This window comes from Ammospiza caudacuta, chromosome 1 (assembly GCF_027887145.1).
Source record: "Ammospiza caudacuta isolate bAmmCau1 chromosome 1, bAmmCau1.pri, whole genome shotgun sequence".
NCBI lineage: Eukaryota > Metazoa > Chordata > Aves > Passeriformes > Passerellidae > Ammospiza > Ammospiza caudacuta.
The window spans coordinates 54,903,876-55,192,233 of record NC_080593.1 but is presented as its reverse complement, the minus strand read 5'-3'; the positions used below and the strand labels follow the sequence as shown (position 1 = coordinate 55,192,233).

The 288,358-nt window shown below is 38.7% G+C and overlaps 3 protein-coding genes across 5 annotated transcripts in view; 1 reads left to right on the top strand and 2 right to left on the bottom strand.

The window, feature by feature from the left end:
* The window catches only part of AMPH (amphiphysin), a 123,551-nt gene extending 34,770 nt beyond the window's left edge, over positions 1-88,781 (bottom strand). For all 3 annotated transcript variants that reach the window (XM_058802894.1, XM_058802878.1, XM_058802886.1), the window contains exons 1-10: positions 88,624-88,781; positions 32,598-32,678; positions 22,290-22,344; positions 15,897-15,991; positions 10,558-10,653; positions 9,114-9,221; positions 8,641-8,726; positions 6,942-7,017; positions 5,978-6,060; positions 912-1,050 (exon numbers count right to left, since the gene is read on the bottom strand). In XM_058802894.1, coding sequence (XP_058658877.1) covers positions 912-1,050; positions 5,978-6,060; positions 6,942-7,017; positions 8,641-8,726; positions 9,114-9,221; positions 10,558-10,653; positions 15,897-15,991; positions 22,290-22,344; positions 32,598-32,678; positions 88,624-88,692 — 888 coding nt within the window. In that variant the 5' untranslated portion in view covers positions 88,693-88,781. The remainder of the gene's footprint in view (positions 1-911; positions 1,051-5,977; positions 6,061-6,941; positions 7,018-8,640; positions 8,727-9,113; positions 9,222-10,557; positions 10,654-15,896; positions 15,992-22,289; positions 22,345-32,597; positions 32,679-88,623) is intronic.
* A 31,888-nt stretch (positions 88,782-120,669) lies between these two features.
* VPS41 (VPS41 subunit of HOPS complex) lies at positions 120,670-232,682 on the bottom strand. Its single transcript, XM_058825332.1, has 29 exons — positions 232,635-232,682; positions 228,857-228,895; positions 209,358-209,465; positions 206,199-206,276; positions 186,671-186,745; positions 181,057-181,119; positions 179,857-179,922; positions 170,617-170,736; positions 166,992-167,138; positions 165,714-165,780; positions 159,078-159,175; positions 156,562-156,691; positions 154,764-154,879; positions 153,300-153,356; positions 151,050-151,111; positions 150,072-150,153; positions 144,590-144,682; positions 143,960-144,087; positions 142,916-143,060; positions 141,590-141,631; positions 141,432-141,482; positions 140,124-140,261; positions 137,251-137,305; positions 136,090-136,230; positions 134,504-134,640; positions 127,835-127,934; positions 127,014-127,058; positions 125,477-125,556; positions 120,670-123,957 (listed from the first exon to the last, which is right to left on the bottom strand). The coding sequence occupies exons 1-29, from the start codon at positions 232,653-232,655 to the stop codon at positions 123,877-123,879; spliced, it is 2,565 nt and encodes an 854-aa protein (XP_058681315.1). The 5' UTR covers positions 232,656-232,682; the 3' UTR covers positions 120,670-123,876.
* A 45,656-nt stretch (positions 232,683-278,338) lies between these two features.
* The window catches only part of POU6F2 (POU class 6 homeobox 2), a 323,386-nt gene continuing 313,366 nt past the window's right edge, over positions 278,339-288,358 (top strand). Inside the window, exon 1 of the mRNA XM_058817082.1 lies at positions 278,339-278,443. Coding sequence (XP_058673065.1) covers positions 278,339-278,443 — 105 coding nt within the window. The remainder of the gene's footprint in view (positions 278,444-288,358) is intronic.

The window sequence follows — 288,358 nt, the reverse complement described above, 5'->3', positions numbered from 1 at the left end:
AACCCCAAGAAAATAAATCCACACAAAAAAAAAAAAAATCCTCAGGTGGTATAGGGATATAACACCATTGGCACCAGCAAGGCTGAGTCCTACCAGGTGAATACTCAGGCAGTAAGTTGTCACATTTTGGGAGACCAGAGAAAATAAACATGCTCATTAGATACAAAATTAGTTTTCTTCTGATGTGCAGACAGCATAGAAACAGCAATCAGCACAGAAGCTATCCCAATTCCAAAATCATCCAGAACATCAACATGTGTCTTTGAAGTATCATATACAACTCATGCTACAGATGGAACCGATGAATGAAACCAATTCTTATTTTACCAATACTAGTGAGAATAGAACTTACTCCATTGATTACAACAGTGTCAAACTTCCCAATCAGTGTTTAAAACAACCAATAAGACTTTAACAATCAGTAATTAGCAGAGCAATACTTCAACAAGCTTTATTTTTCATTGTTTTAGAGATTGGCCAGATCAGCGGTACTCATTGGCTAATTTTTCCCCAGGTAAACATAAATTTGAAGATGAATGAAGAGCAGAAATATATAATGTACAAAAATTCACAAGGGGGTTTTAGAAATAGGATTTTCAAACTGTCATTGCTGGTATATAGGTCCTTAGCGACAATGCAACTTTTTAAGAAGTGTTTTGCTTTGTCACTGCAAGTCCCACGAATTCACCAGTCACCTAACATTTTCTTCATTCCCCTAATATAAAAAACCATTCTCTATTCATGTTCTGACACAGACATGAACAGCTGATGAACAGAACAGACTGCAACAGAACCAGTAGCCTCCCTGCCACTACCCAGGCACAGCCTTGATGAAAAATCCACCACATCCATCATCTCAGCCATCTCTCACTGCACAATAGGTCGGGTCCCTGTGCCAGGTATCTCCTTACCTGTGTAGGTGACTTAGGTCGAGCTGGTGCTGGAGACGCTGGTGCCAGCATATGATTGGGACCAGCAGTGGGGCTGGGCAGGGGAGAGACCTCCTCTGGTGGGGACGGTGTTTTTGCAAAGCGCAGTGGACCTGAATCACTAGACAAAAGCAAAGGAATGGCAAGGACATATGTATCCTGTTGACTTATAGCCTTCAAAATCGGATGCAACAGTTGAACTGCATCCCTGATGTAATGTCAGGGACCACAAAAGACAGTACACACTGGAGATGAATGAAGCCACTATATAGTGACTAAAACTAAAATTGCAATTAAAGACAATTAAGATTCAGTGTCAAAAGAAGTTTTAATTTTGAATGATCATGATTTTTGGAACATCTGTTTGCCTGGTCATTCTAACTTGAAGAAAATGAGTACCTGCATTTTTTCAGATTCTGTACTTGAAATACCACTTCACTTATAAATTTATAACTATTATAAAATGTGAAATGGATTTACTGTCTTCATTTCACAGAACACAACACTCTGAAGATAAAAAACCCACAGGAAGGCATAATGAATACTGCAAATAATTTTAAAAGCTCAGCAACTTCAGAAAGGTTTCAATAAAACAGAACACAGTCAAGATTATTATAAAGATATCACTACTTAGAAGGACAAATCACAACAATTAAAAACAAGCTGCAGTCTAGTGACTTCAACAGAGCTCTGCTGATACTAAGAAAAGATCTAATGAAGTAATAGAAAGCATCTGCACTTCCCATGAAAGGACCTGGTGCAAACACTGAGAACATATTCAGCTACCTAGATATGCTTAAAGCTTACAGTGAGGGAGGCTATGAATTACAGTACTCAACAACCACAGTACTCAGCAGAAGCGACTCGTACACGTACTCAGGGAGAGCAGAAGCACTACCCGATCGAGACCACAGCATAAACATGATCCTAATGCTAACACAAGAAAAACCGTTCTTTGGAAGGACAAACTCAGCTCACACTCACCACCTCTTTCTGTGGGAATATTAAAAGAGAAAAAATAAGCAGTCATTAAGAAATTTACGTTCCAGGGTGCAATCTTTGCCTTCAGGACAGAGTACTGAGTAGCACACAAGTTCTTAAGATGTTTCTTTTTATGCAGTTCTTTAAAGGAAAGATTAGATATTGTACTTGTCTAGTATCAACTTCTCATGCACCTAAAATGGAAAGTTATTTTATCTCATGAAGACCCACTTCAGAATCTTTTAGAGTATCATCACTAATAAGGAAAGTCAAAATCTATCCAGATTTTCACACAAGGCTCTGCAAACAGGACAGCAAAAGGATATGTGTAACATAGTAACTGAAGTAACTGAAAGTAACTGAAAAAATGGACTTTTAGAAAGCTTTTTTAAAGTAAGTTAACACTACATTAAATGACATCTAGCAATTTCCAGCAAAAATAATTTTGTTGCATAATTCTTCCCAGTGATGGAAGGAATAATTCAGTGGAAACAAGCATGTGCATATTGGACATGGTCTAAAAGACAGAGGCGGATAAAATACCTGCTGGTTACACAATGTGCTTGAAATCTTCCAACACTACATTATTTTACATTGCATAAAAGTGCTTTACAAATCCTTTATGGGAACATAGTCCAGACTGTGAGTCCATCCTAAATGGGCCAAAGTTAACAGTGCCAAAGGCAACATGTAACATACGAGCATGGATTATCACTGAAATAATCTAAAATACTAATTCTAGTGATATGCTTATAAAGTAGTTCTGAATTTTGCATTATGTCAGAAGCTTCAGATTTCATTCTTTGTTCTTCCAAAGTGAGATTAAAACAAATGGAGGAATATCTTCCATATTTTTGAGGCAGATATTATGTTGCTTGGTTAGTCTTAATTGTTGCTAATCTACCTCCATCTCGAGGGCAAATTAGCAGCAACTATGTCAGGAACCAATTTAATTTTTATTTATGCCTCAACATTTGTAAATTTTCCGGCGTTCTTCTTTTCGCTGCTGATTTATGTCCGGCTGATTTATTACCGGAGATAGCTCCGGGAGGCCGCTTGTTGGGTTTCTCGGCTGTTTAGGCTTGTTAGGTTTTCTGCTGCTGTTTTAGGTGCTCTGCAATTCTCAGGGAATTCCCAGGGATGGCCTTGGAGAGCCGACGCTTCAAAGGACGAGGAGAGACTTCTGATCTTGTCTCGGTCTCGGTGTTTATTAATTGTTTATCTAAAAGATTTTCTTTCAGCCCGACAGAGGTCTGCACAGCAAGTCAGCCATGGGCACACTGCGAGCCCCCGGGGCGGTCACTTATCTTTATACTCGAAGTTACGTATACAATATTTATCATTTTACTCCAATACCTTCTACCCTTATTAACCGGTGCACTTTTAGTAATAACCAATCCCAAAGTGCCACCACCACCACAGAAGATGGAGGCCAAGAAGAAGAAGAACAGGACACGCCCCAATTCCTCCATCTTACTTCTTTAGACCCCCCTGTACCAAAATCCTAAACCCTGTGTTTTACACTTTAACTAACTTATCCCTTCACCATTCACCCAGTGAATTCCTCCCAGTCCTCATACAGGTCTCATCTCCTGTGTAGGATCAAAATCCTGCCACCAGACACTTCTGGCAACATTCCAGGATTCCCGAGCCCCCCAAGGGTGGTCTCGGCCTCTCTGCACCTCCATCCTGAGGTGCTGAGATCCCACAAACATTATCTGGCTTTTGTGTTATAAACCGATTTTCTGACACTGGGTGGAAAATTTCTACATGGGCTGAGCACTAAGATGTGCAGAAGGTGCCTGTGAAAAATGCATGTATTTTATGATTGGCTTTTCGCAAATATTAAAATGAGTATAATATGTGTTGTGTTAGAGAGCAATGCTGCATTAATTTTCTTAAGTACTGTGTTAAATATAGTTTTAGGTTATAAAAATTGTTAAAATAGAAACTATGCTATGTAGGATGTTTTGTTTAAAAGAATGGACTTGCAGCGAGATAGCAGCCACAAGACACCTAGTTCTCTCAGAGAAAAAGAATTTATGGCCTTCTTATCGGAAGAAACAAACTTCTTCCCGCCTCGAAGGCGCTATTAGGATTAGAGGGGAGAAGTTGATGAAGACCAGACGGAATCCTGTGTTTGAATGGAATTTACGCATAATGTATGAGGTGTATGAATATGCAACGGGCTATTGTTCTTAAGGGTTAATCCTTTGTTAACGGGGTCCTTTTTCGGGCTCCTGCTGCCCAGAAAGAGGTACCCGGACGTCCGTAACTCTTTGTTTTTATTGTCTCATATTGTCTTGATTCAATTTGTCCAAATTGTTATTACTCTAATTGTATTACTATTTTTATAACCATTTTATTGCTATTAAACTTTTAAAATTTTAAAAACAAGTGATTAACGTTTTTCACAGTGCCTAGCACACAGGAGGGGTGGAGACCGCTGACATTACAGTCCCTAAGCAGGCAACCTCTTTAAAGAACGGGGACTTCGCCTGACATTCAATCAGGGCATCCAAACCTTCCCCCGCTGCTTTGCCAGAGCCTCCCTCTGCAGGGAGAAATCCCCGCTGCCCGGCGCAATTTCCCTCACTGGCCAATGGTGGTCCCACAAGGAGCGGCCTGTGGGAGGCGCCTGAGCACATAAAAGCATTGAACGGCGGTCCAACCACCCCCCGCTGCCTGTTCCTGAGCCGAGTGCCTCGTCTAGAGGTTTGCCTCGGTCGGCCCCTGCTGCCTGCTTCTTCCCTGACTCTTCGCCGTGTCTTCCTCTATTCCGTCTACTCTTCTAAGCTTCGCGGGCTCCCCGCCGCAGCCTGCCCGCCGCTGCGCCCCGTGGCCCGCTCCCCGCGTCCTGCCGCCCCTCGACTGCGGCCATCGCATTCCGGCTGCGGCCATGGCAGCCGCGCTCTCGCGAGAGCTGGGCAGCCTCCCCCGGCGGGGAGCGCGGGCGCCACCTGCCGGTGCATGCCGCCGGTGGAGGCCGCGGCCATGGCGGTAGCGCTCTGGCGCGGGCCTCCTTCCTCTCTCTCCGTCTTTCCTTTCCCTTCTCTGCTTAACTTTCTATCCCTCTCCAGTAGGGACACATATCCTTCTTAATCATTAAATAGTTCTCAGATATAACATTTGCCTCGTTTGTGTTTCATTTTCTCCAAGAAATCCATTTAAAAAATCCCCTATGGTTTCCCTTAGAGTGGGATGTGAAAAGCTGTAAATTATTGTTTGGATTGCATCTGACTAGCTGGGACTAAATGGAAATTCAGGCTTTATATATTAACTCTAAATATCATTGTGTCTTTATAAGTCTCACTGTTTTACATTTCAACATTTTTTGCACATCAGTATTAGAAATAAAATTATGGCAGAAAGGCTACATTTGTTGTAAGTACAGAAAGTACATTTCTGTTGCCAGTACAAGAAATACTGTAGTGGCATCCACTGACCTTTAGAAAGCACCGTCTGATTTTAAACTCCTTTTGGTTTTGTGCTTTAAAACAAGATTTTTCTTGAAAGTCTAAAAAGATGGTATTTTGTGACATTCTCTTTATTTCAGTTTTTTTTTTTTTTCCTTTTATGATGTACCCTCAGATCTTTACTTTTCCTCATAAGTAGATGAGATAAAAGCTTATGTTCAAAGTTTGGGATTCTCACCTAATAATAGGAGCTAAAAATATATCTCAGTATTTCAAGGCTTTAAACAAGTTATGAGAGTTAGCAACATAGCTGATTTTCTGACATTCTGAGCAGCTAAGAATAAATGAGCTATACATTTAGTTGGTGCAAATTGATGTAACACTCTACAATGAACTTGGCTACATTGAAACAGCCTTCATTCTTTTTTGTTTTTGAAAGGACTTTCTAGAAAAATAGTCAGTGAAGAAGGAAGTTTTACATATTTACTCCTGTTGAGAAGAACTTCATCCCAGATATGTTCATCTACCATCCTGAATAAATAACGCCTGTGACCATGTGTAGGTGTTACACATGGTGTAGGTGGTTACTGCCTATGCTGAAACCCACAAAGTCTACAGCAATGCAATTCATTAGAAAGGCAATAAATTCACCTTGGTGCCCCTTGAATGGTGAAGGCCTTGTCTGCATGCTGATCCCCCAGCTTTGTCATCACTTCATATAGTTTGTGACATAACTGTGAAAACAAAACAGTTGCCTGAGTTTATGTGAACAACTATAACCATGGTTTAAAAAGACATGATTAAAATTATAAATATGGTTTGATACATGATAACTTGATAACTTTATGTTACAGTATAAAACCTTCCAAAAATTCTGAGTGCCATGCATAGCAAAAGCCTAAACAGAAACCCATCAAAATCCCCAGAATCAAAGATAATAGCAGTTCTTAAAAAACATGAGCTGTTTTTTAGAGAACAAGTTCATAAGTATAGCTGACTGCTATGTGAGCTCTGATGAAGGAGGTCATCTGAAGTTTAAAGCAACATGGGCAGCCAAGAAGATCTGTGTTTTCCCCTCAAAAATCTAATCCAAATTTTCACAGAGCTTCAGTAAAGTGAGTTTTCAAAAAAATTTTGGTTCCAATTTGAAGGTTGCTATAGATAATATGTTACTATTTAGCCAGGTACATTCACAAGATTCTCAATGAAACTGCTTGATTTGCCTGACAGTCACTGATAAAATACTGCATTGCTGACAATGCATAAAGCAGACTTGAAGGGAATATTTGACATGTTTTTTTCCTGCTGATTAAATCAAAGAGGTGCTTAGCAATTGGACACAGCAAAAATACTGAAGGCAACAGTAAATTATCAAAATAGAAAGGGAATTTAGTGCTACAACTGATAATGCACTGCAGTCCAAAATTGTAGGGACTACTCCTTCCTTAAGGAGAGAACAAATATGGCAAGTAGAAATTAATATTATTATTAGAGTACAAATCTGGATCTATGGCAAATTCTCCTGTGTGCCTCTGCTGGATTTTTACTATAAGGTATTTTTCAGCTGTCATGCATATCATAATCCATTATACATGAGATAGTCAGTTTTACTCACTAAAGCTATTTCCTTGTGAAACTTGGCTTCAAGGCTGGACACATTTTTGAAGGTGTTCACATAGAAGCCAATTCGTCTACGAAGGATGGCACAAAGAAAGGAAAAAGAGAATAAAAGGAATGTGTGGGAGGGGCACAAAGGCAGATTAATTAACTGTTTTCTGGACTACAAACAACATTCTTGAGTATTACCCTCAGCAAAACAAATGATGAAATGTCAAAATTTCAGACTAATTTGTAATGATTATTTCCATTAGTGCTAAGATATGTCTTTCACACCATCCAGTCAACCAGTTCACATCAGATGTCTTCAGTTTTTTTTTAAGAAGAGTGGAAAAGCATGGTCTCAACTACAGCACAAGCACAGTAAAGGCAAGATGCTCTGGGCTTCCATCTCCCGCCAGACAGCACACAACCATTTCTTGAAAGGAGAAAGGTACCATTCCAGCCCTGTGAGCCCCTGTGCCCAAATCTTATCACAGCATCAAGGTGATGCAGTTGCATCTTGGGTCAGCTCAGTACAGCCCAGTACAGCCCAGAGATGGGTGTCCCAAGCTCAGCTCAGAAACACATGCACATGTATATAAAAGAAAAGAATTTAATATAGACTAGACATTTCTGTGCATGTTGTCAAGTATCTGCTTACTTGGGCTGAATTATTACATACTTCTCCATTTCAAAAGTAGAAGCTGTTTTCTTATGTTTTGTTTTACTCTTTTTCCTACTTAAAACTTCCATGTATAATTTCTCCCAACTCTGATAAACAAAAATTGTCTTTGGAATAAGTATAAGCCTGAAAAATGTCAACTCAATAGATAATTTCTTCCTGAAGAATTTTAATAACTAAAATAAAGGACTTGAAAGCAATTGCTTACTAATTATGCATATTGCTCAAATTAAATTCTACCTTTCCCTGAGACTAGCTACTGCTTCTTTACACAAAATTTACTGAAGTAAAAGGGCCCTCACTCTAAGTCATTCATATGCAGTTTTACTGTTAGGAGGCCCATAAAACAAATATCCCTAAATGCTAAGAAAGTTTACACTGAAATAGGGAGAAACACAGCAGGGAAATCCTCTGTTGGTCTGAAATTAACAGGATTTAATTTAGAAGGCTGAGAAGACAAAGGATACTTCACATTTTCACTCCAGATTGTCAGCTGTTAAAGAACATAACACTCTAATGATATGCTTATTTTTCTACTGCTTTTGTTCTCCCATTCATATAGTCTGCATTTTCTGTATAAACAATTAATAATTAAACATCTTGACTGAATGACCTATGCCATCAAATCATTTAACATCACAACTATTTAACATCAGTGCAGAACTATAAAATGTGTCTTCTGGTGTAGTTATAATAAAAAATGACCTATAAGTAGACCCAAATCACCACAGACTACTCTGTGCTCTAGCATAATTATTTACCCACTAAATTGAAATATTTTGCATCTCAGAAGGAAGACATGCTAATGAATCTTAAGTGCCAACATACATTGAAAAAAATAAGCATAAATACACTTACATTACATATATTTCTGAAGCACTTGCATACATTTTCCCTTTTATTATTCAGAAAGGTAATGGATGGAATCTTCAACAATCCAGCAATCCATTTTCTGTCAGCTCATAAAAATCCCCTGATTCCCTTTCCTTACTCCCCATTTGAAGCCTTGCATGCAGTATCTCTCTAGGCTTACCGTGACCACAGAGATGGCAACTCTTCTTGCAAGTCAGTGTTAAACTCTTCAAACACTTTCTGTGCTTTTTGAAATTCTTCTTCTGCCTAAACCAAAATGAAACAGATGACTTCTACAATCACTATGACATAGCAAAACTAAAATTATTTTTGTGTTGTTTTCTTGGGGGGGTCTTTTATAATTTTTATTAACAAAAGATGTTACTCATTCTTAGACCATCAAGGCCAATACAGGATTTGCTGTCCCCTCAGTCTCATCAAGAGAGGAAGTTAGGTCCAAAACAGGACTCCTTAGTGAAAGAGGTGAGTCTGAGTATCACATGAACCAAAGTACTCAATACACATTTTTGCTTAGAGATATCATTATTTCCAAGGGAGTAAAAGGAAAAGAAGTTTCGTGCTCTGTCTCTGTACAGAAAAAAATACCACCCAATCTCCCCCGGTCTTCTGCCAGCATGTTTCTGGTTGTTCTACCTTGGTGATTCTGCCTTCATCTTTTCTTTTTGAGCTCTGCAGGGCTTCTAGATGATGCCTTGCACTGTCGTAATCCACCAGCTTTCTGCTTCGTTTTGCAATGCGAGTCTGTACAGGGGTAGAAATGAAAGTAAATATGAGGAGCAGTTTTAAAAAAGCCATTTTACTTATGTTGTTAATTTAGTTTTCGACAAATTTTTATTCTCCCTTCTTTGTTGTTAATATCTGAATTATTACATCATGTAGAAAGAACATGGAAATGGTAAAAATGACAAATGAATCACATTATTTTAAATAAGGAATCAATTTAGAATTAGTTTGGGAAGGGTTTTCATGGGTATAGGGCTTACAGGCCTTAGAATTGAGGTATCAGTGTTATATAAGACTTTTCACATTCTCTAGAATCAGTGAACCTGTTAAACTCATGGTAATACTATCTTTTCCCCTTATAGATAGTGTGAAAATTCAGCAATTAATGCGTTTTTTCTAGAGTTGGAAAAATGCTAATATATACTTCTCTGTATAGTTGTTCTGACACATACCTAAAATACTGGAGTTCAAGATATAGATATAGATATAGATATAGATATAGATATAGATATAGATATAGATATAGATATACTTTGATATAGACTTTACAAAGCTATGTAATCCACATGCTGAGAGGGCATAATCACAGCTTGATTTAAAAGTGAGTTTAGAACTGTATATCACTAATGTTGGTATTCTTTGATTATATTTTCTTTAGTCCTTGATGTAAATTACAAAGGGGATGACTGTGTGTTACCTGCTCAGTTATAAACCCTCACAGAAAAAAATCCAGCAATGCCCATATAGTCATATTGAAATATAAAAGTATCTCCTCTCACCTATGGTGCTTCTTTATCCTCACACATTTCATTTATCAGTCATTTCTCTGGACTGCACACTAGATGGGCTTGTGGCAGAGGCTAGAATTGTATAACATTCTCTCGTGATGTGTATTACAAAATCTTTTTATAACTAATTAAAATACAGGAACCATGGCTTAGATAAAAGAAAGATACTCACGGGTGCATCCATCTAGCCAATAACAGAAAGCCTGCTTTCCATGTAATTTGTCTGGCATTTTAACAGCTGAAGAGCTTAATGTGTCCTTATTGAAACTGGTTAAAATTATCTCATACCAAAGAAACAGGAGCACAAAAAAGCATAGAAGTTGCCTCTACAAAGGCTAATTTACTTCCATGTACTACTGCATGAGAAATATTTTCATTCACTTGGAAAATCAGTCCTGCCTAATGTCAGGAATTTACTTACAGAACAGTATCTTGTACATTACAGGAGAGCAGGACTTTTCACCTCCCACCCCTTTTCACTGTTTTGCTTGTAATCTCATTTTCGATTTATTTTGCAACTCAACAGAACTTTAAAACTTGTTCTTTACAGAAAATCATTACTCTACTTTGATATCAGGAAATTGTCCTAGATATGTATCCAGCGTTAACAATGACCCATCCACCAGTTTTTGATGGAAGTCTTCCCAAAGTTCATCACATTTCTGAAAAGGTAGAAAGGAGAAAAATGTACTTAGTAGTTTAATGCCACTCTAAACTAAGGAGAAATACAAATGTAATTGGCAAAGATTCATCTTTCTGAAGTTTTAAAATGTTCTTTATGGAAATAAATCAGAGCATAAACATAAGGTGAATGAAAAGGAATACCTTGATATTGCAAGTTCAGTTCACAACAAGTTAAGGTTAAACAATAATTAGTTGGTGTTTTCATTATTTCAAATACTAAGTGCTATGTGAAAATAAGGATGTTATGGATTCAGGGTGCTCCTCGGGGTTTCAGGTCCCTGAGGGTCAGCAACACAGAATCTGTACCTGGTGTAGCTTTTATGTCTAAGTATGTTCCCTGATGATGAACCTTGCTTACAGAGAAAGAAAGTACAACAAAAAAATAGAAGAGAAAATAAAGGGAAAGGTCTTTCCATCTCATTCTTTTTGTGCCATTACAGTACATTTGATGGAATGGCTGATGCAGACAACAACTCTACCTTGTGCTGCTGGAGAACTGGAATTACAGACAGGAAACATCTCAACATGAGCTGGCAAAATAAACAAAATCTGCACCTCTGCCACCCTTCTCTGCCCTGAAGGTACAGTGCTTTTCCCCGGTCCCCTTTGGAGCTCTGGGCTAGTCACCAGGAGAAACCTCCTGTAGTTTTCTGATTTTCATGAACATATTAATGCAGCTCATGTGACAAGGACTTGTCGCAGACATCTTTTTCACTAAAAATCTTTTCTTTAGGATTTTCCCTTCTGGGAAGCTGAGGCCCCAGAAAAAGAATGCAAACAATGGTTGTCTGCTGCTGTGGAATGCAACAGGTGGATTTTTGATTGGGCCATCTTGAATGTTTATAATTAATGGCCAATCAAGACAGAGCTATCTCGGACAGAGTCTAAGAGAACTGCCTTTTGTTATTCTTCTTTTCTTTTCTATTCTTAGCTTAGCTAGCCTCTGAGGAAACCTTTTCCTATTTCTTTTTAGTATAGTTATAATGTTTTATATATATATATATAATAAAATAATAAATCAAGCCTTCTGATCATGGAGTCAACATTCTCATCTCTTCCCTCATTCAAGAACCCCTGTGACCACGGTCACAAGGACTCAATGGGTAAGATTCCTTATTAGAAGCAAATCCTGTTATATAGACATAGTGCTTGAGGTCCTGGATTCTCCACTGAATAAATCATTAGCACATGTTAAACATCCTGATTCCCCCTTTCTTTGCACATTTCAAAAATCACTTAACATCCTTCCCATCAAAGGGAAGGTTAATGGATGTAAGCACTGCTCTGCAGGGCTGTTATCCTCACTGACAAGTCTGCAAAACTGTCACATTATGTCACACCGAAAGCTGGCTTGTACTGGGCAATTAATTTGGCTACAAATGAGAACCCCAGCCGGTTCCGTAAACCAGCCCCTGGGTTGACAGACAGAAGCCTCAAGCAATTACATTCCATCCTAAACTGTAGACATCTCCCTGATCTGGGAGCTGGGCGGTATCAAAGATCAGACCAGGGTTTTTCAAACCCCCTTTATAAAGAGGGGTTCATATAATAAACTCTCTCTATTGCCACATGGACATTGGAGTGTGTGTTGTCCCTGTCTCCGACCACTGACCCCATGAAACACATGGCCGTCCTGTGTAATAGAAAACTATTCCCAAGTGTTTGTTTTATCATAACCTACTATGTGGCATATTATTAATGCTGTGTGATGCCAGCTTTCAGTTCATTCATTTCCTACTCTAACAGAGTCCCTAATGAATTACTAGAATCTATTAAACATGTTTAAAAAAACCCTAATTTATTAACACAGCCTTTAATCACAGTGGTCTACAAAGCATCACAGCATTAGATCGTAGGAAGCAACTGCCTATTTTTGTATGTTACTGAAACGTATTTTGAACAAATTAAAATAATGGAGATTCTGAAAGCTAATGGACTTAAACAACATTGCTGAAGGATTCTTTAGGCCATCATCTTTCCTGCCATACAGAATAAGGTCTTTTAAGGGGATCCCTTTTGGAATGATCATTTATAACCTAAACTGAACAGATACATAATTATTTTTTACTTTAGGCTGAGCTCACAGAATCACAGAATCAACTAGGTTGGAAAAGATCTTTGAGATTATCAAGTCTAACTTATGACCAAATACCACCTTATCAATTACAACATGGCACCAAGTGCCACATTCAGTCTTTTCTTAAACACCTCCAGAGATGGTACCACCACCTCCCTGGGCAGGTGATTCCAATGCCACGACTCATGTGCAAAAATTCTTCCCAATGTCCAGCCTAAACTTCCCCTGACATAGTTTAAGGCTGTGTCCTCTTGTCCTGTTGCTGGTTTCCTAGGAGAAAAGACTGACCCCGCCACTTGGCTAAAACCTCCTTTCAGGCAGTTGTAGAGACCTCCTGAGCCTCCTTTCCTCCAGGCTAAACAACCCAAGCTCCCTCAGCTGCTCCTCATAGGACTTTTGTTCCAGACCCTTCAGCAGCCTTGTTGCCCTTCTCTGGACATGCTCCAGCATCTCAACATCCTTTCTAAATTGAAGGGCCCAGACCTGGACACAGTACTCAAGGTGGGGCCTCACCAGTGCTGAGTAGAGGGATCACTTCCCCAGTCCTGCTGGCCACACTATTCCTGGTACAGGCTAGGATCTCATTGGCCTTCTTGGCCATGTGGGCACACTGCTGGCTCATGTTCAGGCTGCTGCCAATCAGTACCCCGAAGGTCCCTTTCTGCCTGACCTCTGTCCAGCTTCTCTGTCCTCAGCCTGTAGTGCTGCAGGGGTTTGTTGTGGTCAAAGTGCAGGATCTGACACTTGGTCTGGTTAAACCTCATATCGTTGGATTCAGACCACTGATCCAGCCCATCCAAGCTGCTCCTGCAGAGCTCTCCTACCGTCCAGCATATTGACACTGGCATCCAATTTGGTGTCATCTGCAAATCTGCTAATAGTAGGCTCAATCCCCTCATCCAGATCATCAGTAAAGATCTTAAACAGGACTGGGCCCAGCACAGATCCCTGGGGGACACCGCTGGTGACGGGCCACCAACTGGGGACAGCACCATTCACCACCACTTCTCTGGCCCAGCCATCCAGCCAGTTCTTAACCTAGTGAAGAGTGCACCTGTCCAAGCCATGGGCTGTGAGCTTTTCCAGGATTATTCCATAGGAGAGAGTGTCAAAGGCTTTGCTCAGTCCAGGTAGACAACATCCACAGCCTTTCCCACATCCACCAGGTGGGTCACCTGGTCATAAAAGGAGATCAGGTTGGTTAGGCAGGACCTGCCTCTCCTAAATTCATCTGTGTGGATGCCATGGGACAGAGAGAGAGAAACGGCAAGCGTTTCTCACAGCAGCTTGTGAGAATTTTCAAGAAGTTGTAAGGATGTGATAACTTGTTATTATAAACAACCTGCAAGTGGTGTTTTTCTACTTAGTCTTTCTGTTCTTCTCAAGGACAGTGTATAAGGAAAGTGTTTTTGTTAACTAGCCAATCAAATAGAATGTATTGTATAACTCTATATAAACCACACAGTTCTCTTGAATAAAACCTTCTTTTACTCTTTCTACAATACTGCCTCCTCTCGCCTGTTCCTGTGTCATTCTCGGTGCAAGAGTGACACATCTGGCTGGGTCTGATCCTCAGGCCATGCCTGTAGGTCCTGTGTAATCACACTCAAGATGATCTGTTCCATAAGTGTGCCAGGCATCGAAGTCAGGTTGAGAGATCTGTCATTTCCTGGATCCTCCTTTCAGTCCTTATGGATGGGTATTCCATTGGCCAGCTTCCAGTCAACTGGAACCTCCCAAATAACCAAGACTGATGATAAATGATGAAAAGCAGCTTAGTGAGCTCTTCTGCCAGCTCCCTCATCACTCAGGATGGATCCCATCTGGTCCCACAGGCTCGTGAGCATCGAAGTGGCTCAGCAGGTCACTAACTGCTCCCATCAGTGAGGATCTTACAGGGGATCTATTCTGCTCCCTGGCACAACCTACTAGCTTTAGAGGCCATCTGTCCTGTGGATGACCTGTCTTATTGTTGGCAATTGAGGCAAAGAACTCGTTAAGTACCTCAGCCTTTTCCTCTTTGGTAACTATGTTCCCCACCATGTCCAATAAAGAGTTGAAGTTTTTCTTGGTCCTTCTTTTGATAGTAATATGTTTATAAAACCACTTTTTATTATCCTTTACAGAAGTGGTCAGGTTAAGTTCTAACTTATAGAGCTAAGTAGATTTATGCATCAATTAGAGCTTTTGCCACTCTAATTGATGCATAAATCTACCTTTGTGATTCTGTATCCAAAATAAATCAGGAGATTTTGTAATATTGCCCATAAAACAATATAAAAACCCTAAATCAATAAAACAAAAAAGTATGTATCTTAAATTAGGCAGTTTGGAAGTTGGGTACTTTTAAAATTAAAACCCTTTGCAGCAGGGAAATATAGGAGAATACATCCATAGAGAAAAAAAAGCAATCTGTACAGTGCTCTGTATTCCGGTTTACTGTTAACTATATTATCAAGGAGGCTTTGCAAACTGAATGTCAGGTGATTAAAAGCTTCATTGACAACCATTTGCACTTTCTTGTCACCACCATCACATTTGCTGACAGATTTCCTCCAGAACTGAGGCTCTTTAAGCAGGCATTTCAGAGCATCTCAAGGTAAATTCCTTCTGTGGTGTCTAGAAAAGCCTATTCCTCTCTAATCACTGGAAGAAGGCAAAAAGTAAAATTAAATAATGTCCTGAACCCTAATTTGCCTTTAAATTCCGTATTCTTCTCAGAGAGAGGTGAGTGTCCCATAAGATATCCTGTTTAGTACCACTGGCTCAACAGTTGTTACACAGCACAAAAGAATAAGCATCTTTGATAATTTTTTAACATTATTTTGAGCTGAGAATCCTGACTATAAAATTGCATGTAAGATACCTTTGTAAAAACTTGTCAGTCAAATGCTGTCAGGACCAATGCTGCTCACACTGAGTTATCTCAGTGGGAGCTTTTATCAGCTAGTTCATACAACAGACACTGCAAGTGCTGCATCTGGCCAGCAGCATTTCACAAGATCCATAATTTATGTGCTGAGAAAAGAGGATTTAACATGACATGAAGGACTAAGGTAAATTTTGGATGCATACTTCTCCTCAACAGCTCAGATTAATCCATTTGCATACAAAATACTTTTTCCCTCTTTCCATACATCTTACCTCTCCAATCATTTTCACATCTTCACGTCCATACCAGTCTGGCTCATACACTTCATGGAGAGACTCTGTAAGCTTCTTTGAGGCATCTTGCATTCCTGCAGTTAGGCAAAACAAGGAATATGTAAGTGCAAACTACAAGAAGTAGTTGCTAAATATCTTTATTTTCAGCTGCATGTACCCACTATGCTATTCCCTCTGGCAAATTTAGAAAAGAGATACCTGAACTTGGGGAGAGCACTGTAATGGATGTGGTTTTATGAAGAGTCTTGTATGGTCACCAGTATGTTTAGAAGTTTGTGGAGCCCAGTGCCTATTTATGTTTGCAACAGGGTGGTGCCTGCAGAGGATTGTGTGAAGCCAAACTGATCAGTCACTATGGGAGCTCTTGCTCAACAGTGGAACAAGAATAGGGACTATTGATGCTTATCACTGATTTCAACGTAAAATAGCTTCAATGACATTATGAGAAAGGGCCTAAATCTATCTTCAATGAGATCAGTTTGACCTCAGTGAATAAATAAACACCCTCAGTGAAGGCACTGGAGTTTGCATTTTGATACAGCATGATTCCATTAGATTCTGAATATAGTTCTGAATCCAGTGAAACCAAACTCATCTCATCTAACATTCTAAGAGTTCAGAATAAGTAATTTTAAAATGACAACTTTTATTTCAACTTCCTTGGAAAATCTCAATACTTCAATTTCCTACGTACCATTAACTTTTTTTCCTTAAAAAAACACTTCTTTTTTTCTAATCAAAATCTGTTCGCTATCTTGAAAATATCTCTAAGTATGATATTCAGATTTAACTGGTCAGTGAATGAATTTAGGAATAACATCAATATTTTTATTTTCTGCACAAAGAAACATCCACAAATAGAAAAGGAAAACTAATTTGAAACTTGAGTGTATAGAAAACCAGACTTGATCTAGTCAGTTGCTATTCCATCATGCACTCCCAAAACACATGCTGTTAATATTTTACTCTGAGAGTAAAATAAATACAGGGATGCACACTTAAAAGAAAATAGTACGCTATGGAAGGGACAGGATAGAAAACAGATACTAAAAAAGCTGAAAGTACATGCTTGTTCTCAGTCCTTGAGTACAAAAGAGAGAATGGCATGGGGGAGAACAAGTACAAAGGAAATACTGGTGTTTGGAGGTACAAGCTTTGACCCTTAAATCAAAAGGTACTGAGGCAAAACAGAATATCTGATCTCTTCAGAAATTGTCTTGGGGGTGGTTTTTAATGACAGAGCTCATCTTAGACTATTAGGATAGCACAAGAATTAAGATGTATTTCTTCCTTTTCTCCTTCGCGGTTAATTCTTAGGATGATATATGTCCAGCTAAGAAAGTGTTCTCCTGAATAAAAAGGACTTTTTTTTTTTGGTTTTATTTTGCCTTAGAAGTTACCAAATTACAATAAAATACAGATGATCTTCACATATATTTTCAGGCAGGACTCATTTAAAATCTTTAATGTCGCTGCAAATTAATCAACTCAAGAGATAAGGCAAAACCAGTAGAGTATCTCTTTGCTTAAGAAAGTTGCTTCTCTCCAATCAGGGTGAACATACAAACCAGGAGGGTTTGTTCATCCCTGCTCACACCTGATCCTTTGTGACACCTGAACATCTGCCCTTGAGCACTCTGAGTGGCAAACCTGTGGCAGAGGTTCCTGTGGCAGGCAGGCTAGCATAACTGCTGGATAATCCCTCCTGCAGCTTGCACTCAGCTCGGTCACAGACTGTGTTGACACTTTTTCCTAGACTTTCTTTCTTAAGTACTACAGGACTCAGGCATATATCGGCTGAAGAGAATAAGTAAAACACACCTAATGTGCCATGCTTGAGTTATGTCAAAACTGCACCAACTTTTACACTTTTTTTCTGTTCTGAGAATTGGATAATCCTTCATTCCACCACATTCCTGTAAAAAACATCAGTCAAATCCAGCTGCAGTGTCACGTAAGTGGGTAGTAAAGTATTTGGCTTTTTCAGTCAGGGGCTTCAATCTGAAATTTCCAGGCTAATATCATACATCCTACTCCCTCTGACTGTATCTACACCAGGTTTACTGCAATACACCAAATGAGGGAAAAGGTAAATACCAATCCAGTGAATTCCCATTCTTTTTCATACCTCTGAATATAAACTTACAGTGTCCAATGATTTTTTGTTGGGCAGGTTTTCACATAGAGTTATTTCTTACACACTGACACCTTTTATGTGTTATTCAGCACTAAATTTAAGAGAATTAGTGTCCTAGTCATAGACTGCAGGCTCTCTCTCTTGGCTGTTTTTAACTGTTATCACTGAGAGAGAGAAACTGTCAAAAGCAAGTCATTAAAGTACTAAGAAATATGAAAAGTACTAAGAAATGTGAAAAGAATTTTTACTGCTGATGAACAGTCAGAAATTTATATTCAGTATCAATGTTTTCATTCTTGGTAATTGGGTCCTTTATTTAATAGCTAAAAGTGCTAAAATATTTGAATCACTTAGGAAAAATGTTACTAAATAATCCAGTTACTGAAGATTGAGCTTCTCTGATTAAATGATCCCTATTTCTATGGGAAAGAGTCCCTGTCCCTGGAGCCTCCAAAAAATTCTAGAGGCCTCCTTGTGATAGGGGTCCTGGGGGTGGCAGTGCAGGGACATTCCCATTAAGCACACCAGAGAAGGGAGAGGGTAGGTGACTCTTTACCATCACAGTTCCAATGTACTCAAGCTCCCATGGAGAATGAGACAGACCTGAAAGAGCATGTTGACTCTAAAACTCATATACTGTGGGGTCTCCTCACTCCCCTGCAGGATAATCTAGCCTGAAGGATGGAGAAATTTGCATTTTCCTGATGGGGTGAGACACCTTGGTCTGGCTCTTAATATTACTTATGTGGTTCTTCAGGGAAATTACCTGCCCTGCCATAAGGGGGGGTTGTATTTGTTATTGCTAGTAATCTATTAGAGTTTCCACTGGAACAAGCCAATAATTTCATTATTCATTAATAAATTTTGCAGAAAGATGATGAATAGTTATATGACTTTTAAGAAATTACATTTCTGATTTTAAGATTTCTGTATCTGAAGGGAATGTGCAGTTCTGTCAGCCACAGAACAGACTGACAACTAGGCAACAGAACTGCTTACAGACCTGAAAAATCTGCCCTCCCCTTCCTATACACCTTTATCACTACATTAAGCCACCTGAAGTGTATGGTGCTTTATTTTCCTCATGCAGGACTACTTGTTACCTCTGTCACCTGCATGAAGATCCAGGTTTATTCTTCCCCATCTGCACTGGTACTTGCAAAGAGCTTGGGGTAGAAAATGGGTGACTGATTTAGGGTTTCTATAACAATTGGCCCATAAAACCATTCAAGTCCCTCATAGCTCTCAAAAGCTTAAAAAATAAATCATGAAGTATAAAACCCAGATACATATTGCCAAGGAGATTGGAAGACACACAACACTGAGGCATGAGATGACTAAAGCTATGGGGGATAGCACAGTCTCATCAGTACAAACACCACTGATATACAACAGACATTAAACTATCATGCAGGTGAAATAAAATGGCACATAAAAGCCATTCACAAGTTCAACAGCTTTTATGGCATGGTTCCTCTGAGTCCTTGAATAACCAACAAGAAAGATCAAGGTCCAGCTAAGACTGTCAGTGATTAAGAGAAGGAGTCTGAATACAGCAAAAATTCTTTTAAGAATGTGTGATACTCAACTCAAACCTCAAATTGTCAAGTATATTAAAATGAAGGGGACAGAGGGTCATAATAAGGCTTAATTTACTTTTCCTTGCTTAATCCCCACCTGTAGTATTGCGTCTACATCTGGAGTCCACAGCACAAGAAAGATGTGGACCTGTTAGAGCAGATCCAGAGAAGGCCGCAAAGATGTTCAGAGAAATAGAGAACCTCTCCTACAAAGACAGACTGAGACAGCTGGGATTGTTCAGCCTGGAGATAGGGCTCTGAGGAGACCTCCCTTTGGCTTGACAGTACTTAATGGAAGCTTAGTGAGAAAGAGAGAGAGCAACTTTTTGCGCAGGTAGACAGTGGTAGGACAAAGGGGAATGAGTGGTTTGAAACTAGAAGAGCAGAGGTTTAGATTAGATGTTAGGAGGAAATTCTTTACTTAGAGGCTAGTGAAACACTGGAACAGGCAGCCCAAAGAAGTGGATGCCCCATCCTTGGAAGTGTTCAAGGTCAGGTTGGATGGGGCTCTGAGTAACCTGGTCTAGTGAGTGGCATCCCTGACTATGGCAGGGGGATTTCAACTAGATAATCTATAAGGTCCCTTCCAACCCAAACCATTCTATGATTGTATGAAATCATACCTGGATTTGTACTTCCTACTTCCAATATCAAGTCACTCAGATGTCATGGAGCAAAATGAAACTTATTACTGAAGTTAAAATCCCAAACCCCTTTAACATGAACTGCTTCTCTCATACATCCAAGAATATTAGGATGTCACGTGCCTTATTTTCCAATAATTCCAATATATGCGGTTATATGATTGACCTTTTTTTCTGCAAAATGAGCCCCCAATGACAGCATGACTCCAAGTCTGCAACATCTTTGGTGCAAAAATCCCACTCAAGTGCCTAAATACAAGAGTTACCATGTTTTTGTGCATAGATACCTCGAAAATCTTGTAATGATAGCAGACATTCAAGGAATTGCAAAAAAGACACTGTAGCAGGTGCTTCAGTTATCCAAAATCTGGTTTTTTGCACTACTGACCTAGTCATCTTTGAGGAAGCCTTAGCCAGAGCTGTGTATTGTGCTCTACTGTCTCAGGTTGTGTGCTCATTCCACAGCAGTAATGTGTGCCAATATGTGTGCCAAGGATGCCCGCTGCTGGCTGGCTTGTTGTCTTTGACATTTTTAGGGCTCTCATGAGTGCTTTTGACTGGATCTTTTTTAAGACATGTAGGTAATAAGGTGCTAGCAAACACTTCTCATTCTGAGTAAGAAAGTCAGTCCAAATTACTGAAAGGCAGCAACAAGTAAACAATGTTTAACAGAAAAGTATTGCTAAAAAGGCAAAACTAAAACAATGGAAAATTTTACACCAAGATAAACACAAAAAGTAGTGAAAAAAGTAGTCCATTAGAGAGCACAAGAGCAAAAGGACCATGAGTGTAGAGTACTAGGAGAAGAAGGATGGAGAAAGAAGATGAAACAGAGAGGAGTGTTATCACCAATACAGAAATCAAGGCACATGTAAACAGTCAGATTACTTGACAGGTAAGACATCTAGCAAGACAGCATCATCCTACTGCTTCTGAATAACCACCATATAATATGGAAGGGTAAAAACTGTGAAAGCAAAATTAGCATTCAGTGTGTTCCCTGCAAAAGACCAATGCTATAATTTCCTCTAAGAACAAAAGACATCAGCTTTTTTGTTTGGTATGCAAGTTTGTCTGGTATGGAATTTTTCTTGGGCAGCCCATCCAGAAAACAATAGATGGTCAAAGACAGTAAGCTACTGCTTTGCTTCCCATTTTATAATTTGCATTAAAAAGAGCTTTCTTCCTTGCCCGTGAACAGCTGATGATGTTACTATGACAATGAGTTTCAGGGATATTAATACTCATTTGCAAAATTTTCCCTACTGGACTGGAGCCGGATAAAAAATGTACACACAGAGACATATTTATCATATATTTATATTTATCTTAAGAAGCTACTGTCTCTCAATCTGTCACCGCCTCTTATTCCTTTTCCTTTAGCCTCCAATTCCTCCAAAGAGCGGTGGCATGAGAAAGAGAACACTTTGCATACAGTGCTCTGTTGAATGTGCTGGATTTACAAATATCTAGTAGGATTTAAATGAGTTTTTACTTGTCTCTGACATTTAAGCACTGGTTAGTGACTTGTTATTTAGAGTTTCAATGCAGTATCAAGAGACATCACATTTAACTTTTGAACTTAAAACAAATGGATTAAGCGGCCAGAAATAGATGAGAAATCACATTATCACAGGGAGTGTGGTTTTGGAGGAAGCTCATCATCCAACTAGTAATAACCTGGAAATGTTCCGTTTGTGGAGATCAAGGAAGCCCTTGCCTTGCATGAGATACTTAATATTCTAGCATTTGCAAAGATGAATAACAAGGTGTATAGACTTTGTGGGTGCTAAAAATGCATGCAACATGAGAATCTAGGGAGTGGAGGATGCACACAAAGGACATTTGAGGATGCAATACATTAGTTGACATTGAAGGTACAGAATCCCTAGCATCAGGTTAAAGAGAATCTTACTTGTATCTGTCTTTGTATACTTTAAACAAGCTTACTTGTCTCAATTTTTTAAAGAAGTTTGCTTTATGAAAGCAAGATATAAAACTTAAAAATCACCTTTAATGGCTGCTAAATATGCTCTCAGTTCTCTCTGGAGTCTGGAACCCTCTGCCTGAAAAAGAAGAAAAAAAAAGTATGGAAGTGAAAATACATGTCAGTTATGTTTAATGCCTTGAAACAGCATGCAGTATGTCTAACAACAACTAAAAGCAATTTCAGGACCTATCTAATTAATAGTGTCAGATGTTGAAAGCATGCACAAATTCATAAAAAAAGAAGGCCTGGCAAAGGAAACTTGCATAGTGTACTCTCTAGGCTAGAATTTCTGGGTTTATTTTATCAATCATCTGTAGAGGGAAGAACTCTGCCCAAAGAATGACAGGTGTATTTTACAGCTAAGGTGCAGTTCAAGTCAGCTGGGCCTATGGCCTAATCTGAAACACAAAGAAGTATAATCAAAACTGGTGAACTTCCACTGGAAACCACTCAAATGAGGCCAGTCTGGACCTGAAGAAAGTTCTACCCTTACACAAGTTGTTTACTTTATTTGCAAACAATTTCCAAAGTATTCTAAAATTTCAACATTTTGCAAGCAAATAACTATTAAAATATAATAAAAATGTTAGTTACTTTGTTTTGCTTGATTAGTGCATCTTGCAGTCTACTGTGAATTCTTGACTTTCTTTGGCAAATACATCAAAATTATCTTTCTTTCTCTTACACCAACAACCTTCTCAGAACAGAGAAAACAATGGATTTTGTTACTTTATCTCTGACTGTACGACAGGTTGGACTTCACAGTTCCTAGGATTTGCAAAGAAACCTGTGCTACACACATACTTATTGCTAAAAAGATGCTGTCCAGGACACCTTCAATAGCCTGAATATTTTTGAAAGAGTCCACATTTGCCAGTTTCCAATATTTTTCAAATAATTTATTTAAGCAGCTGGAATCTACAGGAGTATCAGCTTGCAGTCACATTTTCTCACATACAGCTATACCATATGGAAAAATCAGAAGCAAAATATGACTGATGGCTTCAAAATATGACTGACTACTTTGGAGTTTCATATTTTCCATGTGAAAAACAGAACCTAAAGGGTGCATGTGAATAATGTGAATATTTTAGAAGGCAGAAGGTATAAGCTGTTTTAACTCCACTTAATTCCAAGGATGTCTGATATCAGTAAAGGATTTGCCATCAGCAACTTCAATGCTCAGAGAATTCAGACACAGAGGATCATAAGAAATTCAGTTTGATAGGGGCTATCTGATGCTTAAAATCCATCACAGCTGCAGTATTTTTAGTTCTGAAAAAATACTTGTCTCACCAGTACTTAGAATACAATGCAGGTCACACCCACAAACTCACTTCTCTCAGCTTCTTGAAGGGAACTGTAGGCCTTTAGAATGGGATCATCAACAGCCCCCAACCCCATCTCTCAAACTATAGTGCACTTTAAGAAGAGAACAACTGTTTAACCTCCTGGAAATATTAAAGAATTTTTAAGGTAAAAATGTATGTGGGCCTAGAAAGCTGACTGAACTCACTTTGTGGATTCAACAAACAGAAGCTTGCTTTTACACCAATGTGATCTGAAACAAGTCACGTACAGCTCTCAAATCCATTCATCGACTAAAGTCTGAGCACAGGAATAGACCCACCAGGATGGTGTCTGAAAAGCTGCTGGGTAACAGCAGGTATGAAGGAGCAGCCAGCCATTCTCTGGTTTGGAGCCATATTTGATGCTCCAAGGAAAGGCAACCTCTTCCCCTGCTTTGGAATCAAAGCTGCCTATCCAAACAAGGGCCAGACAAGTGCAGGGTGAGTATCAGTGGCTTTAACCTCAGATTTAATTACTTATAGAACAACTGAAAGTTCTCGAGTAGTAGCTTGGTGTTTTGTCCTTTAAGAAAATATTATGCATACATTTTAATACTTTGGTGTTTTATTTACTACACTTTAGTACTTTTAGCAAGAGCTACTACCCTAAAGTGTCATTACAACACATTTTTTCATGATACATAACACAGCAGAAGTTAACTTCATTCTGTTCTGAAGTGGTAGGCATGGGGATATCAGAAGTTGACTGTTTTCCATGGACCAAGACATTAAGTGATCGATGCTTCCATAGAGCAAAGGAGATTGTACCCAGGAGCAAATTTCTTGATCTCATGTCTGAAGAGGAGGATCAGCAAATACTTGGCAGAAATTAGATGGAAGTTGTCCTTTCATGCATGCCAGTCTCCTCCTGGGGGGATCCCTTGTACTGTGAGAAGTCACATGAAGGCACAGAAGTTATCTTTTAATTTTGTACCTTCTTTGGCCTGACCTATTGTGGTAAAAAATCAAAGGTATAGAAACTTGGTTCTTCATCATGGTCCAGCTGAATAGGTGACCATATAGTAACAATTTTTAGTTATTAAAAAAATCTCTGGTGTTCTAGGAGCAGCAAACCACAGTTGGAAGGGTGAGAGCCTCCTTAGCTGATTTCATGTCCAGCTTTATTAATACACATGATGTTTTGTCACTAGGACTAAGCAGCACACCACAAATGTCAGGGAAACACATTGCTCAAACACTGTGTTTATAACTATACTGCTGTGCAGCTTTACAACTCCTACCCTAAACCACTATTAGATCTGTTCTGCTTGGTTAGCATTGTGCGTCATCAGGACCTGCTGTTCGGGAAATGTGTAAGAAAAAGTCAAAGTAGTAAAACATGATGTAAACATTTTGCCATCTGTGCTGTTATGAGTTCTGACACTTCATTCAAAATAATAATTTTAATATGGATCTCCCTCAGTCTAGGTTATTAACAGGCCACAAACACCTGAAATATCTAAACATGATACAGTCATATGACTTTTCCCTCATTATCAATTGTGTGATGTGACACTGAAAAATCCATGAGCAAGGGCCAGCTCCTACTGAATCTAAGAGATATTCTCTCAGCTTCAATGGCAACAAAATTAGACCTTTCTAAAAATATCAGAAAAAAATTAACATCAAAAGCCCTCAGCCCTGTGAATTCTGAAAAATGTGCATCTGGTCTACACATTTTCTATAGTAAACTCATTATTAGTGAAGACAGATATACTTTAGTCACCTAACAGATTAATAAGGTGAAAATACTGCATTGCTGACTATGGGCATCATGCAAACTGTTACATACAGGTTTTAAAAAGTACTTCTTGAAAGACTGTAATGTTGTCCCTTTACAGTGTTTACTGGTACACTCCTTCTACTTTCTGGTCTATCAAATGAAAACATCCAGTAGCTCTGAAACCACTGCTCCAAGTATCTTCATTAAAGCCATGAATTTTGTTAAATGAGATGCAGCTTCTTGACAAGAATGAAAGGTAGCTGTCCTTTCACCAACGTTGTATCCCTCTGAAAAGAAGTTTCCCAAGAGAGTGCTGATGCTTCCTTTATAATTTCATAATGTCTTTCATTTATTCTACGTAAGTCAGCAAAATGAGTCAGTTTTATAAGATGTAAGAAACTCCAGAGGAAAGTGTTAATAACAAACTTCTTACAACCAGTTTGTTTGATAACACTATGCATGTTCTACCAGACTCCAGCACCAAAAATCAGTGCTCTTAGCTCACCTGATCAAACTCAGTACACAAATCACCAAAAATCTAGTACATAATCCTGTTTAACTTTACATAAGAGCAAGGGAAGCATGCCAACAACCCAAACCAACATCCATTTTTGGGAAAGTCAACACAGCTCTTCACAACAATGTCCCAAATAATAGTTTGTTGCTTTGATCAATGTAGCCTATCACCTTTCTACTCTCTGGTCTCATCATACAGTCAGTATTATATAGCTGGTAAAGACATATGCACTCGGTGAGATAAGAAGTTTCAGTGTTTAGGGATCTAGCATTCTACAACCACAGGCCTTACATACTCTGAGAGCAGCATTAGGCCTTTTCAGTACTATTGATTCTTGGGTATGTTTAGTTTCGGTTTTCTTTTAACTTTGTAGTATTTAAGCATATCTTAGCACTGGAAGTTAAGAAAAAGAGCCACAACACTTTTGGCTGTGAGACTGACAAGACCTAAAAAAAGTTAATGATGAAAACTAAAACCCCATAGTTTCCATCTAACCAGCTCTTGCTTCTGGATGGATTAGAAAATCTGTTGCATCCACTCAAAAATTAAAGACCACCTTGCCTCTATAAGAGTTGTAATTGGATGTCCTATTTGCTAGGAATCACAAATTTACAGCTTTCCAGTCAGAACAGAAGAGTTTGATTTTTCTATCATGTCACATACAGGATGTAAACACAATACATCTTTCCAGGAAAGGTCAGCACATGAATGACATACAAAGCCCAAATATATCACTCCAATTTAGTGAGAGGCAAGAGCATTAATAATATTGAAACTGGAGCACAGGGTAATTAATAAAAAATACAATAGTAATAACAACAACAATTAAAAATTACAATTAATGCAGCTCTGATTAATACCGGAATTTTGTCATTCTATCGCTAAGACATCGGAAAAATAGCTGAAAAGAAAACATTTTCTGTATCACCTGGGAGATATGCTTTATTATAATGTGCTGCTACTTGACACAGTGTTGAGCAGTGCTATCTCTTGTTCATAAACACTTTAGATACTATTTACTGCTAGGTCTTTCCCAGAACTATGTAGTATGAATGAAAATAACTATTAAATTAGGAGAAGCTTAACATAATAAAAGGCTACTTGGATGTAGGAGGATAGAACATAAGTAAATAAAGGTAATATAGAAAGTAACCTTACCCCCTGAAGAGTTGCAGCTGAGCCAATTATTAAGGATTAGGAGCAAGCCTGATGTTAACAGGCCGCAGCTGTAGCCAATAAGAAGAGTGTTATAAAAGAGTAGATTGGTTGGTTGAGGGGAGCTGGAGATAGCTGGCTACTGTGAGGACAAGGAAGAGTCAGTGCCTAGAGAAGCTGCCTACAAGAAGCATTAAGGAGGTATGAAATTCTAGCAATGTGGAACCCTTGCAATGTAATGACAATAAAACTCTTGCACTATAATGACAGCACTTGGACAAATCTGTAATTCAATATAAAGTCTATCTTCTTTCCAGAGTACTCTATTTTACCATTCATCAATGTGTTGGTTTAAAAGACAGGTGTCTGCTAAGGAAGGTGGGAACCTCCCTTGCAATGGACAATATGACCCCCTTCCCTCTGAATTCTTATAATTTTGAAATTAAAGGGCCTTCAGGTAAAGATATAAGAAAAAGAATAACAGTTCCTTACTAGTATGTATATGGATAAAAAGGCAACAGTGGGAGTGGCAACAAACAGAGCCAGAGCCCAGTAACAGCCTTCACTGGGCTGCAGTGCTTTCCCCTTGGGTGCAGTTACGGTCACAGCTGGCAGGGGCGCTGCTGGCTCCCGGCCAGGCAGGGCGGGCGCAATGAGTCCCCCGTGGCTGCAGGGGGCGCTCCAGCGTGAGTTTTGGCCACCTGTGCGCAAGGTAATGGCGTCAGTAAAACAATCTGCAGCAACGGGTACTGATCACTCAACTACAGTAAAAAACGTTCTTCATCACCTAATTCTATAAGCTATCGACAACAGCCCTTGACATTTTGCTTTTTTTCTGACAACATGCCATGGGAAGCTGCTTTTGTAGTAGTAACTGTTTTATCTCCTGTGTGTATATATATAGTACATAACATTTATGGGTTTAAGCACTAAAATAGATTTTAACTGTCACATGTAAAGTAAAAGAAGTCTCATAACTACAAGAAGAAAAATAGAGGCAAATATGCACATACATGAAATAGTATATTGCCCTCTTAGAACAATAAAGTATGTCATTAAATGTTTTAATGACCATGAGTCATTAAAATATACATAGAGATAAAGGTAATTGCTACTGTACTCCCTGTAAAAAAGAAGAACATGTAAGATGCAATTGCTTGAAAAACAGAATACAGACGGAATTTCTGGTAAATCCTCAATGGCCTTTGATGATAACCTCACAACAGAAATGAGAGAATTATGCGGAAATTCTCTTCTTTTCTCACTCATTCTGAACTTAAGAGTCGATTAAGAGGCTGAGCATATTTACAATTAGCTGTGCAGAGATAAATGTTTAAATCTCAAGACATTTCTTACAAGAAAATGAAAATCTGTTTGTCATAATGTCATATATGAGTTTATATGTTCCACAAGTTTTGATTTAGAGTGGGAATTTTCAGTTTACAGCTTAAGTGGAAGACGAAAACCAGTTGTGTTCACTGTTTAAAGTATAAATGTTTTTCTGTTGTCATCAGCTGCAGGAGTTAAATGGTTTTGATAGAGAAAGTCCAGGGGCTCTGCAAAGCAACTGTGCTCTGTTCTCTCTGGACATGGGATGACTCAGTTTCTTCATGGTGATTCATCTAGGTAATTCAACTCTGGGTTGTCAAGTCCAGAAGAGGCTCTAATCCAACCGTATTCAGAAAGAGATGGGAATGGATGACTGGGGAATCTAAATGACTGTTTTCCCCCTATAGATCTGCTGCACTGCATTGGTTTTACATGGTCTACTTTTTGGCAGCCAGAGGCGGCTTCTGTGAGAAGCTTCCACTGTGTCCTGCAGAACCAATCCCTGGTGGCTCTGAACACGGACATACTGCTGGTCAAGGCTGGGCCAATTAGAGATGTTGGTAATGCCTCTGTGATAGCATATTTAAGGAAAAAAAGTTTAAAAAGTGTGCATGCACAGATTTGTCCTAGCCAGAGAAGAGGAGGAGGTGAGGACATGTGAGGGAAACAACGTGGAGACACCAAGGTCAGTGGAGAAGGGGGGCAGGAGGTGCTCCAAGCACCAGAGCTGAGATTCCTCTGCAGGCTGTGGTGAAGACCCTGGTGAAGCAGCCGTGCCCCTGCAGCCCATGGGGGTCCATAGGGGGTGTAGGGATCCACCTGCACCCCATGGGGGTGTGCTCACACTGGAATGGGGAGATGCCCTGGTGGAGGCTGTGATCCAGCGGGAGACACTGTGGAGAGAGCTGGCCCCTGCATCCAGGCTGGAGCAGCCTGTCCTTGGAGGACTGCACCCCATGGAAGAGTGACCTACACAGCAGCAGTTTTAGGAGGACTGTTTGCTCATGGGAAGGAGTCAAATTGCAGTAGTTTTGGCAGGACTGCTGCTTGTGTGATTTGGAGCCATGCTGAAGAAGTTCACAGAGAACTGTCTCCATGAGAAGGGACCCCATGGTGTAGCAGGGGAAGGACTCCTCTCTCTGAGTAGTGGAGGAAAACCTCAGGTGACAAACTAACCAAAACCCTCAGCCCCATGTCTCCCTGTGCTGTCGGTGGGAAGGAGGGAGGAGTTGGGGGAAAAAGATGTTTTTAAGGGTTTATTTTACTTCTAGTTTTCCTTGTCTGACTCTGATAGCAATAAATTCACTTTGTACCTTTAAGCTCAGCCTGTTTTGTCCTTGGAGTGTTTTCTCCTGGTCCTTATCTCAACACATGAAGCACTCATTAAATTTTTCTCTCCTCTGCACACCTGTTGCAAGGGAGGGTGAGTGAGTGGCTTTTGTGGGTGCCTGTATCAAACCACGACATGCATGTATCCTTACAAATAGCTGCCTTCTGAGTTTGGTACAGGCCCACCATCTAATCTACTAGTCAGGCAAAGATTTCAGCTTTTCAATTTTCTGATTCCTGGATAATGAGCACTGTGCTCTTTCCTTTATCCTTTCAGTGGGCTAAACTGGGAGTCCTTATTTATTATCTTTGGAGAGTAGTAACAAAAAGATCATTCTATCCTTAAGGTTAGTTGACCTCTCAAGGGTTGCATGCTCAGTAATGCAGGCAAACAAGATAGACAGATCATGTTCACAGCTTTCAGCTTACCAGGATCTCCAGGGCACACATAGCACCAGCTGCAACAAAGAACATGTAAAGAGACAAAGAACTGAAGTGATAGTGCTCCTCAGAATGAACTGACAGCAGGTGGGGTGGCCAGGGAACACACAAATCATTGGTGAGATTGCAAGAAACAAAGTAATGCTTGGACCTCCTCTCCAACTTCCTCTGCCATGGCCTTGTTAGGTCAGTGACCATCACAGAGATAAATAATCCTGGGGAAAACTGAAAAAGATGAAAAGATGGCACAACAACAACTAACAGGGTTGGTTGTTCTTGCAAGCTTCCTGAACAGCCCACAGCAACAGTTTGGTGAGCTTCAGCACAGAGATACATCCACCAGATTGTCTTTTTATACTTTAATATCTAGAATTTGACTTTATCTAAAGCCTCTAGAGTTGCAGAATGAACTTGAAAGCAGGACTGAATGTAAACCAAGAAGAGATGGCTGCCTGAGTTCACAGGAGACAGCAGTTCTGCACGACATTAATCAGTATGAGTGATAATTCAGATGTACATTGTAATGCTTCATATCTTTGCATTAAATTGTAGATCAAAGCATGGACAAAACTTAGAAAAATTAAACTATTTATATGCTTCTTATTGGTGAACATGGCAGAAACAGTGCTTTTGCAGCATTTTCCCTGCTTGAAGAATTGAGCACAACAGAATTTCTTGAAAGCACAGTAAGCATGTGTGACTAGTTCAGTAAATAAAGTCTCTCTCAATTGGTGTGTCAGTGCACCTGTCAGTGCAACTGTCATGACAATTGTAGTAGTTCCCTTTGCAGTCACCCCTCCCTACCCAATTCTCTCTCTGGTCGCAACTCACATGCTCATTTAGGATTTAGCATCATGCACTTCCTGCAGAGTCCTTTACTGTTTATTACTGCCTCTATGTACATCAAAGGATGAGGAAATAAAAAAGAAAGTAATGCTAATATCCTCCTTAGATCTAAGCAAGATTTTCAGCTTAAAATCACCATTACAGAAAATTCTTGGTAAAGGACAGAAATACTTGAGATATCATTTTGCTTAAAAGGATTTTTTTTCTTCTTTCCCCTCTTTTTTGTCTCAGAATTTTGAACTAAAAAAATACCACAAATTCAGTTTCCTCATGGAGATGCTCCATTTGCTCTTACACTGAAGAAACTCCTCAGAGATGCACCATATTTCTACACAGTCACTAGCTGTGAAACAGCTGGGATACGGACAACAAGGATAAGCCATGACATCAAATAATCAAAAGGTCAAGTCAAGAAGACTTGGAAAAGTGGAAAGGGAAGAAAAGGGAAAATATAACATCTCTGTAGGATTTCAAAACTTCTATTAAATCCCACCATCTTCCTGACCTTGGGAAATTTGAGGAAAGAACTACCCATCTCAGAGATACAGATTCTTTTACTTCCCAGTATCCTTCTCTTTGGTGAAAAGGAAAGCTCAATAGATTTTGAAACCTCCCTCTCTTCTACACTGAGAGGAACATAAAGGTGAAGTGACAATAAGATGCAGAAGAGTTAATAAGCATTCTAGCAGTCAGGATGCTGGCTTTATGTTTACATGGAAAGGAGGGAAGTGCATTTGGTAGAATAGGACTGATTCAGAGCAGAAACTGCAAACACTGACATGAGCCAAATTTTAGATTGTGTAAAACGTGTGGGAGTAGTTCTCACTCTCCAATTCTTTTCTATAGAAGCTCTAAATAACAGCTCACAAAGACGACAGATAGGTCAGTTCATACTTATGTAACAAGACTATTTTCTTGGTGGTATTACCACAGTTCATGGGAGGTATTAATTTGTGCTAGAAAGGTGTACTGTATATTAAATTGCAACTCATCACCTCAGAGCCAAAAAGTGTGTCCAACAAAGCAACAAGTAATTTGGGTTAGAATTTAGGATTGCACTGGGACTACGTTATAAACTCCTTGGAGCACCTTTGGTTTCCTGTGTTGTGTTTATAACACTAGGAGTAATTGAGCATTGCTGCCTAGTTATGCTTCATCAGCACTGCCACCACAGACCTCAGCACCCATGGGGAACTTCACAACATATGTGCAGTCTGAAACAATAATCTACTCACTCTTATAAAACCAGAATTATTATATAGCATTGATTAAAGTAATTCACAAAATGAAACCATATAAATACTTCTCTTGCTTTGTAACAAGGCAACCACAGAGCTGCATTTAGTTGAGGTTGGTTTCTATTCTTAATTACTGGTGAAATTGTACTGACACTCTGATCTCAAGCGGTTTAAGCGTGGTGATGTTACATATGACAATAACTGTCCTTTTATTTTCAGCCCGTATTTTAGCGCTCTGCATGGACAAATGCAACTGTCACCTCTGTTTGAAAACTGCAGAACAAAATTTTGTACCCAAGAAAAAATAGAATCCTATCTGCTCCCTGCAACACCTTCAAAACCAGCAAGTTAAATATATTGCATTCTTAAGACACAATTAAAGAAAGTGAAAAAGTAACTGACCTCTTGCCGTTTGAAATTTTGAACGTATTCTTCAAACTGCTCATCTTTAGTTTCATCTGCTTTTCCTAATTTTTGAAGAACCTGGAATGAAGGAAATCAGGAATAATTTAATATTTATGACACAAATCAAAACATCTGCTACTTTCAACATTCTGTTCTTGCAGTTAGACATAAATAGCATTTTACTTTTGTGAGTGTTTTGTGCTCTACTATTTCCAAAATTCACACAAGAAACTATTCTGTCAAAAAAAAAAAGAAAAAAAAAAGATGAAAGCAGGAGTATGGAGAGTGTGTGTGTGTGTTTGTGTGTAAATATACTTCCAAGTATGGTGTCCTTGGGAGAATGGTTCTTGTTTTTTCAAAGCAAGAAAGAATGAGAGAATTCTGCTGGCACTACAAATTGTCCTCCAGTTCAGAGAAAGAAAGAAGAAAACCTCATCAGTTTTTTCTTCTCATTGCATTGAACAGTATTAACATTATTCTTATCTGCATGATTTTCAACATAAAGTCATAAAAATTAAAGAACTGTAAGGCTGATGCCTATTTAAAACATAGTGTTCATTTTGCTCCCCTCATTAATTCATGAGTAGATTGTCATCCACTAGATAATAAGCATGCTACAATAATTCAGCAATAAGGGCTATTCAATCAGCAATCTCAAAAGCAATTTGACGCCTTGCACTGCATTTAACCACAATAAATGCATTCTATTATTAAATCCCATTGCTATCCATTCATTATAATACTGAAGACTTAAACATAGCTGCAAATAGGCTTCACCCTATTTATAAAGCAATCCCCAAATCTTTGCAGAGTACTTGCTTGTAGGAGTGAACCATCCCACAGATTGACTGCTCTCCCATTACAAATTGACAAAACTATCTATTTGCACAGTTAATAACAAAACCAAACAAAACCAAAACAAAACCCAGAAGTCCCACAAAATTGAAACAGTAGCAACTAGCAGATGCTATGAATACACATATAAACATTATAATGTATTCTTCTCAAAACAAAGAATGTACAGCTCCAGTACTACCAGTCTTTCTCAGACCTCTTTCTTCTTCTCCAAAGTCCAGCCAGCCTCACAGCACAAAATCAGGCTGCACAAAGGAGTGATGAGCATTGCTACTGTGGAAACCAGAGGTCAAGATAATAATGAAGGTGATGCAATGCCACCTGTGGACATGGCATATGAAATAAGTTTTGTCATAATTACTGCAGAAAGACTGAAAGAATGATATCAGAGAAGAAAAAAAGATATAGACTAGCCTTTTGCTGCCAATACCTATGTTCATTTTTAGTTGCTTGTAAGAAAGTTAAAAGTCAAAAAAACCTCATACACTCTTATCACCAACCTCTTCATAAAATATTAATAAGTATCACAGAAAATTATAAAGAGAAATAATTTAATATTTTGAATCATCACAGGCCTTCACATTGCTCCTTGTCACCAATGAGCCAAACAGGCTGCCTACAACCGTGGCACAGTTCTGATCTGCACCAGGGGGCTTGCTGAAAATTCAACGCATCTTTTTTCAAAGAGGTGGTGGCCAGGTAAGCCTCCTGACCATGGCAATGCATTCAAACCACATTGGGAGCAAGCAGCATGTTAACTGTAGCATCAGCATTCATAACATAGATCACAGACTACAGCCTCAAAAGTTGTCATGATGGACTCTTTTCATATCAATGGCACACATCCACATTTCCAAATGTGCACCCAGGCCCAATAGTGCAAGGCTCAGAAGGAACAACCTCCCACAGCACTTACATCCTATGATTTGGGATTTTTTTATCCTATCTCCAACTTTCCATTTGTATACAGATATTTAGCTGAACCAAGATGCAGTCTTACAATTTAGCCTCTACAAACACCAACACTAATCTTAATACTGATAATTTATAACACAGTTTCTCAATTTTCCCAATCCAAATCAGAACAATATATATGTCATATGGTTGGATCTAAAAGTTCCAAGCCAGAGACTAAAGAAACTTACCCTCATGGAAGTCCTGCAGCTCATGCCATGTACACAGATAACTGGGGTTCACTTATTCTTTTGCTAAAAGCAATCCTAATCCCATCCCCACAATTCCATATAGAGAGAGTGGAGCAGACTGGGGCTAAAGTAAACTATTCCTCACAGGTTCTTTTAGATCCCACCCATATAACTCCATGGACTAATGAATGTGTAGCTCAGCCTTTTAGAACCAACCTACTCACAAGTTTACCACTGGTAGTTAAACAGAAAAGTGGCCAGGTTGACAGTTGTAGAAAATGACCCACCTTTCAGCTCTTGTTTGTGCTCTTCTGTCTCAAAGTGGAAGTTGCTTGTCAATAGAAGTCTATAGTTTATATTTTACTTTTGCTCAGTTAGGTCAGAACCTATAGGGTGTTTTTGGGGTAGGGCTAAAGCTGGATGAAGGCTTGTCTGCCTTTAGAAAAAAAGAAAGCAGAGGAAGCAAAGATTTTGAATATGTGGTGGCCTGAAGGGCTTGAGTGAATCTAGAACTTGGTGAAGGCAAGTGGCTAGCATTTTTTTTCTTAGTACACTCATACAGAGAAATAAAATTTGAGGTTGAGAACATCTTATCAATGTGTATGAACAGTCTGTATCATTTACAATAAAATAAAATTTAAAAATTAAAGAAATGGACACAAACTGAATCTCCGTATATGTTTTATATTCAAGTTTTTGTCACCTTCTGAAGACTGTATGAAATAGCTGATGAATATGTTCACCCTAATAAAATAAAACAGGATAAAAGCTACTTAATTTCATATAATTAAATTAACTCAGCTACCACTAAGCTCTCTCTTAAACTGACAATAAAAGATTTTTTTAAAAGTATCTAAAATGGGTATCAGTGTTCATCCAGCATGTTGCTAAGAATATATGAACTAAATAGTTAATTCCAATTAGCATTGAGAATGAAGTTAAAGCTAAATTTAATACAATGGTAAATTTAGATATGGTCAAGTAAAAACATGTAGAGAGGAATTGCCAGGAAATGTGGTACTGGCATATCATAGGGCAGATTCTACACTAAGACACACAATTTGAGTAAGAACATCAATCATGTCTGATGTAATTTACAAATGTCATCAAGAGTACTTCCATTTGGGGTTGCTGCATCTGCAAAAAAACTTTCAGATGATGTAAGATTAAACAATATGCCTTTAATCTTAAGTGCCTTTATTTACCTTATAATACATTCAGTTTTATGAGGATCTTGAATTCAACTGAGCAATTTTAGAATAATTGTAATGTGAATGTTGTTGTGTGCAACATACTGAAGAAACTAATAGAGTAAAATAAACCACAGATTAGCCTGAGAAAGCTTGATTACACTGAAAACTCTTGCCTTGAGGCAAGAATGAGTGTTTTACTACGTACTGAAACTACCACCCTGAGAGGCCTAGCCTCATCTCCTAAAAAAGTTTTTAAGACTGTGGCAATTCAAGGAAAGAAAAAACAAAAAGAAAGAAAAAACCCAATGCTGAAACTGATTCTTTGATGTAAGCTGAGGCCACCCAGGAGCTGCCTCAAGGGCAGCTCTGCTTCCTGCAGGGCAGCAGCAGGGTGGGCAGGAACTGACTTCATCAGACATCCCAAGATACATCACCCTCAGGCACACATCAGTACTCTTAAAGAACAACCAACATCCTTAAAACCACTCAGGGCAGGAAGATCTGACTGCTCAGACAGAGGAAAAGTCTTCAGGAGAAGACTTCATCAGAAATTCACAGGACCATTAAAATCTTGAAAAAACTAATTTGCCAAAAGTAGCACAATTTAGGGTATAACAGAATAACCCCAGAAAAGCAAGACAAACACAGGAGTTCAAAACCATTGTCATAGACTCTCTGTCCAAATTTTTTTGAGAACAGTAAAGTGCTCTGGATCTCAAGAAGAGCATACTCATGCATCTATAACACTGTTCCACAACAGTTTTACAACACCATTCCATAACATTTTTTTTCCCCTAATACCATACTCTTCTTTAACCTGCAAAAGAAATACTAGGGCTGCATGACTAATATGTGCAATCTTCCAGAGGAGTTTCAAGATGGTACTTCTGGGCAGAAATTGGTTAAAATTAAAACCAGCCATGCAGGAGAATTAATTTTAGAGTTACCCTAGTGCAAAACATCATATGGATATCAGCAAATGCTCACAAAATTTAAAGAAGCATTTGGCCAATATAAAATAGAAGCTTTGAAAGGAGTTTCTTATATACACAGCAATGCTTATCTGAGATTTAAAAAAAAACAGAAAAACAATGGGTTAAGTTTGAAGTAAGCATGACTGTATTTTAACTTAATCAGCTATGAAGTAGTATACGTCAACTCATACAGGAAAAATTCATGGCCCTATTATAAACAACTATGTAGTTATTATCTTTTGCTATTATTAGCTTTTGTAAATTATTTTGATATAGTACAATCTCTTTTCAACTGCTTTTGATATAGCATAATTTGTCAGCCTTTTATGGTTGATACCCTAATCTCTGTATAGATTGTATATCTTAGTGTGATAAATATATATTATAGTTTAGGCTTCTGCAAAATATTAAAATAAAGATATGTACTGTGTATAATAACATAAACTTTATTGACTTTTTCAGAGGCAATTGTATTTGTGAAGTAATAACTAACGCCTTTATCTTTGTAACTAACTGACAATAGTGAAATAGCTAATGTTGATTGAAAGTACTTGTAAAGACAGCCAGAATGTCTGTATGATAACAGTGAACAAACTAGGCAAATAACACCCAAAGAGCAAAAAGGAATCTAACACTGACCCTTTGGCTCTCAGTAACTGTCAAACCACAGACCCTGGTGAGGAAATAAAGTACAAGACTCTCAGAATCACATCTGCTTTGTGGCACATGCTCTAAGAAGATAAGGTCAGGGGTCGAACTAAGATACAGAATTCTTGGAACATGTAAACTCAAAGGAATGTTTGAATATGTGTAAACTTCATTTATATGCATTTGACCAATGCAATAAGAAAGTACATAAGAAGAGTTGTTATAATTAAAGGTGTGCTTCTGGCAGCTTGCTGAGCACCCCAGTGCTGGATACTGTCCCTTTTATCCCTTATTAAACTTCTAAAAATTTTAAAGAGTGAGCCTTGTTTCTCACAGACCCAAGCTTTACCAGAGCCTGACAGTAATTCCAGACAGACAAAAAACTCCACCCCACCACTCGCCTTGCCACAAGCCAGCCATCTCCTCCCACCAAAAAACCCTACCCAAGCACCACAAACACCTCCATGTTTAAAAAGACAATTATTTTCATTCAGTGGGATGCTACACAAAGTGACCAATATCCAAAACTATAAAACAGTGTCAAAGTAGAAATGGTCCATGATTCTCAGCCCGGATTTGAGAAGTGTGGGAACAAAGTTTAAGAAATCCTGTTTGTTGCAGAAATACAAGCTATCTAGGAAGAGAACATAGAAGTATTAACCCCAGTACAGAAATAATTTCAAAACTTATATACTGGCTCTCACTCAAGCATGACAGCAAGGTGTTAAAAACAAGAAACAGAATACTCAAGAGTCATTGAAGCCACACAAGATTCCGACTTCCTCACAAGTTAGCACATTGGATGCTGAAGTGAAAACAGGGAGAATCATTGCAAAGATGCTGCTTAGTTGTTCTGCTGCAAAGAGGGACAGGAAGAGACAGTGCAGTAGATTACACATATGTAAGTATTAACCTTATGGACCTATTTGTTTAGTCCAGCTAATAGAAAGCCTCCTCTCCAAAGAGGTAACATTCATATCTAACCACTCAAGATCTAGTTGGGTGGCATTTAAAAACAAAAACAGTTTTTTTCTGTCATGATGTTGAAGTCTACAGTCTCCTGCGTCCATTTCACTTCAGCACTGAAATCTCAAAATATGGTCAGTAAAAGAAGATGGGCATTAAGATATTTTTCAATACTGTTACATTGTAGGATTAAAAATTGGATGGATTTTCATTATTAGAAAAATAGTAGATTTTTTTAAAAACTGTTAATTTTTCTCTAGTGCTGAACACATCGAGTAAGTATAAATTACCATTTTATGACAGAGTTAAGATTCCTGTGTCTGAAATACCATAATGTATTGTGCAGTTTCAGTTCTGCTATGAAAATTTTGATCTCAGCATAGCTTTAATGCAACAAGCTCAATGGCTTTTCTTCTCTAAGCAGTTGACTGAATTTCATACTCTCCATACTACACAGTCACACACTTCCCAAAACCACAGCCTTGCCCTTGTACTCCTGCTGCTATTTCACCATTGCATTACTGCAAAAACAACAGCTGACAGTGAAATGTTTGCTGAACCCTCTGTTCTCATTAATATCTGCTGCAAAGTTGTGGAAAAAAATCCCTTTGTCATTGACAGACTCTCAAAAGCCTGAAAACCTGATTAATACAGAACTCTGAGCATTTTCCTATAAAATTTTTACCAAAGAAAAGACACTACAATTAAGCTCTTCACTTAGAATCAATTACTTTGTGACGTTCTGGTTTCTGTTACTAATCTTACAAAATTATTTACCTTAGCTCAGGTTTCCAGATCAGCTTTAGGCCATCTGTGGTTACCAGTTCCTTTTTCTGTACACATTGGCACTAGTAATGACACGCAGAACAACTGAATATTCATCAAATTACAGAAAAATCTTCACTGTCCTGTATTATTACTGTCCTGGTAATGGTCCCCCAGACTCCTCCTAGATCTTCTCTTACACTGGGCACAATAATGCTAATTTGTCCACAGTTTACAGTTGAGGTTTATTGCTCAAGTTTTACACAGTGGATCATATCCTAGAATAAAGGCCATCACAGTAAACTGCATTTGGAATTGTATCATTTAGTAGATTAATGCAGCTCCACAATTGCTATTCTACTATGTAACATAGGCAATTTCTGCTGTACAAAGTCAAAGAGAAGTCATATCCTGAACTGCACAAATGCATGAAATATGGCCCAAGTAATGGAAGAGGGAAGCTGCAAGGTACTAGGCATTCTCCAGTATGGAAGAGCATAAAGACAACTCTACCGGTCAGACTAATTGTCCATGTAATATGGATCTAACCTCTAACGAACCTCTTTCCAAACCCCCTCAAAAGAAGATGACTAGGGAAGACACATGACAACTGTACAGCGATGCTACTTCAGAACCTTCTCCCAACCTCCTCTCTCTCACTAAAACTGAATTTAAATGAATTGATGTTGTCTCTTCACATTTTATAGACCCAGTGGATTTTTCTTATTGAAGGACTGTTATGCTATTTGTGAAGTTCTGATAAGGTATTCACTGCTTAAAGAAGCAAAAAGGTGTACTTCTCTTACAAATGCTTTTCTTTTGTTAACTTTTTGTAAGCTTTTGCTTGCTGGTGCTTTGAGTATTGTAAAATACCATCACGCATTGGAACAGTTTGCTTAAAAAATGAGAAGAATACTGAATAATATCCAGACAAGCATTAACCACTATGATAAGCTACATTCTCATAAATAAAAATTTAAGAGGGAAATGCAGCCTAAATGACAAATGTGAACATTATGCAATGAGAGATGATCATAGTAACCTTTCTGCAAATCACAGAATCTAATTGTTCGTCATTGCCCAAATAATGTAAAAATTCTCTAAAGAGATCCACAAAATAAACAAGATTATGATTGTTTTTGGAATGAAGCCACAGACTCCTACCTTAGTCCTTGGTCATTTGGTTAAAAGCAGAAAGAACTTTACAGAGGACACTGACCTGCATATTGCAGTGTACCACAATATTTTCTTTGCAACATCCAGCAAATAATTTCTTTTACTGGAAGTATGCACCTTTGCAAAATTTAACACAATAGCAGATGGTTACTGTTCAGCATTAAGTGTGACCCTAAGAAGTGCAGCAGTAAAACTTAGCTGGGCAGTAGAATTACAAGGAGATGGAAGGATGAGCTTTTAAGTTTACAAAGGCCTCATTTTGCTTATGAGAAGGGAAGGAATACTGACAGCTATGTCAGTATACTGCTAGGGACTTCTGCTTTTCTCTCAAGAACTTCACAAGACAATGCTATGGGGTCCCACGTGATACAATGGCTCATCAGATACTCTCTGTCTGTATCCGGAACAGTGCTTATCTCCAGTGGATGTGAAAACCTGTACAGGTTCGAACAATAAAGAAGCCGTTCCCTAGACTGTGTGTGAGGATAGCATATATAACAGAGGACAGCATCAACGTAGAGATGCTGGAATGGTGCATGGCAGGTGGTTTTCATAGATTGTAGGTTAAACAGGAAAACAAAATGGAAAGAAACAATAAACAACATAGATCAAAATACAGAGAGGAAAAAAGAGTGAGAAATCAAAGAAGGAATTAAGCAGAAGTGAAACAATTATGAGAGAATAGAGACCAAGCTGAAAACAAACAATCAACTTTGAGAAATCACTGGTTTGATTCATTTGCCTTCCCATGGTCATCTCAGATCACCCAGGATACCTCAAACACCTCTGTGCAGGTGGCAAACATGACATGGGATGGCAGCTTGAGGCAAGGCAGGATATAACTCAAGCAGCCTATGTGTGGGCTGCTGAAATGAACTATTAATAGCACAGCAACACCTACGCTCCTCAAACTTTTGAGTTTTCTGTTTCCTCACAAAATTGCTTAATACAATAATAGTGCATTTTTTTGGTCCCTTTACCATTGGGCAAAAAAAGTACAGAAAAGGCAAGGAACTTCTACACCAAGTTCAGAGAATTATAATCATATGGCAAAATCTGATTATTCTAGACTAGCATGTTAACCTCTGGGCCATCCTCCTGTGAATAGCAGTACAGAAATCTGCAGTGTTCAGAATATCTGCACTAGAGCTATACAGAAGAGAAAGAATGAGACAAAAAGGAATCTCAAAGAACTGCAAAGACAATCTCTTTGCCCTTCTCTGCTTCATATGAGTTGCTCTCATACTTCTTGAAAAAATTGATTACTTCTTATGATTGATTACTTCTTATGATTCTTATGATTTGAAGGTCAAAATTTAACTTAGCAGTGATATCCTCAGCTGAATTTCGTGTCCTTTACTGCATCCCAAATAAAGCAAAAAATTACTCTGCTGAATTAAAAAAAAAAAGAAAAAGAAAAATACTGTCATTTGTTGTTTCTGCCTGCACTTACTAATGTAGCTGAAAAGTAACTAGATAGCTTCCCAAAAGTGACCAGTGTGTCTCAGCCTTTGCCATACTAGCTGTGCACTCAGATTCTCCTCATTATTTCTTATTTCGGTCCCTCTTACCAGTTCCTCCACTTTCCTACCACCCTTTGGTATGTCCTCTGCCCTTACTGTTGAGCAGACACTTTCCTTAAAACCGCTTCCTCCAATAAACATCAACACTACAAGAAATACTTTATTTACTGCCTTTGATAGCGTTTCAGTTTGTTCACATGACAATTTAATTTACCTGATCTACTAACTTTTGAGCTGCAAGCTTTTCAAAGCAAGAGACTGTCTATCTTAACTTCTGCCCCTTATGGCACTGAAGACAAGGGGACCATCCTCTCAACTTGTTTGAAGATCCTACCAAAAAACTTTAATTATAATTCAACCTCTGATGGCTATATTTACCTGGTGACCAGCTAGTCCTTTTGCTATTTACTTGATACTCCTAGTCCTTAAGATTGAGGAAAAAAAAGGCTTAAGCAGCCCCTTGATAAACTTTCTTCCACCATATTTGCAAGAAATAAAAAGCACAGAATCAAATACAAAACTATTGCCATTGACAAAACTTCAATTAGAAAGTTTTCAAATTCGATTTGGATTGTTATTTTAAAATTAAATAACTGCCTATATAGAACTTCTTAAAGATATGCTTCTGAGATCTTGTCAGAGGAACATAAAAATCAACTACAAAACCAATTAGAACAAAAATCTTTTTAAGCTGGAAGCAGCCACAATGCAATAAACAATTTATTCTCCTGTACAGAAGGGCCACTAAGACTCATCCTTGAGCAAGTTAACCAAGACAATTTATTATACCAAAGTCCTCTGCAGTGATACCTAACAGACAGTGTGGTGAATCTAAATTAAAATTTCTTTTTCTGAAGAAATAATTAAATTGGCATTATGTGCTAGCCAGGTATTTCTGAAGAAAGTGACCGTATTTCCTTCTCATTGCTTTTCAGAATTATTCAGCATTTTTGCATTACTGAAGATCAAATATTGTAATGTTATCGTAATCTAAGGCTGCTCAGCCAACATAGAATATTTCTACTTTTCTTGTTAAGTTCTATTAAGGATAAACTTGCCTGTTCTCAGGAGTTTATGTGTATCATTTCTTCATGCTGACCCCAGGTCATGGACTTGTAGTTATCAAAAAGGAAAAAAGCACTGAAGTGATGCCGAGATCATCAAGGCCTACCAGCAGTGGAGGTGCCAGTGCTCCAGCTTTGACATTTGAGACACTGCAGACAAGTAGGACTTCATCCTCTCCCATGGAGCTTGGGGAATGAAGCTCCAGAATTAGCCTTCAGAGCTGCTGAACATGGAAGTAGATGCTCACATCGGCAGCATGCACAGTACATATAGGGTCCACTTTTTAGAGAAGTCTTTTCTTTGCTGAGGCAACATCAGTCCCCTGTGCTGCTGTGAAAACAACCCATTTAAGAGCTCTCTAACAGTCACACTTTCCAGGCAAAAAGAGGTCCAGAAAAGGAGCCTATCTGCCAATGATAGAAAATAAATGGTAGGAGGAACACTGTTTTACTGCAAGAGAAGCAATGTTCTTCTGAGGATACTGTTCATCTGGAGCAACATTCTGATGCCTTTTGATGGTCCTTATTAAGACAAACAGCAAGTCAGAGGAATATACCATAGTGAGAGCAAGATTAACAAGGAGAAAAATTCAGGTTCTGGACAAAAAACATTTTCAATACAGAAAGAGGACTGGGACAGGTAAGAAAAAATGCCACAAATTCAGTTAGATGTAAGGAGATTTGGAAAACATAACTTCCATAACTGAGAGAAAATAAAATAACAGTGGGATGCTGTGGCCTTATAACTTGTTAGTGTGGTCACCAAGGCATGCTGGAGAGACAGCAGCAGCAAAGACAAGCCTTAGCAACCCTTATCAGCAAGTGTGGTGCTGCAAGCCCTGTTAGGCTCTTCAGAAGCAAACTGACACTGAAGCTATGTGTCAATGAACAGCTCAACAGAAATCTTTCCCCACACATAACATGGAAGGAAATTGGCACAGGCTAGAGGCTATGAAAGCCACTGGGAATTTGGTATATAGTGAATTCAGCTGTGGGGAGCAGATTGCTAAGTGAATATTCATTTGCACATTAAGTGTCATGGAACAGCATGGGAGTGTGGCAAAGAATTCTAGTCTTTCTCTTGTTCTCGTGTCCTACATCCAGCAGCAAAAATTTGGAAAAAATGATCACCATTCTTTTTTAAAGAGTGTTGTCATTTCTGCCTTCAGTCACTGCTTTTCTATACTAGCCAAATGCTTTGACTTCAACCTTCCATTGTGGCCAAGTTTACTTATGTTCAACTCTTTTCTTGGCTTTTGTCTAGACTCCTTCCAGCTTCTCTTATAATAATATGCCTAAAACTGCTTGATACATTTTAAAATCAGAGGTAGAAAGAAATGTGTTAAGCACTGAAAATCAGCTTACATGTGAAAATGGATCAGAAAATATTGACTGACCTGAAAAAAATATTAAACTACAGCAGTTTGATATTCAGAACTAAATCCTAAGAAAAAAACCACTGCACATGTCTAATGAAAAAGTTACCCATTCCTCAGTGTCTCATTTATTTGGCACTCAAATATACAGTCTATATACCCTATCCACTATGATCACCAGAATAAATAACTGTTGTACAAGCACCTTTGAAAATCACTTCAGGATTGGATTATAACACCTTAATTTCTGGAGGAGAAAACTGAGGTACAGGAATTGATTAAGCAGCTGTGCCAGCCTTTAATTAATCATGCAATATATCAAAGGGACAGCTTTAATGGAGATGTTGTGCATCAACACTGTGCCTGAACAACTACTGAGCAACAAAAAGAACTAAAAAAGCAAATATAAGAAATATATAAGAAGGTCCACATCTCATTTATTTCACTCAAGTAATTAAATTTGTGGATCTGAATGTGTGAGAAAGAGAAGCAGGATTAGTTTCTTTACCATTCTCCAAAATAAACTGAAACATATGGCAGCTATTACTTAATATTATCTATCATACCTACTCAAACTGTCATATTTCATGTAGGAAAAAGTTAAAATTTAAAGATACTGGTTCAAAACCAACTTAATCAAAGCTTACTGGAAATTCTCTAAGTGTAAAGACTGATTTTATTTTTTTTTCCTTTGGCTCTAAAACTTTCAGCTGTGTAAAATAGCTCCTGCAGCAAGTAATTTCTTAACAAAGACATGTTTTAAGTGCTTCTTATTAAATGCTTTCAAAATAGATGCTTTTCACGTAATGAACTATAATGGCTTTAAAAGGCAAGTAGAACTGTAGGCATTTATAAATCTAAATTTAACTTCTGGCAGCTACTAAAAGATTAGAAAAGCACCACAGTCATAACATTTTGTTCATTTATATAAATATAAGTGAGTTTTTCTAGGAACACAGAAGTACCCACAGGTGCTGAAGACTGTTAGGAGCACTAGGAAACTCATGACGATTTTAGGTGACTTTAAAACCTACTGGTTTTGTTATTTTAACATATAGATACATTGTTTCTGACTAACAAAGATGAATGACTTCATGCATTGTAAGAGCACAGAAGCTGGTTTAATAAAATAACTGAAGTTGCCAGGTAAATTGTCTGTGTGGAGGTATTTATCTCAGGTAGCTTCGGGAGTCTCTTGACCAAGGAGATGAACCATGTAGAGAGAAATGGTGTTTGGGCCTCAGCCCGTGTGCAGCAGAATCAAAGTCTGCCAGTCTTGCAGGAGGGGCACCTAGAAAATCAAATCTTACACCAAAGACTTCATAGTATTCACACTCAGGATGAATATTCTGATTATCAGATGCCTTATGCTGTTGCAAGTTAAGAGGAAAATGAACAACTTTATAGAAAAGGAAGGAAACTTCCTTAAAAAACCCTCAAAACACAAACTGAAACAGGATCAGAGCCATTGATCATAGTACCATGGGATATTCTTTGCCAAATCTCTCTGTGTGAGGAAAAAAAGGTCTTCTAGGTATTCGCAGTGATAAAGTTGCTTACTCTGCAGGCAGTTTACACTCTTAAGATCATGGATCAGAGGTCTCAAAAAGTTGTCAGGCCAGCTCTTTCCTCATGAGTTAAAGGTGCAAAGTGTTGGATTGGATTTTGTCCAATTAACTAATCCCTGCCTTGCCCATGAAATGAAACTATTGCAGCAGTACTCTGACACCCAGTTTCCTTCAAAATGAGCAGCATTTAATGCCTTTCTGCAAAGACTGCATTTTTTCTTCTCAGCAAAACAACAGGTACTTGAGATAGCTAAAAGTGTGCAAACTTTAGAATGGGGTCATTACACAGACTTCTTGTCACAGGAGAAGTCTGAATATTAAACAGTGAACTTTTATACTTTACAGCAAGTCCCTGCTCTAGATCAAGATGCTGGGATCACACCTGCTCTGACTTTGCATGTGGGATAGACTGTGTAATCACAAGGCTATAAATCTGCAAGGACTGCACTGCTGCAGAGGATGTTTATAAGCTCTTCAGAAGGGACAGGTGAGGAAGGAGAGGTGGGTGGCTCTGTAGATTAAGGAGAGTTTTGACTGGATAGAGCTTCAGGAAAGTGAGGGTAATATTGAGTAAGTCCCTGGGTAAGAATCAGGAAGAAGTCCAGCAAAGCAGACATCCTAAGGGGAGTCTGTTATAGATCACCCAACCAGGATGAAGAGGCAGATGAAACATTTTATAAACAGCTGGCTGAAGTTCCAATATCACTAGCCCTAGTTCTTTTGGGAGGTTGCAGAAGGTTCCTGGGTTGTGTGGAAGAAACTTCCTGGCACAGCCTGTAAGTGAACCTAACAATGGGTGGTGCTCTGCTAAACCAGAGTAGATGGCTGGGGACAAATGTGGTGGTTGGAGGTGTCTTGGGCACAGTGGCTATGAAATGATGCTTTTTCCTTCTCTGTGAAGTAAGGAAGGGGTCAACAAAACCTCTACCTTGGTCTTACAGAAGACAGACTTCAGCTTGTTCAGGACATTGGTTCTGAGATTCCCTAGTGAAACAGCCTTTAACGACAAAGGGATCCAGGAAGGCTGGACATAAGAGAAACATTGTAGAGGTGCAGGAGCAAGCCGTCTCTATGTGCCAAAAGGCAAGCTCTCAGGGAAGACTGGCCTGTCTGAATAGGGAGCTTTTGCTGGAACTCAGGAAAAAAAAAAAAAAGACAAAAGGGCAGGCAAGTTAGAAAGACTACAAGGATGTCATTAGGTCATGCAGAGAGGAAATTAAAAAGGGGAAAGCTCAGCTAGAACTCATTCTGGCCACTGCTGTGAAAGATTAAAAAAAAAGTGTTTTTTTAAAACACATTAACAACAAAGTGATGGCCAAGAAAAATCTCCATCCTTTATTGTATGCAAAGTGGAATATTGTAATCAAGGATAAGGCTGAGGCACTTAATGCCTCCTTTTGCCTCAGTCTTCAACAGAAACATGGGTTATCAGCCAGCTCCCTGAGCTGGTAGACAGGGACAGGAGCAGAACAGACTGCCTGTAATCCAGGAGGAAGTAGTAAAGTGACCTGCTGTGCCACTCAGAAGTCTAAAGGGCTGGATGAAATCCACCTGAAGATACTGAAGGAGCTGACAGAAGAGCTTGCCAAGACACTCTCCATCCTTTGTCATCAGTCCTGGTTAACCAGGGAGGTTCCAGATGTTTGGAGGTTAACCAATGTGATGCCCACCTGCAAGAAGAGCCTGAAGGAGGATCCAGGGAACTACAGGCCTGTCAGCCTGACCTTGGTGTCTGGGAAGGTGATGGAACAGATCTTGAATGTGATCACAGCACACATGCAGGACAACTGGGGAGCAGGCCCAGTTTAGCACAGGCATAGGAAAGGCAGGTCCTGCCTTACCAACCTGACCTCCTTTTGTGACCAGGTGACCTGCCTAGTGGATGAAGAGAAGGCTGTGGGTTGACCTGGGCTACAGCAAAGCCTTTGACACTGTCTTCCACAGCATTCTCCTGGAAAAGCTGTCAGCCCGTGGCTTGGGCTGGGCTAAGAACTGGCTGGATGGCAGGGCCCAGAGAGATGTAGTAAATGGTCTTGGATCCAGTTGGTGGCCAGTCACTAGTAGGGATCCTGAAGATTTGGTATTTAGGCCAATCCTGTTTAATATCTTTATCAATGATTTGGATGAGGGGATTGACTGCATCATCTGTAAGTTTGCAGATGACACTAAACTGGGCAAAAGTGTTGATCTGCAGAGGGACATGAACACGCTGGATAGAGGAAGCGAATTCAGCAATGTGAGCTTCAACAAGCCAAGTACTGGGTCCTGCACTTGGGCCACAACAACCCCCTGCAGCACTACAGGCTGGGGACAGAGTGGCAGAAAAGCTCCCTGATGGGAAAGGACTTGGGAGATGCTGGTTGACAGCAACTGAACATGAGCCAGCAGTGTGCCCAGGTGGTCAAGAAGACCAATGGCATCCTGGCCTTTATCAGCAATAGTGTGGCCAGCAGGAGCAGCGCCGTGATTGGCACTGGTGAGCCTGCACCTTGAGTACTGTGCTCAGTTCTGGGCCTCTCATTTCAAGAAAGACATTGAGAGATGCTGGAGAGAGTCCAGAGAAAGGCAATGGAGCTGATGAAGGGTCTAGAGAGTAAGTCATATGAGGAGGCTGAGGGAGCTGGGGTTGTTTAGCCTGGAGAAAAAAGAATGACACTTCCTTTTGCAATGCTAAGAACTCCACTCGTACTGAAACCTGAACTCTGACATTAAGGAAATGTAACTTCACCACACAAAAGCCTCATCTGACTCCATTAATAAATTAAAATGTGGGAAAAGCTTTATTTAATACACATTATAAACTGAAGGAATCGGCTGTTGGTAAATGTAATTTTAGAGATGTAATTTCCTAATTCTTACTAATAATCACAGAGCTATGAGACAGAGAACTTACATTGACTCATTATCAAATTTCTTGTGATATTACGTAGAAATACGCATTAAAATCTCATGCTTCTTTTAGACTTCATGCTATTAAGTGATAAACCTTTAGGACAAGACTTTTATATCAGGACTCCAGGTATATTTATGCCCCCTCCACTGTAATTTCAATGTGACTCACACTAATGTAATCCATGCAATGCTCTTGACTGCTATGAATCCTATAGCCCTGCAGGCAGATCAATGAAAATAAGGGAAGGTGATTATGTGAGATACTCCTAAACTGTGACAGTATTAAAGCAATTAAAGCTGAAAACATGCCCCCTAAAGGGAAGGTTTCCTGAATAATGACACTATTCCTCTAAGCATAGCCCTTTGCCAAGTTACTCCCATGCTCCTCTTTATTAAAACCCAGGATTATATATCAAAAGCTCATAGAATGCAAAGTAGTAAAATGACAGATTTTTTATATAATTATAATTATTATTATTTATTATTTATTATATTGTAGCTTTATGTCTTTTTATAACTTTTATCTTTTTGTTTTCCTTGTGAGAGGAATTTTATGAACAAGATACCTACTAAGGTTGATAACTACAATGGAAATTCAGGGTGCTGCAAGAAATCATGTTAGCTGTTTGATAGATGTTTGGCCATCGTTTTCTCAAATTTAAATTAATCTCAGCATCTCAGCAGATTGTTAGGAGGTAATCAGAGATGTCTTTTTATAAAAGTAGCAAAACTAAATCTTGATAATCTCAGGTTCACAGCATATTTTTCATAGCAGTGAGAATAAAATGGTTCAAGTAATTATGTTCTACCTTTCTTAACTTTGTCTTTCTCTTCCTGCCCTCAGCCACCGTCAGCAGTCCTATGGACTGTGATACATTTGCCACATTCTTCAAAAGGAAGTTGCATTTCAGTAGTGCCTGAAATGGTGTCTGCACAAAGCACTGCAGTCCTTGCAGACAGTAAGACAATATAAATGTAATGCCAATGATTAATGTAAAACTGTAATTAAGTACAAGTACCTGTGATTAACAGGGCTACAAATACGAGTCATAATGCTTTCTCTTCCCATAACTAACTAAATTGTTTCTAAATCTGCTCTGAATTTAGGATGAAATGATTTAAGTAAATTTTTCAGATTCAAAGAAGCATGCTGATAGAGAACTTCTCATTCTAACCTTCAGCGACTTAGACTTTTGTTTCAGAATAAATATGCATCTCTGAATGCCCGAAGATCTTTCTCAGCATCACAGTGGCACACTTCTGGGAAAAATCACTGCACATGGATTACAAAGCTGGTCTAAATATAAACATTTCAGGGTCATGTTTGGGTAAGAAAAAAATAGACAGTTTTACCACAGTGATACTGTGGTAATACTCCTTATGAATATAGACGAGGAATATTTTTCCTTACCAGCTATGAAAGCGACATTTGAAAGTATATGAAATCTATTAAAAATCACAGACCAGAGCAAGAATTTCTCAGTCCCTTGAAAAAGATGGGGAAGTGTTCAGAAATCATATAAATAGACCGACTTTTACTGCTTGAAGCAGCAGCCTTGTAAAAACCAATTATCCTTAACAGGAGTCAAGCTCTGTCAACCAAAAAGCTTTTTTTTTTTTTTCTTTCCTTAAAACCACCTTCCTACATCTACCAGGCTTTCCACAGAGAGAAAAAACACTGACAGTTTCACTAGCAGGTGATGCTGCTGCTGCAGGCAACGCTGCGCACCGCTCTGGGCTCTGCGCTCACAGGACGTCAGCCAGAGGCAGCTTTGCTGAGCACAAATCTCTGAGGATTCGGCGCCAAGTGACCTGCCCATGGCTGCCCGCTCCCCTCACCCTGCCGAGCAGGAGCCTCGTCACAGCGGCCACAGTCAGGTATTAACAGCCCACGGAAAATCCACAGAAAGGATCAGTGCAATGCAGAGAGATCCCAGCAGCTGCTGCCTTCCCCCCGCACCCCTCCCCTCTGTTTCCCCCCTTTTTTGTGCTTTTGTGTCTTTTTTCCTTTCTCTTTTCTCTCTTTTTTACTTTTCCTTTTTTTTTTTTCTTTGCTTCTTTTGAGAGAGGAAATGTGTAAATAAGAACAATTTACTGTAGAATTTGGGTTCCAAAATCAAGCACTCTACATCCAGACTAAATTACCTGTCTCAGATTCAGCCTAAGCATGGTCCCCAGATAGGCACTTCCTTGTGAGAAGTGGCTCTTGTGTTATTCTGCATCCTGTAGGATGGCTCTTGTGCTGTTCAGGAGCAGTTGGGAAGTGCTGGGCATATTCTAGGATATGATGACCCTTAGGAAGTCTACTAGTCTCTGGTCAGAGAAGATTTTTCCAACAATTCCACACCTCCCCTTCCTAGTATGCAGTGCACGCTCAACACTATCATGCTTTGGAGTTCTTGTCAATATATATCCTTTCAGAAGGAAAAAAGTAGTTAAGAATATTTTTTTTTCATAGCAGTGAGTCTGTCCATTCCAACAAAGAACAAAACCAACCAAACAAAAACAAAACTCCCAAGCCAAACCCAACCAACCAACAAACAAACAAACAAACAAAAACAAAAGAAAAAAAAAAAAAGAAAAAAAAACCACCCAAAAAACCAAAAAAGAAAAAAAAAACTCCTCTGGGGAATACTGTTAAAATTTAAAAGAAAACACAAAACCCCGGCAAATGTATTTTTAGCATAGAGTGGGCCCTGCAAAACTTCACCTCCACATCAGGACAACTTGGAAAGCCATCACTATTACATTTAAGGGGTATCATAAGGGAATCAATCAAGTAATCAAAGAGATTAGGAATATTAAGGCAATTCTGCCTACATGACAATTTAGAGAAGAATTTGAGGCAGCGGCAGGGGAATTTACCCTCTTACAGGACAGAAAGTCCAGAAAGGAGTGGAGAGATTATTAAGTGAAAGAATGAAGTATGTTTTCCACAACATGTCACTAAATGTTAAGCTTTAACTTTCCAACATTTATCTCATCTAATTTCTGCCCAAACAACCACGCAATCACTGTCAGATAATTTCAATGCAATTATTTCTCCTGTGAGCAGATTTTACATTATAAAAAGATGCCAGTAAAGACACCAAAAGAAAGAGATGAGGACTGAAACATAATTAGACACTTCCATACCCACGCTTCTGTGACCTGAAGTTGAGTTGCATTAATAAATATTTAGACATTAAATGGAAGGCAGCTTGATGTCCAGTAATTGACAGAAAAACTTGACCATCAGATAAACTGGAACCCTTTACCTGTACAAAAGGTGTAACATGTGTTTCCAGTTTTTTCTGTTGTGAGGTGAATTAATACTCAGAACATACTTCAGTGAGACTTACTGTAGATAACTAGCTATGAAGAAAGTGAATATTCTGTGAACAGAGATTTTTCACAAGGTTTAATCTGAAATAACAGAGCCATCCTAAATATTCACCTTCAAGAAACTTACTATCTGAGGAATTTTCTTCCATTTTCACCACATCATTCCAAATCACAAAACTGGAAACTCATACACAGCTTTCAAACAGTTAAAGAACCTTAGCAATAGCTGTGGTATGAAAGGTAATAAACATTCAACTCTTCAGAGTTCACTTTTTAACTTGCCTAAATTAAAGGAAATAGATATTCCTCAAGAGAGTCACAAGATGCCCACATCAGGAGAATACATTGCATCCTATACACACAGCAAGGGATAAGGAGAAACTCTATCTTGTCCTTGCTCACCACCAGCACCGGCATTTCTTCCAAGCTTGCAGGACCTAGGTCTCCTATTGCAGTCAGAGTTCCTCCTTTCTCTTTTTGCAAAGCACTGTAGTGTACATAGATCAGATATAAATATGCTGCTACATATCAAGCAAACTACAGTCTTAAAAAGATCCCTTAAGCCCAAGGATAGAAAAACTTTGGTTAAGTGAGAGAGACATGAGGGACATAGAACAACTTTGGTTAGGTGAGAGAGACATGATGGACATGGTACTGTCCTGAAGTGCCAACTCACACTGCTTTATTACTGCGTGCTATAATCTTTTTCCATTGGATTCAGAGCTTGATCTTTGTATGCTGCACAGAGGTCATTACAGTGACATATACAAATCTTAACTGTAATTTGAGGTGAGAGCTGAGTAATTCAGGGATGACATTCTTTTGAGAACAACAAATCTGTCTGGTCCTCCAATATAATGTAGTTTAGTAATCTAGAAAAAACCGATCAAGAGTCCATAATGAAGGATAATCAGGATTCCCCTATTCAATGCTGGATACTATTTTCTTTGCTCTCTACAAGGCTTTCACTTTTGAAGTCCACTTTTATTTAAATCAACCTTTTAGTCAGTAAGTGCAGCTTCCATGTGATTAAAATCATGTGATTATAATAAAGGACTTCCTTATTTAGAACAATTTCCAATGCCTTTCTAGAAGCATGTCTAACATTGCCCTCTAAAATATAATTATTATATCTCATTTCATTAGAATTGCTGTGCCAGTGGGGAACTGCATTGTATTTTACATTAAAATTCCCCATAGACTTCAAAAGATAAATTCTGGTTGAAAAGTCTATTTTATCATCAATGAGTATGACAACAAATGCTTAATTCCTATAGTTTGGGTTGTGTATATCAATATATTAGTCCTGGAAAATTTTGGTGCTTTTGTTTTCTTGTTTGGTTTTGCCTTTTTTAAAATTGTAAATTGAGACAGGTTACCCTTGAGAAATATGATGAAAAACTTTGAAAGAAATTCTAGAATTTCTTTCTTGTTCAGATTAGTCCAAATTGATGAGCTTTTCACATGTAGAGGGAGAAAACAGATACAGGAGAATGTTACTGGAAAACTGAAAATACATCTGGACATACAGTGAAACCTCTATTATGCATTCTTAACATTTACTGGGTAATTTACAGGACTGTTCTTGTAGACCCCAGGTTAGAAGGGTCTTCTGATACATCTGTAGTGGTTGAGCTGGTATCAGAACAGTGTATCTTAATTTTCTTTATCTTTTCTTTAGATAATCACTTCCCAGATGATAATATAGTCTCTGATGGGAAGATGTAAGTCAAATGTACTCTTGAAAAGGAAATTTTGTTGGACTGAAACATCCGCTCAGTTGTTTTTCTTTCTTGAAAAATGAGAGGGCTTTTTGTAAATAAACATATTTTCCACAACTATGCCCACCCAGTGTTTGCTGCTGTGGCTCAGCTCCTCTGCACCAAGCTGTTCTGCTGACTCACCGTGTCCCTGGGCAAGGTGAGTCCCCTCACTGCCAGCTCAGGAAAAGGCTGAGTATGGAAATGGAAATTTACTCACTGTCACTGATTATGGAATCTTGTGGGAAGGAGGATGCTGTCAGGAAGAAAATTTATGAGCAGCTGAGCTTAGCTGGAAGCCCTCACTGAAGGTTACCTGCATCTTAGTTATATTTAAAAAAGCACAGGGGAGCACAAATCCAGACATATATTGAGAGCCTTCGTGCACAATGGTATACCAGTGACTCACAGGGTGAAATATTCACACTGATTTTTGTCAAGAACATGAGAGCATTTTCTTCCTGAAAAAAGATACTGGCTGTACTGCTAGCAATATGTAGCATTCAATTGATACTCATCTGTGAACTGATCCCTTGGTTTTCTTATAAAATAAATCCCATTATTTCTGCCATTGGAAAGACCAGATTGCTGCAGAAAATTACAATTACAAATATATATATTTTTTTAATTGCTTATAAATTGATATTTCAATTATCCCGTTGTCAAATGTCTAAAGTTGTTGTTTGACTTAGAGGATTGGAAGGTGTTGCAGCAAAGGAAGGAGGCAGATATAACAGCTCAATGAATGCCAGATGGCTGATGCAAAAGCGTACAGGCAAGTGTGCACAGAGACACCAGACTTGGGTGGGCTTTTGTAACTTTGATAGAGCTGAAGCTCCATCCTGACTAATGAAATCCCTCTCCAGCTCTGGTGGGCTTGCTACAAGGCTGTCAGCTCTCTGAAACATAGTTTGGTATCACTGCACTGAGTTTGCTACACAGGCACACTTGGGTACAAATTTGGTTAAATGCTAGCAATAGAAGTATTTATAGAAAGGAGTGGCAAGTGTAAAAATAAAGGCAACTGTAAGCAGATACAAGTCCTTTGGAAATTAACATTTTATGTTACAACAGGCTTTAAGGAAACTATGATGACTGGGGTTTTAGCAAAGTAACCTTTGCTAACACAGATTATATTTCAAGGAGCCCTTAACAATACAGCACACCAATTGTTCCTGTGAATCACGACTTTTATTTGTTAGAAGTCTTATTGACGACAAACAGGTAGTATACAAGGTTACATCAGGATTTTCTGTCCTCTTATAAATACTCCTATGCAAGAGTGAAATACTGCATCAAGCTCCTAAAGTATAACATGTGAGAGAAAACTGAAACTAGTCAGCATTTCTCAGAGACAGCAACTGTCACCCTCCCAAATTAAACATGCATACAGATAGTAATCAGTGATGGGCATGGGATGTATTGTTCTGCTCTCGGCCCCTTTCTCTCCAGCTGCAGCTCCACTAACAGTTTCCCTTGAAACACTGCCTTTAGGTTTTGTTACAGATGAACAATGAGATGGCTGGCTCTCACAGTTAAGAGATAGGTATTATGTGTATGTTAAGAGAAGTTTTGTAGATGCATAGTGATGCTATTGTGGTATGTCCTCCCACAGTCCTCTTTCCTGTCCCCCTTGTAATAGCCTTGGTAGTCAGGGCATTTGGGGAGGGCCAGCTTGTTACCAGGAGGGGCAGCATAACTGCACCTGACCTCCAATCAAGATGTAAGAAAGTATCTCTACCAATGGACAGCAGAGAAGGAGTTGACTGAAACAACTTTGGGAGGGACTAAGGGTATAAAGGCAGAGCATCCATTTTCTAAATGAGCATGTGGGTGCTGGTCATGGAGGCTCCCAGTGCTGTAACTTTTCCTTATTCAGTTCTTTGTTGTATTTTCGTTGAGGTTTAATAAACCTTTAAAAAACCTTTGAAATTTTAAAAGTGAGTGTTGTTTCTCGTACGTTTTCACTTTTATTCTTTGTGTGACACTTTTATTTTGTAGCAGTGTTCCCGAGATTTCTGTTTTCATGCTCTGTCCTTAGTGCAACTCTTCTTCCTTTCTCTCCAAAGAAGTAGTTTCTCAGCTTCTTTTCCTTTTACCTACTTTGAATCACCTCTTCTTTTAGAATAAGTGCTCTTGACCTCCAACTAAAAATCTCTGCTACACAATCTATCTTGGTACTACTTCTTAGATCCATTGCTTCAATTAAACAAAAGCACCTCTCATGACCAGAGACATAACTGTTTAGCTCTTAATAACACATCCAGCTCAATAAACATCTCTTCCCAGTTTAATTACAGTATATTTTTCCCACTGCTAATTTATTCTTATTAAATATTTTAAAGCTGCATGACTAGCTAAACTATTTATTTTTTAAATTGATTTAAAAAAAAATTATTGTCTGTTTATAGCAAGCGAGGGACCATGGAATACAACAGAGAGATTTTTAATTTGGAGGTTAGCAAACCTGAATGAAAAATAACTGAAGATCTTTTTTAAAAGTGCACTAGAGCAATAACTACCTTACAATCTGTTCTAAAACACAAAATATTAAAAAATTTAGATTCAATTCAGAAATATACATTATTTTCACACGAATAATTCCTTCAGCCGTAACTAGATATGTGCTCAGCCTTTGATGTCATCTCCTCCTCCCTGTGCAATCACAGCATCCCCAGCCAGCCTCTCATGACTGAGAATCACTCCCATAGTGATGCAAGAGTTAAACAGTTTCATATTACCAAGGCCTCTCTTGGGAATAAGTCACAGGAGGCTTGCATCTTTTCAGGAATAGCCTGCTACTGTTTGATGCAGTTAAAGTTAAGGAGGAAATCTGGCTTTAGTGCTTTTCTTGCTGTGCATCTCTCACCACACATTGGAACAACAAAGAAGTTTTTGGGAAGGACAGTGAAGACAACTCTAAAAGAAAAAGCTTAAGCATCAATCCACCCCTAGTAATGATCAACACATTTGATTCTTAATAGAATCAAATAATAACTGCCTGATCTGGGAATTGCATTACAAACTGTGGTGAAAACTTTATCCAAGAATGTCTTTGCATTATTTTTCATTTCCTGCACCATTCTTTTTTTTCCCCCCTCCTTTGAAGTAGAGACTATAAATACAAGAATCAGAGCTTCAGGCTCTTTATCTGAACTTATCACGTCTCAGAATGACCAAGGCACAAGGCTTTCAAATCTTTGGTAGCAATATACAGCTTCTATTCCTCATTAACAAGTTATGAAGCACTAATTGCTAATTAATCACATTAGATGTTTATTAGCAGTGTATAAATCAGTCAGGAGCAGTTTAGAAAAAGTAAATAATAATAAATTTTTAAAAATGTTCCATTTAACTTATCTCAGTTTTCCTGGCTTATCTCAACATTTTACTATCTCACTTCGACATAGCCTAAGTTGCATCTCAAAAAGCATTTATTCCTTTAAATACAACCTCAAACCCTAGTAAACACAGAGGAATATTTAAACCTATTTAAAACAGAATTAAAAAATACTGCTATTTGTTAGTAAGGTTTGTCTATACATTAGCCTCCCACATACTATATTTTTATAAATATTTTTCATGTAATTACATCTAGGGTTCAAGTGAGTAGTCTTTTCTGAGAAATGCAGGTATGATTTCCTGGCAAGTTTTCTTCCTTCATGGAAGCTAAAATTTAACAACGAACCCAACAGGAACACAGCATGGTGAGAGGAGATGTGCAGGGCAATGCCCATTGTCACGGACATTCTTTCATAAAAATCCTTTCTTTTAGGATTTTTCCCCTTCTGGGAAGCTGATGCCCCAGAAGAAAAATGTAAACAATGGTTATCTGCTGCTGTGGAATGTAACAGGTGCATCTGTGATTGGTCTTCTGTGAGTGTTTGGATTTGCTGACCACTCACGGGAGAGTTTGTCCTTGCTTTCTGCCTGGACACAGAATTTTGTTGATCTATTCCTATTCTATTCTTAGCTTAGCAACTTCTGAACTTTTCTCTCTATTCCTTTTAGTATAGTCATAATGTAATATATATAATAAAATAATAAATCCAGCCTTCTGATCATGAAGCAAGATTCTCGTCTATGTCTCTCACCCTGAGGAACCCTTGCAAAACCATGTAACAGCCCATCTCTTGTAGGTAACCCAAAATGTTTTATTCCGTATCTATCTGCGCCAAAAAATCTTCACTGTCTTTTTAATATCCTATTGTTGAAAAATTAAAACAAGGTGTGGGGGGGTGGGGTGGTGGAGGGGTGTTTCATGCTCTCTAAATGTGGAGGAACCCAGGCAAAATCTCTCGGGTTGCCTCTGGTTTCTTCTTGCCTCCGCCTGCAGTGGCCCCAAGGAGCACACGGCCCACCCTGGCTGGCTGCTTCTGTTTGGCTGTGATAGGAATGCCAGGTCCCAGCCAGTCCCAGCTAGGCTGCTTCTCTTGGGCTGAGACAGGAATGCCAGGTCCCAGCCAGTCCCAGCTAGGCTGCTTCTCTTTGGCTGTGATAGGAATACCAGGTCCCAGCCAGTCCCAGCTAGGCTGCTTCTCTTTGGCTGTGATAGGAATGCCAGGTCCCAGCCAGTCCCAGCTAGGCTGCTTCTCTTTGGCTGTGATAGGAATGCCAGGTCCCAGCCAGTCCCAGCTAGGCTGCTTCTCTTTGGCTGTGATAGGAATGCCAGGTCCCAGCCAGTCCCAGCTAGGCTGCTCCTCTTTGCCTGCAACAGGAATGCCAGGTCCCAGCCAGTCCTAGCTAGGCTGCTTCTCTTTGGCTGTGATAGGAATGCCAGGTCCCAGCCAGTCCCAGCTAGGCTGCTTCTGTTTGGCTGTGATAGGAATGCCAGGTCCCAGCCAGTCTTAGCTGGGCTGCTTCTCTTTGGCTGTGATAGGAATGCCAGGTCCCAGCCAGTCCTAGCCCCCAGCTGAGCTCCAGCCACTAGAAAGTGCCAGTCGCATTTGCTGATGGAATTGCTGCTGCTGGTGGTCACCTGCGGAGGTTGCAGTCTTGGAAGGGAGGGATATTCCAGCATTTTAAGTTTCTTTTTGTTCCCGCGGTGTTTGGGAGATTTAAATTTAGCAGTTTTGAATCCAGCAATTATTTACTGTAATTTTTTTGCCTGCTGCTGTTTCTGCTGCTTAAAGTGTTACTCTTTTCACTTCTATCTACTGGGATTTTGTTTCCCCTTATTGGTGGAAAGGGATTGGTTTGAAAAACTAGGGAGAACTCATTGTAGAGTGTTTGTTCCCCTTGGACTCTCTTAAACCAAGACAACATCAGAGTCCAAAGTTTTGAGGCAGCATAGAAGAGAGGGTATGGGAGACAGACTTATGACTCAAGTTTATATACTTTCAGATAATAGTTTTGCTTTCTAGGAATTTATGGATGATGTGAGCCAACACTCTAAAAATGTAAGCCTTTTCTCATCAGTGGCGGATTATACTGAGCAGAATACACGAGCAGCTGCGTAACTCCACTCTGATGTATCTGAGCAAACCTAGAGACCCAGTAGCATGGTGTCTCATCACCACAGCACAGCGGGTTCCCAGACACTGGTAAAGAGAGCTGGATACACCACACAATGCTGCAGAGCACACAGCAGATATCCCCAAACGGCCTAGCTAACATGCTCTTCCAATACAGATGCTACCTCCAAAGAAACCTAGAGACAAAATCACTGCTTTATCTTAAAACTCACTGAACAATGTGTTAAGAGCCTTAGGAAAAACAATCAAACTGAAATGCAATCCCAAACAGGTATTAGGAACACATTCCTGAAATAGCAGGCTTGGACTCCAGTGTTTGGTAGACACATACCAGCAAGGACCACTTTGGATATGTGAGGATATTGAAGAAAAACTGCCATGAAATCATTTGAATACAATTTTACAAATTGTATTTGCAGCCTACTAGAAATGTTTTGACACATACAGAACCCTGGATGTTTTTAGGCTTCTGGAAAAAAACTGAAGACAAGGTGCCAGATAATTCAACTTCGGGATGCCAGGTGGAAAGAACATGCAAAATGAGGAGATAGATTGTAGGAGGTGATACTTTCCTCCTCTGTTTAACTCCACCAGCTTTAGTCTTTGTGTTTTACACCTCTGATTTCAGGCACAGCAGAACCACAGTGCTCCAGACAGAGCCACACTGCTCAGTCAGCGTTCACTGGAGGCTCAGTGCTGATTCAAGAGTGTTTATCTGTACATTAAATGCATCCCACCAATGAATTGTTATTCCTCCTTATTTTCTACTGGACTCTGAATAATTTTGTTTAAAAACATAAAGAAAATCCACATGAATCAAATCAATAAAGACCTGGGCATTTGAAGAGAGGCTTACAAAATTCTTCAAACTAGTGGAAAATGAAATAACAAATATCGTTACAGATAGTTGTTTCAAGATCACAAGGTTTTATTCATATGAACTTTTTCAATTTGACTCACTTGCCTTTGACATTTACAAGAAAGGGGAGAAGGTGGTAAGTACTGTAAACTACAGTGAAAATTTACACTTTCAATTATATTTCACTTCAGAAAATACATATGCAGTAACATAAGACACACAGTGGTTTTATACAAACCACTGCTCAAGGCATAGTTGTTCCAGTTATGTTTACTATTTCCACCTGACTTCTGTCATGGCACTTTTATTCAACTCCTTTTCCCATTCAGGAGGAAAGAAACTACAGGAATGCTGGGAAAATATGAGTAACAAGGAGCTGTGAAATAAACTTCATTTGTAAGGGGCCTGACTTAGCAAGACCATACTGGGGTCAGCAAGCAAGCACATCTAGTCCTTAAGTAAGGTGGTACTGAGAAACATGTTAGTTGAATGTCTGGAGCATGTTTTCTACTTAAGACCACAGCCATTTAACAGCCTTCAACATGGGGTTATCAGCTGGATAGGGTGGTCCCCCATAACCACATCACACCAGCGTGCTTTAGTGAAGCAGCATAGATACCTCAGAGCAACATGAGACTCAATACGGGCATGTATTTAGTATTCCATCACACGCTTTTCCTCAGCTTATTCCATGGGCTTTATTCCGTGGTCTTTACAACAAAGACAGAATTTATTCAATAAATACCTCACTCCTCTGGCTGTGTCTATAGCTTAGGCATTTAGGTTCATGCTGTTACTGGTGCCCACACACTTCTCTCTGGGAATTACACATTCACTGAAATGAAAATATGTTCCCTGGATTCTGACATCATTGACTGAGAGCAAAGCTGTGAGCAATCAACACATAAAATCATTCCAGTCTTGGCAGAAGACAGTAGTGCTCAATATAAATAATTAAGGGCTATATTGTGCTTTGAGACAGAGTCCTGTCCTTGGAGTAGCTCACAGTACTCCACCAAGCCTGGCACCTTCTGCAGCCTCCGAGGACTGTCTGAGTAGAGCAAGCTGCTGATACCAGGCTCAAAGAAGTCCTTTTCTCCTCATTACTGGTGTGAAAGAATCTCACCCACAGTCCAGACACTGCAAACAAACAGCCATTAGAAGTGTTACACTGTTCTGTGAATAAGAAACCAAGTGTATGCCACCTGCAAACTACTGAGGCTGGTTGTAACTGAAGATAGCACTTCTAGAAAATGACATCTTAAGGTTGGGAATTTCTATTTGGATCCTCCTACTTCCACCCCTGAATAAACCTTGACAACATTATTATGCCATGTCACAACAGATCAAGGTGTGTTACATGTTCTCTAGCTTTGTATGTGACAAGTAGTGAGAGATACTAATATTGCCCAACTGAGCAAAATTTAGGGAGAAATAAGTGTTATTTAATATAGTGTTATTTAATAAGTGCTACAGTCTGTCTCTAAATGACAAAAGTATCATAAATGACAGGGTATGTTATACTATTGTTTTATCCCTCTCCCCTCTACAGGAGCAAGGTAAGATAGAGCCTCCTTGTGGATGCTCAAAAATTCAGTCTAGCAAGAACGAGCATTGCATCCAAGCAAGAAAAGAGTTCAGCAGAAATCAAAGAACTTGAACAATATTAAAAAATGTTTCCCTTCAGGCATTAGCAATTCCAGTGGCTCACATTTTGCCTAAAAGTATCAAAAATTTAACTTTGTTCATAAATGTATTCATGCCAGCATTCAGATTCAAGACTGTGCAAGATAAATATTTATAAACTGGCTTTTGAAACTTGCAATACTGTAAAACAGGCCTTCATTAGCAAACCACCACAGTGGTTTAGAGAATGAAAAATCTGAAGTTTAAGAAGATAGAGAAATGCACTTTTCATTACTATGGGATTTTCTCTATTTTCTATATTGAATCCATCAAACGTACAAAATGGTTCAGGCTATGAATGAACTCCAATTTTATTTCAGTCTCAAACTGATGAGATTTAATTCCTTCCCATTTAAAATCACTGCAGTGAATACAATCCTTATGCCACAACTTATGGACCAAAATTTCACCTTTCTGTGAAGATTAAATTTTATGTATAGAGTTCCCATGGGTTGAATGGATACTGAGATGTCATCTGACAGACTCATTAGCTTGTATAAAGTGTGCAATCAAGGTGTCAAACTTTGGGGAGGTTGTCATTTTTATTCTGGTTTCACAATTGCTTCTGTAAGAAAACCAGAAGACTTCTGAGAAAACACTATAACCAGAAATACTCTTTATTAAATGAAAATAGTCTGAATCTCATTGTGACAGCAGACACAAATTTTACAGCTCTCCTAAGGGAGCAAAGAGCATGTGCAACTGTGCCTCTTAGAAACAGCAAAGAATCAACACTCAACATAGAGAAACTCCCTTACCAATATCCCTATTGCTTCCATTAATAGATACTACATTAGGTTGGAGACAAACAGGACTCACCTGTAGTCACTGACAAATAGCCTGGTTTGTTGTTTCAAACCTCTTTTATAGGGGGTTCTGAATTCCCATGCCTGAACAACTGATTGGCTGGGGTCTCTGCACTGCCCAGCTCTCCGCCTGCATTCAGGATGGAGTGGGATTGGCTGAGGTTCCCAAATCTATCCTAGTTGAGTTCAAATCTATCCTATGTTTACTCCTGAACTAGGTGAGCCAAACTGGATTTCTGTTTAGGGTCAGATTTATCTGTCCAGATACAAGCCAGCTGTGCTATGACAAACAGAGCAATTCCTTTTTCAGTCAAGGTCTTTTGTACAAGTGGACTCACTGGACTCCTGGGTGGTGCAAATGAAGGTTTTCTTGCAGGCTGAACTTTGGCATAATCCATCACAACACAGACCAATGAATTGGAACAAGAGACACAAGCCCACTGGAAAGGAAGCTTCAGTATTTCTGGTGACTGTGAGACCCCAGAGGTCCAATAACTTCACCAAGAAAATATTTTCACATGCATTAAAAGCTGCGATGCAGCTTTGATCCTACGCACATGAGGATGCATTTCTTCAGGCTTTGCTATTACCACATCACACACTACTAAGCAATAATTAATACAAAATTTGATTTTTCTCCTTTGGCTAAATAAGTATAGCTAAGTATAGCTTCTTTGGCTAAATAAGTAAGTATAAATATACATATGTATATCTATATATGTGTGTATGTGTATGTTTATGTATATATGTGTATATAAACATCTGAGGTATGTGCAGAACTCGAGAGCCACTGGTGCAAGGCTACCATCTGTGGCATTATGACAGAACCTCTGTGCCTGAACTAAATGGTTTGTTTTGTCCTACTGATACCATTTTGCTTTTTACCTGCTTGGTCAAAAGCTGTATTTTCATGCAATTTTCCCTTCCCAGGGAAAACTACTTATATTTTAATGAAATTTTCAGACATTGTATGCATAGCTCACTTTTGTTTCATGTCATCTAGGTGGCTTAGAGTTTGCACATATGTTGCTTTGAAGAAAATAAAATAGCAGGCTGCCAGAGCACATTTATCTTATCACAACTTTGCCTCACAACATCTTTTCCAACAGAGAACAATACTGATATTTCAAGAAAAGTAATGAAATAAGTAAAAAAAAATTATTTCTTAAATAAAACATACAATCACAGAGAATTCAAAGATTTTCACCCACTTCCCAAATCTTGTCCTGAACTGAGGCAGAGTCCAGTGGTATCTGCCATCCCTCATATATGTCCACTAGCCTGATTTTCCTGCCACTGGCAAATATGAAGAATCTGATTTTTGCTGCTAATATGCTTTTTATACTTTATATTATGTAGCAGGTTACAGCATTTAGAGAAGCTCACTTTGGAAGAGGTCCTGATCTACCTTCCTATATGGGAGCTTGATCCATCCTGACAGACTGTAAAAAAGGTTTGGTCTTCTAAATTAAATAGTATAAAGCTGTGAAAAGACTTATGTTTAAATTACCCTTATTGCTCTCTGAGTTTTCCCTTCAGTTAAAGATTAATTTGTACCTCAAAATCATACGGAATTATAGACCTCAAGACATTAATTTTTTCCCATACTTCTGCACTGAAACAGGAAACACATATCCCTACCAACTCTGACACCTTGGCCAGGCTTGTTCTATAAAACACAAGTAAGTAAAACACAATCTAAATATTTCATGACTCAGTAGCCCATTTCAGTGCTTTGTTATCATTAAAGGGAACATTTTTTTGTAATAAGCATCCCAAATCTTTCTTCACAGTAAGCTGTTTACACCTTGTCCTACAGCTAGATGAAGACAGTTGATCACCACCATCTGTAAAAGCAAGCAAAAGCAAGGATTTTCACACTTGAGACTTACCATATCTGCACTTGGTATTTGCCATTCTAAGACAACTCAATATCCTCAACCCTTTACTTTATCATTTTTCTCTCTGAAATTTTGTGTACATCTTCTGTGTATTTTCAAAGAATTGTTGCCAAAAGCTATACAAAGGACAACAGCTGAGATGTCAATATCTCTGGCTTGAGTAATTAATCTCCCATATTTCCAAAAACATTTCTCCACTAGCTCTTGGACATGACAAAGTGAAATTCTTCCTTGGTATCACCTTGTACTGTTGTTGGCTTTGGTTCATTTTTACTGAATTTGACTTTGTTGGTTCTGTTTGCAAGATTACTTTGGATTCTCATCCCATCCTCCATTCTACCTTGGGAAACCTGCAGCAGTGTGAAGTCAGTCAAACAGATTGCTTATTCCATCAAGGACTGATAGCTGCAGGGCCAAGCTGGCATGATGTTGGAGATATCAGCCAGATGTTAGCCAGAGACAGATCTATCTGCATGTTTGCACCAAGCATTTATTTACACAGATGTCCTCTTTGATTCTGCTCACTCTCCCCTCCTTAAAACAATGGTTTTTTGATATCCCTGAGTTTACCCGCATCCCTGTAATGCAGCTGATGTTTTCTTTACAGTTCACTAACCAACACTCATTCTTTTAGGCCTCCATTTCACAGGTACATGATGTAAATATTGTTTCTTTCATTGAGCTTTTGTATTCACAACAAACACAAATTTTTGGTCAGTAGTTCTGAGATATGTTCAATAACTTCTATACACAGGTGGCTTTCAAAGGTACTGAAGCGATATTCAGACTTTGTTCTCCTATACCAGCTCACCTATCCCTTGTAACTCATAACTTGAGGCAATTTAAAGTCATCTTCTGAGTATTCATGCCAAAAGGGCTCTAGAAGAAGCATGTGTATTTGCCCAAGATACTATATACCATATCTAAGCTATATGCCATCCAGCCCAGCATACATTAAAACCTTTGTTTGATTCATAATGTTGCAACTCAGCATTTGGTTAATCTTTATTTTTTTCCCTGCTTGAAACTCCCTATTCATATCTACATTTTTAAATTAACTTCCCTCAAAGTTGCACCTGGATTCTTCTGTAGGGCAGCTGTGATGGGCAAGCCTCCTGCCTGAACACTGCTCAGAACACTAAGCCAAGCACTCTGAAGTTCCATTGGAAGCGTGAGACAACAGTAAAGACAGAGGAGCGAACCAAATTGCAAAGTAAACATAGAAATTATTTTTTTTTAATGTAAGACAAATAATCAATAAGGGCAAAATGGCAGACCTTGTTTCACAAAATAACATAAGACAGCAAAGAAAGGAGAGCTACCTATATTTTGAAGTAGGCCTTTGTTGAGCTTTTGCTGCTTACCTAACAGTATCCCTTACTTGAAAAGATAAGAGATTTTTTTTTTTACCTGAAACTTTCTGATTTGAAAGGGGAAAATAGTATTTTTGGTAGTTTTGAAAATAGATGTTATTCTGGACTTTAAATTATGGTGCTGAAGTATTTTCTTTAATGCATAGAAGTTAAATGGAAGATTAACTTCCAGTAGAAATGGTTTATTAAAGTTAGAAAAATTAAATACCTAACTTTATACTAGAGACTCAGGCTTTTTAAATAAGGGTTAGGGTTAGGCTCAGGCTCACAAAACAGTGAGAAGTAAAATTAGTTTGTTGATTTTGCTGGGAATTAATAGTATAATGAATATAATTTCAGGACAGGATGAAATTAATTGAAAAAATATTCTCAATGTTTTATGCATTAAGGGGACCTTTTCAGTTTAAAATATTGTTCTCAACTTAGAAAAGAGTTTCAGTGGGAAAAGGTGTACCACCCATAGTAATTTTGTACTCCTCACAACATATACCACAAGAACTACTTGTAGAATATTCAATTTACTTTGTCACTGTGCTGTGATTTGAAATTGCAATTAAAAAGAAAAAATTTTCGCACATCTCAAAAGATGACCTGCAGAACCCTAGAAAAATAGGGCTTGGAACTGAGGGGGTGGCGGGGTGGCGGGGAAGTGGTAACAAAGATGAAGTCTTTCTAAAGTTGGTGACATCTAAAGATTTCCTGACATGTCTGCCCTGTAAGGGCAAAATTGCTGACACTAGCTTTTTATCATGTAAGCTGTGCAGGGTTAACAATTTTCTGTTGCCTCTTTTGTTCTGTCCACAGAGAAAAATATTGACACCTAATGAAAATGCATGCAAGCACACAATATCAAAGGCATTTTTTGATTGTCACTGGAATCAACCTGAGCTTTTCATATGAAACTTCACCGAAGGACTGACAGCGTTACTCAAGAGAGGAATAAAAAACATTGTTTTTTGAGGTGCCCTAGCCTTAAGGGTATTGTGCCCACTCTTTCCCATCCATGTATTTTGAGGGTGGAGAAAAAACGTGAGATAAATATGACATAGTACATAGTTATATGCTATGTACTCTTTTATGCTTTGATCAAAAGGACAAAACCATATATTGCATACTCTTAATATTTCAAAATATTCCAGTAATTTTAACAAATCTTTGAAACCGTTTCAAAGATAATGTATAGCCATTTCATTTGCTAACATCCTGAAGGTGAAAGGATGCCACAGACTATTTAAATGCAGATCTCCAGACCTCTCTGCTGCAGCAGAAGAGAGCTTTACCAGTAGATTTACAGTTGGTCTCCATTTTGGCATTCAATATGCTAACTGCATATTAAACACTCAAAAGAACAGAAATTGCAAAGTACATGCTGCTTGCAAAGTCAGTAAAAAAATATTAGATAAAGAAGATACGGGGGTCTGTCATGTGCTTTAGTGTATCTGTTTACTCAGGAAAATAAAGTAAACCAAAATAAAAGTAAAATAGAACTGAGAGAAAAATACACCGCAAAAGCATGAATATATTAAAAATCTAGACATGTAAATAGTTAAACATGAAGTCATACTACCTGTCAAAAGAGAAGAATGAAAGAGGAAGTACAAGCCTTCTAATGCCCCTGGCATGTGTTTTCTCTGGCATCAAGATCCTCTCAAAGACACAGTTATTGTGAGCCATAAAGTCTTGGTTCAGCCAAACTCTTTGGTTTGCACTTAGCTTTAAATTCATCGAACGTGAGCATAGACAGTTTTGGGGTTTTTTAGTATTTTGATTTATTATTTCTAATTTGAAGCAAAGCACACCTTATTAAGGCTGTGCTTGGGATCCATATAAGAAAGCAGACCAATATGAATTTTTGCTACCTTAGATTCATCCTTGATCATGGACTGGAGCCCTTCCTGAGAATGCCCCTTTCCAGAGAAGACTTCTCTATAACAGACTACAGGTATATCAGTAGCAGCTTGAGTCCTCTGTATGACAATTTTAAGTAACATTCCCTCCTTAGACAGCTGAAGTTACATGCAATCCACTGCCACATTGTAAAACATAATCAGTCATGTATCAAGTACCATGGCAACTGCATTAAATATTGTAAATGCCTTGTCAACAAAGAAGCCAGTGAAGAGATGGCCCAGAGTCCACATGGGTAAGATGAAAATAATGCAAGTAGTGGTAGCCACACATGAAAGATGGATAAACATGTTTCCAAAGTCTTTACTCAGATGTGACTTTGTGAATTACTCCGAAACAATTATATTTTTTGTTTGGATGCTTTTTGCATTTCCCTTTTTTTCATCTGATGCTTTTGGAATCAGAAACAGTGCTTGCCCCAGATAACTGAACATCTATCTCTGAAGGCAGCGTGATTCTTAGAAATCAGGTAGGCAGGTCATATGTATAATTATAAATGCTGTGTTTACCTCTGTGATGCTTAAATAAATTTTCAACAAGGCTCCACATGTCTGTGGGACTCTCCCAGGGCACAGAAGCTGCTGCAGCAAGAACATTACACTTATTGTAGGTAAAGTCACCAGCAGTCAGCCAGGTTTTCACTTGTGTAAGATAACCAGCATAAAGCCAATGAAGCCACCAGGCTGACATGAGTTTTCAGCATCTGAGAATATATTCCTGTATTTCCCCTTCAGGTTGCACCACGTTACCTTCAAATTATTAATTCTGATATATAACATACACAGGAAACATTTCCATAGCAGAAATCTAGCATCACAGCAGGTAAGGGCAAGATCTAAAGAAACAATCTTTCTGGGTCCAGAGTTCCCAGGAAGGAAAGTATGCGCTCCTGAGTTGAATACATCAATACAGCTTACACTTACCAATCAGCCATACAGTACACATAGAAAAAAAATCTAGCCTAAATTTACTCCCACACAGTAAATGCTTCCAGGAAATTTCAAATAAAATGTAAAATATCTCTAGCTCTCCATATAAAGTATATCTTTGTGGAAAAGAAGTGTATGTAGGGAGAGCCTTTTCTCCCTGCCGTGGGAAACAATAACATTTCCACCTGGTATATCATATGTGCAAGGATGCTACTTATTGTTATTGGACTCTCCAGAAACCTTATGAGACCACAGACATTGCAAAGTTGATAGGTGCTGAAAATACCTTGAAGTAATTCCTAAGATTTCTTAATGTCCTGGAGTGACTTTGTGATGCTCGTATTGCCGTTTTCTCACAAGTTTACCCTAAACCAGGACACTTAGTCAGCGTGCAAAGCGTGTCCCAGTATTTACTGACCCACCCCACATGGTCCCTCTACTAATTTGCCCTGCAGGCTGACTAATAAGGGGATCTGTGTCTGAATCCTGACCTTCTCCACGGGTCTATTGCCTTGCCTCTCAATGGAACTGTTAATGAAGCCATTAATAAAGAAGGACCAACTCAGCCCCTGATTAAGCAAATGGTATTGTTGAGATGAACTGACGTGTTAAAAAAACAAGCAAACAAACAGCCCAACAAAAAACCCAACAGAAAATAAAAGAACAACAACAAACAAAAATAGACAAACCCACAAGTGTGACAGCTGAATTAACTTCTGTTGTCTCAAAATTATTCCAGAGAACTGGCATACTTGAGCCAAAAGCTGGCAAAGGGGCAGCACAGACCCTGGATTTCATGTAGGCATTTCAGGGATCTTTCTCAGTAAGTCAGCCCAAAAACAATGAATGACAAAGATGTACTGAGGTACTCAGTAACTTTTTCCCTCCTCCATATTTGTCTCTCCTTACTCTAAGTTCTTCTAACCAAGGAAAACTGCTGCTGTTCTCCACTGCTGAGGATCATGCCCTGAGAATTATGAGCTCCCTTGCAAGGATTAGACTCAGAACTACAGTGTAGACAGGGGTCAATGGCAACAGTTCCCCTTTGCTGTTTGGAGTTAATGAGCTGGAACTGAGAGTACTGTTGCTTCCACTTCTGGGTTACCCAGTGAAAGAAAGACATGAGAAAACTAGAAGGAATCCAGCAGAAGACCACTGAAATGCTCGGTAGGCTGGAGCAGAGCATTGGGCATGGGAAGGGAGCTGGATTTCTTCAGCCAGGAAAAGACAAAGATAAGGGAAGGAAACCTGCTTTCTATTTTCAGATCCCTACCACCCATTAAAAGAACGACCCAAGCCCTACTCAGAGGCTCACAAGAGAAGGGGACAGAGCAACAGTCATAAGCTGCAACAAAGGAAATTTTGAGCAGATATGAGGGGATAAAACAAATCACGATGAGATAGTGAAATGTTGCAACAGACTCTTCAGAGAGGCTGGGCAACCTCCAACCTTGGAGATAGTGAAGACACAACTGGACACAGCTGTTAGCAACCTACCCAAGCTTTGAGATTGTCCCTGCTCTGAGTGGGAGGTAGATGAGTCACCATCCCCTGATCTCATCCAACATACTTTATTCTACATACTATTCTGTTTTGGAATAAAGGATCACTTGCTTGTCTTAATTAAAATAAGAGGAAGAGACAGGAGAATGGGGACTGTACAGTGATTGAGGAATGCACTGAGAAATGCTCAACAAGGAGAAGGGAGAAGAAACTAATTGCTGTCATTTTTAAAAAGCCCATTTAAGGTCATTTTATTTTGTAATATTAAAAATTCCAACTTTTTTTTTTCCCTCACATATGAATAAAACAGCCGGGTACACTGTCCTTTATTGAATCTTGTGACAATGCTGGGAGGTTTTATGGGTTTTCTATTGCTTTTAATTGAACAAATCAACATAAACAGTTTACAATTATTCTGAAAAAATAGCAAAGGAGGGGAAGAAAGACTTTTACCAGTCTTTTAGGCTGGTAACTGTTTGGGTCTAGCTTACATATTGCACACATTCAGCCACAACTCAAGTCGAACAGATAAAATAAGGTGTTGATGTGAGCTAGAAGGAAAGGGAGCACTCAAACTGCATGGTACAAACAGGCAAGGAAAAATTAGTGAGATTAAAACCAGTGACAGACAGCCCCAGACTGATCTATTAAGCCTTCTCTATTTGTGCAAAGGGGGCTGTTGTAAGGGGAGCAAGAAAAAGGCTTGAACAAGCGAACCCCTGCAAAACATTGGCACAAGTCAGTGTCAGGCATCTCCCCTCAAGTGGATGCTGTAGTTTGCAGCTTTACTCAAATTTGCTGAAGGAGTTATAATTAGCTACAAAATTCAAAGTATCAGCAAATTGAAAGTATTGATTTATGCAGGCCATAGGTAGGTGAAACAGAGGTCAGCCAAGAAATTTATGATCCCAGAATAGATTTGCTGCTGCCATAGCCAGGTAAACTCTCTCAAAGCAATGAGAAACCCCAGCTTATAACTGCTTCAGATGCCATGACGTCTTCTTACATCCTCAAAGTAAAAATTCCTCTTGCCCCAGAATATATGTATACACACTACTACACCTGTAAGTGTGATTTTCCCAAGTGTGATTTTCAGAAAGCTGTACAATGAGCAACAATTTAAATCCAGGCCCATACAGAGCCAGTACAGAGTGTATATGTAGTAATAAATCTTGTGTTAGCACAGTGAACTGGATTATATTTAACCTGCAGAGCCTCACCCTGCTACAAATAAAATTGGCATGAGTAAAATCAGATCTTTAAAAGCACTATGTTACTAAAATTTGATATCAAGTTCATCACAATCTGCAATAGGCATAAATCCTAAAATATTATGATGGATGTAACTGACATTTCTTAATACATGGCTCTGATTTGAATTCTTTAAAAATAAAAAGGTTTTGTATTGAAACAACTTAAAACATCAAAAAAGGCAAATGGAATAAATGGAGCCTTAGTGGAAAGCTGGTTGACACTGTTTTTGGCACATTTCTTCCTGCTATATGTAGATGGGAATAATCCACATAGTTCTGTATATCTCCATAAGGTCACTGATAGAGTAAAATACCTCTTAGTATAAGTATGAATCACAAGCAAACAAATCAATGAAGGATTGTCCCCCAGATTTATGAAATACATATCAACCACTGTCTTTTCTTTTGAGGGGTGAGGAAGGAAGAGCTCTATCACTCCTATGTTTGTCAGAGGACAAAAGACCAGTGAGATTCCCAGATGAGAGTACAGGCATTTTCTCATGTCTCTAGTAAAGTTAGCTACTGCAGATATTATGGACCAAGCAACAATACACACTCACATATCTAGGTTTAGAAAAAAAAAAGGTTTTGAAATTATTATGCTCTTTAGTATCACTCAGGTTTACATAATATAAAGAGTAACTGGGTTTGATATTCTACAGTAGACATACTCTTCTGAAAAATATTCACACTAATTGTGAATCTTAACAATTTTGTCTTTTTTTTTTTTCTAATACAGCTATAAAATATTTTATGTCAAACACATCAGTGTTGATTTTGATACATATTTGAACAACCAGTCGTTTCTCCCTCTTTTTTAGGTTGTGGAAAGACAGTAAGATGCTTTCCCTTTAATTTTAAACACGTAGCCCCACTAAAAATAAAATTCTCATATGGAGGCACTGGCCCTTGTTAACTATTGTGTCACTTTAGTCCTTTATCAGTAGTATCTTGTGGGTATCATACACAGGTTCTTAACTGTATAATAAATTATAAGTGCTTTAAGGCTGAGTTCTTTAATTCTCATAGCATCAAACAGCTATCCAGCCATCTGTTTGGGTTCAATTTATATTAAATTTGAGTGTGCTTACTCTCCATATTGGCATAAAATTATGTGAAATACTTTTTTAAAAATCATAGTACCTAAATAATATGAAAAAGTTAATTGTAAAGGATATGAAATGTTTTACTAAAACTTTAGATAGGAGTTGTATTTTGTTGTGGGATGACCTACAAAGAAAAGTTTGTGTGTGTCCCATCCAGGACAGAAGGAACCTCAAGAAAATGTGGTAAAAGCAGGGAACTTACCCAATGGTTTTTTATCTTAACCATATATTGCTTCTCTAACAGCTTCCCATTGCACCCAATATCCCTTGGCAGAGCAGTGTCCAGTTAGTTTCCCAATGATTCCAGTGACTACTTTCTTTCACTTCAATGGATGCACAGTCTGACCATGTGTCAGTATCAAGTGTTTGACTTTTACATGTCCCTGATTTGTAACTGTTAACAATGTTATTGTTGTGTGTCAAACTAGACTGGCCCCAAAGACTTTGTGCACAAAAGCATTAGGTTAGGGATAGGAAAATTATGTGCTCTCAACAACTTACTTTGCTATACCATAAGGACCACACAAACTGTGTTCAGGGTGAAGATCTGGGTGAACACAAGTGTTAACTCACTGTCCTGCAGTGCATAGAGATATACACCTGCTCAGGCATGGCACTTTCCATCCTTCATGGGACCTTCCACCAAATGAAGGCCTGGAGAACTCGTTTCACTAGGGGAGACACTGGATGGAGATAAGATACAGACAACAGAGCATGCTTTTCCTGAGGAACCTAAACCTGTACTCTTTGTGTCTCCCCAGAGTCATGATTTCTAGATAAGTGAAGGGTACAATTCGGAAACTCTCCAAATCACAATTGAATAAGTGCTAGCAGCATAGAAAGGCATGCTCTTACCAACAACTTGAAATTGAATGAGAAAGGCAGTGAGAACTGAGCTCTGTTGAAAGTCCTAGAGCTTAAAAACCTTGGACAAAACTTACTGTATTTTTAACACTTCTATTAGTACAGCAAGTAAAAGTGCGATTGGAAACATCTGTTCACTACTGGTATAGCAAAAGCTGGCTTAATGTAGACAAAACCTGTTGGTATGTGATAGTATACATATCTTAGGGTGGAAATGGGTTTGTGACACTTTCAGAAAGCCTTTCTACAACCCTTTGCTATTTTCATTTTTTTTCTCACAAGACTTAACAAAAAAAGACAGAGATCCATCACAATCCATCAGATGTGATCTTGGTTTTTTTTGTTCAACATGTAATGATAACAACCCCTCTGAAGAACTGAAAATAACCTATGCTTCAGAGTGAGAGAGGAGGAATAGCAAGTGCTTGGCATTTGAGAATGACTTCACACTGCCTTCATTTTTAGATCCATTCAATGTGCAAAAGATGCATTAATATGTAATAAAATTTGCTTGATCGGTGACTGCTTCTATGCAAGTAAGGAATCTTTCTGTATAAAAGAGTGCAAAAAATATCCTTCTTTGAGTCAGAGAAGGGAAAAGTCTGAGTCAGGTTGGTATGACTACTTTGAATCCCACTAACACTTCTGATAACAGATGCTACTGAGCAATCCAACACCAGTATTAATCACATACTTCATGGTAAGGCTTTGGTAGGATGGGCTACTGATGGGCATTAGCAAAACAATATTGGTGTAAGTACTTTGAGACAAACTGGAAATGGGATATTAGAGGGAAAAAATTATTTATTGCTCACAAAAACATGGCCTTCAGAGAAGTGACTTAGCAATCCCAATACTGCACAGTGCCTCTTTTAAAATATCATTTTTCATGGGGTATACTTTTAAAATATTTTTCCAGATAAACACGGCCTACAGAAAAAAGCCCTCACTACAGAAATCAGTATGATCCGAGTTGAAATGCTGAGAAAAACACACTGTACTCAAGTTTGCATTTGTCCTGCAGTCTGTAAACATGTGTTCTTCATCCAAAATATTTTTCAGTCCATATTTGAACCATATTTGGAGCTTGTTCCCCTCCATCTTCCTTCAGAAAGTGCTAAGTCATGACTTTTGGAGGAATGACTTGTTTAGGAGTTAAGATGCCATTCAAATGGCATGTGTGTGTTTGCCACCTAAGGGTTGCCTGAATTTCTTCCTGATTTGCTTCTCAGCTTGGCTGTCAAATCAATGCAGATTCTCAGCCAGCTTCTGAATTACTGTTTATTTTTACCCTTATATGAAACTTTGCATAAGCAATGGTGACACTATGTTTACAACAGCTATGTTCTTGGATTGATAGTACAGGAAAACATAATGCCAGGGCGGTGTTAAGAATAAAACCCTGTTCAGCTCTGCAAAATATAAGTGAAGCTGGTCTTCTCTGAAACAGGCTTTTCAGACCCTAGAAGCACAAATCTCATATGAGGGAATTTTTTTTTAGTACAAGCATAGGGAGCAGGAGTAAGTTGAAAAGCCCTGGGATACAAACAGCACCTTGACTTCACTGAATCTGGAGTGACAGCACTGCTGGGCTTAACCCTAAGGTGACAAGTTGGGTGAAGTTCCTGTGAACTTAGTTGGAGGTCCTGATAAAAACATAGCTTATGAATGTAGCCCATTGCAGGCTCCTTCAGCTTGCACATTTGCAGTTCTCAGAGTGCCTAATCACTGTCTTAATTATTGGGCAACTTAGCTCTCCATTTCACCTTCCCTGTCTTTTAGTTTTTCTCCAGATACCCAGCACTACCTGTGTGAGGTGCTGTCACTTTATTCCCAGCTTTCCCCCCACGCAGGGAGGACCTTGGTCAGCCCTGCAGACCCTGAGGGGATAAAGCCTTGTTCCAGCAGCACCATCTGTCCCTCCTCTCGTGCACAACAGGAGACAAATAAAACAAAATGAACATTCGGTATTCTTTCATAGCCTACAACGTTTGGAGGCTCAGAACTGATTTTTAAACAATCTGAAGTGTGCAGCTGGGCTCACCTATCAAGTAACAGAAGTCAAATAATTTTTTAAATGGCTTTGGTGGTTATGTCTGCAACAGCTTGTGTGGTGAGATGTACAAGAGAAAGGGAAAGAGCAAGCAGTAAGGAGAGGACGACAGAAGAAGAGAGAGAGAGAGAGATAAGGAAGGAAAAGGGAAGTTAAACAAACATGAAGACACAACTTTCCTGATACTAACTCTGCCTGCACATTTTGGCTGAGACTTAAACAGAACAATGTTTAGAGATATATTATCAATAAAATCATATTTTGGTAGTCTGCAAGACTGTCACATCATAAGGAGTATATTCATTTCTTTACTAATAAATCTAGAAGCCATTGGAGAATAGAGAAGGAGGTCTGTGCCATTTTTTAAAATCAAAGAAATTTCCTTGCACTGTTAAGATTTCCAAAATTCTTTAAATCCAAATTCCGAATTTTCAATTCATATCAATGCATCTCCAAAGCACTGCTTGTTTTTGGCCTTCAGCTAACCATGGACATTAACCTTATTCTGTTGTGCTTGTTTCCCACTCACTGCTTCACATAGTATGAATCCACTCCTTTACCATTTCCTGAATGTGTTCTGCAGGGACGATGCTGTGGTAGAAGCAGCCAACCATCCTTTGCCTGTCTTCAGTTACTACTGTGCACTTTTCTCTCAATGAGTTTCTCTCCTGAGCAAGATAAACCATGGGAATGGCTGTCCTAAGCCTGCCCCAGATCAGTCTGCCTCTAGACTGAGCCATGCTCTTGTGCCTCTCTTCAGGCCTCAGTATACCTATGAACTTTGGCTTATGTTTCCTCTGTGTTCCGCCTTTCATCCACAGCCTCTGTCTCCCCTGTGATAAGAATTTTGTTAGTAGAGATTTGAAAAACATGAGGCAATCAATTAAATTATTTCCCTTCTGATGACCCTCATTAACCACTCCTTATGATTTTTACAGGACTAAAATTTGTCCCATAGTTAAAATTACTGGCAACATTATTTTGAAAAAAAATATATCGTACTCTCCAGATCCATTTCAGCAGTTTCTCTTCTGTACTTAAAAAGTTCATTCAAACTGCAGAGGGCGGCTTTATCAGTGTGAAAAGATAACACCCACAAAAACTAACAAGGATTTAGGTTACTGTGAAAAATGCGTATTTTATGATTCCCTTTTCACAAATATTAAAATGAATATTATATGCATTGTGTTAGAAAGTAATGCTGTATTAATTCTCTTTAGTAGTGTGCTAAATATAGTTTTAGGTTATAAAAAATGTTACAATAGAAACTATGCTAGGTAGGATACTTTTTTTAAAGAAAGGACTCACAGCAAGATAGGAGCCACAGGGCACCTAAATCTTTCCAAGAAAAAAAATTTATTGCCCTCTAATCAGAAGAAACTAACTTCTTCCTGCCTTGAAGGTGCTGTTAGGATTCAGAGGAAGAAGTTGACAATGATCAGACAGAATCCTGTATTTGAATGGAATTTATGCATCATGTATGAAGTGTATAAATATGCAACAGGCTATTGCTTTTAAGGGTTAATCCTTTGTTAACGGGGGTCCTTTTTCGGGCTCCTGCTGCCCAGAAAGAGGTACCTGGACATCCGTAACTCTTTGTCTCTATTGTCTCATATTGTCCTGATTCAAATTGTCCGAATTATTATTACTCTAATTGTATTACTATTTTTATAATCATTTTATTACTATTAAACTTTTAAAATTTTAAAAACAAATGATCGGCATTTTTCACAGTTACAATAGCAAGCTGAACAACAGGAAGCCTAGTTTAAATATAAGCAACAGCATCCACACACAGATCTGTGCAAGTTTAAAAGGAATATAATATTTTAATTTATTCCTCTGCATGTCCTACATGCAAATAAGTCTTTAAACTTTTTCCTGGATCTAAAAACTAATGCATGCATTTTATGTGAAAAATCAGGGTCATTTTTCAGCTCTCAAAGTCTGAGTATTCTCCACAGGAAACAGACTGCCTACATTTAATCTTCTCTGTATGCAGTGTTTCATCTCCTTCCTTAATGCTAAATATGTATTAACCCTTGTACATGTAGGTCCTTTAACTGGGCTTTGGTGAGCCATAAAGCATGAATCATCAGTATAAATAACTTTCTCATGGCGTTACAGACGACCACCTACCTCTGCTACATACTGCTAACCCCTTATACTTCTATAAAGACACAACTTAAATGCTTACCAATTATCACAATCTAGAAAGAAAATTCAGATTATCGGTATTCTTTAGCAACTTTTATTTTCTCAAACCTCTACTTCATTAAAAATACATTAAAATAGTGTTTTAATGTATTAATTTTTAATGCTTTAAATTTAATGTATTAATTTAATGCTTTAAAAAACATTAAAAATAAAACCTAACTCCTAGCATGTTTTTCAATTTATCCTGGGAAAAGTAGGATAGTCAGTGTCTTTCAAGCATGTGCAGGCTCACATGTACATTTTCTCCACTTTCATATCACAGATAAAGAGGACAGACTGCAGTTCATAGACTGTAGCACTGGCCTCTGTATCTGTACAAATCAGAGCTTTAGCAATATTGTGGGTACAAAGAAGTGGGGTTAGGAAGTGAGAAAGCAGAGACTTCCAGGGAGCATCAAAGGAATTAATCTGCTACAGAAACAGGGAGAACAAGGCAGAGGATCTTATCTGGGGGTAAGCAGGAGCTTTTTGTCAGAAAAGAAGTAGTAAGAAAAAGAAGGTATAACAATAAAGAGTAGTAGCAGGGCACTGGGAGTTTGAGCCCAGAGCCTTGAAGTGTGGTACGATCCCTGACTTTTTTGTGACCCTGCCCACTGAAAGGCCTTTGAGCATTCCCACTATCCTACCAACATTCTGAGAAACTGGCTATACAGAATTTGACCAACTAAGTGCTTGTCCACACCATTATTCACTTGGTTTTGTCCCCAGTTCTGCAGAATCTCACATGAGCTAATGTCCTACAGATAATGAAGAATAATTATTGAGACAACAGAAAGAAAGGTAGAGCCACCAGGAAGAGGAACAGGGTATTTCCTGCTTAGCTTTCTCACAGCACAAGCAGAAATGTGTTCCATGTGTCTTTATGGCAGCCTAAGTTTTACCATGCCCTCTTAAACAGATTAATAAATTTCGAATAGCAGAGACTCAACATGACCAAACATGACACAGTTGCTTTCCAGAGTTGGTCATTGGTTTATCATTCTGACCACTACTGACTAACTAGCTACTCATTAATTCTGGAATAAATGATTTAGAGTTCGAGAACAGCAAAGATTCAGTGTCACACAGCACTGATGCTGATGCCACAGAACATTTAGGGAGGAGTGACCCAGCACTCGAAACCTCTGGACTGGAAGCTCCTAGCAGCTGAGTTTGCAGCAGAGCCCAATGAACTAAACCAAACAACTGCTCCCTAGAGAAGATGCCCTCTGTATTGAAGCAGCACAGCCACCTTCTTCTACTCCTTCTCCCTGCACACTGCAATCCCTGAGGTGAGTGAGGGTACTGGCACAGCAGGCAGTGACTGCTGCCTGATCAGGCTTTGGGTGGGGCTGAATCCCCCTGTGCAAACTTTAGGCAAGTGAAAAATCCTAAATCCTGCCATCTTTAGGCGAGTTCAGGGAGATACAATCCTTTTCACATAGGCAACTGCAAAAAATGTGTTAAAGGGCATTTTTCACTCTTTATTTTTGTTTTCTCCCAAGGTCAGTATACTGTCCATCATCCCACACTGGCTTGACAAGCCATTTAGAGAGGCTCCCCACAGCCTGGACAGGTGTGTTGCAGGAAAGGCAAGCACAGGCATACTGCTCTCCTCTCCATGCTCACCCCCACCTTATACCTAGCCTGCTTTTCTCTGCCATTTATCTCCACTGAAATATCCTGCTATGACAGATCTGGCCAGTTTTCTTCACTGCTCCTCCTAGCCAGTGGATAAAACTTGGGCCACTGAGCTGAAAAGCAACTTGTATTCTCCTTTCCTGCCCTCATCTACTGCTCTCTCACCCTTTGCCATCTACAACAACTGGTTGCACCAGGGTTCAGAGCACATCCTAAGAGGCAGGCACTGGTGATCAATCCAGACCAGAAATTCCAGCAATTTCCAGATACACAGGTTATCACCACCTCAGCATTTCTCCTCTATGTGCCCATAAAGTCTCACTCTTAATAGTATCACAACAGGAAGGTGGCATGCACTGTGCAGTGTCTGCAGACCACTGACAGCTACCATGGGGCAGTGCTTGTCAGAAACATTAGGTTTTAGATAATATAACAATGACAAACAGATGATCTGCTAGATGGGCAAGATGTAGTGAAGAAGGCAGTCCAGAACCAAACCAAACAATTTAGCAGATTTTAAAAAAATTTACTTTATTTTTAAGATAGGATTTAAGTGAAGTTTAGAGAGAACAGTAGAGGAAGGGACCCATGCTAAAAAACTAAAAAGGAAATGAGAAAGAATAAGAGAGAAAAGATGAAACTGTCAAGCAAGAAGAGAGGATGAGGCCACCTTGATAGTAATAATGCTTCAGCCAATGAACACAGAGCTATGGACCCCCTTAACACTTAAGAATCAGCACTTCCTTGTCTTGTGGAAACTGAGTAACAATGAGAAAGAGTGTATTATGTAACAACTTGCAGGATCATGGTTAATACTACATATATGGGGAAAACTGGGAAACAAGAAATAGATTTCCTTTACAAAGATTACAAAGCAGGGAAAATATCATAAGAGAACCTAACAGGAAGGAGCCTTGGGGGTTTTCTCTCCCCTTTCTTTCATGCTTTGTACCCAGAAAACCAAAATCTACCTCTACCTTTTAACCTGTACATTAGAAACTAAAATAAGTGAAAGCAATCAATATTTTATTAAGAGCTACTGTTTCACCTGATTGAAAGAGTCATGTGATAACTCCAGTTAGATCAGAGGGAGTGCTGACAAAAGATGAAAAACACTTCTAAATTTTGAGGCAAGAAGAAAGAACACGTTCCTCTACAACAAGGAAACTTGAACTGCAAAAAAAGACATTTACATTCTATGAGAAGAGAACTTTCTGATTGGAGGTGCCTAAACAAAGGTACAGGTCAATTTAGGGAACCTGCAAAATCTCCACCATTACAAACTTTAAAAGGCTGGCAAGAAAATAATTCCTGAGGAATAATTTTAAGTACAGTTGATTCCACATTCATTTAGTAGGATGGCCAGATGACCACCTGCACTCCATTCTTTCTATAATTTCTATGTTAAAAAAAGAGAACTAAAAAAAATTTCCTTTAAAAAAACGAAATTCAAGTTTTCATTATACTTGACCCTGAAGATAGAAAAATATCATCTGCATAGTTTAGACCATTCTATCCATATGAGAAATGATTGACTTGTTATTGGTTTTGTTTATAAACACAGAGATTAAGAATTAGCTCTTCAGAGGTGGAGTTTCCTCATCATTTTGTGTACTTGTGCCAGCAGGGCCCCAAATGTCAAGGCCTGTCTTAATACTGTAATGACTTGAGTACAAAACATTTTACAATATCTGTGTGGCCAACATTTTAAATCATTAGACAGCAGTTGGCTGTTAGGGACCTGCAGCTCCCAGAACCATGTCATTACATTGCAAGCAGGTCAGCACAGCTATAATAGATGTAGCACGCCTTTCACAATAATATTCTTCCACATACTTGTCTCCTGCCTCAGAGCACATGTTATTAGTTACAGAACAGAACTTGTACAGAACCACAAAATTTCCTTCCAAATGGAAGCTTACTGTTTCCTTCATAGAATCTCTTCCTTTACAACGCTTGTAATGCCTCCCAAGTTCCCATAAACTGGAGTATGTACTGGCTTAAATTTCAGATGAAACCACATACACTACTGACTTAGACGTTAAAACACCAAAACCACATTAGCTTGATTTTCAGGAGCTATGCAAGAAATGCCCAGGAACAAACCTTACTGAAATCGAGTTTCGGAAATGTTGTGACAGCACCAGCTGGGTTTATTATGAGATGGTGTCAAACCCTGGAAGAGACCTCTTGGAGATGTGGTCAATGAACCCATGTCTATGAGCGTTGGAGAAATTTGCTCAGACATGGCTTAAAGAAAGAGGCCATGAAAATATACAGCTGATGGAAAAGTAAAAGGCAGCTGTAAAGTAGCAGTTCCCAAGCCTGTTTCTGTAAATAACTAGGTTCTCAGGCACATTTTTATAAACAGCAGGATTCTCAGACAGTCTTCTCATAACAGGTAAACATTCTGTCCTTGGCTGTTTTGGGAACAGACATGGAGGTTTTGAGAACCCTTCATATCAGGGTGAGAACACAAATCTTGTTTTCAATAAACAAACCACAGGTATTGAAAACAAAGGGAGGGGTTAGTGTTTGCTCTGTAGCCTATGGTGAGCTCAAGTTTTGCAATATGTATGATCTTAATTAACATGGTTATAAAAACGTACCTTTTGGATCAATAAATCTGGAGTTCGATGCTGATCAACAAGGATGGGTCGTCTCCCTTTGCTTTCAACATATGAGTGTTGAAAAGGCATTTGGACAGTGCCCTTAAGGCCACGCTTTCACTTTTGGTCAGCCCTGAAGTGATCAGGTAGTGGGACCGGATGAGTGTTGTAGGTCTGTTAAAATTGAACTATTTTATTCTACTCAAATCCATCTTCTTCTACCTGCTCCTTTCCCTACCAGTACACACTGGGGAAATCTCTGAAGACAATTCTTTCCAGCCCTGCACTAGCAGAAGGTACTGAATACCCATAACCATCTCCCAGCACATGCTGCCCAGAAAGAGGTACCCGGACGTCCGTAACTCTTTGTCTCTATTGTCTCATATTGTCCTCATTCAAATTGTCCAAATTATTATTACTCTAATTGTATTACTATTTTTATAACCATTTTATTACTAATAAACTTTTAAAACTTTAAAAACAAGTTATTGGTGTGTTTTTCACATCTGCCTGGACGAAGTGAAGACACGGGATTTATACCCCCAGTTTTAATGCGGTTTAGAAAGGTTTTTGATACTGTCCCTCAAAACCTCCTTCCAGACAAGTTTTCCAACAGTGGGATGAGCAGGTATGCAGTGCACTGGCTGAAGCATTGGTTGAAGAGCAGGGCTCAAATTATTGCAGCAAACAGGACATGTGGCTGGTGACCAGTTACCAGTGGTGTTCCTCAGGGCTCAGGTCTAGAGGCAGCTCTGTTCAGTCTCTCCATCAGTGATCTGGAGGCTGCAGGGAATGTGCAGATAGTTAGGTGATGATGCCAAACTGGGAAGTGCTGCTGACTCTCCCATGGGATAAGAGGCTTTGCCTTGCAGAGGGACCTGGATTGATTGGAGTATTGAGCAGTCACCAGTGACATGAAGCTGAGCAAGACCAAGCAAATGCTGGATTCTGCACCTGGACGGAATAATTGCAGGCACAAGTCTGAAGTGGGAGAGGAATAGCTGGAGAGCAGCCCTGCAGAAGGGGGTTTGGGGGTGCTGGTTGGCAGGAAGATCAATGGGATCAGCAGTGTGTGTGCCCTGGCAGCCAAGGGGGCAAACCTCATCCTGGGGTGCATCAAACACAGCATCAGCAGCCAGCCAAGAGAGGTGATTATCCCACTGAATTCAGCGCTGGTGCAGCCTCACCTCGAGCACTGGGTGCAGTGCTGGGCCCCACTATTTAAAAAGGATGTGAAGGTCCTTGAGCATGTGCTGAGAAGGGCACCAAAGCAGGGGAAGGGGCTGGCAGGAATGTGCTCTGGGGAGCACTGAGGGCACTGGGCTTGTCTGGTTTGGAGAGGAGGAGGAGGCTGAGGGGTGACCTCACTGCTCCCTACAGCTTACTGAGGAGGGAAGCAGAATGGGAGGTGCTGAGATCTTCTTTCTCTCCCAGTCCCAGGACACATGGGGAATGGCTCCAAGTTGTGCCCACTGGGAGAAGTTCAGACTTGACAAGAGGAAACATTTCATTACTCTGAGGGTGGCCAAAACACAGAGTAGGCTTCCTAGAGAGGTAGCTGATGTCTCCCCCAGCCATGCCTGTCACTGTTGAAGAGGCATTTGGACAGTACCCTTAAAGCCAAGCTTTAATTTTGGTCAGCCCTGAAATGGTCAGGCACTAGGGCTAGGAGGTCACTCGGTCTCTATGCTATTCAATTACAGTGGCTGGGCTTGTCTTAGGTTGCAATGCAAGATGTAACCAAAAGTATGTATTCTATTACCATTTGTTAAAACCAAGTGGGGCAGCATTCTTTAACTCTTCCATGACCCATCCTCCCTCCAGGGGGATATCTTCTCTTAATGGGCCATTGTACCTCACTGCAGGACTGGTAAAATTACATCATCCCATTGCGAGATGCTCCAGCCAGGGGGAGGAGCAATCCTACCTAGATAAAATCTGAGATTTGGAACACCCCAGTCCACCTTCTCCCACTGGATTCTCAGAGGAAGACCAGATCCATCTACACCACCCTGGACCTTCAGAGGAAAACTACACCCTTCGACAGGATCACTGCTTCAACAGAACCACATGTGTCACTCCGGGAGGACTGCAGCCACCATTTAATAGGACTGCTACCAACACCCTGACCAACCCAGTCAAGTTGTATACTGACTCTATTATTGTTTTTGTACTACTGCATTTTCTTTTAATTTTCCTACTAAATTGTAGTTCTGACTTGGGATCCCCTGCTGGTTTGCTTTCAACCAGCACAACGTTATAGAAGAGAGGCCAAGGAGATAACTAGTGTTATACACTGGGTTATCAGCTTAAATGGATTTTTCCAGAGGAACCTGGGGATACAAATTCAGCCTTTTCATTCAAGTAACCTTGTCTTTAGAATTGACTCAGTCAACCTTGGTTACCAAAACATGTATTCTGGTTTCATTTTAAATACATTGGTATTTCATTAACTTTTATGGCTGGGATGTAGTCTCCTAAATCAATCTGGTCCTTATAAAAATTTAATCCAGTTTGTTCAGCTGACTTTTGGCAGATTTTAACAGATGCTGAAAGCTCAGCATGTCCACACTTCCTGCATTTTGAGGCAAAAGTAATTGAGGAAATGTGATGACCAGAGGATTTTAATAGATGGCACACTCTGATTCAAAATCAGGGTGCCAGGGCACATATGCTACCACATAGAGCACCATCACCTGGATGATGTGAAAAATAGAGTGTCCAATCATTATTTCCAAATAACTCTTAGATTAACGCTTCTAATGCAAGAACAAGATCTGGCCAATATGAGATTTTGCAGTTATTTAGCTTTTATCATATAAATAGTGACTAGACACACACACTACCTCACTGTACAACTAAAATTTCTCCTAGACAGCAAGATACTGAAGATAATGGTGGCATTATTAGAAAAATAGTTTACATAAATGAATCAGAGATTGCAGAATAAACTGAATTCAAAGAGATCCACAAGGACTGAGTCCAACTCACAGGTCTGCACAGGACCATCCCCAAGAGTCACAACATGTGCCCAAGAGCATTGTCCAAACACTTCTTGAACTTTTTTAGGCTTGGTGCTGTGACTGTTTCCCTGGGGAGCCTGCTCCAGTGCCCAACCACCACCCTCTGGGGAAGAACATTTTTCCAATATCTAACCTACACCTTCCCCGATGCCACCGCAGGCCATTCTGTCAGCTCCTGTCACTGGTCACCACAAGAGAAAAGATCAGTGTCTGCCCTTCTCCTCCTCATGAATAGGTCGTAGACTACTATAAGATCTCCCCTCAGTCTCCCTTCTCCAGGCTGAAGACACCAAGTGACCTCATCCAGTCCTCATATTTGAAACTTCCTGTCAAGGCCCTTCATGACCTTTGTTAACTCTCCTTTAGGGTGTTCTCTAATAGCTTAATATCTTTCTTATATTGTGGCACCCAAAACCACCCACAGGACTCAAGGTGAGGCTGCAGCAGTGCAGAGCAAAGGGGACAATCCCCTCCCTTGCCCAGCTGGTGATGCAGTGCCTGATTGTACCCAGGACATGCTTGGCCCTCATGGCCCTCACATTCAACTTCCTGTAGACCAGGACTCCCAGGTCCCTTTCTTCTGGGCTGCTTTCCAGATTCTTCTTCCCCAGTCTGTCCATACATCCAGAGTTGTCCTATCCCAGGTGCAGAATCTGGCCCTTTCTGAATTTCATATGGTTGGTGATTGCCCAGCCTTCTCATTTGTCAAGTTCTCTCTTCAGGGCCTCTCTGCCTTCACAGGAGTCAACAGCTCCTCCCAGTTTTCTAGCATCTGCAAACTTACTTAGAATCCCTTACAGTGCTATGCCTAAGTAATTTGTGAAGATGTTGAAGAGCACCGGGCTGAGGATGAAGCCATGAGGAACCCCACTAGTGACAGCTCACCAGTCTGTCACCCCATTGACTGTAACCCTTTGATAGCAACCTGTGGGACAGTTGCTTACCCACTGCACAATGTGTTTATCCAGCTATGAGCTGGACATTTTATCCAGCAGGATCCTGTGAGAGAAAGTATCAAAAGCTTTACTGAAATCCAAAATGAAGGTCTATGTTATAGAGCCACTCCATATTTTTAATACATCTGTTGCATCAATAAATAATAGAAAGCAATGCAAAAATGCTTTATGAAAGCATTGATATATAAGAATACATTCAGTAAACTGAAGGTGCACAAATCCAATATAAGCATCAAGATAAAAACAACTCAATGTATTTAAAATCTCTTTAAGCCAGTGTGATATTACACTGGACAGCACTGTCACAATGCTGTCCTATTCACACCATCAAGAATCAGACCAATCATACATTTTCAACTCCTAGACAAAATTTACTTGTTGTCATCAAGTACCCAAAACAAACAAACAAAACTCAATCATTCCCATTTGGGGCCTGTTTTCTTTTGTTTTTTTTTGGTAAAGTTTCTGCAAAAATAATGAAGGATTTTATGTTATATAGACATACATGAACTCAAAGCTAACCAGAAACATAGACATGAAAGAGTATACATGCACAGCTCATGCAATAACAACACATGGGCCAAGAAGGAGGAGGCAAGTATACAGAGCTACATGGTACTGTGACCCACTCTGTGTCAGACCACTGGTACTATGACTGTGTGAGGCCACTAATGTCTTGTAAATAACCCTGTCAATAAGCAACTTGCAGACCACTGACATAAGAAATTAACACCGCAGATACTATAAGGAAGCCAAAATTGCCAGATGCCTGACTGATACATGAAAGTCAAACCAGACAAATTTCCCCCTTGTTAGCATGATTGATCACCAAAGTGGAGGTGGAGCAGACCATCTGTCAGAGCCCAACAGCATCTTTCGTTTGCACCCAAGGCACCCATCAGACTCAAGGCACCTGTCCTGGGGCTGGTGCATGAACAACCTTTGAGAAGTACAGGGTATCTCAGATATTCACATTAAGATGTTCTCTCTAGTATGCCCACACATTTCTGTGAGCAGGACTCCACACATTGGAACAGACACAGCTTGAAGCAGTACATGTGATTACAACTTGCACCAGTGCTTTTCCAGATGGTTAATCATAACCATACTGACAAAGACACAAGGAAACAAACAGTATTTTTAGGCCTCGACTCCAACTATGAACTCAAGTCAATTCAATCACACCATAAAGTCATCAGATCTCTTTGAACTATTACAGAGGCTTTACGTGTTTTACCTGAAAACAGTTACAGGCCAAACCTGCAAGAATGGAAACACATCATGACTTTGGTGTTGAAAAGTCTAGTACTTTATAACCTGGTGAGCTAGACAGGAGTATTTGAAAGGGAAAATTAATCACTAGTCTGTGACAGCCTCAACTATTAGATTTTTAAATAATAACGCAATTATGAATAAGACATATTAATTACTGCGTTTTTTTCTGCCGCTGGAGCTCCACAGAATTCAATGTGTGGCCAAAAAGAAAGTGCGGATTTATGGGCAGTGAAGTACAAGAAATATGCTAACAAAATAATCTTTCTTAATTCACAAGAGCCCTATTTCCTAAGCTGCATAACAATACAGGATATATGATAGAGGGGTATAAAGGTTTTATTAACCCTCAAAAGAGATGACTTGCAACACGTACTGACAACTATGTCTGCAAAACTCATGCTGGCAATAGTTATATTGCAAACTGTACTAACAGCAGACACACCTGCTACACACAGTCAAACACAAATGCTTTTCTATTGGGCCTAATATCTGTATCTATGATTATGTTTTGAGATACCCAACAGCTACACAGGAGCTATTTGTGCGGAACATTTATACCTATCAGCTTTCATTAATGAAGATGAACAAAACAAAAAGTGGCTCGTAAAGCCCTCGTCTTTGATCAGGAACTCCTGCAAATTCTCCCTGATTCGCCCGTTGGTCATTTCCAGGCTACGACGGCACTAGAATCGGGACCGACTGTCATAAGCAGCACAAGCTGTCTGTCAGCTGCAGGACACTTCGACCAGCCCCATGACATCCTGAGCAGCTCCCCAAAACCGCAGCAGCCGCCGAAGGAGGCGCGGGCTGCGCCAGCCTCCGGCCCCCGCGGGCTCCTGTCATCACACGCAGCGGTGTCTGTCACGCCGCGGCTGCAGCAAGGCGGATCGCCGCAGCCGGGGATGAATCGGCGCGGATATTAAAGGAAAGGCAATCCTCTTAGGAGGGCTGGCGGCGGGCGGTGAGGCGAAGCGAGGCGAACCGAGCCCGCGTTCCCCGCGCGGGCCGGGGCAGCCCCGCGGCCACGCCGGGCGCGGAGCGGCGCCTCCCCCGCGGGCAGCCCCGCGCCGCCTCAAGGGCGAGGGAGCAGCGGCGGCCTGGGCCTGCGGCAGGTGCCGCCGGCAGCGCCCGCAGCGCCGCAGCCCCGCGCTCGGGAGCCGCGGCCGGGGGAAGCCGGGGCAGCGCTGGGTGAAATGGGTCAGTTACGTAACCAGGCCGGCGGCCCCGGCCCGGCGCCCCGCGGGCACGGACCGGGGGAGCTGCGGCGGCGGGCGCTGGGGGCGAGCGGAGCCGCATCCTCTCGCCGACCCCGGGCACCGCCGCCGCGCTCTTCATCCCCCTCCGCCCCTTCCCAGCAGTTCCCCCGCCCCGGAGCGCACCTTCTCCTGGGCGCGGTTGAGGCGTTTCTGGACGTTTTTGGCGAAGATACCTGTCTTCATGTCGGCCATGGCTGGTGGTGGGGATTAGGAGGGTGGGGAGAGAAGGCGGGCGAGGCAGAGCCCGGCAGCTACGAGCGGCAGCGGCGAGGCAGGAATGGAGGGATGGAGAGGAGGAGGAGGAAGAGGAGGAGGAGGGCTTTAGAGGCACAGCAGGGAGAGGCGTGGCCACCGCCGCCGCCTCAGGTGAGGCGCGGGTCCCCCGCCTTGGTCTGGCCCCGGCCCCGGGGAGGCGGCTGTCGGACCCCGCAGGGCGGGTACCGGTGTCTGCTGGAGGTGAGGCAGTTCCTCTAGATTGTAAAACATATCCAGAGGGATAATGGGGATGAGGATTTCTAGAAGCGCAGCTGATGGCTGCGTCCACTACTGGCACAAGCCTCCTTGTACAGCCGGAGAACCATAGGCACCTGCTTACTCCCTAGAAGCTTCCACGAAGTCAGAGTCACTCCCAGGTCTGAGCTCCTTTAACACTTTTCCCTGGTTTGGGGGCTGCAGCATCACGTGCAGTAATGGATGCTGCGGTTGAGGGACCTGCGCCCCCCAGCTCGGCCTGAACGGGGCTTCCTGGCACAGCCATCAGCTGTTCTGCGGTTACCATGCCCGTGCTGCTGAATGTGCTACGCTTGCCTTGCCGTTCTTCTGCTCTCGACATCCTCCTTCCATCCATTCCTCACTCATTTCTCAGTATAGCAACCAACAGCAGTAAACTGGTTCCAGACTGGTTTTGTGGTTTTGATCTTATTTCTGAAATTACAACTTCAAGTCAAAATTGAAGGGCAGTCATAAAAAAAAACAAACTCTGTCCTCCCTGACACTCAAGCACCCCAAAATCTTCTTGAGATCATACAGCACCTGTCACTCAAGGTTGGCAAAGTCATCCTTCCTAGATACCAAGCCCCAAATTCACTCCTGGCATTTATTTCTGCTGTTTGCCCAAATGTGGAGTTCCTTGATAGGGAGAGTAGAAATCCAGCAGTAAACAGAGCAAAGCAAGACAAAGCAAAACACTGAAACTCAACTCTCTTACCCTGAGCCTGTATCCTTCTATGGGGAACTGTCCTATTTTCATAATACTTTTCATTGATTTTTCAAAACACAGATCAGAACGTCTTCTACTGCCAAAAGAAAATGTCTCATACATTTAGTGAGTCCAGCTGTGCTTCCTGAGCCTATGTATTTCTGACATGTGCTGTCCCACATGTGCTTGACACATTTTCCTGTACTATTAAGAAGTTGATTTAGCATGCCAACTGCAGCAGTAGTAATGTTTATTAAGAGTAGGTACTTACTTAATTCTCATGTTAATACTATTTTGAAAGAAAAAAGTAATCACACCAAAACTCCAAACCCAAAACTAATGCAGAAAACCAAAGAAAACATATCACAGCAATCAAGGAAATAATTTTGTCTAAAAGATTACGATAGTGTTTTACAATGCTGTTAAACTGGTGAAAGATAAAAAACAAAATCCCTGTGTGCATAGGGCTCCCAAATTCTTTGAAGTATTTTTTCACATCTTCAGAGTATCTCTTTCTGGGAAGTTTGGCTTCTGATTCCACCACTTTAAGAATTATTTTAAAAAATCATGAAAAGAAGTGCTCTTAACTGATTACTCATGCATTTTCTTCACCAAAGGGTAACAAAGGAAGTATTGGCAGAACAGAGTGCATTTGGTTTCATTTGGGTTAGGAGAGGGAGGGAGGAAACTCTCTTGTGCTTTTTAGATTCCTCTTGTCTGATATAGTAGTACAACCCTCATCACCAAGCCCAAAAAAGGTTTTTTATGCCAGTGGGTGAGGAAAATGAAGATGTATACTCAGTCAGACAGCCAGTCTCTTCCTCCTCAGTCAGTTGTCCTGCACTGGCTTTGCCACGTTTAATGGCCTTTGACTACAGCCAATGCTTTTTCACCAGCTAGTTTATCAGTGTGTGTGTGTTGCTCTCCGTCAACTAGATTCTGGAAAGTAATTATCAGCAAATGATCAGAATGTTCTCTCCATACTCTCTGTCTGTTGTATATAACATTCATTGTAATTAATACTTCAGAGAAAATTTCTCCATTAAGATGTCTTTCAAAGCAAATTTTCCTCTGTGCATTGTTCATGCTTTAATCTGAAATAAATGATATTTAAAAATGAATAATCCTTTACTACAATTTACCCGATTTTCTCTCTATTTTCTTGTAATTGCTTATTTGGTGCTATTTTAAAATGAAATTTTACTTTAGTTTCCCTCCTGAATAGCTGTCATTCATAAAAAACGCTCCTAAGGGAATGGTGATTTTTCAATATAAAATCTTTAAAAGGGAAGGGAAGAAAGTAAATGTAAGTACAACTGCTATGTCACCACTTTTTCCAGCTGTTGATTCCTGTTCAACCAAAATGCTAGTCAGAAAAAGAAGAAATCTGGATAATTTCTGGCTCATCAACAACACGGTTTCTCATCACACATTTTATCACTGTAGACCTCACATTGGAGGTAGAAATGAGATGGGATGCTTGTTTCTTCAAGCAGCAAGCCTAATCCTTCCTGTCCCTTCTACAACCACCTGACCCTTCCTCACAGCACAGCCAACAGACTCTCACCAGCAGGCCCCGACTGTCCTCACAATGAACCCTCCTCTCAACTGGCTAACCCACTCTTCTATAACACCCATCCACACTGGACATAGCTGTGACCCATTAAGGGCAAGGCTGCTCCTCCTCTTTGGTAATTAGAACAGCTGCAACTCATCAGGGGCGAAGTTACTTGCAATCCATTCTCCTGCAACCTTTCTCCTATTCTGATCACTCTTTATTTGTATAAAGCAGTAAAATTAAAAGACACTGGTCCATAGGAGTAAATTTTAAAATACTGATGATAGAAAAAAATGGCAGGCATCTTGCAGCCATCTCCATTGCAATAATAATTAAAATACAGATATCAATTGCTGCAGAGTAACAAGAGACTTGCACCTTTACAAATAACAGCATATGGACACTCAGAATTCGCACTACAGACATGGCAAATAAAAGACATCCCCATTATAAGCACACCACTTTAGTATTCGGTGAAGTGGAAAATTGGAGTGGGAAATGATATTGCAGGACAGCCTGGGAGTTGAAGTCACACTGTAGTGTGGTTTGGGGAGGCAGAACGTAAGGAAAAAAATACAAGACGAGATGGGACTAATAGAATAGCAAACGTGGGAAAACAATATGAGAAAATGAAAGGTTTCAGGTGTACAGGATTTGAATTTTAAATCTTTTACATGTGACAACTTGGTACTATACTTGTGATTTAGGTCAGCATGTAATGGGCAGCAAAAGACTGTCTAAATTATCTGGGCAGTTTCTGTAAGTCTTGCTGACTTTTGGATGTGAGTCAGAGAGGGCAGAGCTGTCTGTCTCACTGAAAAGGAAAGTAAGGAACACAGTGGAAAACATGCATCAAAAGAAAAATATTTTCATAAAATAAATGTAGTTCTAAATCCTGTAAAAATCTAGGAAAATTTTAATAAACATCCTAAATTAAAACCCATACATGTTCTATATTTTAATATTTAGACCCTTTTTTTTAATAAAAATTATTTTTATTGAAGACAAATACAGATTTTTAATTTTTTTTTACATTTTCCTTCTTTACCCTACCTTCAGATCAACGCCTCTCATCCATTAAAGTGCTAACATATGTTGAACTGGTACTTACATTCCACACAGAACACCAGTTACATCACGGGAAAGCATTTTACCTGAAAGGTACCCTTTGCTTTCAAATTCATTATTTGAATCTGAAATTTTTATTATTTGAATCTGTATCTGGCTTCATATAGCTACATACAGGTAGGTGGTGTTCAGCAAGGGCCTCACTTTTTTCCTCTGGAAAGTCTGTCCTGCTGACTTCAGTCAGCAAATTTCTGGGTTGACACCCCAGGCTCCGAAACTACATAAAATGAGCTTTCGTTGGGAAAGTATGAGTAATGAAGGGCTGCAGAGCTCGCTCACAGAATGAGCACCAGTGATGTTTCCATAAGAAATTAATTCCATGGCATGGATGTACATGCTGGACTTCTGGGGGAGGAGGTTGTGTTCCTTCCCTCCTCCACGTCCTCTTCCCTGAAATCACAGGAAGTAGATAAATTAACTTCAAATAGAAAAAAACCCCAAAACTTCTGGAGAGAGAATTCCTGGAATTACTGCTGCCTTTGGGTGAATCTTTTCAGGTATGGAGCAGTGCAAGTAGATAAGAAGACATGACAAGAAATCAAAAATCCTTTAGGATTGGCAGGTGGGGTTAGGAGGAGTGAATAACTAATATCACTTAGTTAATACCAGCCTATTTTACTTTTGACACAGTTGGTGTCAATAAAATACAAACTTAAGGAAAAGACTAGGGTGATAAGAAGGACAAGATTTCTTGAGATCCAGGAAATGAGTTTCAGCATGGACAGAGCTGCAAGGATCCGCAGTTCCCTCCCTCCCTCAGCGAGGATAACTGGCAATTTGGACCTGTTGCAAAGGGGCCTGTGCCAAGAAATTGGTTTTCTATTCATCATTTAGATGGCAACAGTGCCTTGATAGGCTGTGCATACAGTACTGATTCCAGCATTAGGAATGAATGCTGATCAAGATACTTGTGCTCTGTCCGGCCTCCTCCCGATGCTCTTTGTGATTAAAAGTACAGTGAGCTACATAGAAGATGAATTTTGGAGAATTATACTGATAACATGAGCTGTTCCACCTAAATAGGAAAGACACCCACCACACAATAAGTACCAATCTCTTTTAGCCAAAATTCAGGCTTCCTTAGTCTATCTGAGGTCAGCATCAAAAGATCATTGAAAATTGCTTTTGAAAAATTGGGACTTAAATGTGCTTGGCACATTTTATCTTCTCAGTCAGAAGAACACAGGCCAGAACCAGAAATATCTTCCTTTTTAACTGTCAGGTAAAAGGGACAGACTTTCTGTAGAACATCCTTTGGATCTTCCCTGAAAGAAAAGTCAGTCTCAGTTAAAAAGTTTATTTGTCCATGTGCAATTTTCCATTTCCCTCTTTTTCTCTTTCCCATCAAGTACATTTACAAAATTCCTAGTATTTACAGTATTATCTAGAAATGCACACCTTTTGGTTTTCATAACAATAAAAACTAACATTGTGACAGTTAGTCTCTCTCTTTTTCCATTTTTCTTTAAAGCCATTCCAGCACAATCTTGCCTTTTATTGGGGAATGCCTCACCAGTGGTGAGTTTCTCTCTCAGGTTAGGCACTTGAGAAGGGGTCTTTGCATGCATGGCACCACTATGATTCCCTAAGCTACTCTTTGCTCATGAATTGGCTGCTAATGGCATCATGCACACATCACATAGCATAATCTAGCCTCTATGCTTTTATTCCTAGTGCTAACACACACTTACAGAGTGCCATTGCTTCCACCACTTATATGGGCTAGAAGGAGGGATGTAGCAAAAAGATGTGCAGTCCTAATCTTGAATTTTTTAGAATTTGGAGAAAAATGACTAACTGTATCTATTCTGTGTGAGTGTCCCTAATTTAGAAAGGCCATGAAAAGATAATATATACATGTAAAATAATGAATACATTTATGTAATCATGAAGGTCATACAATTAATTTTTTTTTCTTCAAGAAGATAGATGCATGTAAACCACTGTGAGTTGATTGTGCTGGTTTAGTGTCTGACATGTAATTTTCTAAATATCAGAAATTTTTCTTCCTAGTCACTTGAAGCTAGACTGTGGAGGCCTCCCCTCCTGCAGCAGTTCTTCTGGCCTTGCCACTCACTGCTTTCAAGGAAGCAATAACTATTTAGAGCAACCAGGGACCTGCTTGCATGGATACAGAAGATGGCTTGCAAAAGCAGCACTGCCCAACTCTTGCTACTAGTGCTAGATGCATCAGGCATGTCCCAAAAAGCCATGATCTGCAAGGGATAATGTGACTTCTGGCTACAGGAGAGGCACTTTCATCATGAATACCATATAACATAGCAAAGAGTTAATCCAAACTTCAGAAAGGCACCCCTGGAGACTCTGTCAAGTTGTAGGTTCTGCTGCTTTAAATCATGTAGTCAAAAGTCAGGTTTTAAATCTATGCATTCTCCAAAGATGATCCCAGCTGTTGATTATCAAGGATCCTTATTCAACTATCCCCACTCTTCTTTCTCAGTACATTATTTGCTTCTAATTGAGTTAGATTTGTCCTGACTTCTCTTACAACAATCCATAAATTTTTCAAAGGAATCCCAAACTGAATTTGATGCCTGTCCTCCATCAAGACTTTGGGAATGCCAGCACTTCCCTTATCAAAATTAGGAAGAGCAGCACACTGAAAAGTTGCAACATACATGTCTCTTTACATAAAGAAAATCTTTCATTTACAGCGGCTCCAGCTATATTATTGTTATTATTATTCATTCCAGTGGTGTCCTAGACAGATGCTGTGAGAAGTAATCCATGGAATCAGATAAAATAGTCTTACCTGTAAGTGGCCTGGCTTGCTTAAGAGATTCTTATTTAGCTGTGGCTAGTGTAGTCCTCAGCATATATGAAAAGCTGTGTTCCACACCTCTCTTGTTCTGGTGGGGTTTTTTGTTTTGTTTTTTTTTTTTTTTTTAGCTTGTTTATTTTGTTTTGTTCTTTTTCCCCAGAAAGGTTTCTGCAGCATTTAGAAGAGCTACAAACAAACAGCGGGGAGTGGAGGCAAAATAGTCTTTGCATCAGGATTAGAGCAGAACTTTCTTTGGTCCTCCCCCAGTCTCCATTTCTGATCTGTTTCACCTTATTGTAAATGTATGCATATTAAACACTCCACTCATCCAGTGACTGTCTCCAGAAAGAAATTTGAACTATTTCTATCATTAGATGAAAAGACACTTTGGATGCTAACAGTTGCTATAACAGTCGCTATAGGAACCAAACTCTTCCTAGTCCTTGGCATGCAAGACTGATTTTTCTCACACTGAAAAGAAGTCTTTAGCTAATAATCTTATGCTAGTCTTATTTTAGAGGCATCTTTTTGCAGCTTCTTGCAGCTTTTACCAGAGGCAGCCTTGTTAAAAATGAAAATTGAATTTCAACACCTTCTCTTTTCCTTTTCCCCTCTTCAAAACAGTGTTGAGAAATGTTCACAGATTGCTACTCTTCTCTCTGTTGTATCTCAGAAATGACATGCAGAAGACGAGAGAGCTAACTACACAATAATATCTCCTGACTGTAGGTTTCAAAAATGGGCTTTCAGAAGGAAAGCTTTTGGTAAATCTTAACTACCAATGAATTAATAACCTTGACATATCCATTAATTTTTTTTAACTGCAATGCCTTTAGATGAATGCATCTTGTATAATCAATAATGAATGCATTGCTGTGTAGAGAAAGGTCATGGACTTAGTATACTACTCTGTAGTCCCTGAACACCTGTAAAACAGGGAAACTAAAATAAAATCTGTCATACCAAGGAAAATGAGGATTGAGGTTAAAAAGCAGACTGAAGGTTGAGGCAGCTCTTCTTGGTGCTGTTCTAGAAAAAGGGTTTTCTGTAGATGAGGTAAGGATTTGCAGAAAATACATGAGCAGAACCTGCTGGAATATTTTTCACTGTGCACAAGTTTCTCTTCCCCTCAGTGTAGCTTTGTTCAAACCCAGTATTTTCAAGTACCATCCTACTTTTCTTTTGAAGCAGAAGATCTAATCATGCCAAGGGAAGAATTCAATTCAAGGGAAGAATTTTCAATGTCAAAGAAAGAAATTTTAATCAAGGTTAGTGGAATAGTAGATGAGCAATAAATAAATTTAGGAGTGTTAGTAGACTGTCAGTAATCAATACATCAGAGCTGACATGCACCAGTTGACATGCACCTTAACAAGGAGAACGAAAGGACTGCTGAGTAGTGGTGCAGCAGTGTGGATCAAAGCCACGACAGACACAAAGCTAACTGTTGCAGTATACTTTGTATTCTACCCATGAAAAAGTCTTTGAAGCCTGCACCTCTTCTGTATATCAAGGAAAAAACAAGTTTCTTCTGATTTTTCTCTACATGTCTGCCAAAAAAAAACCCTTCCTCCTGTTAGCTAGTATCTGCTAAAATAAGATCCAAAAACAAGCTTAAAAGTTAAGGATATTTTTGAAAAGGAAGAAATCTTCTTGGGAAATCTATTTTCTCATTACATCCCCTCAGACTCGGTGTAAAGTTGACTTTCTCTTACTCCACCTTGCTGGCAGCAGAGAGAACTGAACTGAACTGTCTGGAGCTCCATTTTGCAGGAAGAACTCAAGTGCCTGAACCTGCCCTGAGACCCATGTTGAGATGCTCATGGGAAGAAATCCATAGCATGACCAGGCACTTCTGTCCTTTCAGTTTAAACCCTGGGACAGAAATAGGATTAAAAACTTGGAGGAAATATTTTAATAATATTTTAATGTCTTAAGAATTCATGGGATAGTTAGGGATACCAATTTTGTTCATGAGGACTAAAGCTGTTAACCATTCATACTGAATTTCCCCCCAAAATGATCCCTCCAACCTTTGTCAAATAGACTTGGAAGGCCAACATACTCAGATTTCTGAGTATGTAAAACTTAAACTGTAAAACTCAAGAAATTCTAGCCTGATTGCATATTTTTGGTCTATTTGTAGGATTTCCTTGGGACAGTGGGGAAGTAAGATCTGCCTAATGCCAGGAGACTCCCTCATAGTCTTCACCATAGCCCTGTAGAGCGCCATACTGGGACACGGGTTGTTTTAAAGCTGTTTATGAGCTCTGTCAAGGCTGCCCTATGTGTGCAGGCACCCGCTGAAAATCCAGGAACAGCTGTTGCCACAGACTGCAGAATAACTGTCCTCCAGACTGCCGCTTACAGCGCTCTCATGGGATCTGAGAGACAAGGTTTTAAGCAAGTCCCAAACCTCGTACTGCCCTTTGCAGAGTAGATGCTCCAAATGCTAGACTATTACTAGACAAGTGGGTGGTAGCAATCTCACCTCCTGCTCTTCCTACCCAGAGAAGAAAAATCATGATTTAAGGCATCAGGTGCTGAGTCCTGGTTTCACAAAGACGCCTACCTACGCCCATGTTCACATGAGAAAAACATCCCCGTCTCCAGAATTTCTTAGCAACTGGCAGAAATGCATCCACAGTCAGAGTTTCTGTGAGGAGCCTGTTTTCAATCCTCATTCCCAGGCTGGGGCCTTGCAGAACCTGAAGTCTGAATATGATGAAGTCCAGCTGCACAATCTGGGCTCAGGCTCTCGAGATGTGAAGAGACATTGTGAGAAAGCACATTGGCTAGAGATATGCAAAAGAAAACATCAGGCAAAGACAACTTCATTGAGCCTAGGGTGAGCAGCAAATAAGGAAATTTCACTGGAAAAACAGTCACCTGGAAAGATATTAAATAAAAGGAAAAAACAAGGACTACGAAAAGATAAGTGAAGGTTCAGCCCCTCAAAAGGTGGAATGGAGGCCTGTTCTTGGCCTGGTAAGATTCATCCAGTGCTTTACTGGGGTGGTGGCTCAGCAACCCCCCAGTCAATTAGACAGCAGTGAACTGTTTTGCTATTTGTCCTCTGTGTGTGGGATATTCTGTGTTTAACCCTGCTGTTAGTTTCCCTCTGCTTATGGTTAGAGCTGCCTGAAGAGAGTGAGTCTGGGCTGCATAGTTATTGGGTCTTTTCTTCCTTTTTCACACATCAGGGCTCAGGAAATTTCAGAAACTGTCTTAGTCCCTCTAGATCCAACTTTGCAATGCGGTGTAGGATTTGCAGGACTGAGCTGCTGAGGTTTTATTTGCATCTGGGCCTAATGAAAGGTGAGGGCAACATATGGAGATGCAGGATTTTTCAGGGAGAAATGGAACATGATACAGATGAGCAGACCTAAACTGAACCAGTTTGGTGTAATGTAGATTTGAAAAGATACTTTAAGTCATGCTTTATATTATATGACTCATCAATATATTGCTCAACATGTAGAATTTACATGACACATTTCCACATGCTTTGAGATATAACTCAAACCTTGATCCAAAAATGCTACCAATTCCAGGGCTCTAAATTTAGCCTGTGGATGTCAGAAGAGCAGTAAGATGGTATCATTTATCATTAAGCACAAACCAACAAAACCTCTCTGCTGACATAATCTTTTGCAACATCATTACTTTGGAAAATCTCCCCTACGTAAAGAGTTTGGAGAAGGTTAACAGCACTCATCCAGAGAGAGGGAGAAGTTGTCTATGCTATTATTGAAGCATATCACAATGCAATTGAACATGATCTGCTTTCTGTATTGATTATAATTTTTTCTAAATAAGATACACAGCTTTGGCATAGTATGAATATTGTTTTAGAAAAAAATTAAAATGAGAGGAAAATAACTTTCCCAAAAGCTTTCCCAGGGAGTGAAAATTACAGGATCACATGAATGAGCGTTACGAGTGTCAAACCTACTGCCTGATTCTCAAAACCAAATCAATGCCCTATTAATGTTGGTCTCTTTTGTAATCTGGAATGATCAAGAGGCAGCCCTTGGTAGAGGACCAGGTGGAATTGCTTACACTTTTCATGGTTTTTTCATTTCAGTCATAGGGGACTACAAAACTTCCTTGAAGTTCTGGGGCTTCAAGGCCTGTCCCAGTTGCTGTCAAAGTAAATTAAAACTGATGTTTATCTTGAATATGCTTTGGTTTAGGATCTCACTCTCTGAGGCAGAGGATGCATCTATCTATGTGTCGCTGCAGGCCCCCAGCTGGGTAATAATTAGCATTGACTCCATAATTGCAGAAGACTGATCCATTGCTTTATTATACTATATCATACTATACTTATTAATAAATCCATCACCCTTACAGACAGTCTGATACAGCTGGATCCAGTTGGTCAATCAATCAAAACATCATCAGCAATGTCCAGTTCAGAAATCACCCTTTGGTAAACAAATCTCCATTACACATTCCACATGTGCTCGGCAACAGGTGCAGCAAGTAGAGATAAGATTTTTTTCTAATTCTTTTCTCTGATCCTCTTACAGCCTTCCCCAGGAAAATGCCTGGGAAAGTTGTCCTATGCTCTCTGTGGCCAGAGAGCTGCTGCCACATCCATGGGTTTTGGCTCTGTACAACACAACTCCACTTTATTTTAACATAGGCTTTGGTACTACCCAACATTAATGCTGTTGCCTTTGGAAATATGATGAACAGTTTGGCTTTGAAGTTTCTCTGCAGCTTTTAATTTGTCTTTAATGTGAGTTTAAAGACACATCTTAGTAAAACAGTGTCACTAAGTAAAAGTGAAACATGCTCTGTTTGAAACAGAAGTAAAAATCTAATCCCTCCAATGGTATCACATCCTAGAGGGAACAAAATTAAAGCATAAGGCCAGGGTTTAAGATTATTGAGAAAATCAAATTCCTTTTGTAAGCCTTTACACAAATTGTTCATGGTGGGTCTCATGTCCCCTCCCTGCAGCCCTCTGAATAGAAATTATTCTATTTAGATTCTATTTAGACAAGTGGATGGGTGGACACTCCTAAAGCAAATGACAGCAGTTGCCTATGGCATATCTGCTGTGAACTTCAAAGCTAACATTTTAAAATGGTGAGTGAAGGTCATCACCAAGAAAAGTCACCAATTCAAAGTAAAAGGCAGGTAGATGCTGCTTAATGCCCGAGAGACCAGAGCATGAAAGGGAAGAAAGAGGAGAGGTTGGGATGCATATCAGGTGAGGCTATGGTGTCTAGCTCAGTCAGCACAGTTCAGGGTGATGGCCACAATGAATATTTAAAGAGATATAGCAGGTGAACTGTAATGGAAGCAGAAGTGAAGCTGATGTCAACATGAAGCCATACAAATTTTGTAGAAGACCAGCAGTTCAGAAGTTTTAAATTTTTAAAATTTTTTTTCATTGTCCCAGGATCTCAAACATAGTTTTGATGCCATGGTTTTTACATTGGTGGACCCTCACATGTGCTACACCACTGCCTTCATAAATTCCAGATACTTTGTGCATCCCTTGTAAGGTAGTCATAGAAGCAGTCCCAATATATAACTGTAATATCTTAATAATCAGGTCATAACTGTATATAAATCAGATTATGACTATACTGGAACATCAGAAATGAGAGGAACATCCTTGGAACAGCTGTGATGAATCCTGAGAGATGCTGTGCATGACTTACCACAGAAAAAGGAAAGGCAGCTGACTGAGGACTGGTACGATGTCAGAATAAGCAAGACAACAAAAGGCAGCAAGCTGATCACCAGTATTATTTTTCCTACCCCTACAGAGATCCTTCTAAAGTGCATAATTAACTTCGTTAGGAAAATCTTCATACCAGTCTTTTGTAATTCATCTGCCTATGGAGAAATTGAAAAGTTGAATTATCACAAAGATTTTATTAGTTATCTAAAATTGTGTGAATTTGATCTTAGGTTTACTGACTGAGGTTTACTGGCAGTGAGGCTCTTGGAACTACCTTGTCAATAATCCAGTGATTTTTTTTGAGTATTGTGCAGATAAGAACACAAGGCACGTGCTGATAAGAACTACTGATGTCAATGTATTTATTGACCAGTGCACTGCAGCACTGGTCAGCAGGTAACAGAGGAGAGGATTCGAATGACGGGATAAACTGGACAAAACAAGTTCACTTTGGAACACACCCTTTGCTCTGAAAAAGAGCACATTATGCATTCATTAATGCTAGTAGCTGAAACTGCAGAAGTACCACTTGAGGGAGGATCTCCAGATCTGATCATTTGATTTCCACCTGAATTGTACTGAGCATTGAGAAATGTAAGATAAAACTAAAATCCTGGAAGCAATGACAATGCTTGTACAATGCTTTTCCCCTGCCCATTTCTGCTTTAATTGAGAAGCTAAAAGGTTACTAAATGAAAAATGAATTTATGTGTGAATAAAAACGTATCATATGAAAGATGCATCACGAGAATATTTTTACACATTTTTATTTTTATTTTCTCTAAGATATTCAACTGAAACTGATTTAATTTGCAAATCAGGGCTAATTCTGCACTCTGGCAGAATACTCACTGGCAGCTTGAGGTGTAAGTGTTTTGCAGACACAAAGAGGCAATCTCATAAACAGATTAACATTAAGAGGAGGTGCTATAGCTGGTTATGCACCCCCCTTTTGCTTCTTAAAATACATAACTGAGAAAAGCAATCAAATATATTTTGAGTAAGACAGTATAGGTTTTTTCTGTTGCTTTTCACAGTTAAATTAGGCTTAAGTATTGTATTGAAAATAAGGATGAAATCTTGAATATGAAAATTGCTGCAGTGAATTTAACTGTTGCTTTATTGAGGTTCTGCTTTCGTAATTCTTGCTTTACAAGCTTAACACTCTGTACAAATGGAGTCCAGAAAAACAACAAATTGCAGACATAAAACTGAATACATCTAACAGATCACATCTATAAAACCAAATTAACTATGTTACCATATAAGGTATGAATCTACCCTTACCATTTTTCCCTAAAAAGCATTACAAATCAACCAAACCAAGTTTCCACACAGTTCTGGCTGAGTTTTGTTATCTTGTCCTCATAGGTGGAGAATTCAACCACAGATTGTCACTCACCTGTGTTATTCTTGTAGGTTATTCTTCAAGCATGCCCATTCACAGTGCTTCAGTTCATGCCTCTAGCAGTCACAACATGCAAAATGGATTCCTTTTGTATGTGACTAAACCAGAAAATGTGCTTCCAGAGTTGACTTCTTTTTTTGCTCCAGTTGACTGCTGGTGCACAGCCCAAATAACCAAACTAGACTGATTCTAAAGCAAGACAGGTAAGACAGCATCTGTAAAGTAGACACTGAATCATCAGTTTTACTTGCTTTGCTCCACTCACACTATACAGCTTTCTGATGCCAGCCTAGCTGTTCTCTGTTTTTCAGTAATAAGAAATCACTCCACAATATGGATTTCTGCCACCTCACTCTGGTATGGTTGCTCCAAGGTCAGAGTGCAAGACAGAGATTTTGCTTTCACCCTGTCGCAGATATCTTTTCACTAAAAATCCTTTCTTGGGATTTTTTCCCTTCTGAGGAGTTGAGGCCTCAGAAACAAAATGTAAACAATGGTTATCTGCTGCTGTGGAATGCAACAGGTGGATCCGTGATTGGTCTCCTGTGGATGTTTGGATTTACTGACCACTCATGGCAGAGCTGCTCTCAGCCTCTGTCCAAGCCAGCTGCCTTTGTTATTATTCTTTTCTATTCTGTTCTTAGCTAGCCTTCTGAGGAAACCTTTCCTTCTATTTCTTTTAAGTATAGTTATAATATATATATATATATATATATCATAAAATAATAAATCAAGCCTTCTGAACATGGAGTCAACATTCTCGTGCCTTTCCTTATCCAAGAACCATTGTGACCACTGTCACATCACTCCAGTAATGTTCTGTGTTATGTATTTGTACCCGCATTTTTACAAAATTTTTAAAAATTATTGTTATTTTTAGTTGATTCTTGATTTTAGATTTACAGTTCAGTCACATGATAGAAAGAAATTGAACACATAAACAAAGTTGCAAAGAGTTATATTGACTTGTTTGAAAAAAGCACATGAAGAGGACCTATGGCCTATGTACTGGCTGGACCCTCTACACTTTTCATGCATTTATTTTAATCCTAACAGCAAGCCATCATTTATGAGGTCATCTTGGCCTTATGTGAGTATCAAGCTGATGCCAAATTGATTTTTGCCTTTTTTGCTTTTATATATTCTGTATATTCTTTACACATAAATTTGTAGCTCTGTAGCCCATTATTGTAGTCATAGCTAGCCCCATTACTTTTCCTGACCCTGATAGGCAGGAAGACAAAATACATTTTAGAGGCTCCAAGCTGGGGGTTCCAAGGCCCCTATCCCATCTTTGTTCTTACTGGGAGCCAAGGTTGAAACCAGCTCTTTGAGACATATTTTTATAAACTAAGTTTAGTTCCTTTTTAAGAGGGGAGAATTTAGAAAAGGTTGAACCGTGTGGGAATTACCTCACCACTTATGTCTCTAATTGGGGATTTTTGTCAATTATGCAAATTTGCTAAGCTTTTAAAACTATTTTCACTCCATGTGGGGGGTGGACATTTTCTGTATTTGCCCCTGGAGGCCTCCAATAAAAACCAGCCTTTATGTTACCTCCTATACTAATATTATCTCAAAAGTGTGTTATTTCATTTCTAGGTCTCTAAGGCATCAAAGCTGTTTTGGTGTCCAGGGTTCTTGGAATTAGCATCAGCTAATTTTCCTTTCACCATCCTTCTGAAACCTACCCATCTATCATTTAGTGAGTTTTACTGGCCATTTGAAGTGAAGCAGGAATTGAACAGTTGACTTCTCAGGATTGCAGCTATATTAGGGTACGGGCTTCTGGTGTACCACCCAGTAGTCTGAGGAGGTGAAAGTGTTGCAGTGACATTCTCAATGAGAAGTTTTGGCTGAATGAAATCATTAATTCTGTTTCCTCCCAATTCAATGACATTTCCAATGCCAAGGAAAGATTAAAAACAGTGGAGCAATGATGGCTGTCTCAGAGGGATTGCAATGCTCCCTTCTAGTGCATCACCTCCACCATCCATGTGTAAAACCGAGTAGCAGCCAGCCAGATGCCTGCTACAGTGAGATGCAGTGGGAGGATAGAAGAGAAACAAACCAAGGGACAAATCTTGGCATGAGGGAAATAAGGATCCAAATTTTCTACACTGAGTAAAAACAAGGATTGTGCTTCACATCTCCTTCATGCCTAGAGTAGGAATGCTAACTTGTTTTTACTGGCTCCTTCATTGGTGAGAGTTTAGCATCCTGGCACAGCTGGTACCAAATGAAGCAGATCAAACAGCTTAAGGTAGGGACCTTGTGCACGGGCGTGGCTGGCACGTGTCCCTTGCAGTCATTGCAGTAAATGGGCAGAATATGACATCATGGGGAGGGATGGGGAGCCTGCTGCCATGAGCTCATGCAGAACATGTCAGAGACACACGCACAGGCTGGTTTTCTGCTGACACACCAGCCTGACACCAGTCACTACCAGAGTCCCTGGGGACTTCATGCCTCACACAGGACACTCACCCCCATGTAGAAATCACTGAGGTTCCATGAGGAGTTATTTCAGATCACCTTCCTGCTTCTTCAAAGCATTTTAACTGACTTCAAATCAACATCAAAATAGATCTGCTACCTTAGAAAAAATTTGAATGGAAAAATATTTCCTCTGATTCATTAACCCCAAACAGTCTTTCATTACAGGGACCACGGGAAAAGTGACTGTACCTGATGAGCGCATATCAGAAGAGAAGAGCCATGAATGCAACTTTAAATGGAGCCATTATAATCCCAGATTAATTGCTCTTTTGATTATGAAGTTTGTCTTCAAGTTAGCTGCACATTATTTGTGTGAAGTAGTAGTGGAGATAAACGCAAGCGAAAAAAAAAAGGGCTATAGTTTGAGGAACTAAATACTGTAGCTGTCTTGTGCCCACAGCAATTTCAGCTGCACAGCTTAACCTTTTCTGGAACAAACCTCTGTATCATATGAGAGGCAAAAAAGATGAAAGACATTCACATGCTCTGTGTAAGTTTTAATAATGTGATCTATTGGACCTTATATGTAGACCTTCAAGGAACCTGTAGGATGCAGCTTGGAAATATCTAAAAGAAGATTCTGGATTTCTAGTCAACATACTAGCCTGTATTATGTTATTTCAAGCGATTTTGGAGCAGAAAACTTCTGTCATCTATAACAGTCTCATTATTCAACTTATGCTAAGCACAGGGAATAGAATAGAATAGAATAGAATAGAATAGAATAGAATAGAATAGAATAGAACAGTACAGATATAATGACCATCTAGTCTGACTGCCAGACCATTTCAGGGCTGAACAAAGTTAAAGCATGGCTTTAAAGGCTCTGTCCAAATGCCTCTTCAACACTGACAGACATGGCTGGGGGAGACCTTGACCACCTCTCCAGTAAGGCCCCATGTTTTGGCCACCCTCTGGGTAAAGAAGTGTTTCCTTATGTCAAGTCCAAATTTCACATGAGAGACAGTTTGAATTATTCCTGCATGTTCTGGCACTGTGTACCAGGGAGAAGATCTCAGTATCTCCCTCTCTACTTCTCCTCCTCAGGAAGCTGTAGGGAGCAGTGAGGTCACCCCTCAGCCTCCTCCTCCTCTCCAAACCAGACAAGCCCAGTGCCCTCAGTGCTCCCCAGAGCACATTCCTGCCAGCCCCTTCCCCTGCTTTGGTGCCCTTCTCAGCACATGCTCAAGGACCGTCACATCCTTTTTAAATAGTGGGGCCCAGCACTGCACCCAGTGCTCGAGGTGAGGCTGCACCAGCGCTGAATTCAGTGGGATAATCACCTCTCTTGGCTGGCTGCTGATGCTGTGTTTGATGCACCCCAGGATGAGGTTTGCTCCCTTGGCTGCCAGGGCACACACACTGCTGATCCCATTGATCTTCCTGCCAACCAGCACCCCCAAACCCCCTTCTGCAGGGCTGCTCTCCAGCTATTCCTCTCCCACTTCAGACTTGTGCCTGCAATTATTCCATCCAGGTGCAGAATCCAGCATTTGCTTGGTCTTGCTCAGCTTCATGTCACTGGTGACTGCTCAATACTCCAATCAATCCAGGTCCCTCTGCAAGGCAAAGCCTCTTATCCCATGGGAGAGTCAGCAGCACTTCCCAGTTTGGTATCATCACCAAAGTTACTCACAATGCATCACGTCTTGCCTTCAGGTCCTTGATTTTTTAAAATCTTGTTGAAGGATTTTAGCATGAGCTTTTAGATTTTTTTCAAATGTAAAAAAATTATATCATCTGAATTAGTTACTGACAGGTTCATCAAGTCCGAGAAACTTAGATTGATGGGAGGCATAACTTCATTATCCACACTCACTTTTCCCCAATGCAAGATATAAAAGAGATGTATCTATGTGTTCTTTTTTAAAACTTCTGTTTTAATATAATATAAATATCATAATTTTAATGTTGGTCCCATGGTGTTTTTGTGATACCTCCTTCTCAACAAAGCCTCAAGCCTGAACTAGATGATATTCAGAAATCCCTTCCATACAGCACTTCTATGAACACATTACATTTTACTCTGTATCTTATATTACCAAATTACAGATTTTAGGGGTTTTTGTTTGTTTTTTTAATATTCCCTGTGTGAAATTTATCAAAATTTGTCTGTTTGCTTTATGGAGATTTTGCAGCTTCACTCTTTGAATCTTCTGGGTAAAGAATAACAAAGTTCCTTGCTAGTTTTTGATTTAGAACACCTTTAAGTTATTTCAGTGACAGAAACTTAATTCCATACCAGCTTAGGTGGAAAACATCACCTTATAATCACAGAATCCCTTTTTGCAACACTGTTTTCTTGAGAATCTTTTGGGACTTTGCCTTTCTAATTTTCATGCTGCATCTACTGGGAATATTCAGAAGTCTCAGACCTAAGTGTTCAACATTTCAAACTCCTTTTAGGTTATTTCTCATATGATCATGCCCTGGCAAGTTACTGTGGATACTCTTGAGATAATAATGCCATCATCACAATAGATAAAAAGGGAACTAGAAATTTTTTTGTTTTAGATTTGCTTTTCTTTCCCCCCTCCTCCCTTCAAAGATATACAGAATTTTGCAGTACACCAGGATCAAATTATAAGAATGAATCACACCAGAAATTAGTGACCAGTTTTGGATTTCATTTGCTGGGATCCATCCCTGTTGGGAGTTGATGCTGGCCAAATGTCAGTGCTATAGTTGAGCAGAGGAGGGGAAAGAACAATTAAAAAGTTCATGGGGGGAGATAAGGATTAGGAGAAAAACATTTTAGGGGCAAAACAAGCTCAAAACTTTAAAAGGCATACAGAAAAAATTATAAACAGAATTAAAAGAGGATGAGAACTCAAACTTTTCATTTTCATTTCCTTCCCCCATCCCCAGCCCTTCTTTCTTTCCCACCAACAGTGCAGGGAGACAAAAACATGGGGTTTTTAGTCAGTTGGTTATTTCTAAAAATTCTTCTTTAGTTCACGTAGGGAGGAGAGTCTCTTTTGCTATGCCATGGGGTGGTTCCCAGGGGAGACAGCTCTCTGTGAACTTTTCCAATGTGGTTCTAATTTTCACAAGTAGAAGTCCTGCCCAAATCTGCTGCAATGTGAAGTTTCTCCCATGGGCAGTCTTCCCACAACTGCTTTTTTTCGTGGGCCATTTAGTTCATGGTGTTACAAAAAACAAATATTGTTATTGGCTTTTGCATTTATGTATTGACTTTTGTTTTGCAAGTGATTATTGATTACAAAAATTCTGATATAGTACAATTTTTAATTACTGCTTTTGATATAGTATAATCTCATATGATCATGTCCTGGCAAGTTACTGTGGATACTTTTGAGATAATAATGTATGTTATTATATAATATAATGTATATTATATAATAATGTCAGTTTATGTATGCACCATATAGCTTTTATAAATATTAGTGTAATATATACAATTTTAGACCATAGCATAATAGACACTGTGAAATGCTGAAATGCTTTTTCATGTAACTAACTCAGAAAATGGTGTAAAATAATAAGGTGATTTCCCACATTTGGGGACTATCTGAAAGACAGGATAACAGAAACCAGAGCACCAAAAAAAAAAAAAAAATTAACCCTCAATATCAGGTTGTGAAAATACAACAGGATGGAACTACAAGAAGAAATAAAATGTATTAATTTAATCTACAAGATGGCATGAAGACAAGTCAAAGGTTAAAACAAAGCAAAAGAACATCTAAATTCAAAAGAATGGTTGAATATGTATAAACCCTTATGAATATGCATGTACCCCCTGTAATGTAACAGTATACAGGAACATGGTTTAAGTTAACAGGGCGCTTTTGGCAAATAGCCAAGCACCCCAGCACTGGATTTTATCCCTTTTATGCCTTAATAAACTTTCATAAAAATTTTAAATAGAAAGGTGTGTTTCTCACAATGGGGTTTTGTTTATAAGGATGAGCTGTTCTAGTATAAAAGCAAGGGTCTTCTTCTTTCTCTAGAAGCAAGGGTTCTCTCTCTCTGTTCAAGCCTCCCACCTGATCACAGCTTTGCCTTTTTTCCTGGGCTGTGGGGAAATGCTGCATCCCTTCATGCACTTCATGAATTGCAGGGAAACAGTTTGTTGTATTATATCCTCACTATGGCTTGCAGAATGTGAGAAATGGCTACTCACTTTTCATAATTTTAGAAAGGTTTATTAAACCTTATCCAAAATACAACAGAAGACTGAATAGAGAAAGTGTTATGGTGCCGGGAGCAAAGGATTTTCCTCACCCTGTGCTCACCCACACAATGGAGGTTTTTCCCTTTTAACCCTTTAGCCCCTCCCAAAGTTCTGTCCATTGACCCTTCTTCGTTGTCCAGTGGTGGAGATCTCTTCCTCAAATCCTGATTGGAGGTCAGGTGTTGCCATAGTGACAGTCCAACCCTCCCAAATGTCCCAGCCCCGGGTGTTCCTTGATAACAATGCAAGGGGGTAAAACATAACTATAAATCTATAAAACTTTTCTTAACCTACATACATGATATTCGTCTGTTAATTGTGAGAGTCAATCATCACAATGCTCATCTATCATAATTCCCCCTTTTCCTTTTCTACAGATTATTTGGCTTGAACAATTTATCTCAATGAGTCATACTAGCATCTGTTGATGTGGGCAAGGACAGAGGGAACCAAAGGAAAAAGAAACAAAAATTTCCCTAGACACCCTTATCCAGAATGAACAGAAGGACTGTAGCTTTCACTGTTTCTCTTTGCTGATTTATGACCGGAGATATCTCAGGGACGCCACTTGTAAGTTTTCTGTTTCTCCCGGCTGTTTAGGTGGCCTGGAAAGGCCCAGGGATGGCCTTGAAGAGCCCGGCCCTTCAAAGGATGAGGAGAGACTCCTGATCTTGTCTCGGTCTCGGTGTTTATTAATTGTTTATCTAAAAGATTTTCTTTCAGCCCGACATAGGTCTGCACAGCAAGTCAGCCATGGGCACACACCACAAGCCCCCGGGCGGTCACTTATCTTTATACCCGAAGTTACGTATACAATATTTATCATTTTTCCCCAATACCTTCTACCCTTATTAACCGGTGCACTTCTAGTAATAACCAATCCCAAAGTGCCACCATCACCACAGAAGATGGAGGCCAAGAAGAAGAAGAAGAAGAACAGGACACGCCCCAATTCCTCCATCTTACTTCTTTAGACCCCCCTGTACCAAAATCCTAAACCCTGTGTTTTACACTCTAACTAACTTATCCCTTCACCATTCACCCCGTGAATTCCTCCCAGTCCTCATACAGGTGTCATTTCCTGTGTCGGATCAAAGTCCAGCCACCAGACACTTCTGGCAACATTCCAGGACTCCTGAGCCCCCCAAGGGTGTTCTCGGCCACTCTGCACCTCCATCCTGAGGTGCTGAGATCCCACAAAGGACATTAGAGATCCAATATGGCTTTTATCCCCATCTATCTTGCCTATGGGGTTGCTGCCCATAGGAGGTGTCTTAAAGGTCAGTACAGAGGCCAACTCAGTCTTGCCCTCCTGTCCCTTTTTTATTCAAAGATATTTGGGGAATTACAGAGGTCTGGCATGGCTTTTTGTCCCTACCTTACCATGCCTACGGGGTTGCTACCTGCAGCAGGGCTATGGAGCCTTCTTGATAGTGAACAAAGGGGCCAAACTGGTCTTGCCCTCCTTCTTTTGCCTTATTTTACTTGCGGTTCTTAAGGATGCTGTCCCACTACCTCTTACAGTCCCTTGTGTACTTCCCCTCAACAGATGCTCATAATTCTTCTTCATTAAAACATACAAACAAATAAACAAACAAACAAAAACCCATCAGTTCTTGGGCTGGTTGGTGAAAGCTTGATTCTACTTTTTGGGTGTCTTGTTATTTTCCTGGTTTTCTCTTGGTCTCTGCTTGAGAGTCAATCTCGTTTCACCCGGCCTGGATGTTATAGTCCATTCTTTGGGTTCTTCCACTGGGCCTTTAACTCTATTGGCATGAGTCCATCCCCGCTCTGCAGTTCACACAGCTGATTTGGGGGTGAGCAGCACCTGAAAGGGACCTTCTCACTCAGGAGTTAGAGGCTGATCTCTCCACAACCTGATTATCACCCAATCCCCAGGGTTAATATTATGGATTCTGAAATCCAGGGCAGCAGTTTGAGGAATTGTCCCTTTATGTCTTAGCCCTTCTAAGGTTCATGCTATAGACATATTTCTTGGCATTGCCTTCCCCTTCCTCACAGGTGGCAACCTTCTGGGGTGAGGTCAAGAAGGGTAACCCAAACAACATCTCATGGGGTGACACCCCCAAATCTGACCAGGGTTGGGTACTAATTCTCAATAAGGCCAAAGGGAGACATTTAATCCATGACATTTGGGGTTCAATCATTAGCTTAACTAGAGCTCTTTTAAGAGTTTGATTAATTCTCTCCACATGACTGGAACTCTATGGATGCCATGGAGTGTGTAACTCCTATTTCATTCCCAGGGCTTGAACCACTTATTGCAATATCTTCGATGTGGAATGGATTTCCCAGTATGAATCAATCCTGTTTATCATCCCATATCAGGGAATGATTGATTCTAGGAGTGTTTTACTCACAACATTGGCATTGGCTTTCACAGTGGGTTGGTACTGCCTCTACCCAATGAGTCAAGTGATCTACTGTCACTAGCAAAACCTTCCACCATGGTACCTGGGGAAGCTCAGTAAAGTCTACTTGGATGTTTTGAAAGATCTTAAGCCTAGTTCTTGCCCTTCCCTGGGTGTTTTCCTCATGACCTTCTTATTTACTTGTAGACATACCACACACCGTTCAGTCACCTGCTTAGCTATCCCAAAAATTCCTATGCAGCCCCAGTCCCTTAGAAATTGATCACCTGGTGCTTGTGTACCCCAATGTGTTGTTCCATCTATGCCTTACAGCATTTTCTTGGCAAGGGGTTTATTACATTTACCTCCCATCTGCTAATCTCCACTTCCCTTCTTTATTTTTCTTGGCTCCTATTTTGAGGAGTTCATCCTCTTCTGCCCCACTAAACACTGAGACTTCTTGTATTTCTCCCATGGGGACTAACAACATCATTAGTTTTTCTGTCCCTGATTCAGCTGCATTTTTAGCTTTGAAATCCACTAAATTGTTGCCTTGCACCTCTTGAGTCGCCTCTTTTTGATGCCCTTTAACATATACTATTGCCACTTCCTCTGGTAAATGTAAGGTTTCTAACACTTCTAAAATAAGTTCTTTGTGAATCAGTCCCTTTCCCTTGAATTTAATAGCCCACTCTCTTCCCAAATTTTTCCAAAGGTAAGCACTGTGCCAAAAGCATATTTTGAGTCTGTATATATTGCTCCCCTTTTCTGTGCTAATATTTCCAGAGCTCATTTTAGGGCATATAACTCACATGCTTGGGCTGACCAGTTGGAAGGTAACTTTCCCTTTTCTATGGCCACTAACCCATCATCCACTATAGTGTACCCCAATACCCGGTGCCCATGGATTACCCTTGAAGGTCCATCAATGTACAATTGTTTCCCTCCTTGGAGTGGTTGATCTGTTTGGTCTTCTCTTACTCTAGTTTGATAGTTTATAACTTCTAGGCAATTATGTATTAATTCCTCATCTTGTTCTCCATACAAAAACCGGGCAGGGTTGAGTTGGTTACTCACAATCAGCTCTAAATCACTATTTATTAAGATGGCTTCATATTTTAGCACTCAGGAATCAGTGAGTCACTTCTCAGCCTTAGGATACTTCTAACTGAGTGAGGAGCATATCCTTTCAATTTTCCCCCAAAGGTTAATTTTTTGCTTTCCTTTACAAGTACGGCAGTTGCTGCCACTGCCTGAATGCAGGTTGGCCATCCCCGGCTGACAGGATCTAGTAGTTTAGGTAAATAGACCACTGGTTTCATGGATCCTCCCCAGTCCTGGGCTAGTACCCCATGAACTACCCCTCTTTGTGCATCTACAAACAGATAAAAAGGTTTGTCTATTGGAGGAAGACTCAGTGCTGGTACACTGACTAATTTTTGCTTTAAACTTCAAACATTTGTTCATCGTCTTACTCCCACCTAATCTCTTCTTCTACTAGCTTCTCATACAAGAACTTGATGGCCTGCATGTATCCCTCAATCCATAGTCTACAATATCCCAACAAGCCTTGAAACCTTCTAACTTCCCTCTTAGTTTTTGGCCATGGGAGAGAGGCTTTCCCTGCTATTCTCTCAGGGTTCAGCCACCCGCTGTCTTGATGAATCACGTCCTAGGTATTTCACTTCCCTCCCTACAAATTGGTGATTGCCTTTTGATACTCAAAGTCCTTGGTTCCCCAGAAGAGTTAACAATGCTATGGTGGATTCCCGAACTTCGTTTTCTTCCCCTCCTGAGAGAAGCAAATCATGTACATATTGGATGAGCTTTATCTTTTTTGATGGAGAGGGACTATAGTACTTCTCCCAAGGCTTGACCAAATAGGTTTGGGGATTCGGAAAACCCTTGGGGTAATCTAGTCCACTGAAGCTGTTTCTTCCTCCTGAAATCGGGGTCCTCCCATTCAAAGGCAAATATATCCCTACTTCCCCCTGCCAGTGGACATGCCCAAAAAGCAAATTTTAGGTCTGTCACACTGAACCACTGGTGTGATGGGGGGATATTACTCGGTGGTGTATAGAGGTTAGGCACTATTGGGTACTGATTCACTGTTCACTTGTTCACTTCTCTCAAATCTTAGACAAGCCTGTAAGTCCCATCTGACTTCTTTACTGGTAATAAGGGTGTATTATGGGGGGGACATACATGGTTCTAAGGTCCTCTCTTTGAGTAGGTGCTGGATAACTGGCCATAGTCCTTGTTTCCCCTCCAGGGAGAGTGGATATTGTCGTACCTGGACTGGATTGCTGTCATCAACTATTTTCATTAGTATAGGTTTCATGTTCAATTTACCTAGATTTTTCAGTTTTGCCCACACTATCTCATGAATTCTGCTCTCATTCCTCTTCTCGTAATTAGAGAAGCTTAACTGCCACTTTTTCTTCCTCTGGGAGTACTCCAATGTCTAACTTCACCTGTAAATCCCTAATAGATTGCACCCTGCTTCTGAAACTAATAGAACATCCCCAATTCCTACTTGATTTGCCCCTTCAAACATTACTTCCTTTATAACTGAGACCTTGAACCCTTCCCCTTTTGCACCTACTACTTGTATGGTATCTTGACCCTTTTTGCACCTGTTTGGGATTCTACAAACATAAGTTCTTTCAGCCCCCATGTCTACTAGGAATTCAAATTCTTCCTCCTAGGGGCCTATTTTTAAAGTTATCAAGGGCTCCTGATGATATTCTGGGCCCAGGAGATAGAGGCCCTGACACCCCTCATCTTCTGCTTCCCCTTTTTGCTCAGTCTTATAGACCCTCAGGTCCTTTTCCCGCTGGGGGCAATTTTTTCTGCTATATCCATTCTTTTACAGTAAAGCAAACTGGTCCTTCATTTCCCTGTTTCCCAAACTCTCCCTTTTGTGCCCAGTCCCAAGGAGCTGCATCCCTCCTCCATCTTCCCATACCCAGAATCTCCCTCCCTTACCTGGGTAGTTCTTTATGTGCTCATTTCCTTCCCTAATGGCAGTTACCATTACTTGGCTTTTGCCTTGGCCTTCTCTTCATCTCTCTTTACATACACCTTCTGTGCTTCCCTTAAAAGATCCTCTAACCTCCTTTCTTGCCAACCATCTAACTTTTCTAACTTTCTCCCTATATCTGGCCAGGCGTGAGTGACAGAATTTATCTTTAGTAAGATCTGTCTGGTCACTCCGTCAGGGTCAACTCCGAATACTGCCTCATATTTTTCCTCAACCTTTCTAACCACTCTGTTGGGGTTTTTTCCCTCTTTTGCTGCTCGTCAAAACCCTTAGAGGCATTTGGATTACATGGGACTGCCTCTTTGATACCTCTTATAATCCTTGTTCTATATTCCTCCATGTCTTGCCTCCCCCCAGTGCTGTTGCGGTCCCAGGTGGGGCACAGTGTGGGCATTTTCAGATCCCCAGGAGGTCCTTGCACATGGTCCCTTTCCCGTATCCGAGCTGCCTGGATCATTTGTCCTTCCTCTGGTGGGAACAACATGGTCATTATTGATTGCATTTCTTCCCATGTGTAAATATTGGGCCCCAGAAACTGGTCTCACTGCTCCACTAATCCAATGGGGTCTTCTAATAGTCTTTTAAATTCCTTTTTAAGCATTCTCACGTCAGAGGAATTAAGAGTATGGTTACAGGGGTACTTTCCTCAGGGGGTACAGTCCCAATGCTTGGCTCCCACCCTCTGATCTGCTTTCCTCTCTCTGTGCTACCCTGCTCCTGGCTAGGCCTATCAGAGGGCAGGGGAGGTGCAGTTGGAGCAACTGGATGTGGCAGGGGTAAGTGGTATAACAGGTCCCACTCTGTATGTACTGCTACCTTAAACACGCTCACCTTCTCAGCAAGCAGCATAGTCACTCTCTTCCTGATTGAATGGTTTCTTAGCTCTTACATACATGTTTAATGATTGGCATATCCATTCCTCTTCTGACCCATATCTTGGCCAGTATACGTGAACACTCCTAATTTCCTTTCTGGTCCATTCCAACACGCAGTACTGAACCATTTTGCTCTCATCCTTATCTCTGGTGCTGGGGTCATATTTCTACCGGGCTAGCTTCCTTCCCAGTGGATTATCTGGGGGTATGCCCATTGGTTCCTCTTCAATCTCTCCTTCTTCCTTTGGGGATTAGCTACTCACCCATGATCCCATCTTGACCAGGTCTTCCTCTGACAGAGCCCACTTTTGCAACCACAGGCCCTTTTGACAGAGCTTGCCTCCCCAATCAGCCAACTACACACTCTCCCAGCAAGGCCTGCCTCCCCAAGAAGGGCGAGGGAAAGGGGAAAAAAAGAAACCAGGAAAGGAGGAAGGAGAAGAAAAGGGAAGAGAGAGAGAGACAGAGAGGAAAAAGGGAGAAAAAAAGGGGAAGAGAGAGAAAAAACTAGGAAAAAAGCTTTACCTCTCCTCTGAAAAAAAACCCCTATAGTCCAGGGGCTTCCATCCCCGTCCCGTTCCAGCTTGGCTCGCTCTGTCCCAGCTCCCTGTGGCACATGAAGTGCTACACCTACTGTGGGGTAACCCCACTGCAGCAAACCTCTCAGTGGTTGTCCCGTTTCTAGCCCGATCTTGGCTGGCTCTGGGATCCATGGAGCTGGTTGCACCCAAGAGCCGCCCCCGCCTGAGCTCAGCCACCACTGGTGCCACTGATGCCTGGCCCGCCGGTGCTTCCCCCGAAACCGCCGCTGGACACTGCCACTCAGCCAGCCCGGAACACTACAGTGCTGGCCATGCCACCCCCAAACCCGCCGCTGCCTCAGTGCTACAAAACCCTTCACAAACCCTTCTACCTCACGTGTCCCGCCGGCCATGGGGGAAAATCCCCGCTTTCCTCCTCACCACATATCCTGCCCTTCCCTCCAACCACCCAATATCCTAAAACTCCTATGGACCAGGACAGGCCTAGTATAGTATGGCATGGAGTTTGCTTTCCTATATTGGAAGTACGGAGTAATTGTCTGGCCAAAAAATAGTACTCACCCCTCTTCATCACTTTATCCAGCCTCCTGTGGCCTCCGGGCTTCAGCCTGCAACAACCGCTGGTCCTGGGATTGTCCAATAGAGTCCGCCAAATTTGTGGCCGGGGTGTGCCACTTTTAGAAACTTCCTAGCACCACTGGGGCAAGATGTTTATCCAGGATGAGTACCCCAAAACTGTGATAAATGGCTACTCACTTTTCATAATTTTAGAATGGCTTATTAAACCTTATCCCAAATACAGCAGAAGACTGAATAGAGAAAATGCTGTTGTGCGGGAGCAAAGGATTTTCCCCACCATGTGCTCACCCACATAACGAAGGTTTCACCTTTTAACCATTTAACCTCTTAACCCCTCCCAAAGTTCTGTCCATTGACCCTTCTTCGCTGTCCAGTGGTGGAGATCTCTTCCTCAAATCCTGACTGGAGGTCAGGTGTTGCCATAGTGACTGACCCTCCCAGATGTCCCAACCTCAGCTGTCTCTTGGTAACAATGCAAGGGGGTAAAACATAACTATAAATCTATAAAACTTTTCTTAACCTATACACATGCTATTTGTTGGTAATTGTGAGAGTCAATCATCGCATTACTCATCTATCACAATAAGAATCTCAGCTCCGACACTCAGAGCACTTCCTTGTCCCCTTCCCTCCTTTTGCACTGATCTTAGTATCGCCATATAGTTCTCCTCATGTGTCTTCACGTTTTCTCTGACTCGGGAGACAACTGGTGTACGTAGGTTCATTTGTTCTCATGTTCTGTTAATTGAAAAGATGTTACAGAGTTCTGCAACACTGAAAGATTGATCCTGTCCAGGGAATTGCTTGCCATGCCTCTCACTGCTGGTCATGTGGTCCCTGCTGGTACCAAGCGGGCTGTGCTGGCCACCGGCTCCACTCAGCACCTCTCCATGTGGAGTGCCAAAATGGAAGAGCTGCTGCTGCCACATTTACCCTTCTGTTCACAGTATGGCTGGCTAAAAGTGGCTAAGGAATAAAAGACAATTGCAAGCCATGCCAAAATAGCTGTGGCTGCGTGTTGCTGCCCCGCCACTCCGATCTCCGCCGCGTGGTCCCAGCCATGTGGCCGCTCTTGGACCAAGAGAGCAGTGGCTGCTGCATTTTTACCACTGCTAAGGAATTCAGTGGTGCTTCTGTGAATAATACTTCTGCCCAAGCCAAGCATTTAGAGGTATCTCCTCTTTGGCTGGGGAACATGATTTAGCCCAACAGTAGTTTATACTGGCTTCACTTCTGGTGTGACTGCAACACTATGAAACACCAAGGCACAAAGCCCACAGCATGAAAAAGATGTTTTTGATTATCTTTGAAAGACCATGTCAATCAGAAGAGGTTTTTGAAGACTGGAAAAAAGTAAATCTTACTCTTCAAAGTTCTAGTTCTCATTTTAACCATATAATTAACTTTAGAGAGCAAGAAGTAGGATCAGGAAAACCACAGGCTTGTTAGACTCAATCAATCCCTGGGAAGGTGATGGAGCAAGCAGTGCTGGAGCAGGGGAATTGGATTAGATGATCTGAAAAGTCCCTTCCTATCTCAGTGATTCTCTTTGCACCACTGAAAATGTTGTCCTGGAAAGTTTGCCTCTGAAGGAAAATGTTTTCCTTAGCTTCACACCAGATAATGGAATCCCCCAGGAACTAAGGATGAACAGGGTAGCTTCCACAGGATATACAAAGCATATACTTTAACACACAGCACAGCATGTTTGCAGATAATGACTGAAAATCACTACACAATTAAAAAATAGGCACCCACTCCAATATTCAGAGAGGAGTGGTAAGCGGTGTAGAGAAGGAGAAAAGAGAGAAAGAATAATTATGAAAGAATGTAAATGGACAATACTTCTCTTAGCCCATCACAGTAAAGTCTTTTGATACTGCAAAGAGAATGAAAGTCTGCACAGCACAGAACTAAGTTATGCCAGAAATATATTTTTGGCTGAAATGTTCAAGGAAACACAGGGAAAATGCTTTCCAGCTTTGACTTTGCTTAACTAAAGATCTTCATGATTTTGAAAAAATTCCAGATGAAGACTCAATAGAGACACACTAGAGTTGGACACACTGAAAAGTGGTTCAGTGTTTCTTGTGCCAGCACATGCAAAAATGGCTGCTACTGAATGGGTCCTACACAATAAAAACACTGTTGTCTTCTGCACCTTCCCATGCTACTACTTTATTGCAAGAACAACACAATAAAATGTGAGACAATTACTCATTTTTAAGAACATTTCAATTAAAAAAATTTTAAAAAATTCTCAACTTATTTATTGTGGCTTCCATCCATCGTTTTCATGAGAAACAGATAAATCTGTATCCTTTGTGAACACTATTTGGAACGTCATCCAGTGGACATCTTGCTAAATGTGATTTTACGGCTATCAGATACCAAGATATCATTACCTTATCAATCTAACTGGATTTAAATTCTACTGGGATCTGAGTAAAAGCAAGGGCAGGAAAATCCTACCAACAATTCAAGTGCCCTCTGCAGCTCCTGCCACTTCCTAGCCCTTAACTATACTCCTACACCTCCACCTCTGGCAGATCCTTCAGGCTGGAGAGGTATCAGCCTCCACTCAGCCCATTTCTGACTCCTGCACCATGACTGGTCCTAAGCACAATCCAGGAGCAGATGGCACTGGCGGCCTTGTCCATTCACATTACAGACTCCTGGGTGAATGTTGCAGTCAGAACGTACCAGAATGCCTAAGACCTGGCTCTACTGCAAAAACTTATTATGATCCCCATTTATGGAAGGCTTTAAAGGCTAAATTTAGGTCATTCTCACTATGACTCATTAACTTCTCTTAGAACTTCTATTCTCTTCTACATTTGATGCCTCAGACACTTCAGATGTCCTGTTTTCTGCATAATTTAATATTTGATTACAGTAAAAAAAAGCACACATTGTCATGAAGAACAGAAAAACCATAATCTATGGATATTTTTAATTCCAAAGGCAAATTTATCTTTCATGGAATAAACAGGAGAATAGACAATTCCAAAAGTATATAATTAAAGCATCGTTTTTTAAATAAGGTACTTATTTTCTTACTAACCTTGTTTAAGTTATTTTGAAAGTACAGCAGTTGATTTACAGCAAGTATTTAGCAAAGATACAGTCTTTGAGAGGGAAGCTTTCCAGAGAGGAAGAAACCCTGATGTTATGCCTGGCCTGAATAAGAGGCCAGAACTATACAACAGGAGATGGGAAACTAGCTTCTCAGAGAGATTTTTCTTCATTCAGATAATCACCCTTGTTCAGCATTAGGTAAGAATTTTTCTGCAAGTAGTTTTCCAAAGCATAGGCAAGGACCAGTGCAACCAACCTGCAGAGATGGCACTGTTTTTCCAAGGTGACTGCAGACATACAGTATTTGAATGCTAAATCACATCATTTCAGAAGCAGGAAATCCACTGTGACGTTTTTATTCAAGAGGTTATTTGCAATTCCAGCTCCCTTGAATTACAGTCAGGAACTCTACACAGCAAGCAGAAAACAACTGTGGTAGTCTACTCAATAGCAAAAAAAAGAACAGTGCCTGCTTAAAAGACTCCAGCTGAATAAACATTAAGCCTAAGATGGAAAGTGATTAATTTTCCTATGATGAAAATTTGCTGACCAACCTGTGCATTCTATACAGAATACTGACAACCTCCACCCAATTATCAGCCAAAATGTATGGAATATGATACCATATGGAATATAACATGCATCCAAAAATGGGGAAGCAACTCATTTTGTCTTTGCCCTTGCTCTGTAGCACAAGATCAGTGTCAGAAACTGAACTTACTCATGTTCCAACACACAATACCCAATGTGTTCAAGGCTTCCTGTAGAGCAGCTTTAGAAAACATACCTTTGTCTAAAGAACAACTTCTTGAAGCATTAACTGACCCACTGAATCATGTCATGGTGGGCAGCAGACTCTTGCTCAACTGCCATACACAGTTGATTCAATACATCGCTGATCCAAAGGTTGACTTCTGCAAAACTCCTCCTTTTGAAGAAGCCAACCTTTATCATGATGCTGTCCACTTTAACTGAGTTCTCAGCAGGACTAAATAGCCTCATGCTGAGTAGGCTCCTCCAGCTCCCCACTCTCTTGGGCCCCCCAAAATCTTCAGTGTAGCCCAACATTTTCACCAAGCCTATCACACAGCATTGGGGGTTTAAAGTAATAAAAGCAGGACAGATGTGAAAAATCATCTGAAGACTCACTTTAGCTTGTCACAGGATGAGCGGGAGCTTTAAACAAGCCCTGCCTTAGGCTCGGATTTTGACAACAGTTTAAATTAAAGAAATCACTTTGGCAAGTTCTGAGGATGGCAGATCAAGGTCTATTTATAAAATGAACTATTTATTAAACAGACATGAAATAACACATAAAAATCTTGATCAGAATTACTTACTACAAACTTTAAAAGTTAAGAACTACTAGTAGATTACAGCATAATGCTGCCCTGTATCAAGGTACCTATAGTAAAGCTACCAAAAGAAATAGTATTGATTAGGAGTCAAATGTAACTTACAGCCAAAATGACAGTAATGTACACAGATTACTTCACTTAACCCCTGGAAAATAACTGCAAAGCAATCATCTCTACTCATGGGGAAAGCTCCATACATTTCCAGGAAAATGTATAGAAGATTTCTGCTCTTTGAAAGTTTAGCGTGGCTTTTATAGTTTGTAAAGTGAGTGTCTGTCAGTCAGAAATCCAACCTATTTTGCCAGACGTCACTTCAACAGCAAGATGGTTTTTGCTGGTTGGGAGACCAGTATAAACCCCAAGGCATAAAAATAACTTTCTACAAGACAGCTTGTCCTGTTTAAGTTATCTGGTTGGTTAACAACATAATTTCTTATGGGGGAAGGTGAGATGTCCTGCTTACAAGCCAAAATAGTTTTCTCTCTTTTGATATGATAAACCAATTTATACTTACTTGATCCACCACAAATCGTTTCAGTTACCTTTATTGGTCAAGAACTCACACAGAAATGGATGTATCAGAGAAAAAATAACTTTTAAGTTTATTTGAAGTTTACCTTAGAAGCACAAGAGCTTTGGCATCTGAAGAAAGTGCAGCTGAAACTGATTAAGTGCTACTCTGTACTTTTCTGATATGTTCTGCAATTTTACAGTTAATTCTTAGGCAAAGTTCTTCTTCAGAAGAAAAGCTCTTGGGTAGCTGAATATTTTAGACTCTAATATCAGATGTTTTCTATGATGTAAAGGCTTCTTAGGAAGAAGAGTGTATCAAAGTTAAGTCTGCACATATCCTGCTGAATCTTAATGAGCAAATTTAGACTTCAGAAACATGAAAAGGGTAGTCCCTGAAGCCCAAATGAAAGAAGCTTTGGATTTAGTGAAGATTTTGATTAGATTTTCATACAGTGATTTAAAATTACTTGCATAATGCAAAGAATATGCCAGGCTATAATGCAGTATGATTGCTGATGATGGCAGACTAGCAAACTGAGTCACAGAATGATAAATGCTTTAGTGAATTTAAGGCCAAGCTGAAGAAAAAAAAAAAACGCTCTTGAAATTATCATGTAACTCTAATCTACAGGACACTTTCCCATATACAGCTATGGAAGTAGGTTGACTTTTTCCTCCTGTAAGCTGACAGCTTATTGCATTCTTAAGATAGAACATAGAAAAACTGTTTAAAGCTACTGAGGAAGAGGGGTTTAAAAAAGTTTTTAACTTTTACATGCATGGCATGCATTAACTCAAGCATCATGGTGAAACAACCCTTGAGGTCACCGGAACGTTTCATTTACTAGGAATCAAAGCAGCTTTCCTGATCAGTGTAGTGAAGAATGGATAAAAGAACAATATAACTGAGAATAAGTACTAGCTGCTGAAAACAAAAAGCTGCAAAACCAGGCACAAATTCTTATGGGTGAAGCTTGATGTATGCAGACTATGTCCTGCACTACAAACCTCCTACCCTTCTGTTACTCCACTCAATCTATGTTCATTAATAATTTGCAAGTTTTTTTATTTTTTCCTCAACTGCCTGTGTTAACACAAAAGATTAGTATGCTTTTGAGAAGATCTATTCTTTTAATGATTGTTTTGCCTATGTAATCATGCAGAGTAAATTCTAGCATTTCTAAACACATAAATTTTTATTCGAGTATTATACAGATCTGCAGAGTGGACAACACAAAATCATTCTTCAGATTGCTATACCAATTGCCCAGAGGATTTTAAAAGATTATTATGAATATACATAAACTAGAAATCCAAGTTTCCACATTAGAAATTATTTTAAGGTGTACTTTCATGGGAATAAGGTATAGAAGAAGGTGTTGTATTAGAGGTACCATATTTTCCAGTTTTACAGATAGACTGCAGTATATACCATTGATTTAGAACTTAGTATGTTACCATGTTAACTTGTTCAAACAGTTAACAGTTAATTTGATGGCAAAAAAAAATATTTTTGCTCTCAAACTCAACTTATTAAAAACCAGAAAAATAACTTGGGAGTTCTGATTACTTTTCTTAAGGAAAAGATGCTTATTTTCAATTTAGCCAGCATATATTATAAACAGATTATATTACTGTGAAGACATTCTCAAAGATCACTTCCTTTGGATCAACAAAACAGAATGCAGTTCAAATGAAAAATATCATTTTGTTAACATCCAGTTGACTTATTTAACTTAGTTGTTAAATTGCTAATGCCACAAGAAACTTCTAAAGATCTTACCTTTGAAAAGTCAGATACATTTTTTTCTCTTGCACTTAAATGAAACCATGCACTTCAACCACACATAAAATAAGCATAGAGACCTACTGCTGACTTTAAAAATAAAGTTTATGGATGAGTTGAACGTGAGAAAAACTCACTTTAAACTACTACACTGTGAAGATTAATTGAGAAATTACCCAGTTTCTAATGAACTATGAATGTGTAACAAGGGCAAATTACCAATGTATGGAATTCACAGTTAACAAATTTGTTAACTGAAAATATGAGTTGGCACACAACTTCAAGTTCTAAAGCAATTTCACTGAAAGGAGTCAGACTCCTGTGGGTCTCAAGGTAAATAGACTAAATCAGGACTGAAGTAGTCTGGTGAGCTGAATTCATGGCACTACATTTTTCTTTACAATATCCAACCATAAGCCTGATGTGGTTCCAAACTGAATGCACATTAACTGATAGCAAACACAAATCTCTAAATCGCATGGGTTTTTTGTTTCACGTTTTATTTTTTTTTTCTGTTCCAGAATGAAGTAACAAGCTGAGCAAAGGAACCATGACATATGAATTGCATAACGAAGACTTACCAGACAAAGATTTTCACATTTTTTCATTACCCAAAATATTCAATAAACAGGATAAACTACAGGAACCACTTTTGAATCACAATCAAAATTATATACAGAAATGGAAAATTACAGTGGCTCTTATGGTCCTAACAGATTTGGTGTCGCTGACTGACATGGAGAACTAGGCCACTGCTATTTCTTCATCTCCAGGACTGCACTTCCTGGCCCCCTGTGTTTGGCACTGCATATATTGCAGAACTGGACAGAAGATACCTAAATCAAAAAAGAAAAAAGGAATCTCTCAGAGAAATGTAGCCACATCAGAATGTGTGAAGATGAATTAAAAGTGCCAATGCCCTTCTCAACATTACTGCTCACAGTCAGACTGTTCCCAATCAACAGTCATGGATAGGTGAGGGAAGACAATATAGAAAAACATAGTAAGACAGGCTGTTCTGGAGTCAGAGGGCAGCACAGCCCAGCACTCACTGCCACCTGCCAGAGGAGTAATGACAAACTTTCTCCACACCAAAAATGAAAAGTATCACTGATTATCTTCATATATAAAGGTGAGAGTAAAGTCACTTGGTGAGCTCCAATAACCACTGCATGCCTTAGTCACAGCTCTGTCTTTGGGTAGTGCTCCACAGATTTCCAACAACTGAGATCAGGGCCCAAATACTGTCATTTGACATCAAAGATGTGTTTACTGTTACTCTGTGTTTAGCCCTGTGCGCATTTTGTGCACACACTATTTACATTTCAGTAACATGATGGATCACCTAAGGCCACATATTACAATGTAACAGGGGAAATTTGGCTCTTTTACATGTATACACCCCTCTATTAATACATACTGTCTATGAATAGATATCATATAATATCTACGTAACATTTAAAAATCCCACCTAATCAGTCACTTGCCGCAGAAAATTGAGAATGCTAGATAAATTTTAGATTATTTCTCACAATAAAATTTGTGGTAAATATTGAAGAAATATCTACTAGTTGTTGGACTTGTACAAATGATCTAATATTTTCAGCTTTTCCTAACATATTTAAGTATCCATGCTGTACCATATGGCTACAAGCACTTTGTTTACTTACAGATGAAGTGATTCACTAAAGCTATTTTTCCACTGCATGTTAATGTTCAGAGATAGATACAGAATCTCAAAGACTTACATTTAATTTTCTATGTGATTTTGTTACCATTCGAATGCTTTCATTCCTATATTTAAATCCTGTTATATCTATAAGTTATATTTTTTGCTTTGTGTTAATTGAACAAACAAACTAACCCCCCAAACAACTTACAAAGAAAAAACTGTTTTGACCATAAGGATGATTACAAACATATTTAAATATTCACTCTGAAATGACTGATTTTTGTCTTCCAGGTCAGAATCATTTAATATGGTTCACTTGAGAAAATACCTTTATTCTCATCTTTGAGTATGTTTAGTTAAAGTAAAAGCTGGAATGGAAGATAATTAAAAAATTAGAGAGACTGTATTCCCTGTATGTCTCAGAGTTGCATTATATATTCTGATTGCAGAAAGTGATAAAATACTGTTCAAACAGTAGTGATTTCTTTCTACATTGGATGAACTTCAGTTGCAGTATCCTTAAACTCTTTTCTTGGTCACATACTACTATGTGGTATAATCATAAGTTATGCATGTAATCATACAATTCCTCATAGACCCATGCCCTTCTCCACAGCTGAGAAAAGAAAATGTGTCACTTTATCTTTGGCAAAGGTGTCAGACATATTAAGCTAATTCCTTACCGTGTTAGATACAGGCAGGCACTCTCTGTGAAACATGTGTCTGCAGTGGAACACTACCACACTGAAGGACTTGGATGCATCTGGGAAACAGAAAAATAAATTAATTTCAACAGGGCTATGAAACAAATGATTTAGTGGCTACAGCAATATATGCCCACATTCTGTCATACACAGAGAAACTTCAAGTAACATCTCTCAAAACAATTTCAAAATTATTCTGACTCATTTATAGAAACCATTAAGAGCACGGGAAACGTGTGCCAGTGATGGAGTTCCAAAACAATTTTTTCTGTGGTTGAGATACTGTATACCTCCCTATCAGGAATTTTTCATCTCAATATATGCTACATGCTAAATTTGGGCAGGGAGAAGAGTAAACTACCACCAAATAATGCAGCTGCTTTGAAGAAAAGATAGCAGAAAAATTCTTGCACTACTGTGAAGAGAACCAGAACACTGAGCAGTTCTAGAGCCTGCACTGCACACCATGATCCTGAAATTTGGCAACAAGCTGCCTAAGTACAAGATGTCAGCTTTCATTCTCAAATGAATATTTAGCCAAAGTAGAACCCTTAATACAACACTCACATATCTAAAGAATAACTATCTCACTCACAAGCATCATTTGCATTCCACTTTGGCTCTTTTCACCTCAACACACATACCTCAAAGCACTAGCACATTCAATTCTGTCAGATTCTCCTTGCCTGTATATTGCTACACATGATCCCAGTATCATTGTTTTTATTTATTTAAGTGAAAAATGGTAGAAACCAGATTAACTGTAAGTCCTTCTATCAGGCTGTTAACACCCAGAAAACAAATAAATGTCTGTACATATGCTTTGCGTTATATATTCTTGCTTTAACAGGCCACAACAGATATTCTCTTGGTAAAACTACTTCTTTTTAAGACACCCAACAACTATATTGATATTTCTGGACTTGAAGAATGAACATCTCTGAAATAACATCCTGAATTTCTATTTTTACAACTACCTTTACAAGGTAGTTGGTTTTAAGCTAAACCAACTTTGGTCTAAAGCTAGTTGGTTTTAAGATGTTGCAAATGTGGTGCCCATGACTGAAGCCAAGAACTCACCACCATTCAGACAAAAAATACATGCAAAAACATTTTACAGTCTACAAGTTCAGTGTGAATAATCCAACAGATGTGGACAAGATTTGGTGGCCTAAGTTTGTGGTTCCAATAATCTTTGAGAATATGTACGCTGATGGAATTAAAAGTTGCCTTGAATTCCATGTAATCAAATCAGAAAATAAGGAAGACAAAGTTGAATAAGAAATAATATCTGGGTTTACTGCAACAAAAAATGTTCAGTTAGACTCCCTCCCATGTCAGATTTCAAAAGCAAGCTTTGCATAGGAGATTGAAATTTATACAGTGATCATCAAAGGAGACTACGCATTTTTATGAATAATTTTTCTTAAAATACTACTAAAGAAATTTACAAAAAAAATTTTACAACCTCTTTTTTTTTTTTTTTTTTTTTTTTTTTCCAAGAAAAGCATCCTACCTGAAGGAAGTACTGGAGACAGACATGATTCACAGATATTCTCCTCTGAAAAACAAAACAAAAGAAAATTAGGCTCTGTTAACAAACTCCATGTTTACTTTTTATAAAGCAGGCATGAACATACTGCTCTTACAGAAATGGAGCTTGGTCCTAAAGCATTTACTTAAGATGCCTAACAACCTATTAAAAATTGAAGAGCAATACTGAAGGAACATTTCTAATAAAACATGATAAATATTTAGATTTGATGATGGCAGAACGCAGGATTGAGGCTGTTTAGGAACAGTGCTGAAGAGATGAAAGGCAAACTGAAACAAGGAGCATAGGATGGGTGGCTGTTAACTCTGCAGCATTTTGGAGCAGAAGCTCTGGTACTCTGTCCTGTCTCTGGCTATTAACACTCAGCTGGTGTGAATTACAGTGCTGTTCACATCATTAGCACCCTGCAAAATATTTTCAACTGTTTCTGGCAAGCTTCTTGTATCTTTTGCTTTGGTTGCAGATTATCACCATCTGATTGTCCATGTTGGTATTAACCATCATTTTCACCTTTACAGAGGAAATGCAGGACAAAATACTTTACTGGCTATGCAGAGACTGATCAAGAGAAACAGCTGCATGCTGGGTCTTGTAGTTTTTGAGATACAAATAATTCCTCTGCAAAGGGGAAAAGCATCTAGTATCCTCCTACACTCTACAGATACGGTAAAAATTGCAGGCTTTTGTGCACCTTCCAAAGCAGACAGTCAGGAGGTATATAAACAGTCTATATAAAATAGTCTTTAAAATATTGAAAGTCATCACGTTTCCTCTGTACCCACCATCCACTAGAACACCCTTCATCTGAGTTCGATGCATTTTCTTCAATAAAGAAAGAGAATCAGCAACGAGTATCTTTTTGCATCCTTCCCGCAGCAAGATCTGTTGGTGCAAAGAACATAAAAGACAGTGGTTGTTGAACAGATGGGTATATCAACTATCTTGACAAGTCACCACTCTGTTTTTGCTGCCAAAGTGAGTGCAAGGAATGTTTAAAACTTTTCAAGGCATTATAAAGGAGGCAAAGGAGCAACTTTTTGTTGCTATCACTTCTATCTAAATAAAAAGCCCACAAAAAACCCCCAAAACCCTACAAAACAAAAACAAACATCAAAAAATAGAATTCTTTACAAAGATACTATTATTATAATTATGAACATCTTCCTATGAGATGGTGTTGACAAAATAACAACAGAGAGGAATTTTTACAGTGGAATTCAAAATACATTTTATTCAAATATATATCCTGCTGAGGAGTCATTTAATAAGCAGTACTAAATGTCTATGCACCTAACCAAAGGTCCCTAGTTCATTCCACTTCAGCAAAAGTCTCAGCTCCCTTTTGACTTATTTGGTATTTTTCATTAGATTGACCTGTCATTGCCTGAAATGGTTTTGAAACACAGAAGAAGCAAGGGCATAACAATTATAGAGAACCTTATTGAACAATAGTTAATGGAGCAAGTATGGAAAGACAACAAACCCAAGTAAGTGTTTTGGACTTTTTTCTTCCTTCTCCCAAATTGATGTTTGGAAATTTGTTTTCCAAGACAACAATTCCTTTGAAAACTGCTTCACAAAGACACTCACAGTCAATTATAATGTGATCAACCCTACTAAAAGAGAGGTATAAAGAAGCAATGTTCATTCCTTTCTTCTGCTCATTCATATTACTGGAGATACCAAGCATTCTAAGACAGTACAAAATACAGCTAATGCAAATACCTAAGAGGAAATACAATCATAGATTTTACAGCCAGGTGGACACTGTCAAAAACTCTACCTTTTCACATACACATTCTGAAGTAATAAGGACACACTGCTAAGAATGATACGCAGATAAGACTGCAAATCTGAAGTACCTAAAAAAAAATTAACACTGAGTAACACTGTGAGCATTTCAAATTGGGCATATCAGTGGGTGAATGAGACTTTTCCAGTATTGGAGACATTGAGCTGTAAAACATTTCAGAGCACCAGCAAGTAAATGCAGATCTACAAGGCAAATACTTAGAGAATGAATAATTTTTATCTGTCGATAATCTCAGGAACATTCTGACTATGTCTTTCCCTTGCCAACTTTATCCAAAGGCAACAAAGAATGTAAAATTTTGTTCTAAATAAAGAAAAATGTTGCTAGGTTTGAAAAAATACAAGAAACTTTTAGCAAGGACAACTGAATGGGACTGTGTCAAGTCCAACTCCTGGCCCTGCAGAGGACAGCACCAAGAATCACACCACGTGCCTCTGAACATTGTCCAAATGTTTCTTGAAGTATGACAACCTTGGTGCTGTGACCATGTCAAATGAAAGAAGCAAAACAAAGATAGGATGGAAGATGGAAGTGTGTCCTAGAATTTCTTAATTAAAATACAGTGTGCTAATAGAAAAAATTCATTGAAAAGAAAGAACAATGAAGAGGGAAACAACAGACATCACTAGCTCACTGGAAAACCTCAATACTGTTTGATGCCTTAAAACCCAAGAGTAACAGAAATATCTGATAAAATGTATATTTTAAGAAATATGCACTTTCTCCCATTATTTAAACAGTACTAAGATCTTTCCATACCACATTTAACGACTGACCTTATTTTGCTAGAAATGGAATACAGTAGGCAGCCATTATTACACAAAAGAAAAAATTGCAATGCAGAATGTAAAATATCTATTCTCAATGTAATAAATTCTCAGCACTTCTGAAGAAATTTATTTGAAGACCTCAAAAATGGGTAATTTGAGACTTACAGAAAGTAAAGGGAATTTGAGTCCAGAGAGAGGGAGCTTTAATAAAGGGGAGAGAAATAGGTAACTGTGCACCCTAAGGTTAAGTTGAACTAGTTAAAACTGACATTGGGCATAAATCTGTGATGAAACCACTTTCCAAGAAGAAACAGAATTGAGGATGAAACTGAATTTTATTTATCCTTTAAAAGCATGTAATTGTGAGCACAAGCATGACAGTAGCATGCACCTACAGAAAGTTTTAGGCAGAAATAATGCCTTTCATTAAATTAATAAAAATTGCTAAAACCAAAACTGTTATTGTGAAAAAAAGTTTGTTTTCTGGCTGTATTAGGGAAGATATTAGGCATAAACCATTCTACTTGATTGGAAAAGTCTTGATTTACATTTGTAAATCAAGCCTAACATTATCTTGAAAGAAAAGCACTGCAGTATGGAGTTATTTTTAAAGCAAATACTCAAAACTATGGGAATTAATTTTGGCCTTGATTCAGCTTAACCCACAAAGAAGTCCAGGTTTCTCAAGGCCAGCTAACTAAATTCTTTCAAATAGCATCACTGCCACACTAAAACCACATTATTTTTAGTCTTTACAGCCAAAAGGCACATGTCCCCCTGTGCAAGCTGCCACCTGCCCTCTAGTGCCTCCAAGGTGTCTGAAAGCATTTTTAGTTATGTTCAAGTTCAGAACCTAACAATTGTTTCAGGTGCTGTTCCAAGCAGCATTCATTGTATTGTCATTAGGTTCTTCTAGTTCATAAACTCTATTATGAATGAATAGATGTGAATTTTGTGAATGGATTAATGTCTGTTGCCCATCAGAGTTCCTGCAGGTTCAATCAAAGTGCAAACTAGTAAGTCAATGTTTGAGTAAAATGGCTAGTCCACAAAATCTCAAAGTATTACATCTAAACAAATTGCTTCTGTATTTTAAAGCTAGGGGGAAAGGAGTCTTAGAAAACCAACATCTGTGAAAGACTTATTTAAACAAATGACATAGAAAGGGTGAAAAATGAAGCAGTTCTTTCTAAAACAAGACTCTTCCAATACCACAAGCAGTTCCTACATTTCATTCAGATACAAACCAAAGCTGAAAAGACACCTATTTTATAGATTTGGAAAGCATAACAGGCTTATAATTAACTCACAAGTCTACAAATAAGGAGATTTTACTATCAGCCTTCTCTGGGAGATATGTGATACAATGCTTTAGAAACCTGGAGAATGGTGATTCATTTGCACTTAAAAAATGCACTAGGAATGTGTAATTTCTAATAAGTAAGCAGGTTTCTCTTTAAGACAACCTGTCTAATTTATCTATAAATTTATGACAGCAACAAAGTAGATTTCAGAAGCAGTAAAAAAGCTTCAGACTGCGCTTTATGTGATAAAATATTATCCTATTAAAATTCAAAGAACTATAACTTTGTCATTTGTGAATGTTACTGTATATAAACACTAAAATCAGCATCATTTCAGCAGTAAATAAACTTTCATCATTACAATCAGGGTCATTTGATTATGCACTATGGTTTTAATACATTAACTCAAACAATGTCAATGACAAAACATCAAAATTAATTATCTTCATGGATAAAAAAAAAAACAACAAAAAAATCACTTCAAGGTTTAATCCCAATTCAAAAAACCACTTAAACATTTCTCTGCTTAGGGGTATAGTTAGAAGTGTGCTCAGTTTTAAGCTCGTGGTGGAATTGCAGAAAAAAGTCGTACATCATCTGTGTTTTATTTCTGCCCAAAACAATATCTAATTCTGCTTTAGTGCTATGCTTGGTTGGTTGTTAGTGATCAGATTTCAAAGGTTAACCACAAAGCTGAGGTTAGCTTAGAGTAGCATATAGAGCAGTGGCAGAATTTCATCTAGTGGATGGCAATTTTTTAAAGTGAAGCCATCAGTCTGCAATCTGCCAACATTATTAAAAAACTATTCAAGGAAGAGTCCATATTTTAAAAAAAATTACAACAAAATTTGCATTAGTAGACTTTCTTGTTGGATCCTCTAATGCATACTGTGAGTCGCACATAGTTTGGTAGACACTCAGTTTGATTTACTTGGTTTTGCTGGGATGGAAAGGACTGTTCTCAAAAGGACAAAGTCTGTCAAAGGCACTGCTTTTAACTCCTACCCGTATTTGACATCACACCTAAGTAAAGTTTACTGGTATGGAAACTCAAGAGCATAACAGGAAATTTGCATTTGCATGCTTACATAGGCATAAAACAATTTTATCAGGGCTTGCAAAAGGAGCCCACAACTAAACAACATAATGGCACAGCGGTAACATATTTTGGGAAGCCATCATTATGAAAAGACCAGCACAGTTTTTGTGTTAGGCAGTGGCTTGCAAGTCAAGCAGCAGATTCTCTTTCCACCTGCCCTCCTTCTTCATGGATCCTAGCACAAGACTCTTTTTGCCTTTGAAAATGAGAACAATAAAACATATGCATACAGAGCTTGAGATCCAAAAAGATGAAGATATAGAAAATCCTAGCCAATGAAATTTGTATTTCTGAGTAAGTTCAAAATGTCTGGTATATGCTCCATGCTACACATCAAGTGATTTCTACTAAAAGCCAGAGTTCTGCCAGGCCAGAATAAAGGTCAGTGACTTCTCAGCATGAACCTACACAACATGTGCAGAGGTTATGACCACACATCACACAAACACACTTAAGACTAGCTTTAAAACACCTAATGAGGCAGCAATAACAAAAATAGTCCCTCTAGGAAATTTGAGTCCCTCTATAAAAGTGGCTACTTTGGTGAGTGTGCAAGACCAGCAATAAGATCTCTAAATTTCAATGTAGATATACCATCTGTTCATGAACAGTGCATTTCATGTTGCCAGTAACACTTAAGGAACAGACTTATTTTAAACTGTAACTTACACTTCTCTAATGAAATATTGCCTTTTTTTGGGCTATATTTTTTTCTATCATACAAGAAAGCCAAGCACAAATTACATTAAGATTCACTAATTTCTATTATCCCTATGAAATCTAAATTTTAGCCCTAGAGCTATCCGACTCTACTTCAAAATCAATTAATTTGGAATCCATAAATCATTTCAATGCTAACAGTAAATTATTTCAGATGTCATTCTCAAGATTAAATACATGCTTTTAATCCAAAAGTAATTCTGTTAAAAGGTATTTGAAGAAAAAATTGTTGTCATATTTTGGGGATGGAAATTGTATTTCCATCCGCAAAATATGACCATACTGATGTCATCAGCTTTGTCTGAAGCCATGCAATGTACTCTGTATATGTGTAAAGCTGTAGCTATGCTTACAGCACTTCCTCAGTTTGCGTGAAAACACAACAAATTTTGATTTAATGAGAATCCAGGAACAGGAGGATCAGTGGTGGTACTGACAGCAGCAAGATTAACATGCAACTGTTGAAATGCAGCATGGTATTTAGCTATCCCCCATTTTGGAAGGATACTAGCTTTGGACATCACCCAATGAAGTCAAAACCTGAAGTAATGCTAAAACATGCATTATATGCAAACATGTATCTATTTACAAGTGTTGAGAGATGAAGAAATGTAAAATGCTTATTTGAAATAGCCGAAGTCAATCTCAAGTTCACATAAAAATAAAATAATGGAAAAGCCTTAGAAAGGCTTAAACCTTGCCCTGAAGAGAGATACGGCCTAGCAAGATACCAGCCATGACCTTAATGTAACCATTGAGTGCATCTGTTTCCTTGGAATGTTGAAAGACTAACAGCAGACGGGGAACAAATATTTGAGGCTCAGAAAATCAGAGTTTCGGCTGCCTACTGAGCTACATTTTCTTGGACTCTGCACAGTCACACTGTAGGCATCTGTATTTTTCAGTAGAGCAATGGAGAACAGCATAACAGAAAATTCAAGTTCATGACTCCTTCTGTAGGAGAGAGATTTAAAATATGCAGTGCAACACAATCTGCTGGCTACTTACAGGGAACACTGAAAGATATGCTTCTTGTAAGCTCTTACAAACATATCTCAGAACCAATCACGCAGGGGACTGCACATATCTGTGTAATTATGGTGGGGCAAGAACTTCCATAATCCAGTGAACAGTCCATTTAAAAAAAATGCATAAACAGCAACACAGGCACAGAATATTCTGAGTTGGAAGCAGCATTGAGTCCAACTCTAAAGTGAATGGTCCATAATACAGGAATTGAACCTACAACCTCAGCATTATTAGAATCATGCTCCAACCAACTGATTCTGCACCACTGACATGAATTTGATTTTAAAAGTTCATCTTCCTTCAGTTAGTATGACACTTAACATATGACTCTAACACCTGATGAATGTTTCAGTGAGGGCATGTTGCATTCTGCCTCCATTCTGCTTCTGCATTCATGTGAAACAGAATGAGAAGTACTGGTCATGAAACTTTCCAATACTAAACAGCTGGGCACTGTAAAACAGGCTGAATCACTCAAGATGCTTCCAGTTGTACTTACCCACCAGGCTTCTGACAGTATGGTAGACATTTAGAAGGGCTAGATGCCATCAAGAAATCTCAGCAAATTTCCACTATTTCATAGTTTTGTGTGGGCCCACAATGTCCATGACCAATGACTGAACAAATCATGATAGCAATTTACTGCGCTGTTCAGTGACAAAGATGGTTTGCTGTCTCTCTGAAAATTAGTATCTCATGAAGAATGCAACATCTACCTGCAAGTTGTAGTCCTGAAGAATTTTCACTAGTGAGTCTCTCAAATTAGGAATCTCCATGCCTTCCTTAATGCGATGGATCAAAAGAATAGGATCAACATGGGTTCCAATATTGTTCAGCAAACCAGTAATAAAAGCTGTGAAAAACAAGAGGCAAAGAAATTAAGAAAAACAATCCAGCACAATACCTGATTAAAAGATACTAAGGTGACAAGCTACTTGACAGTTCTCTAATAAGTGAAAACACTAAGTCTCTTTTACAGTCTTTGTATGTTTCTTGCAGCTGTATTTACTTGAATACAAGCCTTTGGGAAAGTGAGGAAGATACAGTCTGGCAACTTATAGAACTTCCAGTGTATTCAGCAAAGTAGTAACTGAGTCTCCAGCACAAACTCACAAGTAAATAACGCATTTTGATTCAATAAAAAGAGCCCTCAAACGAATAGTGTTTAACTACCAACTAAGAACTACTTTATGTGGTAATTCCATTCCCAGTTCCAGGGTATAAAAACAAACTTTCAAGCACCTAACCTGATTTCAGTGTGTTTCTAAACATTGATGAGAGTGACATGATAGAAGTCTTTTGCTCTTTGAAGGGCATCTGGGTAAAAAACCCACTAGAATGATGACTCAAGGCTGTGTTTTTCCTTCAACCCCCACAACTGAGGAATATCAGTAGAGCTGCTCTACACACAGGCAGAAACTGTTACATAGAGTTACTGAGAGAATTCTGTATGTTTTGAATCCCTTTTGCTCTAAAGGTGTCACTGACTTTAGTGATGCATTCGAGTATGGGTAATTTGAGAATGCCATTCTTCTTGACATTTAAAAGATTCTGGTCACTTCTTCCTTTCAAAATTAGCAACCAAGGGATGAAAAGATACATATTCTGACACTAATTCTACAAGACTGTCAATTCCCCAGAAAAGAGGTTCCAAGAGTCTTTACAGTCTTGATTTAAAGCCCCAGAAGGGGTTGCAAAAACCAGTGGAGTGGACAGTTAAGAAAATTCTCTGCTTTCTTAGTCATTTGAACTTTGAATCTGCCTCCTTGACAACAGTGATGCTTATGTTTCTGAGTCCATCTAACCTTTTAACTTGGAGTAGCTATTCATATAATAAATGAAAGGCAAAATGCACTCATTATTACCAATCTTACCATGTAACACTGAAAAAAATTAGTTAGTTGTTTTACTGAGGGAAGAAAGGTGTAGGCTTTTCATTTTCAGAATCTCGAAGGGAAGCAGTTGTAATAAAATAGTATGCAAAATCCTCATCAAACCTGCAGACAGTGTTTTGAGGCTGTCTAGAAATGAAGTCTCATTCTGCTAAACTAAAAGCACTACTGTCCCCTTGATTTTTCATTAAGGACATAATCATGCAGAGCTTATTCATTGTGTAGCATACTCTCACACTGCCTTACTGCAAGTTTTTATGCACAGTAGGACAGCTGTGTTGTCCTTCACAAACTAGAAAACTTCCCTGACCAAACCAAAACACCTTCTCTAACATACATGTGAACAATTTAATCCTTTATTTGCAAAAGCATTACACACATGCAAGCTTCCCAGAAACTATCCCACTTACGTGGTTTGTCAATAGAATATAAAATGAGATCTTCCCAAAGTTCTCCATCATCTTGCTCCTTGGCAAATTCAATAGCTTTATCTACATCTTGCAATTCTTCCATTATCATCTTCAAGGCACTGCGGCTATTACCCATTCTGCCTGGAAGGAAAAATAAGAGATATAAATGCTAATTGCTCACCATGTTCAGTGCTCTTCCAGTAAGAATTTTCTAAGCATGAAATCAGACTAATTCAACTACGACCCAATCTAGTCTATTCAGATGTAGGAATGCAAATCAGTATAATATGAATAAGTGCTTGGAGCAGTTTGCTGGACTGGGACCTAGAGGCTTTCTCAAGGATGTGTTGGGTCTTATTTGGGGTTCTGAACTGCAGCAACATCTAACATGAGGGGGAGTGTGTGTATGTGTAGAGATGTAAACTATAACATGAAATACCAGCTTCAAGGGCCCATATGAGCCCTCTTCATTTGCAACAAATATAGCACAGCTTACACCCATGAAAAATAAGAGGAAACAGGAAGAAGCAGCAGAAAATATGAACTACTTCCAAAACAAATTTATTAGTAAATCTTACTCTCCACTGGACTGAAATGGTCCACAAAATATTCTTCTTACTGAACCAGAGATTATTTAAAAAATATTTACTATTCTGTTCATGACTAATACAAAAACATACATATAAGTGTTCCAATGCCTCTCATTCAGAGTAGATTTCTTGGCCAGCTGAAGGAGTTAATTTACAACTAACTTAATGGAAAAAAATGATAGAAAGCAATATAAGCAAATCTTTCATCTCAGCAAAAAATAGTACCAAGCTTTTAAGACGTATTTAGAATAAAACAATTGTTTAATTTATCCTCTCTTTTCAAAACCAACAGTATTACTCTTCTCTTGGAGATTGTATCAGAAATAACTCCCCACCCAACTTGCTCCCCATGGCCTCTGCAACACTTCCAGAACACGAGAAGAACATCAAGTAAAAAACATAGTAACACAATATTTGAAGTTAAGACATCATATCCATCCAGTGCTTTTTTTTATTTTCTAAGTCATGCTAATTTGGTTTAATATTAAACAATATATCTTCATACCATAAACTTTATTACAAGTTTAAAAGTGTTGTAATTGATCACAGTTTTTTATTCTGAGTTACTTACTCAGAAGATAGACTGTCTCCTCTACAAAGTTCCTCTGCTGGCAGATCTCAAGAGCCTTGAATGTAGGAGAAGAGAAGAGAGAAGAGAATATATGGAAACCATGCAACATGAGATTTTATTGATCACAAATGCTGCAAGAAGCTTGAAGTGATTTTTCTATGTAGTTACATTATTCATTTTGACAGGAATGCAGCTCCCTTAATAAGCACTGCCAAGTCCTCTGGCCTTAATTAAGAACAGAAACTCTGTGACTTCCATGACTCTCTTTAAAATTATTCTCTGAGACTGAATAAATCTGGGGACAGAACAGGTATTTCAGTCTGGACTATGTCAATCTCTGCCTTTAATTCTACTGGCAACTTTATTCTGCCTCCAAAAGTTGGTTAATACAAAACACCAAGGTTATCTACTACCAAGACTCGCTTCCTGGGGGTGGACTTACGTAGTCTCTAGTGATGGAAGTCTGCTTGACATTCATTAATAACACAAGGCTGAAAATCTCTTCAGGGTAACCAGAATGGTTTCAGGAGAGAGAGTGCCCTCCAAATTTTGTACCAAGAAGACAATGCAAAAAAACAAATGTGAAAGAATATGGAGAAAGCATTTCTTGTAAATTTGGTTTAAAGACCTGAGGGCTAAGTATCTTTAGCAGCTACAGAATCTGTGTGTAGTTGGAAACCAGCACAATTATAAAAACTACCAAACTGATTACCAACAAGTTTGTAGTAACAGGAAATCAGCAGGGCTGGTATGCCATAAACAATGCCATGTCTGTTTCCAATTTGGAAACAGAAAGCAAGATCAAGATTCATAGCGTTCCTCTAAAGAGAACTGTTCACCAACTTTCACACTTGGAAATCAAAGTTTTAAATACATAAATATAGCTACAATCAAAGATGAGGTAGGAATTCAGTTTTCCTTCCAATTCTCATTATTTCAGAAGGGTTACTCTGAAGATTAGAATTATGGACAACAAATTTTGGGCTAGGGGTAAGCAAATTACCAACTAGGTACTTCAGCTGAAGGAAGGTATGAATAATACTAATAAGTTATATACAAAGCTGACAGCCCTCTTTTTCCTCTCCACTTAAAAGGCAAACTACAAAGCACCAGGTATTCAGTAGTTCTAGATACTGCCATTTCCTGACTGTCATGCTCCCTCTAGAGGAAAACAGGGAACATTCCTACTTCTCTTCCAGCTCATTTTTAAAATGTTTGCTAAACTGCACTTGACTAAAAGTGGCTTACTTCTAGAGAGCACAAATTATTTCTTCTTGATGAGTTTATAATTTCATTACAACAATAAAAAGAGCAGATTTTTTTCAAACAGAAATTGCTTTTTGCAATTTATACACTTAACAGGAAGTGAAAATAGTAGTAACTGGGAAATTCTTAGTCCCCTTTTCAATTTCTTAGAATGAAGATCTGTATGTCACAAGAAGTGTTATTATACAGCATGCATGGTAAGAAGTATAATTACAGAATTAATAGCATCTTTTTGTCTCTTCCTTAGCTTCTTACTGAAAGATGTTAACATTTTAACATTAAGGTTAGAATTACACATTTTTTCTGACATTCTCTCTTGACTTTGGTGATTACTGCACCACACCTTCCAGAAGCCGATGGGTCTCTGACCTATTCTTGTTCAAAGCCTGTATCTTCAGCAAAGCAATGCCGGCAATGAGGATCAGTTTCACACGGGACTTTTCTGCACCACCTGCCACTAAAGACAGGAGGCTGGACATGCAATAACTAAAATTAATTTGCCTCAAAATTAAAGAAAAATGCAGGTAAGGTTTTATACATAAAACCATGATCACATGAATAACACATAAGGCAGAAACTAAGAATCATACAATTAAAACCAAGTAAGCCAATATTGTAGACCAAAGTTTCTGGCTGGAAACCTCTCAGGCTCACTGCCTAAACTAGTCAATCTAGTTTCAGGTAATGGTTTCAACAAATCCCAATTCTCCAATCTAAGAATGTATAATAATATAAGAACGTATTTTCCAGTAGACAAAAACATGCAAAACAAGAGAGGTACCAGGAACAGTACTAGTTTTCTTTGGAATGTTAACCATGTAATTCAACATTCATACTCCACTGTGTCATCATTATAGCTGCATATGGATAGGTAAGGTCTGCTCTGCTCAGCCATTAACAGCAACAAATACAAATAATAAAATACTGACCCATCTAAACTGGAAAACTTAGAATTTCCATTTGTTTCACATTAATTCAGGCAGGGGAAACAACTCAAGATTGGCCTTCCCTTTATGCATTTTGTAATTTGACAAGAAAGAGCAAGGAAAAAAAATAGAAAAAAAAATAAAAATATTAGAAGATGGAAACCTGGTACTCTGTAAAACCTCAAGTGTATTACCCAAATTACAAAGACAAAATACTTTTAGCCCTGTTAGTTCAGTGACGTATATTGTGTATATTATTCAACAGAAACTTATGGCCTTACAACAAAAAGATAGAATAACTACAGTTACAGCTACTGGTTTTTCAAGATCTAACACAGACAGCTCCTAGATTTGGCAAAATGATTGTCAATTTCTTGAACCCATAATCTATGTTCAGTGAGGCTGAGCACTGATGAGTAGATATGTTGTAGCCAGAACTGTAGTCAGAACTTCTGCATTAAAAATACCCATGAATTTCTGCCCTGTGAGCTGAGAGAGGAAAGTCTCAGGTGTCATCAGCTCTGCAAACCAAACTGCAGGTGATGGTCACAAACTTAAAGGATCCCTCATATTGGCAGTAGAGGGCACTACCAGACACAGCTTGAAATTCACACGACTACAAGCTACAGACCAGGACCTTAATAAAAATCAAGGACTTATGCTTAGATTTTTGGGGCTTACCTTCTCCAGTGGGCAGTGTGTGCTGTCTCTGAGAAATGGAAGTAAGTTTGGTCGATCATATTCAGCATAAAGACTGATCTGTTTCTCATGATATCGTTGGCCTTTATGGTGGTCTCTTTTGAAAAGCTTGTGTAAATACTAGGAATCAAAAAAGAATCAGAATTCAAACTCACTTATTCAATATTATTAATGGAATAATAGAAACTCCTGAGTTGGAAGGGAGCCACATAGATAATCAAATTCCAACTTGCCCTGCACAGGACAGCCCCAGGAACCACACCATGGTCCTGAGAGCATTGTCCAAATGCTTCTTGAACTCAGATAGGCTTGATGCTGTGACCACTTCCCCAGAGTGGAAGACTGTTCCAGTGCACAGTCACTGTAGTGGGCAAAGCTTTTCCTAACATCTAACCTAAGCCTCCCCTGACACAGCTTCATGCTGTTCTCTTGGGTCCTTCCACAGTCAACGGAGAAGAGATTATGCCTGCTGATGCTTCCCTTGTGAAGAAAGTGTAAATGCTACAAGGATTCCCCTCAGTCTGCTCTTCTCCAGGCAGAACAAAACCAAGTGACTCAGCTGCTCTTTGTGTGGCTTCTCCTCTAGACCATTCACCATCTTCGTTGCCTTCCTCTGTATGCATCCCTTCTGTAAACCAACAGTCTGTCAGTTGCCTTTGGAAAGCTCTTAGGCTGTGGACTGCACTTTTCATAGATCTGCTTCCCATAACCAGATCTCTAACCCATACATCATCTCTTCACCAGATGAACACCTGAACTCTATCTGTAATCAGCAGCAAGTTAAACTTCCCTCTCTAATACAGTCCAAGCCCACAGTCACATGTTATGTGATTACAGTGATACTGTTATTCTGTACAAACAAAAACAATTTGACAGTGTATGAAGTTACAGCTCCAGAAAAGAAAGCAATTCACTTTCTCTATGGATCAGCAAAACATATTTTAGAGCTGCACCCACCAACCAATCCCATTTTTGGGTAGGGAAAAAGGAGGAATAAAAACAAGAAGTAATTGACCAGGAAAGACAAGTGCCTACAATGCTATAAGAAGATGTAAATAAGCCTGCATTACATTATCAAATTCTCACAGGTACACATTTTTAGATCATTTAACTACTGTGAAGAAGCTATGGTTATGCTAAATAGGAAATTGGCAGAAGTAACCACTTTGATGATTTAAGACATTTCAGTGTCAGGTTCACTTTGACAAGATAAACACACCTGTAAAAGGTATGTTCAGCCAAGAGTTTACTCAGCTCAATTTCAAATCAAGAGAATACAGGAATACTTACCACATGCTGTAACTCAGGCCTGTTTTCTAACTCTTCAACAACTCTGTCAATCTGAAACAAAACAAACCTGTGATAAACATTACATTTACAAGACTGGAAAAAGGACAGGTAATAAAAGCTGGCATTGGACTGCCATGCAATGAACTTGTTATACTCACAGAAATTTTATCTTCATTATCCAAAAGCATGTCTACTGCTTTCTACAACAGAGAAAGGGAACTCAAGTAGGTAACAGGTACACATATTTTCTTATCCTCTATGTAGTATTATGCTTATTCACAGACGAGTGTCAGATGGACAGACCTACTCTTTTCAGCAACAGAATTCAGAGAGCAATTTACATAACACCAGCATATCCTGACAGCACAGCATCGCAGTATTCTTCCAGAATACTTCTCCTAAGTTCCCTCATTAATAGTAGTAAATGCTGGGTACCTACACTGCAGGTGAAGTATGCCCACTGAATCACCATCAGTCACAAAAAGCTATTGCCAAACGATGTAGAAATACCATTTGTTCCATCTCGAAAGAGAACTGCAGGGTGATGACTATGTAAGAAACACACAATGCAACGTACCTCACAATTGGGTTCCTCCAAACTACCTGGAGACCAGTACCATTAATCAAGCAGACAAGACCATGTAAGTCAAGTGGCCATCAGGATTCAGGTTCTGCTTCCTCTTTCAAGAGCAAACTTTTGCTTCACTTTCAAAAAATACCAAACTACAGATTCCTGATACTAGTTATTCTATTGAATCAAACAAAAATTATACTTTTTTTCCTCTATGAGTGGAGAAACATGGGCATACTAAAGATGATCATCAACAGTAGAGATCCATATTTTAGCTACAGTGCTTAAACAACTATTGCACTGAAAAAAGAGATCTACTTGGTTATCTTCCCAGAGATCACACCAAAATTAATTTGCTTGGATTTGATAGCCAGCTGGAAAGAAAGAAGGTAGAATTCATCATGGAATAAACACTTCCTGATTTTTGGAATTTAGATCAATAACCTTGTAAAATTTCAGAAGCAGATTAATTTTCTGTGGTGAAAGGAAATGGCAAGTACATTTAATATATGCTTAAATACATTCACTATCTCCTTTCTTTGGCTTATTAATACCATTATTTGATTCAAAATACCGAAAGACTAACATGGTGAAATGATACTCTGTGTGAAATGATATTCAATGTTGTGACTTGAGAATCACAATAATGTTCCCAAATCATGCGGATACTCACTTTTCTCACTGAGAGTGACAAGTGGAAATGGAAAGGAAACACAAATGGAAATATGAAGGAAAAAAATAATCTTTGGGTCAATTATTTTGTGATCTAGGCAAACAATCTTCCTTATCTCAGAATGTATCCAGATGTAGCAAACACACTCTCTGCCTCAACATCATCTATAGATCATTTATTTTTAATCTGTTAAATTGTATTTAGAGGAAAGTGAATATAAAATCATTAGGATCACTATACCTCTGAATCGAAATCCATGAGCAGAACAATTTTGTCTCTAATAGAACTGAAGAGATTGTGCTTGTGGATCAACTGGAAGACATCCTTGTGCCTCAAAGTTAGGTAGATTTCTAGGGCTCTGCCATAGCGCTGATCGTAAGTGTACCTGATAGAAACAGGATTATAAAACATGTAATATTACATACTTAAGTGTAGGGAAATCACTTATGAGAGAAAATATAAACATACTCTGGTATGTAAAACATTAGGATACTACTTGAATTTATAAATATCTATAAATAGACCTGTGATTAATTTTTGTAAGGGGAAATAAACATCAGGCAACATTAATTTCACCTCTGTTTATATTGGCCTTCATTTGTGTTTGGACTGCAGTAGTCTACATTTTCATTCTCCATTTTCAACTCACAGGGGAAGACACACAAAATGCTAGCCTTTCAATTCTTGGAAACCAACTGGAACATTCTTCAGAGCTTAAAAAACATTGTTCTCTTAGAACTTTTGGACAGATTGTAACATAGTAATAGACTATAATTCTTCTTTCTTCAAAGAAGCAGTGAGAAAATAACACAGTGATCAGGCTGAGAAAATCAAAGAGCTTTATCCCTGTACGAAGTGACCAAGAATCAGATCAGTTTTGGCACGTTTTCCAGTCACATATTTCCATCCATGCAGTAAACTTAAACACGCTACTTCTTAAATAGTGGGCAAAATCCCCCACCATTTTATTTTTACATGGGTAATTCTGAAATGTGCACCTCAGAAAAGAGGTTTCCTCTGACAGCATGTAGAGGAATGTTAGTTATTTACTTTGGAAAGAGGAGTTGGAAATCCAATCTCATGCTTAACAATTTGCTTTCATACTCGATGTGAACATTACAAGGAAGGGTAAAGAATTGCTAAGCTGTGCAGTCATCAGAGTGGAGAGGAGAGAAAGCCAACACTCTGTAAATGCAGCAAAGAAGACAGCTAAACAAATACAAATAAACTGCAGTACACTATTTTAAATGTACTTTTGTAACAGGAGTTTAAAACTGTACTCACAATTCTGCAAGTGTTCGTAGCAAAGTCCTGTTCTGCGGATCTTTCTTCAGGTGATCCACTACAGCTTGAACTATGATTGTGTTGTTGTACAGATCTCCAGGCCATTCTTTTATTAGTGTTGCAAACCCCTAAAAGTGTAAGAGATTGTTAAAGAAATAGAAAGAATGGCCTAAGGGGCATTTCAAAACATCAAAGCTTCAGCTAAGCCTCTGAGATGATACCTGCTGTCCTTAACCTTTAAGGAACTTTCATGTGCCCACAGACATGTACAGTACAGAACACAGACTCTTCCTTCTTAGGATAATGTTATTATGATTCATGAAGCTGAGTCTCTTTCAGGTGCTGTAGGCTTTGTGCATCATCTCAACCACTTATGCTACATTTAAAAACCTAAAAATAACAGTCTAATAAATAATCAATCTTACAGTATTCACATGCTTTGAAGAATATTTATTTATTCTCTTAAAATTAAAATTCAACACTTAAATATTGTCATTATTGTGGAACTGTGCGCTGATAATCTGTTTAAATACATCAGAGAATTTGCTGTCAGAATTCTTCAATGCTAAGGGTATTTGGCTGGCAATAACTATGGGACACATTGATGTGGAACACATCAGGCTGCAGTACCTCATAGTCACTTTCCAAAAATTCATGCAGGACCATTTCATAGATCAGAGGTTTCAAAACTGGATCTCGTCTTGGCAAGTAACGACTAATTGCCTATAGGAACAAAGAGAACAGTGTCAGATGGTGAATGACATGTGACATCCTGGTACACTGAAAAAAAAAAAAGTGAAACAAAAGAACAAGGCTATACACAAAACATGGCCCCTGGTAATCACTAGAAACCTTATAAACTCATACTTGCAAGCAGCACTCAGAAGTTATTTACTTTAGGATTATACACACTGGAATTTTATAACTCACTTGAAAGAACTATCATTTGAGAGACAGGTGACAAGATACTAATTAGAATAGGAGAATCAGCCATGTCCTTAAGAGATCAGCAGTCATTTAGAAAACAAAACCCATAAAAGACCCCTCAAAACAAGAATGTTTTAAAAATCCATTTTGTTAAGTCTTAGCCTTGCAAAAAGGTATAAGGATTCATTAGCTGAAAAATGTGTTGGAGTGGATTGACCCTGACTAGACACCAGGTACCCAACAAAGCCACTTTCTCACTTCCCTCCACAACTGGATAGAGGAGAAAAAATATAACAAAGGGTTCATGGGTTAAGATCCAGGATCAATCACCAAATACCATCATAGCAAAACAGACTCCCATTTTGGATAGTAATTGAATTTTTTAATAACCAAACCAGAGCAGGACAATAAGAAGTAAAATAATCTCAAAAACACCTTCCCTCATCCATTCCTCCTTCCTGGGCTCTACGTCCTTCACCCCAGAAACACTGCAAGACAAGGAATGGGGACTGATTGACAGGGAATGATTGTCAGCTCATCACACATTGCTTCTCTCGCTGCTCAGGTAGAGAAGTCTCCCCTTCTCCATTGTGGGGTCCCTCCCACAGGAGACAGCTCTGCACAAACTTGTTTAACATTAATCCATCCCATGGGCAACAGTTGCCCATGAACTGCTGCAATCTGGGCCACTCTTCCATTGGATGCAGTCCTTCAGGCACAGTCTGCTCCAGCATGGGCTCCTATGTGGGCTGCAGGGACACAGCTGCTTCATGGTCCTCTCCATGGCCTGCAGAGCAATCTCAGCTCTGGTGCCTGGATCACCACCTCGTCCTCCTTCTCCCCTGACCTTAGTGTCTGCAAAGTTGTATCCTCTCTCGTATTATCAACTCAGTTCTTCCCTGGTCACAGTTACAACTGTGCAATAACTTTTTTTCTTTGTTTTTATATCTGTTATCCCAGAGGTGTTCCTATCATTCCTGATTGGCTTGATCTCGGCCAGCAGCAGGTCCATCCTGGAGCTGGCTGGCATTGGCTCTGATGGACATGGGGGAAGCTTCTGCCAGCTTCTCACAGAAGCCACTACTGTAGCACTCCCACTACCAGAACCTGATCACACAAGCACAATATATGTGTAATTTTGAATTATGACTTATGTTGGGGTCACCACATTCTGTGAAGGGCTATTTTTACATATCCAATTGAAAATTAATTTGAAAATATATCTCTCCATGAAAAGCATGAAGGCATGTGATCTGTTAAAGTATAGAAGGTGTAAAGGAATTGCATTCCAGCAAGCAAGAGATGAGAAGCTGCCAGAATAAATTAGCTCATACCCTGGAATTTCAGCACAGCATCTAATTAGCACTACTATTCCATGCAACTAGGGCCAAGATTATTTCCACCTGCCAAAATAAATCCCACTGCTACTAGCTGTCTGGGGACTTAGGGTTTGCAGCTGAGGGACCAACACCAGTGAAATTCCTCCAAACACTCAGAGATGTTGCCTGTTGCCCGCTATTGGCACATGGTGCAACAGCATTTTGTTGTAACAGCATTACTGAAGTTGTTTGAACAAAGCAGGAGAAAAAAACATCTTACTACATTTTAGACCTCTCCTCCCTGTGCTGTCTGGACGTGGCCAGTTTTTGAAATGTAGTGCTGCCAACCCCAGCTCCCACCAGCTGTCACAGGATTTATCAGTTAACTCAGGGTACAGTCTTGATGGCCGCTCTGGGGTATATTCCTGACCCCTTCATAAAACTCTCTTTTGACCGTACAGAAAGCAAGCTAGACATTAACCGGATACTCAAAGGCAGAAGACAATCTCTAATGAATGTTTTCACCCCCACTTTCTGCCTTCCTGCTACCTCCTAAATGAACAACCTCCCCCAACAGACTGTTGCAACTCTTGGCTGTAGTTTGGCCATACAGCAAGCTCTAGAGAGGTGTAGTTTCCTTGTGTGTGAGCCAGGCTGCCTTGTGAAGGAAATGTCTCCTGCCCTGTGTCCCACTGCTTTGAAGAAAACACACAGCCACCTCCTGCAGTTTGACCACCATGCTCAGGAAAGCATACAAGAAGCACGTACAAAGCATACAAGTTATTTTTAAGCCTTGACACAAAGGTGACCCATGCTGGAGGTTACAAACTCTTCCTATTTTATTTTTAAGCTGCACTTAGGGAGCATGGTCAGAAAAAAAAGCTTCTGAATCAGACTGCCTTTGTGCCAATTCTTGAACTATGTGGTAAAGTGACTTTAAATAAAAAAGGGATACTATACAGAGAAATATTTTCTTCCCTTGTTTCAAGATCTGCTTTCAGACTTTTCATCAATAAATGTAAGGATGAGGTATATACAACAAAACCCATATGAAGGTTGTACATGAGATAGCCTAAACCATCTCACCAAGAAGCCAGAACATCAATTATTTATTCCTCAAAGGCTATCTAAGAGATGAAAGAGCCTGTCAGTATAGTGCTTCTCTCTGCTATGCCCACTACACTCTGGTGAAGTCTTTCAAATGTCTTCCATCCAGTGTTTTGGTGAAAGCACTGCTGCTGCTAGCTGATCCTGGACCACTGCTGAAAGTCACTGCTGTCACAGCAAACAGAATGGAGGGTATCCCTCAGGCCACAACAGCCACAGAGTTTGAAATCTTCCTTTGAATCCATCCACCTTCCTCAGCTGCTTGAGATGAGACATTAGATTTTTATACTGAAGTGACTTAAGCACAAGTGATGCCATTTGGGTTTTGCCTTTTGTTTCTTTCATATGTTCTCTGTATTCTTCACATGTATATTTGTAACTCTGTCACCTATTGTACTAGTGACTAGTTTTCCCAGTACTTTTCCATGGCCTTTCCTTAAGCAAAAAGACAAAACAAATTCCAGAGCTCCAAGCCCCAGGAGGTACAAGCCCCTCTTGGTTCTTCCTGGGAACTAAGGCTGAGAACAACTCTTTGAGATACATTTCATAGAGCACAGCACAGTGCTGAAGGGGGGGCTCCAGAGAAGAGGCTTGACCTGGGGGGGGAATTACATCACCACTTGTCCTCCTAACTGGTGCTTTTAATCAATTATGCTAATTTCCTGAAACCTTTAAATGTGTACTCATCCCTGTAGGGGTGGGCTTTTGTAGACACCTTCCACAACTGCTCTTGAATGCCTTCAAATACAGATTCTCTTTTATATTACCTCCTTACTAAAATTATGCTGAGTTTCACTTCCAGGTTGAGCAAAAGGCAATACAAGCACGTAACTCCCTCAAGCCACCACTGCTGGAGCAGTAGAGGAACAGATCACAGCAAGGCTCTAGAGTCTTGAAACTAACACAACTAGGTTTCCTAGAGGACATTCATTGAAGATGAGAGATATCAAGATATCAAAATGCAACCTTTGGTAGCCAAACAGGACTGCTTAATACAGAACATTCAAAAATCCTCTAAAATCACACACAAAATCACTCACCCCGTGGAATTTGACACTGGGGTATCACTAATTCCTCTGCACAGGAAGGAAATTTCAGGCTTTTAGTTTACTGTCACCTTAGTTATTGGCAAATCACGCTAGATTTGAAACATCAGATTTCAGGCAACAACTTATAAGCCTGTTATAAGACAACAGGCTTATAAGACAATATAACAGGTTATAAGACAATATAACAACTTATAAGACAATTCTGTTTTGAAATAAACTCTGTTTCCACATCTCAATAGTCTCCTCATCAGGGCTGAAAGCCATTATAGGCCAGTTACAATATGGTGTTTAATATCTGCTAGTTACATAGGTAAAAAATTCCACACATGTGATCCCAAGCATTTCAAGGACCCCTTCATTCAGATCTGGCCTAATTTAGTGCATCCTTTATGATACTCAGACATCTTTAGAAATCTAGGACAAGTTCTATGCAACTGAAATAGCAAAATAAGGCAGGCATTTTCTAGAACTGCAGCTTGAAGCTGAATAATGTAATGGACTGCATCTCATGTATTTCTGAGAGATCCTGGGCCTAGGCTCTAAGAAGAAAAGAGAAATTCTAAAGGCTGAAAACAGCCAATTGTTTAGAAAGGCAGTAATTGAGGTGAGATGTTTTTGCAACAAACCTGCAAATATTGTTGTTTTACAGTCTGCTGGATGATGTAAGTGAAGACAAGACAAACATCCCTTCCAGACATTTGCAGCTAAAAACCAAAATGAACCCAAAAGAAGAAGCAGTGTATCAAAAAGTCACATGTACCTGCATTCAAGCCCTTTATTGGACAGAAGTAAAGGAACAGAAACATAGGATTTCAACTTCCAAGTAGTGAAGAGTGCACCAAACCACAAAGAAGTCATACTAAAGGCAAGGCTGGTTTTGCATTGGAGAGGCCCTGAAACTGAAGTCAGACATTTCTGAAATTCGTAATGCTGAAACACTTTTGGTTTTTGAACAGAATTAAATAGCTCAAAACCAGCAAGGGACTGCATGCTGTGAGATCTTAATAGTATGTCCTTTTTGGCTCATTGAGTTTGAATAGGAAGACATAAAATTCAGAAGTAAATGTACACATGTCACCAAAGGGAGTGTGCATAAAGTTTTCAATTGGTTTAGCAGTGACAGTACTAGGTTTTATGTCCTGTGCAATTTATTAACTGAGACTCTCACATTAAATGTGTACTGTTGTAGTAGCTGGCTTGTGACTAGGGAAAACACCAGGCAGCACAGACTGCTCCCCTTTCTCACCACCATTTCTAGCACACAACACAGGTCTTCACTGCTCCTTTGCAATTCTTTAACACTTAAAGCTGTGTAATTGTTGCAATGGACCTGGATTTGCCAGAATGACTGGCACCCACAGAGTCTATTTTCCTTAATACCTGGGGTAGTATTTTTAGGACATACTGGAAATGAATGAAAAGTAAGTGGGAAAGATGTATTTAACTGTGAGCCTCTTAGCAAGTAAAAGCTTTGGGGTGGGTCTTTCACGTTGGAGACTGCCAACAAGTAAAATATGTAGCACTATGCCTCCAATCTTGTTTTAGTAATTTACACATCAATCGGAAAGACAGCTGTCTAGAAACAAACAGAGATCTGGGACAGCAATACCAGAACAGGGCCATTAAATGTGATGCTTTAGATACTTGGTCAATACAAACAGTAAGTACAACATATAAATTACTTGAGTGCAGACATAGAAATTAACTTACTTTAAGCTGACCTATTTCTTTAAACTTGTAGACTTCAAATTCCCAGAGTTCTGTGTTTTTGCCAAGGATTTTCTGGCACTTTCTGCAAGAAAAATGAAAGAGATGAGAACAAAAGTAGGTACAGAAAGTAATACAAATGTGACAGCATTACTACAAGGATTCCTTTCTTCTCCCTATCATAACACTTGTTAAAGTGACTTATTTTGACAACCGCCACTTTAAGTACAGTATGCCAGGCTCTCCTCTCAAACCTTAAAATTTTGTTGCATCCAAGAGGATTAACTGCTTATTATGCATTCACCCATAGTGCTGAGGGCCATATTAGCTTTCATTGAATCATGGCATGGTTTGGATTGGAAGGGAGATTAAACATCATCTAGTGGAAATCCACACACCATAGACAGAGATGCCACCTTCTTGGTCAGCTTTATGAGTCTTTAATCTCTTTAAATTAAATTAAGTTAAATTAAATTAAATTTAAAAATAAAGTCTTTAAATTTCCCCTGAGAAAAACTGAACACTTAAAAAGATATGCTTATGCTTACATGTACATGAAAACAAAAACCTTGGGTAATTTCTGATCCTTACTTTAGATTCCCATATTTGACATTTTTGTTTATACCTACACAAAATCAAATTATTTTCTGATGCTCTTACGTGCAATGACACACTAATAAACTGAGTTTATAAAAATCCAAAGAAAACCTTAGTCTTGAAAATCTAGTGTGACATTGAAAAATCAAGGCTTACTTTCAAAAATATATGCCTCAATTCCAGTTAAAATTTACAGCAAATTTTAGGTAAATACAGGCAAAAAAATATATGGCACTGCAATACACCTCTATGTTTTGAAACTTCAGAAATTCCAAAACACAGAAAATCAACATCTGCAAAAACATCAAAATCAAAAATTTGTTTTTGCTTTTCCCTACACAGACACACTTCAGCCAGCAAAGAAGATCTTTAATACTAGGTTACCGAGCAGCCAGGTCGTACTCTCCTTTCTCCATCAGGTGATTTATATAGGCTAAGCCAATGTCCTAGAGCAAATGAAAACAGAGAATTAGCTCTAAAAGTCTGGAAGTGAACTACCTGACTACTGTACAGAACTACGGTAACAGTAGTGCATACAACTGGAAATTCAAGGCCCTAAGTGCATCCCTTGATTCTCCTTTACCAGTAGGGCCCACAGAACAGTCAATACAAAATACTTGCATAGACTGCTCACAGTTTCAACTAAAGGTGCTCTTTTAAATAATTCCCATAACCTCACTGGTGCTGAGAAGATACCACCTCTAATTATTAAGGATTGTTTGAAACACATAGCTGATCTTGCTGTGCTTGAATTAATTCCAAAAAAAATCCACCAGTCATTGTATAAGACATGCTCTTTGTCAAAACAATTTGCAGAGAACGGCAAAAAGTTGGTTGAGAATATAAATCCTAATGCTGCTCAATAAAGTAATTACTGCGAACTTAACAAGATTATTAGTTATTACATACCAAATTTTCTTTCTCAAAGTTCATCACACAGGTTTGTTGTAAAATGTTTCTGATATGCATTTAATATATATTAAAAGTTCGGCATGAGCCTCCTAATGTAATCTCAACACTCATATCCATTTTGACACAGCCCAGTGTACTGATTGCATAGCTTAAGAATCACATCACTAACAAAAGCACATTGTTTCTAGAAAGAAAAAAAAAAAGAGGAGAAAAGAAAAAAACAAAACTGTACAATGAAGTCCTTGTTTCTTAAAAAAATTAAACATTTGCATCTTCTGAGGCACAACATTTCTTTGATCCATATCAAGGAAAGAACTGACCATAGCAGAATATGAATAGGGGTGTGCAACAACTTCAACTGGTAAATCTACTACAAAGTTAGAAAAAAAATGGACATACACAAGATTTTAGGATTTCATTACGATAGGAACCACCTTCGTATTTTCAACTTCACCATTCTCAAGAAAGAGGCTGACAGAAATCGTCATTCTCCAGTGGACCAGCTTCCCAGTGAACAGAGAAGATGGTTAAGGAAAAGAGATGTAGATCTGGCTGTTTTAGGATCTCTGTGCTCTGCTCAAGAGGTGCAGAGGAGCAGTTGATAATTACTTCCATCTAAAAAATCCCCAAGACTACCAGACTTGTCAGGTACTCTGAATGTGGTGTCACTAGGCAGTGAGAGCATGAGTTGTTTCAAATCAGTGCACCACTAATCCTTCACTTAGGGCTTGATGTCAACAATTTGTTTCCTCAACACAGTCTGCTGGCTTTTGCTTTAGAGACCAAAATCTCAAAAACTGCTTGTATTTCACTGAATTTAATCATTTATTGCAGAGCAAATTTCTGCAAAGCAAAAAAAAAGCTGTGGGGTTTCTTTATTTAGTTTGGTGTTTGCCTGTCTGGCTTTCTTTTTTTCCTCCTAATGCATTGCCAGGATTCCCTTTAACTCTTTACATCTTTTGCAAGGGTCACACAGTAGTTTTGTTAAATGCAAACTCTGTGATAGGTTATGGCATGCCATTTAAATCTTGATTGAACTTCTGGACTACACAAGAGTATAACTTTTTAAGACATACTGATATACAGCATGCTTATAACACCAGTACTCTGGCCAAAAAATTAAACACATCTTGAATATTTTGTACAGATTTCAATTTAAAGCAGCATCAGTATTAGTGAATTTAAACAAAGCAAACAAACAAAAGATAAATTAGTGACACTTTTGTGTCTATTACACCATTTCCCCTTTTGTTTTAAACATTGATACCCTTTGTTGCTCTGTGAAAGGGACTATAAACATAGGAAATAACTATGTGTGAGAAAAGGAGCGTCTCTTAAACTTTTTACAAAATCCTGTCACGTTTATGAGGTATAAGTTAAGGGGAAATTTGTCACTCCTGCCAGCAATCTCTAATAGTGAAATACTGTGTGTTACTTCAAACAACAGTAAATTTAATACAAATGTAAAAGCAAACAAAAATCCCCATCAGTAATCAGAGAAATGGAATTCTCTTCCTTTCAATGCCAATAGCACCTTCATAAAATGCAGATCCTTTCATGTTTTATGGACTAACAGCTGAAACCAAGAAATCGGATGCCAGTTGGAGTATGCCTAACAGTTATTTCCTGGTGTTATAAAAAACAGGGAATGTATTTGTTGCATCTCATGGCATTCTAAAAGAAAGATGATATTATATTTTGAATATAAGTTTTGAGACTTACCAAAATCTTGTGCTTTTTTATGGTTTTTTGACTGATCTCAGCTGCCATCAAAGCTTCCTATATTCAAAAAGGAGAAAACTGAGATACCAGTCACATACACAAACTTTCAATACAGAACTGTATAAATCAACTCTTTTTCAGAGTAGGGTGTTGGAAGCACTAGAATTTTTAAGGCCATGGTTGGATGAACAGCTTTGAATTCCTACCCAAACAAAAGCAGTCAAGCAAAGAGCAAACTACTTTTGTTTCCATCTGGGTTCACTCCACATTATTATATTAAGATCAAATCACAACAAAACACACAATGCAATCACATTTCATCATTTTCAAAAGAGACCACTTCACTACCAAAACCTGTGAAAAAAATCAACAGGAAAAGGGGTGAATGGGGAAAGCTACCTGCCAGTTCCCCAGCCCAAATGTCTTCTTCAGTCAGAATGATTTTTATTTAAGTGTCATTTGCTGTTCTCCTCCTTCTATTTTTTTCAAATGTATAGAAAAAAATCTGGCACTTTTACAAATAAAAATGAAACCTTTAAGATATATCATAACAGGCCTGTCTACTAACTTGAATGGCTTTCATAAAGGCACACACAGAGCTGTCACTTGCAAATTACTGGAGTCTTCAGGGACCAAATGCTGTGATTTACATATATTGCAAAACTACACTCATCATACAAGTTTGCTATTCCAATGGAAAAGCATCCACAAGGACTAAACAAATCTGCATGAGAAATATCATGATTATATTAGCAAAAGCAATACATGCTGAATGACTTTTCCACATTTTTTTTCTTCTAATGGGCACACAACAAACATAAATTAGAATTTGCAAGTTAACTTTATGCATCATAACTAATGTTCTAAGTCAATAAATACAGGATATTAGAATTCAGACCACTGTGTGCGTGTTCATATGGTATGAAAGAACTTATTATTACTGTTTTAGGTGTTTAGATATGCATACTCAAACATCAGTATTTACACAACCAAATGGTGAGCTGTTTTTTTTCAACGAGAGCTGTATACCTTTGTCTTTTAATATTGGATGAGCTTTATTGTGAGCAACACTACTTTCAGCAAGTGCAGGTACAGTTTAAGACCATAATATTTTACTTTTAAAAGCACAGCTCATTAGATAACTCTTCTGCTATTCTAAAGCCAAAACCCAGCTTTAATAATTTTCAGTGTGAGCTAATACATTTCATAACTGATGATGAGAGCAGTATTTTCAGCATCTAGTTCAACTACCTCACTTGAGTGAAATTTTGATTAGTTGTTTCAGTAGTGAGACTAACTCTGCAAGAGATGGAGTAATGCATAGTCAAGTCCCATCCTTTACAAGCATTTACTCAATCACTGTAGGAACAGAAATATCCAATCCAAATGACTTAGCAGATTCCATCATCCTACTTCAATTTCCAAACAAGGAAAGTCTGAAGGAAAGAATGATGTAAAAATTACTTCGTATTTCTTCTTTTCAAGAAGCCAGTCAATGTGATCATCCTGGTCCCGCTCTTTGGCCACAACCACATCTCTTGGGCTGATGATATAAAAAAGCGATTCACCTTCCGAGTACTCTGCAAATGCATACACAGTTTTAATATTTTTACTATATTTTCTTTAAGTAAAGTTCTGCTTTTTAGCATACCCTCGAGGGGAATTTACAAAGAGGAAGACAGCAAAGCTGCTCCTGCAGGACACACTAGTTTGGATGCTGTATTCTCCAATAAATTAAAAGTGGTTTAAATGGCTAAATATATTTTAAAAAACCACTACAACTTATTGCAAATTCTGATTCATCCACTATGTGCAAACTTTATGATGGTTTAGAACCCATTATTATACTCTTAGAGGACTATTACACTACACAGCCTGCAATAAACTTATCCTTCCCATCAAGGTCAAGGCCATCAAAAGCATAAATGATAGATGCCATAACCCCTGGGGACACAGTACATCATTACAGCAATGCATTTACAATGCTGCAAGTTAAGGCTATATGTATAATGCATTTTCTTACACCATAAGCCTTTATTTTTGAGTAAGCTGAAAGAAAAAGTACTAAAAGGTCAAATCAAATGCAAAAGACAACTGCTCTAAATAGTTATCATTTGGACAGAGCCATGAAGAAACATGAATACTTTGTAGGTACAGAAAAGAAAACCACTCACTGTCCAGATGAGTTTCTATAAACACATACAAATACACTCCTGAAGTGATAAGCAATTCACAAAATAATGCTTGTCTTAAAAACATACATAACATTTAGACTTTTCAGGTAAACTAAAATATTCATAAAGCATAAAAGTACAGCTCTGGGCATCAATGTTCTGCTTTGGAAGATGTACAGAAAACCCCAATTCTACTGATAGCAGCATTGATGTTTTTGAGGTCAGGAGCAGATATACTATATTTCTAGTGGCTTAAGGGCATAGATGTACACAAAGAGGTTTGCCAAGCCTATGATTTGAAGCATTCTGGCAGAGGAGATACTTAAAATTCAGATTAATGGATTTTAAAAGCCAGAAGAAATGCTTCTGTAAAAGACAGGCTACATAATCTTCACCAAGGAATTCTGCATCAGCTTTGCCATGCATTTTTCTGAGCTACAACATACAGATCAGAAAACTACCCCATCTTTAAAAGACAGCATATATTGTGCCAGGGCTTAATGTCCCTTCCTGTTACATAATTAAACCTATCTTGTAGGTGGAGCTTGCCAAAATCCAGTTCCTATTAATTCCATTTTACCATTTGAGGTCTGTAATACAACTGGCAGCTTTGTCAGTACAGAGAAGCTAAATATCAATGGGCCCCTTTTAAGTTGACCCATGTACATCTTACTGTTGAAATGATACTTATTCAATCTTTCCCTCTAGAGCAGCTTTTCCAGACATTGTGCCACTCATTTCATTATTCCTGAAGCCTCTTGTGTAAAAAGAACTCCTATGGATCATATGTTGAATAAATCTTGTTCAACAATACTGGATATTACATGAGGTATATACTTCTGCCTTCTCCAGTATGTCTGACCTAATAGATGGCATTAAAATCATGATGTTTAAATACACACATTTATTTTCTTTCATATGACTGGTTCTTGTGGATTTCCACTCTACACTTCAGTGTCATAAGCAGTTACAGCTGTTCAAGGAGATGACAAAAAAATGACATAAAAATGAAAAGGGAGGATAAGTACACCCAAATCTTATTTTAAGCGGGTCTGAAAACAAAACAAAACAATATTGAGAATACCTACCTAAATGATAATCACGACATTCATTCTCCTGAAATCCTCGTACTGTTAGTGCATCAGAAGAGATCTCTTCACAGGACTCAGGCAGGGGTTGTACAATATCAAGTCTAGGCCTTGCACAACACTCCACTTCCTAGAAAAATGACACCTTAGTCACTTCCTACATGATTTACCTTAGCAATACCAACTGGTGGTCATCTATTTGAAATTGAACAGCTGCAAACATTCACAAACGTGCAGTACTTTGCACTGGCTACTCAGCTGCAAATCATATAAGTTGCAAAGCTGTGCTCCACAGAGTAATTGCATCTGGAACTCAGAGGGAAGCTACTCCAAGTTACCCAAGTTACTCTTTGATTGCTTTCCTCGAAGGAGACCAGTCTGGAGGAGGAGGTATAGATAGACATAGGTCCAATCCTACCCCTGAGTTTGCTCGCTCCTTCTCTGCTCTTGGACACAGAAGTTTTCTGGGCTATCACAGATGACTATTAACTGTTTCATTCAACAAGCAACAGAACAATTTAGAGCACATACCCAGCTGGGCTCATGCCCTGAAGGACAGAGCTCTATGAGCCTGGTATTCTGGTATTAATTTTATTTTTTTTTAAGCTGGTATTTGATAGGCAGCCATCAGCAGCAGGGAAAATTTAATCTGAGAATAATACAAAAACTTTGCTGTTCTGATGAACTTAGAGTAAAATGAACTTTCAGGTGCAATGTAGGTGGCTATGGTAAAATGACATAATGGATTTTCACCTTCTGTTCAAGTGAAACTGCTGTCTTCAACTAGCTGCTTTTTTAATTAAGTCAAGGTCCAAGACAATCCTGAAGTTTTCTACTTCAGGCTGTGAATTACAGCAAAATATAGAATAAAAGACCAAGAACATACAGAAAGTGGATTTAAACAGCTCTAACTTACTCATTTGGAAGTAGCACCACTTGGGTCTTTTCTCAATTTAACTATTCCAGGAAAAAAATACCCAAACCAAAAAAACTTTCAAAGCAAGTTCAACTGTGATCTAATTTGGAATAAGTAAGAAGCTGTCATTTGCAAGCTGTGAAATCAAATGTAGGAAGACAAGTGTTCCTTGCAACTAAAGGACACTTTTGTAGTGAGCAGCAGTTCTGCTGCAAGCTCAGGCAGTTTGGGCTCCACACGAACAAGACAAGTGAACCAAGACACTAACAAAGGAGTTCCCATCACAACAGGACACAGATGCACCATCAGGGACAACTGTACCTCTGTTTCTCCTACAGCTACCCAGAGAACTGAGAAGTTAGTGAAGTCCAGCATTTGGAGTTTGTTTAAAAGGCTAATTAAAAGCAAATACATGAGAAAAACTTTTTCCTATGTTCAATTACCATTATATCACCTGAAATTCCCTTTTCATCTTTCTCTCCTAAAGCAATTAAAATGATTTTAACCTTTAGCAGTCACCACCTTGTTTACACTAGCTCCTTTCCTGTACTACTTTTTCATTAACAGTGGTGTCCCAATTTCCTTGCTCCCTAGCATTTCAGCCACCTCTTCCTCCCCCCTCCTTTTCCCATTTGTCTGCTTTCTTGTCTTTCACCGACTCTCCCACACTGTGCTGTCTCTTTTGGGAAACATTGCTGTGACATTATTTTTCTCCTTAATATAAATAAAGAAATAATAATCTGACATCCTGAAGTAGAACTAGAAGCTAACCCCACTGATTTCAGAAGGCTCATGCATTTGTTTGAACCTACAGCATTTCATTGCCTAGCAACTCGTGCACCCAGTTTCTTAAGGTTACTATGGTGATGGTTGTCTAATGCAGACATGCTTATCAAAGAGATGATCAAGAGCATCTGCCATTCTCACACTGCAGCTTCAAGGATTTCCTCCACTGCCTTGCCTTTTATTTGGCAATACGAAATCAATGTTGGAGACAGACACGGCACTTGTCCATGCACAGTAAAGACAGCTGACAAGAATTCTAAATTCTACCTCTCCACACATGGATCTGATGGTACACAACTAAAGATCTCAGAAGAACGGGAGACGATGCCACTCACTCACAATCATTCATTCCACTCCACAGTCACTCTTATGCTTGAGTTGATCAACTTCCCTACTCTTGTTTCTTTTGAGATACAGTGTCAGCAAGCTCCTCTTAGGGCCAAACAAGATTCTTTATTTCTTCTGGTGCAGAAACATCAGGAAGAGAGAAAAGGAGAGAAAAAGGAGCTGTGGGGGGGGGGGGGGGGGGGGAGGACGGACAAAGGAAGGAAAAAAAGAGCAAGAAGGACTAGCTAGAGACCTTCTCTGCATTCTGCAAGAAAAGAAGGAACCCAACATGATTTCTGAGAGGTAAGCACATCAGTCTTCAACATCACCTCCACTGACCTTGTTTTATGGATCAGAGACATTCCACTGTTCACTACCAGCAGACTACAATTTTTTTCTTAGATAATCATATTTGTATGACTAGTTTAAGCCCCAACTCACAGGCCAAATTAATGTTGTGAAGAAACTCTGAGATAAAAAAAACTACCGTTTTTTCGGAGATCTCCTTTACATATGAAAGTATAACAAGCTGGTCACAGAGAGGTGCAAGTCCACTGACGTAGAATTCGGTGTCAAATTGGAAAACTGAAATACAGGAAAGAAAAACAGACTCAAAACCATGAAAGTGTATGAACTACTGCCTAAGAAAAACTTGCTGATTTTCAGAGACAATCAACACCATACAGCACCACTTTAGAGAACTGAAGACTCAACACATGTAACAAACCCAGAGATTTCCCAGTTGGATCAAATGAAGATCTATATTTAACAGATTAAATTACATTAAAGTTTGCAAAAGGAAATGTTTGTGCTCCAGGTTGTTAGAGATGAAACATCTGAAATGAAGGTGCAGTCTGATTTTCAGTAATCACATTGAAAAAGGAAGCAAAACAAAAATCAAACTCAATAAAATAAGTGATAAGTAGTACAACTTCATTGGTTTGCATATCCATAGCATGTTCATGTGGCCATAAGAGAATTGCACCTGCTACATCTATTGGTATACAGGAAAACACAAAGATCATTATTTATTTATCATCACTTTAAACATCACAAAATAATTTACAGATACAATCATTACAAAGAAAACAACAGTTCATAGTACCTTTTCTTGTTCATAAAACTGAAAATATACTTTTCTGAAATTGGTCTTGAAATCGAGATAGTTATATGAGATTATTTCAAGAAAGAGAAAGAAAAACAGAGCTGAACTGTATTTACAAAAAGACTTAATAAATGAGACCTCTGCCACAAACAGCTCTTTGTTTTTATTCTGCTGGATTTACAATGCACCACTTTTTGTGAACTCCTCTTTCATTGGGACAAAAACAAGAATCATCCAAGTGCTTACATTAGCAAGCCTTGTAAGTATAAGCTTTTAAAAAAGCATCAGATACTTCATTAATTTCTCCCAAAACATGGTTTTAGGAGAATCTAAGCATAAGTAAGAAACAAAAAGTTTCCTTCCTTACTGTTCAGCATATTAAACTGCTAATATATATATATATATTTACTAAAATTTTCTAGCAAGGCAAACAGAAAATACAGCATAATGACATTAAAAATAAAGCTGATTTTCTTCAGCTAAAATAATAAGAAGGAACAGGAGAAATAATTGTCCTCTCACAAAAGGAGAAAAAATATAATGAAACGGAGTATATATTTGACACCTGTCTCTCTAGGAATAACCAAGCACAGTTTCTCTTTTAATGACTGCTGACACTTTGGCATCACTGAAGGAGGACCACACTATAGCACAGGGGTAGAGCACTCAATGCATTCACAGAGAAGAGGTTCACATGTGTAACCATGTACATAATTATCTCGCTCTAGCCTACAAGACTGATGAGATTACTTTGACTGTGTCACATGTTGCTCTCAGTGATGATTTAAAACAAATCAGTTCAAAACTGATACCTTACTACATACCTTATTCTCAGTTTAAAATTTAGTATTTAGCATTTTAAAAGAATATGGAAGGCTGGAGAAAAAACATGGAAAAGAAAAAACAAAGTGAAATCCAGAATACTATCAAAGAAACTTTAAATTCAGCTTTATAGAAGGGCTAGGAGAACGGTCTCAAAGGCATGTAAAATATTGCGGTTTGTATTTGAAGAGGAAAAGAGCAAGGTGAATTAGCATTTATAATTATTATAGACACAGCTTTAAAATCCATGTGTATTTCTTTGTCTTATATTAGAATTTAAGTCCTTTTTGCCAGTGAAAATGCTTGTAATGCCCAATGTAATGGTGTATTTAAGATCAACAGAAGTACTGATATGTGAAACATAAATAAACAAACAAATAAGAATCACCACTTCAAGTTTTGTTTTTGAACAGAATATAGTTTCCTTGGTTTCACCACCAGCTTTCTCTTAGCTCATCTTTTTCAAGAGGCGTTGTTGAAACACAATGGTCTAGCTCTGCATCTACAGCCTTGAAAAAAGAATAACTGGCATAGACAGTGCTTCTTGACCTGATAAAAACCTTTGATGCTGCTAATCAAAAAAGTCTTACTGAAAAAAGAAGATGGAAGTAACAGCTGCACAGAACAATAATAGGTTAAATTGACTTACTCTTTGGACACTGAGTTGTGATCAAGGAGGAAAAGAAATCCAACATAAAGGCAATGCAGAAATGCTGTTAATTTGAAAAGGATGTAAAATAATTAAAACAAATGCAGTATTGAAGTAAATGGAAATGACTGAGGTATGGCCATGTGTCATACATGTTTATGCCTGTCATAAGAGAAGATAGAAGACAGGCTGACAGTGGATCTACTCCATGTTCAGCATCTATGTACAGATGTCAAATAAATTACCTGGAAGCCAAATGAAGAAACCTGTAAATCTTTTTTGCTGCTCATTAAATGAAATGTATGAAATACACTAAAATACAGAAATGAAACTATATATGCTATAATATTTACCTAAACTGCATAGCCACTTTCTCTGGGATTTAAAGATCCACGCGTACGCGACACTGAAACTAAAAGGAGCCAATATTGTTTAGTCAAACCTCTAAAAGCAGCCCCTGCTTTACCACAGCAGATTTTGAAGAGTAAAACTTTGGTTATAGTCAGAGTGTTTTACCTCTGATTCCACCTAAAAGCATTGGTGGTGGGGATACCATCTTGAGCACTCTTAAGGGTATGGTGCATTGTGACCTATAACAATGAATACAAATTCTGCAGATATTTTTAGTGAGCTAGGTAATTTATGCAAACCAAAACAGAATACAAAATGGCACGATTTGATTAGCTATTATCTTGTGCATGGAGTTGCACTCGACGTAAAATATAACTTTTTTCCCCCCAACAGTATGCGAGTTCAGTTCCAACTAGAGGACAAGAAAAGGCCTCACTTAAATATCACTTAAGCTACAAAGCTGATTTTCTGAAAAACTCTTTATTTCCATTGAACCAAGAACACTTTGTTAACCAACAGGAAAAATATTCAGTCTTGAAGAATTTTGGGGCTTAGAAATTCTGAGGTTTGATGACAAAGAAGTCAAAATCTTGAAGAATTTTGACTCATTTTATGAAGAAATTTATAAATTATAAGTTTGGCTTGTGGCAAAACAGATGAACAAAAGTCTAAGTAGAATCAACTATATAACTAGGTTTGGGTTTTTTCTTCTTTTTTTTTGGCTTCTCAGAGTATAGCAGACTTGCTTAAATGAAATGTTTGCATAAATCACCTTATGAAGTAAATTTCCTGATCATCACATTCATCAATTAAGCCTTACATTCCGTCTACATAAAGACAAATATGTCGGCACATTAGATCCCATTAATCTCGCTTTACAAACAAGAAAATAAATATTCCCATGTATTCAGATTGAAATGTGCAATTTCAATGCATGATGCTAACTTGCCATGCAGGTGTGAAGCTACTCTCTTGTAAAACATACAGATATGTTGTTACAAGCATAGCCTTGAAACATGTAATTTTTAAACCAGAAAACTGCTTTGTGGGAAATTCGCTAGAGTGCAAAGGGAGACAAGCATTCAAGAGACATTGCTGCCTGGCTTGTACCTGTAATTAAGCTGAGATTCCTCAGACAAAATCTGGACAAAAGTAAATTGAACAGAAATTCTATAATGAACTTGAAGTCTTTTACATAATTCTGGTGTTTATCTCTATTTTATGCTATCATTAACAACACGAGTAACTGAGGCAGAGATTAAGTACTTCTCCATAAAAGTATATAAAATCCTGCCAAGGCCAAGGAAGACTAAATTTCCTATTTTCCTTTGAAAAGGTATTATATTAACTGGAAAGTCTAATTAGTTATTTAGCAACGAGCCTTCTCTTGGGGTCCAGTTGAGGAAGGGTTCCCTGTTCAGAGCAGAAGCTGTGCAGCATTACAGCTTTTGTACACGCTTCAGGAGTGAGCACAGAGGTCAAGCACTCTTTAAGAAGGATCACAATGGCATTTAGTCCACGTTAAGCCTGTAATTCAATACCAATACCTTCTAATCAATACACTACTTCACAGCAGTTGCTGACAGAGCTGAACTGATAGGATCTGCTCAGCTAACATATGTTTAAACCTAAATAGAAACACTCACTCGGAGTTTATCTTTGACACTGAATGGGGACTCTCAGAGGTAATGAACTGTAGCAAAAACAATAGTAAGATTACTGAAGAAAAGCACCACTTATATACTGAAAGATGTAAATTGAATTAGCAATGCCACATGAATCTCAGTGCATGAGACTTGTATAATTCATCTATTTTCTCCTACAGATAATCACAGCATTATCTTCTTTAAGATAAAACATGCAGAACAGTTCAGCGGTGTAGCTTTCACACATTGTGGGGTTCGGCATCACAGCAGATAGTGAAATTATTTACCACCTTAGAGCAAGTACAGCTAATTCTTGAGACAAACAGAAGATGAGGAAGTACTTTGTTAAACAGGATCCTATGTACCTAAATTGCAATGCAGGAAATACTGTTTCCTTGTTCACTGGACTGCAAAGTACTGAAGGAGCATTTATTATCTACTAAAGCCATCACAGTTTTCTATGAGACCACTATAGAACTAGGGGCCCTCAGAATGGCTTTAAAACAGCATAAACCTGAAACTGTTGACATGTGACAGGACACTGTTTTATCATAGACTCCATATGTATTACCCTGATGACCAAAGAAGCAACTATGAAGTTTCCTGTTCCACTTCTGGTTTTCTTTCCAGGTGAAAAATTGTAAAAGCAGGGAGAAAAAAAATTCAAAAAACACCACACCACTAAACATGACAAAAGTAATACTGTGTTAAGGGTTTTGCTTTTTCTAAGTCTGTTGACAAGATCTTATGAGTCAAAATATTTGAAGGATACTCAATTGTTCTTGCATTGAAGGGTTATATTCTTGTTTTGTATAAATTCTTTACTTTATGCAAGCATATAAATTTATACATTCACTTTGGATATTAGTGGTCTTGCAAAAAAACCTATACTGTTTGCAGGTCTGATATAAGATCAGATTTTCTGGCTATACCTTTGAAAAGTAATGATGAAGTAAAATTGAAATGGATGTTATGGCATGATATACTGCAGTCAAGAAGACTTTCAGTGTGACTCTATGAAAGACTATTAATTTATACTGAGACCTGAACAAACAATGTCTCTCTCTTTCCCGTCCCAATCCTTCCAGGTTCTAGAGTGACGTGGACGGCATTTATCAAAGCAATTTCAGTGCTTTGACTTGAAACCAGAAGATAAAATCTCAAGCACATCATTAACAGGTTAAGTGAGATCAAATACCAGTCCTCTATACTACAGAGAAAACCACAGGCCAGAAATTTTAAGATGAGAAAGTCTTTATCCTTCATGTCTGCACCTAAATAGCCCAATGACAACTTTTTATGCTTTTTAATCAAGTTCCAATAGACAGTCACCTAAAACTAGCACCATCCATATAAGCACATTACAGATGAAATAGAAGTTACCTCTGTTCACTTGTCAGTATGTGACCAAACTAATTTAGTTGTTTTCTAAAAGCTACTTACAGATACATAAAATATTATATACAAGATCTGAGGCTAAAACTCGTGATCAAACTTGTTAAAATTATTGTGAATATCCTAGAATTCTGCAGTTAAATAGTCTGTTTGCACTAGGTAATCCTAAACATCAAATAGCTTTCAGGTCTCAGTTAATTCTCAGGCACACCACCAATCTCTCAGTATTCAGACTCCCTGCAGAGCTTAACAAGTCTCCTAGATGATTTTCAGAAGCTTTTTTAGAACAGTCCCTTCCTGAAATCAGAAAACAGAGCATACACACACATATGCCATACACCATTCCAAACAGACATGATTCAGGATCTTGCTTGAACACCCTATTTACAATCTCATGTTACTACAATCAAGGGAGCATCAATGCCTACAAACTGTTTCCCACTCTGATCTGCAGAGTCAGAGGGCCTGCTTATCTTCAGACGGCCAGCACTATCTGTTCCTAGATACATCTTTTCCCCAGCAGACACTTCTGGGGACACTTGTGTCTTTTTGTTTACATCCCCACTTCCCTTCCAAATTTTCTTTGAATTCTACTTTGTCAAGAACTTTTCCAATAATCAGCAATAATAAAAATTTATTCACATCAGATTAGCTAGAAAAATAAGAAAGCAAATGAAAATATGAAATTCAAAAACCAAGAAAGGAAACAAAAATAAATTAAAATCAATTTCCTAGCACTACACCAGAGATTTTTATGGGGGGAAAAAAAAGAGAAAAATGTTATGAATAGTGTACTCAAACAACATATAATCAAATAAAGTAGTATCTATTTTCTCTTTACTGCTACAGTGACCATCAATCATTCAGGCAAGATGAAAACTCAAGTTCTCTAAAGGAATCTGTATAAAGGGAAAGTTAAGTTATCCACTGTTCACACAAGTATCTTTGATATTACATCATCACAGAACTTAAGGTTCTCTAGAAAAAACCCTCACACCTAGGCAAGAGGGCACTATGACAACCTCAGCAACTAAAAATGAAGAGACATTTACGTTACAACTACATGTTGCCTCCAAAGTGTAACAGTTTTGTTCTGGCTAGCATGTAGAAGACTTCTAAAGCTTTTTGGGAAGGAGTGAATTCATACAACCATACCTATTTCCACGTAGCGGTTTGGAAGGTCACGCATTTCACTGGCATGCCGTTCTTTTACTGAGCAAATCTAGGAAACAAGAGATTTGAATTGTTACAATAAGGAAGCTGTAATTCCTAAAATGACACTACCTTTGCCTCAATAATAAAAGCAATTTCTGGGAATTCTCCAATATGGATTTCTTTATTTTGAAAAACACAAGCTGTGAAACAGTAATGATGCATCAGTAAAGAAAACCACACAGAAAAGTAGTGGCCGTAGTTCACAGCCTTATAAATACACTGGAAGAGAAGAGGACCACATAGGACCACGTAAAAGAAATATGAAAATACATGCCCACTGTGGTTTCTTCACAGAGGCATTTATTTATGAGTTTGGTTTTGGTGTCTTCTCACATTTTGTGTCTCATTACCTTTCAAGGTACCTGATTCCTATTTACTAAGTTTGCTATTGCTCCTCCCAGTTACAAGAGGGGAGTATGTATATACAAAGAAATGCAAATAACCAAATGTTGTGAAGCATTTAGAAGGCAAATAGAAGGGGGAAGACAGATGACAAACTTAGGACAAACCTCCTCATTTATAAAACTCTAAGCTTAACGCTCCAAAAGCTTTTTACATGTCACCTACCTCACTCCATCCTCCCTTTCCATCTATTCCTATCAGGCACTTTTAATTTCCCACTGTGCAGTGATGCAGCAGTCTGTTATTAGAAAACAGCTAACAGGCTTGTAACAAACTCATGTCATATGCTGGTCTGAGCAAATGATAATCAGTCTGCACCACACAAGTTTGAAATGCCAGTTTCCTGTTGAAAGATAACAAAACCCTAAGCAGCCTGTCCTGCCACCCACCCTTTTTTTCCCCCCATGGTTGACCAAAATCATGTGGCTGTTTTAGCAGCTGCAACCTCCTCAGCCCCCAAACCAATCCCCTCACAAAAATACCTCATGGTTAGTTGTTCTTCCTTAATGCTAGTCCAAAGAAATGAATTCAACAGCACACTGAAAGCTTTCCAAAGACAAAATCTCTCCAAGGAGTGAAATGTCCCTGAGGAATACATTCACTGCATGCCCTCACACTGAGATCTGTCTGACTGCTGGGTGCCTATCACTCCTCCTCCTAGTGAGGGTGAGTCCAATGACATTTCTAAGGCAGCAAGAGTTCTGAACACTGGTCAAACCAAATTCTATTTTTTTCGATTGTCTTTACTTTTCAGAAACAATCCTCTGTTTGTCTGTTATAACAGCAAGCATTTATTACAAAGACAGGTAATTGCACCTTTACTGAATTTCCCCAGCCAATAATCAGCGTTAAATTATCCTTCCAGCAAAGGCTGCAGGGATACATATCTGGGCGAAGGCTTATGTCATCTCGAGGCACGTTGGTAATTCTTTGCTTGGAGATCATGTCAAGTATCTTCACACCCTGAAAGTTTAAAACCAAGAGAATTTTATTCAGTGTGACAAACTCCTACTCACCATTTTGTACGCTAAGGCAGTCAGAGCAGTTTATGGCATAAATTTCAGAGCAGGGCTGAGTGTGCCACCAGAAAAAACTGTTGATACAAAACCCCATCTAACCCAGGAAGTGACAAAAGAAGTAAAGGGATCAGAGTAATTTAGATGTTTTAAATTCACATGTCAAATAAAAAGACATATTAAGTGAATGAGTGACAGACTAGCAATTCCAGTCATGAACCAGTTTGGTTTATTAGGCTGGTGCTACTCCTGGAGAAATCAAATGAATCCCAGCCTTTTCACAACAGTCCCTGCAGAGACACAGAAATTTCCACCTTGGAAAAAGAAAAGCAACAGTACATTAAGATAAACTAATTCAGTCTCAAGATATGCATTTCAACTCTTATTAAAACAGGAAAGTGAGCATATTTAAACAATGTTTGGTTTTTTAATTTTTTTTTTAACTTTCTGTGATTTTTTTATTCCCTCTTCAGGAAATCTCTTACACTAATAGAACAAGAAATTAAAACCCAGGAAGATTAAAGTCATTCAAGAGACAGAGGAAAAAAAGAACCAATAATTAGATTTTTCTGTATCATTTAGACAAGGTAAGCTATAACCTTTCCAACAGCAAAATGGAGGTTAATTTCAAAATAAGTTATGACTTGTTCTTCATAATTTAAAACATAAGTCTCAAAAATAAAATGTTTTGGTAGGTCTTAGAGAGTGAGTCTTCAAATCACAGAAAAGGGGGATGGAAAAGACCTTGAAAGGTCAGCAACCATGATGCCATGCCATGTTAGGATTTTCCTAGTGGCAAAACTGATTTAAAAGATTCCCCTGCCTATTTCTGTCCCCCCTCATTGTGAGTTTCTATGTCCTCAGCTGTACAAATACACAGATACAACTGTTTAAAAGTCATGGTCTAAGCCAGGGGGGTTATGGTCTAAGCCAGATTTTGCCTCTTTTTTAACCACAAAGTAAGTGGTATGAGGGTGGGTGTGGGATTTTTTTTCAGTGATCTTTGTCACTGAGTAACTGTGAACATGGAACACACTTCCACTAGCAACTCATCAGCTAGCAGACATCAAGGTTACAAAAACAAACAAACAAACACAAACAAACAACAACTTACCAAAACATCTGCAATGTACAGAACGCAGATCTCTAAGTAACATAAAAAATATTATCCTTTGTGTTTTCTGAGCTCATCTGATACAATTTTTAATCTTGCTTGAATTGCATTTTAATAAAGTTGCTTTTTATAAATCTTATCACTTTGTCTCCAAGGATGATTTTTAGTGACCCATACCACACCTTCTGTTTTTCTACATGGCAGCAAATCTTATATGGGATAGACCAGCTCTTGTTTGAAGTAGCTTTCAAACTAACAGTGTAGGATCTTCTTTGGTTATAAGTGTTGAGAGACAGTTGTTTAATATACTAAGTTTTACATAGGAGTAAGCTACTTAGAGTTATAATATCGTGTGCTATAGTATGTTGCTTGCTTAGGTTTACTTGCTTAGCATAAGTAGCTGGATTTTTTTGAAGTCTCGGGTGGTAAGCTCTGAACTTACACCTGTTGTTTTTGGCTGCTAATTAATTATTCATTTTCTTTTTAGTAGCTGGTACAGTGCTGAATTATGGATTTACTGTAAGAACAATGTTGATGGCTCACTGATATTTTAGTTGTTGCTATGTAATTTCCCATGCTCTGTCTGCGAGCAGGTGCACAAGAAGTGAGCAAGGAATCAAAAGGGTCCCTGTTGGCCCTTTGGAGCTGCCCACTGAAAAAGTACTCCAGTCCTTGAAGTTAAAGTGTGGGATAGTGTGGGATAGTGTGTGTGTGACTCCTTGAATGGTGTGAGAATGCCTGAGTAGTGGCTTCTCCTCTAAGAGGTGTGCCATTTGCATCATGAATTGAAAGGCCTTCCACAGTCAACTTCCCATCATGAATGAGCTAAAACCTGTCCAAATGGGAGTCCAGCAGCCAAATGCCTCTAAGGATTTATCCCTTAGATGTCTCAGTTTGTAAAACTTGCACTATTAGCCATGGAGGAAGGAGAAGAGGCAAGGAAAAGCAGAAAACTTGGATTACCTATGCATCGGAAAAGCAGAATTAGACCTTACCTAAATAAAAAACTAGGTAGACATGCACACACAGTAAGAAGCAAGGCTATAAACATTTTCTCTGATTTGGGAAAAAAGAAGTGTAACACAAAACCTTGCTAGAGAATGCAGTTTAAAAAATTAAAGGGGAAGAGAAAGGACAATAACCAAATATATTAATCTTTTAGAGGGCAAATGTCATTTCATTTTTCTTTGAAATATAGGCCCTGATCATGGCTTTTTGTCTCTGACAGATGGCTCTCAATGTTTTATTAGTACTCTGTGTTCTGTTGTGGCACATCATCTCTAGGGATAGCTCTTGTCCTATCCATTCCAGCAGATACCTAGAATATGTATTTAATTATATGGATCTGAAAAGAACAAAATCTTCAAATAATCTAATGTTATGTCAGTCAAGCCCTCAGTGAAGCTTCCATTCTAACAGAGTTATTAAAGGGAAGCAAATAGACAAAGGTCCGCCTTTAGCAATTTCATAATAAACTGGTTTTGAAATATAAAAAAGAACAATGGTTTAAAATATTTTAATAAATGCCTCTGTTTAGGATGGAAAAACAATAGAAAAATAAAGCTAGTGTTTCAGAAGTACTTTCAACACATTTTAAAAAGTACTTTGGAATTTAGACATTATACACATTAAAAACATATCCCTCACTGCTGAGCTGCAAAACATAGAGCTTGACCCATCAATTAAACATACTGTGATAGGTGAAATGTAACACTCAGAATGAATGCAATGGTTTCCTTTAAAATTACACTTAGACTTAGAAAAAATAGGCCTCTTTTGTTCTAACTTTCTTCTAGTGGCCTAACAAAATGAGAAATTATTACTGTATTTTTTTATAATCTGCAATAGTGAAAGTGCATATGACAATGTCATTTCAGTACAAATGACAAAATCCAGACAGTTTATTTTTTTGGGTGGGTGGAAGAGAGTGGAGATGTTCTATTATTTATATAAAGAGGAATTACATAGGCATTCCTTCCTCAGTTTGCTTCAATAAATTGCACTAATCAAAATTCTAATTAATAACAGTGTACATTAGTGACCATCACAGTGGTATGTAGAGCTACTTTCCTAATTTCTTCAGAAGTGGCAATCATATTGGAGAACCCTGACTAATGAGCAGAAAACAACATATGAAATATCCAGAAAGAAATAACATATAAACCACTATTCTTCAATGCCTTTTGTACTCAATTCTACAAATTCACAGCTTTTCACCTGAATATTCTGGCAATTAGCATTGAAAAATGTCAATAATCAGTGCAACACAGAAATTTTTTTTGTACATGTAATGAAAGTGAAAAATACTTACCATATTATTAGCCCAAGCAATTAAGTGCCCTCTCCATTTTATATTTCTTATATTTCCTTCCCCTTCATGTAAAACTGAAGGCTTCCATCTATTCATCCAACCTCTTTCATATAACAGCAACTATGAAGAAGTGCAACAATAAATATTTGTCACAGTACTGTATGCAGACATTGAAGTTATTTTTTCTACATTATCCCTTACTCTGTTTGGATTAAGAGTAATGAAAAACACACACCTATCACAAAACAAAAGCAAAAAACATCAAACATTTCGCTATACTGTATTTACATCAAACATCTTGTATATTACAGAATTCCTGTTAAATTTTAAAAATATTAATCAGAAGGCCTTTCATCAAGTTTCTCCAAAGAACAGTAAGAATAATTATTTACCTTTTAAAGATAAAGAAATTAGGGTATTTCCAAACCTAAGTCTACAGCACTAGTGACAACAGTTCAGAAAATTGTTAAAGAAACCAGGTCACCTCACTGATCTTGACATTCATCAATCTCATTATAGGCTCCTTGCCTCCAAAAAAAATAAGCAGTCAAAGAAAATTAGAAGATCCTCAAGCCTGTGACCTTTTGCTTGCCTCCATGTGGAACTACACAGTGTTCCACGGGGTCTAGAGATACTGTGGTTTAGTCCCACATGTGCAAACTGCACTATACCACAAGTGCTGCTGACTGTAAAACTTGCGTGCTGGTAATCTCAGGTTCTAAGGAAGGTATTTTAGAATATCTAAAAGCATAAGAGATGTTATGGGATGCTATTCAGCAGCAAAGAAAAACCCAACTACATGCAGAAAGTCCGCACAGAAAGACAGCCCATATCGGTTAGTTGAAGCATGGTTGGATCCAGTTATGGGACATTCACTCAAGAGTTGAACTCGATGATCCTTGTGGGTCCCTTCCAAATCCGAACACTCTGATTTTGTATGTCTCATTAAGTTATTTAATAGGATTACAAGGAATCACTCTGAGAGAAGCAAAGTGCAGCACTTGGAGGTATACCTAAGTATGAAGCTGAAGCATCTACTGAGATCATAGTCCTGCTAACTTTTGCATGAGTACACCCACATACAAAGATATGCACAACCTGAACCCAAGCTCCCGAGCTCACACCTCACACTGGAAGGTGTGAAATAGCTGTCTGCAAGGATTTCTACCATGCTTAAACTCAAATGGAGTACTCTTCTTGCTAATATTTCCTATCTGAGATCCAGCTGTATGCACTTTTTATATATGGTTTCCCACCACTTGTATTTGGATGAATACATAAAGTGTTAAGATATTAGTTGTTTAAAATAAGATCTTTAAACAAAAGACAAGATTTTAATGGCAATTATCAGACTGCCTGTCTCCTAAAGCCACCAGATGGCACCAGAAGACAAGTATTTTCTCCAAGAGTTTAAAGCAAGCATAGGTAGGGTAGTCTATTGAGAAATTTTTGTGTGAATTGCACTGCAGACATCAAACTTTTAATTCAAGCAAAATGATTTTGCGTCCTTCACATAGGTCACATGAAAGCCCAACTTTCAGATAGTATAGTTTTTTTTCCCACATATGAAAAGGTTACTGAGTAACTCTCACAGAACACATTATTTTACAGCTACCAGGGCAAGCCACTGAAAGCAGCGTAACATCCACACCCACAATTCAGTGCTATATGGAGGGATTTCCATTGGAAGACTGGTAGGTAGATGTTAAGCATAGGACCAGCCCTCAGCCCAAATGAATGATCTCCACTCAGATGCTAAAGATGCCATAAAAAAAAAGGTGCTGTGCTGATCCAGACTTGAAAATTACTTTTTTCCTAAGGAGAAGAAGAAGAACTGCTGCTTGGATGCTTATACCATGCAATAAAGACAGCAGCAAAATACATGGTATTTGCATTGAGACTTACTGGAAAAAGATCCAAAAGCTGATGTGGATGATGTGAAACCTAGCTGATGTCAATTATATTAATTGTACTTGGAATTTTTTCTGCTTGTGACTGAATTGTGATTTAAATTAATTTATTATACTCAAAATCCAGAGCAAACTTGGTATGACAATTTGCATCTTTTTTGTTATTCATGGTTTGGGAACATCATGCTTCTTTGTGACTCTGAATAACAAACTGCAAGGAAAAGTAAGTGATCTGAGAAAGTTCTTCTGAAGAGAGAAGGTAATTTGAAAAATCCTGCTTCCATCTATGCTCAACCCTACGAATACAAGCTTTTAGATCAAGGTAGTATAAGACAACAGGCTGGTATCAGCTATAATAAGGATGGAAATTGAATCACTGAAACACCCTATCATTCCCATCTTCAGATCAGCAACTGAAATAGGTCAAACACTGAGGCCAAAGGGCTCTTCACACTGTGGTTTTAAAAAAAAAATGCAATCTCAAAACATGCTTAACTAAATTTTCTTCAGTGCAATTATCTGTGTGCTGTTGATATACACACTGTGATTTATTTATTATTTCTTAGAGCAATGGCACCTGGAAATTGAATTTGTGAACCCAGAATTTTCCTATGTATTTTGGAACTGCTGCCTACTGAAAGCATCTCTCTCAAAATGAAGAGCCTAATTTCTTTCTTAACCTTCCTTTCTGTCTCCACATTGAAATGTTGATCATACTAGAAGGTAATTTAAAACTTCAAAAGACTTGTAAGAAGAAATCCATGGTTTCTGGAGGGGCTCTTCCTACCACCTCCCTCTATTTTGGTAGGAGAAAAATATTTTAAGACTTTATTTGCATAAATCCTAAATTATGGTAGTCAGCATTCACAGTACTTATATTTCAACAGCAGCCAAAATTCCACTTTCTTGACTTCTCTGCAATAGTTTGTTTTCCCTGTTTTTCATTTGCTCTCATAAAACTTTCTAGTCTTTTGTTACATACAATACAGTTGTGCTTAGAACACTCTTTCAGTGTTTCTTGCATGCACTGCAATTTGATAATACAGCTAAAATAAAATAACCTTTAGCATCAAGGTCCCCACCCACACTGTTTCACAGCACATTGCAATCTTCTGTTAGCTCACTAATTATTTTGCCAGTCTTAACTGCATATTGTCCACCAGATCATTAAGAAAAATGAGACACTGAAATGTATGAGACAAGAGGTGGAGCAGGACACTTTTTTGGTTTTAAAAAAAAGTTTGATTAGTGAATACATGAATACATATTTTGGATTAGTGACTAAATCTCTCCATATATTTTATCAACAGGAGATTAATCTACACCAAGAAGAGCTCAACATTCCATTTTAGAGTGCATTCAGGAAAGAGAATAGATGAATGCTTGGACTTAATGGAGCCTGTCATGCAATTAGCATTAACACTAACTACGTGTAATCCTGGTCTCAAACTATGTACAGGAATTCCCAATCCTCTGAACAAAAAGGTGAATGATTTGCAACTTTGGAAGCATCAACATGGTGAAGTAGTTCAATTTAATTTATTCTCACTACCACTTACTAGCTTCAATATACTGAAATAAAATCTGTCTGTTCTCACAGAAATTTCAAAGGAAACACACTTTTAATGATGCCTAGCATCACTACTTTGTTTCAACACAGTGACTTCTGTGTAAAGATTTGAAGAAGATTTAGTGAAGAAAAAGTGAAATGAAGAAAAAAATACTGAAGTCTTCAATTTGTAACTGAAGAGCCACTTTTCCATTCCCTACTGCAGAACTGTTGGATCAGTTTTTATCTCCCAAAATCAAAATTAGGAAAAAAGTCCCTGTAATTTCCTTGTCCTGTTATTTGTCTAAGTGTGAGAATGAGCCTATCTTTGGCATTTGTCCTGTGTTTTGGTGCCTCTGTCACCACTTTCACCTCAGCCAGGCAAGACCACAAAAATCTAAAATGCTATTTCCATGGTTACAAGTGATCACTACAGCTATTTATTGTTTTCAGCATATAACAAATATTTACAGGCACAGTCAAGATTAACAGATACCAGAGAGTAACACAGAACAGCATGCCTCATGAAGACTTACTGTTTAATAGTTCATCCCTAGGAAAACAAACAGCAACAATAAAAAATTATACTTTGTATTTGAAACAGACGATGGGACGGGAATGAGCCCAAACAAGACAGAGAATAACGTAAGCCTCAAGCTTGTGGCTGAAGATGAGCTTTCAAGATTTCATCACAAAATGTTGTGCAGGGAGCTGGGATGTGAACAGAGAGGAGGGCAGCAAGTGCAGTCAAGGGAAATCAAGCAAGGAGGCAGAGGCACACAGCAGTATCAGGAGGTATGTGATGGCAACAGTGAGAGATGAAACAGGAGCTACTGCTGTACTTCATGGACAGAGGAGCTAGACATTTTGAGATGTTTAATACAAACAAATGCCACAGGACTTTTATTAGGCTTCACTTTTAATAACTCAACTGCCACATTCCAGCTGTTGCTTATTCAAAAAAAGCTACAGAATTAACACCTTGAAAAGCAAATCCTGCCGTCTTACAGGCAGAGAGACACATTTCATACACTTAGATCCTCTTCAGTTGCCACCTCAGGCAATGAAAAAAAGGGTTCTACACAGACATTTGTAAAACATGAAACTATAGATTGCATGCACATAGGACTATGATCCATTTCCTTTACACAAACCAAATTTATTGCTGCACAAGGAGAATTTTTGTTTTAGTGAAAAAGAAGAAACACCTATCCAAATACCCATAAAGAAGAAATGTAAGCAAAGCTTATTAAGCAAACAGGACACACTACATATCCAAGTCTCATCTGTTTAATAATATGGGATACATCTGGGCATTATGCATTGCAGCCAAGGCAAAAACAGACCAGTATTATTGTGGTTTACCTGCTGCTACAGTTTGTTTCCTGCTTATGGTAAATTATCCAATGCATGGACAGAAATTGCCACAGTATTTACTCCTTCTTCACTTAAATCAGACCTTTGAGTATTTACTGAGTGACATTTTATAGCTTACAAAGCAATCTGCCTTTCTTGTCTGGAACTCTTCTACCCAACATAATGCCAAACAGCTGACTATCTGCTTTCTAAAAATGGACTGTGCTGCAAACAGCATCCTGACAATTTAATAATTTGTCAAAGTACTTCAGTTATTATGAAGTACACATCATAGGGTTCAGAGGTAAGGTCATCTACATACTCACTACACAAAGTGCATCTGCTGACACTAAAACGCAACAATTAAAAAAAAATATCTGAGACATTCCTTGACTTTAACATAGAAATTCCACTACCCCTAACAGCAGTCACAGATCCTCAACAATGCTTTTCTCTTTCCACTTCTGCACTGTTTGCAATCACCATGCTTTCTCTGTATATGTTGTTGCTCCACCTGGAGTGGAAAGGAATTTAGATTGTCTTGTTTTGCATTTCAGGCAAGAGTTACCATGGGTCCAAAATTCTGACATTGAAATAGTTTTTTTTTTGGTTGTTTTTTTGTTTGTTTTTTCTTTAATAAGAAATTTCCCCCAGATAACAATAAGTTCTCTCTGCTTTTATAAAAGAAAAAAGAGTCTAATATTTAAACACAAGCATTGATATATTTAAATGTTAATTCTAGGAGGATAAATGGGACAAACACGATCAGACACATAGACACATCTGTATTTGAAGATCAGTTCTTATAGTGTATCTTCTGCAGCAAAAGAAACACAGACATTATTAAAAAGGTTTTTATATATATTTTCAACAAATACATATATAAAAACCCATTAATATGTTGTGTAGCTATAGACACAGATAGATATAGAGAGATGACACTGTTGACAGTCACTGGGTAAATCAGTTTTATTTTGGTTCTCTAGCCCTTAAAATGCTTCAGAGTGGACATGAAAATCAATATTTATTATACAAAATATATGTCCTAGGCAAATGAGGAGACCTAGCCCTTTATGATACAGAATATTCTACTCCTATACTTCAGAACACATTTGCTTAATTTGTGCTGGGTCCCCACTACCATGCTAGGTTGAGAAGACTCAAAAAACGCCTTCATTAGCACACATTCAGCAGGGTGACTCAATCACTCCAGAGGACCCACTCTCCTAAATGTTTCCCTACAAAAACCTTTGTATCTAGTTATTGATGTTAATAGAGATGATGTCTCTGCCAAGAGAGGAATCTCAACTTTTCCTGCTCTCCTTGTCTTTACATAAGTCACAGTACCTGATACCTTGACTTTGCATCTGAAATAATCTTCAGTCTTCTTTCTTTATTAGTTCAGTCTGTTTAACCCTCATGACATAATGGATACTTGGACTTCACAAAAACATTTATTTAGTTGATGTATTGGGGAAGACCAGCACTCTAAGAGTTAAATCAAGAAAACCTTGTTTTCAGCTTTACCACCCTCATTTAGCTGGCTTTTACCCTGTTATTTTTTGAGATTAGAGCTTTTTTTAAAAGGTAGAAGGTTATGGCCTGCAATAACACAGTATTTGTCTTTTCTCCCTTGCTTTGAAGCTCTATTGTCTGCTCTGGACAGAAATCCCCTATTATTTACAATATACAGTATTATTATTTCAGGGTTACAGTCATCTGCCAAATAAGCACAACGGTGCTGTGGTTAATTGCAGAGATGAGGAGGGGAACGGGGAAGCACCTCCTTTTAGTATGGCACTTAGTGCTTCTCACTGCAACAGTGTCAGTTTCCACAGTACCTGCCTTATTTCTAGGCACAGATAATATAAATTCACTTAGGAAAACGGGTGAAATAAGCTTTACCAACCCAATATATATTATCTCAATTTTAACAGAAGTTCCTTTCTTTTAAAAACTAATGCTTTAATATGCAAACAATTCAATTAGTTCATAATACATTTTAGAGAAAAGCTTCTCTATATGCCTACTTAAGCAAAGTTAAGCAACCATATAAACAAATGCACAGTAGAGTTAAGCTTACAACACACAATAATTACCCCAGATACCCTAGGGAGCACTGCTCTTAAGTCAGCTTTAGGTCAGGCTGAGCTTCTAAGACGTAGCAAATCCCAGCATTACACAGCAATTCACCCAAGTTCCAGACATCCACCTGTGTAGGGAACTGAGGACCTGCAATGTGCATCCCTGAAGCATGTTGCTAGGGTCTTTTTCCCACTTCCATCTCTTAATATTTCCAGGATGCCCTGAGTGGATCTTTGAACTGAAAAATGTATTTTTTACACATTTTATATTGTTATGAAGAATATTTTTCCAAAAAAATGAAGGCAAAGCAAACAAAAAAACTCACTCCACTTTAAAATTGCTTGCATACATTATGTCACCATTCTCAGAAAGTAAAAACAAAAATGGATCCAGCAAGCTTTTGAATTAAGAGTTCACATTATATATATCATGTTTTTTAATGGAGCTCCGGCAAGGAACATACTATTAGAGCTTTAAGCAAAGCTTTTCTTTTACATTTGCTCCAAAATTAAGATACTCTTACTGTTACTCTTACCTTGGTGTGGATGAGGACAACAGGCAACACGCTTCCCACCACTGCCAGCTATCAGGGATGAAGTTAGTGTATACATGCCAAGGCTAAAAGTGCACAGGCCTCAGGAGCCACAGGAGGACTGTCCCCTTCCCTGAAGGAGCTCACCTTGGTTGCTTAACATTGTTCAAGTAGGCACAATCCCCCAGACACAGGGAGAGAGTGGTGAGGTCCACAGCCTGAGGCTGTATGCTTCAGCCTGCTTCTCCTCACTCTTCAGCTTCCTGCTGCCTCCATACTACACTTTGGCTTTACAGTTCAGGAGAGGCGTAAATGTTCAGAAAAAGCAAGAAAGTAGCTTTCTTAGTAGGTGGAATTTAGCTTTCTGAATTTTCAAAAAGCATTTTGTGGTTGCTTTTACAGAAGTACATATGCTCCTTTTGGAGGAAAGGAGAGAAGGGGAAAGGCTTCTACTGCAAGGCTAAAAGCTTTGTTTGTTGGTTTTCTGTACCAATAAAATCAAATTTCAGGTGTCAAGTGACATTTGCTTCAATGCTAAATACCTTATGTTAAGATGTCAATTAAAGTTTTTCTGAGGAGGAAAGTTCCTCAGCAAAGCATGAATGTATTAAGAATGAGTATACCATTCCCCAGAGGACAGAATATAAAACAACCTGTCAAGTAATCAAAGATAACCAAAGAGAATGTGTTAACTCCCTGATGTTTTTTTCTGTTCGGCATCAGGTGAATGCAAGATCTTTTACCACCTGACGGAGCCTGTTCTATTAATTCCTTGCTCCTCTCCTTCCATGCCCCTTTTATCAGCACTAAAAAGCTTCACAAACTGGTGGCTGACAAAGACACATACTGACTGTGCATTATTTTAAGGACAACACCAACTTCTACCAGCCAGAAAAATCTGTCAAGCACACACACCACTTAAATAACTAAAGCACAGCTGTGCTTTGAAACATTTTACTGAACTGTTAATGAAATTTAAGGTGCATTCCGCACTAGAAGCCTGTAGTTTTTGTGTGCTAGTAAGAGCAATGCAATGGCATTTGGTTTGATGCATCTGTGAGGATTGTTCATCCTTAACTCTTAACAGAAGGCAAATAAAATTCCATGAATTCAAGAAAATGTTCCAAATAAAACTTTTCATATTTTGACTGAAAATATGCAATGTGATATAAGATACCTGTAGGACATGGAAACACCTGCAATCTGGAAGTCAGAATTGTATCCTACACTAATAAGACACTTAATGTACATTTAAAACACCGACTGAATCCAAATAGAAGACTACCTAGAGATATAAGTGCCTGGAACGGGGTGAGCTCTACTATACCAAGAACTCCCCTCAGTTCATTTAAAAAAAAACCAACAAAACCCCTCACCATGGCCAAGAGCTGATGAAGATACTTGCGTTTATTTCCTTAAAATAAAACTCCAAACAACAAAACAAAACTCCATCCCAAGAAATCACCCACAGATAACACGATCAGTTTTAAGGTCTAACTTCTGCTCCCACTTCAACAAATTAAAATGGAGAAAATCTGGCCCAGGACATATAAATTACTCTTTTTTCAGGCTATCTAGACAGAATGGTATTTCTACTCTGAATCTCAACTTGTTGTGACATGTTTTTAACATAAAAATTGCACTTTCCCTCTGAAGTCACTTCTAATTAACAATGTTTTAGAATACAATGCATAAACAGAAGGAAAAAGCAAGTGTCTTTGTTCTAGGTGTTATAACTCACATACATAGCCTTCTGAGCTATATCAAGGGCTATTTAAAGGTAGCCAAAGTTCATTATGAATGCTTACCTTTTTTCCTCCTGTTACAAACTGCTTGAAGTGGGATCTTACAAATTGAGGATGAACAGCAACAATCTGGGGATGGTGGGGGAAAAGGGAAAGAGAGGATTGTGGCTTAAATAAGAGTTTACATAAAGCACCACATCACTTTTTAAACTAGATAACCCTTTGTCAATTATCAAGTATTACAGCTGAGTTCTTTCTCTGAAGTAAAGCCTAGTTGCTTCAGACACTTGGTTGTTTTTCTTAGAAGATAATTCTTCATATTATATGCTGCAGGACACGGGTGACACCGAGCATCATGTTGCATTGAACAGCTACTTTTTTGTAGAGCAAGCTGCAGAATTAGGACCAATCAGAACAGGACTGCTGTGAGCAAGTTACCCCAGTTAAATCTGGTCTGGGGCCTGCCTGAAGGGCACACATACCTCAGCCCTGCCAGAGGACAACACCGTGTGGCACCTTACACAGTCTCTTTGCCTTATGTGTTACAATGTCAAGAGTGGAGATCCAGCTGTATGAGCAGTGAAGGCCCTAGGAGGCAAGTCTGGCATCTCACATCTGGCCTGTGTGAAAACTTAACCATCTCATTCCTTTCCCCCACACCCCAAAGAGCAGCTGCAACATGGAAGACCCCAAGCAGCAAAATGCAAACATTTGCCCATATCGCCTTTCCTCCTGCAAGAAATATCTCCTGTTAAAAAGTACTGGATTTTCCCATATGCCTAGTAGGTGTCCTTTTTTCACCAGCCAGACAGACACACTTCTCTAAAGCAGAGTTAAACTCAAGTCTTCCCTTCAGATAGGGCACATCAGTATCACTGCCCATTGCCTTATTTTGAGGCAGGTTTAATGGATATGAACTGGTTGCAAAGTATTGACCTCCCATTTAGCAGAACCCTCAGAATTTGTATCACAAATCTACAAAGAAATATGGTGAGACGGGTAACACCTGAAACAGGACAATTTCTCTTTCACTTTCCTTTTGTATTTGAAAAACTCAATAATACTTCTTACAAAACATAGATTGGCTTTCTTCCTACCTAACCAGATCAAAAGCTTTTATATTGAGATAGAAAACTATTTCCTAGTTACTTGAATAACATTGTCAGGAAGTGATATTCCTCTCTTTCATTTATATTGCATGTGACCTTTCTGTTATTAAAGACAACACCACCATAATTACTATAGATTAAAACAAGCACTTACTTTAATAGGACAGTCAAATGTTTCATGAAACTCTTCTGCTGAATATAATCCAAACACTTGTACCTGAAAAAGTATATTGAAAAATGAAAATTATTTACCTGATATACACTGAACAATTAATTCTGAAAGTAAAAACCTAACAACTAGAAGATTAATTTGAATGCTAACATGACATTTATTTTCCTAAAGGAAGGCACAATTAACAATTCAGAGCTAATTGATATGGCTTGGTCTTCCACAGTGACATATCTCTAATATTTGTAGCAGTACAGAAATACTTTTATGAATATTTTTCCTCTTGTTTTTTTTTTTGTTACAATCACAGTAAAAACAATAAGTTCCTTTCGCTTTAGGCTGATCCAATCTGTTTAACAGATAGCAACCTAACTATGGTAAGAGCAACAGAATAACATTCAGGAGAAAATAAATTAAAAATTCTTCCTTTCTGAGAAAGAATGGTAGGATTTTTTTTTCCCTCCAGGCAATACAGGGTTTACATAAGAAAAGAAACTTGTGACAATAAAGCAAAACCAGCCTGAAATCCAAGTTCCATATATTTCTAGGCATCCTCCCCTCCTCCCAAGTGCATACAGTGCTATTTTGTTTTGTTCCATGATCACTGGAAATTTCTTTCTCTGAAGATTCCTCCCTTCTCACTTATATCGAGGTATCAGTACATTTAAGAGTCAGCAAAGGAGTTGCAACCATAAGCAATCATATTTATCAGAATTAATCCATCTGAAGAAGCATCAACACTGAATTTAAAAAAAAGTTTCTACTGTCAAGAGAATGAACAGATTTTTAAAATGTTTCCTTCCATTTAATTCAGAACAAGTACAGAGATATCAAGTGTTAATGAAATGCTATTAGATGATATGACTACAGAGTAAGGTACCTCCAGATTATTTTAAGTACAGCCCTCTTTTGGATTCATGTCTCCCCATTCAATAGGAAATATTCCCTTTCCTTACTCTCAGATGAGACAGTTAACTGCCTAGTTCCTGCAGAATTTAGGAATAAAATGGGGCTGATGACTTATGGCCAGAAATTAGTAACTGATTTACTAACTATGTTTTCCAGGAAGAATAATAAATGGTTTGTTTTTTCATTATGTTTTTAAGAGGTTTCCACCCACTGTCAAAAATTCTTGAAACAAACTCATCCAAGGAGGGATGAACACCACTGGAGGAAGGGAGAAAAAAGAGCATCCCATGGAGTGATCAGTGAGGAAATGTATCTGACAGAAAATCTACTTAAGAATGCTCTCAGATAGGCTCTCATTATTTTCTGGAAAATTTTCTGGAAAAGGTAATCCCTTCAGTAATTCTGCTCTGCATGTTCAGCATTGGACTCTAAAGTTCTAAAAAATCTTTCAACCTTATTTCTTTCTTCCCATCGTGATTCCTTCAGGGAGAAAAATAAAAAAATAACAGTAATGAGAAAATATAAATCCGTTTAGAGAGAGACCTGAAGAATAAAGTCAGTAAATATCAGTAATGGACCACAAAATGTGAGGCTTAATTGCTCAAAAGAGATCAATTCAGGGCCCAAGAACACCCAAAATTCCTGCAGACGGTCAAGAAGACAAAGTAAATATATTAAACTTCAGGGAAACTACAAGAGGAACTAAGCCATCTGCAAGGAACTGGGACATCCTTAGAGTGGCTCAAAGTTCAGCAGGCTCGTGAAGTTAAAAACATCTCCCTGCACCTCATTTTCCTTTCAAGCTTGTCTCCTGGATACATCTCCTAAGCATTATCAGCTCAGTCCATTACTCATTAGTGAATACACTGCCTTTAACAACACACTTTAAAAATACTTCTGCATGCACTGTGTAGGGCTGAGCTACTGCTCCAATGGATTAGAAAAATCAATATTTGGAGACTGTGAGATGTATCACAAAGCTGTGATTATGTAAGCCAGCCAAAGGGTTGTATTTGAATTGAACCTGGCTGTAAGCCTAGAAAACCTTTGGGCCGATGTCTAGAGGATTTTGCTTTCTGGGTTTTTGTTTTCATCAGTTGGCACATCATATTCAGTACTATAGCCTACACAAAGTAAGAAACAGAGGAAAGAGAAAATAAGACAGAAAATGAAAGGAGAAAAAAAAAAGAAAATACACAGTTAAAACATAACACTACAAATTCTGTGAAAGCAGAATCCTCAAAAATTACAAAACACCCGTCTCAAATTAAAAGTAATTAATCAAAATTAGCAACAGGGCCTTCAACGTTTTCCTAATATATCACTGAATACAGCAATATATTTCTTTTGGAGTATTACAACAACATGGAGTGAGCTAAGAGGAAAAAAACAATTCCACAAAAAATACATGCTATCATGTTTACTCTAGGGACATCATCTAACAGTTTATTACTTCTTAATGTCTCATATTCTTCAGAAAGAAAGTGATTCTTTTGCTATTACAAACCTATATTGGATTTATCTATTTCTACTTTCCATGCCCACTCTGTTCACGATGCTCTTAGGCAGCTGGAAAAGGATTTTATGATTCCACTACATTTTGCTAGTCCTGTCTGCTTTTAAATATCTAGAACCCACCACTCCAGTGCATCCAGACCTAGCTGCTTCTTTGCTTCCACATATGGAAAAAGTAAGCAACCTTCAGGGACCAAAAGGCAGGAAATCAAGTCACGTTTCTTGAAAAATTATCAATGTAATTCGTGGATATCCTTAACATCAATGTTGTTACAGGCATTAGAGATGACACTAAAACATGTAAGCACGTGAGTTTTCAATATAATTTCTATTTCTTCATATAAAAAAGTTACAGGCCAGAATAAGAGTGCCAATATGTAATGTCATGGAAGCTTTAGCAAAATCGGGAGTCACATCCAGGTTTTTCAAGATAGTATACCATTAACTACATACAAAACTAATAGAAAAAAAAAATCTAAAAATCTCTACAATTCTGAGGATGCTAGCCTGCTTCCTGTTCTATTTATCTGAGCACCAAAATTCTCTTATACCCTAACATTTCAATACCCAGCAGCTAGACTAGAAGGCTGGTGTTGGTTATGATTTCTGCTCCTTTCCATGCCAGTGGCGATCAGCTGCAGCTGACTTCATTAGAAAGGAAGGTTTTCAAAGAACCAAATGTGCAGTACAGAAACGCTGCAAGTGGCTCCCAAAGCATTTGTTGGACATGCATGACATACATGGGAAAGGTTCTGACACTGGGTCTGGATGCTGACTGTCAAGAAGGTTAGAAAATTGTACTGTTCTTCTGTGCTCTCCCCCCAGTCTATACGGCTAGATCAAATCTAGTTTGAGAGTCAGAAAAAAAAGCAGTAAAATAAAATATACCAGCAGAACAGATATGAGGAGGAGGTTCTCATCATAAGGCCTTTCTGCAAGAAAATAAATGACTTCCATCTCTATCATATTGGATCCATTTTGATATGTGAAAATGCACTCTGCTTATAGCAAAAGAGAACATATCTTCATTAATTGGTAGAATATAATTGCAGCTGACTCAAAATTCCCAGGCTTCTTCTTTACATCTGCTTTTTTGTTTAAAACTGATTTAAGAAAACCAAACTGTTTTACTGTACTGCTTTACTGTTTCTCCCCCCTTGTTTCTTTTTAAAAAAGGTTGTCACCACTTTTACATATTTAATCAAGTTAATAAAGACTTTGTAACTACTTGTACAAGTATTTTAACTGCTCACAATAGCAACACTCCCACTTTAGTAAGGTAAGAGCTATAAGGAACAAAAGTTACACTCTTTTTATGACCAGAATCTGTAAGTGCTACATTATCTGGCTGGAAATCTGCCATTTTCTTATACAGTAGCACAACATAAAACAATTTATTTTAATCAATTTTAGGGGTGGATTATTTCACAGACACGAGCCTTTCTGGATCATGTGGAAAATCTAACTTCTAAAATACCCATATCTTTCAAATCTCCAGATGAGTTTTTCACAAGTGTAGAATATGGTGAAGCATCAATGTTCCTGGACTCTATGAATGCAACTATGCTGAATACGGTACCTGTGACACTACATTCCTGTGGCTGTGGCACTATATTTTAGACTGCCTTGTATAGTATGAATGTCATACACGGGATCCACAACTGCTATTTCACTAAATGAAGACAGAGTCACCATTTAAAGTATTGAAGTCTTTTCAAATAGAACCACACCAGAGTAGTGATTATAGGTTTTTCAGTATATCTGAAATGAAATAGGTGTATTTAATATTAGCTTAGTATACAAAAAAAATGTGTATGGCTTGCAGTCTCACCGCAGCATAGTGGATTACTGACAGTCATCCACAGTCGTATTTGAGGAGCCCTCACATTAAGTGCTTGCTCCCCAACACCATAGGAAAACCTAAACCAACAATGCTAGCTCAACATTTTTATTAGCTTGCACAATTACTGACCCTTGCCTTATCTTGCTTAGACAAACAGGATACTCTTGTGGGGTTTCACCCAGGATGTAAAATTCTATAACCACTTTGATAGGCACTAGTATCCTAATTACTGTGCCAAGGTACTGACATAAGGTATCTCTCAGAAACAAAAGGCCTGGATACACAAACTGGCTGCCTGCCTGTTGAGGGACAAAAAACTCTATTTGGAATGAAAAAACCCAAATGCACACAGTCTAAAGTGGATCTTTCCCCATTTTTTCCATTGCAAATTCCAGCTTTAATTTAATTTAATTTAAAGAACTTCAACTGAATGCAACATTAAGATTACCAACACTCCTCCTCCCCCAAGTCTACTATGTAAGAAATGTTCTCCTGAGAAGTAAGTTGGATATTGAGAAATTATTTAGATTACTTTTAATGCACTGCATTTGTATATGGGCGCTATATTAAAAATAAGCTTAAATACACACTGTGCATTAGAATTTTATCATTGCAAACCAACATTAGAAAATACTGTCATCCACTGAAAAAACAAAAAGACATTCTTATAACTGGAAAATCAATCACCAAAACCACTAAATGTCACAGCTCAACATTCCAGAGAAGCACTGATAATTGCTACTTATACACTACACAAATGATATATGTTCTCAGTCAAGGAAGCAGGTTTTTTAAGAAACTGTACATATATTGATTTTACATTTATTTAATGTGGCTGTTGTAAGACACTTTGCTCTTCTGATAAACTATGATTGTTTATCAAAATATTCTGTAATTCAAGAGAAACATTCATAAAGTGTGTGAAAATGAAAACCACCAGCCCACAGAAATCATGTCCACAAAATCCAATTTTGTGGATTTATAGCAGAAAGGCATTAAAATACTGTCTTGCAGGAACAGCAGAGTAGTCACTGAAGTATAACTGGCACAGCAGTAATGATTAAGTTGACATGACCTCCTGTCACAGCTGTTAATCAGCTTAATAGCAGTTACATTATTGACATTCTTGTAATTACTTTTCCTACAGCATATTTGTGCAAAATATATTTGACTTTAATTTTGAGTATTCAAAGGTGAGTTCAGTTCTCAAAATGTATGGTAAAAGTAGTGGCGCTCAATGCAGGAATCAACTCCACAGGTTATCACAATTATCCTAGTATAATACTAAGACTACCTGCTACCTCAACAAATATATAAAGAGATTTGTTGTACCTTCCCATCTTCTGAGCAAACACCCATGTGCTCTCCACTTTCATCCAGGCTGATCTGATTTATCTTCACTGGGCTCTAGAGAAAGAAAACAAGGAAAAGATACTTTTAAAGTTACATCACCAAGGACATGCTTTAACATTCCTTGCACTTTGAAAGATTTACGTGTGAACAACTGAGTAATGTTTAGTTGCATGAATCAAAAAATCCTTACAGAATAGGTATTTCTACGACAAAGCCAAAAGACTTCTTTCCAGCCTTCTGCCCCACTCCAAAATTCTGACTTTCCTTTTGCAGTTACCTGCCTCAGGGCTCTGGAACTCCCATGAAGTGCCAGGCTCCCAGACCTTAAGCATCTGTGCCTATGCACCACTGGCTATTAGTTCTTGCTATCAAAACTCTGGATAAAATACAGTGACTACAGACACATCAGGGCAACTGGAGACTTTCTATTTTGGTCTGATGGCTAGGCCTGTAATTATTTGTTTTTTCAAATTCCTTCTCTTACATTCATTTTTGGCTCTAATACTGTTCTCAGAAGTATTAGAAGGTATTGAAGTGCAACATAGATTTACTTGTTCTTAGAGAAATACGGGGAAAAGCCTGAAAACCATCCCAATTTAATAAATCTTCCCTTCCCTATCCAAATATACTTTTGGTTCTAACCTACAGGGTTAGACAGTATCTGCTACTGTTTACTTAGCTTAAACAGCTACTCATACCTGAGGTATGGAGGGCTAACTCATAACATCATTTGGATAACCTGATGCATATCCTCTTGCATATAAAAACCAAGTCAATTATATTCAGGCACCAGAAACTTCTTATGCACCATGATCCTGATTTCACCCTCTGTAACAAATAGCTCATCATTTCAAGAATCACTGAAGGATCTTCCCACAGGTAAGTCTCTTACACTTTTAAGAACCAGTTTTCTTATCCTCATAAAAAATAGAATGGATTGAACCACAACTTAGACTACTCCTGTGGTTCTGAGCATGATAAAAGAAATCCATCATATGTTTGTGTAAAAACAAAGTGTCACTGGAAGAGCACTGGAGTTGTGGGATCACATTAGATGCTACACAACTGTGTCTGAAGTATCACAGGTCCTTACATATGCTATGGCAGTTGGAATTGCATTACAAGTATATAATAAGTATATAAAAACACACTCTCCACATGGGCTATTCTACAGCAGATGAACTGAGGTACTTTCACACCCTCTGGAAAGTTTTTCCCCCCATAATCTATCACACACACAACAAATTCCAACTCAGAGAAAGGGAAGCTTTCCTCCCATCCACTCTGAAAATATCATATGCCCAAATTATATTTTCTAGAAGCTTTTTTAAAATCAAGGTTGATTGAACAACTGAACACTGCACTGCCATAGTTGTCTGATGAGTTGGGAAAGTTACACTGCCTTTTTGCTTTCCTGCTTTCTTGTGTACAAAACATAGAATTCCTGGTCTCGCCACAAAATGGCACCTGGAAATATTGAAATTACTGCCTATTACAAAGTGGTCTTTCTACAGAGTGTTGTTTGCAAAGTAGTTCACTGGGAATTTAAATCAATTTTCTGCACCATTCCCTCTACTACCAGGAACACCTCTGGCCTTCTGAGAGGAGAAGCATAGAAAGTTTAACTGAGTTTATCATGGAAGTGATATGGTTTTTTTTTGTTCCGGGCAGCATCTAAGTTGCTATTGACACAACTTTCCCACTAAGTTTCTTCCCTTCATTTGTTATTTTGCAATTGCAAAGACAAAACATCTGTCTTCAGTAGTACAGTCTTGGCACAGGGTCATACACTAACACGCAGTGTTCAACCAGTCATATTCTCATAACTCCAGCACCTACATCCACCATCAGACTGGCATCACAGCAACAGCAGATCTGGCAGCAGTCCAATGTGATGGGCCTTGTTGGAGACACTACTGCAACAAAACCTAAGACAAAATGACACAAACCAGGACACACCAGAGGAGCTGACGGCTCAATCCTACAGTCCACACTATTCCTATTTTCCAGTCAAATGGCTTTGAAAAAGTTTGATTCTGAAAAAATGAAGTGTAGAAAATAGGTAAAATGGACTACATAAGCTATCTTCACATAAACACTGAAGACGAGGATCAGGATGATGGAATTTATCTGTTGTAATGAGAAAGCCATATGGCATTACTTTGGAGATTAAATGTATGATCCTATTCAGGTAATTAACAGTGCTCAGTAAGGCAAAACCTCTCCTGCAGGATACTAAGGATAACAGGAAGGGCTTCTACAGGAATGTGGCAAGCAAAAGAGATACTAGGGATAGAAAAGATGTGGGAAGAAAACAGGAGACCAGGCTACCCTGGACGAAGAGGAGGCTGAGATTCTCAATGACTTCTGTCCCTCAGTCTTCACTGCCAAGTGCTCCAGCCATGCCACCCAAGTCAAGAAAAGCAGATGCAGGGACTGTGAGGATGAAGATCCTGAGCCCCCTGTAGGAGAAGATCAGGTTCGAGACCATCTAAGGAACCTGAATGTGCACGAGTCCATGGGACCCAACGAGATTTATCCTGAGGGAGCTGGCAGATGAAGTTGCTGAGCCACCATCCATTGTTTTTGAAAAATTGTGTCAGGTGAAGTCCTTGATAACTGGAAAAAAGGAAATATAATCCTCATTTTTAAAAAGGGAAAAGTGGAAGATACAGGGAACTACTGTCCAGTCAGTTTCAGCTCTGTGCCAGGCAAGGTCACACAGCAGATTCTACCAGAAACTATGCTAAGGTACCCACCCAACAAAGAGGTGGCTGGTAACAGCTAAAATGGTTTTACAAGGAGAAGATCATGCCTAACAAATCTGGTGACCTTCTATGGCAGGGCTACAGCATTGGTGGACAGGGGTAGAGCAACTGACATTGTCTACCTGGAGTAAATGCAAAGTATTTCAAACTCCTGCAGGACATCCTTGTCTCCAGATTGGAGACAGGGATTTGATGGATGGACCACTCAGTGGATACAGAACTGGCTGGATGGCCATGTGCACAGAGTTTTGGTCAACGGCTCATTGCCACATGGAGATCAGTGACTGGTGTCCCTCAGGGTCCATACTGGGCCTGATACTGTTCAACATCTTTGTTGGTGACATGGACAGCGGGCCAAGTGCACCCTCAGCAAGTTCACTGATGACACCAGTCTGTGTGGTGCAGTTGACATGATGAAGGGAAGGGATAATGGCATCCAGAGGGACCTTGACAGATGTGGGCTGAAGCAAACCTCATGAAGTTCAACAAAGCAAAGTGCAAGGTCCTACACTATTGGTACACACAAGACATTATGGACTTTGGACCTGGTTAGCATAAGAGATTTGATAACAGGATGCCTTGGTAATAGCAAACAGAACTTTGAGGATAGAATCAAGATTGCAAGAAGATTAAATCAGACAGACTTACCAGAAAAAGAAAATAACATCAAACTCTTCAAGCAAGAGATGTAAAATGCAAGAGATGTTGTAAAATGCATAAATTTGTTTATATGATGATTAACCCAATCCTGGCAGTAAAACATTATTAGTCTTCCTAGAATAAGTATATAAGCAGTTGTACTTCACAATAAATTTGGATTCTTTGACTATTTCACGGAGTCCCCGTCCCTCTTCATTGCCGACACTACACCTGGGTCACTGCAATCCCAGACACACCAATGGCTTGGGCAGAGAAGTGGTTGAGAGCAACCCTGCTAAGAAAGACCTGGGGGTTACAGGTGAGGAAAAACTCCACACGAGCCAGCTGTCTGTGCTCGTAGCTTAAAAAGACAATTGAATCCTGGGCTGCATCACAAGGAATGCCAGCAGGTCAAAGGAGGTGATTCTGCCCCTCTACTCTGCTCATGTGAGATCCTAACTGGAGTGCTGCATTCAGTTCTGGTGTCTCCAACATCAGGAGGACATGAAACTGTTGGAGCAAGTCCAGAGGAGGGTCATGGAGTTTGTAAGAGGACTGAAGTACCTCTTTTATGAAGACAGGCTGAGAAAGCTGAGGCTGTACAGCCTGGAGAAAAGAAGGAGACCCACACTTCCAGTACCTGAAAGGGACCTACAAGAAAGTCTGGAGAGGGACTCTTCATCAGGAACTGCAATGATAAGACAAGGAGTAACGAGTGCAAATGAAAAAGGGAAAATTTGGGCTACATATTAGGAAGAAATTATATACTGTGAGTGTGGTGAGACACTGAACAGGTTGCCCAGAGAGGTTGTGGATATCCCAACCCTGATGCTGTTCAAACCTAGGCTGAATAAGGCCTTGAGCAACTTCGTCTAGGGGCAGGTGTCCCTGCCCATGGCAGGGAAGATTAGGACTATGTAATCTTTACATTCTAAGCACTTAACATTCTGTGATTCTAAGATTCTAGAATGTTGTCAGTGGAAAAAAAAGGTGATTCCAGAGTATTTGCACTTTTCTCACATTCAAAATAGTGCACAATACTTCCAGACTTGTTCTATTTCTAAACAGAAATTCAATGATACAGTATTTCATAACAGCATATATATTTTAAGTAGCAATTTGGTACAAGCCTTCTGCATGCCCAACACCTTCATCAGTTGCTATTAACTTTTTCTTTCTCCTATTATTTTTTCCTCTTTGTCTCCACCATACACAGATGACAATCAGGGAAAACAACTGAACTCAACTAAAAGAGACCTGCTCATTTACACAACCCTCCAGCTAAGTGTTGACAGGAAATGATGTACACAAGATAAAGCAAACACAGAGTACATTTTTTTCTGTACTCAAGTCAAACTAGCACATTGACTATTAGCCTGTCTGCTGACATTACAAGTCAGAACTTTCTGTGGAGCTCAGAAAGTGATGATGGTCCAGGCTGAATATTACATGCATTTTAAAATAAAGTTTCAGGAAGAACTCTAATACCAGACTCTTCTTGTTCAGAGTTAAATAACAGTCAAACCTATGATTTTCAGAATTGTGTTCCACTGGAAAGCTGTTTGAAAATCAAGATCTCAATCTATTCAGGAAATAAGAAAGAAAAGACCACAGATAAAATTGGTACATATATTATCTAAACTAAAGTGTTTCTTCCAGAATCAGTTCCAGTTCTTCTTTTCATAACCATCATTTGTTTAAATATACTTTTGTGCCAGTCAGCAAAGCTACTTACTATTTCAAATTTACTTGTATTAAATTAATTAAATTAAATTGCATCAAAATTAATTGTGTTCAATTGCATCCAATACCCTGTGGATAATTTTGATATTTCATAAAGGAGGAACACATATAATATTGTGGGTCACCCCCTCCCACCTTGCTCTTATTTTTCTTTTTTTTAAATAAATGTTATAAACTCAGGCATAAAGTTACAACTGCCTTTCCCTTGTGTTTTTTTTAAAGCTTTGTCCAGCTAACACACCGATGAATTTATTTGTCTGACAAAAGAAAACAGGCTTTGGATTTTACAGTAAAGGAATAAATACCCCTCCTGCCCAATCTACCTTTACATGTCTACAAAAGATGAAGAATCACTCAAGGTTAGAGAAGATAAAAGTCATCACTAACTCATCATAATTTGAAGCACTGATTATTTAACACAGTTGGAACCATGATACACACTGCAATTTGGTCACTTGACTGTTGTAAAGGTATTTGAAATGTGCATTGGAAAAAACCTGTAACATGTAAAAGAATCTAAAATTTAGAACACGTAAGAGAGATGATCTAATCTTAAGCCTCATGTCATAAAATCAGAGGAACCTGTATATAAAATGTTGAAAATGTACTATTTATTTTATTAGCACTACATTGGATAATCTTTTTTGTACCTTATCAGGACCCCTACCATTAGGCCCATCAAGTAAAAATACACAACAACTTTGTGATCACAATCATACTTCCAGTACTGTGTAAGAGATAATAATACACATTTAATTTCTCAAGCATCATAATTCAAGTTCAGCAATAAGTTTGGTCCAGTTGGTTAGGAATGGAAATTATTTACCTGGGAATAGCTTCAGAATTTCATAAACTTTTGAAGCACCAGCAAAGGAAGAAATACCTTCAGCTGAATTTCCATTAGCTTCAGTTTTCTTTCTGATGGAGACATGTTTGGAATTCTGGACAACATAAGTAAGTCTGACTGTTCAAAATCAATAATGTCAAGCTGACACTATAGAACAAAAAAAACCATTACCTTAATGGACGAAAGAAAGTTTAGGTAGTAGGAGAGAAAGCTAGTAGACACCTTGCACATAAAGATCTAAATGCAGACTTTTGCAAAATCCTAAATTTAAAGGAAAGGAAAATCAAATATCTAGCAGCAAATGTACCTCATGTGATAATCAATTACCTAATGTAAAATGCTTGAAATAAATGCTCTTACTATGGATTAAGTCAGCTCTTCAATTAGGAGTAAATTCATGGCCACTCAGAAAGCTTCTTTTAATTGTGTTCTTTGTGGCAACTCCTTCTCCCCTGACACTCATCATCAACCCACCTTATACAATCAGTCCCCCAATGGTGAACCTGAGAAATCAATCTGCTAATGTATAATTTGTAAAGCTCCCCCGACTAACAAATGGATAATTGATTCTTTCACAAATGCTGCATCCCAATGGATTTGAACTAGATGAACATGAAACATAAGACTGGATTTCACTCCAATTCTGTGAGAAATGCAATATTTACAAGCTAGGAATCTAAACATTTTAATAGTTGTCTGTGACTTCATGCCTTTTAGCCATGGTTTGCAGGCAAACCACATGCACATTAGGAGTGTGAAAAGCAAAGCAGTGTTCAATCATACTTACAGCAAAGCTCATTTTACTTCAAGAGGTTCCCATCACTTCTACAACCTCCTTAATCAGTGTTTTCACCCACTCTTTAAAAGGACTTTTCATAAACTTTTCCTAAATTAATTTACACATAATTATTTATCTGTGTGCGAAGAACCAATTTAGCTTTATCTCAACACTGATTGCCAGGGGCACATGGGGAAGGGGTTGCACATCTGCCACATGCAGGAGGTAAGCGTTGTCTCTGGGAGGATTTCACCTGACAACATGGGACTTCACCTCCTCCCAAGGGACAGTCAGTAGGAGACAGTGAACTCTCCAGAGAGGCTTCTCCAATCAGACGATGAAAGGTCACCACCAATGGACTGCCATGGAAGGTTAGACTGGGCCAATGGTCTCCAGCCAACAGGCAGGCTTGGGGAAGTGCCAGAGAGCACAAAGTAATTTCACCACGAGCAGTGGGGGGTTTTGGAGACTATGCTTTTTGCTTTGAGGGGCTTTTCGGTTTTATGCTTTTTGTGTCTTTCTGGGGACTTGTCTTTTGGCCAGGGGCTTTTGAGACTTACTTTTTACCTTTGGCTTCAGCCTGCTCAGGGGCTCACCACTGCTCGCTGATGTGCCCTTGCTGCCTTGCTCGCTCCCTCCTTTGCCCTGACCCCAGTCTGCCTTTTGGCTCTTCTGCCTTCGCGCCTGTCCTGCCTCCCCGTGTCCCCGACCACCACAGTGCCGCTTGGCCCGCGCGTCCTTGCCTGAGCTACTTGCGTTCAACCCGGCTGCTCCAACCGAGCCCGGCACTGCGATGCTCGCCCCGACCCTGTCCAGGGTCCCGAGCCTCCGGTCGGAGCGCCTGCCCCGCGTGTCTGTGGAACCTCCCCGAGAGTCGCGTCGGCTCGCTCGGAGCCAGGCCTGCACCGCCCGCCGCTCGAACACCGGCGGCACTTCCCCGGACCTGCAGGTGGCAACGCCCTCCTTTCCTCTCTGTCTCCTCTCCCCCCTCTCTCCCTGCCCTTTCCCCTCCTTTTCCATTTTCCTTCCTTCTTTTCTGCCTTTTCCAGCCCTCTTTCGTTTGGGCAACTCCTTTTGCTTTTACTTTTTTTTTTTTTTTTTCATCACTAATAAACAGTTCTCAGATACAATGTTTGCATTGTTTGGCTTAATTTAGTTCCTAATCATCCATTTCCAATAGAACTCCTTGCAGATTCCCTCAGAGGGACATGATACCATGCATATGCATACATATATATATATATATATATATATATACACTGAAAGAAGAAAAACACCTAAAGGTCTTTTCTGCTACATGACTATCAGTCTGGATCTGTACAATGATTATGTACAGATTTATTACAATGCAACTTTGTACATGCAATTTGCCTGTTCTCCATACTAAGGCAAATTGCATGTACAAAGTTGCATTGTAATAAAAAAACTGTCTCCTAAATGTGCATACTTTTCATTTATTCATGTTTCATCTGCATGCCATTCACATAAACAAGCATGTAAAGCTCCAATGTACAGCAATATGATCAATCAACCCACGGTTGTATACTTGGTTGTATACATGGTTAGCTTACTGGAGTATGGACTACCATTATTATGTTTGTATTATTTCCACCATGGCGGAGGTATCCAAGTGTAAAATACTGATTTGCAAACAGAAACCACCTCAGTTATTGTCATAACTAAGCTAAGATCCTCACAAAACACAAACCTTGCTCCATGTAGGATGAGGAACTGGCTTTGAAAAGCATCCCAAATCCTCAGCAACAGTTGAGCACAACTCTATCATATGTTGTGTCCCACCTCTTTTGACTTCAAAACACTCATACCCAGAGATCTCTTGTACTGAGGAACTGTCTTTAAAAAGAAACGAACCCACGCACTTTTCTTGTTCCAAATGCTGCAGTGTTGCACTGACTCACAAATATTTTGCATATTTGCAAAATTTCATTGATACAACACAGGAAAAAGCATCTTGAAACCCAAATTCTAGTGCTGTATCATGATCTACCCATAAAAAGACAGAAGTACACACATATGTATTTACACATAGCCGAGGAACAAAGCACAATAACACAAAAGTCTAAACTGAAAATGCAGCTGTAGGAGTTAAAGAAAAAGATGTTCACCACTGCCTGCAATGAAGAAGCATACTCTATATTTATATAACATTGAAAGTTTCATTTCCTGAAAATTTACTAATATTCACACCAAAGAGGTTTAGTTCACCAATATTAGCAACAAAATTCTGGTGGGAACTATTGCTCCATTGCATTTCCTGTAACACTCTTGAATCTGTCATTCTCCAAATGAAAAATGGGAGATTATGTTGGTTAGAAGAAAAGGAAGGGGGGAAGGCTCAGGGGAGTGACAAGGTCTAGGACACAGAACAATAACAACATTAACTTTTATCTTGTCTGCAGGAAGGAAGACCTTATCTACAAAAGCCAAAGATCTCAAAAGCTTGTCTAAAACTAAGGGAATATGAGGACAAGAAGTCTCTGAAATACAGTCTAAGACAGTGAGAAAGAACAAAAAACCTACAGTGATTTCAATATTTTCCACATCAGTGAATCCCTTAACCTTGTTTGTCAACTGCAGGGACTAAGAAAAAAAAAAACCAAAACATCCAAGGGGAAAAAAAAATATTAACAAGGGATCTCCCTAAATCTCTCGTAGTTACTAGATAATCAGAATGCTTGTTTACGATTGATGGAACTATTACCAAAACCAAATCTATACTGAAAGCCTTGACTACTTCCTAGCAGAATCGAACTGTTAGCTAATTCCTGATGGATCCAAAGAAAAATCTCTTTTCTATTAAAACACTGCAGTGTAAGGAGATATCCTCCTGGGAACTCTGTGCCAAAGTAAGCAAACTACTCCCATTTCCTTCTCCCCGCACATCCCCTTTGCCATCCTCTGTATAACTGTAGGGCTCTTCAACAACTTTATGTCCTAAGCCTTTCCCTACTTCTTTGTTGCTATCTGTGTATTGAAGCCATCTGAGAATATGAAGCAATATTCCCAATCACACAGCCATGGAGAAGGCTGAAGTACAGGGGGAGGGCTCAGGAAAGCCTGCTGGTGATAGATAGATCTTCCTTGAAAAACCCAACACCCCCTGGCAATGCAGAGGTTCACCAATTTCTGTTACTGCTTTCTTTTCAGAATAGTTTGCCAAACACAATGAACTAATGAACTTGTGAGAATTCATCTTTAAATATAAACTTTCAAGAGAGGCTACTGAATTATTAAAATAGGCTTTGAAGAACAGTCGCCAAAAAATATCTAAAACTGAGGATGTAACTTAAGGGGCACTTTCACTGCTTGTTTCTAACGGAATACTACCACCATCATTAATGTATTTAACAGAATTTTGTAGAATTCCATCCTTGAAGTTGAAAGTATGAGATTTTACTCCATTTCTTGATAAGCCACATTTCAGAAATGTGACAAATGAAAAAAGCCAAGCAGGACATAGAGTGAAAGCTCTTGTCAGGAGAGGTTTTCTCTTTAGAGAGGAATTTATTGGTGCATCCACCAAACAACTTTTGAAGAAGCAAAGGGGCTGTTGACTATTCTGCTTAGGGCTCATGCACTGTTGTGCCAACATCATTTCCAGGAAGGTTTTCTGAACAGCCATGGTGCTCATCCCAATCTCTGACCTAACACAAGATAGAAGACATCATCCCATGGAGCCTGGAAACACTGTTTCTCCACACATGCCCATTATTTTCTTCATAGTTCTCTTTTTTTTTTTTTTTCTTTCTGTAAGCTCCTGCAATGGAAAATTTCAGTAAGTACTTTTCCAAATTATTTTGGCTTGTCAACTACTCTGCTACAGAAAATTATCCAAATCCAGTGGCTAGTGAAATCAGTGAAAATATCTCCACTGATGGAATCAGACAGATGCAGAAATATTATAAGGAAATGAATTCCCTTTCCTGGCTGAAAACAACATAAGCAGTTATACTCCTGGCATAGTTAAATATTACACTGGGTTATCAATGCTCAAGCTCAGCCAACACCTACAGCTACAGTGTCATTTTCCATGTAAATTTTCAGTTATCAACACTGATACAGACTAGCATAAGTCAGAGCCACATACAATAATAAACACATTTTCTGATTACTGAAAGCATTGTATTCTCTTTGGACACCAACTCTGGAACTTTCTTTATTTGCAATTATAAACATCTGGTAAAGTCTCACAAGTCCACCAGAGATACTCAGTCAATATTGGATGTCTTGTCAGGATTCTAAAAGCATATGCAAACCAAAAAGATGGTGGGAGACAGAGAGTACTCACACTGGTAGAAACTGTGTATCATGAAGGGTGCTGTAATTTACTGTAAGCAGTATATCGTATGCCATATCCTCATTGTGAGAGTACGATAGGCAAGGCTAAATATGAAGATTAATTGATCCTGTACAAGTTCCTCAATGCATTTACATACAAAGAGGCTCTATTTCAATACCAGTGAAGTGTACATTTGATTGCATATCATAAACTTTATTTAAAGTAGATTAAAAAAGCAAACACGTTCATTCACTCCATCTTTACATTGCTGACATTTCAAAGCTCCTATCCATAAAACTGCCAAGACCTTCAACAACTAGACTTCAACTAGCAGCCAGTTTAGGATTACAGTGGTGAACCTTCCAACACCAAAATACCAATTTCTGACGTTTCTTATATCTTTATTTCTCTGTGTCAGAGGACACTGAGTGAAACTAACTTCTTCAACAGTGAAGACCATCACAGTGGAGATGGTCACTTGACAGTAGGTACTTTTATCAGCAGCCATTCTGAGGGTATTAACACCAGACACTGGTCAAATCTGGACTGTACATGTTTAATATTCCATCACAAGTGCAATAAAGTACTACACACACTGGCATGTCTTTTAAAACAAATAAGTCTCATCTTCCAGAAAGGAACCTTTATTAGAAATTTTAAGTTCATTATCAATTATGTCTTCCTCATAGAAAAAACTACTTGGTTTTGCCATCATGTTTTGCTCATCATATTATGCCCCTGTTATGTCATTATCTATTTTTAACAGTGCTGTATTTTTATTGTTAATGGAAACAAAGGGCTGTAGCCCTATCATTAATGTCAACTTGTATAAAAAACATTGTCCTCCAGAATTCAGTCTTTCTAACCAGGAAAACATTTTCTAATGTAAATAATATTTTATTAATGCCTGAACTCTTAATAATTCTGACAGGCCAACTACTATTATTCTATATATGCACATAAGTGCCTGCATTCCCTATGGACAAAAATACCATCCAGGTATAATACCCCATTTGAAAGGAAAACAGCCCTAGGAATCAGCAACACACTAGCTTTCTTACAATCAAACCTCTCCAAATCCTCCCTGTGCTTTTAAGTGTTATTAGATTTTAGAAAATGCACATCTGAGTTACCAGTCTTCTATGAAAACACTAAATTAGTGCTACCTGAAACTTGCTGCTTCATTGGTGCCAATAAAACTCCAGAGCAATTTGGCACAGTGGTCCACTTTCTAAATAGTCCTGAGATGTGACACACATTCAAACAGCAAATATTACTACACCTAGATGGTGAAAGAGTTAAAAGGAAAAAAAAAAAAAAAACCTGTTTTGATGATTTTGATGTATCTTAATAATATCACAAATAATTTTGCTCAAAACTGTCTGAAAGTGACACATGTAAATTTACTTTGCAGAATTACAGTAAGGTCCTCTGCTTGATCCTCCACAGAAATAAGAGGCAACAAGGTCTGGTGAAAAAAAGAAAACAAATTGGAAGCTTTCATTGATCAACAATGCTGTATTAAATACTACACTAGTAATGTCTTTAATGTCCTTTATGTTTTGCATTCTCCCCTTTTCAAATGTCTTCACCCTAGATTATTCAATGCTTTTTTTCGAAAAAACCATGCAGAATATGATAGCATCCTACAAAGTCAAGAGAAAGTGAACTATTTCCTATGTCTAGATGCTTGTAACAGAACAGTATGTAAACACAGTCCTTTACCTCATTAAAAGGTGACATAGCAGATTTCTACTGAAGTCAGTGACACTAAAGAGGGCTGCTGAGGTACCTTAAATGTAATACATTTAGAGCTGGTCATGAAATGCAGCTGACAAACAAGAAGATACCCAGTCTGAGGTAAAGTGATTGATACTGGGGAACACAAAAGGAGACTTCTTCCAATGCTTCTATGTTAAAAAAAAAGGAAAACAATATGCATTTGAAGGGTAATGAAGTTGTAGAAGGACCATTAGGTCTAAAGTGAGGCTGTAATCCTTCTCAAAAAAGGGACATGGGCAACCTAGTTGCTAGTCAAGAGTTCAAAAGAGAAGGCAGAAACAATTGCTACTCCAAAATCAGCTGCTAAAATACACGGGCTTTATACTTCAATTGAAATTAATTAGATTGACAGCATACATGTTACTGTTTGCTGCAGTACAAGCACACATCTGACTCGTATGAGTTAACAACATTCAAGAAATAAATGACTATACCATACAAGACTTTCTGTAGCTGAACTCATACCTCCAGCTAAAATTTTTACATTATTTTTGCACTAAGCTACGGTTATTGAAAGTACAATCCTGAAAGAATAACTGAATGAAATGGTGACACTTCCTAAGTTTTGAGCTACAAAAATTAATTATAAGTGATTCTAGAATTGTTTAGAACTCCCACATTTCATCCATAATCCAAACAACATTTCTATTAGTATCAAATATCAAATACCTTCCATATCCCTTTGATTTTTTTGGTTAACTAAAAATTTCATTAATACTCCTTTCAAAGGAAAGTCAGATACAATAGTACAAAGATGAGGTGCAAAACGTACAAGAGGTTGTTTTTTTCTTATTTCAGTTTTGTCAGACAAGAAACTTTTCTAGATCTATGGAATAATGGTCATGACGCCAAAATTTCTGCCAGTCTATGCAAGATACCACAGGTTACCACAGGTACACCATGGTTCCTGCCAAAGATGGTTCCGAATCTTCAATAGCTCCACAGTTCTCATTGGAAACTGTTCATGTCACAAGCAACCTAATAAGCACAGTACCAGAAGAAACATATAAAACATACTTTTTAAGCCTTGATACAAAAAAGCCAGACTCAAAAGCCATCTGAATTATTCCCACAACTACTGTAAAAACTTTTGGATTTCCAAATCCTTTGCAGTTAAAATGAAAAGATAGACAGAGAGAAGCAGAAGTGATATTAAATTGAGTGTAGACATTCAAGACTTAAGACAAAAATCCCAAAAGATGACATTTGTATCAATTTTTTCCATTTGAAAGAGCTAGCAGTTGGCATAAAGCTTTTAAGACATAAAAATGCAACACCTATTTTGTTGGGAGGTCCCAGGGTTGAAAAGGAAACTTGTCCTTTGCAATAGACACTTACTTCTATCAAAACCATAATTTTTATTTTGGCTTTTGGAACTCTCACTTAAAATAGACTACTTGGTTTTATAAACAAAACAGGATTTCAGCTTCAAATTTAACAGGCACAGTAACACCATGGAAATCCTAACAGAGAGCTACCCAGATCTTTAAATTCTGCTGCTTCACTTCCTAAGTTTTCCTACATAGTCTGACACTAACAATTACAATGATGTCATTAAAGATAAAAAACAGGGACTTTGAAGTAGCTTGTCAAAGTAAGTGATATTTACATCATCTTAGTTTCAAACTCTCATGCAAAGTTCCATCCAAAGCAACTTCATTATACAATGAAAAGGTAAGTTACCTTCCCCATTGAAAGATGTTGCTTAATCTCCTCCAGCAGTTAGCAGGTTTTGTATCATTGCTAGCAGCAGCACTTAGTGCTTAAGAACAGCTGTTTCTTTGTTAGAAATATTTTTTTGTTGTTAACAATTAAACTCTTGCCAAGAGGCAACAAGTCAACTGAAACCTCTGGTTTTCTTTGCAACCTGCTGAGTTATCAGCAAAACCAATAGGCCACACACTGACCTTCAACCAAGGTCTTGCTCCAGAGATTGGTGAGTGCTGTAACTTCAATACACTCAAGGGCAATAATACCACCACAGAAGGAACTCCCTTTCAAGCCTTCATGGCAGCAGAGATGACGTAGTGTTTTTGCATTACATTCACTCCTATAAAAAAACTGTAATTGAAGAGCTAGTGCTACACAATGCGAGACAATCACAAAGATAACCACAAGGCAAGGCAAGGCAAGAAACACATTGTAAAAAGATATGCTGTGAGGAGGTTTCTTTCTGAAACTCTAGCTGTATTGAATAACTCACAATAGCTGTTGCATGCTAAAAGACTTCAATTTCTTTGTATTAAGAGAAGCATTAAACCACTATTTAGATCATTTTCTAGACTCATTACATCACTACTGAAACACCTTCAATGCATTAAACATTCAAATGCACGTTACTTATAAAATAGGCAATCTTCCCCCTTCTAAAAGGCTATCACTGGCACCATCCAAGACTTCTTACCACTTTTGCTTTAAGCTTGATGTTTATGAGAAGACCAGAATGGGGACAGGTTTTCTTGCCCTTTGAAAGCTTTTTGATTTGTTACGTAACTAAACATGTTTGTACAGCTTTCTTCATATCTACAAATCCTTAATCCACAGGATGTCAGTTCAGGCAGTAATTATATGAATAAATTGTAGACAGTCTAAGAAGGAAAGAAAGATGGAGAGACATTTGGAATTAACGTGCTGTGAATCAGTTCTGCATCATCCTTTGTCAGTGGAATTAGCAGGCTTTTCTTGCCTCTTCTTGTTGCCTTTTAGTAATAATTTTTAGTGTATTTGACACATTTCATCTCACTCAATGCACTGAACCCTAATACAAGAGAATACCAGTTTGTCAAACATACATTATTGAGGATGCATACCACTAAATCTTAGGCAACTGACATTGTCAAAGACAAGCCACCCTGGCAAGAGCTACAGAAATGCTAGGCGAAGAGGAGAGAGGTATAACAAGTGCACGAGCACAACTACTGAGAACCCAAGCAACACAAAAGGCCAAAGCCTCCCAACTCCTGTCTCAATTCCCCCCAAAACACAAATATCTTACAACAGTTTCAAAGCACACATTTCCACTGCTGTTGACTAGAGGAGTTGCAAGCCTGAAAAGACTAGTCGTCCACTTGGTATAGGATTCTGCATCAGATATTTGAAGAGCTGGATGAGAGTAAGACTTCATTCTAAAAATAATTTTTAGTTTTTAATGTAAGTATCACAGAAGCCTCTTTGAATATTTATTGGTCAAAGCAGAGTAGACACTACAGAATTTGTAACCCAGGATAACCACACTGATTTCCTGCTATGGACATCAAGAAGTGTAGTCCTAATAGGTTTTTTAAACAATAAACAAGAAAGTGTGTTACAATACCAGAACTTCTAGGGATGCCAAACTTTATATTTTAATGTTTCTTACAGCTGTTTTTAGCTCAAATTAAAATGATAAATGCGTTCGGTCTTGAAAATGAGTGCTGCCATTCAAAACTTGGCCATTCTGGAGATAATGCAACACACTCGTGAATTTTCTCCCTCATTTTGCTGCAAATCCTCTGATATGAGCACCTTTTTACTTTTTACAATTTGGCTCAAATGCAGATGCATTATGGAAAAAAAAGAATTTATTATAAAAGCAAAAATTCTTATTTCTTCAATTTCCAAGACCATTTATATTTTTTTAACATGCCTTCCTGAAATTAGGAAAGAAAAACAGTAATCAAGAGGACTAAGAGAGCAATAATGGTATTTTCTAAGAATATTTAATATGCACTTGACATTTAAATGAATTTCTAAAAAATGCTTTAAAAAACCCTCTTGCATAATTCTGGTTTATTTTACATACTAACAGTGTTTGAATCTAGTAGCTTTTTAAGTTTCCCACGTATGGTTTGTTTTTGATAATTACACATTTAACAGATGTATAAAAAAAATTAGTTTTTTCACATCCCAGCTTTTCTTTAAAAAAAACCCCCTGAAAAATGGAGATATAGACTCAGATGATGTACAGTTCCTTATGTAACTGTTTTCTTTTGCACAAAGGGCATCACATTGCTATCCTTACTATTAATTTCTGCAATGTCACAAGACAGGAAACATCTGCTGTAAAGATCCTTTCAAAAAGAAAAATACATAAAAGACACTCCCCAGGTACACCGTTTACTGCAAACAATTAAAATATTTCAGTGGTAATACTGCTATTTTATTCAGAAAAAATTATATATAATATTAATTTCCAATAATCAGTAACAACAGGTACTTCCCCTATTAACAACTTCAAGATAGAGCTGTATATGCCATTTCACCAATGATAAGGGTCTGAGAAGGAATTTGTTCTTTTTGGATCAGAGAAAAAGAACCAGAAAAAACACCACTAGTGAAAACAGTCTTCACCAGCACATTTACAGAAATGCTTTGTCCCTGCGTGACTTCGGGAAGTAATTCCCTTTTTTTTTCCAGAAAGGGTTAGGTTTCATTTGGGATTTATAACATGGCAATACTTTAATGCAAATTCCCCAGGGGACACAATAAAGAGGCATTAGAAGGAGAGAACTGAACTGAGACCCCTAGTGAATGTTTTGTAGTAATGTCTCTAGTCTGAAATTCAACATCTTGAGAAGTTCAGGTTAGAAGGAAAATACTTTGGCATACAGCAGCCAGTTAGAATAAACTGTCTATGGGTTCAGCAGCTGACACTATTAATTCAGAAAACTTTTCAGCTTAAGCAGCCAAGTACATCATAGAGCTGCTTTCTTCTCACATAGGCAGCCTGTTCTGTTCTACAACAGTTAGTAGTTCCTTAAGAAACTTTACTTTTAAAGACAAGTGGTACTAGAGAAAAATCATTCTTCTTCAAACTAGAAAAAAGAGGAAAAAAAGAAAAAAGAAGCACCATTTCCAACTAATCCATGATATAATCTATTGCAGCGGAGACATGTACATTACAAAAAGAGATATAAACATTAAGAGTAGAATCCAAGAAACATTTCTTTTTCCTATTCTCCAGCTCAAAAAGCAGTTTGTACTCTAACAATAGTTTCAAAAGAAATCATTGTCATCTTTACAAGAGACACAGCACAAAAATCATGCTGAAGCAGGCTAAGTTTGGAAAAGTAACATCTTTGAGCAGAAAGTAACTTTATAGTTCAACACTAACTTCATAAGAAACCAGCCTCCCAGCAGGCGCTGGTAGGACTTTTCAGTAAAGAAAAACAAAGAGAATAACAGCAAATTTGAGAGGGTGCGTATAAAGAGAATGCAGGGATTTTGTTTTATAGACTTTACCAGGTAACAGGTCCCCTTGTTCCTTGCTCTACATCTAGGCAGTTCCCTAAGTCTTCACAGAAGGATGATTTCATCTCTTGGAATCAGTGTGAGAGAACATGCATTGGTGGTGGACAAAATATTGTTCTACAACTAAAATTTTCCAAGCACCTTATACTGAGTGGAACAAATACAAGTTTAGGACAGTTAATTCCAGACTCAATACAAAATCTCCATTTAAGTGAGTCTCTGACTCTGTTTTCTACTGCAGCAATGGAGGAGAATAATTCAGGTATATTTAATCTGACCTGCCTCAAATAGAGAAGTTTCTCCTACTTCCTAGAGAAACTCTATCAAGAAGCATGCATGTAAAGTAATAAGAACTGCAAGGGAGACACCAAGAGCTTTTCCTCTTCTGAAATGCAGTCAGCATTCTCAGCTACAGGGCTGATGAACATACAAAATTAAAAGAAATAGAAGCTCATAATTAGTTTGACTTTAATGAATCCCCAGTAAGGTCATTGTCAATCTGAATAAAATTAAATCTAAAAATTCCTTCATGAGCTGCATCTTAAGTTTATACTTAAGTTTATGCTCCACTCCCTTGCAAAATTCATAATTAGATTTTTCAAAAATACAAACAAACACTTGACCCCTTCCATGCAGCTGTGTCAGCTTTAGAATGTATATTCTCTTTGCAAACATGTCCACATCTTGTGGTGGTTTCTATGGCTAGTGCTTATATTGCTATGAAAAAACAGTGCTTGGCTACCAACATTTTTGAAGACCTGAGGAGAAAAAAAAATTCTAATTCTTTTCCTTCCACTCTCCAAGAAAGACAGGGAATTTGAAACTAATGAACTAATATCCACAATAAAAAGGAACATTTAATACTCTAGAACAGAGCTTTAAATTTAGCATTTTATTCATCTGATATCACAAAGCACAATAAGGAAAAAGGCTTCTTCTTTTCCTTCAATCAATACAATCCCTTAATAATTCAAACATCAAAACATTTACATAAAATATTAGCATTACGTATTTGTAATTGATAAACTGAGCCAGCAAGGTCATCACTTTTCAATTACTTGTGGCAACTAGATAGGTGACAGTGCACAAACTAATAACTGACAGTAGTCAGCTAATGAACAGGTTCATGCCTTATGGCAGTAATGAGTTTCCGGGTTCCATTTTTAATAGCCACTTGCAATCATAAATATGCATTTCCTCTTCTGCTACATGAAGAAGTTTCCTATATATAAACTGAGATGTGCTCACCACAAAGACATCCAGCATAACTTCTTTTTGCAAGGACCATAGACTGGTTTTTATGTTATGGAATGTGCTAGTGTAGTTGCACTTGCAACTGACTTACTGCAGCATGAGTGTTAAGTGTACATTGCAGCAGTTTTACATGCCTGTAAATGGGTTCTGAATAACATCATACTTACAACATCAAACTTCTGTGTGATGTTCCCCTGGACATCAAGTAAATAAACTTTGCCATAATGTGTTCCCAGTGCCAAAAACTGTGAAAGAAAGAGATTGATTACATAAACACAAAGACACCACAAGAAATACTGCAATGCTAAATGAACTCCAGGATTAGCAACACTGGGGAAAAGAAAAAAGCCCACCACTTTCTATAGAAAAAGGTTATTTTAACTGTACCCAAATAATAAAACAGGGCTTCAAGCCCATATTACTGTGATAGTGCAAGTTAGCTGTCAGAATGAGTCATGAGGACCCTCATCCACTGACAACTAATGGTGGGTCTGCAGTCTGTATATACCAGCTGATGGACTGTGGCAGCAAATTAAAAATACAGCGTGAGAGCAAGAACCAACAGAGATCTGAAATAGTTCCTAGATCCTTTCTGCAGCTTTGTTTCAATCCTAATGTTTCCTTTGAGCTTTATTTTTAATTCTTCTTCATTATTAAAATAAAAAAAAAAAAAGTGTTCAAACACAGCAAAAGGCCAACTGTAAGCCCCTGGTAAAATACAGTTGAATTATGGAAGGTCTATGACAGTGCATTTAAGTACACAGATAACTCCTGGGATTGCTTTCCTTCACATAGTAACATTCCTAAACAGAATACTCCCAAGACAAATACACTTCCTTGGAAATCTCAGGAGTTTCATTCTAAAAAATAGCAGCAAAATAAAGAAATCTTGACATAAATCCATACTATCACAAACTTATTTTGATACAAACAAGAAGGAAATTGATTCTGAGAGATCTGCTGTTAATTGAACCATGTGAACTACACCTAAACAGAAAAGATAGAATTTCAGTACTACTCGATTTATGACAGAGGTTTCTTTTATTTGCCCCCTCCCCCACGCTCCCACTTTCAGCATTACTGAAATAGTCTAGGCTACTCAATTCTCTGTATTTCACTGCATGTGAGCATGCTTCATTGCAACCTATAATGAAATGCTCAAATTTACAGGCACTGCTAAGCGTGTCAGTCAGGCAGCACAATCTTTAAAAAATAACCTTACAGAAAGTCAAGGTTTAAAAGGATTTATCAAAATGGAATTGCTTAAAATGAAATTTCTGTTCAGGCACTTAAAATATGAAGCTACATTAAAAGGACGCAAGAAAGGGAAAGAAGGGGCTCATTAGAAATTCATTCCCTGCAATGCCTTTCACTCCTGCAAGGTTGCCTTTTTTCAGGAAGAAAAAAGTCCCCCGGGTAAAAAAATCAATACTGGTTAATAAAACATCAGGTGTGCAGACATAACTAGGTATGACTATTCCACTGCACAGGCCTGCTTGAATGCACCAGGTGCCATGACGATTAGTCATCCAGTGCAGACAGCAAGCCTGGTGAAAATATGATGCTTTAGCAGCAAAAATGAAAAAAAAAAAAAATTCTGGGGGAAAATTAGTCTGAATGCAGAAGCCAGATCTCAGGATTCCCAGAAAAGTTAAAGTGCTTTAATCAGAGCAATATTTTACATATTACTGAGTAATTTTTCTAATGATAGCATTTAGCAAGACTTTTCCTGTTCGTTCAGGAAAAAAATCCTGAAAAAAACAACAAGAATGAAACAGAAATACCCTTGCAAAGCCTATAACCCAGCTTCATTTTTAAGTTCTCTGTTGCAAGAGACCTATTCCTAAAAGACTGCAGTACCTGGCTTGTAACAATATTGATTCTTCTCATAAGTAGTGTATCTAGTTTGCTGGAAAACTGAAAGTACTGGGATACTTCAACAGTTTTCCTGTATTGTCACGCTTTGTGACACTATAGCAAAAGCTGTATCTGTGCACATCCTTATAGAAAAATCCTGTTGAACTCTTGGCTTTCAAAATTTACCTGAGATGCAGGAATAAAAGGTAACAGAAACAGGCTACAGACAAAGAGGAAATGCTTGCCAATTTTCCAAATATCTGTGTAATTCTAAGTTGTCAAAAACATTTTAAAAAGACTTATTGTTTTCATTCACACTGTTAAAATACAAGCTTCATCTTAAGAGCCTCTTGAGCCATAGCAACAGTCCTCCGAGGAAAAGAAACATAGCACAAGTCAATCTAAAAATATAGCCAAATAATAAAGATAGATCCCTCAACAATAACTGTTAAGGAGATACTACTGGCTGTGAAAAATTATATATTCAGAAAATAGCTACTATGTTTTACATACTAGTAGTTGACAAATAATTAACTCACATTTTCAGCTGCACTTCAGAATGCCTCAATATTCTAATATGTTTTACAGTATGTATAAAAGAGAAGAAAACTCATAAAACACAAAAGCAATTGTTTAAATCATTAAAGGATCATATGAAGCTTATTTCTTTTAAGAATAAAATAGAAATTATTTTAGAAATTTCTTTACTTTGCATTGGCTATTAGGATATGTCTTTATCTGTATCATCTATTAAGACATGTCTTTATCCTTATCATCCCTCTGGTACATCAAAATCTCTAGCATGTGCAGTTCCTCTCTTTTTAACATACTGAATCAGGGAAGGGGGACAGGGAAGTGTTAGTATGACACTCCCCAAAAGTAAAGTCTAAGCAAACAAAAACCACAATATTTACTTTCTTCTCCACTGCATTAACATGTCTTCCACAGCCAAATATATGCTAATTTCCTGGCATGATCAAGTTGATCTTTGCTGACATGGCTGTACAAATAAGCACTGTATATGCCAACTTCCTTTCTGAATAAAGAAAAGTTAGGATTCCATTTTGATTGCAGTTCTTAATACTTTTCATTATTAAATGTGAGTGAGCATTTTTCTAGTAGCTTATGTAAACATCTCATATAACAAATCACTGCATCTTGAATTCTCACCTCATTTCCTCATTGAGAAAATGTGTTTACCACTGAAAAATGCTTGATACAAACAAGAAGGGAATTGATTCTGAGAGATCTGCTGTTAATTGAACCATGTGAACTACTTGTTTTAACATTGAGAAAATGCGGATTTCTCAATACAGGTTAATGGTAAGTTTTGTTTATGTCACTGATGCCTTGCAGTGCAACTAGATTTGGCATCACTTCTACACAGAAATATACTGATGCACTATAAGGACAGATAAATATATAAAACTGAGCAGAAGTGCTATCTCAGCCACAAAGTCACATAATACCTTTTCATGCACTGTCATGCAGCTGGCTGCATCCTTCTGGAGAATTTCCGTCACTCCATTAGAAAGCCGTTCATACTTGAGCTTAGGTTCTTCTTCACTCTCATCTTCCTAAATTTTTAGGAGTATAAGAAAAGGGAGCAAGAGAGAAAAAACAACAAAAATACTTAGAAGTTTATTTTAGATAAAAAACAAATTAAAAGATACCCCAAAACTATCACACAGCAACAGGCGAAGATGGATCACTGCGATCTCTTCACAACAGCCATTACAATCAAAAGCCAAACTTTCACAGTTTAATCATCTGAAGGGGTTTGGGCTGTGCTTTTTTGTTACTGGTTTTTCTTTTTACTCCAAAGTTCTGAGTGCAAAGTCTGTATAGCAGCATGTCAATTTAGCTGTAGGAGGCACTTACTTGATATCTAAAAAGCAGGAAAAAATGTGCATGTGTACTTTGTTACACAAAGTTAGTAATTTGCAATTTAGAAGTAAAATACAAGAAGGATGAATATGATAATGAAGGAGGATGATAAAATAAAGTGTGCCACTGTAGCCACAATGAACTGAAAGCTGAAGCATGCACATTACAAGAAACTTCATGACCTTTACAAGATGCTGCACCTCTGTAGGAAGGATAGAGGCAAAATGCTGTGAACAAAAATAAAAAGAATCCACTAGGAATAAGTTAATTGTATAAAATCCACCAATGGGCTTATGGTAAAAAAAAAATACTATAAATATGTTTTCTGGGAAGAGAACCTGGACACATTATACTCCTATCACCTTTATCTTCTGCATGTTAGGATCTTTTTCTGGTAAATACTGAAGCGTTCCGCTCTTTTCATGCATGTTAGGTATTATCACCCAGTCACTACTTAAATGCAAGGAAGGACCATGGGGGAAAGAGTGAAGAGAAAGGAATCCAAGCTAAAAAAAAAAAAAAAACAAACAAAAAAACCCCAAAAAAAACCCCAAGCAGCAAATTTATTGCTCAAAGAAGACCCAACATGCTTATCACTTAGGAAAATAAAATCCTAGTTGAAAAATAGCTCTTTGGTCATAGGCATCTATCTGTAACAGCTGGCGTAGAGAGGTACAATGCCAGAGAGATTCCACAGGCTTCAGTAAGTCTCAGTCAATCTTATACATGCACAGACATACACAAACCCTTACATATCCCTTGGTCCTCACTGGGAAACACATACCTGCAATAATATTCTCCTACATTTGCTATTGACTATAATGAATACATCAACACTGAGTATGTGTGGGAGCAACGGGGGACAGGACGGTCAGGACGGACAGAGAAGAGAGATCCTTGAAGCCAGGTTGTGGAACTTGGGGTTGCTTGCCAAGGGCCTGGGTGCAGGGCCCTGCTGGGAGCTGCCAGCCACAGCTTGGAGCAGGCCCGAGAGAGGGAGAAGGTAAAGAGCGAGGTTCTTGCTACCATACATTAACTCTTCTTCTGTGTTGAATATTCTAATTCTCACTAACCAATCTAATACAAGATGCAAATCCTATAGCATTTATACATAGCCTACAAGAATCATTATATTACCATACTGTGTTACATTTTAAACCCTAAATCTATTCTTTGGACCCCTTCTGCCAAGCTAGTAGGGTCTGCTCTGAGCCCTCTGAGCCTTGGACCTGTCTGCAAGCAGAGGGTCTTGTTTCATCAAAAGAGGATTACCTCCAGTCCGGCCACACCATTGTTTTCCAGTTGTTCAGTAACTAAGGTATCTCAAAGCTTGCTTTCATTTCAATCTCACTTATAGTTTCTATATTCTCAAAATCTTTTGCCAGGCAATCATATTTATAAGGTTTTCCTGTTTCATCTTCCCCAACAAGTATGTTTTCCATATAAAACATCTTTCATTCTTAAGCAACCAGAATATACCAGTGCAGTGGTCTAGTTAAAGAAGTGCCTTGACTTCCCACCAACCACTGCCTTCCAGTTCCTAAAAACGCACAGTATCAGCCTATAGCAGAACTGCATTTGTGCAGCACTTTCTTGTAGATATGATGCAAAAAATAAATTTGGAAGAGAGACATGTTAACAGGTTAAAAAACCACATTTTTTAAAATTGCTTTTGCAGTACTAAAGCCAGTCTTTTCCAAGTTAAATAGTACAGCCATTTACTATGTGTGCTACCATCATATATGGTAACATGTACATAACCTCATACAAAACACAAAAAAGCCATATACACCTATGGAGACACCCAATACCTAGTCCCTTGCTTATAGAAATATGCTGCAAAGAGAGTGTTTTAAAATGTTACGTGAGAGTTTTATGACAGAATACAAATGAGATTAATACAGGGATGTCAGCAGTGCATGACGTAGGAGTATGAAGTGGGATGTCAAAATGTCCACTAAGAAACAATTTTATTCAGTAAATCTAACACTGAACAAAGTTGTTACTAGACAGAATGACAATGTCAAATTACAGGTCTGTATACAAATCAGTCAAATTCCTCATGCCTACAGATCGTTAATAAATGGCTACAAGGTAGAGGGAGGAGGTAAAGTCAAAGTAAAAAGCATACATTTGATGGAAGGAGAGTGTAAGTAAGTATGTGTCCATTATAACAATTAACACATTACTGTATTTTATACATTGCTTACAAAGATTATACTTGAAATGCATGGGCGATCATTGAATAAATCCATAAAAGTAAAAATTGAATGCCAGTCATCTAGTTTTTATAAGATCCCACATGTTGCTGGGGCCAGGACATCCAATGTGCAACCAACATGAAAAGTTAATTCCAGTCTCTGGAGTAGTTTGCATAAAATCATTCATCCATGGACCATTAAATAAAGTTACTCTAAATAAGTTTTACCTGTCTTATTTATGAGTGAAAACTACGTAATTTTTTCTGCACATGCATATACAAAAAATATATACTTTCAAAAGTCAGTGCACCAAAGCATTCTGCCAGCATTCTGCCATGGCTTCAAAGTAAGTTAATAAAATGAAAACTCCAAATATTAGGCATGATGATGTACCTATTTCACGCTTTCTTGACAGGTATCTTGTATGTTAAATAAAAGTCAAGCTAAAAGGTGAATTGAAATGAGGTTGGAGCACTTTACTGTAATCAATATGAAATAAAAAGGTGATTTTCAAAAATTCAAGATTACTGCTTCAGACACTGATATATTAAATGAATTTGATGATCTCTTATTTAGAGTATCAGGGTTTAATAATTTTAAAGGTATTTTTCTACTAGGAAAAGCTTTTATGCAGTTTGAACTTCTAAAGTAAACACAAGCCAGTGTTAATAAAAGCAAATCAATAATTTTTGTTAAATTTTAATAATCTTGAAAACCCACAAATTAAACCATGAGCAGCCTGAGTTGAGATGTCAGTTAGCTGTGTTTCTATGACAACCTAGAGGAATAGTACAAGTCCTGACTTGCAGTAAAGCTAAGATACAAACAGAGTGAAATTTACCCCATACAAGAGAACTCACAGCTTTCCTTTTTTAAGGGAAAAAATAATTTAAAAATCAATTGCTGAATTTACACGTATTTTTACTAACTGTATGACACTTTTAATTAAACCCTCCTAGAGGATTCTAAAAATTTGAAAATAAATTTTGTAACACTGCTTTTCGTACCAACACTTAATACTACTTCAATATTTAACGCCTAAAATTATCTGAAATAACAATACTAAATTTTTATATTCTTGACAAATGTTTTAAGAGAAAAATAAATATTTACTGCACAAAATGTGTAAAGCAATTTTGTAAAGCACACATGGCAGCCTTAAATTCTGAAAGGCAAGGAGACCCACAGAGCTGTCAGGAGGAAGGTGATGTGATAAAATAAATAATGAGCATTTTTCAACAACAGGAATGCTAACTTGAAACTCATACTCCATTTGATTTTTCACTTGCCTTTTAAAGCTAAGGCTAGCGGGCATATCGCTAAAATATGCTGTAAAGAACAGGCATCCATAAACATTTCTCACTGAAAGCACATTTCCAACTGAATTAAATACTCTGATTAGTATCCCTAAGACTAATACAAACTCCTTCATACTGAGAGCTCTTCCAGTTGTCATTGCTGAACACTCCTGAACCGAAAACAAATTCCTTCTCATTCACCCAGTACCTATGGAATATCAACTCTTCTTCTGGAACGGATTTACAAAACTAACAAAAGCTACACATGTGCAACAAGCTCTCTCAACAGGCCACTACCACTGCAAGGGACTCTCGCCAGCCTTTCCGAACTCAGGTTCACAACCTTCTTCAGATATTCGGCCCCATATTTCCTAGCTTTGCCGACAGGAACTGCTCTGCTGGAACCATGAGTAGGAAAAAAGAAAAAAAATCTGAAATCAGTCCCTGTGAAGAAAATTTCCAGAAGGAACCTGTGGGCAGTTCCCAGAGTTATTTCATTAGCCCACATTTGCTCCTGGAGCAGAGGATCTGCCTACAGGACAGACTGTCACACGAACATTGTTCTATTGATTACAGACACTCAAATTATGTTACAAGTACTGATAGCCAAAGTGTCATCCTTACCACACAATTTGCCCTCAAAGTTTTTCAAAGCCTTTATGGAAATAAACATTGCATACATTATAAGGCAAGTGTCCTTCCCCTTTGCTGCACATCTTCTGTCCGGTCTCAGATAAAATTGCTATCACTCTAAATGTCCATTCCAGCCTTGTTTATGCCTGCAAGTTTTGATCCTGCAAAGCATTGAAACTCCAATACAAAGACAGCTGAAATCACTGAAGCAACTTCAAAAAGGACACACTTACACCCTACTCCAACAAAGACCTAGTGTCATAGGCCTTCTTAAAAGGCTATGTCTGAAAAAGAAAAAAAGACAAGATAAACAAAAACTCTACAGTTAATTTTCTTCTTTTACATGCTTTCTTTCAAGTTTCCATTGATTTCAGAGATTATAAGAAAAATGGTGAATTACTTAATTTCTTCCTGGCCAGGACAGAGTTCATTTTTGCAGTAACCAGGGGAGGCATGGCTAGGACAGAGAGGCTATCCTACACCACTTATGCCATTGCCAAGTGTGGAGAGGACTCACACTGAAGAGAAGGAACCCCTTCTCTGAGGAGAAAGGGTTCCTTCTGGTTGATCAGAGGATGGGTTGGGTAACGCTGGTTCCAACCCAGAGCAGCAGGTGTGAGTATTTTCACATGTGAATCACTCTCTCTCTTTTGTACACTTTAGTTATTAGCACTGTGCTGTTACTGTTCATTTTCTTATCTCATTGTTGTTTCCAGGAAACTGTTCCTATCTCAACCCATCATCTTTCCCTTTTGTGTCCCCTACTCTCCAGCCCACCCCAGGGGAAGGGGAGGAGGGGAGCAAGCAAGAAGCATGTGGTTTGTAAGAGTCTCAGTGAGAGCACTAAAGCAAGGAGTACTATTCCTAAATTGCAACACCCTCTAGCTTTCTGGGTCATTTAAATGCTCTGCCTCCGTGTGTCTGAACATTTAATGTTTAGGACACATTATAAAGTCTTATTAAAAAAAAAACAAAACAAAACAAAACCAAACAAAAAAACCTCACTCTGCTGCAGAAAGTGCAACCCCAATACTACTGCAAAAAGGTGAGAAGAGACTACTACTTGGAAATTTGTGGGAGTAACGTTTCTTGACATTTAATACAGGTCAGGCCTTGAGAAACCATATCAGCACTTTATTTATTTAAATAGTCATCACTATCACACAGAAGAAAAAAATTAAACCAGCTAATTAGAGCTCCAGAATTACTATTTTACACACTATATGAAAATCTCCAGTAGAACCAAAGAAAACAACTCAAATTATTTTTGAATTAAAATAAAACCTCATAGAACATTTTAAGTTATGCAAAAATGAATACAAAAAGTATTTTAAGTTATACAAAAATGAACACCTCCTTAGTGCTCCACTGGGGGCATCTCCACTTCTCACAGAAATTCAATGACAAATATAAAAAGAAATAGAAACCAACATAAAAAGACCTCAAACGCCAAAATGAAGTCTCCAGGGATAGTTCCTTATTTCTCTTGGATATGTGCAGAAGCTCAAAGAGCAGCAAAATACCCAGCAGAACACAGTTGCCAACATAATTTATTACTTTCCTTGGTTTTGACATCTTGACTTGATCCAAGGTATAACCACCTCCAAATCCTAATTTTTTTAATAGAAATTATGTCTTAATCAGGGCATTGACTGATTGTCTCAGCTTTAGTTTTGAGGGCCTGTGAGGTTGGCTGGAAATGGTCTTTCATCTGTAAATGCGCTATTTGACATGGGCGCAAAGAGTACTTAGCCAAGTGTCTGGTGTGTGGCTGAGAAGTAGAATGGATGACTTCTAACCAGACTGCTATGAAAGGAACATCATCAGTGAGGTTTTACACCAACATCTGACCCCCTGGCTCTCTGCAAACCCTTTTCATCACCAGAATGGCTGGGAAGGGCAGGATTGCACCCAGGATGGCTGTGCAAACCTTACTTTGGACAAGGGAGCCCAACAAGAACCTTACAAACTTAAGGTTAACTGCCACAAGATTTCCATGACAAGACAAGTACTACCCAACAAAATATATAGATAAAGCTTTTTATTTAAACCTTCACAGCATTTCTATATCTGGGAGCTGCACCAAATGGGTCATAATGCCTCCTTTGGCCCAATAAAGAAATTGTGACTATTTTCAGCCTCAGACCTTTGCTAGGACCCAACTAATCTTCATTCATTCAAGGTAAAGAGATAGGGATTTACAGATTAATCTGATTTTACATTTGCTGAATCCCACTCCCCAAAATCTACAGGGAAAATATCTAACACTAAGTCCCTCAGACAAGCAGGTTCACTTATGTGTCATCTCTAGTTTTCTCTACCCACATTATATTCAGGCTAAATGTGGCTCAGACCATCTGGTAATCCAGACAATCAGACAGAAGCCTCTATATTCTCAATATCACCCCGTGAATATCCATGTGCATAATTTTTCACTTCCTTCTTTATCATATTTCACACCAAAACATTTTCTAGTAGCTGTATGCTAAAAAAACTAAGACTTGCCATACTTTTCTTGTATCTAGTGACAGTAATTGACAAACCATACAGTTTCTTCACCCTGGAAATAATGCTTCAGTTTAGACACCCTTGGTCAGCTAAGACAATGAGCAAATTCTTCAACTTTGCTGATTTGGACAACAAGGCAAGATGCAGGCAGAGCAACTCTCCATTACAGCTCTGTAGGATGGGGTCTGCTGACAGGGTTACTCTCAGTTTTGGGACACAAATGGAAAAGGAAAATAGTGACTCTGCCCCACCACAATATTATGAAGGTTAAAGGACTGAAGGACTGCCTTCACAGTACCAGTCAATCCAACCGCCTATAATCCAATTATACAAAAAACATAAAGGGCCTGGCTCCCACTCTAACACTTAAACTCCACTTTTAAGACTGCAAGTCTTGAAGGCTCACAAGTCTTCCCCAAGCCCCCTCTTACAACTCTCCTCTGCTCCATCCCCTTGTAATCCTCAGATGGATCTTTGCTGATACCCTAACTTCCCTCAAACACTTTACCAAGCCCTCTCAGCCTAAACTACAAGTCCAATTTCAACACTTTTCAGTGTGCCTGCCAAGAACCCCATCTTCTTCCTCTCCAAAACTACCATGTCCTCAGTCAGAAGCTCACTTCCAGCCAGGCAACCCTCATGACACAGCTTCCCAATACAGGGTTTTTAATGACTGCTTATAGCCTGACATGAAACAGCTGTTCACAGGACACCAGAATCCAGCATGAACAGCTCACCAAATATACTACAGGTGGTTCTTGCAAAAGGCAGGCCACAGCTCCCATCACAGCAGCAGATCCACAGAGCTCAGAGACATTCAGAGGACAGAGATCAAGACTGACCACTGAGCAAATGGATTTGGCAATGCAGACAATTGCCATCCTGTATTTCCACGACCTCTTTCCATATATTAAAAACACAGACGTTCTTATAATACATGGAAGGAATAAAGGAATTTTATTTACTAATTCGAGATTGACATATGCAAATGAACACACTGCTCATTTGCAATCCAAAGGAATATGGCAAATGAATAAAAATATCTAGGAAAAAAACCTGCTGCAAGTGAAAATATCACATGGGAGCAACACATGACTTAACACATGCAGGAGGGCTAATAAAAGTAGAAAATATTAAGCAGCAAATTGTAACAAATTGCTAACATCTGTTGATGAATTTAAGGAAATGACATCATCATGTCACAACACAGTTGAGAGATCCCTTTGACTTCCGCCCCTGACCATGCCAAAGTCCCTGCACTATCTGGTAAAACCAATTAATAGGTTATTTTGTTTCTTTTTTTAAGAACACGAGGATGAAGAAAAACTCCTAATCTTTACCTACTAAATGCTTACCCTGCTCACAACGTTAAGTACAATAACAACTGGATTACACCTGTGATGAGGTAAATTTGCTTTCTCCCCCTCTTCCTCGTTATATTCCTATTTCACAGTCACAAAACAGTTGGTCTTTATAAATCCTACTATTGCCTTATGACTGCAGCATCAGAATATAACTTGTACTTTAAAGATGAGGAGTAGAAGTTCTGAACTCTACACATTAAATTGGTGTATTATCAGAAGGAACCCAGGAATATTTCTGGACATTTGTCCACTTCCTTCTACCTTTAAAGCAAACATGTTCAACTTCAAGTAATCTGACCCACTATTAACTGCATTATGTGTGCATACCAGTAGAGTCTTGTATTTCCTCAGCATCACTGGGAAAAATCTATTTGAAGATGATGACCAATTCTGGTCAGAATAGAGGTAGGATAAAGGTTTTTCTTTGGAAAGTTTTCGAAGTCAAAATTGTCAAAAGATGCAAATTACTGAGGTGAGCAATGAGGATGTAACACTATCATTGTACAGGAGACAGCTATTTACTCAAAGTTCTTCCATTGTAATGTCAGGCTTCTTTGGTGTTTGCCTCTGATGCTGCCACTTTTGAAAGAAACTGCACACAAGACAACCTGTTGCCTGCCATTCTGACATGGAAGTCAGGAAAAAACCCTAGCCCAAATCCTGTTTCTTCTCACACCAACTGGAACCCATGTTATAGTCTAGAAATAATTTAAATAATCATTAATTCTGAAAACATAGCTGGAAATTCACAACAAATATTTTTTTTTAATTTTCATTGTTGCAAAACCTCTAGAAGATTGTTACTCTTTACAATCAAGAAATACATGAAGTATAATTTAGAATTTAATTTGGTCCTTAAAAAGATAGCACCTGATTTTGCAATAACTGATTTTTGGTGAAGAGGGAAAAAGTCAGCCGTGGAAGTGATTCTCCGTGAGGAGCTGTTAGTGGCTTCCTCCAAGCCTGGCAAAACCAATCATTGGCTAGTTTGGAAAACTGGCACTCTGCTAAGCTGATTAGAAAGGCTGGAAATGCCTCTATAATAACACATTCAAGAATGAAGAAAATGCAGGAAGCTCTCTTGCTCTCTGCTCTGTACAATTGAGTAGGGGGCCAGCTGGGGCCCTGTCACAGACATCTTTTATGAAAAATCCTTTCCTTAGGATTTTTCCTCCTGAGAAGCTCAGAGGCATCAGGAACAAAATGTAAACAGTGGTTATCTGCTGCTGTGGAATGCAACAGGTGGATCTGTGATTGGCCCATGTTGGTTGTTTCTAATTAATGGCGAATCACAGTGAGCTGGCTCGGACAGAGAGCCCGAGCCACAAGCCTTTGATATCATTCCTTCCTATTCTATTCTTAGCTAGCCTTCTGATGAAATCCTTTCTTCTATTCTTTTAGTATAGTTTTAATATATCATAAAATAATAAATCAAGCCTTCTGAAACATGGAGTCAGATCCTCGTCTCTTCCCTCATCCTAAGACCCCTGTGAACACTATCACAGGGCCCCTTTCCCAGAGGGGGCTGCTGCACCCCGGCTGGCTGCAGCTCTCTCAACATGGCTTGTAATGGACTTTATTTACTTGGACACTTTTAACCAGCCATGGTGCAGACAGAAAGACAAAAGCAGTGGCAGCAGCCTTTCTTTTTTTGGTGTCCTGAATGAGGAAAAGGCGCGGAGTGGAGCTGGCAGTCGCCACGGCTTGCACAGTGCCGGCAGAGCCCATGTCACCGAGAGAGAGGCACAGTGACCAATTCCCTGACTGCAGAGGCTGGACAAGATTAACCTTTCAGCACTGCAGAATTCTACAAAAACTGTTTCAATTGGTAGAACTTGAGAACAAATGAACCCGCTGTGTTGGTTTTGCATTGGAGGCATTCACAGAAGTGCCTCAACAGTTTCCTAAGAAAAGCTGCTTGCAGTTTCCTCCGTGTCTGACAAAAACCCAATCAGTAATTAGTTTTAAGAACTGACAATCTGTTAAACCACTGAGTAAGCTAAATGCGCCTCTGTGAATACACATGTTAAAGACAAAACCTCCCAAGACGTTTACTTTTGCTTCTGGCTTGAGCAGGAAACAAGGCCAGCCCGGCCTCCATCTCAGCTGGGCCGGGCTGGGTGGGCTCTGCCACGGCCCCATCAGGTGCTGGGCAGGGGGAGGGCAGGGGAGGCCATCGGCCCCTGGCGGGCTGCAGCAGAGCCTCGGCCTGGCTGCGGAGATCCCAGCCGCTCCCCCGGCCCATCCCAGCCCAGCCATGGCTCTGGCCGCTCCCCCAGCCCATCACAGCTCAGCCATGGCTCTGGCCGCTCCCCCAGCCCAGCCCATCCTAGCCACGGCTCTGGCCGCTCCCCCAGCCCAGCCCAGTCATGGCTCTGGCCGCAAGCTACCGACCCTGGCTGGGCTCACATGACCATCTGCAGGCCCCACGCAAGCCCCCAGTTCTTTCAGTGCACAGGTAAGACTTGCAGACCTTCAATCCTCCCTCAAGTGAGAAAAAAGGACAGAGTGAGAACACATAGCAGAACAACATGAAGACACCAAGGTCAGTGAAGAAAGAGTCAAGTCCCAGACTGGAGGGATGAAAAAATGCCTTGCTCTTGAGGCTGAAATACTCTTGTAAAGCTACAGAGAAGAATGTAATTGAACCATCAGACTCTTTTTCCCTGTAACTCATTGCAAGTATGGAGCGATTAAGTGCTCAAATTGTAGATATGAGCAAAAGCCTCTATGCTAAAGTAAGCAAATGTTGAAGTAGCTGTGATCCCACAAGAAGTTTGAACAGAGAGAGAAAAAAAGTGATGAAGACTGTCTGCCCCAGGGAAAGAAGATCTCTGTTCTCAGAGATGATCTCAAAGACAGATAAAGAGAACCTTTTCTCTTGAACAGCTCATCCTTAAAATAGTACCTCATAAGCTGACATGGCCCATAAACGTAGCTGTTGGGAAGGCTGTGAAAAATGGGAGGGACTTCACGATTGCAGATTTCAGGACGGCTATTTGTGGAAATTAAAAGCCACAAGAGAACTGTTTTCTTGTAGAAAAGTCTCCGTAAATTAACAAGAGGGACTTCTCTCCCTAAGTGACCTAAAGAAAGACTATTCTAGAAGTGATAAACTGACTGAATTGTTTCTGTATGTTGTTAGTGAGAAACAAAAGATTGTAGGGGGGAGGAGAAGTGTTCTAAAAGTTTTATTCTGATTCTTATTATTCTTTCTTTCCATTACTGTTAATAAAGTTTTCTTTATACCCTTTCCAAGTTTCGAGCCTACTTTGCCTTCCTCCTAATTCTATCTCAGAACAAGAAATAAGTAAGTATATTCTAGTGAGTGCACTGGTATTTAACCAGTGCTAAAACCCACCACACCGACAAACACCAATTCTCTCCTGAGTCAGAGAAAAGGGAAAAGTGAAGACACATGAGAAAAGCATGAGAACACTAAGGTAGGTGAAAAAGAGGGAGGGAGAGGAGGAGGTGCTCCAAGTGTCAGAGCTAAAATTCTTCTGAAAGCTATGGTGAGGACAATAATACAAGTTTCCCTGTAATTCATGAAGTGCATGGGGGGGAAAGGCGTTCTGAAAGTTTATTTTAGTTCTCATTATCCTCTTTTAATTCTGTTAACGAATTTTTCTTCCTTTATACTTTTTAGAGTTTTAAGCCTGTTTTGCCCTTAAAGTGTTTTCTCCTAATCCTTATCTCACCCCTTGAGTTTTCTTTCCCCTCCCTCTGCTTAACTATAGCAGAAAAAATTAATAAATGATTCTCATAGGTGCACTGGCATTTGCCCAGCATCAACCCATCACACACCTCAAACTCATTTATTAAAGCTCCTCAAGTAGATGTCCCCATATTTGTTTTTTAGAAAGAAAAAACAAATGTTCTGTGTTCTAAAGTGATGCAAACACAGCTTCCCTGATTGGCCATTTCTAGGTCTTACCTGGCTTTCTTTCAGAAGAAAAAAAATCCAGAACCAAACAGAAGAAAGCACTCCATCCCCCACTATTTTGGATGATATATCCACCTCTGCTGAAGAATCAAGTGCCACAGAACAAACAAGGACAATTATTGTAACAGGCTGTGTAACTGTTATGAAGCGCAGCTTCATCATTACCATTTCTCCATCCCTAGGATATGGTTTCCAGACTTCAGCTCCTACCTCAGTGATAAAGGGACTATCTATGCTATTTTCAGAATTAGGATCCTAACTCAATTTCTATCAATGCAATGAAATCTCTAACATTAACAGAATACCAAGAAAAACTCAGACCAAGGCCTTTAACCCGGCTGCTTGACAATACCAAAACTGGAATACGGTTTTAGTGCAAGTTGTTGCTTTATTTACTGTGCTGAATTTAAATCCTAAGCACTTTACCAGACCCTCTGGAAGCTCACTGAGAGAACACAAATCTCTTTTCCTCCATTACTTTCATTAAAAAAAATTGTTCCTAAAGGAAAATTTTAACAAAGCAGAAAAAAAAAACAACTGGTTTAAGAATGAGAATAGCAAAGAGCATTTCATCCCGAAGTCACTGGTTCAAAAGCAGATAGAGCAATAGTGAATAAAAGCTAGAAACCCATTACAGTTTTCAACTTGTACAAGAAATCTGCAACTATTGGTACACAAAAAAGGCACGAAGACTGAAATTTCTAAACTATGACAGCATGTTTTGTGACTTATGCTGCTAAAAATATTTTCCCCTAATTCTATGGTTAAAATACAGTAATGGTAGTTCTGTGAAAAACATGAATAACCTCTGATCTCATTCCTTTACAACTGTTCATAAGGCAATCACCAACGCTTTTCCAGTACCTAGCTGTAAAATTGGTATATATGGATTAGGATGGTAAAATTTCACACAGCAACTTTCTGTTCTCACCATGCATTTTCCATAGGGATTTATTTAATACTCTGGGAAAATGCAGATATACACCAGGAGCATGGAATTAAGATTACATGGCTGCCTGTGAATGTCTCAAAATGGGCTGCATTTGCAGTATGAAATGACACAGATGAAAGACAAAACAGGGAGCATTTTATTTCTTCACAAAACTGTTGTGACATACAGAATATTAGACTATTTTTGCACAACACCAATTGAAGATTTACTCCTACAGATTTGAAGGAGCTGGGCATCAGCCAAGTTTCAAAGCGTAAGTAACACAGAGATGACATACTTGCCCATGACAAATCCTCATAAAATGGCATGTTTAAAAAAAATAGTAGTAGAAAGTCAATATAATATAATTTGGTTTCATTTGAACTACCTCAGTTTATTTTGCTGATGGTTTTGTGCATGAAAAAGAACACTTGAAACTTCCAAATCCACTTCAGTGTTCAAAAACACAGGATACATCCATCCACACCAAGTGCGCTTTATAGAGGCAGTACAGGATAGGCTGTTTCATCTTCCATGTCCAAATCCAATTCCAGCACAGAAAAATCCAAACTCAGTCCAAATATCAATGAAGCTACGGATTTCTACTTTTATTGTCCTTTTGCTGAGTAAGGAACTTGGGCAAACATTTGTTTCCCCTGTGAACACTATTCAAGCAACCCGGTTGCCACCTTGTGATCTACTGCATAGGAAATGCTGACAGTGCGGTTTTGAGAACAGCAGATTTTGAAGCTCACCTACCCACCACTGGGGAAGAGCTGAATTTCACCATTACTTTCTTTTTGCAGCCAGGAGTGTTATTCCATACAGTGAAATACATTTAATGCTTTGGGAAAGCCACGTCTTCATACTCTGCTAACACAGTAGCTTTGCAATTGCTTTTAATGTATGTAAGCACAGCAGCATTTTTACTTTTTATGTATTCCACAACACACAAATAGAACAGGCACTTCTGGTTAATATTAATAGCTCATTAAATGAAGTATTTAATTTTCATTCAAAACCAGAACATCTTAAAAGAATATTGCAATAATTCATTTCTTTCCTGCGAGCCAATCCTCTAATAATATTTATTATAATATTAGTTACTAGTCACTGCAAACTTGTTTTTCAAATTAATGCAGGAAAAGATTCCATTTAAACTTCAATAAATATTTTACTATGTTCACCCTACTGATTCAAACTGATAAATTATTTGCATGATACATTTCCTCATCAATAAGGAGAACTTAGTACTAGGAATTTATGTAACTTTTCCTTCCATTCTCCCCAAAAGGCCAATTTAATTTAAAGCCATACAGAGAGAAGCAATCTCTCTTCAGATGTCCAATATATGAAACAGAATATATTTTTTGAGCATTTTTCTCCCGTTTTACATTTTAAAAAATAATCTAGTGTACAACTATTCAGTAATAAGGAAAAGTGGCATGATTAAAATAATTACTTTGGAAAAGGTCAAACCGTAGACAAAAAAAGGCAACTCAGACTGAAGTACAGTAGCCACATCTACTTTTCAAGCATCCATTTTTCTTGCAATGCTGATGCCCCTTCAAATGCTACAATCCACAGAACAGCTTACCTCTTCCAGCCCAGTGCTCCACACCCCATGTTAAGAGAACGCTGTGATGGAAACACAATATGACAAGGAGCCTTTTTCACCAGATGCTTTATTTACTTGAAATGATTTAATTGCTTTGACCTAATCCAGACCCAACCTACAAGACTAAAACTTGGAGTGCACTGAAAAGAGAAAGAAAATATCAAGGCTTTTTAGTTGCCTTTTTTTAAGGCTTACATTTTCTCCTAGCTGTGTTCCTGCTCTGATCTGTTTTCAAAGCCCTAAAGAATAAACCACCACTAGTCTCAGTGGTAAAAGTGTATCAGAGAGGGATATTTCTAAACCACCAGAAATAGTTGGAGCACTGGATTCACCAGGAATTTCTACAATACCTTTCTTTCTACAAACTCTCATAGAATTTATTAATATAGTGTTTAAATAACTAATCAAGAAACTAAATGAACAAACATGTCCCTCTCCCAGGGTAACAGTGACCAAAACAGCAAAAAAATGTTAAGGGGACAAATAAAAAATGGAAGTGCTGGAATGAAAATATATGCAATACTGATAACTAACACATTGATGTGTCTGACAAAAACGCAAGAATACAGATATCAGTGTACTGTCTTTACAAAATACTATTCTAATACCTCTTGGCAGAACATCTGCACCCACATGGCTTTTTTTTTGTAGTTTAATAAACAAACAATTGCAAAAAAAAATTTCTGCTGTAGTGCAGCATCAAAAAAAGAAACAAAACCACAAACAGTGACTTATGCCTTACATAATCAAGTATCTTTTCTTGGGACATAGCACGCATTTATAATTCCAGGGACATTTGTTCTTGAAAGGGTGCTTCCTGTAAAAAAGTCACATGATGGATCAGCACAATCTGCTAATAATCCCTGTAGTAAATTAGAATGGAGGAGAAAATTTTAAGTCTTTTATTCTTTGCTAATTAGTTGGCAAAACATAACTATCTGTCTGACAGAAAACAGCTCAACTGAGAAAAGATTTTACAGCAACAGATGCATTGCAAGGAAGAAAAATAATTTGAAAATAAATTCAGATTCAGGCTGTACATAATTTATGGATATTTTTTCCCTCCACAGTTTCCAAATAGCCAAAAGCCTGATTACTTTGCTATCTACTTTTTAGATCTCATCAAATGTGACAGTCCAAACATATAGCTTCAGGTGCTATAAAACAAAATTAAGTAAGCCAATGAAACCACATTGAAACCAGGATTTTTCAGCCAAACAAACCTGCTCAGATCCACCCTTAAATCTGGCTGCATATGTGATGATTAGACAAGGTTGGGATAAGTAATGCAAATATACTTAAAAAAAAATTTAAAACCCAAAAAACCCCAAAACCCCATCAAAAAACACCAAAACCAAATGTCTAAAGCCAAACATACAAAAAGAAAATACCTGTGTTTCAAGACTGAGTAAAATTACTTCACAAAAGAAGGAGGTTTTCCCCTAAGAATTAAAGGACTATTAGATATACAGCTTCCTCATCATAGCCTGGCATAATATATTGTAGTCCAACTACGGGAAAAGAAAAAGGATGTAATACCCCAAATCAGATATAAGAACATGACAGGAAAGTGCCAACTGTACTGTAGTTACCAGGAAAGAAATGTAACAACACTTCTACAAGTGCTACCAGTTCTACAAATTTTACTAGTAATTTCAGCTATTTCTATATTGAAAGAAAGATCTGAACAAATGCACTATCTCTGCTCATTGATACCTTTGCATTTTACACACTCAAACATCTGAGAAGTATTTTACACCAGGGCAGCCTTAGGAACTCAATTTCCTGTGCAGCCATTGCTGGAACCAAACTTACATTGATGAGCTTTCAGATGACATACATTCAAGACAATCAGTTTTTGCAGACTTCCACATCTGAGGCTTACTATCAAGTTCTACCACCAAGTCTGTGCAAATGGGCATCCTGGCAATTGTTAAAGAGCCTGTCCTTCCAAATAAACCAAGCAGGGAGCAAAACAGCACTAGAATCTTATTTGGTAGAAGATGCTAAAGGAATGATAGAAAGAGAGTTCCTGCATGAGATAGAATTAATGTATATTTGATCCTTTGCTAAAATAATGGCACAGAAGGGTAAAAACATCAGAAAAAAAAATCCATACTTATTTACACATCTAGGGGTATAATTTACTCAAAATTGGAAATTTTAATATTGCATTTCTCCCTAACAGAAAGCACATCTATAATGTAAGTCGGATGTGTGTCATGTGCCCTCTGGAATAATTAGTAACAATATTCAACAATATTCAAAATTCATACAAAGAATTTAAATTAATTTTATTGCAAGAGTAACTGTATATGTAAAAATTTTTAGTACTATGGTAAGATGTCTATGAAGTCCATGCCATAAATATATTTTTAGTGGCTAAAACAACACAGGCTGCAGGAATCAGAGTCTCTGATTCTAGAACCACCACCATAAAATACATCCCTGATTATTCAAACTACAGGCCATTCAGAAGAAATAATTACAGTTTTATGATCACAAGAGTTAGGAGTGAAGCCATCAGTTTGATCTAAGCTCTGACCATACTTCAAGTAATATAAGCAAGCACTGACAACATTTTTACACTTTGTGCTTTTACCATTTTGGCTTTATCTGAACAATCTTTAGAAACAGTCCAATCAGTTTCATTCCATTAGCTATTTGCTGATTGTTATAGATGGGTAACATGATAGTTGGCTCTCACAATAAAGAGATGACTATTATGTGCATGTTAAGAGAAGTTTTATCAATGTATAGTATTGTTATTGTGATTTGTTGGTTAGATGTCCTCTGTTCTCTCCATAGTCCCTCCCGGTCCTGTTCCCAAGGGACAGCCTTGGTAATGGGGACATGTGGAAGGAGGGCAGATGCCTGTGCCCCTCGCAGGGGCATTTGGGAGGGGGGCAGGCTTGTCACTAGGAGACACAGCATGGCAACACCTGACCTCCAACCAAGCTGTAAGAAAGTGATCTCCACCAGTAAACGGCGAAGAAGAGTTGACTGACAGGCTTTAAGAGGGGACAGGGCTGTCCAGTGCAACCCCCGGGGTGTAAAACACAGAGCGGCCATTCTGTAGGCCAGCTTGTGGCTGCTGGGTCACCTACTCCAAGCATGCTGTCCTTCCTTATTCACTCATTTGTTGTATTTTGTTAAGCTTTTAATAAACCTTTGAAATTTTTAAAAGTGAGGACTCATTTCTCATACTGATGATCAATGTACTAAAGACTAGACTTAAAGATGGCTAATGCAAAGCATTTTCATAGACATTAGAATGACAATTGTTCTTTAGACCCAATATCTGCATTCTCAATATAGAAATTTTCTTTTCACTTCTCTCTGCATGTGAAATTAACATTAAGAATAGATGTCAACTTTAACATAGGTCTAGTTGAAATTTTGGGACTTTAAATTTTGTGAAAGATGCATAATGCCTATTTTTCTTAAGGGAAAAATTAGTAAACCTCCACCAACCTGGCAACCCATTTGTGATTAATTCTGCTGTAAATAATGATTTGCTAAAGCTGAAATCTTGAAAGGCCAGTAAAAGTGCCATTTTCTCATTGCAATAAGCTTTAAGATAAAAAAAGCACCTCAGCAGGTAAGTATCTGTGCTCACTATCCTGTGAATGTCAAGCCTCGAGAGGATTACTATTCTACTGACACATTGCCCAGTGATTGTTTATCTCCACATCACAAAGCACTATTCAGAATGAAGGCATTTCACACTGGACAAAAAAAAGTCTGGCCTGGGCAGCTGTTCCACAGAGCAATGTTAAAGGGCCAAAAACCTCTGCTTCTCACCAGTATTGCCATTCAGTGCCACTGAAGACAACCACTCAACGGCAAAAAGAAAAAAAAAAAAATCTCACAAGAAACAAAGCCCCCTTCCACTGCAAAAAGATTTTTTCAGAATCCACCACTACAGTCTCTGCACTATCCGCTGTCATAGAAATGAGGATTTCTGTCTGCTTAGCGCTTAAACCCAGCATGGAGATTTGTCCCTTGGTGAAAAACAAAATCTTCCTGAGAGCTTTATTTATAACATTACTGCTCAGAGACAAGCTCTTAACTCTCTCCAGCTTCCTTCCTCTCTTCACTGCAGGCCCCCCTTTTCCCATCACCTACAGCAGTGTAGGCAGACCTCTCCAGAAAATGAGACAATTGTTGACAAAACATCATCTTAAGAATAGAGAGTCTACAGGACATGATTAAGTTGAGATTGTGAAGCTATTAAAGCCACAAAGTAATTACCTGGATGCAGTATTACTGCATATATAATTATACTTACAAATTTTCATTTTATCAAAACAGAAGCAAATGCACTTCAATTTATCTCTCAACATAAATAATTATACAATAATGGGGTGAATGTGTTTTTTTTAATATAAAGAAGCTTCTAATAGCAATTCACAGCTTCTTTTTAATAATTTAAGATCAGAGTAACAATCCTTGGTACATAATACTGGCCAAATTTCTAAAAACAACCACTGAAATAGTATTTTTCACTCCATATTGACAAAAAAAACTAGCACTGACCATGCTGACAAATCTGAGTATGAAACATGTTAAGAAGGGTTACCTCAGATTCATCTGTTGATTCCTCGTAAGACCTGGTTTCCTGAAAAGGACACAAGAAACAAAGGTGTAAATAGCTATGCATATACATAACAGAGCAGTATTTCCCTTTAAGAAGTACTTTTAAACCCTTACTAAGAAATGAAAGACAAAGCAGAAGCAACTCAAAGTTCAGAGTTTCCATCCTTGTCATTCATACTGGATTTGTGCTTGCACTCTCATTTCAGTGTCTCAGTGAGACTCAGGAGCAGCAGGGACTCTGCTGTTAGTTACCCTAAAAGGGAGAGTGACTGGGGGATCTGAGAATCTGTCCCTGAGATTATCCTCCCCTCTTCCAGAAGCAGTAGTAAATTTTGCAAAGAAACTGCCCATATCTTGACTTTCATGGCAGAACAGCATTCTCAAGTTATCCACAAGCCCCCTCGGCTATTTAACTATTTAGCTGTTAATAGACTTATTTTAAACTTTAATAATTTCAAACCATTTTCCATAGAAATCCAGCATTCAATGACTTTCTCCTTCCCATGTGATGTTAATGCAAGATGTGGCTTTCTCCTGCCTTCGAAACAACTGTACCTTTAAAACATCTCTCTGGCAAGATGATTCTTTCTACCCTGGAAAAAAATTTTTTTAAGTCAACTCCAGCTCATCTCTCATCTGCTCACTGAGAAAATCTGCTGATGAAATGCCTCCTCAAAGAAGTCAGCAAAACTAAGATTTACTTAACGTATTTATCTTTATCAATAGCAATAAAGGATTACAACTAATACACCAGCAGTGAATGTAAGCATTTTAACAATAAAATATGATATAAACAAAGAACAAGTAAGAGAGAAAGCAGCATTTCAAATCTGATGAAGGGAGTCTTTGAAGAGTAAGATTAATAGGTACAGAATTCCACCAGACCAGACAAAAAAAAATAAATTACACCCTTACCAACAGCTTAGAGAAAAATGGAAAAGGGAGAAAATTTAATGCACTGACAACCAGTGTAAATTTTTGTTTCTCATATTTATTTCTTTTCTATGTTTATATAATGCACTGATTCTGACCTGTACACCAAAAGCAAAGGCTTCCTTTTCATTAGTGGAGGCTCACATTGATGCCCATCATGACCATGACAGCAGATGGGACAGAAGCAAAGCAGCACTCCTACTGGCTACTGGAAGCTTCATGCAAGGTGTTACCACAATCACTGACATCCATTTAGTCCATTTTACACACTACAGACAGACTCACCTCTAAAATACACATCCTATAGAAGGGTTATCAGTGTAGTCTACACTTGTGTCATGAATTGGGAAATTGCAAGTAAAAAGTACATGGGAATCAAGGGAAGATGGAGTAAAATCCTGGCATCCTTTGAAGTTTAGGTTGAACTTTGCAAGCCCAACTGCTTGTCTGTTGATCTCCCAGTCTCCAATCACAAGCTGCTGTAACTTTTCAGGAAATTACAATTTTGTTACATGCAATCTTTGTGCATCTTAACAATAACCAAGTGAGAACTGAACTACAACAGTGTGGTGTAATATTGCCAGCTGACTGGATGAGCTAGAACAACACACAAAGTCCAACACAAAGTATCATCAGATTGCTAATAAAAAATGATGATTTTCTCTTCTGAATAGCAAGAGCAACCTACTCAAATCCTTAATAAATCAAAATTAATAGCACTATTGTTGTGGTATTTTGTGGTATTCACATAGAGTGGGGGAAAAAAAAATCTCTCCCAAACAAAGGAATTACAGCAAGTGACATTTCTGCTAGTGCAGCTACACCAACTACATCTGCCCCTCATGGTTCCAATTGTTTTTGTTGTCTAGGAACAGAAACTTACTTTCAGGATGAATTCACTGTCTAACACCGTGCTGTCAGACCAACACACGTGCAGGATGGAGTTATAAGCTCACTTACTGAGACAGCAGCTGGTCCTCACACCCACCTGAGCCACTTAACTGAGCCACAAGTTATGTGCAAGGCATCCCTAGAGGATATTGACATATAAAATTAGGGCACGCCAGAAATTGATTCCAATAATCAATCCATGTGAACTAAGAAAATATCTATCTATTTTTATTTAGGACATCTACCCTGGTATCCCTACTATATTCACAAGGCACTGCAATATCAGATACTACATTTCATAAATGGCATACTAATACAGGTAAATGCTTCATGGCATTTATGTTTTACTGCAAAAAAATAACATAGAAAAAAATCAAAGGGAGCTTTGGCTTAGGAAAGCAATGCAAATATTGTATTTGTTCTCTGACAAGAACTTAGCTGAAGGTGCTTAGAATTGATACTTACCTACAAACTCACTTTGGTAGCAACTTACTATGAAAAGCTTTTTCCCTGGGTTTTCCTACTTGTTTAGGCAAACTTGAACAGTAAACTGTAGTTATGATTGCCCTGGGGCTTTGTTAGGTTCCTTTGCCTTGCCTCCCAATGCACGAACTGAAAGCATTATCCTCCACTTACACTTTTTAGTAGCCTTGTAACTGTGGAAAGGAAATCCCTAAAAAGGGATTTGTAGACAACCAGAATCCAAAGTCATGTAGGAATAGCAGTCTTTAGCAATCTCAGACTCTAGGGGAAAATCAGCAGTACACTTCAGGCAGCTGACAAACACTGTTGCTAAAGTAGCCCCAGAATGAAGTAAGGGAACACAGATCAGGAAACCATAGAAATATGAAGTAATCTCTCACCATTATAATCTCTCACTTAAAAGATCCAACATAACTTCTCAAAATATTCTTAACTGGGCTCTCCAGTATGATGGGTAAAGGGTTTTCCCTTCCCCTGGTTTCACAAACACTGTATGTAATCCACTATGTGTTTAGGCTCATAATGTAAACCTGACAGAAGTTGAAAGATACAAAAGTTGAGTTTTACAGAAACACACGCACAACACACACACAGCCCTTTCAACAGAGGTGTGCATGCTACCCACAGGAAATAAACTGAAATGAATAAAGTAACTCTCCTGTCACAATCCAAAGAGAGCAAAACATAGGCTAGTTTAATCTACTGTATTGTTAGAGAAGACTTGTCCAAGTTTGTTTCATCCTTCCAAAGGTTGTCACAGTTAAAAACTCATCAGTCTTGGGGGAAAAAATTCTCCCCCAAGGAAGCCAAGCCCTCCCAACAAAACTCTGTCAGCAGGGAAGGTGCAAACCAGATGCTCTCACTTTCTCACGGCCAGTTACCTTGAAGTATTTCCAAGACTCTCTCACTTTTGGGCATTTATGACTGACAAATACTGCACAGCTCAGCTGTCTGTTCAAATACTGGCTCAGCAAACAAGCATTTAGAAAGTACCTGAAAAGGCCAGGAACTGCATTTTTTCCTTTATTTTAATTTTTTCTTGGGAAAGAGCAATCTAGGGACGGGGAGCTTTAGGAGAACACCCGATTAAGGAAACAGCACCAAAATCCTCAAGTTTTTTTCTCAGAAAAAATTCCCTTGTTGAAATGCACTTGGTCATGTCTCTCTGTCCCTCGGCAGAGACAGCTCTTGGCTCCACAGCGGCGTCGGACGCACTTCTAAACCCACCCTCCCGGGCAGACGCCGGCTCCGCTGCCTCCATCTTCCCTCCCACGGCCCCGCACCCCGCAGGGCTGGCTGCCGGCCTCTGCCCCTGGCACAGGCACTGTCCCACTGTCCCACTGTCCCTCCGCCCCTCCGCTCCCAGGTGCCCCCGCCCCGGTCCCGCGCTTCCGCCGTCCCGCTCTGTGCCGCGCTCCTCGGCGCTGCGGCCACAGTGCATTGACAGTCTCTACCTTCTCCCCGGCTTCCGCCATGGCGCAGCCAGGCAGCTGTCATGGGAGGGCAGGAAGCCGGCGAGGCGGAGGCACTCTGGGAAATGTAGTTTCGGCGGGAAGCAAGCGTTTCCTTCCCTCCCCCCCGCTCTTTTTCGTTCCTCAGCCCAGTTGAAGTGCGGTGGCGATGCTGTACAAAACGGAGGGCGCAGCCCAGCTAAGTTTCCTCTCCACCTTCCTTAGCTGCGAGACGCTTTTTTAAGCTGAAACCCATCGATTCTCTGAGGGAGAGCAGCATGATCTCCTAGCTCCATGGTACACCCAGCTGTGATGAGACTGAAGGCAGCCACCGCAGTGCTTGATGAGCTGGCGCCTGATCAGGGTTCGGGTGTAGTGAAGCCAAGAGCCATTGAGAGCCTGCCTGCTGCCGCTGTTGTGTGCAGCACTGCCAGTGCTCCCGGTCCGGGCCCTTTAATTGTCATTGTTATGTTTGCCCAATTATCCCATCATAAAAAAACCCCAAACAATATTAAAAGTAGTAGCAATTTTAACTGAATCGTTAAAATAAAAAATATAAAATTGGATACAATATAATTTGATTAAAATAAGGGATAATTTGGTTCCAATAATAGCGCATAAGCAAAAGATAACCGTGAGGTACGGAGTGCAGGGCTCTTGGACCCTTGCCACATCACGTATAAGTTTGCCAAGTAAAGATTCCCCCCTTTTATGCCATGTGTCAATGCCATCTTCTCCTATTTTCGGTTCGTCATACTTCTATCTCCGCCTTCATTACCACCTTTACCACGCATGCGCCGCCACTCAATTTAGTGGCACAAGTCTTTGGGGGTCGTCTGATGAAGATTTCGTAGTCTTCATCTGTGTCCTTTAATTCACCTTTGGGTTACACATGCGCATCAAGCCAGTACAATGTAAGCCAAGACTAACATATCACTAGATCTACATATCAAAGCAATAAATCCCTTATAATTAGCATTTTCTAGGGCCCAACCAGGTTTTGCTCATTTTTAGCAACTGTATCTTCAGCTTCTTTCCTGTGGTCCTTGAGAACATCTGCTGGGAGTGGGGGTGGAGCCCCTCCTCTCCCTCTCTTCTTTGGTATTACAACTTTTAACTATTTTATTATTCCCAAATATTAATTACTGTGTCTATATTGATTAATGTTTCAATTTTTATCAGCATGAATCATACCTATTTATCACATCATCCATCTCAGTAGCGCCTTGTCAAGCACAGCTCCGGTGGCCATTATATCCTCCGGTTTCCATCAGAGCCTACGTGTAGCAGCTTTGGTCCTCTTTGTACTTTTTACTTAATCATGAGTATTGAAATGGCCCACACTAATGTCAGGAGAAGGATTTCAGAAGCCTAAATGTCTTCTACAATTCTGGAAGCTGCTGCATCTTGATTTTTAAAAACATAAAATAAGACTTGACTGTCTTTGTTGTACGCAAGCGGCTTTCTTTATGTGTTACAAACATAATTGAAGCTAAGAAACAATAGGCAGAACTTTTATGGTTTGGGTTTTGCCTTTGGAGCTATTTAGAATCTAAAGTGGAGCTACAGTGTTATGCATCCTTGGGTTCGAGGCCATGAATTTAAGAATGAGCAGTGCAGTTTACCTTTGGCAATAAAAGAGAAATCTTATAATACCACACTGCTAAACCTTAAGGCCATACAGTTAATTGCAAGAGACTATTACCTTGGCTATGAAAATAATGTATATCGTTGCTATACCTTTAGAAACCAATTGCCAGAATTTTGGCTGAGGAAAGCTAGAACTGTTCTTTAAAGTCACACTGAAAGTGGTACACATGGTTGAGAGAGAGGTATCAAAGTTACAGTTTCAGTGCAAGAGCATATGAAAATAGCTATCCTGAATAAATTTAATTTGAAAATTATAAAAGAAACTATCTTTTTTATGGATTGTTATGGACTGTCAAAGTGCCATGGCAAGGAAGTGTTTAAAGGTCATCCAGGCCATATAAACCATAGGATATCTACAGATAAAGAGATGCTTGCCTGACATTGTACAAAATATTGTTGAGACCACACCTGGATATAATTGTAAATTTGGAGTGACCTTTGTTACAAAAAAAACTAATTGAAACTGGAAGGGACCAAAGTGTGGGATCTCAGCACCTCAGGATGGAGGTGCAGAGTGGCCGAGAACACCCTTGGGGGGCTCGGGAGTCCTGGAATGTTGCCAGAAGTGTCTGGTGGCTGGACTTTGATCCGACACAGGAGATGACGCCTGTATGAGGACTGGGAAGGTTTCACTGGGTGAATTGTGAAGGGATAAGTTAGTTAAAGTGTAAAACACAGGGTTTAGGATTTTGGTACAGGGGGGTCTAAAGAAGTAAGATGGAGGAATTGGGGCGTGTCCTGTTCTTCTTCTTCTTCTTCTTGGCCTCCATCTTCTGTGGTGATGGTGGCACTTTGGGATTGGTTATTACTAGAAGTGCACCAGTTAATAAGGGTAGAAGGTATTGGGGAAAAATGATAAATATTGTATACGTAACTTCGGGTATAAAGATAAGTGACTGCCCCGGGGCCTTGCAGTGTGCCCATGGCTGGCTTGCTGTGCAGACCTCTGTCGGGCTGAAAGAAAATCTTTTAGATAAACAATTAATAAACACCGAGACCGAGACAAGATCAGAAGTCTCTCCTCGTCCTTTGAAGCGCCGGGCTCTTCAAGGCCATCCCTGGGCCTTTCCAGGCCACCTAGACAGCACAGAAAACTTACACCAAAGGACCACTTTTAGGGTCTGATGTGTTGGAGAAGACTGATGAAAAAGAAGGGCTTAGCAACTTCAGTCTAGCAATAAAAGGGATCTGAAGAGGAAGAACTATTAAAGTAAAATGTATGAGATCAAATCAGTATCAGATATTTTCAGTACATTTAGGCTAGAAATGAGAAATAGATTCCCATGTGTCAGACGTACATGGTCCTCAGAAGAATCTTGCTGGCAAGGAATTTAACTGATTTCAAGATGAAACTTAATAAACTTAAATAAGAGATTGTAAGAGGTGTTTGCTGACAGCTGTGTGGCTTACCCAGAATGCTGCCCATTATAGGCCCATTCAGTTCTTCTTGAATCTTAGTCCTGTTCAGATCAAGTGAAAGAATATATTATTGCTGTCAGTGGAGCCAGGATTAGTCCTTTAATATGTAATGCACAAGCTATATTTTCTGTTATTTGACACTGTGTATACCTTGTAAAAGGAAATTTTGCCAATGAGGTTTTTCCCTACTTTCAGTGGAAAAACCAAAACCCCTCAATAGGTTGACCAAAACCCCTCAAAACCCCTCCCCAGTACCCCCCTTTTTTCCTTTTTTTCTACATCAACAGGTATTTTGTGGCACTTTTTAAACTGGAAAGAGCATTAGTAACTGACTTTGTAAGTGCCAAGAAAAACAGAATGTAAGGGAAAGGATGGCAGATCTTGTAACCTTTGCTATTATAACAGCTAACGGTGTACATTTGTTCATTTTTCACAAACTGAGCCATCAAGGAACAGCTGTTCTTGTTTTCATTGCACACAGAATAAGTAGTATAAACAATGTGATTTACTTATAGTGTGCTGCTTATTTCTGGCAGAATAGCGCAAAACTAATTCTTTTGTTATTTAGATTTATGGTATGAATTCAATCTGCCATGATAATAGGTTTTTATTATGTCAGGAAAATTTAACATGTTTGCATCTGATTCTGCCACCCCTTCCACATCTGCCCTCCAGAAGAGCCGAAAGTCATCTACAAGCAATGCCATCAATAGGTTTTAAAACCTTTCAGCTCCTCCCACAAATTACTCAGCATCCTTCAGATTTGGGCCTGAGAACAGTCAACCTTTGGAGATAAAAAGCTTAAGCATAGTTCAGCATAAGTGGGAAATATAGCACTGCCTAAGGGAAGTAAATGTTCTGTCCTAACCTTAAAACCTACTTGCATTCTGTCTGCCAGCATAGAACTGAAGTCTGGGTTAAATTAGTTGTACTAGAGGTAGAGATTTGTGATGTCTGGTGAGATTATAGATGCTTTGAGGTAGAGCATTTTGGCTCAGATTCACCTCGTGGTAGGTGGCTGTACTTTATTGCTTAGTTTTAACTTGGTTCACTTACACTCTTCATAAGTATCTAAATAAATGTTTTAGCCATACCATAATGCCTTTAATGTTCTTAGTGCCTATTTCAATGCACAGCTTCCAGTGGATGGGAATTCTGCAGGACATTTCTAACAGGATGATGACATACCAGCCAGTTTGAATTTTAAAAATTTAACTCTGTCAGGAGTGTCTGATTTATTTTTTTGCCACAGAAAGCAGAATTAGCATTGAAACTTGGACCTTGACCAACATTCAGACTTCAAATAGTATTAAATTTTTTCTGTCTTGCTTTAACACACTTTTTCTCTGTGAAAGTGAGAGACTACTGTGAAACATAGCAAGTAGCAAGTATCCTTTGGTATATTACTGTATTTCAGTCTCCAAGAGCTCTCAATTGCATTGGAGTAAAACTAATTCATCCAACAAAATGTTCAGCTGGGTTATCTCTCACCCCTCTCATCCCCACTTCTTCAGTTAAAAGAAAAAAAGGTGATGTTGTCTCTAAGTTAACAGTGTTTAAAAACACTATGCTGTATAAAGCATAGATAATGTTGTCAATACAATGAAAGTTCAAAGATTTTCCTCTTTCTGTTGGTTTGTTTGTAGAAATAAACTTACAAGGACTTTTTTTTTTTTTTATCCCTGCACTGAAATAATTATTTCTGTAAGACACTTTCAATTTATACTATAGCTTACATAATTATAATTTTGAATATGTTCAGGAACTTTGCACTTTAATACCAATCCTGTTTGACTTGCTAGCAATATAGTGTTGTGCAGTTACTTACTTTTTTCTTCTTAATCCATATCTAAAATTTATTTACAACATTTCTTCGTGAAATAAGTATCCTAACAATGACTATAAAAAAAATCAGTTATAAATTTAAAACATAGTAGTAACATGTAGTTAACATGTAACTCATAGTAACATGATAGTAACTGCCATCATAGTAACTGCCTTCATGGTAACTGCCTTCTTCAACTGACGCTAAAGATAACTCCAGAGTAATTTACAGTATCATCAAGAAGGCAAGGTAAGAAATAGAAGTATGCATAACTACTATGTTCCACCACTGCAGTGTGTTAAAAATAAGTTTAAATGATCAGCTACTTTTATTAAAATGAGAGTGGTAAAAAAATCAGAAAGATTATTACAAATTCTTTAAAATAGTTGAACTTTATTCCCTGACATTTAAAGATTTTCTTGAATTACAGTAAATTGTTTTCAAATCCTTCAGGAATAATATTCTCATCAGTCTTTTCTTTCTTCCTCTGACCTTCCCTCCCATCTGTCTTTCTTTTGCTCACTTTCCTTGTCTTTGCTCTCAGGCAGTCTTTATTGAAAGATACCTACTTGTGCTGTGTAGAACACACAAAGAAGATGAAAAAATGTGAAGCACAGTAAACAACATAAAGCCATTTATTAAAGATAAACAAGGGCTATTATAAAGGGAGAGGTAGGTAGTAAGGGATCCTACTAAAAAACTTATAGTTGAATATAAAAAGGATCTTGTAGAGAAGGGTAAAGTCTGAAATTGAAAATTTATTGTGCTGTGAGAAAATGTCATAGATCTGTAGATTATGAAGCCAAATGGGAATAGTGCTGTTATTTAATCTGACCTCCTCCCTAACATTGGCCATGAGATTTACCTGAATTAATTATTCTTTGTACCATTTTTTAAAACAGGAAACATACCTTGACATAACATTTTCAACTACATAAAAGTCCCTGCACTCCTGCTAAATCATTTCAAGAGCAGTTATGCTCACTGCTAGAAAAATCAAGAATACAAAAGAAATAAAGCAGCAGTGCATCTATCTTGGTCTTCCACACTGGTGATAGGATGCAGTCTGGGGAGACCATATACCTCTGAGCTTCACTCCCTTGTCTTATCCTAGGCAGGATAAGATATCCATCCTATCTACAGGCATGGAATTAGAGGTGTTAGAAGACACATCCCTGACTGCTCCTTTTCATATCTTCCTCCTCTGAGGAAAATCTCAGCCTTTCTGGATCTGGTGACACTGAGGCTCCATGGGAAAGAAGAAGACTGCAGTAAAGGAGGGGAATTAGGATATAGTCTCCAAATTTATTATTGCTCTTAAAGGTGTGCTATTAAAGGAGGGCAAACGTGAACCCAATATAGGAGCCATTGGCCTATGGGGAGGTGAAAGAACTGTGTAAGGCTGCTAGAGAGTATGGGAAGGGATCACCTTACTTCAACACCTTAATTTGGGCTACTTTCACCACACATGACATAGTGCCCCATGATATGCAGTACATAATGACCATGCTGTTATCCCCTACAGAATACACCCTTTGGGAAGGAAAGTAGACTATGCTAGGGACCAAGCATGGGCAAATTTAACTTTAGATCGCCTCACAGAAGAAGGGGCACACACCCAACCCAATGACCAAGCTGTGTGCCTCCCTAGACCTGTCCTAAATGACATCAAGGATGTGGCCAGAAAGGCCCTTATGCAGGTGCTCAATAACAGTACCCCTAACCTGGACTTTGTGGACATCAGACAAAGGCCTAATGAACCCTACATGAAATTTATTGATAGACTCAAAGTTGCAGTCAAAAGACAAATTTTGCTAGAATGGTACTCAGAAAGCTAGCTGTCTCCAATGCCAACCCAAAGTGCAAAAGGGTTCCACGTTCTTTACCACTTGAGCCAGAACCTACTTTGACACAAATGATACAGGCTTGCCTCAGAACACCAAAACACTCAGTCACTTTTCAGGCACAGGTGGTAGGACAAGGAATTGCAGAAGCTTTTGCCACAATGCGAGTCATCCCTCAAAGGCAACAGCAACAGAACCCAAAGCTTTGCTTTTGATGCAGCAAAAAGGGATATTTCATAAAGGACTACCCCCAGTGAGGAGCAAACCTCACTCCTATGACTTGTAGACACAAAAGAAATTATCAAAGCACTAACCAATTCTGCACAAAATGGGGAAGTTTTAGCAGGCTGCCACCAGGAAACTTCCAGCGGAGTGCAGGATGGCCCTGCACAAGGACACAAATAACCCAGCCATCAATGCCTGCCATTAGAGAAGGGCAAGTAGCCCAAAGCTTCAGTGCACCATTTTAGGGTATCCAGTAGCCTTGCCTATAGGTGCTATGCTGGGTTTGGGAAGCGCCAAGCCAGTAATGTTGACAGATTACTCAGCAGACTGCATCTCCACTGGACAGCTTGAGCCTAAAGATCAGCCACAGGAGCTGCTAATGTGGGGAACTACAGGTCAAAAACTGAGATATTCTTTTTGTTTTACCATCATTACTATCAGCAATTTCACAACAGGAGATTGCAGTATTAGCTGTGTATCCTAATCCACCTTGTTTTTTTCCCCAAGGACTACAAATTGCACAAGCAATCTTACCCCCTAAACAAAACATCGACAGCACACCAAAATCCCTAGTAATGGGGACTCAAGTCCCCATTACTATGCAGCAGACCTCAATTAACTTGCACTTTAGAATTTAACAACAAGAAAATTATATTAACAAGGCTAGTAAGCACCAATGCGGACATGACAGTCATCTCACGATCCAAGTGGTCCCTGGAGTGGACTCTCATGGAGCTGCACTCCAGCAATACCACTAGACCATGCTACCACAAAGTATGAAGAATTCTCCAACCATCTCCCAGTGTTTTGTCACCAAGGTGTTAGATGTGTTCTGCAAGAAACACCCACAGACCATCATCTACCATTATATAGATGACATCCTCATTACTACCCAAACCAGCTCAGCCCTAGAGATTGCACCAAGAGCTACCAACACAGCTGTCCAAAGGGCAGGGCTCACCATCGCTGAGGAAAAAATACAGCAAATGCCACCTTAGAAGTACTTGAGATTTCAAATTCTTTCCCAGATTATGCGATCATAACCACTACAACTGAATGAAAATCCACAGACATTCCATGAATTACAAAAACTACTTGGAACCATCAATTGGGTTAGATCCCTGCTTAGGATTACTAATGAAGATTTGGCTCCATTGTTTGTCCTACTGAAAGGAGATCCAGCACTGAATTCACCCAGACATCTAACTGATGAGGCAAAAAATGCCTTAGGCAAAGTGTCTCAACCCACTCAAACTCAGCAAGCACATCAAATGAATCCTGATTTACCATTTTTGTTAGCTATTCTGGGGAAAGAACCTCAACTTCATGCTCAGTTTTTCAGTGAGATTCTAAATCACTTGTTCCTTTGTTAATTTTAGAATGGGTTTTCCTACCCCATCAGCCAGGGAAAACTATAACGACAAAACCAGAAATGATGTCTCAGCTTGTCATAAGAGCTAGGTCATGCTTAAATTCCCTTTCAGGAAAAAGTTTTTCCATGATATTTTTACTAATAACTACTCTATATTTGGAATAGTTATGACAGCAATCAGAACATTTACAATTGCACTTGAAAATTTCACCAGAGAAATTTCAACTCACTACCCTAAACACAAATTTTTGCATTCCTCATTTAACTTAATTCCCAAACCACTAAAAAGTGATATACCTCTTAATGCAATTACCTCTTCACAGATGGACCTAGACAGTCTCATAAATGAGTTATAGTATTACAGGATCTGGTAACACATAATTAGAAGTCAGATATTGAGACCATGGAGGGGTCACCACAAATAGTTGGACTGGCAGTTGTTGACAGAGTGACAGAGCCTTGTCTAAATTCATAGATCCTTTTAATTTAATTACTGATTCTTCTTATATTTCAGAAATCGTCAAAAGAGCTAAAAATTAATTTCTGAACTCAGTTAGTAATGATATTCTTTACTTAAAAATTTAATTCTCATTCTTTCCAAGAGACAGCATCCTTATTTTGTCATGCACATCTGTTCACACACCTCATTACCAAGATTCCTGGCAGAAAGAAACAGACAAGCTGACACCTTTACAATGACTATACTAACCACACTTCCAAACATCTTTAAACAGGCGCAACTCAGTCACTCATTCTTCCATCAAAATGCTCCCACACTAACACCCATGTTTAACATTACCAAAGATCAAGCCAAAGCAATTATCACCATATGCCCCAACTGTCAAAAGTATTCCCTACCATCTGTCAGGGCAGGAGTAAATCCTCAAGAGCTACAGTCTCCAAATTTCACAGAGTGATGTTACATACTACACATCTTTTGGCCATTTTAAATATTTACATGTTTCAACTGACACCTTCCCAGGAGCAATTTTTACCTCTGTTCATGTTGGAGAAACAGCCAAAGATACCATCAAACACTTTTTATGGGCCTTTTCAACTTTAGGAATCCCACAAGAAATTAAAACTCATAACAGACCCACCTATGTTTCTCAGAAAACACAACAATTTTTTAAGCTGTAGAGAATCAAACGCACTACAGGCATTCCACACTCCCCCACAGGCCAATTAATTACCAAGAAAGCCCATAGGTCTCTCAAGTGCCTACTGAACAACAGAAAGAGGAAAGAGAGACATTATCCACTATAGAGAAGCTTACTAAAGGTATATATATATTTAACTTTCTAAACAACTCTTTTATAAAACCAAATGCACCAATTATCAGACATTTTTCCAACATAATACAAGCGCAATTAAAAGAAAAAAACTGCAATTTTAATCAAAGACCTAGAAACAAGCCAAATTTTGAGACAATTTCCAATGATTACTTGGAAGAAGAGATATACTTGTGTTTCCACAGATAAAAATCCTCAGTAGATTCTGACTAAAAACATCAAGCTGTACCTACAGCCGCTACAAGAACACCAAGTCAACAAGCAAAAAGATCCCAAGAGATTACACAAAGAAAAGCAAAACTCCAACAACCTACAAATAGTAACCCTTAATTCCTAATGGTCTACTATTACTGAAATTCTTAGTATTACCAAATTTCAGACGTGACCTGCAAAAGACTCCTACTCGCTATATCTATCCTAGTCAACACTATATTCCTCACTAAAACCTAGGAAGTCCCACAGCTGAAGCAAAATGTTTTGATAACACTAACCAATGCCACGCAGCAAAAACTACCAATAGCTATCAATAACTACTCCAGACAACCCCTTTTCCACCTGGTTAGTAAAGTTGCCGGCGAATGAGTAGCTGTTAACTAAGGATGCCATCTGCAAACATCATCTCCACAATGCACCGTTAATAATTGGGATTACTAAGCCTAGGACCTACTGCATGCACCACTAGAACCCCAAAAATTAGAACTTTTGCATTCTGTTAAAATAGATTTTTGTGTTAAATTTCATTATGTGTATAAGACAGAAGCAATACAGAAAATACTGAGTGGCACTGATACCCAACAAATAAGAAATGAGCAAAAAAATATGGTGGGATATTTCTCCCCATTATCCTATCTACACGAATGAAAGCATGTGGTTTAATTACACCTCATCCATCCTCTCTTGATCCAGTGATTCCCCATTACAATTACCATCTGAAACATTTCTCATCTGTGGAGGCAGAGCATAGCCCACCATTTCATCAGACATCAAGAGCAGACCATGTAGCTTAGGGAAGCTTACTCTACTGACATCTAACCTCACAATAATTCGTAACAAAAAGATTAGGCAAAAAAAATAGTTCAGCAATTTAAAGCAGATTACAAAGACAAAATTAACTTCTAGGTCTTAAGACAGAGAATAGCAGCATTGGCATTAGTTCTTGGAGTGCTGCAGCAAGAGCTTTGAAAATGTTAGACACTCTTAGGTGTTAGCTGAGTAAGTATACCCACACTACATGCAAAGCATTAAATGAGCTACTAACTAATATTGATAGCATCAAGCATGCCACCCTGCAAAATAAGGCCACCATAAGCTGCTAGCTCAAGGACACAGCTGCAAGGACTTCAATGGCATGTGCTGCATAAATCTGAAAGACCACAGCAAGTTAATTCACAAAAGCATCCAAATATTAAAAGAAAGAGTCAAGAAACTACAAGTCAAAGACAATAAAGACTAGTTAAATTGACTACTTAAAAGTTGGGGTTTATCAGGCTAGTTGTCTGTAGTCGAAGTTGTATTGTTAGTTATTGTAGTTGTTGTTATTGTTTTAATGTTGTTACCATGTTTAATAAGCTATTTGTTGAACATTTTTAGGAAGTCTTTATGTTCATTATTTTTAATAGATTAGAAAGGGGGAAATGTGGGAGTCAGCCAACCTGAGACAGCCACTAACTTAAAGCCATGGGAGAAACATTTTTCGTTCGGGTGAGAAGAATGGGATTCTGGGAATTTTTATGTTAATAAGGTTACGCCTTATATGGTTATGTTTTTAGTTCCCATTCCTAGCTGGTCGTTAGTATGTTGCATATAAGGTAGTGTTCTTAGCTCTTGTTCATAGTTGGTCCCCTGCCCTCTAATCATTCACTATATATTGTTGTGTTTCCCCCATTTTCAGGTCCTTTAGAGCTAACCTCATACTGTGTGCACCTTCTGTTAGTTATTATTTTATCTATTAAAGTTCTGTTGTTTTCAGGCAACCCAGTTGACCCATCTACATTTCTTTTATCACATTTCTCCTGGCCAGTCCAGTTCTGACGTTGCAGCTGCTGGACCATGACAATCTGTCTCCTGATTCCCGGCATTATGTTTTCGCTATAGGACAGCTTTTCCACCTTCGATGTCCTGCTTCAAGTATATCCTTTTTTCATGAAGCAAATACTGATTTTCTTCTCCTGTTTGCAAGCAGACTGGAAATTAACCTGGCTCTTTTTGGTTGCTTCATTGTTTGTGAATCACGTGAGAATAGAATTTATTAATTACCTGCTATTACTCATCTAATGGGCAATCACAAGTGTCTTTTCTCATGACATGTGTCAAGCAGCACCTATTAAGAATGCTTTTCCATGACAAAGTATCAGGCTTTCCCCTTAACTATTTAATATCATGCAGGTAGTCCTACTCCCAACATTTAATGCAGATTATATGATTTAGAAGGAACAGGACAGGAGCACTCATAACTCTTGTTTATTTTATAGGCATCCAGCTCCTTATTATAATTAGTCATTTATATTATAGTGATGACAACAACATACTACTTATTTTTGAACATAGTTGAGAAGATACAATTTCTAGCTGAAAAAACACACTTCTAAATCAACACAAGATCTTATTTGAATTCTGTCTAACCCTTGAAGTAGCTGGTATTCGTAACAGATGGGGAGGATCAAAAGGTTATAGGAAAAGATGGAAGTGAGTTGGTGGTGGCAGGTACAGCACACTGGGATTTTGGAGGTTTGCTAATACATCTAGCTCTACTTCTGAAGAATCAGTATACAGATCTCCTCTGTCAAGTGATACATAACATGTAAATTCAGACATTAGTCATTTGGGGAGCAGAATTACTGGAGTATTAAGCCTAAGTATTATTTTCTAAGGCCATCTCTGTGAGAAAATTTGATTGAGATGGCTGAATGGGAAAGTAATGGGAGCTGGCTGTTATCCTGGGATATGCCACAGAGCCACTAAACAGGAAGAGAATTGTTTCACTGTTTAGACATCACTTCCCCATCAATGAAATAGAAGTCATGAAATGTGCTGATTGTTGTGAGGTATTTTGATATCTAGGATGAAATGTCCTAAAAATCTGAGGCTTGTTCCAAAGCCCTTTGAAGTCCTCAGAAGGCCCTTGATTCAGCTATCTTAATTTGCATTTGGCTTACTCTACAAGTCCCTCACCACACTCCTGAAATTTGGAAATGTACCACTGAATGCATTTCTCAAAGATGGAAAAATATATTCTCAAGTAATCATTATCATTATCTTTGACTATTTGACTATTCAGTTTGAATTTAGAAAACAGCAGAATGATATATGCATTTGGATTATTTGTAATATTTTACAAGATCAAGGTGAAAACTTAGAAGATGGAGGAGGAAAAGCTCCAGCATGTTTCCCTGACACCAAAGAAAGAACTCTGACAGAAACAAGCTCTGGGGTTTTTTTATCTTTTTTTCTGAAGATAGATGAAAAAGATCAGGAGAAGCTATGTCTCATTAGAAGTGAAGAAGTCTGTGGTAATCCATACTAAATTTACCAGGACTTATCTTCTAAGAAGGTATTAGATACCAAAGGGCAGGTAGTTACATTGAAAAAAAAATGGATGTTTAATTTTTTTCCATGTAATAAAGGAAATGGCACAGACATTCCAGAAGAATTTTAAATCTTTTACTGTGATAGGTAAGGTGAGAGAAGGTTGTAAGATGAATCCTCATTATTCAACAAAGCGCACAACAAATGAAATGTGTGCTGTAAGAACATACTTTGTTTTCTTTTTTTTTCCTGGAGACTAAATAGCTTCTTTTTGTTAAAATAGATACATTGCCTTTATGAAGAAAACATTTTTTCCTAATCAATATTTTTTTAACCTCTGGGTTATTACTTCCTCAAATATATTTTTTTTTCTTCAAGATCAGTCTGTGTACTTTAATGAAAAATCTGCAGAATAGACACATGCTATTGTTCACATTAAAACTTTCAGAGGTTATTACCTGTGATAGGGCATTACTTGTCTTCAGTACAATTTTTTTTGTGATGTATCAGGTTCTTAGGATGTTTGTCTGTGTGTATGTACTCATAATTGGGACTAAAACGAACTAGCTGTTGGCAAAGCATGAATATCCACAACCTGGTTAAAGACCCAGGAAACACACATTCTGTTCTTGCTATGCCATATATTTTATATCTTCTATATGCCTCTTGACTTCTTTAAACTTCAGATAGCTGGTAAATGAGGTTAATACCATAGGGGCATTTATCTATCTTTCTTGACCACTTCAGAAGACTGGTGATTGCTAGAAACATCAACAGTTTTTTTTTATTAAACTGCAGGTAATGTAAAATATTTTAAATTTTCAAGTTTTTGTTTTTCTTCATTTTTAGAATAGAAAATATGCAAATGCAATAAAAGGTGATTTATTTCTAAAAATGCTTATGCCAGCTGGTAAATCTCCAGCAGGCTTTTCTCTGCCCAGATCATTATTTTGTATCACAAAACAGCTTAAATTCTCAGGAGTCATAAACTGGTTTGTCTCCATCAGAACTTTGACTGTTGGACATCTGTTGGAATTAGCTCAATGCTATTTATTTTGGAGCCCAGATCTAATACGAGTCAACAGGTTTGAATGTATGCCTTCAAACCAGATGCAGACCATACATCAAAATAGAGCCTTAGATTTTTTTTTTTTTTTTTTGAGCTTTGGCCAGAGCAGGATGATGAACACTGTGTTTGAAACTGCTGATGCTATTGAAAAACCCTACAATAAAATATCTGTTGCTATCTTTTTTCCTTGATTACCAAGCTGAAAGCAAGATTTTACAATAAATGGCAAATCATGATTGCTTCCTTTTCTATGTCTGTCACCCATCTTATTTGGAGAAACTTGGACAACTGTTGCCTAATTATTGGACTCAATTCCAGTATGCCTGTAAAGTGTCAGTGTTCTCTCTCATCCTGCTTCCACATTATCAGAAGTTCTTTGTGAACTCTGCCTTTCAGTCCTCTTACACTGTGCACTCTATCCCGCATGAGTCTGGGTACACAATTTTAACTGAGCCTATATCACAAGCTTACCACTCATGTAAAAGTAGAAGCCCAGTCCCCATTTCATTCATAAATTTAAATAGAAGTCATGTTCTTAACTGCACTGGACCCATTTATAATTAGTGATTAAGATAAATCCAGAAAACTGATTGTAGTACAATAAAGATAAATAAATAAGTAGGAATACATGATATAGTAATATGAAGTATTATGAGACTGGATTTGATCCTAGGTGTCCTTTCCTAGCATACCTACTGTTTTTCTCCTATTTAGTTTTCTTAAAAAAAAAATTAATTTGGGAACTTATCCAAACTGAACAATCTTGCTTTAAAATATATGCCTAAATGACACATTATTTTTTGTGAGATCAGAGTTGATGGGGGAAGTCACTGGCACTGCAGGGAAGAATGTGTCATTCCAACTTTATATCTAAATTCCTGAACAAGTTGAGGCTGTTCAGATTAAAGACTAACCCTGTCTACTTCAAATACTTGTTTCAAAATGGTTCTTCTGTAAGATTTTGGCACTTTTTCCTATGTTTATGAACACTATCTAGTGATGTTAAAAGTACTAGAAACATTCCTATCAATTTCAACTAATGTTGCATCAGAACAAAATAGAATAAAATATTCAGTGGATTAAATTTTCTACAGGTCCTTAAAGTTACTTAATTTTTTAGAGCTTGAATAAATAGTCTGGGAGGAAGAAAGTATCTATAGTGTTAATGTCAGGGGCAGAACAACTTTGTTAGCTAAATGTGCAGTATCATTCTTGTTCATGGTGTGTTGAATGCTTCATTGGATTGAACAGAAGAAAACTGGTGATGACAGATCTTCTTTCCTAAATATAGAATTAAATCTCTAGGCAGGTAAAAGGATGACAAAGCATTTCATGTGATATCAACAGATATCTTAGTGAACCTTATCCTCTTATAGTTTACAAAGCAGTGATAGTTTCAGAATCCTTCTTACCATGCTTTGCATGTTGTGCCAGATTCACTTCTCTGCAGTAATGACAGCACATACTATGCACATCATGAGTAATGGCTCAAAAATTAGGTTTCTGATCTGGTAATAAATATGAGTTGGATAATGCAATGGAAAGCCTTAGCATTAGGAAGATTTAAGGATCCCAAGGCACTGTGTGGCACTACCCCAGCAAGTCCTGGCTTTTAATTAGTTGTGACACACTCTTCCACTTGTACTGCACCTGCTGAATACACATGGCTGTGTTATTCAGGTGGGCACTGGTTCCATTGTAGCTACAGTCATGATGATTAACAGATAACATAAAGATTGCTTTTTTCCCCCTGTTTTTCTGCTGCATCCTTCTAGTTGCTATTTCTAGTATCTAACTGATCACAGCAATGCATAATAAATGCCAGTATGATCTTTTGAAAGTTTTATTAAAAGCACAAAGTAATGTCTGCTAGTGAATAAATACCTAAAATACAAGCTTACTGAGATTAGCATCTGTTTTCTTCTAAGACCTTTCTTCCAAGCAAAACAATGTACAAAGTACCTTCCAAGGTCAAGTTTAATAGCATGAAAATCTCCAGATAACAGAGGTATGTAGGATAACTGATACAGGCACATGCTGAAGAGTGAGAATCTGCAATGAGTGAACATCCACCTGCAGCTTTTTCCTCTGAAGCGTTAATACAGGACCACAGGAAGCTTCTGTTCTTTCAGCTTCTCAGGAATTATAGGCTGTTACTGTGTCTTGGTGGTACATTAACCAGAGACTGAGCAATGCCGACGCATACGAAGAGCCTCCTTTTGACATGCTGAGCAGTTAAGGAACATTGCCACCTCAAAAAGTCAGGCCTCATAGGGAGATGTCCTTATGGTTTTTCTAAATTTAGGTATTTTCTGAAATAGATATTACAGAGTAGATATTCTGAAAAGCTCTATACCAATATTCTCTTGCCCCCAGAACAAAATTGTATATGCAGAGGAGGTTGAAGAAAGAGCATGAGGAGGCTTTCTAGCCCAAGAAAATCTTTGTCCTATAACCAAATATTCTTCAGTATTTGTGTTCTGGTTTAAAAATCCTAAGACTATTAGGATATAAGACTATTAGAATATAGACAATTCCACAGGTGAGTAGAGCTTCCAGATGTGTTTCTCTTTGCCTTGCTCAGAGCTGAAGGCAGAAAGCTCCTCCATCTACTGGTTGTCTGGAGCACTCAGTCTGCATTTTTCTCACCTGACCTTGTGACACTTCAGACCCCTTTCCTCCACCCACTTCTGACTAAGTGCAGGAAGGACTAGGCTCCGGAGTGAAATGCACCACATGTGTGTCCTGGAGAACAGAGAAAGTCAGATGCAAAAGACTGGGAGAGCTTGTGCTTTTGCTGACCAAGGACTAGAATTTCTATCCTGTTTCTTGTATCATGCTGTAATATTCTTTCTTCTACTTCTTAGTCATGTAGGACTGGCAAGATAGGTCTTTTCTTTGTATCTCATTTAAAGTTCATTGAAGTCAATAGAAAGAATTTCTGTCTAGTTTCACCCTGACTAATATTTTACCTCATTAGGTTTTTGACCTAAGTAAAACAAACTCTGAAAACAATTAAATTATAATTAATTTTCTGTGTTTGCGTCACTCCCTTCTGCTCTTCTACTCAAGAATTCCAGATGCAGTGGGATGAGGTAAATCGTGAGAATTAAATTTTGGAATTGCATTCTTTTCTTGTCAGAATGTTGGGGGACACAAGACAGACAATGGACTTTGGACCTGGTTAACATAAGAGATTTGATAACAGGATGCCTTGGCAAAAGCAAACAGAACTTTGAAAATTAGACCTAGATTGCAAGAAGATTCAATCAGATAGGTTTACTGGAAAAAAAAAATCCCATTAAGCTCTGCAAGCAGGAGATGTTAAATGCATAAGTTTGTGTATGTGATTTCAACCTAATCATTGTAGTACACATTACTAGGCTCCCTAAAATAGTATGTGTTTGTATCCCACAGTAAAATTGGATTCTGATCACAGAGTCGGTCTTCCTGTCTCTCTCCATCACCATTTTCTCCACCATTACAAAATGCAATTTAAACTTTCATGCATAGAAGTAGTACTACAGTTTACAGAAAGGCATTTTTTAGATGTATGCCTCATTAGTTAATTTCTAATAAATTTTTTTCTGGTGCTTTGTCACTTTGGTCTTTTGATATTTTAGATTGGACAGAAGGAGCAGCTCTGCAGCAGTATTGACTAGCAGAGTGTCTCACTAGAGCAGCATTGTGGTGTAGATGAATTATGGAAAGAGATGGTAGCTACTGGCAATTGAATTAAAATAACACTATTATAAATCTAGAGGCATTTCCACAGAACTCTTTACTCATAGATCTCAGCAATTTATAGATAGATTCTTAAACTGAGAACTCTATTTTGCTGTTCAGTCCCAACAAAACCAGACCACAGTCCTGGCAACTGTAGGCATCAGTCTGTGCTCCATCTGTTGTGCTCTACATCAAGCCAGCTCTGTTGGCTTTTGTCAGCCGGTGAGGTGATGGCATCATATGTTGAATAAAGTATGCTTTGCTGAAACACAAGCCCTTACCACATTGCTCAGGAAGCAGAAGGATTCTGTGAAATGTTGTTCCCATAAGCCAGAGAAATGCTTTCTCTTCAGAAGAGTGGGAAATCCATACTCGTTCCCTGCAAGAATTTCTTAGCAAGCTTCATGAAACATAGGAACAAGGAGATCACATATGAGTGGAAAAAAAGAGTAAAGCCAAATTTTTGCTTTTGAAAATGAGAAGGGATTAAATCAAATTCACTATTATGTTATGGAAGAAACCTTGGTAGCCACTAAAAGAAAGACATTTTTAGAATTAAAACATGGTTATTGTTCACACAACGGAAAAGATTCATTTTCTGAAGTGGCAATAGTATATATTGAACCATTGGCAATTTGACTTCAGGCATCCATTTTATAATCCTTTTTTCACCTTGGAATACTCAATACTAATTGCAGAACTGGAGCAGTGTTGATAATGGTGATTTCTGCAACTTCTAACCTGATTCTAGAATGTGTAAAAAACTAAAATAAGTTTGAAACTGTTGTTAAACTGTTACAGAGATAAGAAGCAATTATGTGAGATAGTTGTTGTGCCTGGAAAAAGTGAGTATTTAAATTTTTCTTTTGCCATTTACCTTTTTCTTGATAAAAACAATTAACTTGGAAACACAGAAGGTTTTACTAAAGTGTAAAAAAATTCAATTAAAGGAAAAAAATGTACAACAAATAAATGCATTAAAATAGATTTTACAGTTAAGTTAAAACCTTGTAATTGAAGAGGAATATATTTCACTAACGATATTAAGAATTAGAAAACAAAAGTTCTAATGTTTTCACTTCAAGACTTTGGTGATTTTAATTTTATTACTGTTTTTGGCTTTTTTATTTTTCCTTTAGCTGACTTTTTGCTAATGCTTAAGTACTTAAGTAGACAAGAAAGGGATACAAATTCAAAAGACATTATTTTACTGTCCTTGTTCTGTTGCGTTTTTGTATTAGCAAAATCTTCTCCAAATAACTGACATGAATAGGTTCAAAGCTTTTAATTGGTTCAACATTGATTGTGATCATAAATACCATCTTCAAGTCCAGGTCTCTTGGACTGCATAGCTGCCATTTCTTTTAACCCTTTGGTGATGACAGTGCTAGAACAGAAAATTTAGACAAGATCATCTGTGTATCATCCAATGACAAGATCCTCTCCTTTATTTATGACATTATCAAAGGTTGGGATTGTTTTTTATATCACTCTCATTGTTTGAAGGTGGGCCACAGCTTCTTGTTGCTTAAGTGATGCCAATGCTTTCTTCTTTGTCTTGCAAAGCATTTAATATTGCAAACAAAAACCATGCAGCTTACCCTCGTCAATTTTTCTAAGCCAGAGCATTTCATTTCTACTCCAGGAGAAGCTGAAGTGTTTGAAAATCTGTCATTAGCAGCCTGTCTTTCTGAGGACTAATATTAGCAGTGCTGCCAACACAGGTTACAGAACCTGTAAATGAAAGAGATCCCTCTCCCTGCCCCTTGGCCTACCTGTGAGTTTACCAGACCATTACAAGTTCTAAATGAACAGTTCTGTGCTTTTGTGCAAACCCTGAATATCTTTGTGTTACTTGGTCTGCTTTAAGATTGTTGGTATTCAAGGTACACAGAAACATGAGAATGGTTATACACAAGGCTCTTCATGAAGAGATCCCAGACCAGATTTTTATAGAATTTGCAAGCATTCAGTGAATTCAACTTCACTTACTTGAAGATCTGAAAGGAAAGGTGCAATATTTTATGTAACCACTTTCTAGAAATATGTTTTTTGGTTTTTTATGATGATGTTCTACTTAACAATATATTTATTGTACTGGTAAGTCTGAAGCACAAACAAAACTGCAATTCCTAACAGTGTTCAAAAACATGAGTCAGGACTATAAGACTGGCTTAAATTAAAAGATGGTATGTCCATATGATTATTTTCTCTCATTTTTTCAGACCACACAGAAGAGTAAGGTCATAGTTTCTAGCTTTCTCTTCACATACCCGTATTTGAAGTTTATATTTTAAGAGGAAATTTTAGTTTTTTGATGCAATAAAATATCATGGAACTGAAATTATGAAAGGAAAGCAATGACTGCAAGGCTTCACAATTACCTTTCTCTGGAGGCCATTCTGCCTTCCTGAAGAATATAATAAATGCCGTATTACTTCACACCACAGGTGTTTTCAGAAGTGGTTGCTCCTGGGTGTTTAGCAAAGTAAAATGAAATAAGGTAAATGTAAAGTGATACTCTTGACTTCTGTCATGGTTTGACACTGGCTAAAACCCAGGCACCCATAAAAAAAACTATTCATTAATTCTCCTCAGCTATAGTTGACAGAGGAGGGGGAAAGAAAAACTGAAGGGCTCATAAGTTGATATAATGATCAGGAAAAAACACTAAAGGTGAAACAGGCTTAATCCTAAAGCATATAAAGAAAAAAATTGTTAACAGAATTAAAGAGGGTATTGAGAACTAAAATAAACCTTTAGAACACCATTTCCCCCCGTCCAGCCCCTCCCTCCTTCCCACCGACAGGGCAGTGAGACAGGTGTGAGAGTTTTGGTCAGTTTTTCACTTGAAATCTTTCTTCAGTTTGCTTAGGGAGAGTAGTCTCTTTTGCTTTGCCATGGGGTCTTTCCCACAGGAGACAGTTCTCCGTGAACTTCCCCAGTGGGGTTTTAATTTTTCATGAATAGCAGTCCTGCCTGACCTGCTGTAGCAGGAGTCCCTCCCACGGGCAAAACAGTCTTCCCAAACTGCACGGTGTGGATCATTTTAGTTCATGGGTGTCGTTTGTTTAAGGATAAGCTGCTCTGGTTTGGAAGCAAGGGCCCTATTTCTCTATCTCTGGAAGCAAGGGTCTTCTCTCTCTGTTTCCCACTAGACTGCACCTTTTCAGTATCCACCCGCTCCAGCGTAAGCGCCTTTTCTCACGGGCTGTGAGTGGATCTCTGCATCCCCTCATGCTCTCTGTGTTCATGTTGTCCCCATTATGCATGGTTTTGGTCTTCCCTTCTTAGTTTTGACAGGCCTAACTCATTCCTTCTGCTTTAACTCATACCTCTGGAATCTGATCCTTAAGACTCCCTTACTCTGTGAAAGCATTAATGTTTATTGGTAGTCAGTTGTATCCAGCATAATTCCTCAAAAATCAGCTACTCCAAAAGCACATGTGTTGCAACTTCAATCCCTTGTAAAGAATGTGATTACTTGTGAATGTATGATAGCCAGAAAACTGTATTTTGTCACTAGAAAGTGGCAGCAGTTGCCTGCAAAAGATTCTGAAGTGACCCTATTCTGTTATTTTTATACTCCCTCTTTTCCTTGTCCTCCAAAAAGAGTTGGAAATAGTGTCAGCTACCAAGGCAGTAGAAAACATCAATAACTACTTTACCTATCTCCTTGTCTCAGTGACTTGTGACAGAGGACTTGGGAGCCACTTAGTTGATAGCCTAATGGAGATGCCTGTTAAAAATACAGTGTCACCTGGTTGGTAGATAAAGAAGATAAAAAAGGAAGGTACAATGGAAAATATTACAGAAATCAAAATGACTCCAAGAATACACATGAACTGAGGCAATAAGGGATGAAACTGAAAATTTTCAGCAAGTGCTTGGCAGTTAGAGACTTGAATGCTTGACTGCAGTGCTGGTGTTACAGTTCTTCCAATTATTTTTTCTGTTTTCCTTCAGCTTAGAAGTGAATTTCTGATGGGGTTCTTCCTCTCATTCATCTCTTTTTTTATTAGACTGGAAAATATATGTAAAAATAGGGGAAAAGAGAAGTCAATTCTGCTAGTTTTGAACCTGACATTTTAAGGGAGAGCTACATGATGGAGACAGAGGTAGCCGGGAGGTGATGTTACTGTTACATTAGTCAGGGTCTCCAGAGTGTGAATGACTCTGTTTTCTCCTCATCAGGTCCCCAAAGCTGGGAGTATTATTTTGAGGAAATAATGTAAGGGAAATAACATCCATTCCTGTCCCAAATATCTACCATTCAGATTTCAAGAGTAAGGCCTTTGTGTTGCCTGCTGGCCCTCTTGTCCAAGCTGGACCTACACAGACATAAGATCCAGCAGGCTCATTCTCTACACAGAAGTTCTGAAAGAAACCAAGGAATTTGCTTGAGATGATCATCTGTTTGCTCTGAAAAATGGACATTTTCCTCTTGGGCTCTAAGCTTTTGTCTTTTATTGCCAATGATGGCTCTTGTCCCTTTTCTTCCTGTTCAACTCTCATTCCTTCAATTTTTCAGCTGTCCATCTCCTAGTTCTTTGCTTTCCTGCTTTTTCATGCCATTCTGCCAAAGTCTATATTTTTTTCTTCTCCCTCCCCTCCGTTTCCTATTCCTTATTTGTCTTTCTTCTGAAACTCTTTCATTTAAAGAGCCTTTAAAGAAAGTTTAAATGAAATATGTTATAAACTAAATAAAATGTATGTAGATGCAACAAATAGTATATTCTCACAGCTTTCTCCATTTAATTTGGACTAATATATTTTCTTTTTCCCTATGTTTAGTTAAATCATGATCAATCTGGATCTGAAGTTCTCTCTCAAAATTTGAGTCTGAAATCAGTGATATAAGGAGGTCAAAGTTCAAAATTGTGTGCAGTGCTGATCTAAATGATAAAATTCAAGATTCCTGTTTTCAGTGACTGACAGCTGACATAGATTCTGTATGGGATTATTGTGTCAAACAGGCTATGCTTTTGCAGTTCTGCATGAGGCTTCCAGCACAGCTAGGAGTCTGGCTGAATCCAGGGTAATGTCAACCATGGAACAGTGCAGTTACACTCCTGCCTTTACATTTGGGTACCTTATTTTTATTAGATGTGGTTGAAAAATAGACCATGTTCTCTTTTTATTTTACTTCTTTTATTATTTCTTTTTTTTAGATGTTAAAGTTGTAGAAATAGAATTTGAGAGAAAATGAAAGAAAGTTGAGCAGTTATTTGAGAAATTGAATGAAGGATAAATGCAGTTTTTCAGATCTTGCCACATGAGAAAGGGTCGAGGTCTTGTCTATTTTTAGAGTGGCTGCAATAGTGGCCAGCAACAAGTGCACAAGAAATCTTTGTAGGAAAAATCTGTTCAAGTATACAAACTGTTTCAGACATGGTACAGTATTATTAGCACAACATTTAGAAGTTATTTTTTATTTGTACTTTGCTATTTTTTCTAATTATGGGCACTTATTTAGTTAATGAACAAATGAAGCTGCATACAAAAAATCAGCTTGTTCTAATTTTGCTGATATGATGCACATTTTACAACTATATTTCTTGACTACAGCAAAACTGATATATGTATTGCAGGAGTCTCTATTTGATTACCAAATCCCAGTCAGGCAGAGTCAGATCGCAACCCTCCAATGGACAGATATGTGTGAGTTTTTCAATCAAATCTGATGGAAATTAATTTGAGGCTAACATTTCCCTTTGAGATGCTTTCTGTGTGTGCTTGTGCACAGGATACAGGCTTTTTCCTACTGGAAGCTCTTAAAGAGTACCTTGATTTTAAGGGAATAGCTTTTCCCCTGCTGAATAGTAATAGGATTTGATATTATATAGGACAAGATCTTTGAAACTTTGGTTATCAGACCAGAGAAAATACTTTCATGTAAACAGGTTAAAGACATAACATTCTTTTTTTTATGACTTTGAAGACATTTATCTTGTGGCTTTATCCTGCTTCAGATATTTAATTTTAGTTCTGTAGCATCAAATGTGACGGCTATTGCTATTGTTTTCTTTGATGTCTCGATAATAGGTGCTTATTGGATTGGGCCAAAACAGAAATAAAGGCACAAGCTGATCTGAATCCTTAGCATGTGATACTGCTAAGGGAACAGCTCTGCAAATGAGTGAGAAGGCAGCCCCTCTGTGAAAAAGTGTGGCACAGAAAATGTCTCTATGAAGCCTGGGAGCAGAACACTTTATCCCATCTACAAATATTCCTAGAGGGTGGAGACATCTCTTTTCAGCTCAACAAATGGTTTTCCACCAGAACCTAGAGAAACTCTTATGCTAGATATTTTCTATGTGAGGAGTGGAAGGGGAATGGGGAAAAAACTTCCAAAAAACCACCTACAAGGAATTTAAGTAAATAATTTTGTACATTTTTAACTGCAAGGGTGTAAAATCTGGTCTTAGTCTCAAGTTGTTGCACATGGAATAAATACTAATTGAAGTATTCAGTCAGTGTCTGAAATTGTCCCAAATGTCCCTTTGAAGGCTTATCATGCTTTTACCATGGTTCAGAGAAGCATCTCTAACAATTGTAAAATCTTCCTGAAATAAACACAGAGGTCTGTAAATGCTAGCTCAGGGAATCTACGCTCTTTAAGTGATCTGCTGCCCTTGATATGTGAGGGAAGCTGTACTGACATTAAGGGCCATTGGAAAAATTGCAATTCCTGTAAGACTGCTGAGAGGTAGTTTAGGTTCTGAATGTTTGGAAAGGGAATTAATGCTTTTTTTTTTTTTATATCACACATATTTTATATTCTTATAAATCCTAATGATTTTATGTAATGGTAATTCTATGGTATAAATTCTTATCATTCTTCTTTTAGTATTTTCATGTCAAGTCCTGAAGAATTGTACATTAAAATTGGCACAAAAAACTTATTGAAAATAAGAGTAGTGTATCTTAAAAATCATAGTCCATGAATTGGAAGCAAAAAAAGAGAACTACTCTGAATTTTTGGATTCTTCCAATTTTACTATGCTATGGCTAGCAGCATCAACTGCTTATACTCATTTGTTTCCACCCAAATATACCTATTGAGTTCTTAGAACCCCATTTTTCAGAAATAATTCTATTTTGTGTATAAAGCAGCTTGAGGGAATTAAGTTACAGAGCAAGGACATAAAGGTCTTCCAGGAGCAGGAGCATGTGAAGATAGAACTCATTAAAATCACAGCATGATATGACTTATATGAGTCACACAAATAAATAATCTAGAAGTGTATGGACTTTATACATGTTTTACTTTATCTTGAAAACCAAGGTAGTTTAAGCATCCAGGGACACTATAGGCATTTGCTTCACTAAAGATGCTGAAAGCAGTAAACAAGTACTGACCTGCACAAAACCATTTACATTTGATATGTTGATATAGCCTGTGGCATACAATATTAATAATAGTTCTTATTTTTACACTCTGTCCAACTTAATGCAGATCATTTGAAACATTTTGAATCCAAAATGCATGCACATGTCCCATGAACATGGGACTTAGTCTGTTTCTTTGTAGTCTCAGGAGATGGAAGTCAATATAGCTTTATATACCTTGAGAATGCTTTCTTGATTCATGCTAGTTCAGAATCTTGTTGAAAATCACTTCCATTTACTCAATATTCAGTTTTAAATGCTTTCTATAGCTTCATATGTTGATACAATGTAGTTTCATCCTCGTCCATTTTTTTCAGAAGTGGCTGGTTTTTGTCATCCTTTCCCTCTTCTTAAAGGCTTTTACCCATTCACTGGTTAAATACATTCATCCTTGAAAATTAGCAGTGTTCTCCCTATCCAGAGGACTACGCTCTCCACCTCTTCATTACTGGACTGCATTGTACCATTATCTTAACTTGTTCTCTTCATGGCTGCTGGCACCTATTTTATTTGATGCAGTGAATCTCTCATTACAGCCTTATTAGCATCCATGTCAAGGCAATGTGAAAAGTCCTCCTCTTTCAATACTGATGAATACAAACAAGTAGAGAATAGAAGACATGAGCAATCTTTATTGTTTCACTGCCACATTAATACCTCTAACTCTAATTGACAGGGTAATTATACCCCAAAGATATCCCAAGAAAGCAGCCTGGGTAGCTATGATCATGCCATGTAAGTGATATAGAACACATTCTGTAAAATAGGATCAAAATGGTTTCTGTGTCACCAAAGCAGCTGTCCTGACGATTCACATCCTATTACATCCTATTTAATATGGTTTGAGCATGTCATAATCAATTAAAAATAGTTTTCATTTCAGATAACAGTTTTGGAATTTTGAAACTGGGAATACCTTCCTTTGGACAAAGACTCCTAAGGACTCTCCTCTGTAGGAACCCTTGTCATTCACTCACCTATCTCTTCTCAGGTTTGTAACAGTTCAGGGTCAGGCCTCTGTGGAGACCCTGGGGGGCATCCCCTGAGCTGGGGAGACACAAGAAGCTTCCCTCAAAAAGCCAATAAGATCCCATTGGCTCCTTCCCCTGTTTCTATGTCTATTGCTGTGTCCCTGAGCCACTCTCTCCCTATTCCCTGACTGGCCCTTATCTTTGTACTGCCCTGAGACCAAGGTCACCCCCTGGCCCCTCGGGAGAGAGAAACTGAGACCCTCCATGTGTGTGCCTTGGACCTGAAGATCTTACCGAGAGACTGAATTAAACATCTGTGGATACCATGAAAGGTCCTTTTTGCTTTTTTACCCTGGACTTTACTAGCAGCAGTTCAGGCTGCAACAAGGGGTGCACCTAGCACAGAACTCTTGTCCTGGAAGACATCTGCACTAGACCACCCTGAGAATTTGAGGTTTTTTACCCCAGTGTGGTGAGGTTTGTTATAAATGATCAGCCAGAAATACAAATCAATAAATGTGAAAGATTTTATTTTCACAACCAAAATACAGTCCTCAAAAACCCACAGTCAAAGAGACAGCATCGAGCGTGGGATTGGCACTGGGTGAACCTGAATCTGGCCTCTATCGCATCAGATCTCCCTCTGTTCACGAATGCCTTTCCTGTGGGGCTGTTTTATACAGTTTTTATGCCTAAGACAGAGGTGCCCTGATTTCTTTTGTAACCCTGCATATGTATGAAGTTTTCTTTCACTGTGCAGGGCTGGACAATTGCTGTTTCCTGGGTAGTGGTGGGCACTGATCATGTCAGGGGAAGTCGTGTATTCAGATGTATGTTTCTGCACAACTTCAGTTATCTTGACTGATGGTATCTACCAAGTGATGATCATCCTTGGGTGTTCCCTGATGGTTCCAGGGGAAGCCCATCTCTATGCTGGCCATGTTCTTTCATTGGTAAAGAAGCATTTGTCTCCTGCTGCCTTCAGGAGTTTTGAAATTCCAGTGTAGTTATCTGTCTGCAGGCTGCTCCTGGTCAGAGGCTCATTGGATTTTACAATTTATATTGTATTCATTCTCCCCTTAAGCATGTATAATTTTATAACATATATTACAGGTTGAAATTTTGATTCCTTCCTCCTTTTACTCTTGAGATTTTGGAAGACTAGGTTAAGATGGAAGCAGCATTCACCCATGCAGAACAAGAAGTTTACCTCCACCAAAAAAAGTCTTTTATTCAAGAAAAGTTGTGTTTCTCAGAGGGGGAATTGAAGTGTTTTGTCCTGGTTATTTAATAAGTTTCCTTATCTTTCACAGAAATCAGTCCTAACTGATGAATTGTTGAAAGTAGCTTGGAAAAAATTAACAACTAGTAAAGAATTCCATAAAGCATTCTATCCTTTATTTAATATGATGATGTAATGTGTTCTGAATCTTGGGGATGGTGAACCCCAGCTGAAAACCCTGCTTCCGTTTTCCCCTCTTCGTGCCCCTGCACCCTCTCTCCTGTCGCAAGGAAAGACTCCTTCAAGTTCTCCCGTCTTTACTCCTGCTGCCCAAGTTGGCTCTCACCACATGGCCACGGCCACATGGTCACATTCACGTGCTCAAGATGGCGGAGGACCCTTCTGCCCTCTGGTCCTCACGCCTCCTCCCACGGACGCATTTACCTTGGTTGCTATAGCACCAAAAGACAGGGCGTGGGTGGTGAGACCTGTCTCCCCTCACACCAAATTGCTGCCCCCACGGAAAGCCCACAGCTGCCCTGCCACTGCTCTGTGTGGCTGGGGCGAGGCAGCCGATACTCGCTGCCCAGCGTGCCCCATGGCAGCCCGCTGCATGGAGGCCGAGGGTGGGCAGTGAGGCCGGCAGCCCCGGGGCGCCGCTGTCGCCGGGTGGGCAGACAGCCCTGCCAGGGATGGCTCAAAGGCGCAGTCCTGGCAGCAAAACCGCCATCCCTTGCTAGAAGCCTCATGCCGGCAGCGCCCACAGGTGCCAGCCAAGAGAGACCTCCATGAAGGGGCTGAGCTCCAGCATGGCTGCCAACACCAGGAGTGGGATGGACTATGCACAGCGGTACCTCAACACCAGCACCAGTGCCAGCAACATGTCCAGCACCACAAACACAAATCCACTGGCAAAGGTAAAAAAGTCCTTGCCATGAATGTTTTGGAGACAGTGAAATGGTTCAAAGTAAAACACAGATACAGTTTGATCACCCAGAATGATAACAAAGATGATGTGTTTGTTCATCAGACTGCTATAAAAAAGAATTACCCCAGAAAATACCTTCACAGCTTAGGAGATGGAGAAATTGTGGAATTTAATATAATACAAGAAATAAAAGGCCCCCAAGTAGCCAATGTCACAGGACCTGGTGGAGTTCCAGTGCAAGGAAGTAAACATGCACCAAACTGCAAACCTGCGAAATATTATCCATGTCACAGAAGTCCACACACCTACCAAGGGAATATAACACAAATCCGAAAACTATCAAGCCCCAGAAACAGCCTAAAAACCAAAAGAGCACAGAACACCTGTGAGCTGTCCTGCGCCCAAAAGTCCACCTCCATAATGACTGAACATTTCAGTCAGATAAGTCCCACTACTTCTAATACACTTCCCTAATTCCTGTGGCCTCCCTGCCCCCCTTTCACTTTCCCCTTTTCCTTTCCATTGTTCTATTACCCCTTTTTTATGTTCCCGAAAATTCCTGCCTCCTTTACCCCCTTTCCATGGTGTCCCTCCACCACTCGCTTCCCCCAGAGTTCCTTTGTAATACCAGAGGGAGCATGATTGGGAGGGAAAGAAATTTTCCCTCTGTCGTGGAAGGAGACCCGGACACCAGATGGTTCATCACAGGTCCAGTTTATTGAAGAAAGCATCAAACACTTATACAGCAAATAATAAGCTTATGAATATTCTGTAAGCCAGGCAATCTATTGGTTAAACTATACCATGAACTCTTCCTCATTCCTTAGGGGTTACATCTCTCTTTCCTCATGTCTCTTTCACTATTTGTTATTATACTACAGCTAGGCCCAAGGACACGCTATCTAGCAGGTGCAGAACTTGGAATTAGCCACAGTTTTGTATTTTTCCAGTCTCTAGCAGCTAAATTCCCAACATCTCCCCTGTTTTTATTTTTTAGAAAGAACAAAGTTCTATGGGCTGTGTTACAGTCTTTGGAACATAAGAATAGGCAATTCTAATAACTAAACAGTATTTTCAGCTAGCAAGGTTTCTCTCTTATAAGGGATCTAAGCTAGGAAAACAAACCAAAAAGGCTATCACTATTTATAGGATATGTTATACAACAAATACAAAAAGAATTTTATGTGCTATAAGGCTCAAACCAAAATAAGCTAAAGGAATAACATGTGCGCATGTTTCATCTGCGTAGATTGTCTGATAAGTTTGCTTTCTATTCTCAAACAGCAAATAATACTTCCAACAGACACGTCTTTACTCACAAATGCTTCTGATTGTCTCTTTTAACTAAAGTTTCTCTGATGTTCACAACAACACTTTGCACACAAGTCATAAAATAAACGCCTATTGTAAAAGCATAAATCTATCTAACATCACTTAAACTTAATAGCACTTAAAATACTTAAACTTAAAATATTTAAACTTAACAGAATTTACCAGATTTTTAAATCAACAGAACTTACATGTAAAATCTCTTAATTCTAACAAAACTTAACTATAACAAAATTTAACTGACTTTAAATTCTACATAACTTAAACCTAATATAATTTAAACTTAACAGACTTCGAACTTAACAGTATTTAACATTTAATGTCACTTAATAGATAATTTAACTTAAACTACTTAGCAACGGATAAAACTTACTATAGAAATAAAATATAGCATTTACTATAACTTACTTACAGGCCTGATTCTAAAATATTAAGCTAAAATAACTTTCTTCACGTGTTTGCTGCGGCATTTTTATACTTCAATATACTTAAACATAAGAAGTTTATTTAAGGTATACCTGTGAAAAAATTCTTTTGAATTCAGTGCTTGCTTTTACATCTATCGCATCTAAACAAAGCTTAAAAAATACAAAAAACAGAGTCATTATATCTTACTTCTACAATCACTTTAAAACATCTTTAACAATTTTAAATTTTTCAAAATATAATTTTAGAGTCTGATGTTCCACCGACTGAGTTATTTGGGCTTCTGATATTTAAAGTCTCTGTTAATACAGGTGATTTTAAGACAGCATAACGGATGCTAAGCCAATTCGGCCGAAATTTGACTCCCGCATTCACCACGCTGATTTGTCTTTCACAGTCTCTGTGGCGGGGCTGAATCACAGTGTGCGCTGCAGACACCGCTGGTCGGGTCACTCCCCCCGCGGCGGCTCCGGTCGCTCCCCCCGTGGCTGCCTCCACTCTCCCTGCCGCTGCAGCGTAATATTCCAGGCGGTCGCTCGCCGCGGCTGCTCCCCATGGCGGAGCGCCCATGCCGAGTTCGGAGCAGCACAGCCTCGCAGGCGTCCCGAGCCGCAGCTGCTGCTTTGCACTCAGAGACTATCACCCGCCATGGCTTGCTCGGTTTCTTTGCTGACTTATCATCTTCTAACACTGCTTCCTACAGTATATTCCCAAATTTTGTCCATTCCGAGAGTTCATAGACCATATGAGGGTTAAGAAAAATTTCTTCAGCGTATCCGTAGGCTATAACAAGTCTATCTCCTTTATCTCTCGCCATTCTAGATACGCGGCGAATAACTTATATGCTGCTTGCCTTTTCATATCTCTTTCGTGAGCGCTCTTGCAGCTTTCCAGGCTTCCGGCAGCATGTAAATGGCTTGAGTCACCGATGTGAACCACAAGGGTGCTTCAAAATTCCGGCACCGTCCTGGCTGCTCAGGACCCAGCTCCAACTTCCTCGACCATGGCGTGTTCTCCCCCTTTTTCTTTTAGTCGAGATGAGGGGTCAGCATTCGGAGTCAACCATTTGTCGTAGGAAGGGGACCAGGACACCAGATGGTTCATCACAGGTCCAGTTTATTGAAGAAAGCATCAAACACTTATACAGCAAATAATAAGCTTATGAATATTCTGTAAGCCAGGCAATCTATTGGTTAAACTATACCATGAACTCTTCCTCATTCCTTAGGGGTTACATCTCTCTTTTCTCATGTCTCTTTCACTATTTGTTATTATACTACAGCTAGGCCCAAGGACACACTATCTAGCAGGTGCAGAACTTGGAATTAGCCACAGTTTTGTATTTTTCCGGTCTCTAGCAGCTAAATTCCCAATATCCCTCAAGTAACCATCTATTTCTTAAAGGTTAATGATTTCTATTTGGAGTTTCCAACAGGCACGCCACAACCTACACTACCTCATACAGAGCCAATCACAGCCAACAACACTGCCTAACAACACTGGGAGTCTGGGGAGGACTCCCAGTCCAGTGACTGGTAGCTAACAAACACTACTCCAGTTGACAAGTCCTCGCAGAGTCCCAGTGTGCTCACAGGCCTCAGTGGATGGGACTTGCCTCTCCACACTTCCTCCATCTCCTGCCAAGGGCCTAGGGACGTGTCCCAGCTCAGCCTAGGACCTTCAGTACTGGCCGAGCCCTGCTGTGTGTGTGCCCATCTCTGCCCCTGTCTCCTGGCTGGGCTGGGACCTGCCCTGCAGAGCTGCTTTCGGGGCTGCAGCCCTCAGACCTGGGTTGTAGCTTGTTATGCAAAACTCTAGGTTTAACATGGCACAACTGCTCTGTTCTGTTTCCTGTGCTCATCATCAGTCAAGTAGCAATGATCATTATTTTCCAGAAATGTCAGGGCCTTTTCATCTCCAAAGACACATTCAAGGACACATAACACAAAGGTTATAACTGAAAATGGGATATTATTTTAATTTTTATTTTTCTCCATCTCTTTTGGAACTGATGCACACAACCATTACTACAATGTGCATGTGTAGCCAGGATCAGGCTGATATGTTCTTCAGTTTAGCTTTAAAACCTATCCTTTGTAGTCTGGAAAAAGCAAGTGACAGAGCTACAGAATACAGCAGCAGGAATATAGGCCCAGCAGCTCTTGTTTCCTGAAGGGTGAGAGCACAAAGACTGAGGATCTGTACCAACCTCCCATAAAAAAAGAAAGCATATGTGGTACTGTGGGGTATTTCAAAAATTATAACACATATTGATGACAAGCACAATTTTTGCCTTCCAAGACTTCCTTTGTTGCTGTGCTTCCTGGCCAGGGATGCATGGCCCGTGCTTGTGTTGCAGGCAGGATAACTGAAAAATGGCAGCTCTGGATAGATGCAAGAACCCCATGGGAAATGGAGCCAAGGGAAGAGCAGAGCTCAGCCCCGCTCCAAGCTTGCATGGGGCAAGAGAGCCAGAGAGAGCCAGGGCACAAGTGGTGCCTTGGGGACGTGAGGGCAGCAGGCAAGAATGGAGTCACAGGGGCCCAGAGGAGCCCTGACAGGGGGCTGTACCCAGTGCTACAGACAGGAGGACAAGGAGTAATCCCCAGGCAACCCTTGGGGCCCACCCTGGGAGTCTGGAAAGCTTCCTTTCCTCAGATAAGGATCATGCAGAACACCTTCAAGAAGCAAGAAAACCTGGCGCCTGGCCAAAATGGCCCAAACCATCCTGGTTGTGCTCTGTGTGGCAGAGGAAAGCAAAGAAACCCCAGGGACACTTGCAGCCCACTGTAAAAAAAAGGCTTCCTTCCCCCAGATGAAGGGCATGACAGGCCATCTTCATGTAGCATGAGCAGCAGAGATTGCCAAAGGGACTAAAAATGTACAAGAAGGGGATCACATGAGCCCTCAGCAATGGTCATGCTCAATGCTTCAGAGGCATACAGAACTGCCTTGGAGGAAAATTCCTCCCTGACCCCAGCACTGGCCATCAACTTTTCTCAGAGAATGTGAGAAAGACCTGTCTACTCCTCCCACAAGCTGGCCCTGTCTTCCAGAAGATGCCCAAGCCCTATTCTGCCCTGCCTGGAGTCATCTTTGGGGCTTCTGAGTCTGGCCACATGCCACCAGTCTGATCAACTTCAGGGGCACAAATCTTTGTGTGCCTGACAGGGCACCAGTGGGTATCCCAAAGCATTGGGATCCTGTCAACATCTCAGCATCTCATTTCTTATGGCTGCTGGCCCTAGATTCAGAGGGAATGAAGATAGAGTGCTCTGCAGTGCTCCTCAAGTGTTCTTCCAGAAGGCATTTCCTTGGTCTTACAACTTGGCTTGGTGCTCCTTCTCATCTTCTGAGAAGCTGAGGTCTGTTCCCTGAAGTCTGAAGCAGGATTTCCATCTATCCAGTGAGCTTTGAGCATGGCCCTGATGGGAGCTGGCCTTGCAGCAGATAATCTTCAGCAACCTCATCCAGCCTCCCTCAGCCCCCACCAAGTAATTACAGTAGCTCCTTAAGGACTTTCTCTTGGATGTCTTCAAGCTGACCCTGTGCCAGCTCTGTGAGTGGGACACAGGAGTCTCCATGTGCAACCTCACTCACTGCAGCCCTGCCCTCTGTCCAGTGTTCTTCATAGAAACATTGAACCATAGAATAGTTAAGGTTGGGAAAGACCTTTAAGATCATCAAGTCTGGCCATCAACCCAGCACCACCACCATGGCCAAACCATGTCCTCATGTGTCATATCCACACAGTTGTTGAGCACTTCCAGGGATGATGTCATCTCCACTCTACTGGACAACCTGTTCCAATGTTCCAATGTTTTAAAACCCTTTCAGTGCAAAAAACTTTCCTAATATCTAATCTAAACCTCCCCTGGTGCAACTTGAGGTGATTTTCTCTCATCCTGTTAGTTGTTAATTGGGAGAAGAGATTGACCCTCACCAGGGGTAACCCCTGTAGTTGTAGAGAGGGATAAAGTCCCCCTAAACTTCCTTAGTGGGGAAGGAAGCCATCCCAGCTCCCTCAGCTGCTCCTCATAAGACTTGCATTCCAAACCCTTCACCAGCTTTGTTGACCTTCTCTGGACTTGCTCCAGTGCCCCAATATCTTGTAGTGAGAGGCCTGAAACCGAACGCAGTATTAGGCCTTCAGAGGAAGGCCTTTGGAGAGCTGGCCCTGAGGCTGTCCCTGTGTCCATGAGTCAGCCCTTGCCCTTGGTGGCTGTATACTAGACACAGCTTTCAGGTACTCAAGACATGTCCTCCTCTGCTTGGCTTCAAAGGACCAATCTTGTGCTGTTATTCCTCTCTCAGGCCATGGGAGAATTCAGCCCTGCAGCCCAGAGACCACCCCTATCATCCATTCCCTTCTGTGCCAGAGCTAATGTCTTTGAAGTCCCACAGTAAGGAAGACCAGGGACTTGATCTGTCTAGTTACAAACTCTTTTCCTGGGGCATGGGTGGGTTGATTTCAGCAGCTGCAGGCCAGGGAAAAGCCAAAGTGTAGCCAGAGCCATAGGCTGAGATGGACCAGTGCCATAAGACCACCAGGGAAACAGACACTTTGAAAAACAAGTGAACAGAGGTGACTGGTGTGATGAAAAGGTTGGTCATTTTTAGACCTCGAACATTTTGATCTCTGCCCAAAGCACAGTCAGGCAAACAGGACTTCCAAACTGTGAGAATGGCTCATTGATGCTATTGTAGTCAAATCTGCTTGTCTCACTGAAACTAAAATGTGCAACTCCTCTATTAAACACTGTAGCAGGGCATCTCAACCCCCCTTCCCTGCGCTCTGCCCCCCCTCCACCTTCCCCTCCATCCCCCCAAGAGCTTATCTGTTGCTTGTTAGCTGGTGAAATAACTCAGGGCATCTTGCCCCTCACATGAGCTTTGCATGAGCTTGCTAATTGGTGAAACAACTCAATCAGGAGAGCTTGTTTTATAATGAGTTTTTTTGGCACCATGGGGGCAATGCTTTCATCTCATCTTGCTGTGGAAGTGAGATGTGGAGAGATAAGCTGGAATTTTTGACTGACAGACACTTCATTTTAGAAATTATAAAAACTACATCAAAGTTTCACAAAGCAGGTCTTCTGCACATTCCCTGGAATTGTGTGGGGCTTTCTCTCCAAAGTTGGGATGTCCACTTTGTGGTTACTCCCTTGAGGGTTCAGTGAAAGGATTCTGTGTACACTCTTGTTGATTTGGTGGTAAGTTACATTGAGTCCTAATCAATACTAATTCTTTGCTGGCTTTAATATTGGTGCCGTAATGTCATGCACTGTTTTATGTAATCTGCTAGTAGTTAATTTGTTTTATAATGTGTAGTAAGTAACTCTGTTTAAAGCCTTTTGTCTGCTATCTCAACTTTATTCAATAAATAACTCATTTTATAATAGACCAGGCCTGCCATCCTTAAAACGTGTGGGCTGAGGCAATTTTAGGTGTGGGTCACCTAAATTTAAGCTGCTTCCAAAAATCTGAGGCTAAGGCAGGGCTTGTCTGAAACTCTCTGTCTGAAACTTCCTATTTGATCAATACCAATACCTCCATTGGCTGGGTTTATATGGGATACAAAGCACACTTCAGTAATGGTGTAAAACTTTTAGAGCACTTCTCTCATGATGCCTAAAGAGTTGTAGCTTTTTTCATATGTTTGTTGCTTTATAGATATTTTTATATATAGTTGTATACTTTCTGTTATTTTTCCTGCCCTCTCTTACATTTCAGAGCAATAAGCAAATAATTTTTAACACGTTGAAATTCTGTTTATTCCTATTCTTAAGAAGAGATTTTCTGGCACAAACATCTTGTTTTTCACCGGAATTTGAGAGACGCAACAAGATATAGGGCAAAGAACCCCCTGGACCAACTCCAAGGGGCAGAGCCAAGGGTGCATTACTGAGGCAACTGATCTAGCGGGATATATCTGCAGGATATACTAATTATTTAATCTTATAAAAATTGTAAAAATCCTGCATCATGTGTGTGTAGCCATATTTGTGTACCTGAAAGCTTTCATTAAAGAATTGCTTTTTATCTTACCGCTCTTAATATTTGGAAATGTTTGGAAAGTTTGGTAATGTTTGGAAAGTTTTTATTTTTTGATTCTAGGCAACACTCACCTTAACTTTTCTGAGAGATATTTGCCTACATCTATTTGTGGGAAGGTGTTCTTACTTAAAGCCCTGTCAAGTCTCCTTTTTCTTTAAGATTTAGTGGTTGGACTACTAAAAGATTAAGTGAGGTATGATTATTGTAATTTTGTATTGTCTTTTTTTTGGTGCCAAAATTGGTGTATACCTTCAGACTGTGTGAATAAGGGCATTTATACCAAAGACAGTCTTTTGGTTGTGGTGATGGCAGAGATGAAAGAGAGAGTTTTTGTTCCCTCTGCATGAACTTTGCAGGGATATAAAGAGCATGTGTGGTTTCACCACCATTCCTCACCAATGCATCAAGGGACACTTGATAGGGCACTGTTTAGGGTGAGGTTGTCTTTTTAGAAAAAGGTCACAAATGTTTTTGTGTTCTTTACCATATTTTTCCTTGAACTTCAATAACTCTTTTCATCCTTTAGTCTTCATTCTTGATCCCTTTCTTGGAGACTGTCATAATCTTATCTGTCTTTGTACTGCTCCTCCCAGTCATCATTTTTCTTCTTTAGGCATTCCATGCCCAGAAATAACCATCTTAATCTTTGTCTGCATTCATTACAGATGGAATTTGTCTCTTTAGAACATGAGGAATGTGAAATATCCATAGTGGTACAGGTGAGCTCTCATCAGGGCTTTACACAATAGTTGCTTTTCTTGTCTGACACAAAGGAATGCTTTTCCTGTATCCCATTCATGGCTTATTGTCACCCCATGATCTACTCATGCCTCCTAGAGCATTTGCCTCCTCCAATGTCTTCAGATTGGAGCTGGAACTTGTGTCACTCCACCTGACATGGTGGTACCTATTTCTACCCTGCAGTTCCTCATACAAGGAGTGTTTATTGATGTAGGGAATGTCTCTTCTGTCAGAGCTTCACCTGGTGGGGAGGATGGAGGCTGTAGAACCATGAGATAAAACTTTTCTTCCTCATGGGTGCCATGAAATCCAGAATATGAGGTGGACAAGGAAACCTAAATTCTTGAACAATGGTTTTTTGTGTCTGAATGCAAAAGACCTGACCATGAACTTCCCTGTTTCCTACACTTGATGACACAAAGCATGAAGGGTGGAGCCCCCTTAATGCATCTCTCAGGCTCCACCCATGAGTGACCTGCTGGAGTCCAGCTCCACGCAGTCACAACCAGATCCAGCCTCTGCTGGCCAGCTGAGCCATGGACGAGGTGTGTGTGTGGGCTCTGAACACGGGGCTGTGGTGTCAGTCCAGCTCCTTTCAGAACTGGTGTCTGCCTCTTAGAAGAGGAAATATTCATGGCTGGCATTAACTGAGTTTCCATTGGGAAGTTTCATGGGAGAAAGTGCTCAGTCCAGGCACTACAAAAGACCAAACCTTGGTGGGTCAGTGAGATGCAGTTCATGTCCCTGCTGTCTTTACATTTTACTCTCCTGGAGCACGAATAAAGCTTGCTGATGAACTTTAAAATGAATTCTGCAGCTATGTAATGAAAAGGAAGGTTGTTGCTGACATGGATAAGTAGGTGGCTGGATAGGTGGGCATCCAACACTAAAAGGCAATAGCCTCTCTTTAGAGGCCGTACATGCCTGGAGGAGAGGTGTCAAGAAGGATTGAAGAGTTTGCTTTTTATATGCCCACTTGAAACCATCTGTGATTGTCAGTGTCATTATATCATCCAGACACAAAGAAACTTATTTTCTTTTTTAATTATTGAATGAAAATATAAAAACCAGTCTTCTAGTATACACATGGTTATGAGTTTGCAAAACTGGTGCAATGAGTGCATAAAGTTGCCAGAACATATCTGTTCACTTGAAGAATCTTTAAATATAGCTGCAGAGAGCTGCCATCCTGGATGGACCACTCAACCTAAGTCATAGCTTGTCTCCAGCCCTGACTCCTGGATGGACCTGGGACCCATGATACAGCCCTGTCTCCAGGCCTGTTTCCAGCTGTATCTCTTGCTAGTCTCCCTGGGAAGCCCCTGGATCTGGCTCATTCCCTCTATCAAGGGTCTCTTTGGAACAGGTTACTAGCTGCTGGCTCTGCCTGTCTGGACCAGGGCATACGGGATGGTGCCCTGTTGATGGGGCATGAGCCAGGGTCAGCACAGCTCCCCGCCTGTGCCAAGGTCAGCAGGAGCTCCTGACTTGCCTGCCTTCAGTGAGCAGCAGGCACTTGCTGCTCCCTGGCAGTCTCCTTGCCTAACTTCATCCTGAAACATTTTGCAATTAAGGTATTTCCTAAGCCAAAGGGTGTCAAAGTATTCATCAGCTGATTGCCCTCCATGAGCTTATCCTGCCTCACCATGTAAGCTTCTGGTTGACATATGGCCAAACTGTAGACCACAAACTGATCCTCAGCAGGTATCTGAGCATAAAAGTCTGGCAAAGAGTCATAAACATCTCAAAGGAAAAATTACGAGCAAAACTTAAATATAGGTTTTTCTATTAACTGCATTTATAATAAATGTCATCACTCATTGACTTTCCCCACGAATAAGCAAATAGCACAATTTACTGATAAATGAAACAAACTCAGGAATAACGAGTACATAGCATCCCTTTCAGTAGCTCAAACCCATCACATTTTCTCTCCTGATCCTGTGTAATATACAGCAGGATATAAAGTCTGTAACCAAATTTTGTGAACTGACAATCAGAAGATCAAACATTTCTCACTGAGACATGTCCTAATGTAATGCCAGGAAGTACATCTCTGTATATAGTGTACCTTTATTTGATACAGGAAATATTCAAACATCATCTACAGTGCTTGGAGCAAGAGAAGCAGACGTATATTCGTACATAATTTTATTTGGGCTTTTTTATTTTTTTCCATGGAAGAGAGGCATCTACGTAGGAGCTGGGAATCTGAGGCATATGTAGTGTGTAGGAAATGTGTGCTTTCACTGTCACTACACTCCCCTTCTGTCACATCCACATCCACTCATTTTCTTGTCTCTTATGATGCTGTCACTTTATTGTGTTGTGTTGAAGTGGAAGTAGCACCTATGCAAGATGAGCAATTTACAGCTCAAGTAAATAAAAGCAAATATACCAGTGAACAAGAAGTTAATCATCATCACACACACTGTGAAACCATCTGGTTTTCCCTGTTGGTGTGTGTGCTGGTGTCACAGACATCTTTTATAAAAAATAATTTCCTTAGGATTTTTCCTCCTGAGAAGCTCAGAGGCCTCAGGAACAAAATGTAAACATTGATTATCTGCTGCTGTGGAATGCAACAGGTTGATCTGTGATTGGTCCATGTTGGATGTTTGGAATTAATGGCCAATCACAATGAGCTGGCTCGGACAGAGAGCCCGAGCCACAAACCTTTGTTATCATTCTTTCCTATTCTATTCTTAGCTAGCCTTCTGATGAAATCCTTTCTTTTATTCTTTTAGTATAGTTTTAATGTAATATATATAAAATAAAATAATAAACCAAGCCTTCTGAAACATGGAGTCAGATCCTCGTCTCTTCCCTCAACCTGAGACCCCTGTGAACACCATCACATACTGGTTTAAAACCCAGCAGGAAAATTAAACCCTCTCAAGCTGCCCCCTTTTCCCCATCCTATTTCAAAAGTGGAGAAAACACTAGGAGACATTTTAGGATGAAATCACAATTTACTGAAAAATCGCAATAACCACAACAATACTGATAAAAGAGGGTACTCAGCTGGACTCCGCTCTGTGCCACCACTGCTCTCTCCCTTTTCTTTTTCTTGGAGCGGCATCTCAGGCTTGCTGGTGCTGTCTTTCAGCACTAAACCAGAAAACTCACCACTCAGAGGAACAGGAAAGAGACTGCTGATGGCAGAAAGGGGCCAGTTCTGCCAGGCTGACCCTGAAACCTGCACATTCTCTCCCCTGAGCTAGGTGAAGGATGACAATCCTTCCATTTCTGGCCTTGGCTTCCTCCTGCTGAAACCATGCCTCTGCCATGATGTGGGTATTGTGGAATTAAACGCTGCTAGAAGCTCCACCCCTTTGCTCTATAACCATGACAGTGTGGTAAGAGCATTAACTCTGAAGTGTTACATAGTTATTGATATGACTCATTAATACATTCTATTACTCAATTAACAGAAAAATATGCCTTATTTTTACGTTACTAATGTCCTCGACATGTTCTATATCCTGCCAAAGATTTTGGAAAAAGATTATTCCGTTCACAGTAAGGATCCTATTTTTGCCCTTTCAGATTTCTTATTTGCCTCACTTGAATATGTTAGTTCACCCAAATATGGTCTGTTCTTCACATGGTGTAAATCTCCATTATTGGATATGCTATACCCACATGGTGATAATCTCCATCATTATCCATGGTATATCAAATAAGGAGAGGTCTTAAAAAGCCCTTTGCACCAGATTCTGCAGAAAACACCATGAGACATGAAGAATGTGGTTTTATTAGAATGCTGGAGTTTGGAATGTACCTGGGAAGTATGTTCTTAAACCTTACCCAGTAATTATTACCCTTTCTTGCTAATCCCTCCTCCCTCTCAACATATTTTTCCTCCACAATTCAATTTCACCTGAGAGGTGTGAGTCCTCTGATTAGCTAGATTCTATCATCCTTGGTGTAATCACCTCTCAGCACTTAGCATAGGAGTAGAGGAGGAAGGTGCTGTCTCTTCACTATGTAGTTTCCTAGATTTTTAATTTTATATAAATTCCAGTTGAATCAGGAAACTGAAAGATCTGTTGAACATTTTTCCTTCCTAAAACACAAAACCAGGTTTTCAATCAAACCAGCTTCTTAGATCTAGAAGGAAGGGGGGAGAATTTATTTCTACCTTTCCAAAGATAAAAAGTGTTATAGCAAGTCCCTTTTCTCTAAAATAACAAGGAAAAGAAAGTTTTTTGCAAATGTTTTCTTTAGAGAGTGAAGGATACACACTGAGGGAAAGCCATTCCACTGGCTGTACAGAAAGGAGTATAATGTAGATTCTGCCTTGTTCTAGCAATTTAGGCACAGAAACATCTTTTCCTGAATTTCCTTTTCATGATACAGGAAGAGTAGGAAGTGTTATCCTTGAAGTGAGTATGTGCCAGTAGCTTGGTGCTTGAAAAATGGAGCTCTGGGGCAGTGGAAGGAAACCCAGAAATTATACACTAATGAAATCTGGAGGAGGAGAAATTAGAAGTGTCAGAGGTTTTCTTAATAGCAGAATTCCCTCTGAAATATAAAACTGATTAGCCAAAATGGGCTTGCAGAGGCAGGAACTGTAATCCATTGCTGTCTCTTAATACAAAACAAGTATTTTGGAATTAGCAAAATTCAGCAGAAGTTTGCTCAAACAGAGACCCCACTCACATATATCCATGAAAATCAAGATGCAAAAGGCCATATACTGTCTGTTTGGCAGAGATGGATAGAGAGAGTGAGAGAGGGAGGAAGAGTCATTGACAGTATAGAATTTGATTTGGTAATTTTCAAAGAGGGCAAGACTGGGTCTTGTGTGCTTAAGGGGTGAGTAAAGGGCCTGTAGTGTGAGGTATGACAGCTTGCTCTGACAGTGCCCTGCATCTGTCACTCGAGAAAAGAGGAAAAAGAGTCCCCCTAGTGTACCAATGCTGTAAGCAGGAACGTCTTGCTCAATTCACTAAATCTGCTGCAAGTTCTGCTATGGCATGTAATCAAGTGCCTAAAGGCATTTTAGTAAACCCCGGGGCTCTGTTGATCACAAGGCTTCTAGTTCAGGATGGAAAAAACAATACACAATCATAAATAATGAGCATTTTAAAATGACCATGTTTTTTAACACATTTTAGCTATGAAGTAATTGAGTTTTGCATTGCTGTATAATTCTAAATACTAGGTTTTGCCACCCAGGAAACATATTCTCCTGGAAAACAGGAAAGAAATTATTTTACACAGTAATACTTTTTTCACACGTTCTTAGCTGTGTATCTGTGAGGTAAAATCAAGCACATTATTCTAATCAAAAGTACCTTTTAAAAATTATTGTTTCAATTAAACAGGGAAAGTCTACTGCAGTTAAAGGTATTCAGTTTTACACTTTCCTTGGCTGCCAGAAATCCAGTGTGCAACTCAGGCATTTTACCACTTTGAATTTGCACTGTCATATATTAAGTGATAAATCGGCCTCCTCCCTGTGTAAGCCCTCTCTCAATGATTTTAGGTAGAGTAATGCAAACCTTTGTGGCAGGTGCTGAAGGGGAATGCGTGTAGGAAGGCATAGCTGCCATAGATAGCTGCGACTCCATAACTATTTTCCTCTCAGGTATGCTGAAGTAGAGCCATGGATAAAAAGTTTCAAAGGAGAACAGAAGGTCTCTGTTGCAGATGCAGCACAGCTGGTTGGTAAGCAGTATTTGTCATTCTGTCTTTCAATAATTTTCCATAAGACGCTCGTGCGAGAGCAAACCTGGCAAGTCAAGTTCCCCTTTGCAGCCTGCTCTCCATCTGAGTCTGCCCTGTGGCAAATTAGGCACTATCTTGCTCTCTCACCTTTTTGACTGCTGACAGGAGAGCTAAATCACCTTTCCAGCAGCAAAGGAAGTGTGTGTTTTCAGGGGAGAGTGGGAGATGTTAGGGAGATAATTCCTCAGAGTAAGTAAGAAGACAAAGTGGGACCCACATCTTTCAGGAGATGGCCAGTGGAAGGCCTGAAGGATGAGAAGCAAAGATGAAGCAGTGCTCAGGGATCAGTTGTGGAGCCCCTACAGACATGATCAGGTAGATTTGGCTGAGAGAAAAGGTCTCCAGCTCCTCAGAGGTAAGGGCAGCTCCAGCAGTAGCACAGGAGGCTCTTGAAGCTGTTCAGATTATCAATGGTGCTGTAAATTATGCAGAGGCATTAGCTGCAGGGATTTTGTTTTACATTTTAGATAGTAGATTGGCATTTCCTGGAAGTGTAGGTTAAGTATGGTAAAAAGAGAGGTAGCATATATCTCACTCTGGGAGGAGGGAGCTCTTGCAGCTCTGCTGGTGTTGTGTGCAAGCCACTGGTTGCGTAATGGTATGTAAGGGTGCAGCAGACTTGTGTGCATACAGGACTGTGCTTATTTCTGTTCTGCAACAAATGTCTCTGTCAGTGTCTCCACTAATAGAAACCTTGCAGTGCTAATTACCAGGTTTAGTTAAATGAGTGAAAGGAATTTGAAAGGTGTTTGTGCATACCCACTGCAGAAAGGCTTCTCCTGAAGAAAAACTGTAAAATGGACATCCTTAACTTTTTTCAAATTCATGTGCAGTATTTGATTTTAGCATGTCTGTTTTCCTGGAGACAACTGAGGCAATCTCCTCTACTCACTCACCCACTTACCAGTTGTACTTTGAATTGCTTGTGATGATACGGATGTTGATTATGGCCTTCACAATACTGCCTGGTTTTTCCGTAGAATTGTCCTGGACGAAGAGACGCAGCAAATTCTCAGCTGACCAGAAGGCAGCCCAAGGTATTAGTTCAGTGTATTTTCTTTCATGAGTAAGAAACAGATAAGATTTCAGCTCAAATGGTGCATTTTATTTATATTTATAGATGAAATGCATAGCAAATGTTGGAAACAACATTTCAGGTACTCCTTCCTCCTCCTTCCAGAGGCAATGTTTCATTGTTAATATTGTATATCTTTCTAAAAATGCTTGATTTGAAAACTCTGCTATGCCGAAATATTTTGTTGTCCTAGGAACACTTCTGGGTCCCCATGCATCTACATGTGAATTGTTCTTATTTCTAATTTTCAAAATACATATCAAAATTTCCTTTCTTAAGTTTTTTCTTAACATTTAAAAAAATAATTGTAGTATAAAAACTCAAACACTGGATATTCCCTGCCTATCTCACTCCCTCAACATACATTTCATTTGTTCTATACTTCCATGCGTATGCACGTACATACACATACACATGCATACACACATATATGCACATGTACATGCACTCCATCACATTCCAAACACTTCTGGATGTTGAATCTTGAAATTCTGTGGTAGGAGACTGACAAGTGCCTCCAATTAGAATATTGTTGATATTCTCACATTTCATTGACCATAAAAGCTAAGATCAATATTTTCAATGCCTTTAAAAATGAAATAATAATGTCAAAATATTGCCAGGAACTTATTGAAATGAAAAGGGTGTGTTAGGTTAAGCACAGAGACTAGACTGGGTTTTTTTCTGCATTTTTGCTTCTGACATCCTTTAGAAAGTGTGTTGTTTGCGCTAGTAACTGAAATGCAATTTGAGGAGGGTAGAAATATGCAATAATATTTATATGAAGCTGTAATACAGCAAAAAGTATATGGGCTGTTATTCTACTATATTGATCTTCAAAGGGTTAAAGTGCTACGAGGTTACATTAATGTCACCCTTCAGCAATCACTGGCCAATAATGTATCAGCAATCAATGCTGCAGCATGTCGTTCAGGACACTCAGTTTTTGGAGACAAGTGAGGTGATATATTTTGACAAGAATAAAAAATAGTCTTGGAAATTCTTGCAAATCTTAACTCAGAGGGGGAGATACATGAAACAAACTGCTTCCATTCGAAAAAAATGGTAATGTTTGCCTTCCTAAGTAACAACATTTTATGTCAGTTCAGTGGAGCAGTGAATGAACCAAAATTCTGCTAACCTTCAAAATGGAAAGGATTCTGTAAGTAGGATTTACATAGTCTGAATATTTAATATTTGGAGTGCTCATCAGAGCTCACATAAACTAATACTTAAATATATATTTCCAGTAAAGAAAACATTTGACTTCTGGTGGAGTAAAGCAGTGAGAGGTTTTGACTTGTTAGTACAGACACAGGTTTCTCAGCTCCTGCTTCTTTTTTTCCTGTTAGAATTTTTTTTCCATCGAGTTCTCATAATCTCTGCAAATCCAAAGATGGCAACACAAGCCACTTCACTTTGACACAAAAGAAACTTAAAGAAAAAAAAATCAAGAACTCAAAAAGCTATAAAGTAGAAGGCTAAAGGGGAGAAACAAAATCAGAGGCTGCAAGAGGACGCGAGGGGTTAAAGTTCTGACCACTGTCTGCATATATAAAATCATATCACCTTATCTGAAAAGTTTAGGCTCTAAAGAAAACACTCAGTTTAAAATACCTTTTAGGTATATTAAATCTTTAGACTGAAGATTACAGCAAGTGTTTTCTCTTTGGTGAGTAGCTGTTTGTCTCACTTTATTTACTTGGTATTGGGTATTTGTCAATGTCATTTCATATCTGCAGAAAATTCATACGTTCTATGGAAGTATGTATGTGTGTGAGAGTGCTGAAGGTCACATGACTATTTCATCCTATTTGGTGGAGCAGCTTGACTTTTTTCCCTTGCTTTTGGTGATGGTTGTGAGTGCAGAAGTTGATTGACAGATGCATGCCAGAAACCCCCATTCTCCTTTTCAAAGACTACATATGATGGATTGCGATCTTTCAGCTCAGCAGGACACAGGGACCATGCAAGCTGTAATTGGTCAGGTATGGAGTCAGCCATTTCTCAACTCCCCCTTTATTTTTTTTTTTTTTCACAAGGGTCTAACCATATGATTCACATAATTCATATTTACAGTACCATCTTTCTATCTGTATCTTCTGCTACCAGCGAGTGTAGTACTGAAAGTGAAAAAGGCAAAAGAAACACAATAATCTGGCCAGAGAATCACTAGAAAAAACTAAATTACCATCCTTTTCTTCTAATAAACCCCGTTACAGTCTGAGCTTTATCAAATCAATGTATTTATTAATTTGCTGTTTTATTTTGTTTAAATATGCTGAAGTAGAAGAACCGAGGAGTGAAAGTGTTATGTTTGCTGGGGAGTTGCTTTTTATTTGTAATGCTGTTCATTATTTTTATATTGACTGTATTCCTGTGCTAGATGCTGTGGCTTTTATTTTTTATTTTTATTTTTTCCTCTTATACTCCTAATCCAGATAATGTGTGATTGAGCCTGGTAAATGTAGTAGTCTTTGCTGCTGCAGAGGGGCAGCCTGCAAATTAAACACTGCCACAATCTGAAAGGTCCAGGTGGTCTGCTCGTGCTTCCTAATGCAATCCAGCACAACAGCTTTAATAAACAGCTCTATTTAGTTCTCCCTCCCTGTATCCAGGGAAGTGAACTGGGGCTGCTGTGATGAAATGCCAGAAGAATATCTCTCAAAGGCCTCACAAGCTGATTTTTAGAGCTTTTCCGTTTTGTCGTCTTTGTCTTCCAAATGGGTCAGTGAGTCCTTCTCTTTCTGTTTTGTGATTTCTGATAAGTCTGTAGTTGTTATATGTGTGATTTAACCATGCTGTTTTGAGCTTTAGCCAGAAGAGAGAAAAATCATTGTCTTTTCATTTGCTTCAAATAATAACCTGAAGTGGGGAAAGAAATTATTTTGTTCTGATGAGCAGGGAGGGCTGTTTTCCTGTGAAAGCAGTCAGAGTCAGATGAGGATGCCTGTTTTTCTTCTTCTAACAAAATTTTAAGTGCTCAACACTTTCTCATTAACCACTGACTTGTAAATCATTCTCTGGTAAAGGGTATTTTGTGAACTCTCAAAAGTTTGTGGTTTTTTGCATATGTTTCCAGTACAGTGAACGCATGCTGCTGAAATGATGACATAGTGTTTGTTTTCTATATGTTGATATAATGGTAGAAAAATACTCATTCTATACATTGTTTTCATCTAAATTACGGCAAAGCACTGAAGTCCCTCAAAGCACATGGTTTATTAATACCATCGTACATAGTAATGCATTTTTGGGCGGAAAATGTCAAATATGTAATGCCATGTTTACCACAGACTTTTATTGCTTTAAATATTTTAAAAATAGAAGATACATTTTTTATTAAAAATCCTCCAAATGTTCACAGCTTTCTATTAGGCTGGCTTATACCTTAAAAAGTGGGGCATGCTTGCCAGTACTACATTGTGCAAAAATATGTATTTTAGACTGTGGTAATTACCTTTTTGCTTAACTTGTTCAGTCTTACAGAAATATATTTAATGATTCTAAGGGAGATACAATGGCAAGGTTTTGAGCAAGTGCTCTTGACAGAAAATGTACCCTGAAATCTTTATAAATCTAAAAGCTTGTAATATCTCTTTAATGTAAATTTTGTTTTCACATGTAAGAAAGTGTAAGTTAGCTATTTTATGTTTAAGGCTTGCCAACTCTCAGAAAGTGGTTTTGAGGCTGGAAATGGTAGAAGGATTTTTTTTTCTGTGTGTAACATTCCATATTTCATGCATGAAAAAAAGTTCATATGAATGTCTGGAAAAATGTTTATATCATGTGTTTGTGTATTTCATTTCCTAAAATTAATAGCAAGAGCATGTACTTGAAAGAAAAATGAATTTAGGTATTTTAGGTGATTAACTGCTGTGGGTTTTCTGTGCTAGACTTTATAGATGTTATTTTTCTGAATTTTACTGTCTTAGGTGCTGCAAACATTTTTTTTGGATCAGCATGTGTGCATATTTACATTTCATATACGTAAGTGTGCGCATCAAAATGGGTTCATAAATCCACAAGTATGTTTTTGTTTCGATTAATTGTCCAATGTTTGATTGTTATTAGCTATGTGCTAAGATAAAAAAAAAAGTTTAATTTTTTTTCTGATAAAAAATTATGCATTTTCTGGTTGTATAATAAAGGAGTTAGTTAAAATGTGGGCAATCAGTATCATTAACATACTTTGCTGAAAATAGACATAGACTTTCTGCAAGTACTTTAAGAAAAAATAACTATCAAAAGGCAGGGCCTATGGCAGAAAATCTAAGTCTCTATTTTGTATTGATAAATAGTTAAGGTTTGCATATTTAGTAGTTGCATAGTTTTAGAAGAGGCATTTATTTCCTGACAGTATTAGAAAAAGTTATTGAAAGTCTTTGTTAACTTTCAAACGTCCAAACCCAAAAAATTGTATAAATGTATGTAATTTGGCCTTTTTATATCAGCATTGTATTTTTTTTTCTGCCATGACAATTTTTTTTTACTAATCCTGCAGATGTAGCTCTAAATTCAATCTTGCTTACTGCTAATGGAATGTGAACTCACCTAATTAAAAATCCAAACTATACATGTATAGCTGATGCAATGGAAATCAGAAACTAGCAGATTTTTGTAGTTCAAGCATTAGTCTGTGTATGACACAAATGGAATAGGAGGAGCATACTGATTTAAAGGCATTTTCAACACCAAATACTTGTTCATCATTAAGTGCATTTTTTACTTTTTTTTTTTTTAATCTAGATTTCAACTGTCTTTAACCACCAGTCCACAGTGATTCCCGCTGGTGATGGCAATGGTGTGCAGAGTGTACAACTCTGACCGCTACCCAGCACCTGGGTGTACTGGGTCCAGGGTGCAGAATTGCTTGCGAGCCTTCCCTCTGGATTTTTCCTCCCCCAAGCAAGCAATAAAACACCCAAGTACTCTGAAGAACAACCTCCTTGCCTTGTGTGTCAAGATCTAGAAGCTCATTGCTCATTGTGATTTTGATTCATAACTGGAGTGTTTGGCATGAAACCCTGATCCCTGCCAGCAATAGTCAGTAGCATCCTTCCTTGCATGCCAAACCACAATATCCATTATTTCTTCAATTGTATTTTGCTCTTATAGAAACTATTAGCTGGATTTTTATGCCATATTCGCTGTATATGCTGAGCCCATCTGAATGAACAGATAATTAAATGTCATCTAATTATTCTAATAACGTTGTAATTTTTCTGCCTTGCATGCTTTCTAAAACCTCTACTATACCTTTTTCTTATTCTTTTTTTCTCTCCATCGTTTTTTTTTGGTTTTTTTTTTTTTTTTTTCCCCTCAGACCTGAGCTTGTGAGTGACAGGTTAGTTCATCAGCATTACAGCCCTCCTGTTTTTGTCTCATCTCATGCAGACAGGTCACTGTGTCCAATCACCCTTCTGGCTCTGCTGTCCCCAGGGGAGCCCAGGCCAGCCTGCCATCTTGATCCTCCGGCCTGAGGGCCCGCGCTGGCTGCACATTTCTGTGCTCGCTGGCTCTTGCAAATACACCAAAGTGGGAAAGGGGAGGGGAGCAGCTTAAATTAGATCTCTGTATATTGAGAGGAAGTAAATTAGGTAGCATTCTTCTTCAAATAAGCCTGTGTTTGCAGTTATTACTGCTATGTTTGAGTTCTCTTTCTACAGGTTTAGCATGTTTATTTCTGTATTTAAGTGTATCCTCCATGTGATCTCACCATGTAGCAAATGCTCTTTATGCAAGGGTAAACATGCTTTTTTCCCACAGACAGCTCTCTAAAACCCAGTTTATGAATCTGATACATTGCTGCAGCCAGTGTGGGTCTTTCTGTTCTGTTTCATTTTGTTGCTTTTTAATATTTTTTTGTATTCTTCCTCATGATTAACCATAATACAACATGTTTCAGAGAAGCCATTCCTTTTGCAACTTTTGGTCACCTTTCAGAAGTTTAATCTCTTGTCAGTGCTGTTTTTATAATGCAGACTAATATGTATCCAGGAGCTTAATTTTTACTAAATGAAGAACAGATCTGTAATGTTATTTTGTCTTGAGCAATCTCTACATGATTTTTCTTATAGCAGTAGAGAAGTTCTTTTTCTCTTGGAATATCTGTTTCCAGCTCTAATCTAATATAAAGAATTGCCTATAACATAAACAAACAGAAAATAACCATATGTAAAATTAGGACCCACTTTTGTAAGATAGCAAATAATTGTTCCATTTTGTCTGCAGTTTGGGACAAATCCTGTTCTTTGTCCTAAGTAAGAATTAGACCCATCACTGTAAAAATGACTACTTGCATAAGTAAGGCCAGACTACATATCCCCTTGGCTGCTCACTGTATATCCAGAACAAAAATTGTGGTCCTTTGCTGTCACCAACAGTGGTTTTCTGCAGTTCAGGACTGTGAGAGAGAGACTTATGGACAGGTACCCATTGACTGGTTTTTTTCAGTAGTAGAGAGACAATGTAAACAGTAAGAAATATGTTTGAAAAACGTCATACTTTTTAATATTTATGAACAAGCTGGTACTCTGATAATGAAGCATTCCATCTTTGCAGAAACCTACTGTTGTATACACTCTCTAGAATATTGTGTCCCTAAGAATTATTATTGTAAGGAGATGCAGGAATGTGGCTGTAATATTTTACAGTATTTGTTGTAGAGGACTTTGGATCTTGTTAATTTAATATATGTAAATTCTTTGGTCCTAGGCCTGGATTCCAGCAAAAGAATGCATTTTTTCTGTTGACTTCTGTTTTTACAGCAGAAAATATGAATTTTTATCATTTTGATTCATACTTAAAAAGATTTTTCTTCTTTTCACACCAAAATTGGATTTTAATTGAAATCAGCTTTCTAAAACATATTTAGTAATTTTCTCTGATTTTCTTTTTTCTGTTCTGTACTACAGTGTGGTTTTATCTGTGGGTCAGGGCAGCCAATTAAGAGGTCAAATCTTAAAAAAGCTGTGATTTGTACTCTGTGTATATTCACTATATTCTAATTGTAAGAGAAAAATGAAGTTATGTCAGATGACCTTTAAATTGCTGGACAAGTGAAACTCCTTCAGTGATGTAGATTATTATCTTTTGACAATGCATTTACATTCAAGTACCTCTGTTATGTTTCCTAGATTCCAGACTGATAAACTAAATATCAGTCTGGCCCACTTTTGTGTGTACAGTGCATAGAAGTGACTGCTGAGCCTCTTATCTTACAGTGACCTGTAGCTGTAACAAGACTTTTATTTTTCTTCTCTGATCTTAACTGCAACTCAAATGGAAGAAAATAAAAGGACAATCAAAGAGAAACTGTATACGGCACTTTCAACATTAGATGAAGATATGGCAAAATATAATTTTTTCCTGTGATTTACATAATTCAGCAACATTAATAATGTAGCTTTTCATTCTGAAATTCTAAAGATGGAAGAGCCTCAGATCAGGCAATTTTGAATATGTGCATGATTATCTCTCACTAAACTTAACTAGACGTAAGCATGTACTTATAAGTTGATCAGCAAATCACTTTAGCCCATAAGAGGTCTGCAATTGCTAAAGCTTCAAGTGCAGAGAATGATACTGAATTCAATGGGGCTCCTCATATATGTAACAATTGGCAGGATCTTGTCCAACAAGCCAATTGTGTTACGGCTAATAAATATAACAAAGTCTGGCTTAAATGCTAACTAAATAATTGTTATGCAAACTGTTTTACAATTAGAACTGGCTATTAGGAATAAAGACAGTAACCCAAGGGTTCTTGAACACTTACTTTTTGAGGGTATCAGGGCTACAGGTAAACAGACTATCACTTCAGTGGTTTTGTTTCAATGTTGGCTTCAAAACCTCTGTGATGTGTAGTACTTTCTCTTCAAAAGAGAAATATTAGTTGATGTTTGCCACTGATTCTCTGTTGACTGGTAGTGCTGTTCTATAGTAGTGCTTTATCTAACTGTTAGATCAAAAGAAAATTTTGAAGATCAAGGCACTGTTCAAAATTTCTAGCCATTATTAAAAGAGGCAGTGGGAGACAGCTTCATAAAGAAAAGGTTGGGGAAGAAAGAGGGGATGCAAAAATCTTTATTTCAAGCAATCTTTACATGGTGAACTATATTAATTAAATTTTCTTGAGTTGTTTAGAGTAGTTTTCGTAGTTACTGATAAGCCTGTTTTTTCTATCTATATTTGTATATGCCATACATATAGCAAAACTATCTCCAACAAACTTTTACTCACATGAATAATAGTAATTGATACTGTTTAGTGACTCAAAGTTGAATAAGTTATTTTCAGAGATAACAGGGGGCCTCATAAATTCATCTTGCTCTCTGCTGTAGATGTACAGCTGTCCCATGTCCTTTGCACATGCAAATGAGGATTTACAGGGCAGAACTCTGATAGTGGTTCTTGTCAAAATACATAGGTCTTGTCTTGGTGGGCTTTTCTGTGCCACCTTCCTCTACAAGAAATCCAATAATTTATCAAGCAGTGCTACAAAATCACAATTGAGAGAGTAATTTTGACCCTGTGATATATCTAGTGAGTGATATCTTAAGTGCTTGCTAAATATGACCTGTTCCCAAAGGTGGCTCATTCCAGGATGGGGTTCTGAATCCACAAATGGGGAAGGGCATTGTGAAGGGGAATAGGACCTTAAGCAAAAGAAAAAAAAAATTAAAATGGAACTTAGTGCTATTTCAGTAGTTGATTCCATGGAGTAGCTTTTATTTTGTAAGTTGATAGCATTTTCAGGGAACTTGGACTCGTGTGTTTGGAAGACACAATCCAGCTATGGAATGGCACTTCCAAAAAGGAAATATTACAGGGACAAGTAAAGGACAAAAGTGTTTTTTAACTACCACCTGCTATGGAAACAAGTTTCAAGAAAGAGACAATAACAGAACATGAGTTTTTTGCAAGCAAGTTAGTGAAAGTCATGTTAATAGTATTATACAATTGCTGTTAGACATATTGTAAGTGATACTTCTGTATCAGAATATTGTACTTTTCACTAAACTGTTTACATGTCTAACTGCTTTTTCACTTACAAATCCAACTTATGGAGCTCTAATGCAGTTTTTACTTGAGCTTTTCTTATGTTTCAAGTGCAAAGAAGTTTTATGGAATAAAAAACTGATGGCTTTAGCCCACTCCTAGAAGACATCCTTTTGGGGGGGGGGGGGGGGGGGGTGAAATAAATCGCTAAATATAGATTTGCAGCACAGACTAAGACTTAAACAACAATATCAATGACCAGAATGTTTCATATCCTTGCTTCAAACTTATGAATTAAAATCATATTGTTTCCCATCAGTGGCAAACTAGCATCCACTTTCATTTTTCATAGTATATCGCGTTACAGGCTGTCATTGTTTTGGTGTTTTTTAATATAACAATGGAGAAATGTGACTGATCATTACTGAATATGCCTTAAAAAAATAAAAAGAGCTAAACATGCAAATAATTCTGATAATGGTTAAGTCTGGTATTTCCAAGCCACTGTCATTGGGTCAGTAACTTTTGCTCCTAGAACCAAATGCTGCCAAATGCTGAATTTGTCTGGAGTCCTGGACCTCCCCCTGGCTTTGTTAGCAGGACACTGTTCCAATGGAATAAATAAGAATTATGCTGCTATAGGAAACCAACAGTTATTGCAAGATTGCTGGCCATTAAATCTTACCTTCTCTTCACTGTGCCCATTCCTTTCTGTGTACAAAATGTGCTTCACATTTTTCAAATGGATTATACAAAGCAGAAATAATACCTGATTTGTATAATTCTAATATTTTGGAAGAAAGGTTAAAAGTTGTGGCAAATGTAAAAGTGGCTTCTAATGTGGAAGGATAAAGCAGAAAATATCAAACTCATTTTGCTTACTGTCAGTCATGATGATTTATCATTATAGTCAGGGCAAACTATGGTCTTGGAGCAGAAACAATTTGGTCCATTAAAAGGGGAAAAAAACAACTCCAAAACCCACAATGTTCTAGTTTGATTCTTATGTCCTTAGGGTTGCAATATTGAATTCAGAATTGGGGAAGCTTAATCTTGCAGCCAGATTTGACAAGATGCTGGTCAAGCAGCAGGCAGAAGTGATGGTTTGTGTGTTGTAATGCCCATGGTGGGAAATAAAGAAAGATAACAAGATTTTTCCAGAAGTCTGTGTGCAGTATTCACCACCTGCTCCAGCTTGTCACCAAAGTAGGCAAGAAAACTTTTTGTGTGCAAGTTGGTGAGCAGCGCTTGCAATTTCAAAGCCTGACAGATGACAAATTTGGAGGGCTCTAAAACAGCATGTGAAGGGTTTACAATAGCTCTGAACACAGCTGTTTGGTTGTTTGTTTGTTTGTCTGTTTGTTTGTTTTGGTTCTATTGCTTATTTAAAGGGTGACCATGGAACCATTTGAGCACATCCATAAGTATCCCCACAACTTATTGGGAAATCTCACATGAGCAGCACATTGTACATCAGACAGTGTAATGCTAAAGGCTTGGATCTCTTCTGGTTGCAAGAGGGTATAGAAAAAAAAAGCCAGTTCTCCATTTCCACTCAGTAAATCCTGGGCAGTAGAAATCTGTGGGTGTGGGTGTGTGTGTTAGGGTGTGTAGCCAAAAACGTGGAGGCTGAAACTGAAATTGGCAGGTGTTTGGAAAATAAGAGCTGAATTTCGAATAGTTAAGCAACAACACGAAAGAAGCTGAAGACTGGAGTTTCTTCCCATAAATATATTGCTTTCAGTTTATTTTTGAAGTTCATGCTGGATTTTAGCAAGAAGAGAAATTTAGGGTTGCCCCCTGACTAGGGATTTAGAGTGACTCTGTAATGAATTTTAACCCAAGAGGCACTGTGGATATTCAGCAAACCTTTGTTCTACTCTGCTCATGTCCTTATGCTAGACCCATCACTGTAGTTATTAGATCTCAAAGATTACATTCTTTGATCTAGTGCTTTTTAAATCCTTAAACCACGGTTTATTTATTTAAAAGGTTATATCTAGCATTGGATTGGATTTTAAAGTACCCTTTGACTCTCATGAAGGACACAGAAGAAACAGATGCATCTGAGGGCATATTTCCTTCTGATCATGAAGTACCACAGCATTTTATTGAATCAAGAACTGCACAAAGATCTGTGCTTTTAATCTGGTCAGTGTGATGAGAATTTTTTTATCTCCAAGATATCATGATGTCAATAATTTCTGATACAACAAACATTAAGGTAGATAAGTGAATTTCAGTTACTCTTTTAATTAAAAAAAAGCTGCAAAGTAGCCTCATATTTCCTTAAGAATATAAATAAAAGCACACTAAATTTCAAACAGACGTGTAACATGAGCATGTTCAGGATGGTTTCTTGGGGGTTTCTTTTCTATCTGATATTTACCAGGATTCATCAGAAGTAACTCTGTAGAGCTAAACAGAGTTACATTTGGACAAACAGGATCACCAGCAGCCTCTAAGTTTCTTCTGTCAAATTCAGAAGCCTTTACATGAGCAAATTTACGAGTATAGTCTACAATATTTGAATAATTAGTGATTCCTAAGATAATCAGAAAGAAGGCATAGAAAGAAAAAGAGAAGAACACTAAAATTAAACCCAGTGTGCTCCATCCTGACTGATACAAATTATATTCTCTCCAAAGTGATTTTTTATTTTTTTTCCCAGTCAGTGCTGCAAGGCAAACGGTAAAAAAAATTTATGTGTTTTCCCTTAATTTTGGAAAAACAAGACTGAAATTGACATCTGAAAATAAAAAATTCACTTAAAAAATGGTGATTATTTTTTTGTTTTTATAATGCTTGTGTTTGGTTATTTATCTTTTTTTGAGAAGTTCAACCACTGGGGATAGTGGCTAATTCTACTTTATACTGGGATGTCTTTATACCATCTGGAA

Excerpts from the sequence above, each read along its gene's own strand:
- VPS41 (XM_058825332.1), bottom strand. The coding sequence starts at position 232,655 with ATGGCGGAAGCCGGGGAGAAG. Across the intron at positions 170,737-179,856 it reads TTGTAACAGGAGGAAAAAAG|TTGCTGTTATATGAAAGAGG; the intron begins GTAAGCATTCAT and ends ACTTCTTCATAG. Across the intron at positions 151,112-153,299 it reads TAAAAAAGCACAAGATTTTG|GACATTGGCTTAGCCTATAT; the intron begins GTAAGTCTCAAA and ends CATTTGCTCTAG.